This window comes from Sciurus carolinensis, chromosome 3 (assembly GCF_902686445.1).
Source record: "Sciurus carolinensis chromosome 3, mSciCar1.2, whole genome shotgun sequence".
NCBI classification, from domain to species: domain Eukaryota; kingdom Metazoa; phylum Chordata; class Mammalia; order Rodentia; family Sciuridae; genus Sciurus; species Sciurus carolinensis.
The window spans coordinates 138,210,386-138,435,727 of NC_062215.1; the positions used below are offsets into that span (position 1 = coordinate 138,210,386).

Consider the following 225,342-nt stretch of genomic DNA (forward strand, 5'->3'; position numbering starts at 1 on the left):
GTAAGAATTATTCTATTTAGGCATTTTCAATAATATTTAACCATATATTCTGAGAAGATGTTCTCAGTTTTTCAGCTGGGTAGATTTTTGCAATCTATAAAATACAAGAGATGTTCATAACCTAGTAAAAACTAATAATAAAACTTACACTCATTTGGGGGTGCAATATTTGCCAGATGTAGTTTTAATACTCATGAGTATTTCTGGTTTGGGAGCCATACAAATATGAGTGCCATGAATATTCTTGTCTCTTTGTGCCTGTGTGCATGCATTTTTAATAGCATATAGATTGAGCATTCCTTATCCAAAAATCTGAAATACAAAATGACCCAGAATCCAAACTTTTTGAGCTCTGAAGTGATGCCACAAGTGAATAATTCCACATCTGTCCTTATGTGATAGGTCACAATCAAAATGGGGTCAAACTAAAAACATAAAAAATTACCTCTTTAGGTTATAGATGTAAGAAGTACATGAAACATATGGGAATTTCATGCTTGGACTTGGGTCCTTCATTGTGACTATGCAAATATTCCAAAATCCAAAACGATTTGAAGTCTGACATACTTCTAGTCCCACGCATTTTAGATAAGGGATACTCAATCTACGTATCTAGGAATTACAATTTCCAAGTCATACCGTCAGCATGTTTTTAGCTTCAGATGATAACATCAAACATTTTTCAAAGTGGTCATCCCAGGTTTTTCTCCCATTTGCAGTCTACGAGAATTCCAGTTGCTCTTCAACCTGACACTTGTGTCAGCTGTTTAGCAATTATATATTGGTGTCCTATATTGGTCTTAATTGGTACCTCTGATGTGACTAAGAAGTTTGAGCACCTTTTCATATATTTATTAACTGGTTAGATAGCCTATTTTGGATAGTGTTTATTAAAGTTTTTCACCCATTTAAAAATATGTTATTTGTCCTTGTAGAAGTTCTTTTCAATTAATACATGAGTTCCTACATAAGATATTGTTGCAAATATCTTTTCCTAAGCTATGGTTTGTATTCTCACTCTTAATGGTATTATTTAATGAAAATGTTCTTATCTTTCATACTATATATCAATCTTTCCTTTATAATGTTCTGTTTAAGAAATATTTACCTACCCAGGGTCTGAAAAACTAGTATGTTGGCAGATTTTCCCCTTGGTTCTTTGATGTGGTTATGTCACTGTCTTCTAGCTTTCATTATTTCTATTGAAAAGTAGATAACAAACCTATTATTGCTCCATCAAGGGTGATGTGTCCTTCTCATCTCTCTCTGTTTCTTCAAGATTTTCTATTTGTCTTTGGTCTTCCACAGTGTTACCACGATCAGCTTAGGTGTGATTTTATTTGAATTTTATCTGCTTGGTTTTACATAGTGGCTCTTGAATTCTTCATCGATTTTGAAGTTTTGGGCTATAATCTATTCAAATATTATTTATGACTTATTTTCCCTTTCTCTTTCTGGGATTCTCATTTCACCTATGATGAATACTTTCAGAATTCCATGCTCTTACATTTTAAAACTATTTTTCTTAATTTAAAAATTTCATGATTTAGTTTTTTTTCTTTCTATGCACTATTCCTTTCATTAGTTGTCTAAGATCTGCATTCAGTCTATTTGCATTAATTTTAGTTATTGTTTTCAGTTGTTTCATTTGATTTTTAAGAAACAAATTCTATATGATCTTCTACTTTTTGAACATATGAATCATAGTTATTTTATAACTTATCTCTGAAACTCTGGTATCTGGATATGCTGGGTACCTAATTCTTTTTACATTTTTCTCTTAGTCTTTTGTCTTCAGCGGGTATGTGTAATTTTTAATTGAATGCCAGATACTGTGAATTGAAAATTAGAACAATAATTTGAGACTCTGGATGATGCTTTTACAGCATGAAATCAAACTAATTATAGACTAGGTCTCAGTCTTTGTGAGAATTGATGAATTTCCTGTATATTCCTGGTTTATCCGGTTATTCCTAGACTATCTCTTCTATAGTTTTAATTACAAGACAGTGGTGTTTTCTTGGGTATCTACTTTGATGAATCCTGAACTAATTTCTTTTTTTCTTCCAAACCCGAGTCAGAGTTTCAGCCTTTTGGCTGTCACTTGTAAATTGGCAAAGGCATGAAATGGATATGCTGCACAAAATAACAAACTCACTTCTCAGCATTTCCATTCTTGTTAGGATCTTGGCTCCTGCAGTCTTGGCTGCCTTGATAGATCTTGGATACCATCAGTCTGATTTTTCATTTTTTTACATTCTATCCAAATTTTTGAGTTTTTCTCATTAGGAGAGTTGGTGTAATACAAACTCTATAGACGGCTATAATTGGAAGTAGAAATATCCTGTTATTCATTTGTTCAAGGAGTAATTTTAGTACTTACAGTATAGAAGGTACAATTGCTCCAGGCAATGGTTTAAATACTGTATAAGGTATTTTCTTAATGGAGCTCACATCCTAGAGCAAGCAGGTAAAATATAAACAAATAAGGTGATTTCGAGTTATAATAAAGGCTCTGAAGGAAATAAATGGTGGCATGAGAGAAGGAAGAGCTGGTTATGGGGAGAAGGCTACTTAATACAGAGTAATCAGGAAAGTCTTCTCCTTGGAGGTGGCATTTAAACTGAGATATGAAAGACGTGAAAAGCCATGAAAAGCAGATCAAATAAAAAGTATGAAGGCCTTGAGGTGAGAGGAGGCCAGTGTGGCTAGGGTGAGAGAAGGTGTAACTAATATCTAGCTATGCCTCACTAAACACCTAAGCAAGCTAAATTCAAATAACAAATTTTAATAATAGTGTCCTAATAAGAAATAAAAAATCTCAGATACCCCCCCAAAAAGAGAAATATGAAAAATAAAATAGTGTGTAGAGGGGTCGACATGTAGAGGGGTCGACACAGAAAGCAGAGGGTAGAAGTAGTGCAAGAAGGTCAGACACCAAGAAATAGACCTGGGAGCTGAGGTCAAAACAGACACACAGAAACAAGAGAGGTGACCTTGACCTAGCCAAGGAAGGAAATGGGAGCCACGATTCATGCACAAAACTGGTACTCTTGAAAAGCTGCTCTTTTTTTGTTTTTGTTTTTGGTTTTGTTTTTTTTTTTTTTTTTTTTTTTTTTTTTTTTTTGGTACTGGGGATTGAACTCAGGGGCACTCAACCACTGAGCACCTCCCCAGCCCTATTTTGTATTTTATTTAGAGACGGGGTCTCACTGAGTTTCCTTTTAGCATCTTGCCATTGCTGAGCTGGTTTTGAACTCCTGCCTCAGCCTCCCCAGCCTCTGGGATTACAAGCGTGTGCCACCATGCATGGCAAAAAGCTGCATCTTTGAGAGAGAAAATTGAAAACTCAAGATATTATACCAAGGAGAAAGCAGAAAAGCTTGTCACTGTGTTTGTGTTCTGCTTTGCTTTGCTTTGCTTTCTGTTGGCGTCGACAGGGCCTGGGTATAATCTGATGAACTGAAAGCACCAGCCTGCGCAGTTCTTGTTTTCAGAGTCTGATTTATAACACCTGAGTGGCTCCGTTATCTTAAACCAATAAATAAGCTTGAGAATCTATCCCAGGCGACTGACACTCCTGAACTGGGTGGCAGAAGCAAATACTCCTGGGGCTCTTTGTCCAGACTTTTGGTTTAGAAGGTGTAAGAAAGAAGGTCAGAGAAAGTCATATTTAGACAAACTGAATTTACTGCTTGGATCTTGACAGAAAGATTAACTCAAGGATGTGCCAACTGTAGAAGGAAACTTAAATCTAGAACAAAGGAATATAATGTAAGAAGCACGGGTGAAGAGGAAATTAATACTAGGCATGGAAAAGAGAAACACTTATAGCAGTTATTTAAAGTGGAAGAGAATAGGGCAGGGATGTAGTTCAGTTGGAGAACACAGGTTCAAAGCCCAGGGTTTTATCCCCAGCAGTGCCAAAATAATACTAATAATAGTAGAATAGAATAAAATAAAATAAAACAACACTGATAAATTATAAGACTTAGGGGAAATGAGCAATCTTCTAGAAAAACACACATTTCCAAAATTATCTCAAAAAGTATGAAACTTAAATATGCAAAGGATTTTTTTTTAATCCACCAAACCCATTTTTTAAATCTTTTTTGGTGAGATCTGATAACTTTTTGTAAAGTAGATTGTTTCTGTCTTAAAAACCTATTCCAAAGACTGAAAAAATGAAGTGTTCACAATTCATTTTATAAAACTATTATAACACTAATACTAACATAGGAGAAATATTTTTAAATTATAGACTGTTACCACTCATGAACATAATTGAAAAGTACCAAGAAAATATACAAGCAAACCAAATCTTGCAATTTATTAAAAACAATTATAACCAACTTTGTTTTATCATAAAGATGAAAAAATGGTCTAGCATTTTAAAATCCATTTGTATGTTATCACATTAGCAGAGAACAATTTCAGTCATCTTAACAGATAGGAAAAATAAGCATTTAAAAAGAATGAGTCACCCATTCATGAAAAAAGTCTTTTAGAAAATTATGAATAGAAGGGGGTTTCTTTAATATATAATTCTTTTTAAAAATTTCCCAAATCCTATAGAAAACATTGCTCTAAATAATAAAACATAGAAGCATTCCTTTTAAAATCAGCAACAAAAAAGAATGTTCCTATTGTTACTTCTATTCAATTATAGCCAGCAAGAAAAGACAAGAAAAAATAAGAATTAGAAATAAGAAGGGGCTGGGGAGATAGCTCAGTTGGTAGAGTGCTTGCCTTGTAAGCACAAGGCCCTGGGTTCAATCCCCAGCACCCAAAAAAAAAAAAAAAAAAAAAAGAAATAAGAAAAACTTATTTATTCAGACTGGACATGATTGTCTACATAGGTAATTCCAAAAATTACAAATAAACTGTTGGAATTATTTAAATCCAGCAAGTTCAGGTATCACCTAATACCTGAAATGCACAGCGTTAAACTACCTCTTGCAGCTCAGGATGGTGAAGGGACCTGAAGGTAGGGAACTCCCTCTGTGGGAACATGAGACACTCTAACAATAATGTCGAATATCAGGGCTTGACCTTCTCAGTGTCAGTGAGAACAGTCTCCCAGATCTTTTCTCCATTTTGTAAATCACAGAAAACCTTGACCATTGGAAAAATAGGCGCCTCTCATGACAGATAATAGAGAACTGGGTTAGATATTTGCATTTTTTATCCTGTCACATTTCAGGAAAGAGTGTTTAAGACATTGTGAAATGTGACCAACTACTCCCTCTGAGGTAAGCATTTGCCCTTGGGGACATGATTAACTGTGACTTCACTGGTAACACTGGTCAGGCCTACTTTGTTTGGGCTAAGATGCAGTAGTATATTATTAGCTGGATAATCCTCAGTAAGACAAATGGTTTTCCAGCAGTAGGACTTTATCATATGAGGCTCTTCGCTTTTGAAATAAATCCAGGTTACTGGGGCACGTATTGTTTGTCTTTGAAGATGAGAACATAAGACAGGAGCTCTTCAAAGGTATTCACAAAAAGAAAAAGTCAATCTTTGTCTTAGTTCGGACTGACACAATAAAAATACCATAAGCCAGGTGACTTAAGTATCAGAAATATATTTCTCAACAGTTTTGGAGGATGGGAATTCTGAGATCAGTGTGGACGCATGGTTGGGTTCTGGAGAGGCCCCTTTTCCTAATTTGTAGATAGCTGTCTTCTTGCTGTGTCCTCACAAAGTGGAGAGAGGAAGAAGGGAAGAAAGCTCTCTAGTGTCTTTTATAAGAGCATTAATCTCATCATGAGGGCTTCACCCCTGAGACTTAATTACCTCTCAAAGGCCCCATCTCCAAATACCATGATGTGTTGGGGATTAGAGTTTCAGCATATGAATTTGGGTAACATAAGCATTCAGGCCATAGCAATCCTACAAGATTGAATCCCAGTTGTGTCATTTATTAAGATCAAATGTGTAAATTTTTATCCATCAGTGGTATGTAGCCAAGAGAATTGGAACTGGGCAGAGACATACTTGGAATCTGAACTGTTTCTTTATCTCTATCTATGCATATCTTATTACCTGTTTTCCAGGGGTTTTATTCCTGCGGATGATATAACCCAAGCAATGTTGTTTTTCCCATTTATGTCCCCTCCCCATCCCTAGATGGACTATGGAATAGTGATTAATTTTAATTTGGTCTTAGAAAATAGAAGGCAACTAATGTTAACCATAGAATTTCCCTGTGAAGCTTTTCTTTTGATGAAAGAGAAAGCTAATAGTTCATAATCCAATCCAGATGCAGGATAATGTAATTGTTCTGTTGTACCTTACCCTAGTTTACTTCCCTACTTCCTAATCACTTAAGTTGGACTTCAAGAATCAATCTCAGCTCTTAGAGCAGACTGAATGGGAGAAAAGAAGACTGTGGACGCTGAATTCCTTGTACATGAAAACTGGGTAGTCCTACATCAGATAAAGTAGCAATTTCCCAGGAACCGAAATCCCTTTGGAACTGAGCTAGCCAGTCTCTTGGGAAAGAATTTCAGTTCAAATGTCTGATAGGTTCCCAGTAACTATCTTTAATAGAAGGCTTGTTCTTTAAATTGAGATGGTTGTTTAACTTAAAAACTGCAAAGTATATGTTGGTTCTTAGGAGAACCTCCTGATTTAAAGCATCTCATCTTCCTTTGTTTAGAACATGGTCTATCCATATTTTGCCACTACACCAATAATTCCAATTCTCTACAATGCAAATAAAATAGAAAAAATATGAAAACAATGAAATGTTCATACACCACAAGAGGTGGTATTAATAGAATTGTATTAATAGCTACTTCTCACCCAAGGGCTCCTTAAAACAATCACGGTAACTTAGAGGTACTCCAAAACTTCTCTATTCAGTCTTTCAAAATGAAAATCATTTTATCAGATTTTTTCCTGATTATAAATATAATTAATATTCATTGTAAACATTTTAAAAGCTCTAAAAAAACTATATAGAAGAGAGAAAAGAAAAGCTCTAAAAATATAATTCTTTCTTTTAAATTTTTCATTCCCTTAGACTCAGTCAATAATCTTGCCTTACTTTTCTGAGCAAACAGGTGATTCCTTTTTTTTTTTTTAACTCCATTCTACCAATATATAATTAGTAGGTTTTGTTTTATTTGTTTGTTTGTTTGTTGTCCAGAAAAACATTCCTGTTAACTGAAGCATGTAAACTCAATGGACAGGAAGGGTTCCATCAAGTTTTAAAAGCTCCAGATCTTGGTGCCTGGTGGCAAGAAAAACCACAGGTAGACTAAGTTTATGGAGGGAAAATAAGTTGTTAGGAAAACCAGAACATCTATGAATTCTTTTTCTCTGGCACTGTGGTAAGCCAGGCCATTATATTTTTTCATCTGAATTTCTGCAGCATGATTGCTTTTTGCCACTAATCTCTACCTTCATGCTCAGTATTGCATTGTTAATTGTAAATCTCTTCTATTGAAGAACAATTTTATTACATCATTCTTAGCTTTCAGTGTGCATCTGTTATTTTTCTTAACATATTGTTTTAGTCAGCTTTTTCACTGCTGTGACTTAGAACCCGACAAGAACAATTTTAGGGGAGAAAAAGTTTGTTTAGAGGGCTCATGGTTTCAGAGATCTCAGTTCATAGACAGCAGGCTCCATTCCTGGGAGCCTGAAGTGAGGCTGAACATCACGGAGAAAGAGTGTGGCACAGGGAAGCGACTCACATGATGATCAGAAAGCACAGAGAGACTCCACTCGCCAGATACAAAATATATACCCAAAGTCACACCCCCAGTGACCCACCTCCTCTGGTCACACCCTATCTGCCTTCAGTTTCCACTCAGTTAATGCCATCACAGGATCAGTTCACTGATTGAATTAAGGCTTTCATAACCCAATCATTTCTCCTCTAAACTTTCTTGCATTGTCTCACATATGAGTTTTTGGGGGACACCTCACATCCAAACCATAACACTATCACCCTAGCTTAGCACCAGTGGGTCCCTGCCTTGCTAGTTTATTCTCTCACAGCTTCATTTTCTTCCCATTCATATGTGTTCTATGTTCATGGCCACCCTATTCCTAAGCATAGGTTATATACACTTATTTCCTTCTTTCAACAATTTATATGCTGTTTGCTTCATGGTCTGATTAAAACTCACTCACTTCTCATTGACCTCTTATGACTTAAATTTTACAATATATTTTGTCTTCTCTCAATGTTATACATTTGCTGATTAGTTTGCTATATAGCTATATAATATATATATGAGCTATTATAGTATATAACTGTACTTTAGTATATAACTATCTTATCTATGTGGCTGACTTTTCATAAGTATTACCTGCATGATTTGAAATAGAAGGTACATGAAATAGATCCTTACTAAGGAATCCAGAAGTGATAGAAAACATCATTGCTTTGAATACTTTCTCTATCTCCCTGTTCAAGCCAGGTATTCTACCACTACAGCTTCACTAGTTTTGGTAGTCACTCATCTTCTTTCCAAACCTCAATACTTTGGTCATGGATGCTACCCATAAGAGTTGAGGGATTAGGAGCTGGATAGGAGGATTGCTGCCTAGAACTCCGGCCAAATTTAACAGGCCCTTGTGAAGACGGCTGGGGCTTTGGAATGCAACATAGAATAATAAAAGGAGCATCAGCTTTGGACTCGGGCCTGGGCTCAAATTCAAGTTCTATACATGTTAACATTCACCTTTTTTTATTTCTTCATATTTCACACAGAAGTCATACATACCTCACAATATTATTGTGAGTATTAAATGAGAGGGGGTTTTATGGTTTCCAGTGCATAGTAGATGCTCCATAAATTATAATTATTGCCTCTAAATTAGATTAGCAGCCGACTCCATCAAAGGAGGTTAACAATTAAGTGAAATATCACAAGTCATAAAATATTCTTACATGGATAGACAATTTCTTATGTTGAATTAGCTGGCATTTTTTGAGTACCAATTTGTTCAACATTTGGCAGTTAACTTGCTTTCTAAGGAAAAATCTTTACAAGATTGGGAACTGCCTCCTTAGCCAAAGACAACAACAAGACTGTCCTTGCAGAGGGCACACACAGTAAGACTTCAAGATGACGCCTACAGTATTGGGATGGATACAGTCCAAAGGCCAATATATACTGCAATTCAACTCCTAAAATTATAGAATCTTGATTTGGATTTTCTTAGAGATATGGAATTTCACTATTCTTTTTAGAAACCTCCATTATAACATCCCAGATAGATCATCTAACTTGTGGTTGAAGAAGCAGTTCCTTATTTCATAAACCAGATCTTTACCCTGTAAAATATAACCACTAGTCAGCCTTCTGTTAATTAAATCCAAATCCTCTTGCGGTGTCTTCTTTCCTTTGATTCTAGCACTGCCCATAAGAGCAACATAGAGGATGACTCTGCCTCAGATCGTCTGTTCTAATTTCCCCTAACTTCTCCAGAATGAAAAGATCCTACTGTTTTTAATTGTGTAGCTATGTGCTTTCAAGGTATATTTGTTAAATATTAGCTTGAATTTAAAACTTATGAGCTATTAGACAAATATGTGAAAAATGCAGAATCCCAGGAGGAAACTGAACTATTTCTATCCAATTGGGACAGATTGCTTGTAACAATCAGGACAGGGAGATAATGGAAAATGAATCATTCTGAAAGGCACGTATGCCCTAAAAAACAAACATTCAATACAATATGACATTTGAAATCATAAATTTTGAAGCAATAATTACTGCAGTATTTATCTGTTTCTTAGCAATGTCTTATACCCACATTATTTATAAACAACAACAAAAAACCTGGTCCCATCTTAATGTCAGGTAATCCAGCACTTTGGTCTTTGATTCTGGAAACATGTTAAATAAGAAGAGGTCTCTTGCAACTACGTGATTAAGATTTACAGGGTTTTGAGGCCTGCTTGGGCATAGAAGCAACTGAGAGAACATGGAGGATGCTGGAAAATTTTATAGGAAAAAGGGATGAGACGCCATTTTTATACCAATAGCTGGTTCTGCATCAAGAAAGCCTCTTAGATGTCTTGGGTTACAGAAAGTGTTAAAGAATCAGTATACCATTTCTGCTTCTTAAATTTTGAAGTTTTACATCCTAAAACTCTAGTCTAGGGTCTGACACAAAAATGTGTCTGTTGCCTACTCAGAGAAAATATCTGGGTCTCTTTAGCCAAATCTAAATAAAATCTTAGCACATGTAAGATAAGTTCACTGTTTTAAAAAGACCATCGTAGCCAGAATATGTTTTAAAAACAACACATAAAGCCTGGATCAGTGAGAAATATATGTCGGAGTTAGACTTATTTGTAAATAACCACTATGTTTTCCCCTTAACCACTATTATATGAGAAATGAGAACATAGAATCTCAAAATGAGTTTTCTCATAGATAATCCTGTTCTATCGAGTTTATATCCCATAATGGTATGTTTTCTATCTCTGCAATAAATTTTATGAGGATTTCAATTTTCTTCTTCCTGCCCAGTTGACTTTGGACTCTTTTTCATAACCTAAGATATTTTCTGGATGGGAGTGGGGGATGGGGAGGCAGTAAGAGTTGTCCATTCTTTATGAATCTTTTCTGTGATTTTCATACCTCTCTTGAACAAACATACATGCTCTAATCTCCAGGTGAATGAATGCTCACAGCCATTTCATCTACCTATCCTGTCCTCATCATTTCATTATCAGAAAACAAATTATGACATTTAACTCTCTGACTGGGTAATAAAGAGCACCATAACCAAGAGGTGAGCCCAGGGTACAGATCTCTCCTCCTGACAGGGACAGGGTCACCTCATTTCATTACTTACAGTTCTTTTAGCCAGGAGCTTTCTTGCTTCCTCCAGAGGAACAAGCTCTAACTGGTCTTCCTGAAGCAAAAATGGAAATTAAAGGTGCTTTTGTTTAAGTAGAGATAGGAATGGGAGGAGTCTGCTATATACCTCTCTGAGTCATCTCTCTGTCTGAAATGGAAATGGAAGTTTTATGGGAGGGGGGGCACATGGAAATTGAAGTTCTTTCAGGTAAAAGTGTATGGGGATCCCTTGATTTGACTCTATTAATTAAAGCCTTCTATTTGGCATGCAGTCCAAAGTCCAGCTCAAAACTTCTTTCTTGTTGACAGCATATTCAAATATCAGTATTTTATATTTATAATTTTTATTTTCCATGGCCTTATCCCCAAAAGAAAACCCACCAAAATTTTTGTTATACTCCAAGAACCCTCACCTTAACCACACTGGTATCAGGCTCCACCAGGGGCCCTTCCTCTTCTCTCTCACTTTTTAAAAGATGCTCTCTTTCAAATTTGTACAGTTTCTGTCACCATCAGTTTGAGGGACTCTGTATTCTCACCTCCTCAACCCTTGTTCAAGCCAGGCTGAGCGGATGACAGGAAGGTAGAAATGCTGGTTCCTGACTTCCATTTGCAGACTGGGGTGGCTTTGAGGAAAGCGGGTCTTTCCAAATTCCAACAGCAGAGGGCACCACATTCTCCTGGGGCAACTCCCCTCCTGGTCTTACCATGGTACCGTCTTCACCAGAGGCACAGCCTTCAGTACTGAGGAGAAAGACCAAGGCTCTTCCCACCAACAACTCCCACCCACTACTCAGAATCAGGATTCTGAGCCAGTTTTTATGGATGATGGTGGGAGGCCCTGCAGAGAGGAAGGGGGTCTGGAGGAGGAGTCATGTACCTAGGGTTCTTTTCTGATAAAGCCAGAGACTTATTCCTCACCCACTTTTTCCTTCTACCCTGGTAACTGGGAAGCAAAAATTACAAATTACTGTTTCTCTTCTTGCCCAAAGCACATCAAGGACTGACACCCATATCAGTGTGGAACTCAGCGGTTCCCTACGGATGAGTTCAGCACTAGGTTGACAGAGCCTTAAAGCTAGGGAAGGGAGAGGACAAGCAAATGCCATGGGTGAAGAATTAGGCAAGGTAGAACCTTGCATTTGATCATAATTATTTAACGTGGTGTACCTGAAATATGTAGAACTAAATATTTGTTTTATCTAAGTATAATCAATTTGTATATATTAAAAATTGATACTTTATAAGATACATCACTATAAGTATATTGATGTTTTATGATTGTTAGAATGTACTCATTTTAATTCTATTAGTCATTTAGCATGATGAAAAATTACATTTCTGTAATATACACGTTACCTTAACTAATTTAAGCATAGTAAAAAAAAAATGAGAATGTTTGGTTCATTTACAGTCTCAAAGAAGCCAGTCACAGTGGTGTATGCCTGTAATCTCAGTGATTGAGGAAGCTGAGGCAGAAGAATCGCAAGTTGAAGGCCAATCTCAGCAACTTAGTGAGACTCTCGAAATAAAAAATTAAAAGGGCTGGGGATGTAGCTTAGTGGTAAAGTAACCCTGGGTTCAATCCCTAGAACAAAAAAAAAAAAAAAAAAAAAAGAAAAAAAAGAAAAAAGAAAAAAACAAAAAAACTCAAATATTCTGAGCTGGGTTTTCTCTGTTTCTCAATTCCTTTGCTATCTAAGTTTATTCTCCATATGCTGTAGCTTCAAAGGATTAAATCTCGTATAAGTTTTCCAACTGTGGACTTTTTAAGCTCCAATCTTCCCCAGTTGACTTCTGCAGCTGGACTCTGGGCCTCAGCATCCTCATCTGTAATGTGAAGTAGTCAAGTGAAGTTATCACTAAGGTCCCTTCAGGCATGAATTTTGCATTGACTAATCCATTGTAAAACACGATGAAAATAATGGTTCTTTTGTAGTTCTCTTGGGGCTGTTATTATTGCTGGGAATCATGCTGGACAGATGCAGGCATCACATGGAATGTGTGGGGAAGTGTAACTGAATAGTGGCCGTGTTTTGAGGTAGTGGAGCTCAGTAATTCAGAGTAAGAAAACGGCCTTTCGAGACATTTTGCTAAGGAGAAACACGCTTGAAAAATGCAAAACGGATTATCCTGTACATCTTTAAGTACTTTTGCTCTATATACTCACAGTACAAATTAGTTAGGAAGAGCAGTCCCGGCCTCGCCCTGCAAATTGTGGGGTTTGGGTTCAAAGCAGGTTTGACTTGAAGCCTGAACCCTTAGCCCCGAAAGCCACGGCGAGGTCAGCGCCGCGGCCGGGCACCTGTTCTCCCCAACTTCGGAGGGGCCTTGGGGAACAGTGCCTGCTCAAACCAGGGCAGAGCGCAAGTGAAATCATAGCCCAGGTGCCTCCAATAAGGGAGCGGGGGAGCGAAGTGACTTGCTCGCTCAGCTTTCATAATTTCTTGGGGGTCTAGCTCCTGCTGGGGAAGTGGCAGCAGTACGTAGTGTATTGAGGGTGGGTGTGAGCGCGGTGGCCCGCACCCACTGTCCCGCGCGCTCCGACCTAGAGTCTGTGGCACCCTGCAGCCTCCCGGAACTCGCGTGCTGCCCGCAGAGTGCGTGCGGGGGAGCGCGCGCCCCTCGGCTGCCACCTGCGGGGCCGGCCGGGAGCGGGGCGCGAACCCGTGACGGGCACGCGGCGGGTGCGGCTGCGGCGGCGGCAGGAGGAGGGCCGGGGAGCGCGGCCGAAGGACGCCCCGTCCTCCAAACGCTGCCACTTGACTGAGCCAGGCGTTTGTGGGAAGGCGGCGCCACTGTCCGGCTGCTGGATTGCACTTTGCCGCTGCTCGGCCTCAGCGTCCGCCCGCCCTGACGCCAGCAAGCCCCCTCCCAAGAGCAGCGCTGGCTCTGGAGCTCGGGTACTGGCCCCGGCATGCAGCCCGCCGAGCGCCGGATACCTCCAGGGCCCCCAGGGCTGTGCACACCTGCGATGGCCGCGCAGATGTCCCGGTGATGTGTGGTGTAAGTGAACATCTGGAAGGTGGGCCCCCGGGGCGCGCGCGTGTGTGTCGGTCTTTGCTCATCAGCTGTGCCTTTTTGCTTTTTCAATGGCAGAAACCCACGAGTTATAGGAGGCTTTAATTAAACCAGATATTTCTCGGCCGACTGTCTTGAATTGAGCCTCGCATCTCAGTTCCCTAATTGCGGAGAGTTAGCCCCCACCCCTTCCATCTTGTTCTGAGCCCCCAATTAGAGGTATTTATGAGCTGCAGTTTCATCTTCCTACCCACCTGAAGAGTGAAGGTTTTCAGGTAAAAGATTTGCCAGTCAACATTTTATTTGTATGTCAAGCTATCAGGCTTGTGCTCTGAGTAGCATATGATGGGCAGAGACAGCTCTTGTGCTCTTAGGAGCTGTGGGAGGCTGACTCCAGAGAGGAAATAATGCCAGTGAGAAAGCAAGCCGGTAAACTGTAAGATCTTCAGCCATTAGGAAAGGATCTGAGCAAAGCAGAGCAACTGGAGTTGTTTCTCTTGTCTCTTTTCTGATCCCCCTCCCCATTCTTTATGAAAGTAGGTTAACAAAATTGTAAACTAGTAATATTCACGTCAACGACTCCATCCCTTTAGGATTTGATGTATATAATATTTCTCTTTGGGAAATTTTTAAATAAGAATTAAGAGGAATAAGAATCTACTTTTGTTATGACAAAGTATAAATTAAACCAAGATGAACAGTTGGATATTCCTTTTGCCTTAGGATGAGATTGTTTTCTATTATCTAGAAAACAATACATAGCGATCATATATAAATGGGAAATTACATTATTTAAGTATAGCAGAATGGCCTGGAAAAATAGTAACTTGAGTTTTTAACTGTTTGCTGTCAAGCAAAAATCACTTAGGCCCACAATCTTACACCAAAAGGATACTTTAAAATCATAGACTATCCTCCATGCTTCTGTCCATTTTAATCTCTCTTCTGCAGCACTCCTGATGACCAGCCACACTCCACTTCACTATGAAGGTTAGTATTACCAAGACCTTGTTTACACCCAACTAACAACTGCTTCCTTGGACATGTTTTTCATTAGTTTGACTTTTGCCAGTAATGTTCCAACTTTTGAAATTACATGCAGGACTATTTTTTTTTTTTTTTTTTTGCAAATAAGATCTAAAATTTAAACCAAGAGTCTGCAAAGGGTCCATGACCGAAAATAGTTAAGAAATAAAAGGCATAAAGTGATACAAAATAAGATTTTTGTCTATTTGACAGCCTTTAGATCTCTGCATCTTGGATCCCTTATCTGCAAAATGGGAAAGATAATATACTCCATCTGCCCAGAGGGTGATGTGAAGATGAAATTAAATGATCTTCATAAAGTATGTAGTATAGGTGTGCCAGGAAGTCAGAAAATGTGATCTTTGCTTCCTTCCTTACCTGAGACCCTTCTTGTGCTAAAGATCCTTAGTCCAAAATGAATTCAATAAATCATTCAGAGTATAATGAATTCCCACCTTCAAACAAATACTCCAAAGTAAATCTGACCTTTTTTTTTTTTTTTTTTTCTGTTGGCTTCTATTATTTTAAACCTCTCTCTACCATCTCCACTCTGTTGGATGTTTTTACTCATGATTGTGACATTCATCATGTTAATTTCCGGACACTCAGTGAGTTTATTCAGCAGACACTCAAGTTACTGATAACATATGGGACAAGTCCCTTTGCTATAAAGGTGTCTTATCTAGAAGCCTATGGTATAGTAGAAATGGCCCTGAATTTTTAGAACCCGGTTTTGGAGTCTGTTCCTGACACTTACCAGATTGATGTCCTTGAGAAGTTTTTTTCCATATCAGTAAAATGAGGTTAGCAACATCTGCCTTGCAGAGTGGTTGTGAAAATTCAGAGTACCCAAAGTGCCAAATATAGTAATGGCTAGAGATATAGTTGCTCCTAAGTAGATATTGTTGAAATTAATGGATCAGCTGAACTCAGCATTTTGACTTATTTTAATAAGTCGGTCAGTTATAGTCCATAAACTGTTCTAGTCAGTAGACTGATTTTGTCCGTAAAGACATCATAAGAGGGCTGGAGTTGTGGCTCAGTGGCAGAGTGCTTGCCTAGCACATGCGAGGCACTAGTTTTGATTCTTAGCACCACATATAAATAAATAAAATAAAGGTGCCAACTAAAAAAATATTTTTAAAAAAATCATGAGAAAAATTTTAATCAAATGCTTTGCTAACAATAAAGATCTTGGGTATTCCCTAATCTATTATAAAAATAAATAATGTTAGTTATAAAATGATTCTTATTGAACTACTAATTCTTAGATATCTTTAATCCCCCACCCCAAGTATTACCTATTTATCATTAAGTCTTAAAGTTTGCCAGAGACTGATAGCAGACTACCTGGTATATAATGTTTAGGAATTCTAATTCTTTTCTTCATTTTGAGTATTACAAAATAAAAACACTTGGGATGAGAGGGTTGTGTGTGACTCCAGTCTCTAGAGACCTCCCTCCTTCTCCAAGTTAACCAGTATCCCTGTGCTCACACCTGCAGGTTCTCTTACAACCTTGGAAATGAGTCCCCAGAAGGTGAAGACTTTGTCTCTTTTAAGTACCTTCTTCTGCTTGCACCTTAGTTCTCTCTTAATGAGGTTTCTTTTTCAGTTTGAAGCTCATTTGCTTTTAAGGCAGCAAAACAGCTGCTAAGCAGTTCTGTTTTCTTTCTCTAATTAACTAATATACCATCTGCCTTTGGATTTGAGCATTCTTTAACTGGGGCCTGTTTTTCATAGCAAGAGTACAATGAACAGCATGAACCAAATTGGTAGAGAAAACCACTCATGGTATTATAATGTTAAAAGTTTTGGTAGTAGTAAATAATTCTAGTCATGATCTAATATGCAAGAGCCTTGCATTTTAAGAATTAACTTATACCTTAGAAATTCAGAGTGTTTCACAAGGGGCTGAAAATAACAAATTAGTGAAGTTGGATGGGCACAAGGGTGCAACAGAGGCCTGTTGAAATGCCCAGTCCAGAGGAATCCTAATTCAGAACACTTTAAACTTTGTACTAGTCACACAAAACACTGATCCAAACATTATTACAAGTTTATGGCTTTTGCATGTGACACTCTGGGAACGGTAGAGCTGTCTGTGTGAAGTTGACTGTTTTATTCCCCACGTCTCACACACTGGATGCACATGGATATTTGATAAATGGCCAAACATTAATAAGCATTCATTAAGTGCCTTAGAGAACCATTCTGTGCAAAATAAGAAAAAGCAACTCCTACTTGTGAAGAATATTTAATCTCATTGGGAAAACATTACTTTATAAAGTAATTTGTCTAGACATCAGTTCAAGAAGAGGACTCTGAGAAAGGCTAGTGGAATTCTAGGAAGTTTGCATGGAGGAGATGGGGGCTTCCCTGTCCTTGAAGTTAGTACTTTGGTTTAAGTAGGGAAGAGGGGAAAGGGTGTTGGGTAGAGATAAGGGGGAGGTGGTGTTTCAGTTTAAGAAAGGGCCAGGAGGAGGAAATGAGCATGGGTGTGGCAGGATTAACTTGATGTGATAGGACATTTCCTTGGATTAGTGAGAAATCCAGTGGTAAAAGAAGTTTTAAACATGTTTAAATTAACTGTACCTTTCATCTCCTGAAATACTGTACTATCAGCTATGGACAATAAAACTGTGATAACTCAAAGGGAAAGATGTATAGTAGTATATGCATCACAAAGGAATTATTACACTTTAAATAGCAAACCTTTCTGAATTCTTGGTTCCTTGACCCAGAGTCCAAGTGCCTTTGAATACTACATTCTCGCATGTCTCCACATCAGGGTGGTTCTTCTCAGTGTTCAAAATTACACACACTGGTATCTGAAATTTAATTTAGTGCATAGCACTTAACACTTTTTTATTATTTATGCCTCCTACTTGTTCTTAAGTATTTGAATTGGTATCACTACATAACATAAAGACTGTAATTTAATTTATAGTGGAGGAAGAAAGCTCTTCTACTCGACATGGTTGAGTGACTTAGGCCTATGAATCAAACTGATAAAAAGCAGATAGCATGATTTAAAAACAGACTTAATTATGTGTATATGCACAGGAGTTCCCAAAAGTGAGACTCAAGGAGGCAGTTAGACTATAGGGTTTATGCACCATTTTAACAATCTTAAAATGGGCAAAAACTGTGCAAAGTTTCTACATCAAATTTTCTTTTCTTTTTTCGTTTTCTTTTTCTTTTTTCTTTTTTTGTACCAGGGATTGAATCCAGGGGCACTGAACCACTGAGCCACATCCCCAGCTCTTTTTATTCTTCTTTTGAGACAGGGTCTCCCTAAGTTGCTGAGGCTGGCTTTGAACTTGTGATCCTCCTGCCTCAGGCTCCAGAGCCACTGTGATTACAGGTATGAGCCCCTGTGCTTGCCTTAGGTCAGGAGCTACTTTTCATTTTCCTGCAAGGATTTATATTACAATACTGTGGGAACTTCTGCAGTTTAAGTTCAGTATTTGTCATCATAAATAGGAGTGGCCAGGTAAAACCACATGGTACCCAGAGTAAAGCCCAGACAGGCTGAGAGATATGCCAGCTTGGTTCTTTTTTCCACCTGAAGGACCTGGTAAGTGAGATGAAGTATTCACCCCTGACTTAGGATATGTATCACCTGATTCTAATTCCAGAATCCTAAATGACTGTTGGCATTCTTAGATAATGCTTCTTTCCATAATTATAATCTTAAGATATAAATGAAGCACTTAAAAGAATGAATAATTTGATGTTAGTAGGTTTAGGGGAAATCTGGAGAGGAAAGGAAGGGAAATAACCTGGAACACCTTCTCTGTTCCTAGGGAGTTCTAGATGCTATACACATTGGATCTCAATTTTTATGACCATCTGAGGTGGAGCCCAGTTTACATATAAAACCATACCACCCAGCTCCACTTAGGTTTATCAGAATCTCAAACATTGTCCTTTCACTTAGCCATGTTATTTTCTCTGGCCCTCCACTGGGGTACTTTGGCCACTGACACATGAAGAGCTCCCTCTCCGAGACTGCCTGTTTAAGCAGCTGCACACAGCATGTGTCCTGTATGGCAGAGGAGGAAACCAGCTACTTGGCTTCCAAGGACTTTACTGCGATGTTCTTTTGGTGACCTCCAGATTGATTGAAATCATATGTGCATATTTTCTAGCTTTTGCATTTTTTGGTGAAAAAGAACATTAAATTTAAATTGAGTCCATTTCTGTTTGCTTGACTGGTGTCATTTTACCCTGTTATGAATTTATAATCCCCAAGTCAGTGATTCTCAGTATTCCCAGTACAAAGTCTTCCATTTAATGTACAATTATTATGGACCCCTACAAGAAAGAAAATATACCCTTAGTACCCATTATTAGAGAACAAATAATGATAAACATGCTATTTGAAACTCAGTTCTGTTTTTTAATGAACTCAGGTGTGTTTTTAATGAATTTAAACAACTGTCCCAGTCACAAGGTAATGGAATTGCTTGTCACAGAAACAGACATATTTGCCTATTACATCTAGTAAAAAGAGATGGCAAACATAAATTAGTACACTAAAGTGATGAATAACTGAAGAACAGCAGTCTTCTATCCTTTTCACACTATAGCAAAACAAGCTGAAGGTTGACAACATTTTACTATATGGGTATTATGTCTTATAAACAATACAGAAATGTGATCCAACAAAAGAATGTAGCAGTGGGTATAATCTTAGGAACCTTACTAATCCAGTTCTTTGTATGAGGTTCTATATCCCTCTCCCCACTCAACTCCACCACCACCCCTACACCCTTTAGCTACAGCACTGTTTAGGATAAAGGACTTTCAAATCCGTTTCCAGATTGGTTTCTCTTTTATTGTCATCATTCTAAACCAAAGCAATAATGTTCCCAAAGGAAGTGAGAAATAAAGCTCTCGCACTGGTAACTGGAGGTAGGAGAAGACTTCTACAAGAACATGACCACTATTTTTGGGGCTGGTTTTAGGCCAGTGTAAGAAGGAAACAACAGGTCTTGCCTTAGAGGCATATGGCACCATGAGTTAGTTGGTCTGTACTCTGGATTCTGCCCAATTACTTCAAGAACTGGAACTTCAGACAGATTTTAACACTTGGTGTGACTGATCAAAGCAAACAGTCTTTTTCAGGTATAAATATATCAATCCCCTGGATTTGGGTATCCTGGAATGTTCTCAAAAATTGATCAGGCATTTTATTGAAATAAAAATTACAGTGAAATACACGAATCTCAAGGGTACAATTCGGTAAGTTTTAACAAATGTATATACCCATGTAATCAACTCCCCAATCAAGATATGGGACATTTCCATTACTAGAAAGTTCTTTCATACCCCCTTTCAAGTAGTCCCTACTGCCTCTCACCCAGAGGGAACCACTGCTGTCATGTCTCTTCATGGAGTTAGTATTGTCCAATCTTGAAATTCATGTACATATAATCAGTCTTTTGCACCTGGCTTCACATGTTTCTGAGGCTCATCCATGTTGGTGCATACATCAATATTCATTCTTTAGTACTGTCAAGTAGCATTCTGTTTTAAGAATATCCCCAATTTGTTCATCCATGTACCTACTGATGGAAATCTGAATTGTTTCCAGCTTTGGCTATTTGTGTATAAAGATGCCATCAACATTGATAGACATGTTTCATTTATTTTAGACAAAAATCTAGAAATGAAACGTCTAGTTCCCACTGAAAGAACATGGATAATTCTGTTGAGAAACAGCCAGATAGCTGGGTTTGGTGGTATACTCTTGTAATCCCAGCAGCTGGGGAGGCTGAAGCAGGAGGATCAAGAGTTCAAAGCCAGCCTCAGCAACTTAGTGAGGCACTAAGCAACTCAGTGAGACCCTGTTTCTAAATAAAATACAAAAAAGGGCTGGGGATGTGACTTAGTGCTGCTGAGTTCAATCCCTGGTACCAAAAACTAAAAATTAAAAAAAAAAAAAACACCACACACCAAACAGCCAATAGTTCTTTACAGTGGTTATAATATTTTACACTCCCCAGCAGTATATGTATTCTATGTTTTCACCAACATTAAGCATTCTGGGTTTTTCAGCTTTAGCAATCTTAGTGTAAATAGTATTGTAGTTTTGGAAAATACCTTTTAAAATGTATATACAGTAAAGTAACTTTGGTGAACAAATCCAAGAGTTTTAATACATGTATAGATTTGTTATAACCACCATCACAGTTGTGGTAAAGAAGTTTTATTGCTCCCAAAAAGTTCCTTGTTGCTGCCTCTCTGAAGTTGCAACCTACCCCAATCCCTACAACCCGTTAGACCCAGATCTGATGTCTGTCCCCAGAATGTCCTACAAATAGAATCATATAGTACGTAACCTACTAAGACTGGCTTCTTCAGTTAGCATGCCTTTAAGACTACTGGTGTGTGTCGCTGTCTTTATTCTACCTTTTGGCAACTACGAATAAGGCCATGACAGACATTTGTACGAAAGTTTTATATGAACACTAATTTTCCTTTCTCTAGGGTTAATATCTGTGAGTGAAATTTCTGGAACATATGGTAAGCGATTGTTTGAACTTCATAAGAAACTGGCAAACTCTTTTCAAGAGAGGCCATGACACTTTGCATTCCTTCCAGCAATGTGTGAGTTCCAGTTGTACTGGTACTCAGTATGCTTGGTATTATACAGATTTTACTTTACCTATTCCAATAGGTGGCAGCTTATCATGGCTTTAATTTGCATTTCCCTTACGGCTTCATTATTTGATTATTAGCATCCTGATATTAAGCATCTTTCATGTTCTTATTTGCCATCCATATGTGGTTTTGAGTGAAATGTTCATCTATATCTTTTGTTTATTTTTTAAAACCCGGTTATTTTTGTACTGTTGAGTTTCAGTATTTATATATTCTATATTCCAAGTCATTTGTTAGAATAGTTTTTGCAAACTGTTTAATATTTGCTGGTCTTTTCATTTCCTTAAATGTGCATTTTTCTTCAGAGCAAAAGTTTTCAGTTTGATTTAGTCCAGTTTATAAATGTTTTTTTGAATGGTTCATACTTTTGGTGTCCCATCTAGGAATTGTCTAACCCAGGATCACAAATTTTTTTTGCTTTTTTCTTAAATCTAATAGTTTTACATTTTGCACTTAAATCAATCCCTACAGTTAGTTAATTAATTAATTTATTTTTTTATACCAGGAATTTAACCCAGAGGTGCTTAGACACTGAGCCACATCTCCAGCCCTTTTTAATTTTTTATTTGAGACTGGATCTTGCTAAGTTTCTTAAGGCCTAAGTTGCTGAGGCTGACTTTGAACTTGGGATCCTCCTGCATCAGCTTCTCCAGCCCTACAGTCAATTTTTGTATGAAGTATAGTCAGTACTCTGTATCTGCAAGTTTCACATACATAGATTTCCAGATATTTGGAAAAATTTGCATCTGTGCTGAACACATGCAAATTTTTTTCTTTATCATTATTCCCTAAACAATACAGTATTTACATAGCACTTACATTTGTATTAGGTACTGCAAATAACTTAGTGATTTAGAATATATGAGAGGATATATCTACTAAATATCATTTTTAAAGAGTAAAATTTTTTAAAAATTTCTTTTAGTTATAGATGGACATAATACCTTTATTTTATATATTTATTTTTATGTGGTGCTGAGGATTAGACCCAGTGCCATGCTAGGCAAGTACTGCACCACTGAGCTACAACTCCAGCCCACTGTATCATTTTATATAAGGGGCTTGAGGGTTCTGGTATCCTCAGGGGGTCCTGGAGCCAGTCTCCTATAGATACAATGGATGACTGTATAAGGTAGAGGTAGATTTTTTTGGTAGGGGTTGGAGACATACAAATGTCTAATTATTTCATTCCATTTGTTGGAAAGATTATCTTTTTTTGTATTGAATTGTTATACATTTGTCAAAAATCAGTTGACTGTATTTGTGTGGGTCTATTTTTTGACTCTATTCTATCCCACAGATTTGTGTCAAGCCTGTTATCAGTCTTGATTTCTGAGGCTTTATAGTCATTCTAAAAAGTGGATAATATGACTCCTCTAACTTTGTTCTTTCTCAAAATTGCTTCAGCTTTTCTACTTCCTTTGTATTTACATATATAATTTAGCATTAGTATGTCTATATGTAGAGCAAATTTTGCTGGAATTTTGATTAGAATTTAAGAATCAGTCTGTCAATATCCACAAAAACGTATGCTGGGATTGCACTGAATGTATACATCAATTTGGGGGAGAACTGACATCTTAACAATATTAAGTTTTCCAGATCGTGAACAGTATTTATTTATGTGTTGACATTCTTCACTTTTCCTAGGTAAAAAAAATTATTTTTCATATCCAACATACATAATGTGCAATGTGGTTTTCTTTCATATGCTTTCTTAAGTGTATGCCTGTGATCATATTTTTAGACTACTGCAAAAGACATTGTCTTTCAAATACTAGGCATATAGAAATATAGCTGATTTTTGTATATCAATTTTATATCTTGACAAAATTACCTATTAATCCTAGTAATTAATCCTAGTAATTTTAGGGGGAATAATCTGTAGAATTTTCTATATATATACAGTCATGTCCTATGTAGTTTTTTCTTCCATTGCTACTTATGCTTATTTCTTTCCTCCCTCCTTTCTTCTCACATCAAGTAGGACCTCTAGAATTTTAAATAGAAATGAGAATGAACATCATTACCTCTTTATCATAAGGCAACAGCATTCAGTCATTCCCATTGTTTGATGTTAGTTTGAAGACACCCCTACTGTTGCTACTTTGCTGAGAAATTTTATCATGAATGGGTATTTTGTGAGGTATGCTCTGCTTCTGTTGAGTATCTGAGTTTTTTGTTAACATGGTGAATTAGTTTAACTCTTCAATATTAGACGGCATTTCTTAAATTCCTGGTATAAATATCATGTATTTACCATTTCATACATACTAGATTTGTCACTTAAAACACCTGGGTCTGTGTTAATAGGAGATAATGGTACATAAAGTTGAGTCTTCTTATACTATCTTTGGTTTTGGTGATGGTCATACTGGCCTTATATAGAATGAATTTGGGTAAGATTGATATTACTTCTTTCTGAATGTTTGATAGAATTCTCTAGTATAGTCATTTGGGTCTGAAGGTCCTTTTGGGGAATATTTAAATTACAAATTCAATTTCTTTAACTGATATTGGGCTATTTTTTTTTCTTGTGCTAGTTTTGGCAATTTGGTACTAGCATGAAATTGTTCATATTATTTCTTTATTATATTTCTAATGTACACAGGATATGTAGTGATGTTTCTTTCACAACACATCTTAGATAGTATGTGACTTCTGTTATTTTTCTTGGCCAGTTTGTGTAGAAATCTGTGTATTTTATTAGATCTTTCTAAATAAAAACTATTAATTCCATTGCTTCACTGATTTCTGCTCTTGTTATTGGGGTATTAGATTTTCTATTTTTTTCTGACCTAAATTCTTTCCTTTCTTTTGCTTACTTGGGGTTTAATTTACTTGTCTTTTTTAGCTAAAGGTGAAAGCTTAGATGACTGATTAAACCTTTTCTATTTCAAGCATTTAAGTCTATATTTTCTGCTGAGCTTTAATGATACATTTCAAAACTTTAACATATTGTGGCTATTATGTAGTTGAAATGTATTTTAATTTTCCTTGTGATATCTTCCTTATCCCATTAGTTATTAAAAATGTTTAGTTTTTAAATATTTTGGGCCTATTTTACTATCATTTATTTTTAATTGAATTCTAGGGTGGTTAAGAAATATACTCAAAAATTTCAAATATTTGAAATATTTTGAGACCATTATGTACTCAGTCTGTAATGATGAATGTTCCATAAGCACTCGACAGGAATATCTATTAGTTGTTGAGATAGTGTTAATATAACTGTTAGGTTAATGTCAGTCAACTCACATTGGATCATAATGTTCAAAACCTGTATTCTTTGTCTTTGGATTCTCTGTATCATTTACTGACTGAGCAATGTCTAAATCCAACAATGCTTGTTCTTACAGTTTCTGTCTGTTTTTAATTCTTCTTATATTTTGAAGCTATTAGTTCTGAACGTATTTATGTTTAAAGTGCACCTCTTAGAGAGAGCACATAGTTTGGTTTTAAAGTTGACTTTTATTTTAGAGCAGTTTTAGGCTCACAGAAAAATTCAACAGAAAATAGATAGCCTTCACGTACCCACCTAGGGCACACGATCAGCATCCCACACCAGAGTGGTACATTTAACTGATGAACCTACACTGACAAATCACATTAGCCCTAAGTCCATACTTGATTAAGGTTCACTTTTGGTTTTGCACAGTTCATATATTTTGACAAACATGTAACAACATGTATCCATCATTAGGGTATCATGTGGAATCACTACCTCAGAAGTCACCTACACTGAACCGACCCATTCCACCTGCCTCCATAACTTATCCCTGATCTTTTTACTGTCTCTGTAGTTTTGCCTTACTTGTCATATATTTGGAATCATTGTGTAGTCTTTTCAGGATGGCTTTTTAAACTTACTAACATGCATTTAAGGTTCCTTCTTTTCATGACTTATTTATCCCTTTTTAATGCCAAATATTGTTTCATTATCTAGATACATTACAGTTTATTTATTCACCAACTGAAGAGTACCTTAGGTGCTCTTAAGTTTTGGAAATTATGAATAAAGAAATCTGTGTATAAGTTTTTTGTGTAGACACAAGTTTTCAACTCATTTGGTAAATAGCAAGCAGAGCAATTGCTGGATCACGTAATAAGAGTATGTTTAGTTATGTTAGAAACTACTGAACTACCTTCCAAACTGTACCATCTTGCCTTCTCACAAGCAATGGATGTGACCTCTGTTGTTCCACATTTGGTGTTGTGTCTTGGATTTTCACTATTCTAACAGGTTATCGTGGCATCTCGCTCTTGTTTTAATTTGCAATTCCCTAATGATATATGATGTTGAATTTTTTTCCATGTTTACTTGCCATCTGTATGTCTTCGTCAGATCTTTTGCCCAGTTTAAATCAGGTTGTTCATATTCTTATTGAGTTTTGAGTTCTTTGTGTATTCTGAATAATAATTCTTTATAAAATGATTTTACAATATTTTCTCCCAGTCTGTGGCACGTCTTCATATTTTGACAGTGGTTTATGAAGAGCAGAGTTTTTCTAGCAAAGTCAAACTGATTATCTAAAAAGATCATTATCAAACCCAAGGTTGTATATAGACTTTCTCCTGTGTTGTCTTCTAGGACTGTTATAGTTTTACATTCCGTATTTAGGGCTAGGAACCATTTTGAGTTAATTTTTGTGAAGACTATAATATCTTTTTTTTTTTTTTAATGTGGATTTTCAGTTCTCACACTTGTTCAAAAGACTATGCTTTCTTCATTGTAGGGCCTTGGATCTGTTGACTATATCTGTATGGTCTGGATCCTGTTTAACTAGTGCAATCACCCCTGCTATCTTATGGAACTTCTAGTTTGTTTCCTTTCAAATAGTACTTTTTTTGTGGAAGTTAGTCACCTTATTTTCTAATTGCTCCATTTTCTTTCTATGTGCCCCATTTCCTGTCTTCTTCTGGGTTAAACATACCTAATTCCCCCTGCTTTAAGGTCATACTTGCATTATCTTTTTAGTGTATTATCTTTTTTGCTTCTTTCAAGTTTTTAAAAATTTTACCCTCCCAGTTTTCAGATTTATATATGTATATATAAATATATATTTATGTTCAACTATACTAATCTTTTACAACATCCAATAGCCCATATGATGAATTTTTCACTTCAGATAATTGTATATTTTAGGTTTTGAGTTCCATTTCCTTTCGTTTATGTCCTTGAACTTACTTATATTCTTAACTCCTTTATATTTCTAGTAAGTTCTATGAAGCTCTGTTAATTATCAAATGCTGGGTCATTTGGGGGTCTGTTTCCAACAGTTTTTTTCTTGATTATGGGTTACATTTTCCTGCTTCTTTCCATGACTACTAATTATTTACTACACTTTGCAAATAATAACTTGTATGGAGTCTGGATTATGTCATCTTTCTATAAATGATACTTTTATTCTTTGTTAAAGTGAGACTGTTTCTGTTGAACTTAATCTGATATGGCCTGTGGCTAGCTGTTTTTGCAAATGAAGTTTTATTGCATACCCATTCATTTATATATTTCTGTGGCTGCTTTTGCGGAGTAGCAGAGATGAGTAGTTGTGATACACACTGTCTCAATCTGTTCATGCTGCTATAACAAAATACCATAGACTGGGTGGTTATGAACAACAAACATTTCTCATAGTTCTGGAGTCTGGGAAGTACACTCAAATTGTATCTATTGAAGGCCTGCTTCTTGGTTCACAGATGGTGCTTTCTTTCCTTCACAGTGAGGGCAAGAGAGCTCCTGACGCCTCTTTTATAAGGGCACTAATACCCTAAATTACTTCCCAGAGACCCCACTTCCAAATATCATCACTTTGAGGATTAGGTTTCAACATATAAATTGCAGGGGGAGGGACAGGATATTCAAATTATAGCAGTATAGCTCACAAGCCTGTCATATACTATCCAGCTCTTTAAGGAAACCTTTGCAGACCCTGTTCTAGGGTATACCCCTGACTCCTAAGGTGTCACATTTCCTGAGCAGTAATTAAAGCCTCAAGTGTTCAAGGAGGTATCTCCACTTTGGCTGATCTGCAACTCCAAGGATTCTCAGTACTGCAGAACATCTGGTATCACTGTTCAATTCTAAAGACCCAGAGCAGGCAATCTCTTACTAGGTTCTACAGATCCTTATCTTGCATATGCACATCCCAGCCCTTATCCATGATAGTCCTTTAGTAAATTTCTGCCTCTCCTAGGGCTTTCCTTATAAACTCTGTTTTATAAATTAGTTGCTTCAGTAACCCAAACCTCTGCTTCCTTAGCTCAGTAGAATTTACACTATCCTTGGGCTCGACTTCTCTGTAATAATGTTGGAAGATACCCTCAAGTAAAACTCCAGGATGTTCAACTATGGGATTCAACATCTTGTGTCCTCCTTTCTGCAAGTAATCACAGTATTGAGCAGCTTATCCTTCAATGCCTGAAAGTACCTGCTTATGTATTTTGTCCAGGTGGGAGGGCAAATCTGGTACCAGTTATTCTGTATTGGCAAGAAAAAGCTGCTTATACAAAACTAAAGATCCTAGAAAATACAGGACCTCCTGATGATTCTACTCACAGCCTTTTATTTATGGCACCTATTGAGTTTTCTAAACTTTTTCATGTTAACCATGTGTGCTTCCCTGAACTGTTCCTCACAATACAAAAATAGATACATGCTGGCATGCTGGAGATGAAGAACCAAGACAGTTCTCTTTGAGCAGTTAATCTAGTAAACAAGGCAGATATCATACATGTACCTACTTCCCCTTTGAAATACATCTCTGTAATGAGAAAACTGGGTAGAATTTATAGAAAACCAAAAAAGTATATAGTTATAAAAGTAGCAAAGTTTTTTTCTTCATTTATTTAGAAAAGCAATTTAGGAATATGCTAGATGTTGCCTTTTAGGGATCAGTGGTTTCGGAAACAATCAATAGAATTGTCGAGTCCCCAAACTAAGAATCAGGGTCCGTTAACCTCATCCACAGAGACTTTGCCTCTGCTCTCACATGTCTAGTTCTTGCTATAGGGAAGTTGTTCAGTGTTCTCTTAGTTATCTTGAAGTTCTAGCTTAAGAGAAGTTCATCCAGTGACAGCACCCACTTGGGGAGCACAGAAGGCACATCACAAGCACTGTTGCCCACTTGATGTCCAAACATCAGATAGGGGTAGGATACTTAAGAGGAGAAACCTTTACACTTATTTTAAATAAATATGAACTTTTCATATAATTTCATAGGGACATTTAATTCAGAAGGAAAAAAACTTGGCTTTCTATGATGTCTAACCTGTGTTGTTTGCTTGGCACTAGTATAAAGACTATTGAGTGGTAAATATCTGACCAGGGAACAATGCCTGACTCTAATAGTAGTCCAAGATGTACAAGTTCAAGGGTTTAAAACAAAATCAAATTTCAATATGTTTATTTCCCTTGACAAAGAAAGATCAGAGGTTGGCCCGAACTTTCGGTAAAGGGCTAGGTAATAAATATTTTAGGCTTTGCAGGTCACAGTGTGTCACAAGTATTCAATTCTGCCATTGTAGCATGAAATCAACCACAGATTGATTTCATAAATAAGTGAGCAGGGCTGCATTCTGATGACAGGTGGCTAGAATTTTATCCAGGAACTATATTGCTGTTATAAATAAGTTTAAATCTTTTTAGTTTTATAAAATTTTCAAAAGTCTGAAAAAATGTTTTCCTGGTTTATAAACTGACATTTTTATTGTGTGATTTTTTTTTTTTTTTTTTTCCCTTCAGTTGATAAGATAAAACTGTTTGTTGTTACCTCACATTTCCTCCAGGGGACCAAATGGTGAAAAGAACCTTTACAGAGTTCCAACAGGTCGCTGAATTTTACATTATTTTGCCTTCTATGATTCAAAATGAAAACTCCCTTCTTTTGACAGATAAACATTGCACGTGAAGAGCGGAGAAAGGGAGCACCGATTACGAAGTGGCCTGGAGAGAGAAAGCACTAGTCCACACGGTGCGGACAGACCTTCACTGTCTCCCAAATATGCTGAAGTAGTCTTGCTGCTTGCTCTCCTTCCCTCAGTCACAACACCTCCACAAAATGGGCTGCATGAAATCAAAGCAAACGTTTCCATTTCCTACCACATTGGCACCTGAGAAGCAAGATGAGAGTGAAGAAACCTTTATGCCAGAACAGGAATTTCTACCCAGGATGTCTTCAGTTCATGTCCAAGAGGAAGTGAAGAAACCCCCAGGACCCAACATGTTGGTGCTTCAATACGCACACCGCCTGTCCCAGGAAATCTTGCATGATGCCATGCAGCAGTGGGCACGCAATAACATCAAGTACTATGACATCCCATACATTGAGAGCGACTGCGAGGGCCTTGATGCTGTAGGATGACAGCTTTGTTGACCTGTGGATATAGTTGGTGCTAGTTTAAATACATGAAGCAGAAGCAAACACTGGTGTGCATAAGTACAAATAACTCCATCTGGATGTAAAAACTTGTCTATGATAATGTCACTGGTGTAGGAAAACCTAAGATGAAATGTGTTTTAAGCAGTTCTGTGTTAACAATAATTTCTACCTGCTGCTTCCTAGAATTTGGTCATGGAAGGGCTAAACGAGGTCCCGTGGCACCCCATAATCATCTGGAGGTCATCCCACTTTCTTCCTGAGGCATAATGGCATCACCAAAGAAAATGCTAAAGCACCCCAGGTTCTAAATGGTTAGTCACTTCTTTAAAATAACCATTTCTGTTGATTTATACCAAAAAAAGCCCCGCTGTGAAAAGGGTTTTTCCTCATAACACCTTGGCCAGGAAGTAGCACTCTGACCATAGTGATACAATGTGGGTGGTTTGTCAAAACCATTCAAGGATCCCCACTTCTTGACACCTATGACCTAAGATTAGAATACAACCTGTGTAGAAAAGTTCCACCTTGAATCCCGTTCTTAATATATTTTTGTAGATGAAAAGCATAACTACCACCTTGAACCTCAGGGTCCAAACTACAGCTGTTACTGAATGATTTAGACTGTGTATAAAGCCATCTTTAAAAGACACAATTTATAGAAGCCATGACATTAATGTTTATTGCATTGTACTATGTCCTGTATTCCTTTCACAAAGAGCAATCCAGTAAATCTTTAAAATAACAGAAGCCAAGTCGGTAAGGTAGAAAGCAAAACCTGGTGTTAAGTGTGTATTAACCTTTGTTTCAGAGATGCAGATGTGGGTGCAGGTGGCACTTACTCCCAGGACTTTTACTGACCAGTAGGGCAATTCCATTCAGTTTACATGGGACCAAATAATGCATGAGGATTTACAGTTGTGTTACAGAACAAGATATCACTCTCCTCCAAGGGCAATACTTGTTTTTAATAGGAATATGTGCCCATTGGGCATTTTTAGCCATATACTATGCTATTTCCACAAATGAGGCTTTTTCTCTTTTTACTGTCATCACATACACAGTTAAACAACATACTGTTTGAAGATCAATGATAACAGAAGATTTAGGAGAGGGGGAGGAAGATACTGAGAAGACAAAACTTGTGGGGAAAATGAGACTGAGCCTCTAGAATTGTCTTTTCATTAATATTTGCTACAGAGTTTAATTAATTTAGAAAGAAAATTGCTTAAGCCCATATATGTTAGATCCTTTTATTAAGATACACCAGTGTCACAGAAATCCAGAAGAGGTATGAGAAGGCTTGTGACCTCTTCAATGAGATAAATATTTGGCTTTGTATGCAGGCAGAAAGCTACCAATAATTTAAAGCAATACTTTGAAACCAAAAATCAAATGAGTGAATTCTCCAAACTGCATGAGCACAGAAAAGGGGCAAGAAGTGAGTGACATGAAGTGATGTCCCATCTTTCAGTTGTTTTTCGATGCCTTATTATTAAGCTTGCAATCTCGCAACTTATATAATAGAAAAGCAACCACTCCTCCTCCTACAAGGACCTGAAGTCGTAGCCCGACAGAAAGTTTTCCATAAGTACAAACCACATTTGTAGCTCAAAAAGAAAAATTTAGGTTTTGAGATTTATACTAATGATACAGATAAAAACCTAGATGAAGATTTTTTTGTTTTATATCTCACAAAGTATGCTTTTGCTGCAAGGTCATTTGCTATTGAAAAAATATAAATTAAATCTACACAATAATACTGTGGTAAGAAAATAAAGCCATACAAAGAAGTATGCCACTAAATTTTTCAGTATACATTGGGGACATAGACTAGTGGGGTTTGGGTCTAACTAAATATTTTAACTTCAGGTTCCTTCTTTGCCCTGTGCCCCTATTTCCCAAGAGTGTAACAGGAATCTCTGAAAGAGCTATACCTAGCTAGAAGTCTGATCTTCTTGTCACCCTCTCTCAGCACTATGGTCGCACAGTTTTATCATTGAGCACCACCCCTGCCCTGAATTTTATTTCCACACAGTATGCTGTATATATCATCTAAGAGACTTATCTCTGAAATATGCTGTATTATATGTCAACCCATGAACTAGGAACCACAGGCTTACATAATCAGTGAGTTAGTAGATAAACCAGATGGGAGAGCTGAGTAAACAGAATCTATAATGCATGTGATAATTACCAAGGTAGAGTTTGGCCTTGATTGACAACAAGAACATCCTTGATAAGAATTAGCCTTCTTCATACCTTCATATTGAAACACTGGCTTTACTTCATTTTGAAAGTTTTTCATAAATAATAGGAAAACTGAGGAGGAAGGAGACCTATCAAGTAGAATACTAAAGAGAATTATTGGAAACATTTGGAGTATGAACATTTACCAGCACAACAAAGACCCCCTCCAGGTGACAACTGTGGAGGCAGATCATCAGGAAACAAGCATGCCAATCTCTCATTTACAGAGTCACACAACCCCACAACGTGCCCCACTACTGCTTCTCCAGTTGTTTCTTATATACTGTTAACTTTCAGTTTTATGCCTTTGGTTCTAGAATTCTCCACTTTGAGTTACCTCATCAGTCTTTTGCAAACTGCCTGTGGTTATCAGCACTTAAGGCACATTGAAGGAAGCAAAAATGATTATCATCTTAATCCCAAAGGAATAATTTGTGTCAAACTGCCTTAATACTATAGTATGATAAAAATAGTATGAAATAGCATGGTACTCACACATCCTATTAAAAATCATTGGCATTCTGAGATGGTATGGGAGTGTACATTTGCATTACACTTTGTAGAAATCAAAAGTTAGAGACACATTTAAGTAACGTCAAGAAACAGTAAAAACAAAGTTCTGCTGGGTATGGTGGTGCACACCTATAATTCTAGTCACATGGGAAGCTGAAGCAGGAGGACCCCAAATTTGAAGCCAGTCTGGGCAACCTAGTGAGATTGTCTCAAAATAAAATAAAATGGCTGGGGAATGTAGCTCAGTGGTAGAGCAACATGACTAACACGTGTAAGGCTTTGGGTTCAATTCCTAGCACCTCCCAAAACAAAGTTCTAACAAATACACTGGTTAATCAGAATGCCCTCATCCTGTCTTTACATGACCAAATAAGCCATGCCTTCCTTGGAGTCAGGGGCACTGACTCAGAAGTACTACTTATACTTTAATTTACAAACTCAAGTTTTATTAACAAATTCTCTTCACTGTAAGAATTAGCTATGAAGTGGTATATTTTTTCCCAAATACTTTTGTGAAAACTTTTTTTTTGTAACTGTACAAAAGTCCAGTTGCAATTACATAGCTGTAAGTTCTTATTTAATTGAAGTAAATTCTTCTCAATGCTACATACTTTCACATTTTTTAACACAAAAGAATATTTTCTGTATTGCTTACAAGTATAAAGTGAATAAAAATCCACTTATACAGATAATTTCTTGAATAATCTGGGTTCAATTTAGAAGCTTTAAAGATATGAACATAAATGTAAATCTGTCTGATATCATGACATCTTTATTCCATATCTGTTCCTGAATTTTTAGAAGAATCCATGTCAAATAGATTAAGAATTGAGCAATACCTTCTGGGCTACAATCTCATCTATGAGAAAGGGTATAGTCCATAATCTTTGATGTCCTTTTATGTTTGTTCTTACACATCTGAAGTTCTCTTAGTTTCTGAGGGATATGGAATTAAGGAGAAACTAGAACGAGTTACAAAATAAATGATAAACTGACCTTTAATTTAAAAATTACTCTTACCTAGAACTTTAAAGTCCTTAGTCTATAACACCTTGAAGTTTCTTACCTTAAAGAACACTTATTTTGTGAACAGTACCAATTATTGAAGATAGTTACATTTTAAATTATTTTAAACTTACCACACAAAAGTTTAAATAACAAAAAGTAGAGTTTCTCTTATCTTCGAGACTGAGGTTTTTTTAATCCTTAGTCTGCCAAATTAGCAAATACTGTAAGTAAAAAATAATGCCTTCATTTTCACTATGGGAAGATATTCTGATTATTTTAGGGAAGACCAAGGCTGAGGTAACATACTGGAGAGATAACCTCATGAGAACTGTTTCTTTTTGTTCAAGATCTGTAATGTTTATAAAAGAAACTCTTCTGATATAGTAACCCAATTACTTCAAAATACACTCATAAAAAGAAGGAAATTCTATGATGCATTACCACAGTATCCTCAAAAAGTATCAGGGTCTTTTTTATAATCTGCACTTAAGTTTGTTTAGCCCGGTTATAAATCACTACTTATTGAAAGTCAAAGTTCCCATTTCAATTAGATATAGTAACTTGAAAATCTCTAGAGATCTTTGAATTGTCCCATCCTCAAAAACAGGAGGTGGCAAGCTTTTTCTGACAAGGAGCAGACAGTGAATATTTTAGACTTTCCAAGCCATACAATCTCTGCTACAACTACTCACCTCAAAGCAGCCAGCGATGTTCCAATAAAGCTTTATTTATAAACACTCATGTGAACTTTATGTCATTTTCAAAAGTCATGAAATATTAATTTTTTATTTCCCTTCCCAACCCTTCATAAATGAAGAAATCACTTTTAGTTTGTAGGCTACATAAAAAGAGGTGGCAGGCCAAGCTGGGTCCATGTGTTGTAGTTTGTCAATCCCTGCTACAAAACAAGCCTTAAAAGAACAGTCACCTCAAAATTTCAAATCATTGCTTCCCAGAGATTTAAAATAATTATCCAAATCTTCATCAGTAACTTCTTTTAGAGTAGCTGGTTTCCACTTTGGACTCTGGTCTTTTTCAATTAAAACTGTCAAAAGAAGACAAAGATATTAGGACATTTCTTTCTGGTGTCAGATTTTAATTATTGATAGAAGCTGTTTTATACTAGACATACTTTTCTATAGTACATTTTTTCCCTTTCAGCTTAGATTTTTGTACATTTTTCTTCTAAATTAAACCTCAAAGAATATGGAGGAACAGCAATATACCTTTGATGACTGGTGTGGGGGATTTTCTCACCTACTAAGCTTCCTGTCTGCAGCTTTAATAAAGCCATCTGAACTAATTCAGTGATTTAAACATTCTTTTTTTCCTCTTTCAAAAAAGGAAGGCAAGGGAGGGCAAAAGACCCAGATCTGCCACCTATCCTCTATCACACTTAGCTTTGGGAGGAAAATTACTTACTTAAGGTTGAGAGAAGGGAACTTTATGCATAATTAAATGTGGACACTACTGTTCTGCCAAATCCTTTAGCTCAGACAGCTCTGAATTTTAATAAAATCAGACCACTGTCAGGTTATCATGAAGCCTTGTACTTCTCCTGTTTCACTGTGGTCATCACTCAGTGTAGCCACATAATATCCCCACAGGACTGTAAGAATGAGGCAATTTGTAACCTCTTCTTAAAAGATAAAAAGCCATGCCTACTTTCTGGTTGTGACAGCACATTACAGTTATACATTTTTTCATCTGGGAAACTGGGTAGAGGGTATGCAGGATCTCTACATTATTTCTTACCACTACATGTAAGTCTACAAAAAAGTTTATAAAAATGTTATAATTGTGGTAGCAAATTTCAACTATGCTTGAAAATATGCATAATTCTGGTGAATAATGGTAATATTTAAATATACAAATTCAACAAAGATGGCAAAAAACTAAACATTAAAAAAGGCTAGTGAAAAAAGCAGTCTGGGAACCAAGGAAGAAGCTTGTCTTGGTAGGTAGAGAAAAGGAAGCTTTATAAGATACAGTTAAATGTGGATACTGGAGGCTCTTTTTAAATCTTTTGATTTGTTTTAGGATGGGGTATCTGTGTTGCCTAGGTTGACCTCAAACTTGACTCCAGTGATCCTCCCACCTCAGCCTTCTGAGTAGCTGGGACTACAGACAGGTGTGCACCATCACACCCCGCTCACGATGGAGGTTGTTAAGGTTTGCCTGTCGGATTCTGCAATCAGATCAGTGGTGATGTTAAACACTGATGTTCTGATGCCTGCCTTTGAGTCTTCTGACCAGTACTACCTACCTCCTTGACATTCCACTGAAGGACAAAAGAAAAGATAATTCTAATCAAATCTGGGTATTATTTCAAGCTAACAAAATTTTTTTCCTGGATAGAAAAATTATTGCCATTTAGGAAGCTGTTTTTCAGAACGTCTCCTGAGATACCCGTTCAAGCTCCATTTGGTAGCTCTACTAAGATAACCCATTTTTATTTTCTTCTATAACTAGACAAAAGTTTATTCTAGTTGTTAAGAGTAAGAATTTTTAGCAACTTTTCTTAATTTACTAACTCATTTCTTCTAATTTGCTAACACATTTTTATAGTTAGCAAATTATAGCAAGAACATGAAACAATTTTAGCCAGAATAAATGTTGCTTTCTGAATAAATAAACTGTGCTGAAAGAAGAGGCAACATACCTTCTCTCATTTGAAAAGTAGTTTGATGATCACTTCCTTTATGAATCAGAACTCTAATGCTGCTTGACTTCAACTTTTTTCTTAAAATAACTGCAAGTATTTATCTAAAAATAATACCTCCCTTTTTGAAGAAGAGCTGTCATAACATAATCATGAATACTTTAGCAACATAATCCAAGTCTTACCCAGGTCCTCCTAAAATCAGATCTAGACACTAATCACATGCAGTGAGAACTGGCAAGGAATTAGTGAGAAAAATGCATATCGTACTTGGTTTCTATAAAACAAAGCCATTTGCTCTGACTCAACTCCATTTGTCTTCCAAATGAATTTGAACCTGGTGCTTATTTCTGATAATGTTATATCATGCCAGAAATGAAGAAAATTCTACAGTAGTCATTGGTCTTTACTAAGGCTTAGAGTTCAGAGAACAAAACATTTTATTCAGATAAAAATGTATATCTAGAGTTTGTATATCAAGATGATTAATAAAAACATAAGAAAATTATATGTACAAAATATATACAGAGAAAAGCAACTCATTTTTATACAGTAAACAACAACTCTTTAGAGAGATAAGGGCTATCCATAAAAGGAACTGTTGCAAGTTTGTTAGAAAAAAAAAATATTTGCTTTTCCTAAAAATGCTGACTTTGGAGGTGAGAAGCAAACATGGAAAGTATAATGTCAAATGCTTTTTCTCCAGCAACATTTAACTGCTCAGGTCCAGGCAAGAAGTAGATGGTAGGATTCAACCACTGCCCAATTTAACCAGGCCAGTAACAAAACAGGAAGAAGGGAAGGAGAATTGAGGGCTTTGCAAGGAAATAAATGTACCTGTCAAAGGTCTCAGCAGCAGGTGAGTTTACAAGCTTATAAGGCAGTCCATGTGACTGTAAGAACAGGATTACTACTTGTTTAAATTAGAAAGCAGTGATCACATTATGTGAACTTTAATATTAGTTTTAAGACTGAACTTCCCTTTGTATCCAAGATGTTATTAAAAACACATAACTTGGCAATTTTTACAGAAGTTTAATTTTCACTAATAAAACAACTACCAACTTTAAGTAACATTGTATGCTCACAAATCCTATTTCTCTGATATCCAAAAGGAAACACAGCTATTTGTCACTTACCAGCTCTAACGCCTTCATGGAAGTCGTGACCTCTCTGAAAGAAAATTGAGATTAAATGTAGGAAATTTCTAGGGCATCCTTATTCCTGGCGATTATCTCTCTTTCAGCCCCTGCAGCCTCCCGCTCCTATGACCACAATCTAAACCACGAAATTCAGAGACTGGACCATCTCTGATAACTGCTTTCCGATCATCATCTCCAAATTGTATTTGCACAAGTTTGTCCACTGCTGTGCTTCTCTTGGTCATCCTCAGGTCCACTGACTCCACAACTCTTCCCACCTGCACTGGCTTCCCTTTGCTCTTCATACAGTCTAGTGCTCCCAGTCCATTTATAGATCACTTTCCCTGGAAAATGCCACCTCTTCAAATCTCTTCTCTCCTATTCTGGCAAAATCCCTGCACCAGCAGAACCCTACCACTTACCTCTGTCTGCATTTGAGCAGCTTAATCTGGCTGTACAAAATCATACAACTGTGAGTGGTTTTGTTTAAAATTCATGATCACAACTCTCAAACAGGCACGGAAAACTATCTGTAATCTCTTCCCTATTACGCAAAATAATGATTCAAACTGTTTCTGGCTTTCTCAGCCTCTCTCCCTAGAGTACCCTCTTACTGCATTCTCTAATGACCTAACCTCCTACTTTATTAAAAATAGAGAAGCTCTCTGACATGAACATTCTTATGTTCTCACCACTGAAACACCTACAGCCAACTGTGGCCATCTGAATCTGTCTTCTTTCTCATGACTATGGAGGAAGGGACCATTCTTTCTGCAAGGCCAGTCCTCCCCCACATTCCAGTTTACATCTCCTCTTGCCTTCTCAAAGATTTTGCTTGAGAAAGTCATCCACTTCTCTGTTCTGGCATTGCCAGTGCAGTCTGCATGTCTGAGGGGGTGAGTGCATGCAGTTCACATCACATTCTAGTTCCACTACATAGTGACCATGTTACCTTGCCTAGTAATCACTTTAAACCCCAGTTTCCTTACATGAAATGGCAATACCAATACATCCATCACAGGATTATTTTAATCCATGTCCCAGCAGTGTCTGACACATACTAAGTGTTCAGTAAAAGTTAACCGTTAGTATCATCAATATAACAGTTTTTCTCAATTGGATCATTCCCATTTATAAACATGTTCTAGTACCTTTCATGTTACAAAATGAACCTCACAGTTCCAGCTTCTATTTCTATTTCAATAAATAAGTTGTGTATACACATTTTCTTTACTTTCGCATCTCATTTGCTCATTTCCTCTCCAACTTTCTGCACTCTTAACTTTTTCCTCCACCATTACTCTGAAGATTTGACAAAATCACCCATGGTTTCAGGGTCTCCAAATTCAAAGAATACTTCTAAGTTCATCTGCCAGATGCCTTGACAGTCCCACTGCACTTTCTCTACCCTACCTCAAAATGGCAGGAGTTCCCTGGGGCTCAGATCTGGGATCTCTTGATATCTGTCTAGATGATCTTCTCACTCAGAGCTTAATGCATCAGCCTGAGTGATGGATGCATGGCACTCCTCTGCTCAAAACCATCTAGAGGCTTCTATTTTAAACAGAACAAAAGTCAAAGATCTTAACACCTTTGAGCCCCTGTATGCTCCACCAGACCCTTCCCCACAATGTCACCTCTGACCTCATTTTTCACTCACCACTAGATCCCCCATCCCTTCCACATGGCCTCCTGGCTCTTCCTAACAAGGGAGGTACACCCTCCTCACAGCTTTGTATGTGCAGTTCCCTCTGCCTGGAATGCTCTCCTGCGTGCTCATTTCCTCACTTCTTTTAGGGTCTTCATTTAAAGGCGACTCTGTGAGGTCTTCTCTGGTTAACCTAGCTGCAGTTCAACCCCCACTATCACTCTGTATTCTGTATCCTCTTTTCTGACTTTTTCACCTTAATATTTACACTCAATAGACTTCGGCTACCACTGGCTCTTCAAGGAGTGACTTTAAGACATGGTTAAAAAGAGCTTTATTTCTGATTAGATTAAAAATTTGAATGTCTTGGTAACTATTTCAAAACATTAAAATTCACTAGGAATGTCTATTTTCTGGTAATTAAACTAAATATTCCCTCAACCATAAGTTTATAATCTAAATAATATGATGCTATCTAAGGGCCCTCTGAACCTAAGGGATGATTCTGACTTTATAAAGTTTATTATATGGAAAAAATAAATCTGACTCTGAAATGTTTCATGATCTCCACATTGCCTGTGATTACTGTCTATATTTACAATAGTACTTTCAATGTTAACCTACCAATTAAAACATGTAACTGGGCTGGGGATTTAGCTCAGTTGGTAGAGTGCTTGCCTTGCAAACACGAGGAGGCCCTGGGTTCGATCCTCAGTACCACAAAAAAAACAAAACAAAAAAAAAACAAAAAAAAACATGTAACTAATATTTTCCATTTAGGCATACATATATCAACTTATATGTATAATTCCTCATTTTGCCAGGGAAAGAATTCAGATTTAGAACATTTATGCTTCTTGCCCAAGGTGAAAAATGGACAGTTTCCATTTTGAATTCCACATGAGTTCAGAGGCCTTTTTACACACATGCAAATGCAACTGGTATGTCATAAAGGCTTCATGATAATCTGGGTAGCAATACCTACACAACCCTAAAACTAACTGGTCTGTTTGTTTTCATAGAGTATATTTATAGGCAGTTTTGATTTTCTTATTTATCTATTTCTGTATTTTACATATTCTATACAATGGACATATATTACTTTCCTAACTTCAAAACAGTATTTTTTTAAAAAACAATTCTTACCATACATGCTTGACTCAGTCGATATTCCATAGTTAATACATCCTGCAAGGTCTGTGAAGACCCATTTATGAGGTGCCTTAGTGTGATCTTTAGAGATGTTGGAGACATTTGATTAATTACCTTTTGGGGAAAAAAACAGTTGTTAGTTGTAGCCAAATAGTCCCTTTATTGTCTGTAATAAGCCAGAAAAATTTCCATGTATGCTATATTAAAATATGCCCCTTAATTTCATATGCCAAAGTCTCATTAAGGGTATACCTTAGCCTCATCCTACCAAAACATCAACAAAAATTCTGTTACAAAAAAGAGATCATTTCACAAGTGGAGTAAATTCTATACTTACAACTTAATCTACCTTTGGGGTTTGCCTAGAATAAATTATCTCAACTAAGCAACCAGTGATTACACCTAAATAAAATTAATATGCATATTACAAAGCAGCAATATTTTCAGAGGACACTATATTAAATGTAAAGAAAGTGGAGGAGTTAAGAAAGGCAGTAGCTTTCCCTTCCCACTATGTGACTCTAGAAGTGTCTTATCTGAACTCTTCACCTATAAATAAACCTACTTACCTTGGAAGAGAGAAGGTGAAGTGATCCAAGTTACTATGAGGCAGTCTTCTATAGTATTTAATATTTAATAAAGTAAGAATTATGGACTGATTCCTTGGCTACAATGCTATGCCATTTGTTCTGAATTTAAAGATGCTATTACTAGTGTTCCAGTACATGTGTGCGTGATCGTGACTACCTGGCTGATGAGAGTCCATTCCAAACCACATACATCTGATGCCTACATTTTCCTTTATAATTGCAACATATAGTTTTCAGCTTATTGTTCAATGATGTCTCAAAGGTTTAAACTTTATGAATTCAAAGAATTGCCCACTCCAAGAATCTATGTTCTCTATATCATCTTCAAGTCTGGCAAACAGATTCAAAGAACAGGTTGAGTGGACAGGACAGCATCTTACGTAGCAGTTGCCAGAGCTTATGTAGATGACTACCATACAGGAAAAGTCCAGGAAAGATCAGTAGCCTACATACAGCCACAATGCTGCTTAAGAGAAGACAAGAGAGCTATTCCCTAGTTAATACTAAGGAGGGCAAGGGGAAAGGAAGACTGACCTTAGTCTCCTCATTTATGAAATAAGGCTAATACTACCACTTGCCTCATAAATGGCATGGCAATAAGGGTACTGCAATGCATCAGAAACACAGCAGAACAGGGAAGGGAAGAAATATGTATGGAGCACATCCCCTAGCTCTCAGGGAGGTAAGTTAATGTGTTTCATTAAACATTGGCAAAGGAGATGGGATGTTCATTTTACAGATGAGGAAACCAAACTCTGGTATGAATTTGTCCAAGATTATGTAGAAAGTGAGTTAGAATTCAAACCCAATGGTACTAACTCCAAAGCCTACTACACAAGGCTATAAAAGTAGTCAAGATTGTCAAAAGCCACAGAGAAAAAAGAAAAAAGGATGGAGAAGAGGACAGCACATCAGGTAATGAAGAGAAATGACCAAAAACTCTTGTAATTTTGATGGTGAGGGGAAGACAAAGTAAGGAAGACAACATCAAAGGAAGGTATTTCAGTATTTGTAGGGGTAGAAAAGCTTTGAGAGTAATGGTGTAAGGCAAGAAAGTAAACCTGAAGATACTAAAAGAAGGAAATGATTGATGCAATTAGTTTCTACAGAGGAAGGAAAAGATGGAATGAGAACACAGATGGGACTTTTCCCTTGGCAAAGAAGTGAGAAACATGTTAGAATCAAAAAAGGGAAGATGAAGAGATTCAAAGTAGCTCATATCATATGGCTTTGTTAGTACAGACTATTCTGGAAAATATGATGAACAATTGGGACTTGCATCTTTGGCTATGCCATAAATGTGTACTGATACAATTTTGTACCCACACAACCCAGTGAACGTGTTTCTCCTCATTGTAAAACACAGGTCAATTTATCTGACCCGTTAAAGATTGTCTCCTATATGTCAAGGAACCAATTTCTTTTTTTCCTTTACTTTCATCAAAATGATTCACATTTTAATCTCAACACAACAATAATATGGATCATCTATTTTGCATTAGACAGACACTTTTGGGGAGACAATCATAAACAGGATTTGGTCCTAGCTCTCAAAGAGCATTTTATCACTATAATCACTGCCTGCTGGATAAAGAACCTTCTTTCAAGGCTTATCAAGATTTAACAATAGAAAAACTCAAGATGTTATCTTCCCTCCTCCCTGTCCTAGAATACTCAATAGCACAATGCAATTAGAAAGATTTTATTAAGTAGGTCTCAGGGTTGACTAAAGAGATGTACAGGTATGCCCCTATTTTTCCTTTCACTATGTGAACTTAGAAAAAGATCCTTCAAGTTTTTTTTTTTCATTAATAAGGATGCCATTTGTAACACTAAAAGTCTAGGTGCTGTCAGATTTAATTCTCAAAGAATCTGTTAATTTTTTTTTTTTTTTTTTTGCGGTGCTGGGGATTGAACCCAGGGCCTTATGCTTGCAAGGCAAGCACTCTACCAACTGAGCTATCTCCCCAGCCCAGAATCTGTTAATTTTAAATGTCAACTTGACTGTCTCAAAGGATGACCAGATATAGAATTAAACACTAATTTCTGGGAATGTCTGTGAGAATGTTTCTGGATGACGTTAGCATTTGAATTGGACTGAGCAAAGCAGAAGACCCTTCCTAATGTGAGTGAACAACATCTAATCTGCTGAGAGACTGAAGAAAAAAGTTGGAAGAAGATGGGTTAGTCCTCTCTCTGACTCCTTGAGCTAGAATATCAATCTTCTCAGGCTCTTTAAATTTGGGCTATCCTCCTCTCAGGCTTTCAAACTCTAGTGCTGGCTCTCCTGGGTCTTCAGCTTGTAGACAACAAAACATGGGACTTCTCATCCTCATCCTCCATAACTGCTTGAGCCCAATACTTTATAAAATATCTTTCTATATATTAAATATATACATTACATCACTCACACACACACACACACACACACACCCCAAATCTATCTCCTTTTGGTCCTGTTTCTCTAAAGAACCCTAATACAGAATTCTAAAGTTTGGAATTCATGTATATTTAGATCATTTTACTTTTTAAAATGCACTTAAAATAGAGTTGATACTGACTTCCAAGTAGAGAGCAGAGACAATGATCAGGAAGTGAAGGCTTAAGAGACAAATTAAAGGAAACAAATCGACTGGTTCCCTATCTAAATGTAAGGAATACATTAAAGTATAAGATAAATATATATGGGTGTAATTTTGTACTCTGAAGAAAGTTATGGCAAATTTCGAATCTACTAATATGCTATAAAATAAACTTTCTAATCCCTTCAATAAGAAACCAAATTCACTATTTCTAAAAACTTTCTTAGAACTGCTAAAAATACCATCTAGAAAATTTTGTTAGTAAACCACAGAAACAATTTTCATAAAAGAGAAAAAGTAACCAATTATGTAACATTTAATACTGTTATCACATAACAGAGGTCAGAGGGGATAAATTGTTTATTCCTAAATACTGCAAAACTATTTAAATTAACTAGAAATTTGTTTAAAAATTTGTTTTTTTTTTTGGTTGCCCCAAAGTTTTTGTGCTCTACCTATGCCTCCTAATAAAACTCCTGCTGCTTAGAAGAAGATCTGGTGTGTACTCTTTTTTCTACAACTATGAATTATGACCAATAATGAATCTGAAAAATATAGAGATGGAAAAATAAAGCATATAGATGGTGAGAGGAGAAGAGAAAAAGAAGAAATAGTAAAAGAGACTACTATAGGTTCTACAGACATTAAAAGATATTATGAATAACTTTTCTAATAAATTTGACAATTTAAACAAAAGTGACAACTACAAAACAGGACATAAAAGAGCAAACCAAGAAGGAAAAAAAAAAAGATAAGTTGGATTACTATTAAAATTAACAATTTCTGTTCATCATATGGCATCACTGAGAAAGAAGGCAAATCACAGAGAATGACTAAAATGAAAAAGAAATAATATCACAAGTTGGTAAGATTGTAGAACCAACTAGTGCCCAAATGTACACCATAGTAGAAAATTATTTGACAGTAATAAAGATGAATATATGCATGTCTAATGATTTCAGTACCAAAGACATACAAAAATGTTCACAGAAGCTGTTTATATTCTTATCAAGTTGTAAGAGTACACAAATAGTGAATTACAGTCCATTCATCAGAAATGTATTTTTAAATTATTTTCTTGACAATGTCTTCTAAAGAGCAAAATTATTTAATTATATTAAAAATCATCCTTCTAGGGGTGGGGCTGTAGCTCAGTGGTAGAGCATTTGCCTAGCAAGACCCTGGGTTCAATCTCTAGTACTGCGAAAAATAAAATAAGGATCATCTTACCAATTCATTTATTTTATTTTTGCTGTTCATGCTTTTGTATTATATATATATATATATATATATATATATATATATATATATATCTTGGCTAACCCAAATTCACAAAGAATTCATTTCTGTTTTTTAAGTGGTGAGTTGTAGCACTTACATTCAGATGTATAACCTATTTTGAAATGTATATGGTGCAAGGTAAGAGTCAAGTTCTTTTTTCCCTTGCATATAGACATCTAATAGTTACAGAACCATTTGTTAAAAAAACCATCTTTTCCTCACCAAATTACCTGGGGATTTTAAAGTAGCCTTCACTCTAGTGTTAAATCAGGTGTGAACCTTCTGTCTGATAGGGAACTGAACTCAACCCAGACCCTAGTGAGCACTGTTCCTTTTTCAGCCCACTGCTTTCCCATGACTCTTTCCTTGATCTTGTGGAGTTTTACCTAAAACACGTACAGGTGAATATTCTAGAAATTCCTCCAGAAAGAAAGCTGATAAAACCTTTGTTTCCCTTCTCTCAGGGACATATATAGATGATTTCATATATTTTGTCTAATTTTCTACTTATTTATAGTAGGAGAAAAATTCCTTTCACAGTTAATTCTTCATGAATGAAAGTCTGACACTTTGTGTTCAAACAGTATATTATATGAATAGTTCTCAAAGCTTATATAAAGATGAGTAATCTTTTCAGGTTTAATTTCTTTTTTTTTAGTATTTTACTCTTTTTTAAAATCTATGTTCTGCCTATCACTCTTAGGTTTCCTATCCCTCCCTTTTTTTGGTACATAAATCCTTTAGAGTTCTCTCATATTCCTGTATGCTAAATTCTTCAGGTACAAAACTGTGCCTCATTTACTCTTCACAAAGTGGGTATTTTTAAACAAATACTTAACCTCACATGGCTGACTAGAAAGAAGAATCATGAAGAATCGTGAGTTTTCTAATACTAGAAGGAACATATATGCCCTCTCTCTAAGCCTTTAACGCAATAGACCATGCTTTATCAACAACAGAGAATACACTTAAATGAGTCAAAGACAACTGGCTTCCTTGGCCATTCACTCAGGATCATCTACCTGGATATAAACTGAACCTTACCGTTCCCTGTTCTTGTTTCTCTCTCTGGCCACGACTTCATAGAGACTATCCCTCCTAAAGATCAGTAGTCCATTTAGATCTCCTTCCTTCACTTAATGTCCTTAACAAGGCCTTAAGGGTAGGAGGAAAGACTCTGATTTTCTTCTTTGCATACTCCTTTGATTATTTACACTGCAAATGGATACCTGAAGTCACTTCTTTATGTTGGCAAGCCAACTCATCTCATCACCAGAAAAGGGAGATTCAAATAGAAAGAGTGAGTACTGAGCCTGGGATTTAGCTCAGTGGTAGAGTACTGGGCAAAAAAAAGGGGGGTGGTGCAGGGAGCATTTCCTATAAGTCAACATATACATACAAAAAATCTGGAAACCTAATTAAAAAATTGGCAGAAGACTCACATTTATTCGAAGATACACATTTGCATATCAATAAACATGGAAAATTCAAGTCAAAACTACAAGGAGCCATCATCTCAAAAATATTAAGATTAGCAGCCATTAGGATGGTTACTATCAAAAACAAACAGCCAGTGTTGGAAACAATCTGGAGAAAATGGAACCCTCATACTGTTGGTGGCAACAAAAAATGGAACAGCTACATGGAAAATAGTATAGTTACTCCCTGAAACATGAAAATCAGAATTACCCTATGATCCATATGGGTACATATCCAAAAAGATTAAAATCATAGTTTCAAAGAGAGACACCCCACGTCCACAGCAGTATTGTTCACAACAGTGAAAACATGGAAGCTATCCAAAGGATCCATTAACAGATGAATGGGTAAACAAAATATGATATATTCATGCAATGGAGTGATATTCAGCCTTTGAGAGGAAAGAAGGAAATTCTGGCACCTGCCACTACATGGATGATTCCAAGTGATAAGGCAGTCACAAAGGAAAAGTTCTATATGATTTCACTTACATGAACTCTAAAATTCACAGAAGCTGAAAGCAGAGTGGGGATTGCCAGGGAAAGTGACAGGCAGAGTTGTTGTTTAATACAAATAATGGAGTTTCAGTTTTACTAGATGCGAATATCCTGGAGACTGGTTGCACAACAGCATGAATACACTGCACTATGTACTTAAAAATGGTTAAGGTGTAAATTTATATTATACATACCTTACACAATCACACACACACACACACACACACACACACACACACACACACACCAGAGAGTGCTGCGATTAGAGCCTCTGGTTAAGGTTTCCTAATGTAAGCGACTCATCTACTGCACAGGACACTTAAATAACTCACTAGCTTACACTGATTGTTTGGCACTATAAACAACCTACATCAAAAAAGGAATTAAAAGTAGGTTTGAGGAATTCCAACCTTAAAAATTGAAAGAAAACTTAAATAAAAGTATAGTGAGACTTCAAAGGAAAATTCAAGAAAAGACATTATTAATCATAAAATCCTATGAAGATTCCATCAGTTTAAAGAATTTATAGCTTACCTATATTTGTTATTTTTTAAACCTCATCCTATAGTAATTGGCAGTAAAAATGTAAGGAGATATTTTAAAAATTTTATGTTTTTATTAAATAATTAGCGAATACACCAAAAAAAAAAAAAAAAAAAAAAAAAGCACTGTCTTTCCTCACAAACAATCTTTGGAGACAAAGAAACTGTTAAGAGATAGAGTCAACTATCTGCTAGTTATCTACTAGACACAGACTAGATCCTTGGGACCTACAGAAGGAAAATTTCTATCCTTGAAGATCCTCTAAGGTGAGAAGCAATCCCAGAGGCTTACAGAGAGATATTAGAATCTCTTTAAAATTTGTTCAAACATTTGATCTGCAAACTTTTGAACAAATCACAAACAACTGTTTCTTACTTCAAAATTATTTATTTTTTGGTGTTTCTAGCTCACTTAGTTAAAAGGAGCCCTGTAGCAAGGTCCTATCATAGAAGACTCAGTGAGAATATTTTGATCCCCATATGTTGCTTCCAGCAGATACTAATATTTTGGAGCAACATTAAAATGAAAATCTATGCTTCCAATGATAGCACTTATGGCGATGTGATGGGTGGCTTGTAAGCACTCTCTGAATAATCGTTATGGCCAGAGGAATGGAAAGAATTGAAAGACCACTGTGTTCCTATACTTTGGTTTTTGTGATAGGCCAGTGGTTTTAAAATAACACAGCATATCGAGGTGTATGCTTTAAAGTGATATCATACAGTCTGAGCTGTATGCTTTAAAGTGATATCATACAGTCTGATGTGCTACACGGCTATATTCAAATGAAGTTGGTGAAAGCAACTTAATTGCCAAATGTACTAAATTGAGTTCTACTGCTGGAAAGAAATAGCATGAACACTGTTTATTTTGTGGTTCTAGGGATAGAACCCAGAACCCACCACCTCATATGTGGTGGGCAAAGGCTCCATCACTGGCATGTCCCTGGCCTCGTGGACATTAGTTTCTATATTGCTATAGAAAAGAGAGAACCAATTTAAATTCAGAATCTTTGATACATGATTATCTATGCTTATGCAAATAGTACTAAAAGTTGTAAATAATGACAACGTCTTTTTGTGACTATAGAAATAAATGGATGGTCTACCTACTTTAATTTATGCCTATCTTTGAAAGTAAATAAAATTCCAATACTAAATAAGTTTTTAGGAGACAAAATAACTTGGGATCTCCTCTTTAAGAATGCTGTAACAATGAAGAAATTCTTTGATCTTCACAGGGAAGACTATTAAAATTTTTTGTCAGTGTGTTTCGTGAGAAGTGAAGTGACATCACTAGTTCTATAAACAGAAAAATACTGCCAGATAAAGACAAGCTAAACCACTTTTAAGTACAAGAAAGTATACTTTTTTCTCACTCTGTCTAGAAATCTGAGATATCCCAAGCTTCGTAATCATATGGGAGGTAGAAGAATGTCGATATCCAGTTGTGTACACATTTATACGAAAACAGCTTGTTCTCTATTATCAGTTATTCTGTAGAAAGATCAGAGTCCTTAACTCAGAAACACTACTTCAGACTTAGCTATTATAAGTAAATGTAATCTCTTTCTAGTTTACAAAGGATCACATTTCCATTAAACTTCTTGCTTAAAAAATACTTCATATTAAATAGAATCCATCAATGAATATCATAATTTCAATGTATCATCAGGTACTATTCTTCAGTGACCCAATCTTTCTGATAAAAGTCTTCCTAAAAGCCTCCCCCATAGGACAAGAGGGACTACTTAGAAATGAAACGTGGTTACTAAAGTCCTTATCTGTTACATTCAAAGGATATAATCCCAGTTTGGCTTTGCCCTCATGAGCAGACAGGCAGACTAAGCACTTGTGTTTAGGTCAATGTTTATTAGAACTGCTTTCCAGGCCTTAGGTTACCACCACCACAGAGCACTGATACCCTCAGAGAGACTTCCCCATCCTAAGACTTCACAATAATCAGAGATAAAAAGAATCCATAGATTACCTTCAACTGCTGCAGGGCAAAAGGTGAACCATCTTGCTGTAAATTCTCAATAATCTGTTCCACAGTGTTGGCTGAAAAACAACTACAAAAAAAGGAAAGGTATTTTCACCAATGTGCAAGTGATTTCCCATTTCCAAGATAACAAAGAATCTGAACACAAGCTTCCCCCAACCCTATTCCAATAATGAAGAATTTCTTAATCTATTTTATAGGATAATGAAACAGAACATTACTTCCCTGGGTAAGGGCTTGGCAGGCTTCCATCATTAGTACAAAACAAAACCTAAATCTTCCCTTTTCATTTGCTTTCTTACATCCATAGTACTTATATGTAAATAAATATCTCAACTGAAGAAAATCTGATGCTTCTAAAATGAAGAGATGGATTTATTTTCCAATAGTTTCTTCTTATTCCTTAGGCCAGTCTATCAATTTCTCAAATCACTACACAAAACCTTTCGCTGTATGCCTTAATAAGACCTTAAGAGAAGATGATTTTACAAAGATAAAAGTTAGTTCAATTATTATTTTCTAGCCTTTCTTCCCCACTTAAAAGTATTTTGCATTAAACTAAATAAGCATGGAAGATAAGTTAAATACATATGATTATTTCTCTCTAAAACAGTGGCAAAGGTTACTTTCAAATGTAAGTGAAAATAAAAGCACACACTATGCTATTATGATCACAGAATCAGTATATTGCCAAATATGACAAAATTATAATGTTAGCAAATACAATTTAATAGTCTTTCCAAAGGAATAAATACATCAAGATGTCTTTTAAGTACCTGTTTATTTTGTCCATGTGTTCCTCGAGTATAAAAGACTTGTCTTGATCAATCTTGGACTGTTTGAAAAGAAATAATTTGAAGTAACTCAAAAATTTTTTAAATCCTTAAAAATTACATTATATTTAATGATATACTTTGTGACAGATAATCACTTTCAGTCAAATTACATCTAACAATCTCAAATACCTACCATCATGTGCTCAAAATGCAGATGGGATGCAATACTCTAGACTAGTTCTCACTAGTGTTAGGCAAAACATTCTTATGCTTTTATTTATATGTCATTTATGTGCGATACATTATCATTTAAATATACCTGTGAGTTTAAGGATTTTAAGGGACCTGAGAGGTCATCCTGCCAACTTTCTATCTGATCTGGAAATTCCTACTTTATTCCTGATGTCCCTGTAGCTCTGACATTCAGAGAGAAAATAGTAATTATGAATTTAGTACTTTGGGTAGTTCTCACTTAAGTTTATTAATTTCAGGGTTGGGGTTGTAGCTCAGTGGTAGATCACTTGCCTAGCATGTGTGATGCACTGGGTTTGATCCTCAGCACCACATAAAAATAAATAAATAAAATAGTGTGCCCATCTACAACAACAAATTTTTTTTTAATTTCATATAGATACTATTAAATAGATTCCTCTAAACTCATATACTTTTACCAAACTTATTTTCTTAGTTTTAAATCAATTTGTTCAAAATGCTGTCAACATTCTCACCTAAATCACTGACAAAAGTACTGAATAAATCCAAGATGACTTCCCTACAGACTGATACTCACACTTTAACAGAACTCTTTGGTAAGACTTTCAGTCTCCATATGCCATAATCCAACTCATGTTTACCCAATTTGATGAAGTGAAAGACTGTTAAATGCTCTGACAAAAATGGATAGAATCCATTCTATGAAGCCAATATTACCCTGATACCTAAACCAGACAGAGACACATCGAAGAAAGAAAATTTCAGACCAATATCCTTAATGAACATCGACGCAAAAATTCTCAACAAAATTTTAGCAAATCGCATACAAAAACATATTAAAAAGATAGTGCACCATGATCAAGTGGGTTTCATCCCAGGGATGCAAGGTTGGTTCAACATCAGGAAATCAATAAATGTCATTCACCATATCAATAGACTTAAAGTCAAGAATCACATGATTATTTCGATAGATGCAGAAAAAGCATTTGATAAAATACAGCACCCCTTCATGCTCAAAACACTAGAAAAAATAGGGATAGTGGGAACATTCCTTAACATTGTAAAGGCCATCTACGCTAAACCCATGGCTAATATCATTCTAAATGGTGAAAAACTGAAAGCATTCCCTCTAAAAACTGGAACAAGGCAGGGATGCCCTCTTTCACCACTTCTATTCAATATCGTCCTTGAAACTCTAGCCAGAGCAATTAGACAGACCAAAGAAATTAAAGGGATACGAATAGGAAAAGAAGAACTCAAACTATCCCTATTTGCTGATGATATGATGGTATACTTAGAGGAACCAGGAAATTCCACCAGAAAACTTTTAGATCTCATAAGTGAATTCAGTAAAGTAGCGGGATATAAGATCAATGCACATAAATCGAAGGCATTTTTATATATAAGCGATGAATCTTCAGAAAGAGAAATTAGGAAAACTACCCCATTCACAATAGCTTCGAAAAAAATAAAGTATTTGGGAATCAATCTCACAAAAGAGGTGAATGACCTCTACAATGAGAACTACAGAACACTAAAGAAAGAAATTCAAGAAAACCTTAGAAGATGGAAAGATCTCCCATGTTCTTGGATAGGAAGAATTAATATTGTCAAAATGGCCATACTACCAAAAGTGCTATACAGATTCAATGCAATTCCAATTAAAATCCCAATGATGTACCTTACAGAAATAGAGCAAGCAATTATGAAATTCATCTGGAAGAATAAAAAACCCAGAATAGCTAAAGCAATCCTTGGCAGAAAGAGTGAAGCAGGGGGTATCGCAATACCAGATCTTCAACTCTACTACAAAGCAATAGTAACAAAAACAGCATGGTATTGGCACCAGAATAGACAGGTAGATCAATGGTACAGAATAGAGGACACGGACACAAACCCAAATAAATACAATTTTCTCATACTAGACAAAGGGGCCAAAAATATGCAATGGAGAAAAGATAGCCTCTTCAACAAATGGTGCTGGGAGAATTGGAAATCCATATGCAACAGAATGAAACTAAACCCATATCTCTCACCATGCACGAAACTAAACTCAAAATGGATTAAGGATCTCGGAATCAGTCCAGAGACCTTGCATCTTATAGAAGAAAAAGTAGGTCCAGAGCTTCAACATGTCGGCTTAGGACCAGACTTCCTCAACAGGACTTCCATAGCACAAGAAATAAAAGCAAGAATTAATAACTGGGATAGATTCAAACTAAAAAGCTTTCTCTCAGCAAAGGAAACTATCAGCAATGCAAAGAAAGAGCCTACAGAGTGGGAGAAAATCTTTGCCAATCATACTTCAGATAGAGCGCTAATCTCCAGAATCTATAAAGAACTCAAAAAACTCTACACCAAGAATGTAAATAATCCAACTGACAAATGGGCTAAGGAAATGAATAGACACTTCACAGAAGAAGATATACAAGCAATCAACAAACATATGGAAAAATGTTCAACATCTCTAGTAATAAGAGAAATGCAAATCAAAACCACCCTAAGATTCCATCTCACCCCAATTAGAATGGCGATTATCAAGAATACAAGCAACAACAGGTGTTGGCGAGGATGTGGGGAGAAAGGTACACTGTTACATTGCTGGTGGGGCTGCAAATTAGTGCAGCCACTCTGGAAAGCAGTGTGGAGATTCCTTAGAAAACTTGGAATGGAAACACCATTTGACCCAGCTATCCCACTCCTTGGCCTATACCCAAAGGACTTAAAATCAGCATATTACAGAGATACAGCCACATCAATGTTCATAGCTGCTCAGTTCACAATAGCCAGATTGTGGAACCAACCCAGATGTCCTTCAATTGATGAATGGATAAAGAAAATGTGGTATATATATACAATGGAATATTACTCAGCCATAAAGAACGATAAAATTATGGCATTTGCAGGCAAATGGATGAAACTGGAGAATATCATGCTAAGTGAGATAAGCCAATCTCAAAAAACCAAAGGAAGAATGATATCGCTAATAAGTGGATGATGACACATAATGGGGGGTGGGAAGGGTTAGTGTTGGGGTTGGAGTTGGGTTTAGGGAGGGGGGCAGGAATGGAGGAAGGAAGGACTGTATAGATGGAGGGGAAGGGTGGGAGGGGAGGGGGGGAGGGGAAAAAATGGCAGAATGAATCAAACAACATTACCCTATGTAAATTTATGATTACACAAATGGTATGCCTTTACGCCATGTACAGACAGAGAAACAACATGTATCCCATTTGTTTACAATAAAAAAAAAAAGAACCAATAAAAATTAAAATAAAAAGAGAAAAAAAAATGGATAGAATCCTCATAAGCTCTATATTCACATTATTTCACCAAATACTCAATGACCCTGTCAATATGCACTTGAGTTCTTTAGTTCTGGATTACTTTTTGTACTATTTCTCTCAATATTTCATCCCTTTGTCTTCTCTGTAATGAATTCCTAATAATTACACATTGGACTTTCTATCTCATTATCCTTTTCTTCCTCTTATTCTGGAGTTTTCTTCAATATCAATTTTAATCTATCTGCTGTAGCTTTTTCCATTTTTGCTATTATATTTAAATATATTTACATTTCTTACTCTTGCCCTAGCAATACTTGTTTTTCTGTGAAGGTCTAAAGTTAGGAAACTTAATATGTACATGCTGGTTCTCTAGGCCAACTGCAGTTACAGGTCTTCCCATTTAGTACATTCCACCTCTTAACAATACAGCACCTCAACCACACCTGCCCTCAGCTAGACCTGTCTGATTTGGTCTAAGGAGTAACTTTCTACTCTGCTGCCAGGCTATGTGAAGGTAGTTGCTCTCGGTTACACAAGAGGAAGACTTCCAGAGTTCTGCTTTTAAAAACTTACAAGTTAGCTGGGCATGGTGGTGCATGCCTCTAACTCCAGCTACGCAGGAGGTTGAGGCGGGAGAATTGGGAGTTTAAGCCCAGAGTCTGGGCAATATAGTGATATATGTTATCACAAAAGCAAAATAACAACAACAAAAAACAAAAGCAAAAGAAATTTCCTGTTTGTCTTCCCTACTCCATGCTTCAATCTGTCTTTTTCCAGTGTTGGGGGTTGAACCCAGGACCTTGAGCATGCTAGGCAAATGCTTTTCCACTGAGTTATAGCCCTAGCCCCATAACCCAATCTTCAGAGGGCCCTGGTTCTTTTGAAAGGGTCTACAACAGGAATCAGATGACTTCTTACTGGCTTTTCCACATTAAAGGATGACTTTAACATTCTCAGGACTAAGTGACCCTGATCCTTCTGCTTACAAGCTCCCAGAATGTTGGGCTGGGGGATGTAACTGTGATAGAATACCTGCCTGGCATGTATAAGGCCCTGGATTCAATTCCCAGTGCCATCAAAAAAAAAAAAAAACAAAAAAAACAAAAAATCATCCTAGAATTCAAGCTTCCAGAATGTTGATATCTCATGTCTATCATTGTCTCCTCTTTTGTTACATTTGACTTGGTGGTTTTATGCTTTTTAAAATTTATTCCCCTATTACAATTTTAGTGGCATTTTGGAAGAAGCATATATTCAATCAAGATGTGTATGGAGAGTTGCACAGTGTTTTTATACTTGGCTTTTATAAGAAAATTTAAGTTAGATAAAGTAAGTAAAGAATTAAACTGAACACTGCAATATATTATTATAGATATATATTTAGCAGCTCCACAAAATAGTGTGAATACTGAACCTCCATTACAGAAGTGTCAAGTTGTGTTGTGAAAAGCCCTTGCAAGGCAATGTGCTGAGATTTTCCAGCAGTGATGAGACAAGCTGTGCAGTTCCACAGTAAGAAGTCATCTTGGGGCTGGAGTTGTAGCTCAGTGGTAGAGCGCTTGCAAAGCATGTGTGAGGCACTGGGTTCGATCCTCAGCACCACACAAAAATAAATAAAATAAGCTGGGTACGGTGGCACATGCCTGTAATCCCAGAAGCTTGGGAGGCCGAGACAGGAGGATTGTGAGTTCAAAGCTAGCCTCAGCAATGGTGAGGTGCTAAGCAACTCAGTGAGACCCTGTCTCTAAATAAAATACAAAATAGGACTGGGGATGTGGCTGAGTGGTTGAGTGCCCCTGAGTTCAATCCCTGATACCAAAAATAAATAAATAAATAAATAAATAAATAAATAAATAAATAAATAAATAAATAAAATGTATTGTGTCTATCTACAACTAAAAAAAAATTAAAAAAAAAAAGAAGTCACCTTATCAGATGGCTACCCTAATGACAAAACACTGGTCATCCCACCACACTTTAAAGTAAATCAATCCCCAGTATATTTATTTACATCCACAAACTATACTACTTACCAGCAGCTAAGGTTTTAATCACTTACCCCATAATTTAAAACTTAGGGTAAAAGCATTGACAAGATCACCTGTGTATGGTAGGTTTCTAAGACAGCTGCGACATCTTCCTTTGAAGGAGATTTCAATGCTACCAAATCTTCCTCTAACATGCCCATCTAAAGTGGGGAAAAAAGGTAAACATATTGGAAATCCATAGAAACAGAAAGTATTTTTAAATTAACTTTCATTCTTCTTTTTTTTAATCTCTCGTTCTTTGTTAGAATCTATGTCTTAAAGTTATGATGCTCCCTTAAACTGAGCCAGAAATTGTGACTGAAGTTGAATGCACACACATTCCCACACAGCAAATGTTGCCTTAGCAGGAACAGATAAGAGATGGAAGAAACTAAAGAGCACGGGAAATGTGGCACAAGTTGAGTATCTCTAATCCAAAATTTAAAACACTTCTAATTCCAAGGAACATTCATATAAAAGATCCTCAACATGTATTATAAGCAAAGACCTGATTTATAAATTTCATTTAAAATTAATTTTAAGTAAAATTGCCACACTTGACTAGGGGCTACTGTCATCACTGCCACTCACCTCTCCATCTAGTCACTCATCCATTCTACAGCTAAATAGGGTTTTCACTATTTCTAAACATAGCTAATGTTTTCCCGGCCATGAGTTTTATTTATTTTATTTACGTTTACTCTATTTGCCTTTTTCTGATGATACTCAACTTAAGGCCTTTCTAGTCCTTTCTCACAGGTATGTTCTCCTTCCTTTCATTCTGTTGAGTACTTTTCTTTGTGCATACCCTATTTTTATACTTGTCACACTTTACACTGCCAGATGAGACAGATGTTTATATACCTTTTGTCCCCACCTCTAAACCCATCTTCAATGTGTATCACTCATTTCTATATCTTCTATAGGTCCTAAGAATGGCTGTTTATCTGCTACTGATGTTATTTTTGGGCAAGTTGACAGAGAGAAAAGGACTGCACATCAGCTCTCTCTCCTATTCTTAGCCAAGTTCCACTATAATCAAAGAGTGTCCTTTCAGAGTGGACAGTGGAATGTCCATGGCTCAAGGGAAGGATGAAACAGCTGCTTACTCAATGTGATTGAGGATACCCACAACAGGAAGACCTGAAACTTGAACCGAATGGGATGGAATGCCCTCATAACAGTGTACAGGGACAACCTTCAATTTCATATACTTCACATACCTCATGGGATCCATAATGGATCAAGACCAAGGTTTACTAACATAAAAAATGTCACAGCCAATTTATAAAGTTAATGAAGAGAATTCTATTAACAAGCAAATAATATATTTTTATGCTATCCAACTAGTTTATGTTAATGGCTGGTAGGTCAGAGAGGATACGTGACACTAAAGAACTACATATTTTTTTTTAACAGTTCTTAGGAATTTGTACAATGATCCAATGGTCAATGCAATCTCTGGTATTAGTGCCCCAAAAGAAAGTAGGCACATGAGTACAGTGGGACATACCGTGTAATACAAGAAATTGTCAGTGAAAACTCTGGTTAACTCTTGAAAAAAAGAAAAAAATAAGTACACAAAGCTGCGTTAAAATATTAATAGCTAAAACCTGAATGCTTACTATATGTCAGTTATTAGGCTAAGCATGTAACAAAAATTTTCTAATTCTTATAACATTCCTTCCCCTATCCCACAACACCTTTTCCTCAAGATCAGATATTCAACTGAAGACATATGCTTACTGAGAAGTAGACTTCACCCACAACTCCAAAGATAAAGTGGATTATCCAGGACAGATAGGTCAATCAGTGTATTCCACCCACCTATATGCTTCAAGGGTGAGATAAGTTAGTTCAGTCAGAGTAAGCAAGATGAATTAGAATAAATCATAGCCCTCTTATTGAGAATTCTGGGACAAAATCACTTTGATTATTATGGGAATACTATCATCTCCCTTTTGTGGATGGAAAAATCTGGAAGCCAGAGAGGCTAAATTTAAGGTAGATTTTAAACTTAGGCCATTTGCATATTCTTTGCTACTATACTATCCTATACTAAGAAAATTGGCCATACTATTAAAAGAGAGAGAGAGAGAGAGAGAGACAGAGAGAGAGAGAGACAAAGATAAGTAATATGGCAGATACGTTTAAGAAAAGTCAAGACCAGGGGTTGGGGATGTAGCTCAGTGGTATAGCAGTTGCCTACCATGTATGAGGCCCTAGGTTCAATTCCTAATACCACAAGAAATAAATAAAAGTCGAGATCATATTTTATAAATGCAATTATTTTAAATGCACTAGGGAAACTTACAACCAACAGAATCCTTCAGAAATGTCTTCATAAAAACCTATCATTAAATTTAGATTTTTTTCACTAAAGATGCCAAGCAAAACATCCCTGAATCCAGGCATTATCATTTCCATTTTGCATGAGGAAACAATTGGAAACCAAGCACCTTCTTCAAGGTTGATGTTATGGTTTAGATATGTGGTGTCTCCCAAAAGCTCATGTGTAAGACAATTCAAGAATGTTCAGAGATGAAATGATTAGATTATGAAAGTTAGCTTAATCCACTGATATGGATTAACAGGGTGGTAACTATAGGGAGTTAAGGTATGGCTGGAGGAGGTGGGTTACTGGGGGTGTGACTTTAGGGTTTATATTTTGTCCCTGGTGAGCAAAGTCCTCTCTCTGCTTCCTGGGTGCCATGTCTTGAGCTGCTTCCCTCTGCCATGCCCTTCTGCCAGGATGTTCTTCCTCACCTTGGGCCCAGAGGAATGGAGTTGGCAGAACCTCTGAAACTGTGAGTCAAAATAAACCTTTTCTCTTCTAAGTTCTTGTCAGGTCTTTTGGTCACAACAAAAAAAAGCTAAGAAAACAGTTGTACCACTAAAAGCTATAAATCAGAATTCATACCCATGTCTACCAAAAACCTGTTATCTCAACCATTTATAGTACTTCCACATGCCAAGTAAATATCCAATTACCTTTGCAGAATCTACAAAGTGTGTAGCAATTCCTACTCTGTGCACATCTCTTCCTTTTAGTCTGAATCCTGTCAATGCCAGAAAGTAACCCAGTTTTCCTTGAAGTCTTGGCAAGAAATAACCTCCACCCACATCAGGGAACAGTCCTGAAATTAAACATAACAAAAAGAGATAACAATGACTCAAATAAGAAGTGAATAAAACTCCCTTCCTTTAGGTCACATAGCCATTTCTCTCTGGAGTGTGAATCTATACTACAAATCTTATTAAACTAAATACCAAATTTAATCAATGTCACAAAGAACTTACTATAAATTGTGCTAATTTGATATATTCAAGAATCTTCATGTCTCATTTTTATAGAAGGCAGAAAAGTATTTGATGATACAATGTTTTATGTACTTAAAGTACTTAATAATTCTAAATTTTCCTGCCATCAATTTACTTTTTAAGAATTTCTGAAATAGATAAAATTAGAAAAATATTTTCATTCCAAATGATAAGCACAGGGAAAAAACATACATAGTCCAAGGGTTATTATGGGAAAATTCATTACCACCATTCAAATCATCTTTGAAACTTAATCATATAATATTCTAGATATTTAAAGACTAGTGCAGTAATTATTAGTTCTATTAAATGAAGAGTAAGTAACTGATATAATTACATGCATTTACTCTTTCCTTAGCCATTGATATTTTTAAAATGCCTTCTCTACTTGTAACAACTGGAAGTAGTATCTATACAAATAGTTGCCAGTATACTACTTTATGGTGTTTAAGAACTTCTTAAACAACTGTGATGTTCTAGTCATTTAATTCATATAGCTATTCTAAGATTGCTTAATGTAATGAAGTTGAGACAAAAACAAACCCTCATAAATTCTTTCTAGTTCTACTGGACAAAGAGTTTCTATAATAAGAGAATATGCAGCACGCTACTGTAAATAGAAATACCTGCTATCACACCAAACTTGCAAGGTCTAAAGCTGAACTCCTGACTTTCCCCACTCCTGTCATTGCCCACCTTGGTAAAAGGAACAACCATATACCTTGACACCTTCTCTTAGCCAGGGTGATCTTAAAACACAAATTTTGATCAGAGGCTTGCACTCTGCTACTGATTCCCTTGGATAAGAACAATCATCTTTATCAGAATCCTTCAGGATCTTGACCATTTTTCAATTGAATCTCTTACTAGTCATTAAATCCCAGCCACTCTGGCCTTCTTTCATTTGCCCAACATTCTGTTCTCCTTCCTCTCCAGAGACTCAATGACATTCTGCCCAAGTGAAAGCACCCTCCCATCCTGAAAAACATTCTTCCCTTCCAGAACACATACACTTCCACTGCCCTCAGTGGCTGCATCTTTCCAGGCTCCCTTGCTGACTCCACTTCCTCTGCTTGATCTCTAAGTGTTACAGAGCCTGGGCTTGAAATTAGGCTACCTTCTCCTTAAACAAGAATCCCTCAGATCCCCAGAGTTTTCTCTCTCTGCAACTCTCTCCTCTATGGTCCTCTCTTCTAGGAATTCTATATGTCCTGTTTCCCTAGCCTCTTAGCTTGCCTTTCCCAAATGAGAGACTACACCAGGCCTGGAAACTCAAGGTGTAAAGCTAGAGTTAGTGTGAGGTTTACCTTGCTTTTTTTCTTGCTTACTGTCCTTTATTTTTATTTTTTTAATATATATATTTTAATTTTAATTTTTTTTAGTTGTAGATGACACAATATCTTTATTTTATTTTTACGTGGTGCTGAGGATCGAACCCAGGGCCTCACACTTACTAGGTTAGCACTCCACCACTGAGTCACAACCCCAGCCCCTTGCTTTCTTTTATTAGCATAATGTTGTTCATAATATTTCCAACCCTCCTTTCATTGTTGTATCTCACACAAGATTCAATTAATTCATTCCTTCAACAACAGTAAAGTGTTTGAAAGGAAGATGATTCTGAAAGTAATCATAAAAAATTCATTTTTTACCTATTGCTGTTTCTGGCATTGCAAAAACAGACTTCTCAGTAGCTACTCGGAATTGTCCATGAATTGAGATACCAACTCCCTAGGGATATAAGGAAAAAGTTTTAGTTCAAAAACACTGTAAAAATTGAAAGCATAAACACAAATAATACAAAGCAAGTAAATTATATTCAAAGGAATTTGTTTCAGGATATAGGTTAGAGAGAAGACCCAAACCACACAATTTTAGAAGAACTTGCCAGACAAAAATAAATGGGAATCCCTGATATCTGAAACTAATTTGTTTTAACTTAGATGTTTTCAATCAGTGTTGTTTCATACTCTCTTCCCCAGTTCCTTCTCATGTCAAAACAGATGTGGCAAAGATGCAGCATTATAGAATACTAACTTTTCTCAAAACCACCCAGTGTTGCTTATTAGTGGCAACAATAATCCAAAAAGCACAACCAAACTATTCTATCAAATTTAAGTAATTTTAAAAAGAATATTTAGCACATTTTATTTACTTATATATTTCATCAAATAAAATGAGCAACATCATTTTTCTCAGATATAACATTTAATGAGGATAATTATAAAACTCTTAAAAATTTATTACTAAAAGATTGGACTGAGAGTCTATCTTGAACCTGCTGAATGTCACTGAAAAGGGCAAATATGACAGATATTTGAATACCAAACATATCTGAAACAGGAAGCACACATGATGACAAAGCATCCAAGTTTATGGTAGTTGCCATCATTGTAATTTCCTGTGCTACACTCTTCACATTATTCAGAACTTCTTTTATTGTTACACTTCTTGTTCTTAATTCTTTTTAACCAGTGTATCTTTGAAAATTGAAAGGGATTCATTTTTTTGATTCTTTTAATTTTTCATCAAAATTTTCTCATCTCTTCAAGTGTTTTCAAATTCAGTTCAGCCACTTCTAAGTTCTTAAAAACTTTGTCTTTCAATACAGAAATACTTAGAAACACATGCAATTTCTTATAAACTTCATGTACCATGTGCTAAACTGAAAATTAAATAGATCATGTCCATAAACATGGCAATAAATAAAATTCTTTATTCACTAAATATGACCATGGCTATCAACATTTGTAAGTTATATCCATAATATTAGATTATGATTGTGATTATTTATATTATAGGTTCTGCATTAGGACACGGTCAACTGACAATATTAATCCAAATTAGACTGTATATACTTCAAAACTATAATAAAATCTTATAATTCTCATAAAAAATAGTTATATTAACAATCTCCTTTACTATTTTAAGGGCCTTTGCCTTATATTCCATTCTCTACTTTTATCATAATATAACTGAAATTTAATAACTATTCAGGAACATGGTGCTGAACTTTTTTTTAAAAAAGACTGAATTAACAATTTCAGACTATGTTCTATTGAGCTGCAGGACCCAGAAAAGCTGCCTAGAAGGTAGACCTCCAGGTCTCAACTGACTGACCCCTCCTCTTTTAATTAATTTTGAATTTTACAAATTACAATTCTCAGTCCTAGTCTTGCAGAGACACATAGCTATTATCAATTTGGTAAGTAACCTTTTAAACTTCCTGTGTATCTATTTGAATAAATGTGATATATTTGAATAAATCAGATTTAAATTTCACATACAATAATACGCATCGTGTGAGGGTGTGTGTATTTCAAACTCCATTCCACAGCCTGCCAGGCTCTACATAATCTTGCGCAGGTTATCTCTCTAACTTTAGCTTCCACAGCTTTTCCTCCTCTCATTCTACTAGCCACAGGGGTTCATGCCATTTCTTCTCAAATTAAGCTTTTACAATTTCAACAAATCATATAATTTTAAGCAACAAAGACATACAAAAGAAGGCCACTGCCTGCCCAATCACCGCCTTTTCTCTACAGAAATTTGCTCTGCCTAGGGAATTTTTTTCCCTTCCCAGCACTGGCTGAACAGAAGATGAACAATGGACTCAAGGGCAGCCAACTGAGACTTTTTTAGAATTTGGAGGCCTGGGGAGAAAAGAAGGGGAAGTGAATTAGACAAGGTTCTTACTCTTAGGTATTTAAACAGAAACACAGGGGGCAGCTGTCAGTTGATGACAGGCAATGATGCTAAAAGGTCTTTAGAAATTTGAGTTAAAGAAGATCTGAGAGCCAAGTAAAAGTTGAAATTATATGGGGGTAGAAACCAAAAATCTGAGAAGGCTGAGACTGTACAACACAGAAAACAAAGCAAACATATAAAAAGAAGCAGAGATAGTCAAAAGGAGAGAAAAATAGGCAAACACGCTACTTAAATTTACACATGTTCACACCTGCAGTCCACTTGCAGAAGACAAGCGATGCTGTTTTGTCTCTGAATTCCCATCTGGCCCCTCACAGGGACAGCATCCATAATCATCAACACTGCACACGTACTCCCCCAAACTGGAACTCCACCAGGACTGGAGCATTTGCTGCCTTCTCATCCTTTCTTCTTTCACAACAAACTCTACAGTCTCTCCATCTCCTAAACTGGGGAAGGCACTCAAATGAGGGTTTGTTTGTTTTTTTTTGCGGGGGGGGCAGGTAGTAATATTTTACAGAATTAAATGATAAAACAGACTATTATCTATTTATATTTTATGTTTATGATATACCTTTTAATTTTTTGATATGTCTATGTTATATGGTTTATCTGAATTTTTTCCAATTGTCATAAATCTCAAAAAAAAAAAACCTGTTCAAATGTGTGTTGTTCAAAGGTCAGTTGTATCTCATTGTGGTTTTAGTTTGTAATTCAAGAATAGTGCAGGTGAATGTTTTCTCATATGTACTAGCCATCTGGACATTCTCTATGTGAAATAGTTATTATAATCTTTCCACATTTTTCTATTAAATTTCCCTTATTATGTATTCTGGATATGATTCCTTATTAAATATATATATTCCAAATATCTTTTCAATATGTGGCTTGCCATTTCAATCTTTTGATGTCTTGGAAGAGACAAATTTTGTGTGTGTGTGTTTGTGTGTGTGTGTGTGTACTGGGCATTGAACTAGGAAGCACTCAATTACTGAGCCACATTCTCAGCCCTACTTTGTATTTTATTTAGAGACAGGGTCTCATTGAGTTGCTTAGCACCTCACCACTGCTGGCTCACTTTGAACTCATGATCCTTCTGTCTCAGCCTCCGGAGCCACTGGGATTATGGGTGCTTGGTTAAAATTCTTAAATTTAACACAATCCAATGTTTTGGAATTGCTTATGGTATATCTGGTGTATTATTTAAGTAATCCCTCTCTACCACCAAGGTCATCAAGTTATTTTCCCATATTATCTTCTAAAATATTTACATTTTCATCTATCACATTTAGATCATCATGTAAAGTATTTACATATAGTTTGTTTCAGCTATTATTTAAAAGAAATATGTTCAAATCTTCTCATATGATTAAAGTTTTATTTATTTCCCCTATAAGGAATTTCTACTTTTTTATAAGATGAATCAATTCTAATGTTTTAAAATATCATACTGGTAGTTATTTCAGATAGAAACAAACCTCAACCTAAGTTTTAGTACTAGTATCATGTTGTATGCTATGGAACCCATCTGGTTCACCTTAATATTCAGTTATAAACTGAGAATTTTACATAAGTACTTATTGTGTATCATTCTGTAGTTGATTATAGAAAATAAAATGATTTTCAGAATCTAACCCACATAATCCTATGCGGGTAAAAAGCTAAAGACAGCTTTTAACGATTCAATCAAGTTCTACCTGCTAACGGAGCAAAATTTGTAATTTAGGGCTTGCCAAGCTAAGTCCCTAAAAGCTAAGCCCTTGGAGTGAGGGTGGCCTGGAATCAGCATTTGAGTCCAGTCTCAAAACCTCCCTCTGCTGACTAGAATAAAATGATCTAGGATTACTGGTATCCTTCACCTAATAAACACCTAGCAGAAACACAGGCAATAGAAAATAATGTTATCCTAGGGTTCAAAAACAAAAAAAAAAAAATCTACATTTTAAGTAATTAGAAATAACTGAAAAATAATCAGACATATGAGGAATGGTTATGACTAGAACCAAAGAGAAAACAGATTCACAGGATGTTTATTTGTTTGTTTGAGACAGGAGGTAAGGATGGAGGGTATGGGAGGGTGTGTACTAGGTTGCCCAGGCTGGTCCTTCAAAAATACAAATATGCTAATAAGTAGCTAGGAATAAGCATTCATTTTATATTCCACAAAAAGCAATAAGATTAACTTTCCAACACACAAACATAGAGATGTGTAGACAGTTTGGTGTATGAAAAACGAATGCTCAAGACTAAGTAGAACAGATAGCCAGTTAAGAAAACAACAAACTCAAATACACAATAGGGTGATATGACTTAAAAATTGCAAAGAATCATGAATTTTATTTCTAATCAGAAAGCATGAGTAAACTCCTGCCCAGAATAAATGCTGCATCGTAATGGAGAACATGTGAGTCTTCTCTTACCATCACTCATGATTATAAAGGGTGTTTTTAAATGGGCATTTTTTTGTTAGAAATTCAAATCATTTTCTCATCATGATTCCACTATGGTATAGAAGTATCATAACTATAAAATAAGCTTCAAAACATATCTCTGGGACCACATCATTAGACAGCAGACAGATCAGCAACCTGCACAGTAAAAGTAGACTTTATAGTGCTTCTCACACTAACACTAAAAGGCTAATGTTACATACTGATGTATATTAATATACTGATTATGTAATAGCAATGCATTTTGATAAGCTAATATGTAGATGTCAACACCATTTTTATCTTATCAGATACATAATTCATGTTATTTTTAAGTATGCATATAAAATTCATGTTATTTTCATCATTTTAGATGGAAATAACACTCAATAACAAATAATTGAAGAAAAAATTTAACTTACTTATATATTAATAGTCTACCATTTTTGGAAGTATAGGTTTACTTTAAATTTTAAAAAGCCAGGGTGTAGGGTTGGGGTTGTAGCTCAATAGTAGAGCACTTGCCTAGTCACTGGGTTTAATCCTTAGCACCACATAAAAAAATAAAATAATAAAGATATTGTGTCCATCTACGACTAAACACACACACACATACACACACCCACCAGGGAGTAGAACTATGAACTTTGTATAACATATGTTAAAATGTAAATTTGAAGTAAATTCTAAAAGTATATACCTCCTATGTAGATTCATACTGAAGGTTTTACCCCATGAGCACGTACACCTAATAAATGCATATTTATTTATAAATTATGTGTGTCTTAGTCTATTTTCTAATGCTGTTGCAAAAACCTGAACCAAATAACTCAAAGAAGAGAAGTTTATCTGGCTTGTGGTTCTGGAAGCTAAGAAATACAAGAACACAGTGTAGCATCTGCTTAGCATCTGAGAGGGATATCCTACTCCATCATACAAGCCAGAAGTTAGTACACAGCAAGAGATCACACACATCCTAGCTTGGATCTCCCTTCCTCTTTTTATAAATCCACTAAAGTCACTATGGGGGGCACCTTCCTCATGAACTCAACTAATCTTAATTCCTTCCCAAAGACTCTACCTCTAAATGCAATTAATTGATGAATTGGGGATTAATTTTCCAACACATGAACTTTTGAGACTATTCAAACTGTAACATATGTACATGTGTCACCAGACTAACATCCTATCTAAATAAATGATTAATGATATTTAATAAAAGTTTTTAAAAAGTTCTAAGAAACCACTGCTTACATCACATACCCAAACAAGAAGGATTATTATAATAGGAGTGCTCCTGATAGTTCTTTGATTTACTGAAGATTTCTAATAACTTGGTAAAACATATTACTTAGTTTCTACAGCATCCAAAAAGCTACTCTTTTGGGCTGCTTGCTGATATACCTACATAATTCTCTGATCTGTGGAGCTGGGAGTTTGCCAAATGATAATCATACTTATTTTCATTCTGTTTACAATAGTTGTACTAGTATATACTTTAAATATCAAATATCAATGTAAAAACTGATGAGTATAAAAATAAAAGTTGTGAAAATCAGATTAAATATTTTAGAAAAGTATGAAAAGCTAAGTCACTACAATTTGATATGAGGCAAACACAGCAATTATTCCAAGTGATTTTATTCTCTGTAATAATATTGGTATTGTTATTCTGAAACTATATACATTAAGATTAGGCAAGTTTGTAACAATATTAATGTCATTTAAGATTTTCAACATAAGAAAAAAATATATATATAATATCAAAGAAGTAAAAACCTAAACTTGAGTAAGAAATACTGAATTCAGTATCTATTTTCTCTTAAAACACAAAATATATATTCATTGTTCTCTTTATTGAAAAATCCAGAAACAATTATCACTCACTGTTGCCCAATAGATTGTGATTGATAACTACTGTTTTCTAATAATCAGAACTGCCTTGGAGAAACAGCTTTTTTTTTTTTTTTTTTTTTTTTTTTTTAGAGGTCTGGGAATGAAATGTATGAGTCTAGAACATGTTCTTTGCCACAAGAAATAGGGAAAGGTCTGAGGCACAGGAAGGCTCCCCTGCACACCCCCAGTGACGGGAATCAAACCTTGTCAAGCAAGCTAGTCAAGCAAGTGCTCTACCACTCAGCTGCATTCCTAGACCATGGAGGCTTCTACTACAAGTCTACTTTTCTGGTTTGTCTCTGTCTTCCTGGTTTTTCTCAACCCCCACCCCCGACTCCACCCCACTGTCTTTTATAGGTTTCTTGTTCTGTCCCTGGCCAATAACACTGGTGTATTTTAGGATTCCATTCTGGACTTATTTTTCTTTTCACTATTTCTGTCACATTTCCATGCATAATCTTTTCTACTAACAAATTTTTCAATATAAGGCATCTCTACTGTAACATAATTAGTTTCTTAAAACAAATCCTTGTGTTCTATAAAACTACACAGAGCATACAGGAAAAACAGAGTGGGGCAGTCTGCTCAGAACCTAAACAACTTAATTTTAGTGCTAATGAAAACTAAATGGTCCTTGGGGACATGATTTAGACCACTTAGTCAGGCAGCTCCATCTCAACAAAGACTACTACAGTACAGATTTAAAAGACACAGAAATAAAGTGGAAATAAGGGCAATACTTCAATCAGAATAAGACTGTCAGGTGCTGAAACAATGCAGGTAGAAACAATGCAAAGCTATGTGCTTGAGGGACTGCCAAGACCTGGAGATTTACCTTACGGTGGAAGATGCCCCAGGAATAGGCATTTGTTTTCTTTTACTTTCTTAAAATACAGACCAAAGAATTCCTGTTCATAGTACAGCTGAGGAAAACACATTTTCCTGCTTAGCAAAAATTATGCATGTCTCCCAACATCCTACCTCCCGATCCCCACCAAAAAAAAAAAAACTACATTGAACCAGTAGACTCCTGCATTATTCTAAAATCATTTTCCCAGTTTCCAATCACTTACAAGCTAATTGATAAAATGAACATCTACTCTAAAGCACACCATACCTACATGAGTCCCAAAGTTAACACTCCTTGCCTAGAAAGCAACCTGGTTTCAGATTTACATAATCAACAAGACACTTCTGTTCAAAATAACTACTCCCACTGAATTGCCCACAGGCATCTCTCACTTAACAAGCCCCAAATTAAAATTCAGTTCCTTCCCGGTCACCAGCCCACTCCATACCCCTCTTCCGCCCAATCTTAGAAGACAGTGCCCTCTTTATCCTTCACATACAATCCATCATGAAATTCCACCAAAACTTCTCCTAAACATCTGTCTTAAACCTATCCCATTTTCTGCCCCTTTATTATGTCTACCCCAGCTCATATCACCATAATCTCTAACCTGGATTTCTACAATAGCTTCCTAAATAACTTCTTTACCTCAATCCTATCCGCTTCCAATCTACTCTTCCCACAAGAAAGTATCTTTCTAAACTGGAAATCTATTCTATTCAATGCCCCTGATAAAAGCACTTAAACACCTCTCCAAGTTGACATCAGGATAAACTGTTTTAACACATATTACACAAGCGGACTGATCTGGTTTCTTGCTACATACAGATTCAGAACTGAATCCCCAACAACCTTATACTCCGAAATTTGGGCAGACTAAACTTTCCCCAAGTTAACATTCTCTCCTCTCATTTTCACAGTATTACCTCTCACTTGTACACTGTCATTCTACACTGTGTCAAACCCTTGCGCACTTGCACCAATTATATCCTTTGTCTTCTGCTCTGAACTTCTTCCCAAATCCCTCATTTGGTAGGTCTCAGCTTAAACATAACTCCTTCTACAATTATTTTCCTACCTCATGCTCATCACTAAATCACTCACACTTGCACACATGTTGAGGCTGGGCCTCTCATGTATTTCCAGACCACCCTGTATCTGTCTGTTTAGACAGAAAGGTCTTGCTCACCAATTTATCTCCAGAACTAACCAGTACCTAGTATATAGTAGACACCCAAAAAGTTTTGCTGCTTGGGTAAAATAGTTGAGAACAATTTCAAATAATGGCTAAAGTCATAATGAGCCCTAGTTAGTTTCAAAACTAATATATATCCTTAGAAGAATGACCTTATTTAATAGGCCAAGGTGCTCCCATACTTTCTTTTCTGTGAAATAGTTTGATGCTCCCCAAGGAATAGAACTCTCTAGACCAATTCAACCCGTTGGGTTGGGATTCAGAAAATCTGAAAAATGGCAGGGGAAGTACCTGCCACATGACCTAGAACATAGGATAATTTCATAATCAAAAACAGAATGAACCAGAAACCTGACCAATACGGTCAAGCAAAAAGAATTCCCTAAATATCTGAGAACCTGCAATTATGTGAATGTTGGCAAGAATATCCATATTTCTAGAAAGTCAAAGTTCTATTTCTAAGAATTCAATACTTTAAAATGGGGAGTGGGGGCAGTAAAGCCAAGTTCTTGGAAAAAGAAAACACGTCCCAATTCTGTACTTAGATATTCCTGGCTAAAAGGGGTTGGAGGGGAGAGATGAAGTAAGAGAATAAAGGGTTCTATCTAATAAGACAGACAAGTGATGAGATAAACAGGCCACCTGAGGTGGCCTGCCAATCAGCATAAGAACATGTAAGAGGATGAGAACAGGAAGAGAAGGGGAAGAAAAGATGAAACTAAATGACCCCTCCCAGGGACGCAAGATTGGTTCAACATCTGGAAATCAATAAATGTAATTCATCACACCAAAAAAGTTAAGAATCATATGATTGTCTCAAAAGATGCAGAAAAAAGCATTTGATGAAATGCAGCACCCCTTCATGCTAAAACATGAAAAATAGGGATGGTAGGAACATACCTCAACATTGTAAAGGCTATCTATGCTAAGTCCACAGCCAACATCATTCTAAATGGAGAAAAACTGAAAGCATTCCCTCTAAAAACTGGAACAAGACAGGGATACCCTCTTTCACCACTTCTATTCTAACATCGTCCTTGAAACACTACCCAAAGCAATTAGACAGACCAAAGAAATTAAAGGGATATGAATAGGAAAAGAAGAATTCAAGCTATCACTATTTGCTGATGAAATGATTCTATATTTAGAGGATCCAAAAAACTCCACTAGAAAACTTCTAGAACTAATAAATGAATTCATCGAAGTAGCAGGATATAAAATCAACATGCTTAAATTTAGCATTTCTATTCATAAGTGATGAATCCTCTGAAAGAGAAATTAGGAAAACTATTTCACAATAGCCTCAAAAAAAAAAAAAAGTGGGAATCGATCTAACAAAAGAGGTGAAAGACCTCTACAATGAAAACTACAGAACACTAAAGAAAGAAATTTTAAAAAATCTTAGAAGATGGAAAGATCTCCCATGTTCTTGGATAGGCAGAACTAACAGTGTCAAAATGGCCATAATATCGAAGACATTGTACAGATTCAATGCAATTCCAATTAAAATAACGATGTACCTCATAGAAATAGAGAAAGCAATCATGAAATTCATTTGGAAGAATAAGAGATTCAGAATAGCCAAAGTAATTCTTAGTAGCAAGAGTGATGCAGGAGGTATCACAATACCATACCTTAAACTATACTACAGAGCAATAGTAACAAAAATGGCATGGTATTGGCACCAAAAGAGACAGGTAGGCCAAGTACGAAATAGAAGACACAGAGACAAACCCACACAAATACTGTTATCTCATACTAGACAAAGGTGCCAAAAACATACAATAGAGAAAAGATAGCCTCTTCAACAAATGGTACTGGGAAAACTGGAAATCCATATGCAGTAAAATGAAATTAAACTCCTATCTCTCACCCTGCACAAAACTTAACTCAAAATGGATCAAGGGCCTAGGAATAAGACCAGAAACCCTGCACCAAACAGAAGAAAAAGTAGGCCCAAATCTTCATCATGTTGGCTTAGGACCAGACTTCCTTAACAAGACTCCCAGAGCGCAAGATGTGAAAGCAAATCAATAAATGAGATGGATTCAAACTAAAAAGCTTCTTCTCAGCAAAAGAAATAATCAACAATAAAGAAAGCCTACAGAATGGGAGAAAATCTTTTCCACATGCAGTGCATTTCAGACAGAGTGTTAATCTCCAAAATTTATAAAGAACTTAAAAAACTTTACACCCAAAATACAAAGAACCCAATCAATAAATGGGATAAGGAACTAAACAGACACTTCACTGAAGATATACAAGTGATCAACAAATATATGAAAAAGTGTTCAACATCTCTAGTAATTAGAGAAATGCAAATCAAAACGACCCTAAGATTTCATCTCACTCCAGTTAGAATGGTTATTACCAAGAATATAAGCAATAACAGGTGTTTGGTGGAGTTGCAAATTGGTGTAGTCACTCTGGAAAGCAGTATGGAGAGTACTCAGAAAACTTGGAATGGACCCACCATTTGATCCAGTTATCCCACTCCCTGGTTTATACCCAAAGTATTTAAAATCAGCATACTACAGTAACGCAGTCACATTAATGTTTATAGCAGCTCAATTCACAATAGCTAGTGGAACCAACCTAGATGCCCTTCAATAGATGAATGGATAAAGAAACTGTGGTATATATGCACAATGGAATATTATTTAGCCATAAAGAAGAATAAAATTATGACATTTGCAGGTAAATGATTGGAATTGGAGAATATCATGCTAAAATATCATGCTAAGTGAAATAAGCCAATCCCAAAAAACCAAAGGCCAAATGTTTTCTCTGATAAGTGGATGCTGATACATAATGCAGGCAGGGGTGGGTGAGAGAATGGAGGAATGTTGGATTGTGTAGAGGGAAATTAGGGGAGGGGAGGGGAGGGAGAAGGAAAGATAGTGGAATGATACAAACATCATTACCCTAAATACACGTATAAGTATACGAATGGTGCTAATTTACATCGTGTACAACGATAGAAATGAAAAGTTTTACCCCATATGTGTACAATGAATCAAAATGCAGTCTGTAAAAATAAAAATAAATTTAAAAAATAACAAGAAAAATAAAAACAGCCCTTAAAGAAAACACTGCATTTATAGTATTAGGTTTTCCCCACCAGATGGCGCTGTTGCCAACTCTATAGAATTGGTATGGTTTCCAGTATGAGTGGATCAAAGTTGATAATGTCAGAATATGATTTAGGGAACAGTAAAGCCAGCAGAAATGGTCAATCCTAACCCACCAGCAAGGTAAAATTTGACAGTTCTATCAGGAAGCAGTTTCTTGTCCTTGGGTGTTTATTTGATACTGGGATGCAATTCCATTAGAATCAAAGTAAAGGTCTGGGGAAGATTTTAGACTAAAGATTGTAGGAAACTATTAAATTTAAGTATGAACATTTAAATTTTATTTCAAATTAGTTTTAATTTCAATTTAATTTCAAATATTCAAAACATTTACATGGTCCAAAAGTCAAAATTATATATAAAAAATGTTAAGGAATGTCTTATTTTCTTCTCTCCTTCTCATATCCCATAAGTAATTTTTTGGTTAATTTATATTTATAGTTTCTCTTTACAAAATAAAAATATTTGTATATTCTGATTACCCCATCTTTCCTATATAAAAAGGAACATACTATACATAGCATTTACATTTTTTTCTCCCATTTGAAAATATGTCCCGAAGGTCAGTCCTATTTAGGTGTGGAGACTTTCCCGATTCTCTTTTACAGGCACAGAGTATGTCACTGTATTTATTCAACTAGTCACTTCTTGATAGACACTCGAATTGATTCTGGTTTTTAGCTATTATAAATAAAACCACAATATTGTTTTATGCAAAAAAGAAAAATTAAATGATCTTAAAAATTCACTTTGAGAAATTCTGCAACTAATGGCAATCCTTCTTCCTCAATAAGACAGAAGCAAATTTTAAATAGAGAGAATCCCAGTGGGGGATTCCTCTCTGTAAAGAAAAAGAAGATATCCAGCCACACTTGGAGAAAGTTCAACAGCGAACACAAATTGAATACATAGGATCACACACCCTTACACTTAGAAATCCAAGGGAAATTTCTGCTTTTCCCCCTTGAAACTCATTCTGTTACTAACATTTCAGTCTTAAAGGAGGCTCTTTTCAGATCTTAAAGAATTTTTATATGATTTTTTAAAGACATTTAAAAGACATGGGAGTGAGAAGAAGGAAGGCATACTCATAAGTTTTTTAAAAATATTTTTTAATGTGAGGCTGAGGATCAAACCCAGTACCTCACACGTATGAGGAGGCTAGTGCTCTACCACTTAGCTGCAGCCCCAACCTACATAAGTTTTTCTAACCCACTAATCCTAGGAAAGTTTGCAGATAGATAAGGACTCAGAAGAATATGATAATGAAGGAAGTGGAAAAGGAAAACAGGCTCTTCCCCCATCTCCAATCTTAAGGTGAGAAACAAAGCAGAGTGACTTTGGTTTTAAAGTAAAAGAATATGCACATAAAACATCTGAAGAAATCTACCTGTACAGTGAACATGCAGTCCACTCCATACATTCCCCCAGGCTGCAGGTACAGGGCGACCCTCCACTGTGTCCCAGCCTGCCACCACTGAGGAGTACAAGAGAAATAAAATATCCAAAACCTTTTCACTGAATCCTCCAGGTTCTTTCTTTGGGATCAGTAAGCAATATTCTTGGGGTATCTGTAGCCCTGGGGTTGAATATTAGTGCATAAAATTATTTTCTCTTTTCTTTCAGGTTTCATTAAGCTCTCAGTTTCCACTAAATAGTGTTAAGAAAAACTCAGCATTTCATAATACTATAAAAAGGTTTCTTAAAATGTCTTCTTTTCAACTGTCACTTATAGCAACAAAAACAGAATACGTTTTAAAACTGAAAAAGGATCTATTGTATCTAACAGGCCTTGGTAATATATTAACAGAATTTAATCTTTGAGAACTGTTCATTTTTTCCATAAAACAACATGTCTCAAGTGACATTAAACAGTAGCTAAGTATAATCTGATTCAGTAGCTCCCATTTAACTGAGCACTAGTCAACATTTCATTTGGATGGCCTGTATCCTAATAAAATCATATGGGTTATGTATATTCTCATTATTTCCATTCCAATTCCAACTTCTCAATTAATCAGAACATACCTTTCTAAAATATGCTTAAAACTTTAATTTTTCCATTACTGATCATGGAGTGGAATAAAAAAAATAATTTCCCCTGTACCCTCCTGAGTTCTTAGCTAGGATCCCCCAAAGGACAAATCAATAAGAGAAACCAAATATATGCACACAACAGAAAAGAAAACAGGGAAAAGTTATCCAAGAAGTGGTCTTGAACTCTAGCTTATATAGGGTCTTCAACTGAAAGAAATATGAAGGGGAGGCAAATAATGGGAAGGTGACCAGAAAAAGCATGGAAAACAAGAGTAAAGTTTGTTTTAAAGACTTGAGCTGATGCCTTCTCCATTGATAGGAATCTCTAGTGATTCAGTCCTCCTTCTCTTCCTGTTTCAGACAGTGAGACACCATTACAAATGGAGATTCCCTCTTCCATATAAAGTTCCTCAGAAATGGGTAATTTGTACTGTTTTCAGAGCTTCACTATGTCTGTTTCTCAAAATAATACTTATAAAAAAGTGCCTTATTTGGGACAGCATATTCTGGTCTCCTACAACACAAAACCCTTCTGCTAGCAGCATCTTAAAAATACTTTGAGAAACACAAAATACCATATTCCACCCACATTGTTTTAAGTTGGTTTGAAGGAGCCAATATTATTTCTACCACAAAATGAATGTGGGGTGAAACAGGGGAGGAGGGAAGGAAGAAACAAACTTAGCCATTCTAGAAATCCACTTCAATAGGGAAGGGAAATAGAAATGCTATACATGCATGGAATAAAAATGTAAGGAATCCCCTTTCTTTTTCATTAAATCATTAGTTATACATAGTAGTCGGGTTCATCTCAACAAATTCACATATGTGTGCAATTCTATTTTAGTTCATGTTCCCTTTTTCCTCCCTTCCTCCTTCCCCCCATTCTTCTTCCTCTACTCTACTGATCTTCTTTTCACTCATCCACTTATTTATTTTTTATTTTTACTTACACATAAAAGTGAAATTTCCTGTGGTATATTTATATATTCACATAGCATTTTTAAAAATTCATTCCATATTTAGTCCCCTTTCCCATCCTTCCTCTCTCCCTTTCAATCTCCTCCTTATACTCTACTTATCTTTCCTATATCTTTATGATATTCAATCCTCCCCTCCTTTTTCCTTTGTTGTGCTCTAGCTTCCACATAATGAAACATTCAACCCTTGGTTTTCTGGTTTCCTTATTTCACTTAGCATGATGTTCTTCATTTCCATTCATTGAACAGCAAATGCCATAATTTATACTTCTTTATGGCTAAATTCCACTGTGTATATTTCTTAATGCAATCAACTATTGATAAGCATCTGTGCTGATTCCATGATCTGACTATTATGAATTGTGCTGCTATAAACATTGAGGTGGCTGTATTGTTATAGTATGCTGATTTTAGTTCTTTTGGATAAATACCAAGGATTGGGATAGCTGGGTCATATGGTGGTTCCATTCCTACTGTTTTGAGCAATTTCCATGCTCCTTTCCAGAGTGGTTGTACTATTCTGCAGTCCCACTAGGAACATATGAGTGAATCTTTACCTCCACATTCTCAACAATAAATTATTGTTTGTGCTCTTGATAATTGCCATTTGCCATTCTAACAGTAGTAAGATGAAATTTTAGTGTAGTTTTGATTTGCATTTCCCTAATTGTTAGAAATGTCAATTGTTTTTTCATTTGTGGTCCATTTCTAATTCTTGATTTAAGAAATGTCTGTTTAGTTCTTTTGCCCATGTATTGATTGAGTTATTTGGGTTCTGGGTGTTAAGTTTTTTGAGTGCTCTATATATTCTGAATATATATCCCATCAGAAAAGGAGTTGGCAAGGATTTTCTCTCCTTCTGTAGGCTCTCTCTTCACTCGTTTGCTGTGTAGAAACTTTTTAATTTGATGGCATCCCACTTGGTTTTATTTCTTCAGCTTTAGAAGTCTAGTTAAAGAAGTCAGTGCCAGCACTGATATAATGGAGTGTTGACCCTGTCTTGTCTTCTAGCAGTTACAAGGTTTCTTATCTAATTCCTAGTCTTTGGGCCATTTTGATTTGACTTTTATGCAGTGTTGAGAGATAGATGTCTAGTTTCATTCTTACAATATTACTATCCAGTTTTCCCAGCATCATTTGTTCAAAACACTGTCATTTCTCCAACATTTTTGACCTTTTTATCAAGTATCACATGGCTGTAAGAATGTGGATTTATTCCTGTGTCTCTGTTCTGTTCCATTGGCTTTCATGCCTATTTTGATGACACTACCATGCTATTTTTGTGACGATAACTCTGCAGTATAATTTCAGATCAGGTATTGGGATGCCTCCTGCATCACTCTTCTTACTCAGGATTGCTTTGGCTATTCTGGGTCTCATTCTTGTAAATGAATTTAAGGATTGTTTTTTCTAGTTCTGTGAAGAATGTCATTGGTATTTTGATGGGGATTGCATTAAATCTGTATACTGCTTTTGGTAGTATGGCCGTTTTGACAATATTCTGGCCATTATAAAGATATAACATATCTTTTATATAAGATATATATTTATATAAGATTATATATTTATATAAGATATAAAGATATAACATATATCTATAACATTGAAGTAAGATCCTTCTATCCCTAGCTTCTCCAGTGTTTTTAGCAGTAATGGGTCTGCATTTTATCCAAGGCCATTTCTGAATCTACTGAGATAATCATGATTCTTGTCCTTATTTCTAATTAAGTAGTAAATTACCTTTATTGATTTACATTGAAACAACTTTTATCCCTGGGATGAAATCCACCTGATCATGGTGTATTATCTTTCTGATGTGTCTTTCAATGTGGTTTGCTATATTTTACTAAGGATTTTTGCATCAGGGATTTTGGTCTGTAGTTTTCTTTCCTTGATGTGTTTGTCTGATTTTGATATGAAGATTATACTAGTTTCACAGAATATAGTTGAGAGTGTTCCTTCCCTTTTAATATCATGGAATACTTTGAGAAAGACTGGTGTTAGTTCTTTAAAGGTCTGGTAGAACACAGCTGAGAACCCATCTGGTCCTGGGCTTTTTTTTTGTTGAAGGTTTTTAATTGCTGTTTCAATTTCATTACTTGATATTGGTCTGTTTAGATTTTCTATATCTTCCGATTCAATGTGGGCAGGTCATATGTGTCTAGAAATTTGTCAATGACTTCCAGAATTTGCATTTATTGGAGAATAAATTTTCAAAATACTTTCTACTGATCCTCTGTATTTCAAAAATATCCGTGGTGATATCTCTTTTTCATCTCTAATTTTGTTGATTTGGGTCTTCTCTTCTTTCATTTAGTCTGGTTAAATCTTGATCAATCTTATTTATCTTTTCGAAGAACAAATTCTTCATTGCATTGATCCTGTGTTTTTTTACTCTCATTTCACTAATTTTGGCTCTGATCTTTATTATTTTCTGTCTTCTCCTGATATGGAAATAGTTTGTTTTCCCTTTTCTAAGGCACTGAAAAGCATAAGCTTATTTGAGATTTTTTTTTTTAATGTAGACACTCAATGCTATAAAATTTCTTTTTAGAACTTCTTTCATACTCTGAGATTTTGATATTTTTTATCTCTGTTTTCATTTGTTTCTAAGAATTTGATTTCTTCTTTGTTTCATTCTTCATTTAAAGGAAGATTATTCAATCTACGTATTATGTGGTTTTGTTTTTCATGCTGTTGATTTCTAGTTTCATTCCATTATGCTCTGGTAGCATGCATAGGATTATATCAATTTTGTATTTGCTAAGACTTACATTGTGGCCTACCATATGTTCTATTTTGAAGAAGATTCCATAAGCTGCTGAAAAGAATGTAAATTCAGCTGTTTGGGGGTAAAATGTTCTGTAGATGTCCATTAGGTCCATTTGATTTATAGTATTATTTAGATTGAAAATATCTATATTGATTTTATGTTTGAATGACCTGTCTATTGTGATAAGGATGTGTTGAAATCATTTATTATATTGGGGTCTACTTGAGATTTAATGGCAAGGAATATTTTTTTAAATATAACTGGATGTGCTGACATTTGGGGCATATATATTTTCTATCATTATAAATGTTGGATTTTTTTCCTTTTCTGGGATGTAGTGGCCTTGTCTCTTCTGATAAATTTTTGCTTGAAATCTGCTTTGTTAGATATGAGAATAGCTACTCTGGCTTGTTTTCAGTCTCCATTTGCATTTTTTCCAACCTTTTACCTTCAGCCTATATTTTTTGCCTATGAGAGGAATCTCTTCCAAACAGCATATAGTTGAATCTTCTTTCTGATCCATTCTGCTAACCTATTTCTTTTAATTAGGGAGTTGAGACCATTTGCATTCAGTGTTAGTATGAATGTGTGTGGTTTGCTGCCATTTTCTTTCTTTTTTTTTTTTTTTGCTATGTTTAATTATGTCTTCCTATTTAGATTACTCTTCTATTGATCTTTCTGTACTTGAGAGCTTTGAAAGCTTTGTTTTTTTGTTTTTGAGTTCCTCTATGTGAAGTTTATCTTTGAGTAGTCTTTGTAGTGCTGGCTTGGTGGTCATGAATTCTTGTAGCTTATCCTTGTCATAAATACTTTGTAGTCCCACCTGGAATTTGAAAGAAAGCTTTAGCAATCTTATTCAACAATTATTTTGTTTTAGAGTTTGGAATATCTCATGCCAGGTCCTCCCTGACTTCAGGGTCTGAATTGAGAAGTCAGAAGTGAGCCTTATTGGTTTGCCTCTAAATGTGATCTGATGTTTCTCTACTGCATCTTTAAATATTCTTTATTTTCTATGTTAGGCATTTTGATTATGATGTGTCTTCAGGAGCTTCTTGTTGGGTTTGGTCTATTTGCAGTACTGTATACCTCCTGTGTGAATGTCTATCTCATTTCTAATATGGGGAAAATTTTCTGTTACTATCTCATTGAAAATGCTCTTTATACCCTCATTTTGTATCCCCATGTGTTCTTCTATCCCAGTGATTCTCAGGTTTGGTCTTGATATTCTCCCAGAGTTCTTATATATTCTGCTCATGTTTTGTCATTTTCCCTCCTTTACTGCACATTGTGTACTCAAATTAATGTACCTTGTCTTCAAGGCCTGAAGTTCTATCTTCAAGGGTTTAAGTTCTATTTTCTATGTAATCTAATCTGCTGATGATGCTTTCAACTGAGTTTTTAATTTGATTGTGTCTTTCATTTCCAAAAGTTCAGATTGATTTCTTTTCAATATTTCTATTTCTTTATTGAAATGATTTTTCATCTCTGCTATTTGCTCTCTTAATTGATTCCTTAGGATTTTTTTAAAGTTAACTGAACATTTTAATAATCAGTTTTTTATAATCTTTCTCAGTAATTCTACCCCCTTCCATATCTTTGGGATCATTAGGGGATTGTGAATTGTAGGATGGGGGTTGTTTGCCTGTTTCCTCATGTTTTCAGAGGCCTGAGACCTGTGCATCTATTGAAATGGATTCCCCTTTCTCTTTTCTATGCATGTTCTCTTGAGTAAAGTTATCTTTTTTGTCCTGGGACTTCTGATTTGGATATATGAGAGGAGTTAAAGGGTGGGACATGTGGTTGCCCTTTGATTGTTCCTCCCTGGGGCCTGGTTTTTGCCTCCCCAATTCTGAGCTGGAGCTCAGGTGGGGCTAGATCATGTGTGAAATAAGATTCATTGTTGCTTAGCTGAGTTGTATTTCTCAGTATCTCTACCCTGTGATCTTGATGTGTCTCAATCACTTTCCAGCTCCTTTTAAAGGGAGGGGAAATCAAAGATAGCACTAATGTTGGCAACAGAAGTACAGCCTCAGGATAAATGTCAGGTTCTACTTTGACATCTATAACTGTACCTGCCACCTATATAGGAATGGTGGAATTAGCATTTAAAATCAGTACCAACAATAAAAAACTCTGAACTAGATCAGACATTTGACAACAGGTGCCTACCATGCTATCCACTGTGATAATAATCAGAACATGAATAGGGTAAGAATTAAATAAACTATAAAATATTAGTGGGATTATTATTTAAATAAGAAAAAAATAGGGTAGGAAGGCAAGAGAAAGTTTGAAATAGGTTAACAAAAAGTGATCAGAGGAGAGGCAGGTAGCAGATGTCAACTCTAGAGAAGAAATAAAAAACTGAAAGGAATGAATAAAAGAGAGGAGGAGGGAAAAGGAAATTTTAGCTATTAATGGAAGAAGAGAGTGAAGAAAAAGAGATAGGAGGGTTGAGAACCAAGGTATAAACAAACTCACAAATGTAACATCAAAACAACTCAAGGGCTGGGGAGATAGCTCAGCTCATAGAGTGCTTGCCTTGCAGGCACAAGGCCCTCAGTTCGATCCCCAGTACCGCAAAAAAAAAAAAAAAAAAACCACTCAAATCCTCGTATAAATATAATTATACCCCACCTAATTTGAATCAAGGCTAAATAATAGGTGCAGAAGAAAGCTATTAATGTGAATGTGAAATTATATGTATTTTTTAAATCTCTTAGCACAGTGAGAACATGCACACATACTCATTCACACACACACAAAATCATGTACGATGGAAAAAAGTAAAAATACACAATGTGAAATGATGTTTGAAAAAATTAAAAATTTAAATAATTAAATTTTTTAAAAAAATGGGAATAGAGAAAAAAAAAAGAAAAGAAAAAAAATTAATGAGAAATAAAGGACCTGTTTGCACTACAGTGGTCAAAACCACGGGCAGGAATGGATTTTCATTTTTTATATTTATTTTTGGCTCTGTACCCCTTGGGTCAAAAGCTGGGAGTTGCCAAGTCCAGTGTCTCTGTGTTCCTCACCTAGCTGCCAGCTGAGTGTACTAGCTCTCAGCTTCCCATCTTCCAGTACAGCATGGGTAAGACTGGGGAGTGCTGATGAATTGTGTCATTCTGTAGCAGGGGTGGTACAGAGCTCTAAATGGGCAGTTTCAGTAGCTGCAGTTTTGTCTTGGGTGAACTGTGGAACTCTGTTGGTGGGTATTTGGGATTTGATCCATGCCTCCTGTTGCTGGGGAAATACCAGTCTCTGCTAGATGTCTGGATCTCTGGGGGCCCTTGTAAAATCCACTTTTAGGGCACAGGGACTAACCCCCCACAGGTTTCACCTTCAGTGCTATGAATGTGAATTACCAGGTATCTACCCTGGAGTGCAGACACTCCTGAGCGGCAGCTATAGGTATCTTCCTGAAAGCTCTTTAGAGTACCAGCAACAGAGGGAGATTTCTCCCCTCAGTATTTGGAGTCTATATGAGTCAGATAAAATTTTCTTTGTTGCTATTTCAGTCACCATGGTTCAGCACACTCTGCAGGTCATAAAATATGACTGATGGCTACTTCCTTTACATGTTCCCAACTTGCCTCTGCTGGCTGCCAGCACAGTGTTTAGATAGTTCCCAGACTGTGCCTGTAGTTGTTTTCTGGGCCACAGATCTCAGTTCTCCCTGAATCCTCCATTCTGGGGATTTAAGTAATTTTTGGTTGGTTTCATTGAATCCCTTCCCCACTAACTCTGTTCATGAAGATCAGCCTCCCTCTCTAATTCACAGGTTCTCTATGCTCCCTTCTTCCCTTTGTTGGCAGTAGTCAGCGAAGCTGGCACATCTTTAACATACTATTTCTTATCTGTTTAAAATTCGAGTCTCTTTGTCTCTATAGTTTCTTTTATAGTGCAATATTAAGTTTCAGTGAGTTCCTTTTGTTGCCCACCTTGCTGAAAAAGTCTAATGCTGAGGAACTGCTGGGAAGTACATTCTTCCTCTAATCCACCATGTTCTTTCCCCCTCCCCTCTGTTCTATATTGATTGAAACTTTAATTTTTAAACAAACTTCCCTTCCTATTAGCATGAGAAGATGTGACCTCATGGATTTAAGGGACAAAATAAATTAATTAGAATTTTTTTATTCTTCAGAAACAGAATGAACTATTATTTCCAGTACCTATTCATTTTTTTAAAAAAATCATTTCTATTTTGTTGTTGTTATTGTTGTTTCAGTATTAGGAATTGAATCCAGGGTCTCACATGTTAGGTAAGTACTCTACCCCTAAGCTATATCCCCAGTCCCCAAACTGTTCATCTTTCTTCAGAAACATTAGAAGAACAAAAGTTTTTACATAATTTTGATAAACTATGTGGAGAACCACTCTTACTAAATACCAAAACAGAGTAAATGTTTGAATTTTCAAAATCTGAAACAAAATAGAATTTAGCTATCTCTTCTTCAAAATACTGTGCTATTCTTCATGGCGCACGATGAGACAGTAAAACTAATTTTCCATGCTGGAAAAAAATAACTTTCCATAGCAAAAAAAGGAACGAGGTAAAATCAAGCTCTCTGGCACTGTCTTTTGGCTTGTTCAAATTCCTAAGAAAATTATTTTAGTATTAGAAAAAATGTATTGACCAGAATCAAAACAAAACAGAGACAACTACTGTTCCTAACACTTTTTCTTAAGCCTTATTTGCTCCATTTATTAGCAATTATGTATTAGTTTTGCTCACTTAAATAAACAGAAGGTCACTGGCCTAAGACTGTCTCTGTACTCTTAGGTCCTTTGTAAGAAACCCCAACCTTATTACTTAAACCCAAACCTAATTTGGAAGTGTATGTTAGTAAAAAACAGATGAATTTCAGTCTATCACACGCAGCCAACTGATAATACTATGCCCAAATAATGCAAACTTTGTTTTGCTTCTGTGTTCAGTTTATAAAAGCTCCCTGCTCATGCTGCCAGGCAGAGCTCTCACAACCCCTTCCTTGCTGAATGCTGTCCAATTCTTTTTTTTTTTTTTTTTGCTCAAATAAATGGTTAATTCTGTCCAAAGTTTTTCATTTAACCAATTAAAAATGTGCCTGCATGCAACAACTACATATCACAAATTCTAACGAAAATTTTGAAAATAAAAACTAAAAAACTGTTCTCAACATCTTACAGAAATGTTTTCTAAAGTGACCTCACCCCCAGCATCATCAACATCATCTAAGAACCTATTCAAAAATACAAATTCTCTGGCCAAACTACAGACTTACTAAACTGGCAACGGGTTGTGGAGGCAGGGGTTGTATTTTAATAAGCCCTCTGAGTGATTCTGATACCAGCTGGAATGTGAGAACCACTGTCTTTGGGGAATTTAGAAAGAAGTCCACAGGTGACACTGAACAACACACTAATTATAAAACTAGATCAACAGTCCTTAACTTGACCTTCACATTAGTATCAGCAGGGGGTTTTAAAAATGAATAGGTCCAACTCCAATATTCAATTTATCCAATTTAATGGTTATGGGAGATGAGGAAAGCTTGGGCACTGACAATTTTTTTAAAGACTCCCAAATGACACTAAAGTGCAGTCAAAGTTGAGAGCCAATTATCTAGAGGATTATATTTAAAAGCTAGAGTTCATGAAAAGTTTTAGATTAAGAATTTTGTAAATGAAACATGAAAAGTTAGCTTTCAAAACCAATATACATAAAAAATTCCATTACAAAAAAGCCAGGTCACCCCAAACTGTTCATTTTACTCTTTCAAAAGGTTACATAAGACATTCATTATCAGAGTAGGATCTTTAATAAACTATGTATTTTTTATACACATGCACATACTGGCATGTTGTTATGCGTAAGTTTTAAAAACAAAAGGGGGCATTATAGTCTTTGTCTTTACAAACCACCTGATATGCCTAGGGAAGCAAGACATATCATGAAGTAACAATAAGGTACAAACACCAAATTCTGAGTTCAGATGAATATACTGACTCAATGAAGGAAGAAATCTTGTCCAATTGTAATAGCCTTTATGACTGTAAAAAAAGAAAGAAAGAAAAAAAGAAAGACTAGAACTTCAGTCTTTAAAAATGTATGTTGGTAGGCAGACTGATGAGAGAAAAGTGCATAAATTTTTTTGTTTGCTTTAGAGGAGCAGATAAAATGTGATATAAAATTTCTCCCCTAAGGGGTTCCTCATCTTAAGCATCAGTTGTTGCAAATGATACAACTATTTTTTGATTCTCCCAAGGATGGAACAGAGTACTATTCTAAAAAGCACAGGTCAGAAATGGGACAGAAGTTAATTCATTATACACAGTGGCTGCCTTAGGGCAATGATTCTCAATCACTGAATCACTTGGAGGATCTGTTTAATCAGACTGTGGCATTTAAGATCTTGGTTTGATTCTGGGGTGGGACAGAAGAATATGCATTTCTAATAAGTTCCCAAGCACTACTACTGCTGCTACTGTAGAGAAAACCATTGCCTTAAGATACTAAGACTTAATTGTCTGGTAGAATTCTAGTTAAGAAATGCTGTTTGCTATAAAGTATACCTTCATTTTGACTGTCATTTAAAGTACATACAGAGAACAGAGACCAGTAAGAAGAAGCAGAATCAACCTTACTATTCCTATTCAAGACATCTTCATCCTGGTCTGTTTCACTACAATCTTTTCCTTAGAAATAAATGAAATAGCTGTTACATCTATAGGAATGTATGCAAACACAACACCAACTAATATCATGGGGGCCAAAAGAACAACCAGTACATTCAGATAGCATGTAGTGGAAAGATTCTTCCCAAGCTTCTGTAAAAAGGTAGACATTCTGCCTATTGATAGCACCACAGAATACTTCACCAATCTTTTCATATCAAAACTAGTATTTTTGGTGATAGGGATTGAAGCCAAGGCCTCAAGCATGCTAAACACACACTCTAAAACTGAGCTATATTCTATCCCCAATTCTTATCATTTATCTTTTTTTTAAACATGTTTTAGAAGAATTTCTCAAGTTTGTTCTCTACATATACAACTTCACTATTCGTAATATTCAATTCTTACCTATCACTTTCAAAATGGAATGTCAGTTCTGCTATTATATTTTAATTCCGTGTGATCCTTCCTAATGTTACTTGTTTCCCTTTTCAACTGGAAGCCCTTTCATCTGAGTTTGCCATCTCCTTATGGGGTTTCTTTCCAGTTTCATTGGGGCCACATTTTCTTACATGCTACTGGGTATGCCCATTGCTTTGTTTTCAGTTTTTCTTGGCTCTCCATATTCACAGGGTGGCTTTTCCTCAATACATCACATTATTTGCCTTCCCCTTGTGTATTAGTCAGCTTTTTCGCCATCATGACTAAAGGACCCAACCAGCACAATTGTACAGGAGAAAAGTCCATAGAAGGCCAGCTCTATTCCTTGGGGCTCAAGGTGAAGCAAAACATCATGGTGGAAGAATGTGGTAGAGGGAAGCAGCTCACATGACGATCAGAAAGCAGAGAGACTCCACTAGCCAGATTCAAATATATATCCCATAGTCACACCTTCAATTAACCACTTCCTCCAGCCACCACTCAGTTAATCTCATCAGGGATTAATTCGTTGATTGGATTAAGACTCCCACAACCCCAATCATTTCTCCTCTGAACCTTCTTGCAGTGTCTCACACGTGAGCTTTCGGGGGACACCTCACATCTAAACCATACATACTTAGCAGTTTTTTCTTTTTTAAAGAGCTTCTATTGTTCCCTGGGTTAACACTTCCATGACAAAGACAGTAAACTATACCATGTTCCATGTCAGCCAACCAGAAGGCAACATTAGGCTACCCTTGATTTTGCTTTTTAACCACATAGCCGCTAGTGGAACCAGCCCCTCAAAAAATGATGGGCAAGATCTAATCAATTCCTGATACCCAAGAGGTTTCATTTAAGGTGGTTCTACAAGAATATGAAGGGAGTGGGGAAACTTGTATTCCAAATTGGGATTGAACCAGACAAGCACTCTACCTCTAGCTATATCCCCAGACCTTTTTCATTTTTAAAAATTTTGAGACAGGGTCTCACGAAGTTGCCAGGCTGGCCTCAAGCTTACAATCCTTTTGCCTCAGTCTCCAAAGTCATTGGAATTACAGGCATAATACCACAATCCACAGCCAGCAGGTAGAATTTTTGAAATTCTGCTTTTTGGCCTCCTATCTAAGTTTTATCTGTTGCTGGGGTTCAGAACACATAACCCGAGGAATCCAAGATGGCGGACTAGAGGGATGCTACATTCCTTGTCACTCCATGACTAGGGATTCAAGCAAAGGAAATACTGTTTCTCTGTGAGGCAGAAGCCGCTGACCACTAATCCCTGCTGTTTACCCCATGTACATCTGCTGTCTGACAGCATATCACCCACATTTTGAGGGAAGATTGCTCACTGACCACTGCCTATCATCTACCATTTGCCCATTTGCCCACCTCTTGCTTGCCCATTGCCCACGGCTGGACATCCACCTGCCAATCATTGTCCATTAGCCTGCAGACTGCCAGTGGATTGCCTGTTGCCCACTATTACCTGGAAGCTCATTGTCACAGTAAACTGTAGGATTGGTTACATGCAGCTACCACCATCTTAGGATACCACCCAGGGCCTGCAGATTTGCCACAGCCTCTACCACCATCTTCGGGTGTGGCCACCTCAGTTTGAGGACACTGGTCAGGGCCTTGAGATATACTGGGGTACCTGCAGGTCTGGTTGCACCTGAGGTCTTTCTGCTTGGAGTGGTAGTGGCTGCCATCTGGCTGCCTCTTTGCAGGGTTGCTTCTTTGTGCGAGCGCATCCTTGGTGGTCTCTTTGCAAGCTGAAAGGACACAGATCTTAGAACTGCAGCAAGGCAGAGCCTGGGGAAGCTGAAGCCCAGGTCTATCAGACTGCAGCTAGGTTTGCATGGGCCAGACTGACTCTGGCAAGCCTGTGGAAAGCTGGAGACTAGGGGCAATTCCCTGGGGGGAGCACAGGTTGAAGACACTGGAGAAAACTGGGCTCTCTCCAGCTCAGTGAGTCCTGAAGTGCACAGGGATGGAAGGAGCTGGCTACAATGGGTAGGAAGACTGGAAGAAGGTGTGAGGGCATCTTGCTATCGGCTCACCCACCCAACCCACTGGACTGGTGCTGACATCAAACTTTAGACAACCTCACCAACAGGCAGAGAAGGGAAGCTGAGAAAATTTTTGAAAGCCAGTGGAAGCAATCGTTCAATTTTCCATTGAGAATTTCCATTTTTTTTTCTTTTTTTGCCTTATCATACCTCTGCTATCTTTGAATTCAAATGTTTTTCATGCATCGCTTTATTGAGGAATGGGATGTCTGAAAACTATATTGCAGTTTTTTGGTGTACTCTTATATTTTTACTTTTTTTTTTAATCTGTATACATTTTTTCTTTCACCTATCTGCCCCTTGAACTCTTTCTCACTTCTCTCATACTAACGGTCAACCTCCTTTTCTCTCTTTTTTTTTTTATTTAGCTTTTAATTTTTTACAGACTGCATTTTGATTCATTGTACATAAATGGGGTACATAATTTCGTTTCTATGGTTGTACACAATGTAGATTCATACCATTCATGTAATCATACAAGTACATAGGGTAATGATATCTGTCTCATTCCACCATTTTTCATACCCCACTCCCTCTCATTTCCTTCTACATATTCTCAAGTTCCCCCATTATTCTCTCATTCCCCACCACCTACCTCATTATATATCACCCTCCACTTATCAGGGAGTACATTCGGCCTTTGGTTTTTTGGGCTTGGCTTATTTCACTTAGCATGATATTCTCCAATGCCATCCATTTATTTGCAAATGCCATAATATTATTCTTATTTATGGCTGAACAGTATTCCATTGTGTATATATACCAGAGTCTCTTTATCCATTCATCTGTTGAAGGGCATCTAGATTGGTTCCACAATCTAGCTATTGTATTGGCTCCCTTACTCTTACTATAAACTTTTACCTCTATCTTCTCTCCTTCTTCCTTATAAACATCACATCTAACACTACTTCTGTTCCCTCATTGTCCATCATTTGAAATGGTAAACCCTTTTAGCAAACTTACTGTTTATATCATAGACAATAACTGAACACTTCATTTCTGCTTATTATGACAAAACTGTAGATGCATTAAGAGAAGTCATTTTGGTTAAAGGTTGCATACTGTTTGCATTTGGTGCTGTTATTAGTCTCCCCCTTTAAGGTGAGGTACTGGAAGTCTTCAGGGACACTATAAGACTACAGGGTAGAATCTGTACTCTGCCTCAGATCCATTCTGCTAGGTGAGAAGACACACAAACAACATAAAAAAAAACAAGGGAACAAAGCACCTCAAACAAACCAAGATATTCCAACAATAGAATCCATAAACAACACAGAAGAAGAAATGTCAGAGAGGGAGTTTAGAAAATACAGGAAGTGAAAGATCACTTCAATAAAGACAGAGAGTCTAAAAAGGAATCAAGCAGAAATCCTTGAAATGAAGGAAACAATAAACCAAATTAAAAATTAAATGAGAAGTATCACCAACAGACTAGACCACTTAGAAGACAGAACCTCAGACAATGAAAGCAAAATATATAAAATATATAAAATAAAGTCAACCACACAATAAAGTAAGAAACCATGGGAAACCATGGCAAATATATTCAAGAAATATGGGATAACATGAAAAGACCAAATTTATGATTTATCAGAATAGACAAAGGCATGGAGATACAAACCAAAGGAATGCACAATCTTTTCAATGACATAATATCAGAAAACTTCCCAAATCTAAAGAATGAAATGGAAAATCAACTACAAGAGGCTTAACGGACCCCAAATGTACAAAATTACAGCTGACACACACCGAGGCACATTATAATGAGTATAACATACAGAATAAAGATTGAATTTTAAAGACTGTGAGAGAAAAAAATCAAATTATATATAGGGGGAAACCAACTCGATCTCAGCTGATTTCTCAACCCAGACCCCCAACTCAAAGAGGTCCTGGAATAATATATATCAAGCAGTGAAAGAAAATGGATGGCAATCAAGAATTTTATATACAGAAAAAATTAAGCTTCAGATCTGAAGATGAAATAAAAATCTTCCATGATAAACAAAAGTTAAAAGATTTCACAACTAAAAAGTCTGCATTATAGAACATTCTCAGCAAAATATTCCATGAGGAGGAAATGAAAAAAAAAAAAAAAAACAATGAAAATCAGCAAAGGGCTGATTTTCACTAAAGGCAAGGTCAATCAAAAAAAATATATGCTGTCTTCAAGAGACTCACCTCCTAGGAAAAAACATCCACAGACTGAAGGTGAAAGGTTGGGGAAAAAAAATCACTCACATGGACTGTGTAAATAAGCAGGGGTTTCCAACTTCATAGCAGACAAAGTGGACTTTAAACCAAAGTGAGTCAGAAGGGATAAAGAAGGACTTTTCATACTGCTTAAAGGAATCATTCACCAACAAGACATAACAATTGTAAATATATATGCCCCAAACAATGGAGCACAGACCCTTCTCAATTTCAAGACTCAAACAAACCACAATACAACAATACTGGATGACTTTAACCCACTGGATAGATCTTCCGAACAAAAACTAAACAAAGAAACTGTAGAATTAAATAATACAATCAATGATTTAGGCTTAACGGACATATTTAGAGTATTTAGTCATCATCAAGCAAATACACTTTCTTCTCAGAAGCACATGGATCCTTCTCTAAAATAGATTGTATGTTCTGCCACAAAGCAACTCTCAACAAATACAAAAAAAAAAAAAAAACAGAAATATTACCATGCATTCCATCAGACCATAATGGAATGAAACTAGAAATCAATAGAAAATAGAAGTTACTTCAAAACCTGGAGACTAAATAGCATGCTATTCAATGATGACTGGATAGCAGAAGAAATCAGGAAGGAAATAAAAAAAATACAGAGGTAAATGAGAACACCAATACAAAATATCAGAATCTCTGAGACACTATGAAGGCAGTGCTAAGAGGAAAGTTCATTGCATTGAGCTCATACACTAAAAGAATAAAAAGTCAACAAATAAATGACCTAACATTACATCTCAAAGTCCTAAAAATAAAAGAACAACTCAACACCAAAAGCAGCAGAAGATTGGAAATAATTGAAATCAATGAAATTGAAACAAAAGAAAAACATTGAAAAAATTGACAAAACAAAAAGTTGGTTCTTTGAAAAACATAAATAAAAACATAAATAAAATTGATAAACCCTTAGTAACACTAACAAAGAGAAAGAGAAAACTCAAATTACCAAAATTCATGAGAAAAAAGGAACTATCGTGATGGACATTACTGAAATACAGAAGATAATTAGAAACTATTTTGAAAATTTATACTCAAATAAAATGGAAAATCTCAAGGATTCAACAAATTCCTAGAGATATACAATCTACCCAAACTGAAGCAGGAGAACATACACAAGTTAAACAGATCAATTCCAAGCAATGAAATAGAAGAAACCATCAAAAGCCTACCAACCAAGAAGCCCATGAGCAGACGGATTCTCAGCGGAGTTCTACAAGACCTTCGAAGAAATATTAACACCAATACTCCTTAAATTATTCCATGAAATAGAAAAGGTGGGAACCCTTCCAAACTCATTCTATGAGGCTAGTATCACCTTGGTACCAAAATCAGACAAAGACACATAAAGGAAAGAAAATTTCAGACCAATATCTCTCATGAACATAGACACAAAAATTCTCAATAAAATTCTGGCAAATCATATACAAAAACATACTTAAAAGACAGTGTACCATAATCAAGTGAGGTTCATTCCAGGGATGCAAGGTTGGTTCAACATATGGAAATCAATAAACATATAATACATCATATCAATAGACTTATAGACAAGAATCATGAGATCATCTCAACAGATGCAGAAAAACCATTTGAAAAATACTGCACCCCTTCATGTTCAAAACACTAGAAAAACTAGGGATAATAGGAATATACCTCAACATTGTAAAAGTTATCTATTCTAAGTCCAAGGTCAATATCATTCTAAATGGAGAAAAATTGAAAGCATTCCCTCTAAAACAGGAGCAAGGCAGGGATGCCTTCTTTCAGCACTTCTATTCAACAATGTCCCCGAAACTCTAGCCAGAGCAATTAGACAGACCAAAGAAATTAAAGGAATATGCATAGGAAAAGAAGAACTCAAGTTATCACTATTTGCTGATGACATGATTCTATATTTAGAAGATCCAAAAAATTCTACCAAAAAACTTCTAGAACTCATAAATGAATTCAGCAAAGTAGCAGGATATAAAATCAATATCCATAAATCAAATGCATTTCTATACATCAGTGGTGAATCCCCTGAAAGAGAAATTAGGAAAACTACCCCCCCATTGACAATAGCCTCAAAAAAATATATAAAATACTTGGGAATTAATCTAACAAAAGAGGTGAAAGACCTCTACATTGAAGACTACAGAACACCAAAGAAAGAAATTAAAGAAGACCTTAGATGGAAAGATCTCCCATGCTCTTATATAGGTAGAATTAATATTGTTAAAATGGCCATTCTACCAAAAGTGTTAGACAGATTCAATGCAATTCCTATTAAAATCCCAATGACATTCTTCACAGAACTAGAAAAATCAATCATGAAATTCATTTGGAAGAAAGAGACCCAGAATAAACAAGGCAATCCTTAGCAAGAAGAGCGAAGCAGGAGGCATCACAGTACCAGACCTTAAACTATACTACAGATCAATAGTAACAAAAATGGCATGGAATTGACACCAAAATAGACATGTAGACCAATGGTACAAAATAGAAGACATAGACCCAGACCCACATAAATACAGTTATCTCATACTAGGCAAAGGTACCAAAAACATACACTGAAGAAAAAATAGCCTATTCAACAAATGGTACTGGGAAAACTGGAAATCCATATGTAACAAAATGAAATTAAACCTCTATCTCTCATCCTGCACAAAACTCATCTCAAAGTACATAGAAGTCTTAGGCACTAGAACAGAGACCCTGCTCCTAATAGAAGAAAGTGTAGGCCCAAATCTTCACTATGTTGGCTTAGGACCTGACTTCCTTAACAAGACTCTTAAAGTGCAAGAATAAAATTAAGAATCAATAAGTAGGATGGATTCAAATTAAAAAGTTTCTTCTTAGCAAAGGAAATGTTAACATGAATAGAGAGCCCACAGAAATAGAGAAGATCTTTACCATATGCACTTCAGATAGAGCACTGATCCCCAGGACCTATAAAGAACTCAAAAAACTTAACACCAAAAAACAATTAACCCAATTAATAATGGGCTAAGGAACTGAATAAACACTTCACAAATGGAGAAATACAACTGATAAACAAACATATGAAAAAATATTCATCACCTCCTGCAATTAGAGAAATGTAAATGAAAACTGCTCTAAGATTTCATCTCACTTCAGTCAGAATGACAATTATCAAGAATACAAGCAATAATAAATGTTGGTGATGATGTGGGGAAAGGTACACTCATACATTGCTGGTGGGACTGCAGATTGGTGCAACCAGTTTGGAAAGCAGTATGGAGATTCCTCAGAAAACTTGGAATGGAACCACCATTTGACCCAGCTATCCCACTCCTCGGTTTATAGCCAAAGGACTTAAAATCAGCATACTACAGAAAGACAGTCACATCAATGTTTACAGCAGCTCAATTCACAATAGCTAAACTATGGAACCAACCTAGATGCCCTTCAACTGATGAATGGAAAAAGAAAATGTGGTACATATACTCAACGGAATATTACTTAGCCTTAAAGAAGAATGAAATTATGGCATTTGCAGGAAGATGGATGGAACTAGAGAATATCATGCTAAGTGAAATAAGTCAAACCCAAAAAAACCAAAGGCCAAATGTTTTCTCTGATAAGGGGATGCTGATCCATAGTTGGGGATGGGTAGGGAAGAAAGAAGGTATTTTTGGATTATGCAGAGGGGAGTGAGGGTAGGGGTGGGGCAGTAGGGATGGGAAAGACGATAGAATGAGATGGACATTATTACTCCATGTACACGTATGATTACACTACTAGTGTGACTAAGCACCATGTACAGCCAGAGGAATGAGAAGTTATGCTCCATTTGTGTACGACATGTTAAAATGCATTCTATTTTCATGTATAACCAATTAGAACAATTAAAAAATTAACAAAAACCACATATCCCAATGGGCCATATTTTAAAGGTCACTCTCTGATTTTCCCCATCTTTCTGTAAGAGAGCTAACAATAAAGGAATTCTCTGAGCAACCTCTCCTAAAAGTACATCATTAGACTGTCAAGTGAAGAATATTCTGCATTAAGACTAGAGGAAAGAATGCTATCAGGGAGGCCAAGAACCACCTAAGCAAACAGGCCTTGCTAAGTCCCCCAATCTAGCACACTGCCTCACATTCCTTTTCTGTAATCATATTCTCTCCAAACCATCCATTCTGCATTAAACCTAAGTATAAAATACAGTCTTTCCTGGATCTTCGGGTTTTCAAGATTTCTGCGTCATGTAAAACTTTGATTAAATAAATGTTAACCTTCTCTCTTGTTAATCTTTTGTTTTAGAATGTCAGCCATGACCCTTGCAATTGGGAAAAGAAAAGAAATTACTTTTTCTCCCCATACTATCTTTCTAGGCTGAGTTAAATTCACCATCTTCTCCATGAAGCCCCCTTTTCACCGTGAAGATCCATTATGAACTCTCACTTCTTTAAAGTCTTGTTTTTGTTATAGGCATAGTTGTATAATTTACTATTTGTTCTGCAATTTTTTTCATATTCACTCCAATTCCATATCAAGTTATTCAAGATCAGTTATATTTCAGAGTTCTTTATAATAGCACAGAGGCAAAATAAATATGTCAACTGATAGAAATGCAGTTTTAGAGAAATTTTTAACATTACCAGCGTCCACTAAGGTGAAATTATATACAATAGATACAACTTAGTCAACCACATTCCCATCACTGATAATCTAAGGGGAAAAATCTACATTCCTGTTTCTCTTCTGAAGTTGCTGAAAGCAAGCAATTCATTAAGTAGAAAAAAAGGTTCTACATATGAACCAAAAAAATGCAGTTTTTGTTGCTTAAGATATCTTGTTGCTGGGTGTGGTGGTGCATGCATGTAATACCAGCAACTCAAGAGGCAGGAGGATTGCAAGTTCAAGGCCAGCCTCAGCAACTTATCAAGACCTTGTAACAAAATAAAAAATAAAAAAAGAGCCAGTGATGTCACTCAGTGGTTAAGTGCCCCTGGGTTCAATTCCTGATACAAAAAAAAAAAAAAAAAAAAGGAAGAGAAATCTTGCTAATTCAAAAAATTAAAATAGTATATAATGTAATTAAGAACATAAAATACTCTTGTGGGTTGAGACAGTCTAAAAGTGTTATAAGTAGATACTATAAACCAAACCTGCCAGGATCCAAAATCCAATCCACACATGATTTTGTTTCAGAGAGTTCTGGATTTTCATCATCTTACTTCCATTTAAAAATTATTCACTTTTTTTAAAATACAACTCACTCAGATTAATGGAGAGTAAAAAGACTACTTACCCCACCCATTGTAATTCCATCCATAAGTGCGATGTATGGTTTCTGGAAAGAAGCTAAAAGAAACAGAGCTATAATTTTAGTTGCAATGTTTAAAATATATTCACATTTCCAAAAATCATGTTAGATAGACTCTATTCTTCCTGGGATATTTTTGTAAGAAATATCAAATAGGACTATTATAAGGCTAATAAAATGTATTATTTTTTAAATGTCAATTCATATACAATCCTGATTAGTTATTCATTATCACTAAACAACTCAACCTTCAATTTGAAACAAATTCTCATGTAACTCAGTAATTAAGAAACATAATTAATATCTTATAAGCTACTGATGTTTATGTACACAGTTGTAATTTAAAGAACATATTTGTTTTCCATATAACTAAAGTATCTGGATACATACAAAGAAGTACAGCATACAAGGAAAAGCATGGACTGGGAGTTAGAGGACTCAGATTTTAGCCTCAGCTTTATCATTAACTGGCAATTCAAATTAGGTATTAAATGATAAATATATAGATATGAATTATACATAATATATATACATGCCAGATAAGGGTATCTTATATATATATAAGATGATGAGACTTAACATGGCCTCAGATGTCCTTTCCCAGTAGAAAATTCTGTTAATCATATGAACTTCTCTTGTCATCCATCCATTCCCTCTTTTATTTTTTCCTCTGAGAGGGAAAGTTGACCAGAACATAACAAAAATATAAATCATTGAGATTCTTTTATAACTTTTTGCTAAGATTACCTCCTTATCAAATGCCAATATAAAACTTCAGGGTTTTGATCCACCTAGCAATTCTGGAAAATGAAAAATCCAAGAGTAGACATGACAAAAGATGGGTAGAGAAAAAGCCATATTTTGAAGAGAATTTGGAAACAAAGTGAAGACGTATAAGTTCTATGATCCACATTCTACATACTTATGTCTAGAGAAACTTTAACATATGGACATTACAAGGTTACAATCATCTATGCTAGTAACTAGAAATGACCTAAGATATCCATAAATGTAGAATAAATAATATGGGATATAGTCATAATATTGGATACTATAGTACAGTTATACTCTGTCTTATTAGAAACAACTTAGGGAACAACATATAGATGCTCCTTGACTTATGAATTTTCAACCAGTAAGACCACTACTAAAGTGGAACTATTGCAAGTAAAAACACATTTAAAATATCTAACTTACCACACATCACAGAGGCCGTTCACCCCTGTGAACTGCAGCTTGCTGCTGCTGCCCAGTATCATGGGAGAGTACTGAACTGCGTATCACTAACTCAAGAAAAGATCAAAATTCTAAATTTGAAATACAGTTGCTATAGAACATGTACTGCTTTCACACCACTGTAAATTTGAATGATTAAAGTAAACCACTCTAAGTCAGTCAACATTATATGTAGTAAAAATTTATGTAAATTTCAAAACACTAATAAGTTCATAAGCATGTAGTAAAATTAAAAGTTATGGTTGTATCACTATGCCCAGCCAATGGTTGCTTCCGGTTAGAGAAAGGAATGACACAAAAGAAAACCACAAAATGGGCCAAATTGTGGCTTTAAAAATTAAAGTATTTTTTTCTTTTAAATAAATTTTTCAAAATCAAGCAAAAATAACATATTGATATCTGTCATTGTTGGACTGGTGGGTACATAAGTATGTGCTACGTTATTCCCTGTAATTTAACTTTTGAAAACACATGTTTGATAAAAGTAAATACTGCTTTGCTTCCAGTGAAACCCAGAACCTTGACTATAAGGAAATTTCATTTCTGAATTCCTTGAAAATTAGGAAATGATACTACATTTTATATAGAAAGGTGGAACCCAAGTTTTTTGTAAGAAAGCTAACTATATGATCAGAAATCCATGTTTTCAAATTGATTTCATGACAAACAGCAGTTAAGAATAGCCTACAAATATAATCATTCTGTAATAAGCAGTCAAAATACTTTAATCAACTTTATTTATGCCTAACATACAGTATATAAATTTTCAATAAATCAGGCAAGGTGGCACATGCCTATAATCCCAGCAACCTGGAAAGCTGAGGCAGTAGGATCATTAAGTTCAAGGCCAGTCTCAGCTCTTAGTGAATCCTGAAACAATTTAGTATGATCCTGCCTCGAAATAAAAAATAAAAAGGGCTGAAGATATGGCTCAATGATTAAGCACCTCTGGATTCAATCCCCAATATCCAAAAAAAAAAAGTGCCTACTGATGACATCTTAACAAATCATACTGCCCACCCTATTTCTTGATTCCATTTTCAAAGCTTTCCCGAGAGTACACATACCAATGGCATTGTTCAGTATATATTCTTCTCTGAAGAAAACTTCAGCAAACTTCTGTTTTGCCTTTGTAACTTCTGAGAGTTCTAAGAAAGGAAAACAGTTAGAAATCAAAAAGAGGAACAATTCAAAACCAAAAAAGGTGTTTTCTAGTCAACATATTAAGATATATTAAATTAAAAATACTATGATAATTAAGTACTGGGGGGGGCTCCAAAATGGCTTGATAAAATTGAAGTTGATCATGCCACAGAAATATAGAGATCCACAAGTCCAGTATCAAAATTTCAAGACAAAATTCTTTTTTTTTTTTTTATTTATTTATTTATTTATTTATTTTTTTTACGTTTACATAGGGTAATGATGTTTATTATATTTTTCCCCTCCCCCCCACCCCTCCCACCCCTCCCACCCCTCCCACCCCTCTTTTCCCTCTACACAGTCCTTCTTTCCTTCATTCTTACTGCTCTCCTTAGCCTAACTCTAAACCTAACCCTAAACCTAATGCTAGCCCCTCCCACCCCCCATTATATGTCCTCATCCGCTTATCAGCGAGATCATTCGTCCTTTAGTTTTTTGAGATTGGCTTATCTCACTTAGCATGATATTCTCCAATTTCGACCATTTGCCTACAAATGCCATAATTTTATCATTCTTCATTGCGGAGTAATATTCCATTGTATAAATATGCCACAGTTTCTTTATCCATTCATCAACTGAAGGGCATCTAGGTTGGTTCCACAATCTGGCTATGGTGAATTGAGCAGCAATGAACATTGATGTGGCTGTATCTCTGTAGTATGCTGATTTTAAGTCCTTTGGGTATAGGCCAAGGAGTGGGATAGCTGGGTCAAATGGTGTTTCCATTCCAAGCTTTCTGAGGAATCTCCACACTGCTTTCCAGAGTGGTTGCACTAATTTGCAACCCCACCAGCAATGTATGAGTGTTCCTTTTTCACCACATCCTCGCCAACACCTATTGTTGTTTGTATTCTTGATAATCGCCATTCTAATTGGGGTGAGATGAAATCTTAGGGTAGTTTTGATTTGCATTTCCCTTATTACTAGGGATGTTGAACATTTTTTCATATATCTGGTGATTACTTGTACATCTTCTTCTGTGAAGTGTCTGTTCATATCCTTAGCCCATTTGTTGATTGGATTATTTGTATTCTTCGTGTAGAGTTTTTTGAGTTCTTTATAGATTCTGGAAATTAGCGCTCTATCTGAGGTATGGTTGGCAAAGATATTCTCCCACTCTGTAGGCTCTCTCTTCACATTTCTGATAGTTTCCTTTGCTGAGAGAAAGCTTTTTAGTTTGAATCTATCCCAGTTGTTTATTCTTGCTTTTATTTCTTGTGCTATGGGAGTCCTGTTAAGGAAATCTGATCCTGAGCCAACAAGTTGAAGATTTGGACCTACTTTTTCTTCTATAAGATGCAGGGTCTCTGGTCTGATTCCGAGGTCCTTGATCCATTTTGAGTTGAGTTTTGTGTAGGGTGAGAGATAGGGGTTTACTTTCATTCTATTGCATATAGTTTTCCAGTTTTCCCAGCACCATTTGTTGAAGAGGCTATCTTTTCTCCATTGCATATTGTTGGAACCTTTGTCTAGTATGAGAAAATTGTATTTATTTGGGTTTGTGTCCATGTCCTCTATTCTGTACCATTGATCTACCTGTCTATTTTGGTACCAATACCATGCCGTTTTTGTTACTATTGCTTTGTGGTAGAGTTGAAGATCTGGTATTGCAATACCCCCTGCTTCGCTCTTGCTACTGAGGATTGCTTTAGCTATTCTAGGTTTTTTATTCTTCCAGATGAATTTCATAATTGCTTGCTCTATTTCTGCGAGGTACATCATTGGGATTTTAATTGGAATTGCATTGAATCTGTATAGAACTTTAGGTAGTATAGCCATTTTGACGATATTAATTCTGCCTATCCAGGAACATGGGAGATCTTTCCATCTTCTAAGGTTTTCTTGAATTTCTTTCTTTAGTGTTCTGTAGTTCTCATTGTAGAGGTCGTTCACCTCTTTTGTGAGATTGATTCCCAAGTATTTTATTTTTTTCGATGCTATTGTGAATGGAGTAGTTTTCCTAATTTCTCTTTCTGAAGATTCATCACTTATGTATAAAAATGCATTGGATTTATGAGCATTGATCTTGTAACCTGCTACTTTACTGAATTCACTTATGAGTTCTAAAAGTTTTCTGGTGGAATTTCCAGGTTCCTCTAAATATATAATCATGTCATCAGCGAACAGGGATAGTTTGAGTTCTTCTTTTCCTATTCGTATCCCTTTAATTTCTTTGGTTTGTCTGATTGCTCTGGCTAGAGTCTCAAGGACGATGTTGAATAGAAGCGGTGAAAGAGGGCATCCCTGCCTTGTTCCAGTTTTTAGGGGGAACGCTTTCAGTTTTTCACCATTTAGAATGATATTAGCCATGGGCTTAGCGTAGATGGCCTTTATAATGTTTAGGAATGTTCCCATTACCCCAATTTTTCTAGTGTTTTGAGCATGAAGGGATGCTGTATTTTATCAAATGCTTTTTCTGCATCTATTGAAATAATCATGTGATTCTTAACTTTAAGTCTGTTGATATGGTGAATGACGTTTATTGATTTCCGAATGTTGAACCAACCTTGCATCCCTGGGATAAAACCCACTTGATCGTGGTGCACTATCTTTTTAATATATATTTGTATGCGATTTGCTAAAATTTTGTTGAGAATTTTTGCATCGATGTTCATTAAGGATATTGGTCTGAAATTTTCTTTCCTTGATGTGTCTCTGTCTGGTTTAGGTATCAGGGTGATATTGGCTTCATAGAACGAGTTTGGTAGGGTTCCCTCCTCTTCTATTTCATGGAATAGTTTGAGGAGTATTGGAATGAGCTCTTCTTTAAAGGTTTTATAGAACTCGGCTGAGAACCCATCTGGTCCTGGACTTTTCTTTGTTGGTAGGCTTTTGATGACCTCTTCTATTTCATTGCTTGAAATTGGTTTATTTAAGTTGTGTATGTCCTCCTCGTTCAGTTTAGGTAGTTCATATGTCTCTAGAAATTTGTTGATGTCTTCAAGGTTTTCTGTTTTGTTGGAGTATAGATTTTCGAAATAGCTTCTAATTATGTTTTGTATTTCACTCGTGTCTGTTGTGATGTTTCCTTGTCATTCCGAATTTTAGTAATTTGAGTTTTCTCCCTCTTTCCTCTTTGTTAGTGTGGCTAAGGGTTTATCAATTTTATTTATTTTTTCAAAGAACCAACTATTTATTTTATTAATTTTTCCGATTGTTTCTTTTGTTTCGATTTCGTTGATTTCGGCTCTGATTTTAACTATTTCCTGTCTTCTACTACTTTTGGTATTGGTCTGCTCTTCTTTTTCTAGTGCTTTGAGCTGTAGTGTTAACTCGTTTATTTGTTGATTTCTACTTCTTTTTTTGAATGCACCCCATGAAATAAATCTTCCTCTAAGTACTGCTTTCATAGTGTCCCAGAGATTTTGATATGATGTGTCTTTGTTCTCGTTTACTTCTAAGAATTTTTTTATTTCCCTCCTGATGTCTTCTGTTATCCATTCATCATATAATAGTGTATTATTTAGTCTCCAGGTATTGGAGAAGTTTCTGTTTTTATTCTGTCATTTATTTTTAATTTCAATCCATTATGATCTGATAGAGTACAAGGTAGTATCTCTATCTTCTTGTATTTACTAACAGTAGCTTTGTGGCATAAAATATGGTCTATTTTAGAGAAGGATCCATGTGCTGCTGAGAAGAAAGTGTATTCATTCTTTGTTGGATGGTATATTCTATATATGTCCGTTAAGTCTAAATTGCTGATTGTGTTGTTGAGATCTATAGTTTCTTTATTCAATTTTTGTTTGGACGATCTATCCAGTGGTGAGAGAGGTGTGTTAAAATCGCCTAGTATTATTGTGTTGTGGTCTATTTGATTTCTGGAATTGAGAAGGATTTGTTTGACGTACGTGGATGAGCCAATGTTCGGGGCATAGATATTTATGATTGTTATGTCTTGCTGATTTATGCTTCCCTTAAGCAGCATGTAATGTCCTTCTTTATCCCTTCTGACTAGTTTTGGTTTGAAGTCCACATTATCTGAGATGAGGATGGATACTCCAGCTTTTTTGCTGTGTCCGTGTGCATGGTATGTTTTTCCCCATCCTTTCACCTTTAGTCTATGGGTGTCTCTTTCTATGAGATGTGTCTCTTGCAGGCAGCATATTGTTGGATTTTTCTTTTTAATCCAATCTGCCAGTCTGTGTCTTTTGATTGATGAATTCAGGCCATTAACATTCAGGGTTATTATTGTGATATGATTTGTATTCCCAGTCAATTGACTCATATTTGTTTTTGACATGATTTGGTTTCTCCTTTATTTGGCTATTCCTTTAGGCTAGCGCCTCCTGTTGCTGATTTGCATCGTTGTTTTTCATCTCTTCCTCATGGAATATTTTGCTGAGAATGTTCTGTAATGCTGGCTTTCTTTTTGTAAATTCCTTTAGCTTTTGTTTATCATGGAAGGATCTTATTTCATCGTCAAATTTGAAGGTAAGTTTTGCTGGGTATAAGATTCTTGGTTGGCATCCATTTTCTTTCAGGGCTTGGTATATGTTGTTCCAGGCCCTTCTAGCTTTTAGGGTCTGGATTGAAAAATCTGCTGATATTCTTATTGGTTTCCCTCTGAATGTAATTTGATTCTTTTCTCTCGCGGCCTTTAAAATTCTGTCTTTATTTTGTATGTTAGGTATTTTCATAATAATGTGCCTTGGTGTGGGTCTGTTGTAATTTTGTATGTTTGGAGTTCTATAAGCCTCTTGTACTTGGTTTTCCATTTCGTTCTTCAGATTTGGGAAATTTTCTGTTATTATTTCATTGAATAGATTGTTCATTCCTTTGGTTTGTTTCTCTAAGCCTTCCTCAATCCCAATAATTCTCAAATTTGGCCTTTTCATGATATCCCATAGTTCTTGGAGATTCTGTTCATGATTTCTTACCATCTTCTCTGTTTGTTCAACTTTGTTTTCAAGGTTAAATATTTTGTCTTCAATGTCTGAGGTTCTGTCTTCCAGGTGTTCTATCCTATTGGTTATGCTTTCTATGGAGTTTTTAACTTGGTTTATTGTTTCCTTCATTTCAAGGATTCAGTTTGGTTTTTTTTCAGTATCTCTAACTCTTTATTGAAATGATCTCTTGCTTCCCGTATTTGGTCTTTTTTTTTTTTTTTTTTTTTTTTTTTTTTTTTTTATTTTTATTTTTTTTTTTATTTTTTTTACGTTTACATAGGGTAATGATGTTTATTATATTTTTCCCCTCCCCCCCCACCCCTCCCACCCCTCCCACCCCCTCCCACCCCTCTTTTCCCTCTACACAGTCCTTCTTTCCTTCATTCTTACTGCTCTCCTTAGCCTAACTCTAAACCTAACCCTAAACCTAATGCTAGCCCCTCCCACCCCCATTATATGTCCTCATCCGCTTATCAGCGAGATCATTTGTCCTTTAGTTTTTTGAGATTGGCTTATCTCACTTAGCATGATATTCTCCAATTTCGACCATTTGCCTACAAATGCCATAATTTTATCATTCTTCATTGCGGAGTAATATTCCATTGTATAAATATGCCACAGTTTCTTTATCCATTCATCAACTGAAGGGCATCTAGGTTGGTTCCACAATCTGGCTATGGTGAATTGAGCAGCAATGAACATTGATGTGGCTGTATCTCTGTAGTATGCTGATTTTAAGTCCTTTGGGTATAGGCCAAGGAGTGGGATAGCTGGGTCAAATGGTGTTTCCATTCCAAGCTTTCTGAGGAATCTCCACACTGCTTTCCAGAGTGGTTGCACTAATTTGCAACCCCACCAGCAATGTATGAGTGTTCCTTTTTCACCACATCCTCGCCAACACCTATTGTTGCTTGTATTCTTGATAATCGCCATTCTAATTGGGGTGAGATAAATCTTAGGGTGGTTTTGATTTGCATTTCCCTTATTACTAGGGATGTTGAACATTTTTTCATATATCTGGTGATTACTTGTACATCTTCTTCTGAGAAGTGTCTGTTCATTTCCTTAGCCCATTTGTTGATTGGATTATTTGTATTCTTCGTGTAGAGTTTTTTGAGTTCTTTATAGATTCTGGAAATTAGCGCTCTATCTGAGGTATGGTTGGCAAAGATATTCTCCCACTCTGTAGGCTCTCTCTTCACATTTCTGATAGTTTCCTTTGCTGAGAGAAAGCTTTTTAGTTTGAATCTATCCCAGTTGTTGATTCTTGCTTTTATTTCTTGTGCTATGGGAGTCCTGTTAAGGAAATCTGATCCTGAGCCAACAAGTTGAAGATTTGGACCTACTTTTTCTTCTATAAGATGCAGGGTCTCTGGTCTGATTCCGAGGTCCTTGATCCACTTTGAGTTGAGTTTTGTGTAGGGTGAGAGATAGGGGTTTAGTTTCATTCTATTGCATATAGTTTTCCAGTTTTCCCAGCACCATTTGTTGAAGAGGCTATCTTTTCTCCATTGCATATTGTTGGAACCTTTGTCTAGTATGAGAAAATTGTATTTATTTGGGTTTGTGTCCATGTCCTCTATTCTGTACCATTGATCTACCTGTCTATTTTGGTACCAATACCATGCCGTTTTTGTTACTATTGCTTTGTAGTAGAGTTGAAGATCTGGTATTGCAATACCCCCTGCTTCGCTCTTGCTACTGAGGATTGCTTTAGCTATTCTAGGTTTTTTATTCTTCCAGATGAATTTCATAATTGCTTGCTCTATTTCTGCGAGGTACATCATTGGGATTTTAATTGGAATTGCATTGAATCTGTATAGAACTTTAGGTAGTATAGCCATTTTGACGATATTAATTCTGCCTATCCAGGAACATGGGAGATCTTTCCATCTTCTAAGGTTTTCTTGAATTTCTTTCTTTAGTGTTCTGTAGTTCTCATTGTAGAGGTCTTTCACCTCTTTTGTGAGATTGATTCCCAAGTATTTTATTTTTTTCGATGCTATTGTGAATGGGGTAGTTTTCCTAATTTCTCTTTCTGAAGATTCATCACTTATGTATAAAAATGCATTGGATTTATGAGCATTGATCTTGTAACCTGCTACTTTACTGAATTCACTTATGAGTTCTAAAAGTTTTCTGGTGGAATTTCCAGGTTCCTCTAAATATATAATCATGTCATCAGCGAACAGGGATAGTTTGAGTTCTTCTTTTCCTATTCGTATCCCTTTAATTTCTTTGGTTTGTCTGATTGCTCTGGCTAGAGTCTCAAGGACGATGTTGAATAGAAGCGGTGAAAGAGGGCATCCCTGCCTTGTTCCAGTTTTTAGGGGGAACGCTTTCAGTTTTTCACCATTTAGAATGATATTAGCCATGGGCTTAGCGTAGATGGCCTTTATAATGTTTAGGAATGTTCCCATTACCCCAATTTTTTCTAGTGTTTTGAGCATGAAGGGATGCTGTATTTTATCAAATGCTTTTTCTGCATCTATTGAAATAATCATGTGATTCTTAACTTTAAGTCTGTTGATATGGTGAATGACATTTATTGATTTCCGAATGTTGAACCAACCTTGCATCCCTGGGATAAAACCCACTTGATCGTGGTGCACTATCTTTTTAATATATATTTGTATGCGATTTGCTAAAATTTTGTTGAGAATTTTTGCATCGATGTTCATTAAGGATATTGGTCTGAAATTTTCTTTCCTTGATGTGTCTCTGTCTGGTTTAGGTATCAGGGTGATATTGGCTTCATAGAACGAGTTTGGTAGGGTTCCCTCCTCTTCTATTTCATGGAATAGTTTGAGGAGTATTGGAATGAGCTCTTCTTTAAAGGTTTTGTAGAACTCGGCTGAGAACCCATCTGGTCCTGGACTTTTCTTTGTTGGTAGGCTTTTGATGACCTCTTCTATTTCATTGCTTGAAATTGGTTTATTTAAGTTGTGTATGTCCTCCTCGTTCAGTTTAGGTAGTTCATATGTCTCTAGAAATTTGTTGATGTCTTCAAGGTTTTCTGTTTTGTTGGAGTATAGATTTTCGAAATAGCTTCTAATTATGTTTTGTATTTCACTCGTGTCTGTTGTGATGTTTCCTTGTTCATTCCGAATTTTAGTAATTTGAGTTTTCTCCCTCTTTCTCTTTGTTAGTGTGGCTAAGGGTTTATCAATTTTATTTATTTTTTCAAAGAACCAACTATTTATTTTATTAATTTTTCCGATTGTTTCTTTTGTTTCGATTTCGTTGATTTCGGCTCTGATTTTAACTATTTCCTGTCTTCTACTACTTTTGGTATTGGTCTGCTCTTCTTTTTCTAGTGCTTTGAGCTGTAGTGTTAACTCGTTTATTTGTTGATTTCTACTTCTTTTTTTGAATGCACCCCATGAAATAAATCTTCCTCTAAGTACTGCTTTCATAGTGTCCCAGAGATTTTGATATGATGTGTCTTTGTTCTCGTTTACTTCTAAGAATTTTTTTATTTCCCTCCTGATGTCTTCTGTTATCCATTCATCATATAATAGTGTATTATTTAGTCTCCAGGTATTGGAGAAGTTTCTGTTTTTTATTCTGTCATTTATTTCTAATTTCAATCCATTATGATCTGATAGAGTACAAGGTAGTATCTCTATCTTCTTGTATTTACTAACAGTAGCTTTGTGGCATAAAATATGGTCTATTTTAGAGAAGGATCCATGTGCTGCTGAGAAGAAAGTGTATTCATTCTTTGTTGGATGGTATATTCTATATATGTCCGTTAAGTCTAAATTGCAGATTGTGTTGTTGAGATCTATAGTTTCTTTATTCAATTTTTGTTTGGACGATCTATCCAGTGGTGAGAGAGGTGTGTTAAAATCGCCTAGTATTATTGTGTTGTGGTCTATTTGATTTCTGGAATTGAGAAGGATTTGTTTGACGTACGTGGGTGAGCCAATGTTCGGGGCATAGATATTTATGATTGTTATGTCTTGCTGATTTATGCTTCCCTTAAGCAGCATGTAATGTCCTTCTTTATCCCTTCTGACTAGTTTTGGTTTGAAGTCCACATTATCTGAGATGAGGATGGATACTCCAGCTTTTTTGCTGTGTCCGTGTGCATGGTATGTTTTTCCCCATCCTTTCACCTTTAGTCTATGGGTGTCTCTTTCTATGAGATGTGTCTCTTGCAGGCAGCATATTGTTGGATTTTTCTTTTTAATCCAATCTGCCAGTCTGTGTCTTTTGATTGATGAATTCAGGCCATTAACATTCAGGGTTATTATTGTGATATGATTTGTATTCCCAGTCAATTGACTCATATTTGTTTTTGACATGATTTGGTTTCTCCTTTATTTGGCTATTCCTTTAGGCTAGCGCCTCCTGTTGCTGATTTGCATCGTTGTTTTTCATCTCTTCCTCATGGAATATTTTGCTGAGAATGTTCTGTAATGCTGGCTTTCTTTTTGTAAATTCCTTTAGCTTTTGTTTATCATGGAAGGATCTTATTTCATCGTCAAATTTGAAGGTAAGTTTTGCTGGGTATAAGATTCTTGGTTGGCATCCATTTTCTTTCAGGGCTTGGTATATGTTGTTCCAGGCCCTTCTAGCTTTTAGGGTCTGGATTGAAAAATTTGCTGATATTCTTATTGGTTTCCCTCTGAATGTAATTTGATTCTTTTCTCTCGCGGCCTTTAAAATTCTGTCTTTATTTTGTATGTTAGGTATTTTCATAATAATGTGCCTTGGTGTGGGTCTGTTGTAATTTTGTATGTTTGGAGTTCTATAAGCCTCTTGTACTTGGTTTTCCATTTCGTTCTTCAGATTTGGGAAATTTTCTGTTATTATTTCATTGAATAGATTGTTCATTCCTTTGGTTTGTTTCTCTAAGCCTTCCTCAATCCCAATAATTCTCAAATTTGGCCTTTTCATGATATCCCATAGTTCTTGGAGATTCTGTTCATGATTTCTTACCATCTTCTCTGTTTGTTCAACTTTGTTTTCAAGGTTAAATATTTTGTCTTCAATGTCTGAGGTTCTGTCTTCCAGGTGTTCTATCCTATTGGTTATGCTTTCTATGGAGTTTTTAACTTGGTTTATTGTTTCCTTCATTTCAAGGATTTCAGTTTGGTTTTTTTTCAGTATCTCTAACTCTTTATTGAAATGATCTCTTGCTTCCCGTATTTGGTCTTTTAACTGTTGATTGGTGCGATCATTTAATGCCTGCATTTGCTCTTTCATCTCCTCCTTCAATGCCTGCATTTGCTCTTTCATCTCCTCATTAGCTTCCCTGATCGTTTTAATTACGTACATTCTGAACTCCCTTTCTGACATTTCTTCTGCTGTGCTGTCATTGGGTTTTATTGATGTAGTATCTAGGTTTGTTTGGGACATTTTCTTCCCTTGTTTTCTCATAATGGTCAGTTGTCAGTGGGACCCTGAGATATTGCAGTTTTCCACTATTGGCTTATAGTGTCCCAGTAGATTTCCAGTGTATCACCTCCCAGCCTTCAGTAGCCTGCTGTCTTGGAGGAATCTGATAAAGCAGCTCATTCGAAGAATACTGCCCCTAGCCCCCTACTGGTTCCACGTTTTGGAACTGGCTCTGTGCGGAAATGCTCTCACTGTGGGCCTGCACCGTGCAGCTGGCCGTGTGGGAAGAGCCCACTGCCGGAGTGTGGAAGACTACCTTGGGAAGACTCAAGCCGGAGTGGGCAGAGCCGCCTGAAGAGGTCTCCGGCTGCCCTGCCCTTATCCCTGAGGCTGACTGCAGATCGAGGCTCTCCGCTGGTTCTTTGCAGGAGTACACTGCACTGCAGGGGCTCCGGGACTCGGAGCGTGCTCTGTTCAGACAGGCTCTCACTAGCGGGCCAGTTCCGTTCCGAGAACCTGGAGAAGCTGGCTGTGTGGGCGGGGCCCACCGCCGGAGTGCGCAGGACTGCCTGTGGATGACTCTAGCTGCCCTGCCCGGCTCTGCTAAGCCACCTCTATCTGGGCCTGCCACCCGGGCTGAGCTTTACCCAGTGGGCAGACTCACCCGTGGCTCCACTTCAGTCCGAGTCTCTCAATGCCTCCCCTTCTTAACTCCTGGGTTGTGGAGCGACCGGAGGTGCAGTCTCCCTCTAGGCCACCATCTTGGATCGCCCCGTGAAGAGAGCCCGCAGCCGGAGTGGGCAGAGCCGCCTGAAGAGGTCTCCAGCTGCCCTGCCCTTATCCCTGAGGCTGACTGCAGATCGAGGCTCTCCGCTGGTTCTTTGCAGGAGTACACTGCACTGCAGGGGCTCCGGGACTCGGAGCGTGCTCTGTTCAGACAGGCTCTCACTAGCGGGCCAGTTCCGTTCCGAGAACCTCGACAAAATTCTTAATTGACTTATTTTGATGTTATGAAATGCACACATTTTGGGTCTCATCCACAGTTCCAGGCTCCTTAACTCCCTCTCCAAAACAGGCCAGAAAAACTAGAACTTCTCTTTCCCAAAACAGATCACATACTCAAATCTTCCCCCACCTTTGTCTTGGAGCTGGTCAAAAAGTTACTCTTTGACCCACTTTGTCTGACAGCCGATCACAGACTCCATTTGAAGAGTCTTCCCAGATCTGGGAAGGAGGAATGCTGCACAGACAGGCCTTGCCACTCAGTCTGTGAGCATTAGATCACACCCTTTTTATCTAATCACACATCTGCAAGGTCTCCATGCTTCAATAATGCTTAATAAAACGAAGTGTCCACAAAAACACAAAAGCACAGGGTTTGGAGAGCTTCTGGACAGCTGAGGTTCTTGGGGGGAGTGTGCCCAAAGAGGGCTTGGAAGTGCTATGCCCTGTCCTCGTCCTGCACATCTATCCATCTTTATTCTTTATAATATTCTCTATAATAAATCAGTAAATGCAAGTGTTAACCCTGAGTTCCATGAACCATTTGAGCAAATTCACTGAACTTGAGGAGTGAGTTGTGGGAACCTGATTTATCAGAGTGCAGGTTAGAGTGCAGATAAAACAACACAGAGCTTACGACCATCATGTAAAGTGGGAGGTGGGAGCAGTCAGGACCTGAGCCCTCAACCTGTAGGATCTGACACTATCTCCAGGTAGACAGTGTCAGAATGAATTGAATTAAAGGACACCCAGCTGGTGTCTACAGAAATGATTCTTGTTTGGCATCTGGAGAAAAACTTCATACATCTGAAGTCAGATGTGATCTGCATTTTGAGAGTATAGAGAGAGAAATTCAATTTGAGAGTTTGCTTTTCTTTCTGTATTCACAGATTTACTATATTCTTACTATACTTCTTACAAAATGTTGTTTTATTTAAATTAGAAATTATATGTTGCCACAAACTTTCTCTTGACAATTCTTCCTCTAATGCCTGAGTAAACATTCCCTAAAACCTTTCCTTTGGTAATATATCTTAAGACAAAGTACATTATAGATACATGTGTGTAGTGCTACAGTATACTCCACCTAGTTAAAATTTTGTGCCACATTCATCACCACCAAACATTTATTAAGCATCTACTATGTACCAAACACTTTTTAAGTTCTATGACAAAACAGCTATATACAATGACTGCCCTGGAGTTTAAACTAATGAAAAAGAAATGACTACTAAAATACACTCTGTGCTATAGATAGTAAAGATAAGAATGGGGTGCTATGGGAATGGCAGCAGGAGGGATGTAATTAAAAAATGGCTTTCCAGAAGAGATAATCCTGACCCAAGTGTAGGAAATGGCAGGAAGAAAAGTTGTGAATGGAGGAAGCAATATCCACAAAGGCACAAAAGCAAGGATGCAAAGGTAAAATCAAGAATAAAGTTGTTTTAAAAGACTAAAGGGAAATGGTAAAAGACAAGACTAGAGAGGTGAATAAGACAGTCACGTTCTTATTTGTTAGTATCAACAGTGGAACTATAACTTCTCAAAGACATTGCTATAACATTCTGCTGCCTGACTTAATAAATAAGCACTCAGTTAGATACTTGCTGAATAATGAACACTATCAAATAGTTTCACTTCTATTGCAATTTTCTCTTATGCAGAGTTCACATCTCCTTGCTTCTACTACAATCTCAAGGCTGATAGTTTTTTCTTCTACATAGTGCAAACTCATATGCCTTTTCTGTCCTTAAATTCTATGAGAATCATATACTAAAATATGTTAAATGTACTTGTATGATATATACGGATTGAATCCAGGGCTTCACACATGCTAGGCAAGCATACCACTGAGCTACACACCCAACACCATTTTATATGAGATTTGACCATTGGTAGATTTTGGTATCCTGGGGGCAGGGTGCTAGAACCAATCCTTTAGGAGGCAGATACTGAAGGATGACTATATATCAGAACTCTAGAGACTGTCTCAAAGTCTAAATCAGTGATTCTTATGTAATACAAAGAGGAAACATGAACATGCATGGTGCTTCATACCTGTCTTCCCAACTGCTCAGCAGGCTGAGGAAGGAGGATCACAAGTTGGAGGTCAGTCTAGAAAGTTTAGTGAGATGGTATCTCAAAATGAAAAGGGCTGGGGATATAGCTCAGTAGTAGAGAGCTTATATAGTATGTACAAAGCCCTGGGTTTGTTGCCTAGCACTACACACACACACACACACACACACACACACACACACACACAATGATAAAACAAAAACAAGAGAATCATAGCCTTTGGGACAGGAGTCTCCTGTGCTTCTCCTTTGCTAGCAAAGAAATAAACCTTTTTTCCTTTTTCTCAAAACCATGTCCTCATTCTTGGATTGGCATTGGGGACAAGGACTGAGCTTTAAGAAACAAACTTGGTACCCTAGTGACCTGAAAGCAGCCACCACTCTTTCTTGGGCAGGTCTTGCTCTCCAAGGAACCCCACCCACTTCCATGATGAGGATTCAAGGTGCTGGTGAACTTATTGAGAGTCAAATTGCAGGTGAGTTAGAAGACGGTGAGTTTGCCTTGCGTCGAACCAGAGGAGCTATTCCTGTGAGTAAAGGGAGGAACTGAGGAGCTGCCGAAAATCCTTTTGCTTCGGGGAACTCCTGCCTTCTCTCTCTGAATGGTACAGGTTGCTCCATCGTGGTCCACTTGGAAAAAAAGGAAACAGAACTCAAAAAAATCATGACACCCTTGGCCATTTAGTAAGTACCCTGGTGTGCACGCTGAGACCCTTGATTTCCAAACATCTGGTCCCTCTTTCTGGTGACATCTGTTGCGTCACTGGTGTAGGAGTCATGGTTAAAAGGGACCAGAGCACCTAGGGATATTTACTCCCTACTGATCTGTTCTAGATTCTCATCTGTTTGTTGGCCTTGGGTTTGGGAATTCCCTCTAGTTGTCTGTGTTTTTGTTTTGATTATATCTGTTACCACCCCTTTTAAGACATGGGCAATACTGTATTGATTCTATAGGTAGTTTCGTGGGAAAAATGTTGGCTGGTCAATTTAAAGGTTCCTGTCTGCTGGCCATGGGTTTTGGGGCCCCTCTCTAGTTGCCTCTGTGTTTCCTTTTTGTAGAATCTTGCAATTGGAGTTGGTCTGTCAGAAGTAAAATAAGTTGAAAGGCCACCTCTAGGTATAAGCCTACCTAAGATGATGTTTTCCTGTAAAGATCCGGCTTTTAAATAGTTAAATAGTTTTCTGGATTATTATACAATCTTGCAGTTGGAGTTGGTCTGTCAAAGGCAAAGTGGAAGAAATGTGTATGTGCAGGTTTGTCTGTTTTAAAGGTCCCCATCTGTCAGCCCTGGTTTCAGTGATCCTCTCTCATCTGTGTTTTTTTTAATATGTTACTGGCCCCTTAAGACATGAGCCATGCATGCTGTGTTGACCTTATCAGTAGTCCCTTGAACAGAGAGATCTTGGCTGAATGGGCCACCTATAGGTATAAGCCTGTCTAAGAGAAAGATGGTTTACAGTAACCCAATCTGGTCTTTGAATGGTTTTTCTGGACTATTATACAATCTTGATGTTGAAGTTGGTCTGTCAGGGATAAAGTACATGGAGGAGATTCTGTATGTACAGGCATTTATTCGGTTGCATGATAAGGGGTCTGAACTGTCAGGAACTAAGTTAAAGGTGCCAAAAGGCCTTACCTCTGGTGTGCAAGGATAGCAGGACACCAGAAGGGGTTAAAAAAAAGATTTATATCTTTTAAATCAAGTGCTGGCACTCCCAGCACTATTTCTTAACCGGGCCCCAGGCAGCCACAGATCATCTCACTGTGGGTCAAGGATGCCAGCTCTAAACTGGGGAAAACACATCCCAGAAAAGCTGCCTGAGCTGTAGAAAAATGGCCAAAGAGAACCTGGCCTCTGCCCTACCTTCCAGGTCCTTTTGCCCCTGGTGGGTGGAGGCTATTGGTCACAAAGGATGTGGCAGTGGGTTCCAGTACTGTCAGTTTATGACCTGGGGACAGGAATAGTATCCCCTTTTAGGATCTGACAGGACACCCCATTTGGCCAGGGGATATTCATCACTGGGGCAAAGCAATTCTTGCTATAATAATATCCCATCAAATTAAACACCTAGGGAGACTGACAGAATAAATAACTGCATCCATAAAAGAAACTAAGGCAAATTCGTGTTTTGGAGGCAGCCTCTGCAAAGGGATCTTCAAGGAAGTCTAAAGAAAAGGATGGAGAGGGCCTCCTCCAATGCATTTCAATATGCCTAGTATTTTTAAAAGGCCCAAAAGGAGCCTCCAGGTACAATTGACAGTGGGGAACTTAAATTGATGACAATGTGATAATGATAATAGAGACAGGTCAGGTTCAAAAAATATCCTGTGCCCCAACCCCTTGAATGCAACCTGGGAAAAAAAAAAGATTAAGGCACAGTTTTTGTTTATGTCAGATTGTCTGATCTCTCTCCTTGGATGAAATTCGTTGTGTAAATTAAATGCACAGATAACATTCATCATGGATTGTTTTAGAATATGAATTTAATAAAGGGTCCAAAACTGGAAAAGATAAATAAAGTTATAGATATGGGACTATATTTTAATATGGGAAATTAGAAGGTAAAAGAAATGTTTCTGGATGAGGAAGTATTTTGTCTGGTAAAGTACTATTTTTGGGTTAAATCCATAATATAAGAGGACAAAACTAAGGATGTAAAGTTGTGAACATCTAAGTAAGTTGCAGAAGGTTTGTGAAAGGTAAATATCAAAGTGTTTGTGATTAAATTGGCTATAATTAGTAGAGTCAAAGTTATTTGAACTTTAATGTACTGATATGAAGCAAAGTCCAAAACACTGATCTGCTCTCATCTATCAAGATAATTTTCTTTTATTTGTTAGGTTTTATCACTTGGAGAACTAAGTCTTAATTATGGTTTGTACCTGTTTTAAAGTCTTATATGTTTACTTTGAAACTGATTAAACAAACAATGGTTACTTAGGTTATAACAATATAGCTGACACCCTAAATATATATGACTACGTATATGTATGCATCTGAGAACTATATCTGTCTAAGCCTTGTCTAAGTTTTATGTAAAAGTTTACAAAATGAAAATTTATGTAAGTTTACTGGCAAGATAACCAATAAATAGGCTCTTTTATACAATGTATCTGACATAGAAGGGCCACCCTATCATTTGAGGAACTGTCTTATATCTGTTTGTTTTGACTAAGTCAATTTCAGATCATTAACACTGTTTCCTAAATGTGTAAGAAATTTAAGGATATCTGTTGATTTTTGTTAACCCATGCAGACCTGTGATTATTTTTATTGTATACTCTGGATTCTAAATTGTATTTTAAAAGTTAAACTTAGTTAAATGTAAAGCTTAGGAGAGCACTTTGACAAGTTGGTGTTCTCCAAACTAAAATTATCTATAGCAAAAGTCTTGAATTTGTACAGAAACAACAAATTTGGTTGGTATTTATTCATGTCATTTGATGTTTTATAGCTGGATAAAGTAAATGTTGTCAGTAAAGTATATATACAATTTTGTGTTATTTTTCACCAGAATTATAATTTAAATGCATTTTTGGAAGATAATGAGATCCTGAACTGTTTCAACATGCCACTGTGAAACATAGAAGGATTCTGCCATTTTTGCCACAAAAAGAAAGTTAAAAGCTCTCTTAGCCTTTCTTTGATTCATGTTTCAGATATAATGTTGTAATGTGTTATTTGTGCAGAGCTTCGCCTTACCTGAGATTAGACTTTGCCTCCTACCTTACTCCACATTAGAATGGCTCCAACATAAGCTAGACTTCAGCTCATTTAAAGCTGTATTCAAAAGATTGATTTCTGTTGTAAAAATTTCTGTGATCTCAAACAGGAAATATAATGTATAACTCAGTAAAGGTTCAAGACTATAAAAATCACTTTTCTTGGTTCATAGCTATTACACAAACTGAATATGTCTTTGCTCTGTTAATTTCATTTTGTATTTTCTTTGTAAACTTTATAACTGTTGCCTGTTAGTGTTTTGCAAAGGTACTACTTCTAAAAACCAAACAAATAAATAAACCTGGATTGAGATAATCAGCCATCATCTACAGGACAGATAGTATATAATGCTGACTTCCAGTGCTAATACTGACCCCAATTAAATGAAAGGGGTAACTGCAAAATTATAGATATTGAAGTCATTACCTGTTACTCCCTCTTTAAGACTGGTGAAACTTGCTTGCTGGGTGTTTAAAACCAAAAACTTGGAGACCAAAGTCAAGGATATAAAAGGGTCAAGGGAAAAGCAATCAACATTGTGGCCCTTGCCCTCTAAGGTCAACAGGACTCAGAGAACAATGGAACCCCTCTCTCGGCCCTTCAACTCTGGTAGGTCGAGGCGAATGAGAGGACCCTAGAGAACAGGAAGTCAACCAGTGCACATTCTGCAAAGAGAAGGGTCATTGGAGATGGAAATATCCTGAGGCTTCCAAAAGAAGTCCCATAGGGTCAGTAGGACCCTGACTTATCCTGGCAGATGGCACCACTGGTAGAGAAAAGCTAAAGAAGCCAAGGGGCTTCACACATGTCACCAAGAGTGACCTCTGAGGAATCTTAGCTAGCTCTTAAGAGAAGATAGGAACAAGGTCAGTTTTGACCAACTTGGTCTTAAACACCTAGCAGGAGAATATAACCTGAGCACAGTCCTACAAGGACATTTAAAAGGAAAAACAATGTTTTTTTAAATGTAATTTAAGATGTACACTTGTGTCAGTCCTACCAAAAGTAAAGCTGGAGGCTCTAAAGGAAGGGTTCTTGTGTGGGAATGCCTAATAATAATGATCACAAGGGACCCTAGAGTTGCAAGTTTGTCCTGAGTCAATCTGAGCCTGATCTCATAGACATTTTCCTAACCTCCTACATTGATAAACTTGATCTATTTTTCACTGATATGATTATGAGTTATTATCTTCATGGTTGTCAGAGGCTGGCTAAAATACTAATTGTTTTTGTGCTAATTGTTTACAAAAAAGTAATGCTTTGCTATCTTGTTTATTGTTGGCTTAGCATGATCCCTGCCCTATGTATGCCTTGTCCAATAACTTGCCATCTGCCACTGTGGACCTCTGAACTACTCTGATGCTAAATGCCCTTAATTGTCCTTGTTCTCTATCAGGACTTCCCCGAACTTCACCCCCTTTCGGCAGAAAGCAGTTTGGAAATGTCATCACCCATTTTTCTATAGAAATAGAATGTAGAGTGTACCTTTTTCCCCCACATCCTCACTAACACTTATTGTTGCTTGTATTTTTAATAATTGCCTTTCTGACTGAAGTGAGATGAAATCTTAGAGCAGTTTTGATTTGCATTTCTCTAAGTGCAAGAGATGATGAACATTTTTTCATACATTTGTTGATCAATTGTATTTCTTCTGTGAAGTATCTGTTCAGTTCCTTATCCCATTTACTGATTGGGTTATTTGTTTTTTTGGTGTTAAGTTTTTCGAGTTCTTTATATATCTTGAAGATTAGTGCTCTATCTGAGGTGGGTATGGTAAAGATCTATTCCCATTCTGTAGGCTCTCTCTTCAAATTATTGATTGTTTCCTTTGTTGAAAAGAAGCTTTTTAGTTTGAAACCATCCCATTTATTGATTCTTTATTATACTTCTTGCACTCTAGGAGTCTTGTTAAGGAAGTCAGGTCTTAAGCCAACATGATGAAGATTTGGGTCTACTTTTTCTTCTATTAGGTACAGGGGCTCTGTTCTAGTGCACTCATACATTGTGGGTGGAACTGCAGATTGGTGCAACCACTTTGGAAAGCAGTATGGAGATTCCTCAGAAAACTTGGAATGGAACTACCATTTGACCCAGCTATCCCACTCCTCGATTTATACCCAAAGGACTTAAAATCTGCACACTACAGTGATACAGACACATTGATGTTTGTAGCAGTTCAACTCACAATAGCTAAACTATGGAACCAACCCAGATGCCCTTCAACAGATGAATGGATAAAGAAAGTATGATACAAATACACAATGAAATATTACTCAGCCTTAAAGAAGAATGAAATTATGGCACTTGCAGATAAATATAGATAATTGGAGAATATCATGCTAAGTGAAATAAGCCAATCCCAAAAAACCAAAGACCAAATGTTTTCTCTGACAAGCAAATGCTGATCCACAGTAGGGGGTGGGTAGAGAAGAATGAAGGAACTTTGGATTATGCAGAGGGGAGTGAGGAGATGGGAAGGGTAGGTGGGATGGAAGGACAGTGGATTGAGACATTATTACCCTATATACATGTACAAAAAATGTTTTTAAAATATTTCTCACTGTCAAAACAAAAGATAATAAAAAAATAAATAAATAAAAGTAAAAAATAAAATTTAAAAAAAAGAAATGGAATGTAGAAATTGACAGTGGGTAAATGTAACAGTGGTCCACTTTATGCTTTGAATATAGCCCTTGATGCTCTGCCACTGCGACTGATTTTTTAAATGGACATGTTTCTTTCTCTTCTTCTCCCCCACCATCCTCTCTAATCTCTCCCCTTCCTAATCTCAAGGGAAATAGGATTACCTTTCTTCCCCATCCTAGGCAGATTTCTCTCTCCTTGAGTACACACGCATGATAGGAATCCAGACTTTGGGATGGTACCAGAAGATCTCAGAAATGACTATCTCCCAATTAACAAGTGAATTACAACTCCAAGGGAAAACACACAGAATGTAGACTTTGAATCACCTCCTTAAAAGCACCCTGTTCCTGCTGATAGGCAGAGTCATAGCCTTTGGGACAGAAGTCCCCTGTGTTTCTCCTTTGCCCGCAAAGCAATAAACCTTTTTCCTTTTTCTTAAACACACACACACACACACACACACACACACACACACACACACAAACAAAATGGCATAGTATTTGCATATAGCCCAAGTACATTCTGCCATACATTTAAATTATCTTTAGGTGACTTACAGTACCTAACACAATATAAATATTTGCTATACTGTGCTGCCTAAGAAATAGTGACAGGGAAAAAGTCTGGCCAGGCACTGTGCCACATACTATAATATCAACTATTCATGAGAGAACTGAGTTTGAAGCCAGCCTAACGAGGCTCCATCTCAAAAAGAAATAAAAAGTCTGTACAAGTTCAGTACAGTTGCAAATATTTTTTTTTCAAATAATTTCAATCTATAGTTGACTGAAGCCACAGATGCAGAATCCACAGATACCTAGGGCCAACTATATCTTCCTTCAAAATGTTTCCTGGGTTGATTTCTTTATTTTTAAAAGAAAGATTTAATATCTAATTTTGTTATTCTGAGGCTTTGAATGATACATGCCTGAAAAACAAAACAAAAAGACCCTATCTGTTGTCCTTTATTCAATCCATATCACAGCTTACCAGTTGGAAAAGAAAAAAGTCTAACTTGTACTGCTCTTGGAATATCAAAACCCTCAGATTTCCTTCTAATCTTATTCTAATTTTTATTTTAATCAATTAGTTTAATATAAATTAAAGTTAAATGATGCTCACAATTTTTAAAAATTTTCTGAGTGCCTACTTATTGTCTTAGAATTTCTGGAATTGAAATTAATTGTCTTATACATGTAAACTAGAATAATTCTTGAATTTTAACTGTGTTCCCAAACAGCAATATACAGTTAGGCCTATAAGAGGAAGTATATGCAGTCAGAAGAAGACATACTCAATATATTTGGCTCTACCCATGTGTAAACGATGAGACATAGGCTCAACTCCAGAGGAAAGGCTACTTTTGGGGTAAAAAAACAATGTTTTAAAAATATTTACATGGGGGCTAGGAGTGTAGCTCAGTGGCAGAGGATACGCATGAGTGAGGCTCTAGGTTCAATCCCTAGCACCATACATATACACACACACACAAAAATTCATGTTGTAGGTAAAACAAATTCAAAAACTATTCAATTAACAAATCAGTTTAAGCAATCAAAGTTTCTATTAAACAACAATTTTGAAACTCAGTTAATACAAATCTAATAGATACTTGAAATTACGTCCTGCATCCAGATTGGTTCTTCCTATTCTTAGTGTAATGACTTAAATAAACAGTAAATTTGGTGAACAAATCAACCCAAATATTATCATCTTATCAAAATACAAAAAACAAACCAATATACAAAACAAGAACACTAAGAAAAAACATCCCTGGATCCTGCCCACTCCACAAGAAACTAAATACAAATTGTAAAAACAGTTTTCTGTATGTGTGTATGATACAAGGATAACAAATAGTGATAACAGTAAATATATTACTTTGATCCTAAGAACAAATATTTCTTCTCTCTTAAACAGCTAAATATGTATGGATTGACCCAATTAGAAAAGTAACTTTTATTTATCTCTTTATGTTAAAACAATGTAAATATATAAATATACACACAATATACATATATATAATAGAAAAAAAGTTGGGTGCAGTGGCGCATGCCTATAATCCCAGCAGTTTTGGATTTTAAGTCTGACTTTAAATACTACCTTTTTCTGAGGCAGGAGGATCAAAAGTTCAAAGCCAGCCTCAGTAACTTAGTAAGGCCCTAAGCAACTCAGGGAGACCCTGTCTCTAAATAAAATATAAAAAAGGCTGAGGATGTGGCTTAACAGTAAAGCACCCCTGGGTTCAACCACTGGTATAAAAAAAAAAAAAAAAAAAGAAAAGAAAAGAAAGAAAAAGAAAAATAGTAGGTAAATGTGCAAGTTATGAGATTATATGAAAGTAGGTCATATTTGGAGAATGGGAAGTCACTCAACATGATCAGCTTGCCAGGTTACATAACAAACAGAAATGCTTAGTATCAGCTATTCTAAACTACAAAGTGGACTCACACACCACTATGGATATTTTGTTTAGAATAATTCAAGGAGAAATATAATATCTAATTTTCTAGTACTACCAACAAAAGGTAAGTCTCTAAATTTTTCTGAATTTTTAAGAATTAACATGTAACAACAACAACAAAAATTAAAAAAAAAAAAAAAAAAAATTACAAATGACCACAAAAAACTTGTCAATATTTTATCAGTTCTAGTGCGGAAGAAGTGTTTACATGAGCGGTAGGGAGAGTTTTTACCTCTGATATCACCCCCAGCACAGAAAGCCTTTTCTCCAGCTCCCTTTATAATAACCAGGAAAGTTTCAGGATCTTGCTCCCACTTCTATTCAAATGTAAAATAAGATGGTATAAGCATACTGTAATACAAACTCAAAGATACACATTCATATACATACATGTATATATAAATACAACATTTTATAAAGCATATCCAGAGGAATGGATCTCATTCATTCCATTTCAGCATAGAATGAACTTCATTTTCTTTTCTGAGATAAATTAGAAGCTCTTTTAACAAGGATGCTAGATGAATACATTCTGTGATCCAAATTTCATGGCATATAAAATATCAACCATAACTTTGAGATCAAGGTGAGTAAATTTGGACTTAAAGGTATTATGTCACAAAAACTTATAAATCTGGTGAACAAATCAACCAAAAGATTATTGACAGAGGAATAGCCTTTCTACTGTAGTAAAATAGGACACTTTCTACTGAAACATTTGTAAGTAATAGAGCAAAATCACTTATGATATCAATCAAATATGCAAGTGTTTGGGGTTGGAAAGAACCAAAATGAATTAGCAGGATGCAGGGCTGGGGATGTAGTTCAGTGGTAGAGCACTTGCTTAGCATGAGCAAGGCCCGAGATTTCATCCCCCTACCACCAATAAATAGAATGAAAGAATCTGGAACCAAAGGAAATTCAAAAGGTTAGAACAACAGTCCAAATGAAAAACTGTGAAAATTAACAGGGATTTTATAAACTCTACACTACAGAATAAAAAAGGTAAGCACAGAAGAAAGAGATATAGCCAGACAGATAAGACTTTTAAAAAACAATGCAATTCTGAACTACAATAATAAAAATATGCTATTCTAACATGGAAGTTTCTATTTTCTTCTACTCTGGTCCAACTCTGACCTGTAATACTTGGATAATTTCTGTATGTCACAATTTAGGACACAGTATAAGGTGTCCCAAACAGAACATAAGAATAAAAGAGACCATGAAGTGAAGAATAAGGAATTAAAGGCCAAACGAGAACTAATATTTGTTCAACATCTACATGGCAGGCCATATGAGGTACTTCCACATACTATTTCACTTAATCTTTATGACAATACTATGACAGATCATTATCCCTACTTCATAGCTGAAAACAGGGAGGAATAAAGAAATCAATTTTCCAACATAACTGGTTAATCAGTAGAAATCCAAGTTTCAAACATAAATAGTCTTGACTTTAAATCCTACATTTTTCTACTGCCCTATATAATGCACTTAGAAAGTTTATGGCCTTCTTTAAGAAAAGGAAAGTCAGGCAATTAAAAAAAAAAAAAAAAAAAGCTGTTTTTATCCAAAAGGCTGTCATATGCAGGCAGATCAGACTTTTACACTCCTGGTCTATGAGGCAGAATCTGCATCACTGGTTCAAACATCAGAGAAACAAAGAATGGCAGAAAAACAAAAAGGAACTTGTGAACAATGAAAGTTATATAAAAGTGGAAGGGGCTATCTCATAAGGCAATGGACTTCCTATCACCAAGGTCCCAAGGAATATCACATAGGAAAACACCGAGGACTCAAGAATCATTAGGGCTTGGATACAAACCAAGAGAGTCATATGAGTATATGGGATAAAATCTTTACAACCAAACTGTTAAAGATTCTGTGGGATAAAAAGTTCTACTATGATGTACTTTTAAAAGGATCCATATAAATGCTTTCAGAAAATTACAAACCTTTAAATGTGAATAAATCTGCCGAGTCATATAAAGATTCAGTGCATTGTGTAACTTTGGTCTGTTGAGTATCATCACTCCTGCGCAACCTTTTCTTTCCAGCAGTATGTCATCTGCTGCTTCCGTGTGCTTGGACATTCTCTGTGTAAGCAAAGAATAACTTCATGATAAAATTCATTTTTTGTTGCAAGTCCACATCTAAATACGCTAACATAAAAACTTTTCATGTTAACAATAACTGAAGGAATGAATAAACAGGTATATCTGACAAACTTTTCTGAAGTTATTTAGACTCTGTAGATGGACAAATTCCAAAGAAAACTATACCCACCTCTTGAATTTATTTCTGAGTGAACTGAATCAACTTATTTATAATAAAGCCTAGTACTAGAATTCCATGGACCATAAAATAATCTTAAATCTCTTAGCTTACTGTTTTCTAAGCTCTATGTTAGGAACTGAGAAAGTAAAACAAACAAACAACAACCCAAAAAAAAAAAAAAAAAAAAAAAAAGAACAAATAATTCTGACTATATGACTATATTACCTATAGACAGCTTTTTTTAAAAAAAAAGGTGATATCTGGCCTGGGCCATTTTCATGTATATTGAGAAAAAGGGAATTCTAGCTAGAAGGAACAGCACATGCTAAGCCATAAGTTATGAATATTTGGAAATGTAAAGATGTTAAAAATGAGTGGAACGGAGCCAGGTATAGTGGGTAATCCCTTTAATTCCAGCTACTTGGAAGGCTGAGGCAAGACAGTCATAAGTTTGAGGCCAGCCTCAGTAACTCAGCAAGACCCTGTCTCAAAATAAAATTAAAAAGAAAAAAACAAAACAAAACAGTAACACCAGGAGGCTGAGGCAGGAGAGGTAGATCACAAGTTCAAGACCAGCCTCAGCAATGTAGGCCCTAAAGCAGTTAGCAAGGCCCTGCCTCAAAATAAAAAATAAAAAGGGATGGAGATGTAGCTCAGTAGTTAAGTGCCCCTAGGTTCAATCCCTGGTACCAAAATTAAATTAAATTAAATTAAAATAAACAACTGGGGCTGTAAATCAATGATAGAGCACTTGCCTAGTTTGTGCAAAAGCACACATAGTATGTTCAATAATCCCTACCATCAAAAAAAACCAAAACAAAACAATTAAAGATTAATAGAGGGTAGAAAAAAGAAATTTAAGGCAATATTATAAAATTTCAGAAGTACATGTTATACATTTGTGAAGAAGTTGCCTATACACTGACTTAGGGTCTCATACAATGTAAATTTATCACCTAATCTCAGTTTAAGTAATATGCAGGACTAATATAACTTCTGTAAAGAATACAGGTAACTGTATTCTAAAGAGTAAAGAATAACTAAAGAGTAATAACTAAAGAGTATATAACTAAAGAGTAATTAACTAAATAGTAATAACTAAAGAGTAATAACTAAAGAGTAAATAACTAAAGAGTAATTTTCCAGAATTCTGTTGTACACAAATATCAGGGCTCATGCTTAACATTCTTTTTTAACACCTTTTATCCCAGGACAATTACTTAAACCTCAAATGGGAATAATGTACAATATAAAATTGGAAGTCGGTTTGAATTGAAAAAGTTTTAACTGGCCAGGTGTGATGTCGTACACCTGCAACCCCAGAGGATCAGAAGACTGAGGCAGGAGATTCTCAAGTTCAAAGTCAGCTTCAGCAACTTAGAGAGGACCTAACCAACTCAGTGAGACCCTGTCTCTAATAAAAATACAAAAAGGACTGGGGATACAGCTCAGTGGTTATGTGCCTGAGTTAAATTCAGGGTACAAAAAAAAAAAAAAAAAGAAAGAAAGAAAGAAAGAAAGAAAAGAAAAAAGGGAAAAGTTTAACTGGAGTATGCCATTTAAAGTTAAGTAGCACACTCATTAACTAAAATCTAATAAAACCCACAAGTCCATATTTTGAAAGCATTAAGCAATATGTTTATACAACGTTTAAGCTCTCCTTTATAAAATTATGCTACATATTTAAGATTGAAACTAATTATTAAAATTCATTAGCAGATTAAATATAATTTATATTCTTTCAAAAGATTTTAGGAAAGGCTATTAAGCAACAGGAAAGAGCTCATGTTTTCAAATTAAATTAATTTTAATTTCTCACTAGAGAAATTCAAACTTAAGACTACAAATTATAATAAAATAGGGGTTCAATCCCTATCACCAAGTAGCTAAGTGGTAGAGCACCTGCTTAGCATGTGTGAGACCCTGGGTTTGATCCCTACCCAGCTCCATCCCAAAATAAAGAGAGAGAGAGAGAGAGAGAGAGAGCGAGCGAGCGAGAGAGAGAGAGAGAGAGAGAGAGAGAGAGCATGAAGGACCAAAATGTTCATCAGTGAGAAAACACAGTTAAACAAATTATGGTTATTCATATAAGCACATGCTAGGGTGCCTTTAAAAAGAATCCCTGATGAATATTGATGCAAAAATTATCAATAAAATTTTGGCAAATCACATACAAAAACATATTTAAAAGACAGTACACTAAAAACAAGTGGGGATCATCCCAAGGATACAAGGTGGGTTCAACATACAGAAATCAATAAACGTAATTCATCACATCTATAGACTTAAAGACAAGAATCATATGATCATCTCAATAGATGCAGAAAAAGCACTTGACAAAATACAGCACCCCTTCATGTTCAAAACATGAGAAATATTAGGGATAGTAGTAACATATCTCAACATTATAAAAGCTATCTATGCTAAACCAACAAGGCCAACATCATTCTAAATGGAGAAAAATTGAAAGCATTCCCCCTAAAAACTGGAACAAGACAAGGATGCCCTCTATTACCACTTCTATTCAACATTGTCCCTGAAACACTAGCCAGAGCAATTAGACCAAAGAAATTAAAGGGATACGAATAGGAAAAGAAGTCAAGCTATCACTATTTGTCAATGACATGATTCTATATTTAGAGGATCCAAAAAGTTCTACCAGAAAACTTCTAGAATTCATAAAAGAATTCAGCAAAGTAACAGGATATAAAATCAAAATGCATAAATCTAATGCATTTCTATTCATAAGTGATGATCCCCTGAAAGAGATATTAGGAAAACTACCCTATTCATAAAAGCCTCAAAAAAATACATAAAATACTTGGGAATCAATCTAACAAAAGAGGTGAAAGACCTCTACAATGAAAACTATACAGAAGACAAAAGAAAGAAATTAAAGACAACCTTAGAAGATAGAAAGATCTCCCATGTTCTTGAATAGGCAGAATTAACAGTCAAAATAGCCAAACACATTATACGGATTCAATACAATTCCTATTAAAATCCTGATGACATTCTTCATAGAAAAAGCAGTTGTAAAATAGATTTGGAAAAATAAGAGACCCAGAATAGCCCAGGCAATCCTTAGCAAGAAGAGCGAAGCAGGAGGTAATATCAGACCTTAAACCACACTTCAGAGCCATAATAGTAACAAAAACAGTATGGTATTGGCACCAAAATAGACATGTAGACCAAAGGTACAGAATAGAAGACACAGAGACTAACCCACATAAATGCAGTTATCTTATAACATTCATTAGAGAAAAGACAGTCTCTTCAACAAATTGGTCTAAGAAAACTGGAAATCCATATGTAACAAAATGAAATTAAATCCCTACCTCTCATCCTGCACAAAAATCACCTCAAAGTGTATCAAAGACTTAAGGCACTAGAACAGAGATCCTGAGCCTGATAGAAGAAAAAGTAGGCCCAAATCTTCACCATGTTGGCTTAGGAACCTGACTTCCTTAACAAGACTCCTAAAGTGCAAGAAGTAAAATCAATAAATGAGATGGATTCAAACTAAAAAGCTCCTTCTCAGCAAAGGAAACAATCAATAATGTGAAGAGAGGGCCTATAGAATGGGAGAAGATCTTTACCACATGCAATTCAGACAGAGCATTAACCTCCAGGATATATAAAGACCTTACAAAACTTAACACCAAAAGACAAATAACCCAATAAATGGGCTAAGGAACTGAATAGATACTTCACAGAAGAAGAAATACAATCAATCAACAGACACATGAAAAAATATTCATCACCTCTTGCAATCAGAGAAATACAAATCAAAACTACTCTAACATTTCATCTGACTCCAGTCAGAATGGCAATTATCAAGAACATAAGCAATAATAAGTGTTGGTGAGGATGTAGGGAAAAAAGTACACTCAAAAATTGCTGGGGACTGCAGATTGATGCAACCACTCTGGAAAGCAGTATGGAGATTCCTTAGAAAACTTAGGATGGAACCTCCATTTGACCCAGCTATCCCAAAGGACTTAAAATCAGCATACTACAGTGATACAGTGATACAGTCACATCAATGTTTATAGCAGCTCAACTCACAATAGCTAAGCTATGGAACCAAACTAGGTGCCCTTCAACGGATGAATAGATAAAGAAAATGTGACATACATATATACAATGGAATATTATTCAGCCTTAAGGAAGAATGTAATTATGGCATTTGCAGGTAAATAGATGGAACTGGAGAATATCATGTTAAGTGAAATAAGCCAATCCCAAAAAAACAAAGGCCAAATGTTTTCTCTAATATGCAGATGCTAATTCAGATTCATGGATTGGGGGGGCGGCAGGGTAGCTAGAGAAAAATAGAGGTACTTTGGATTAGGCAGGGGGGGTTCAGGGAGGGGATGGGGTATGGGAGTAGGAAAGATAGTAGAATGAATCAGACATTATTACCTTTTGTATATATATGATTACATGACTGGTGCGATTCTACATCATGTAAACCAGAAGAATGACAAGTTATATTCCATTCATGTATGATGTGTCAAAATGTACTCTACTGCCATGTATAACTAATTAGAACAAATAAAAAAAATAAAGAATGCATAAGCAAGTCATGCATTTGTACAGAAGGAATAATTTCTATTGTTCTACAACTCAGTAGAATAAGGTCAATAACAATTAGTTGAACATTTCAAAAATAGCTTATATCACAAAGAAATTATATGTCTGAAGAGAGATATGCCAATAACCTTGACCTGATCATTACACACTACATTCAGGGATTGATATGCCACAATGTACCCTATACATATATACAATTACTACATGTCAATTAAAATATGTAAATAAAAAATAGAAGAGAACATGCCATGCCCAAAAATTAAATACATGAGAATGAGGAAGCTACTTCTCCACACAGTTATGGAACAATCCGAGGTACACTGTGTTTATTATGTCACCTTCTGTGTACATAGACACAAATTTATGTAGAAAATATACAGAATATAAATTTGTATCTCCAGATAGATACACAAACTGCTAAAATGTTTATTTCCTGAAGGAAAACTGGCATCTAAAAGACAGGATGAGACAGCCCTTTGAACTCTCAGTTTTGTACCATCTGTATGCATATACTACCTACTCAAAACAAAATTTTAATTACCTTTTTAAAAGAATGATAGATTGGGCTTATAAACTAAGCTAGAAGACTTAGAAAACTGTTTTAGCGGGCATGGCAGCACACCCTATAATCCCAGCTATTCAGGAGGTTAAGGCAGGAGGATCACAAGTTGGAGGCCAGCCTGGACAATTTAGAGAGATCCTGTCTCAAAATGAAAAATAAAAAGTGTTGGTTCTTTTAGAAGGGTCACATACTTGGGACACATTCTCTCTAATCCTGAAGAACATGTCAAAGCAAGCACTGGGCCCAAAAACAATTCAGTCCTCAGGCCCTGAAGAGAGTCCAGTTTATCTTTCTTCCCTCAAATAAATGATAAAGAAGTCCTTTGTCTCTAATCCAGGAGTTTTGTCTTAGCCACCATCCATGAATTTGTAAAAAGCTATTAGTTTGTACCATAGAGTGAACATCTGTGTCCATCCAAAATTCATACATTGAAATTCTAATCTCCAAGGTGATATATTAGGAAGGTAGGATTGATTAAGTCATAAGGACATAGCCTGGATGAACAGTATTAGTGTCCTTACAAAAGAAACCTTGGAAAGTTCCCTACCCCATGCCTACCATGTAAAGATGCAGCCAGGAGACGGAGAACATGGCTACCTAATGCACTCTGAGGCAAGCCCTTGTCAGACACTGAATCTGAAGTGCCTTGATCTTGGACTCTCCAGCTTCCCAGAACTGAGAGAAATGTTTGCTTTTAGGTCACCCAGTCTATGGTAATTTTTTGGAGCATCCTGGATGTACTGACCCTTGTATATGGGGTAAAAACAAATCCTAGAATCAATGCTTTTTAGACATCCCACCCAAATCACAGCTGCTCCCTCCCTAGAAAAGTATCCTGGCTTTTAGAATAAATGTCAAGCATGCATCCACAGATAGTTTGTCCATTTATTAAAAATATTTTTTAGATGTTGATAGACCTTTATTTTATTCGTTTATTTTTAGCATGGATCTTGACACACTTAGGCTAAGTATTTATACAGGACATTTACAAAGGTCAAGTCTTGAACAAAAACTATCTAAATCAATGCCACTAGAATGATGTAAATGAATTAACAAAAGAAAGGGTATTTCTTCCTACCTGAAAAACAGGACCTTCTCAAAACCTGAAAACAACTATTGGTTCTTGAATCAAAATCATTCATGAAAAAGGGCAGAAGGGGAGAAACATAGGTTCTCCAGTGTTAAGACTCATTTATATGCTTTCATTAATTCTAAAAGAAAAAAATAATCTCTTCTACAAAAATAACACCAGCTATTTTTAACTAAAACCTAGAAAAGGTTTCCATAAAGAGAAACTTATCATGTGAGGAAAGATTAGACACTAAAATCAGAAACAAATTTCTAATATAACCCGAAGTGTAGATGAGGAAGGGATGTTGGGGAAAAGGGTAAGAATAACAAAGAAAGGCGAGAAGAATGTTTCTAGCCAGCACCACTACATTCCAAAGGAGGAAGGGGGATTCAAACTTAAAATTAAGGTTTTCTTAAATCTTCACTGTACATTTAAAAAAAATAATAATAACAGGTTCACATTTGTTTCTATTTTCAAATATTTTCTCAAGCAATTAGATAAAGCCTTTTCTTATTTTAACTCCCCATTCTTGATGCTCTCCATGGGCACATATGAAAGTTTTCACTTAATTCTCAAAACTATCAAGGATTCAGGGATTGGGGGCAGGGGGAGGTCAGTGTGTGGGGGGTGCACCTGCAATGTCACACTATTACCACGAATTAGTCTTTTTTCATAACCCTCCTGCAATATTGCCATCAATGTGTACTTCTGTCACTCAATGAAATAAAAAGAAAGCATGACTCCAGTGGGCACGCCTGTACACCCATCCAACTCAGAAGGTTGAGGCAGGAGGACCGCAAATCAAGGCCAGCCCCAGCAACAGCAACTCAGAGACCCTGTCTCTAAATGTAAGAAGGGCTAGGTATGTAGCTCAGAGGAAAAGCACCCCTAGGTTCAATGTTGGTTCTCCCCTGTCCTCACCGCCCAACCCTCCCGCCCCCCCAAAAAAAAAAGAAAAGAAAAAAGAAAACCACGACTCTCTTGCTTCTCTTAGAAGGGCCACAGGAGGACTCTTGGGATTCTCTCTACCCCTGAAGCACAAGTCAAAACTAACACTGGGACTTGCAAGCACTCAGTCCTCAGGCCCTGATGACTGTTCAGTTTATCTTTCTTCCCTCAAAATGGGAAGTTTATGCCCCATGTCACCACAGTCCCCATGTGATCTGGGTATCATGTCTTTCCACCTGTGTATATAAGTCTAAATGTGAATCTCCACACTGATCTGAGTTCTTTTTCGAGGAAACTCCTCAGCCCCAGTATATATCAACTGACTAATACTAGGGTAGTCTAATCTTCACATCCCCACCTCCACCTCAGCATAACTGAGGCACACTTTGCAATCGCTACTGAGTGGCTAATCTTGTCAGAAGCTATACAGCACAGTAGGCAAGTCAATGAAGCCAGACTGTCTGGATTCAAATCACATCTCCTATATTTATTTAGCAGGTGTGTGACACTGAGCATGTTACTTAGCCTCTCTGTCCTTCAGTTTCTAATTCATAAATAGGGATGAGGCCACAATCCCTTAATTGAAGAAAATGTTCTTGTTTTAGATAAGTAACATAGTACATATCATATACTATGTAAAACCACTCCAAATGAAGTCTGGGTCAGCACATTATAACCAAATCCTTCTGTATCTCTGCACCAAACCATGAATAGTCACACTAGTTAGGACAAAGACAAAAAGAGCTTCAAATATGTTCAGGTCAGATTTTGCCACTAACTGCATGGACCACAAACTAACAAAATATTTTAGTTTAGAGGTTTTAAATGCAGTATACCCCATAGGACTATAAGAATTAATTGAGTTAATAAACATCAAGAACTTAAAACAGTACCAGGCATACAGTTAGTGCTATAGCAGTTATGTTTATGTGCAAGGTCCTTGTCGGTCTACACAAGGGATATAAAAGTGAAAAAAAGAATTTCTTTCTTATGAACTGATAAACTAAGGACATTTAAGTTTGCAAAGTATCAGTACAATAATTACTAACTTATAAATTGATTATATGCCATGTACTATGCTAGATTTTTAAATTTATTATCTTATTTATCATTTATACTCTAAGTCAGATACTATTACTTTGGTTATATTTATACATATAGCTATAAATATATATGTCAAATATGATATTTTACATATATGACATGCATATTAAAGATATAAATATATGTGTATATATATATATATATATATATATATATATATTTCAAAAGAGAAGCTGCAAAAGACCAAGTAATCTGCCTAAGATGAAGCAGTAGACCCATTATGTAAACCCAAGCACTCAGATTTATCCATGTCCTTTATCATAACCTTATGTCACCTCCTATAAAGTGTATCGAGTCTTGATATGAAATTAAGAACAATCAGATGCCACAATCAAGGAAACCTGTCATGCCAGGACTTTTGTACTTGTTTAAAAATGACATTTTAAGTTACATATCACAAAATAATAAGATGAGCAAAACAAAGGCCAAACTTACCAAATGTTGCAAAATGATATTGGTTCTTCTGAATGAGCTAAATCTGAAACAAATGTAGAAAACAATGAGCACAGTAATGTGGACAGTCATGTCTCAGTTTACAAATACTATATTGCCTTTTGCTTAAGCCTCTTTTAGAAATTAGAAAAAAAAGTTAAAAAAGATTTAACTCTCATTCATTGCTGATAGGTATAGCAATCAAACAATATAGCCATTTTGAAAAAGTTTGGCAATTTCTTACAAAACTAAAAAACTAAATACATTCTTACCATATGATCTAGCATCCCACTCCTCAACTCCTTTTTACCCCCTCCAATACTGGGGATAGAACCCAGGGACATTTTTACTCCCGAGTTATACCCCTAACCCTTTTTATTTGAGATAGGGTCTCTCTAAGTTGCTGAGGCCAGTCTTGAACTTGCAATCATCTCTGCCTCAAACTTCTGAGTCACTGGGATTATATGTGCCACTCTACCCAGCTCCCACTCCTTGTGTCTTACCAAGTAAGTTGAAAACTTATGTCTATAAGAAAATCTTCACATGAATTTTATGCTAACTTCATTTATAATTGCCAAAATATGGAAGTAACCGAGATGTCCTTTAATGGGTAAAGTACAATCCAACTTTGGTACATCTATAAAATGCAATATTATTTAGCAATAATAAAGAGAAATGAGCTATTGTGTCACACATAAAAAAAAAAGGAGAAAAATGTGTACTGCTCAGTGAAAGTCATCAATATGAAAAGACTATGATTTCAAGTGTATGGTATTCTGAAAAAGGCAAAACTATGAAATAGAAAGATCATTAGTTGCCAGAGGTCTGAGAGAGGAAGGGAAGGATGAATAGGTGGAGACAGAAAATGTTTAGGGCAGTGAAAATAATTCATATTATACTGTAATACTGGGTACATGGCATTATACATTTGTCAACATTTTCTGCTCAAATTTTCTACAAACCTAAAAATACTCTAAAAAATAAAGTGTATTAATTTTTTCAAGTTTGGTAAGGAAGCAATAAAATAGGTATTCTCAGACACTGCTGAGAGAAATATAAGTTGGTACTGCTTTTCTAGTAGGAGGTGTGCAAATATAGATCCACAATTTTTAAGAAGATTAGCTGGGTGTGGTGACACATGCTATGGTCCCAGTACTCAGGAGGTTGAGACAGAAGGATCACTTGAGCCCAAAAATTCATGGCCAACCTGGGTAACACAGAGAGACCCTGACACATTAAGAAGGGGAAAAAAAAAAAAAATCCCTTCCCCCAGTAATTCTACCAGCATTTGCAAAGTTTGATTTATAAAGATGTTCACAATTATTTACAAAAAGGAAAAGCTGGAAGCAAAGTAAATAGAGTAACATTTTTTAAATTGTCATCTATATACAACAATGACATGGACACTAAAAATACTTATTTAGAAATATTTAAATAACATGGAAAAACAATTATGACAGAAATTACATAAAGGAAGCAAGTTACAAAACAACAATTACAAGACATTTTTAAATCTCTTGTTTTAAAAGTATTATTATAGGAGTACAAAGTTAATACACAGTTTAGCAAAAGTGATCAATGACAAATCTCACAATGGCGGAAGAAGCGGGAAGCTGGAAAGGTGCATGAAGGAACACGGAGTTTTTTGTTTTGTTTTGTTTTGTTTTAAAACATGGAGTTTTGAAAACTATATCCAGATGATGGTTACAGAACTACATACACACGTAAAAGTTCACCAAGCTGTAAACTTCAGAATGTATATTTAAGCACCTCATTTAAATAATTAAGAAAGTACAAAGCAACATGTTGTGATGGGCTGACAGATCTGGCTCCATGAGAATGTTATAGGCCAGACAGACTCCATTTTGCTCTGAGACTCCATGTTATGTAGGAAATAAGCTTCTCCCACGGGAATACCCCGCCTCTGTACCCATCAACAATTGCTTAGCTTCTCCCATGGGAACTCATCGCCTCTGTCTCCATCATCAGTTACTTGGTATGACATGTTTAACAATATAAAATGACAATTCCTATGTAATGAAAAATTGCTCTCTTTTGATTTCTATTGCTCCTAACTAACGTACCATGTAAACGTAATTGTGTGGTTATTAGTAATCACTCTTTAGTTTGTACCTAGGTGACCCACTTCCCCCTCTGTTGATGATCTCATGATGTTAATGTGTAATTTAGAATCATAGCAATATTCATTTAAGATTAATGTAATTTTTGGTATAAGAACCCCTACAACCCTGTGGTCAGGGCTGTTCTTCCAATAGCCATTCTTTGGGGCATTGTGTGAGACGGTCAGCCGCCCAGCTTAATAAAGACTCTCAAATTTGGACTTCTCAGTGGTGATAGGTCTGTTCTTAAGTTGCACCCCATAACAATGTGGGGAGGGTAGTGACTAGAAGGGGCATGAGACAGGCTTCCGGGATGCTGTTCTTAGCTTGCTTCTGAACCAGGCGCCAGTGATTTTGTCATGTTTTCTTTGTGAAGATCTCATCAAACTATACCTTTACCCTCCGGGGTCCTTTAAAAAAGTTTGCACCAAATCACATCTCTTGCCCTTGAGAAACTCACAATGTAGTGACAGTGCACACAAAAATACTGAAGTTGGAATATATTGGGATACATACTTCTTGTTTAAGAAGTTAAATTTAAGATATATGGAGAGAAGTCAAAGCTGGAATCAGTCACAGCAGACTGAGAAGAGCTGTGCAGATACATTCACTATCTAGTGGAATTAATGAATTACCAGTTTAGTGTTTTCAAGGATATGTGGAAATTATAGGAGGAACAATAGCCTGAGGCTTCAAAAAAAAAAAATAAGACAATATGATCATTGTTACCACCTATAACCATATCTGAAGATGCCAAAATTTATAAAAAAAATTCATAATCCAACTGACTCTTCAAAATTTTATTAACTTTCTTTTTTTTATTGTAAACAAATGGGATACATGTTGTTTCTCTGTTTGTACATGGAGTAAAGGCATACCATTTGTGTAATCATAAATTTACATAGGGTAATTGTGTTTGATTCATTCTGTTATTTTTTCCTCCCCCCCCTCACCCCTCCCACCCCTCTTTTCACTCTATACAGTCCCTCCTTCCTCTATTCTTGCCCCCCTCCCACCCCCCATTATATGTCATCATCCGCTTATCAGCGAGATCATTCGTCCTTTGGTTTTTTGAGATTGGCTTATCTCACTTAGCATGATATTCTCCAATTTCATCCATTTGCCTGCAAATACCATAATTTTATCATTCTTTATGGCAGAGAATATTCCATTGTATATATAAGCAACAGTTTCTTTATCCATTTATCAATTGAAGGACATCTAGGTTGGTTCCACAGTCTGGCTATGGTGAATTGAGCAGCAATGAACATTGATGTGGCTGTATCTCTGTAGTATGCTGATTTTAAGTCCTTTGGGTATAGGCCAAGGAGAGGGATGGCTGGGTCAAATGATGGTTCCATTCCAAGCTTTCTAAGGAATCTCCATACTGCTTTCCGGAGTGGCTGCACTAATTTGCAACCCCACCAGCAATGTATGAGTGTACCTTTTTCCCCACATTCTTTTTTTTTTTTTTTTTTTTTTTTTTTTGCGGTGCTGGGGATTGAACCCAGGGCCTTGTGCTTGCAAGGCAAGCACTCTACCAACTGAGCTATCTCCCCAGCCCTTTTTCCCCACATTCTTGCCAACACCTATTGTTGCTTGTGTTCTTGATAATTGCCATTCTAATTGGGGTGAGATGGAATCTTAGGGTAGTTTTGATTTGCACTTCTCTTATTACTAGAGATGTTGAACATTTTTCTGTTGATTGCTTGTAGATCTTCTTCTGTGAAGTATCTGTTCATATCCTTAGCCCATTTGTTGATTGGATTATTTGTACTCTTGGTGTAGAGTTTTTTGAGTTCTTTATAGATTCTGGAAATTAGCGCTCTATCTCAAGTATGAGTGGCAAAGATTTTCTCCCACTCTGTAGGCTCTCTCTTCACTTTACTGATAGTTTCCTTTGCTAAGAGAAAGCTTTTTAGTTGGAATCTATCCCAGGTGTTGATTCTTGCTTTTATTTCTTGTGCTATGGGAGTCCTGTTAAGGAAGTCTGATCCTAAGCTGACATGTTGAAGATTTGGACCTATTTTTTCTTCTATAAGATGCAGGGTCTCTGGTCTGATTCCAAGGTCCTTGATCCATTTTGAGTTGAGTTTTATGCAGGGTGAGAGATAGGAATTTAATTTCATTCTGTTGCATATGGTTTTCCAGTTTTCCCAGCACCATTTGTTGAAGAGGCTATCTTTTCTCCATTGCATATTTTTGGCCCCTTTGTCTAATATGAGAAAACTGTATTTATTTGGGTTTATGTCCATGTCCTCTATTCTGTACCATTGATCTACCTGTCTATTCTGGTGCCAATACCATGCTGTTTTTCTTACTATTGCTTTGTAGTAGAGTTGAAGATCTGGTATTGCGATACCCCTTGCTCCACTCTTTCTGCTAAGGATTGCTTTAGCTATTCTGGGTTTCTTATTCTTCCAGATGAATTTCATAATTGATTGCTCTATTTCTGTAAGGTATGTCATTGGTATTTTAATTGGAATTGCATTGAATCTGTATAGCACTTTTGGTAGTATGGCCATTTTGACAATATTAATTCTGCCTATCCAAAAACATGGGAGATCTTTTCATCTTCTAAGGTTTTCTTTAATTTCTTTCTTTAGTGTTCTCTAGTTCTCATTGTAGAGGTCTTTCACCTCTTTTGTGAGATTGATTCCCAAGTATTTTATTTTTTTCGAGGCTATTGTGAATGGGGTAGTTCTCCTAACTTCTCTTTCTGAAGATTTATCACTTATGTATAAAAATGCATTGGATTTATGAGCATTGATCTTGTAACCTGCTACTTTATTGAATTCACTTATGAGTTCTAAAAGTTTTCTGGTGGATTTTCCAGGTTCCTCTAAATATATAATCATGTCATCAGCGAACAGGGATAGTTTGAGTTCTTCTTTTCCAATTCATATCCCTTTAATTTCTTTGGTTTGTCTAATTGCTCTGGCTAGAGTTTCAAGGACAATGTTGAATAGAAGTGGTGAAAGAGGGCATCTCTGCCTTGTTCCAGTTTTTAAGGCAATGCTTTCAGTTTTTCACCATTTATAATGATATCGGCCATGGGCTTAGCGTAGATGACCTTTACAATGTTAAGGAATGTTCCCACTATCCCTATTTTTTTCTAGAGTTTTGAGCATGAAGGGATGCTGTATTTTATCAAATGCTTTTTCTGCATCTATCAAAATAATCATGTGATTCTTAACTTTAAGTCTGTTGATATGGTGAATGACATTTATTGATTTCTGGATGTTGAACCAACCTTGCATCCGTGGGATAAAACCCACTTGATCATGGTGCACTATCTTTTTAATATATTTTTGTATGCGATTTGCTAAAATTTTGTTGAGAATTTTTGCGTCGATGTTCATTAAGGATATTGGTCTGAAATTTTCTTTCCTTGATGTGTCTCTGTCTGGTTTAGGTATCAGGGTGATTGGCTTCATAGAATGAGTTTGGGAGGGTTCCCTCCTCTTCTATTTCATGGAATACTTTGAGGAGTATTGGAATGAGTTCTTCTTTAAAGGTTTTGTAGAACTCAACTGAGAACCCATCTGGTCCCAGACTTTTCTTTGTTGGTAGGCTTTTGATGACCTCTTCTATTTCATTGCTTGAAATTGATTTATTTAAGTTGTGTATGTCCTCCTCATTCAGTTTAGGCAATTCATATGTCTCTAGAAACTTGTTGATGTCTTCGAAGTTTTCTGTTTTTTTGGAGTATAGATTTTCAAAATAGCTTCTAATTATGTTTTGTATTTCACTCGTGTCTGTTGTGATATTTCCTAGTTCATTCCGAATTTTAGTAATTTGAGTTTTCTCCCTCTTTCTCTTTGTTAGTGTGGCTAAGGGTTTATCAATTTTGTTTATTTTTTCAAAGAACCAACTATTTACTTTGTTAATTTTTCCGATTGTTTCTTTTGTTTCAATTTTGTTGATTTCGGCTCTGATTTTAACTATTTCCTGTCTTCTACTGCTTTTGGTGTTGGTCTGCTCTTCTTTTTCTAGGGCTTTGAGCTGTAGTATTAAGTCATTTATTTGTTGATTTTTTCTTCTTTTGTTGAATGCACCCCATGAAATAAATCTTCCTCTAAGTACTGCTTTCATAGTGTCCCAGAGATATTGATATGATGTGTCTTTGTTCTCATTTACTTCTAAGAATTTTTTTATTTCCCTCCTAATGTCTTCTGTTATCCATCATATAATAGCGTATTATTTAATCTCCAGGTATTGGAGAAGTTTCTGTTTTTTATTCTGTCATTTATTTTTAATTTCAATCCATTATGATCTGATAGAATACAAGGTAGTGGGGACCCAAGATGGTGGACTAGAGGGAGGCTGCATTCCTTGTCACTCCGTAACTCTGGTTTCAAGCAGAGGATATCTGTTTCTTGGTGAGGCAGTTTTTGCTGCTTATCGATTCCCTGGTGTTTACCCCATTTGTCTGCTGTGATGATCTGCAGTCTGCCAGCATATCGACGCCTTTTTTGAGTGCAGATTGCTCACTGTCAGGCACCTATCATCCGCCATTTGCCTGCCTCTCACCTGTCCATCACCTGCCTTACACCTATCCATCACCCAACGCACAAGGTTCACCTCCCGATCATCCAATAACAGTCAGCAAACTGATCGCCAACCGTCAGTGGAGCATGAGCTGCCTGCTGTTGCCTGGAAGTTCACTGTTACAGTACCTGCAGGTTTGATTACATGTGGCTGCCGCCATTTTGAGACAACAGCAAGGCCCCATAGGATCCCTGGCCAGACTGACTGAGCCCCGTCTCCAGGATCCCTCAGTCCGACCAATCACTCCCTGCCTCTAGGGCCCTCACATCAACTGACTGCTCCCTGCTACCAGGACCCCCAGACCAACTGACTGCACCCTATCACCAAGACCCCACACTGACTGTTCCCAGCCTCCAGGATCCCACAACCACACCAAACACACTGGACCTCCAGGACCCCTGCCTGACCAACTGCATCCAACCTCAAGGACTTCCAGCTGACCAGGTCCACAACCTGAGCTGCAGCTCCCCATTTGCCAACACATTTCGAAGCCAGAGCGGCCATCTTGGATAATCCTGGAAGCCGTAGCTCTGATCTTTGGGTGGGGCAAATCCCATCCTGAGACGCCTGCTGGAGGCTTGAAGTTCATTGTCAGGTACCTCTCATGCATCAGGCTACTAAAGACTGGGAGGTTTCATTACTATATGAGTGTTTTACTGTAGATTTTCTTTTTTCTCCTTATAGAAAAATTTAAGTTTTTATTTCTTTACTTTTCTTGCTCTCTTTTCCTTTTGTTTACCTGTTCCCTCAGAGTCTCTTTCTCCCTTTTTTGCATGCTAACATGCAATTTCCTTTGACTACACTCTCACCCTTTCTATTTTCTAGAACGTCTGTATAATCTTTTCTGATCCCATTAACAGCCACATTCTACATCCCTCTGCATCCTCTTTGTCCTTTATCAGAAACTGCAGACCTTATTGCAAATCTGTTTGTTTTACTGAAGATAATATTTTAACTCATTCTGTTTATTATGACAATTTTGTTAATGTCCTCATAGGGGCTATTTGGTCTAGGATTGCATAGTGTCTGAATTGGGCACTGCTAATATTGATCCCCCCTTAAAGAAAGGGTTTTGGAAACCTATAGGACCACTATAAACCTATAGGGGGAAATCTGCAATACCCGAGATCTGCACTGCTAGAGGGGAAGATACATGAACAACATGAAAAAACAAGGGAAGAAAATGATCCAAACAAATCTAGATTCTATATTAATAGAATCCAATGACAGTATGTTAGAAGAAATGTCATAAAAGGACTTCAGATTATACATGATTAAGATGATTCGCGAAGCAAAGGATGAGATAAAAGAGCAAATGCAGGCAATGAATGATAATACCAATAAGCTGAAAGAGCACCTGCAGAAAGCAAAAGATCATTTCAACAAAGAGATAGAGATTCTCAAAAAAAAAAAAAAAAAAAAAATGGAAATCCTTGAAATGAAGGAGACAATAAACCAAATAAAAAACTCAATGGAAAGCATCATCAAAAGACTAGACCACTCGGAAGACAAAACCTCAGACAATGAAGACAAAATATTTAATCTTGAAAATAAAGTTGCCCAAACAGAGAATATGGTAAGAAATCATGAACAGAATCTCCAAGAACTATGGGACATCATGAAAAGACCAAACTTAAGAATTATTGGGATTAAGGAAGGCACAGAGATACAAACCAAAGGAATGAACAACCTATTCAATGAAATAATATCAGAAAATTTCCCAAATCTGAAGAATGAAATGGAAAATCAAATACAAGAGGCTTACAGAACAACAAATGCACAAAATCACAACAGATCCACACCAAAGCACAATATAATGAAAATGCCTAACATTCAAAATAAAGACAGAATTTTGAAGGTTGCGAGAGAAAAGCATCAGATTACATATAGGAGGAGACCAATACGGATAGCAGCCACCTTCTCAACCCAGACTCTAAAACCTAGAAGGGCCTGGAACAACATATTTCAGGCTCTGAAAGAACATGGTTGCCAACCAAGAATCCTATATTCAGCAAAACTAACCTTCAGATTTGAAGATGAAATAAAATCCTTCCATGATAAACAAAAGTTAAAAGAATTTACAAATAGAAAGCCTGCACTACAGAATGTTCTCAACAAAATATTCCATGAGGAGGAAATGAAAAACAACAATGGAGGTCAGCAAAGGGAGGAACTACCTTAGAGAAAAACCACTCAAAGGAGAAACCAAGCCAACCTAAAAACCAAAAATAAGCCAAATGACTGGGAATACAAATCATATCTCAATAATAACCCTGAACGTTAATGGCCTAAACTCATCAATCAAAAGACATAGACTGGCAGAATGGATTAAAAAGAAAGACCCAAAAATATGCTGCCTGCAAGAGACTCATCTCATAGAAGAAGACATCCACAGACTAAAGGTGAAAGGATGGGAAAAAACCTACCACGCAAATGGACTCAGTGAAAAAGCAGGGGTTTCCATCCTTATATCAGATAAAGTGGACTTCAAGCCAAAGTTAGTCAGAAGGGATAAAGAAGGACATTTCCTACTGCTTAAGGGAACCATAAATCAGGAATTTATAACGATAGTAAATATTTATGCCCCAAACAATGGTGCATCCCTGTACATCAACAAATCCTTCTCAATTTCAGGAATCACATAGACCACAACACAATAATTCTGGGTGACTTTAACGCACCACTGTCACCACTAGATAGATCTTCCAAACAAAAACCGAACAAAGAAACCATAGAACTCAATAACACAATCAATAACATAGACTTAATAAACATATATAGAATATTCCATCCATCAACGAGCAGATTCACTTTCTTCTCAGCAGCACATGGAACCTTCTTGAAAATAGACCATATGTTATGCCACAAAGCAGCCCTTAGGAAATGCAAAAAAATTGAGATACTGCCTTGTGTTCTATCAGATCATAATGGACTGAGAGTAGAAATCAATGACAAAATAAAAAAAGAAATTACTCGAACACCTGGAGACTAAATAATATGCTATTGAATGAAACATGGAAAACAAAAAACATCAGGGGGGAGATAAAAAAATTCTTAGAGGTCAATGAGAATGACGATACAACATATCAAAATCTCTGGGACACTATGAAAGCAGTACTAAGAGGAAAATTCATTGCATGGAGCACATTCCAGAAAAGAATGAAAAGTCAACAACTAAATGACCTAACATTATAGCTCAAAGCCCTAGAAAAAGAACAGAATAACAGCAAAAGTAGTAGAAGACAGGAAATAATTAAAATCACAGCTGAAATCAATGAAATTGAAACAAAAGAAACAATTCAAAAAATTGACAAAACAAAAAGTTGGTTATTTGAGAAAGTAAACAAAATAGACAAGCCCTTAGCCACACTAACAAAGAGAAGGAGAGAGAAAACTCAAATTACTAAAATTCATGATGAAAAAGGAAATATCACTACGGACACCACTGAGATACAGATCATAATGAGAAGCTACTTTGAAAATCTGTGTTCCAACAAAATAGAAACTACAGAAGACATTGACAAATTTCTAGAGACATATGCTCTTCCCAAACTGAACCAGGAGGACATACACAATTTAAACAGATCAATATCAAGCAATGAAATAGAAGAAGCCATTAAAAACCTACCATCCAAGAAAAGCCCAGGACCAGACAGATTCCCAGCTGAGTTCTACAAGACCTTCAAAGAAGATCTCATTCCAATACTTCTCAAAGTATTCCAGGAAATGGAAAAAGACGGTACCCTACCAAACTCATTCTACGACGCTAATATCACCCTCATACCCAAACCAGGAAAAGACACATCAAGGAAAGAAAATTTTAGACCAATATCTTTGATGAATATAGATGCAAAGATCCTTAACAAAATATTGGCAAACCATATCCAAAAGCATATTAAGAAAATCGTGCACCATGATCAAGTGGGGTTCATCCCTGGAATGCAAGGATGGCTTAACATCCGTAAATCAATAAAATCCATCATGTCAATAGACTTAAGGATAAGAATCATATGGTTATTTCAATTGACGCAGAAAAAGCGTTTGACAAAATACAACACCCCTTCATGCTCAAAACACTAGAAAAAATAGGGATAGTAGGAACATACCTGAACATTGTAAAGGCTATTTATGCTAAGCCCATAGCCAACATCATTCTTAATGCAGAAAAACTGAAACCATTCCCTTTAAAAACAGGAACAAGACAGGGATGTCCTCTTTCACCACTTCTATTCAACATTGTCCTTAAAACTCTAGCCAGAGCAATTAGGCAAACTAAAGAAATTAAAGGGATACAAATAGGAAAAGAGGAACTTAAGCTGTCACTATTTGCTGATGACATGATTCTATATATAGAAGATCCAAAAACCTCCTCCAGAAAACTTCTATACCTCATCAATGAATTCAACAAAATAGCAGGCTATAAAATCAACACACATAAATCTAAAGAATTTTTATACCCAAGTGACGAAACAGCTGAAAGGGAAATGAGGAAAACAACTCCATTTGCAATAGCCTCCAAAAAAATTAAATACTTGGGCATCAATCTAACCAAAGAGGTAAAAGATCTCTACAATGAAAACTACAAAACATTGAAGAAAGAAATTGAGGAAGACCTTAGAAGATGGAAAGATCTCCCATGTTCTTGGATAGGAAGAATTAATATTGTCAAAATGGCCATACTACCAAAAGTGCTATACAGATTCAATGCAATTCCAATTAAAATCCCAATGACGTACCTTACAGAAATAGAGCAAGCAATCATGAAATTCATCTGGAAGAATAAGAAACCCAGAATAGCTAAAGCAATCCTTAGCAGGAAGAATGAAGCAGGGGGTATCGCAATACCAGAACTTCAACTCTACTACAAAGCAATAGTAAGAAAAACGGCATGGTATTGGCACCAGAATAGACAGGTAGATCAATGGTACAGAATAGAGGACATGGACATAAACCCAAATAAATACAGTTTTCTCATATTAGACAAAGGGGCCAAAAATATGCAATGGAGAAAAGATAGCCTCTTCAACAAATGGTGCTGGGAAAACTGGAAAACCATATGCAACAGAATGAAATTAAACCCCTATCTCTCAACCTGCACAAAAATCAACTCACAATGGATCAAGGACCTCAAAATCAAACACTTATAGAAGAAAAAGTAGGTCCAAATGTTCAACTGGTTGGCTTAGGATCAGACTTTCCTTAACAGGACTCCCATAGCACAAGAAATAAAAGCAAGAATCAATAACTGGGATAGATTCAAACTAAATAGCTTTCTCTCAGCAAAGGAAACTATCAGCAATGTGAACAGAGCCTACAGAGTGGGAGAATATCTTTGCCACTCATACTTCAGATAATTTCCAGAATATATAAAGAACTCAAAAAACTCTACACCAAGAATACAAATAATCCAATCAACAAATGGGCTAAGGATATGAACAGATGCTTTACAGAAGAAGATCTACAAGCAATCAACAAACATATGAAAAAATGTTCAACATCTCTAGTAATTAGAGAAATGCAAATCAAAACTACCCTAAGATTCCATCTCACCCCAATTAGAATGACGATTATCAAGAACACAAGCAACAATAGGTGTTGGGGAGGATGTGGGGAAAAAGGTACACTCATACATTGCTGGTGGGGCTGCAAATTAGTGCAGCCACTCTGGAAAGCAGTGTGGAGATTCCTTAGAAAACTTGGAATGGAACCACTATTTGACCCAGCTATCCCACTCCTTGGCCTATACCCATAGGACTTAAAATCAGCATACTACAGAGATACAGCCACATCAATGTTCATTGCTGCTCAATTCACAATAGCCAGACTGTGGAACCAACCTAGATGTCCTTCAATTGATGAATGGATAAAGAAACTGGGGTATATATATATATACACAATGGAATACTACTCAGCTATAAAGAATAATAAAATTATGGCCTTTGCAGGCAAATGAATGAAATTGGAGAATATCATGCTAAGTGATATAAGCCAATCTCACCAAAAATCCAAAAGGCGAATGATCTCACTGATAAGTGGATGATGACATATAATAGGGGGTGGGAGGGGGGCAAAAATGGAGGAAGGAAGGACTGTATAGAGGGAAAAGAGGGATGGGAGGGGTGGGGGGGAAGGAAAAAATAACAGAATGAATCAAACATCATTACCCTATGTAAATGTATGATTATGCAAATGGTATGCTGTTACTCCATGTACAAACAGAAACAACATGTATCCCATTTGTGTACAATAAAAATAAATTTAAAAAAAAGAAGTACAAGTGACTTTATAAATATATAAAAAAAATCTAACATCATTAGCAATTAGGGGAATGCAAATCAAAACTACACAGAGATTTCATCCAACTAAAGTCACAATGGCAGCCATCAAGAATACAAATAATAATAAATACTGAAGAGGTTTTGGAGAAAAGAGAACACTTTTATACTTTTGGTGGGATTGTAAATTAGTACAACCACTCTGGATATTAGTATGAAGTTTCCTCAAAAGATTAGGAGTGGATTCACTATATGACCCAGCTATACCACACATTAGTAGTTTTCCTATATAATTAAAATCATCGTACTGAAGTGATACATGTGTAACAATTTTTATAGCACAATTTGCAATGGCCAAACTCTGGAACCAGCCTAGATGTCCATCAATGGACATAAAGAATATGAAGTATACAAACACAATGGAGTTTTCATCATTCATAAGAATGAAATTATGTCATTTGAAGGAAAATGGATTAAACTTGAAAACAGTACATTAAGTGAAATAAAACAAACTCAAAATATCAAGCACCATGTGTTTTATCTCTCACATATGGAAGGTAGAGAGAAAAAAGGAAAAGAAAAGTGGGACAGGGGATCATAAAAATGGAAGATAATCTGTAGGAGAAAGAACCAAAGGGAGGGGAGGAAAAGTGGGAAATACTGAGAAATGATATTGCATAAATTATGTTGTTACATTGTGTGTGTATACAAATACATAATGACAAATTCCACCATTATGTACAACTTTAATGCACCAATAAAAATATGGAAAAAGGAAAATCTTAAAAAAAAAAAAAAGAATACAAGGTAGTATCTGTATCTTCTTACATTTGCTAACAGTAGCTTTGTGGCATAAAATATGGGCTATTTTGGAGAAGAATCCATGTGCTGCTGAGAAGAAACTGTATTCGTTCTTTGTTGGATGGTATATTCTATATATGTCCGTTTAGTCTAAATTGTTGATTGTGTTATTGAGATCTATGGTTTCTTTATTCAATTTTTGTTTGGAAGATCTATCCAGTGGTGAGAGAGGTGTGTTAAAATCGCCTAGTATTATTGTGTTGTAGGCTATTTGATTTCTGGAATTGAGAAGGATTTGTTTGACATACATGGATGAATCAATGTTCAGGGCATAGATATTTAACATTGTTATGTCTTGCTGATTTATGCTTCCCTTAAGCAGTATGTAATGGCCTTCTTTATCCCTTCTGACTAGTTTTGGCTTGAAGTCCACATTATCTGAAATGAGGATGGATACTCCAGCTTTTTTGCTGTGTCCGTGTGCATGGTATGTTTTTTCCCACCCTTTCACCTTTAGTCTATGGGTATCTCTTTCTATGAGATGAGTCTCTTGCAGGCAGCATATTGTTGGATTTTTCTTTTTAATCCAATCTGCCAGTCTATGTCTTTTGATTGATGAGTTCAGGCCATTAACATTCAGGGTTATTATTGTGATATGATTTGTATTCCTACTCATTTGACTCATTTTTGTTTTTTGACATGATTTGGTTTCTCCTTTATTTGGCTATTCCTTTAGGCTAGTTGCTCCCATTGCTGATTTGCATCGTTGTTTTTCATCTCTTCCTCATGGAATATTTTGCTGAGGATGTTCTGTAATGCCGGCTTTCTTTTTGTAAATTCTTTTAGCTTTTGTTTATCATGGAAGGATTTTATTTCATCGTCAAATCTGAAAGTAAGTTTTGCTGGGTATAAGATTCTTGGTTGGCATCCATTTTCTTTCAGGGTTTGGTAAATGTTGTTCCAGGCCCTTCTAGCTTTTAGGGTCTGGATTGAAAAATCTGCTGATATTCTTATTGGTTTCCCCCTGAATGTAATTTGATTCTTTTCTCTCGCAGCCTTTAAAATTCTGTCTTTATTTTGTATGTTAGGTATTTTCATAATAATGTGCCTTGGTGTGGGTCTGTTATAATTTTGTATATTTGGAGTCCTATAAGCCTCTTGTACCTGGTTTTCCATTTCATTCTTCAGATTTGGGAAATTTTCTGATATTATTTCATTGAATAGATTGTTCATTCCTTTGGTTTGTTTCTCTAAACCTTCCTCAATCCCAATAATTCTTAAATTTGGCCTTTTCATGATATCCCATAATTCTTGTAGATTCTGTTCATGATTTCTTACCATCTTCTCTGTTTGGTCAACTTTGGTTTCAAGATTAAATATTTTGTCTTCAATGTCTGAGGTTCTGTCTTCCAGGTGTTCTATCCTATTGGTTATGCTTTCTATGGAGTTTTTAACTTGGTTTATTGTTTCCTCATTTCAAGGATTTCTGTTTGTTTGTTTTTTCAGTATCTCTAACTCTTTGTTGAAATGATCTTTTGCTTCCCGTATTTGCTCTTTTAACTGTTGATTAGTGTGATCATTTAATGCCTTTCATCTCTTCCTTCAATGCCTGCATTTGCTCTTTCATCTCCTCGTTTGCTTCCCTGATTGTTTTAATTATGTACATTCTGAACTCCCTTTCTGACATTTCTTCTGCTGTGCTGTCATTGGGTTTTATTGATATAGTATCTAGGTTTGTTTGGGACATTTTCTTCCCTTGTTTTCTCATATTGGTCAGATATCAGTGGGACTCTGAGATATTGCAGATTTCCTCTTTGGCTTATAGTGTCCCTGTAGATTTCCAGTGTATCACATCCCAGCCTTCAGTAGCCTGAAGTCTTGAAGGAACTTGATAATGCAGTGCTTCCAAAGAAAGCTGCCCCTAGCCCGCTACTAGGTCTAGGGCTAGGGGCTGGCTCTGTGAGGAAAAGCTCTTACTGGGCGGGTCTGCTCCGAGAAGCTGGCTGTAGATCGCACCTGCCGCCAAAGGCAGCAGGGCTGCTTGGGGAAGTCTCTGGCTGCCCTGCCCTGGTCCCAGAAGCTGGGTCCGGGGCTTGGGGGTTTTCTCTGTGCAGAAAAGCTCTCACTGGTAGGCCTGCTCCAAGAAGCTGACTGTGGCTTGAGCCTGCCACTGGAGGGAGCAGGGCTGCTTGGGGAAGTCTCTGGCTGCCCTGCCCTGGTCCCAGAAGCCGCCTGCGGGCCGGGGCCCACCACTGGGTCCGGGGCTTGGAGCTGGCTCTGTGAGGAAAGGCTCTCACTGGGCAGCCTGCTCCAAGAAGCCGGCTGTGGAACGTGTCTGCCACCGGAGGGAGGTGGGCTGCTTGGGGAAGACTCTAGCTGCCCTGCCCTGCTCCCAGAAGCTGTCCCTGTCCGGGCCTGCTGCCCAGGCCGAGCTTCACCTGGTGGGAAAGACTCACCCCGCGGCTCTATGTTAGTCCGAGTCTCTCAATGCCTCCTCTTCTTGAATCCTGGGTTCTGGAGCAACAGGAGATGCAGTCACCCTCTAGTCCGCCATCTTGGATCCTCCCGTGAGGCCCTTTAAGTAGATCCTTTGAGTCCACACTGTAGGGATCCAGTTTGACATTTCTACAGCCATCTTGTATGTGAACACCATCTTGCACACTAGGTGATCGTGGCACACATTTCAAATCCCTATATTATATATACTCCTATTTCTAATAACCCTTACAGTTAGGTGAGGCCACGTGATTAGTTCTATCCAATGGGCTTGAAGGGAAAACAGTGTGGTGTCTGGGCTGTGATGGCAAAAAGTTCATGTCCTTCTCTCTTCTTGCACTTCTTCTATTTATCTTCATAATATCCGTAGGATGTAAATACCATTAGTATCCCCATCTTCTTCTTCTTCTTCTTCTTCTAATTAGTCCTAAGAGGCAGTAGAATGCATTTTGACACATCCTACATAAATGGAGTATAACTTCTCATTCTTCTGGTTGTACAAGAGGTACACAGGTCATTTCCGCAGCCCCAGAAATTTGACCGGCCCCTATTAACTTTCTTTTTATTATATTCAATTGAATCAATCATAAAGCAGGGGAAGTTGCCTATTTGCTCAAATCAGTCACACTTCATACTCCTAGACTAGCATATTTTGAATCTGCCTTATCACAAACATTCTTATCCTAGTCCAGTGACTCCACAGTTTGCTTTCACATTTGCCGCATCTATTTCCTACCACTCCAACACTTGACAGATCTGTTGGAGCAGAGGATTCAACACTTGAATTCTGTTCTGTTCTGTTGAAAAATCATCCTCCTTCTTGGGGGCCATATGCATGGCATGTCTCCATGTGCAGTTGCTTTTAATACTAATAATCAATATAGCCTTAGATTCAGTTCATAGAGAATACTGGGGAGATTTCATGATGCTGGGAAACAAAATAACATACAATGAAGTTTAATATTAATACTTAGATGAAATTATAAATAAGCAATTATGATTTACTCAAATTTGTAGGGAGCCTGTGATTTCTTTTAGTATACAAATTCTCTAAAAGTTATATGTAAGTATGTGAGAGTATTCCTCTGAGCTTTGATGCGGTGTTTGGTCTTCATTGCTTTTTTAGTGTTTATGATTAAGTTTAAGGATATTTTCCCCACTTAATAAATAAATAGGTTAATCATAGGTACAATCTGTATTCTTCCTATGTCTAGTTAGAGTTTTAGTCCATCATTGAGTACATGAAATGGAATAAATATTAACTATAAGCTGATTCCTCTATTCTCTGTTAGTAATAACAAAAAACATTCCACTGCTAATAACTAACATTAGAGTTCTTGGAAGGGGTAACTTCTACAGAAACTTAATGCCATATTCTTTCAGGGAAATTAAAACTAAATGGAGCATGGTGCCCTCTACCTTGCTGGGAACTGGGTTTTTTTTTATTTAAGCTATCATACAGTAAGAACATGTTTCTTGAATAAGATCATTAATTATCCTCTTGAAGATTTTTTAATCAACATTTCCTTGTATTAACCATGAAATGATATAATCAATACCAAAGAAAAAACATACAAAAAGACTCTGTGAACAATAAAGATTCAGACTCAGCCTCAGAACACTTGGTGTCTCTGTGTGCTGTTTCTCCACCGCGCCAACGCCTCTCACCCACCTCAGACCCCCGACTGCTGTTAGGGCTGGACCCCAGCACACATTAGAATTACCTAAGGACTCTTATATAACTTCCAAAGCCCAAGTCACACCAAAGACCAATTAATCAAGCTCTAGAGCCACCTCTAGTTATAGTTATAGGTATTTTGTTTAAAGTTCCACCAAATGTCTACAACATGAAGACAAGTTGTCATTAAAATCTATACTTGATAAAACATTAAACTGAAGTGACAGATCCTAGCTTACTGAAGAATTTTTTTTTTTTTTTTTTTTTGCAGTGCTGGGAATCGAACCCAGGGCCTTGGTGCTTGCAAGGCAAGCACTCTACCATCTGAGCTATCTCCCCAGCCCTAAGAATATTTTTTAAATAGGGTTTTCATACAGATTTTTAAAATCAGAACTCCACTTACCCTAACAGAAGATTTTTTTCACCTTGACTCAATTTTATCTTTTGGGGTGTTTTAAGTACCAAAAAGTTTAAGAGCTGCATGTACCTAAGCAGGTACAAGGACTTAGATTCAATCCCCAGAACCTAAGTAAAAAGAAAGAGATAGAGAGGAGAAAGAAAGGAAAATTTAGAGTTTTTTTTCAGTGCAGAATGACCTTGAAATCCTCAAGGAGGTCAGCAGCAAAGTATCAGCTCAAAGTTAAAGAAGGGGTTACCAAAGCAAATCTAAGTAACAGTTTAAATATTACCTGTGGCATAAGAGGAAGTAGGTAACAAAAGTCCACCTTCAAGTTTCAGTTTTATTTGAGACAGAATTTTATTTCACTCAAAGAACAGTTAATCTAAACCTACCAAATCCAAGGGCAAAGCACTCTACACAGCATTTATGGGTCATAAAAATCCCTGGACCAATTTTTTTTATTATAGGAAAAAAATCAACAAAAATCTAAGTACAACTAAATTCCATGCCAGATTCTACATAATCATGTTGTTTCTATTTAGTCCAATTTTTTATTCAAAAATATTTAAAATCTGGGACTGGGGATGTAGTTCAGTTTATAGCACTTGCCTAGCATGCGTGGACCTTGGGTTCAATCCCCAGCACTGCAAAAACATAAATAAAATTTGATATTAGTTTTTATATCACAAAATAAGTACTTGAAAATTTAGAGTCCCCAAGTAATTCTGAATTTATGGTTTTCTTTTCCTTCAATTGGTTCCAAAACTGCCACCTGGTGGACAGGAAGAGGCCATGCACATTTTTGAGACAGCTAATTTAATTAATTCTATGCACTGACTTATTTCAATTCTTTCAGATGATGTCAAATTGGTTGTTCTAGCACTGTCACCATACACTGGGAACTTATTATAAATGCTAAGTATCTGCCCCAACACTGATCTATTGAATAAGAAATTGTGGGAGTGGGACCCAGAAATCTGCTTAAACTCTCTAAGTGATTATGTTGCATACTAAAGTATAAGAACAATTGTCTTAGAAGGATGGGAACTTAATCATTCACAGAATTAGCCAATGAAACAAAAATGAGTTTACAAAATTAAACAACACCATGTGAAAGAAACTGTTTAAGCAAGAAGATAATATCATTATATAAGTAGGGCCTAAACACCAGAAGTAGGCAAGATGTGAACAGGTCAGTCAGGTCCAGAACACCAAGTAATTCATGCAGGAGCTGATGAAAGAAAGCAGCTGTAAAAATAGAAAGGAATGATTTATTGAGTTACGAAGTTAAAACTCAGTGAAAAAGAAAAGATATGTCAAAAATGAGTCTAAGATTTCAAATAAGGATAGCTAAATGAGTATACTGAAAAGATTGGAAAGGAAAACAACTCGTTTGTGGGATGAAATATGAACTTGATTTTTTATTTGAATTTGTACTGATAATAAGTAGAAACATTCAAAAACAAATGGAGAAAAGAGACTGGAGTCTGAAAGAAAAGTTAGGATTATAGACAGGAAGTCACATGCACAGACAATTGTGGAAGCATCAAACCTTCTCAACTTTCTGTAGGAAATATGTAAGAAACCTACATTTGAAAACTAGTGGCCAGAGGGTGCTATCTAGTTCTGCAAATGTGCTTCTTTGTCATCATCATTGTTCTTTTTTCATTTGGCAGTGTTTCAAAACTATACACATTTTAAAATCAAAAGATTTCACCTAAATATGCAGTTTTCCAGCTTTCCCAGGGGAAAAAAAAAAAAGTAGACATTAGAAACACTATGTCTACATTCTGTAAAGGCAACAATGTCTGGGCTAAGAAGCTGCCTCCTTTAGAGCATTCTCTGTAGCTCACCAGCCCCCCACTGCTGTCATCAAGCCAGAATCACTAAGCACATCTTTTCAGCCTCTGCACTTGGATATGTGCCTCCTAGTGCAGCAGGGTGGGGGATGGAGGATGGGACACATAATTGAGCTTCTGAACACCTAAGTGGAAGCAAAAGAGAAAAGAGGCAGCCAAAGAACAAGAACCCAAACAATATAGTTCAGCAGAGCAGACGGAAAAAAGAATGAGTTACTATTAACAACTTAAAGATCAATCCATTGAAGAGATCGACTTTGAGTTCCTTTAAATCTGGCTCTCTCATATCTGAGTCTTTCCTTTAAGATGCTTATCGGATTTGGTAACTAAATATCATTTTGTCTAATTATCTGTTTCATATCTGCTGTCCTCACAGTCCTAGATAAGGAACAGCAAGAATACCAAGTAGTCCAGTTGGCTACAGGATAATAGAATTGCCTAGAACAGTATCTCCCTGAAGTTAGAATGACAGTAGAATATTGTTGTATTTGTGAAATAAATTGAAGCCAAATCCTTGCAATCCAGGCTAGTAAATTTTTATGCAAGTCCATGAACAGAAGGGTACCTCTGAGGGCTTTCAAGCTGAAGAATGGCAGGCTCTGAAGTAAAATTTAGTAAAATGAATCTGACAGTCTTGTACAAACCTACTCAAACTGAGATGAGGGTAAGTTCATAATTTCTGCAAAATTAGCAAGTGATAAATTTGAGTTGGCAGGAAGAGGTAAGGTTTGGGAGTCTGGGAAAACTTATATAACTTTATGAATTAAATGAATTATAAGGGTTGCAATTATGAGCAAACATATTTGAAGGTCAATTAAAACATTCAGATAGTTGTAACTAACACAAGAGCTCAGGATAAATCAGGTTAAACAAATGTAAGCTATCACATCTTTGAAGAACTTGTCCAAGGATTGAACTGACACTTGGACAAGACAAGTAGTGGAAGAGTGGTGGCAGGAACATTAGACAATGCCAGAGAAGCCAAAGGAGGCCAGAGTTCAAGTAGAATTGTCCAGTAATATCAACCATGGCACACAGGCCTTTTTACCTCATGGAAACACTCTAGGGCATCCTATTCCCTTACACATTTGTGGATTAGGCCACCTGAGACTGTATGACCCTGGCCTCAGGTCCTGTTTTATTAATGTAATACCCACTCTAGAGTTGGATCTGGAATAGGCACCTGTAAACAAAATCTCCAAACTAGTCCTGTCTTCACTTAATCCAGTCTGCATCTTGAAATGTGGGAGGAATAAACCCAAGAACAGTGGGAATGACAGATTCTTTCCCAACAAAGTTAACTTTGTTAATAAACATGTCTTATCAAATAATTTGGTATTTGCTGACATCAAAAAAGCAGAAGCAACGATGATAGGTATTGATATTCTTAGTATTTACCAAGTTTCTCCATGGGTTGATTAGAAGTACAAGGACTGATTTTAAGATATTAATAAAATAAAAACATAACTCTTCAATGTATAACAAACATTTGAGAATCAGGTCAATGGATACAGTTAGACTACCAGACACTTTTTACTGAAACAATAACTATTCTTCAAAAAAACATTCCCATCCCTTGGCAGAAAAACTCTAAAGCAAACTCTTAGGCAGAACGACCTTGTGGGGAAAATAAGCCCCCCTTCAAGTGGGCACAGCTGTTACATGGTATTGTTTAGGGACAGGCAGTAGGCTTCAAGACCGATGCAGCCTAATTTCCTAAAGTTAAAATGCTTACTACCCCAGTTATTTTGCTGAGTCCAACCTGCAATGAAAAGCACTATATATATATATATATATATATATATATATATATATATATATATATATTTTTTTTTTTTTTTTTTTTTTTTTTAGTTGTCAATAGACCTTTATTTTATTTATATGTGATGCTAAGGATCGAACCCAGTGCCTCACACATGCTAGGCAAGTGTGAAGAGAACTATTAAAAAGTTAATGTTTGCACACATTCTCCACTAAGTCATGTTAAATGTCCTCAGCACTATTCCCTAAGTTCCAGACGCCTGTAACAACGCTGAGGTCATCTGATAAAGCCAGTTAACACCACCAGTACAGGTAAAACAACCAGCAAAGCACGTCTGTTAGCTGCATAAAACGTGACACACATTAATTTACTCTAACTTGAATCCCTATATGTCCCAAAACTGTATCCCACGTTTAAAAAGGAAAGAAATAAGGGCTAAAGGAAAGAATGCCGTGGCTTGTGAATAGGAGCCACTGACAGAAAATGAAGATGTTGCTGCAAAGAAGGTGCTAGAAGGAGAGAGGCAGGGACACCGCAAAGAGCTGGAGAGAAGACGTGGGGCATCAGAGCATGATGAAGGTTTGAAGGCCAAGCCTACAAGTGGGACTCGAAACTTGGAAGCCCAACAGTAGCCACCCACGACACTTTTCCCACCTGGGCGAGAGCAGGTGATGAGCCTGCCCTTGGCACTTACCTCTGCATTAGCCTCCACACGTTCTGCTGTCCCATCGCCAAAAAAAATCCGGAGCTAAAGCGACCAGAAAGACTCACCGGGTTTGCCCCTCACGTCAGACCTGAACAGTACCACGCCACCTGACACAGACGACAAGTCCTCCAAGATGCCAGAGAGGCCCACAAGCGGCTTTCCGCTACGAAACGCTAAGGGGCGGGGCAAGAGCAACCGGGGGAGGAAATGGATTGAGCGACGTGCTGGGGCGGGGCCAGTGTTGTGGGCAGGGCCAAAGGGAGAGCGAAGGGAGAGCTGAGGCCTGGCTGGGCGGGGGTGGCAAGTCCGCTCGGTCGGATTAGCAGGGAAAGAGATTGCCCTCCAGAGGCGGTCTTGGAAAAAGCCCAACCAGTCTTGGCCCGCAGTAATTTTGACCAGCTGGGTTTGATGTCAGTGACTTTACTGAAATTTTAATGATTTTTAAGTTAAAAATATTATTTAGTATTCTTTGAGAATCAAGCAGATAAAATACATTTGATAACAAGGCGATGTCGATGTAGTTTATTTGAAGCCCAAAACAGTTGAACTCCTTTCACACTAGAATTGGAACATTTGCAATTTTCTTGGGATAAACTATAGATCCCCCACTTTCTCAATGACAGACAAGAATATCTGAGTAAGAGGTGATAGGCTAGGCGCGGAGGCACGCCCTTGTAATCCCAGAGGCTCTGGAGGCTGAGTCTGGAGGACTGAGGGTTCAAAGTCAGCTCAACAACTTAGCAAGATCTGTCTCAAAATATTAAGAAGGGGGGCGGGGACGCCAGGGGTGTGGCTCAGTGGTTAAGAACCTCTGGGTTCGATCCCCAGTATAAAAAAAAGTGATATTCATGTCCTCACAAACTAAAAATTACTGTTATCAGTGAAAGAGTAATTACATTCAAAAATTAAATGAAAACAAGATTTAACAAAACCGCAAGGATCCACCGTTGAGTTGCTCTCAGATCCACCCAAATGTGTAGCAGTAAACATTTCGTTACCAATTAAGTATTTGTATTTATGAGATACAAGAAATTCAGTGAAGAGTTTAAAAGAGGGAGGAGTTTAAGGAATTTTTTTGTTTAGTCAGTGCTGGGGATTGAAACCTCGGCCTCCCACGGTCTAGGCAAACTCTAACCACAGAGCTGTACTACCAACCCTAAAGCACTTATTCTTAGCTCCAGTGTATTTAAGGAGATGCACTATCAAAACTTTGATCAAAAATTATTCTAACCTATGTCCAATATAATAAGTAAATTCCCACTGAACAAAGGAGAAACAGCCGACAACAATTTCCTGAACTGACATTCGGTATCTAACTACAGGCAATCACCATCTGACATTATCATACTCCCTTAGGTGGTCACAAAAACGAATGGGTCATCTTACCCAGCATGGTTTACTGGAAAGACATGGATTTTCTGTTACAACCTGAGATTCAGTTTCCTTGTCCCTCTAGCTTCATGTGAATGCTACCTGTGTCTCACAAGGTCCCTTGCTTGTTTTAATGTTCTGTTAATTTTTTAATAAGGGACCCCACATTTTCATTTTGTAGTAGCCCCCAAATTATGTTATTAGTTCTGCCCCCAGCATCACTGTGTATTTCAAAGTATATATTATGCCTCAAAGAAAGTTTGTAATTTTAGCTGTCACCCTCCAGTCCTCCCACCTCCTGGGCAACCCTTAGTGTGTTTTCTGTCTCTATGTATTTGCTTATCTAGACACCCATATAAATGAAATCATATAATATGTGGATTTTTGTGACTGGCTTCTTTCACTCAGCATAGTTTCTGAGGGTCATTCATGTAGTAACACATAATCAGTACTTCATTTCTTTTTCTTTTCTTTTTTTTTTCCTCAATTATACTTCATCGTATGGATATATAAATTTTAAAAAACTCTTCTTGTCAGTGGATCGACAAGATTGCTCCCACTTTCTGACTATTAAAGATAGTGCTGCTGTGAATGTTACAGACTGTGTGAGAATTAAAAACCACCATGCATAGTGAGTCAAATTGAAAGGGAAAAAAAGGTCCTTTAATGAGAATGCCAGGCAAGTGGTTGCTGAGAGCAGGCTAATGCCTCAAGAACTCCCTGCACCTGAATTTTGGAAGTACAGAGTTTATAAAGGCAAAAAACACAAAAACCACAAGAACAATTGAGGCATAGGTAAGTCAGAAAGACCCTGTTGAGACAGATGTTTTGATCACATGAGAGAATTATTTTGATCATACATTTCAGTGTCATTTTGTTATACATCAGGGCCATAGTCAGGGATGAGGAGGGAAGGTCCTACTGTACTGTCAGGAGGCTGAAAAGAAAACATTTTAAGCAAGGATTAAATGAACTTGGGTCAGAACAAAATGGTGTTACTTTGGTTCTTTTACATTTCATGAATATTCATGTACAAATTTTTATGTGGACCATGTTTTCCTTTCTCTCAGGCATATACCTAGGAGTGGCATTGTAGGACCAGATGGTAACTCTGTTTAACCATTTGAGAAAGTGTGGTAGGGACAGGACTGATTACACTTAATAGTATAATTCAAATGGATGAATTATATGGTATGTTAATGATATCTGACTTTAAAAACAATTCAGGTTGCTCCATATACTCATCAGCATTTTGTGATGTCTTTTTAATTTTAGTCATGCTAGTGTATGTGGAGTGCTGTCACGTTGTGGTTTTCATTTCATTTTCTGGTGTCTAAGAGGTTGAGCACTTTTTCATATGTTTATTACCTTCTTTTGCAAAGTACCTAGTCAATTTTCTTGCCTATTTTTAAGTTGGATTTTCTTTTTATTATTATTTGATATGCATTTATCAGTTACTGTAACACATTATCCCAAATTTATAAAACAATAAAAATTATCTCTCACAGATTCTGTAAGCCAGAGAGAGGCTTAGCCAGGTGTTCTAGTTCAGCTTTTCATGAGGCTTAAAAGTGTTAGCTGGTATTGCAGTCATCTGAATGTTCACCAGGAGGAGGGACCATTTTTAAACTCATGTGATTGGTAAGCCTCAAATCCTTGCCACTTGGGCCTTTCCAGAGGGCTGCTTACAGTTTAACAGCTGACTTCCTCCAGAGCCAGGAATCCTAGAGAGAACCACCAAGGCAGAAACCACAGTGTCTTTTCTAACCTAATCTTGGAAGTGACACACCATCACTACTGCTTATTCCATTAACCACAAAAACCACCCCTGGTATAGCATGGAAGGGTATGAATCCCAGGAGGCAAAGACCTTTAAGGGTTGTTTGAAGGCTGACTATCATGCTTGATTTCTTTTTAATTGCCAATTAGTCATCAAAGCATATCAATTTTTTCTTTGAGAGATTTCTCAGATTTGCCCTATTCTTTCAACTCCCCACTGCTACCAATCTAGTACCCACTTCTAACTCATTCCAGATCTAACTTCTCTTCTCCCCCTAGTCATAACACCTTTAAATTCATTATTATGTTATTGATAACAAATCTTCCTAAGATATCATTTTTTAATTTATTATTCAACTGATAAACAATCTCATATTTATCAATAGTTATGTTTTGTCCAATGCTAAACACAAGGCTATTGAGCTATTGAAATGCAGCTATTATAACTGAACAACTGAAGTTATTAAAATTTTAATTAAAACACTAAAGCAGTATAAAATTTTATATTTAATATGACAAAATGACAGTAGTTTGGATATTTTGATTTAGAGAAACTACATTGTTAAAATCGACTTCATCTGTTTCTTTTCACTTTTTCAATGTGGTTACTATAAATTTTTAAATATACACATGATTTACATTGTATCTATATTAGACAACAATAGTCTGTAACATTCAGTTCAAACTGACTGAATTTTGAGGTAACAAAATGGGGATCCACCTTACAGCTTTCCAACCTGTTTTTTCCTGTTTACTTGCTCCAATTACAGTCACACATATCTCTCCTGGATGTCACTGAGTACATGATATTGATATTCTGCCTCTGTGCCTTAGCTCATATGATTCCTCACACCACAAAGCCATTCTCTTTTTACCTTCTTTTAGACTTTTTTCATCCTGAGGGCTTAAGTCTAATCTTCCTACAATAGTCTTTTATTCAACCAGTACTGAATTTGCCTTTCCTGAATTCAAACTATACTTCAAATCAATGTCATAATTCATCACCTGTTTATTCCCTAAATGTTAAATGCTCATTTTCTCATACAAACTGTGCATTCCTTGAGGATAGGAATATATATAACATTTTGTCTGAGTCTTTCAAAAACCTATCCCTTGGATATGGTAAATAGTCTTGCAAATTTGGTATTCTAATTGACCACAAAGGAGATTTTATGTACAATTGTAAACTTAATTGGATTAAGAGATGCCCATGATTAAGTGGCTTCTGGGTGTGTCAATGAGGGCGTGTCTAGGAATGATTGGAAATAACTCTAATATATTTGGTATGGTATGGAAATAACCCTTATATGCTGTCATTGATATGAAAAATAAGGTTGCAAATTTTATTTGTCAAAATGCAAGTTCTTGAATTGAGTATCCACAACACATCAAAGATTATCCAGAAACCAACCCAAGGACTGAAGGACAGAAAAGGGATTCCCTCCTACTTTCCCTTATTGGAAATCAGTGATTGGCAATCAGTGAAGGGCTCTGAGAGCCTGCCAAATAGTCACTACTGTTGAATTGGGCACCTGCACACACCCATCCCTGCCCTTTCCCTTAATCTCCTCTACATATCAGAGATGTCTACCAAAGACAGAAATGAGATGCTTATTCTGTCACAAAAACCCACTTCTGAAAGAAGCTTTGGGGGCCTACCTTTTCTTACTCAAACTTGCCTGGGGTGGTCTTATTTGCTTAGCTGTATCTTGATTTCTAACTCATGGTTTAAGTAGGAAGCCTCAAGTTTATACTTCTACCCCTTCCTTTAAAACTTTTGGAAATGTACTAAAACCTGATTTTTCCCGCCTCTTTTCATACTTAATTTCCCAAAATTTGCAAAGTGGTCTTTTGTGGAAACAGCATTTTTGATGACAATGTTCTTTGCCAAGCCAAGGGCAAAGTCCTGACCTATAATGATCATTAATTCCTACTCAAGGCTGTGAGTGTGATGGTCTCAGTGTACCTCTTAGGCCAAGGCTGACCACAGAATACCCAGATGGAAACACCTGCATCAAGTTCTAGGTGTCTTTAAATAAGAGGATCTGGGTCATTCAATTGGAATAGAAGTAAGAATGTCTCTCAACTCTTAAAGACAAGCTGTACAGAAAATAGACCTTGTTTCAGTGACTAGATGATCAATGTTGATCTCAACTTATTGATCCCAGAAGGGTATGAGCCCTCTTATATGTCACAGGATGGATAGTATGGAATACCGTGGTGCCTGTGACACAATGACACTCCTTTTAAGGAAGATGTCATTTTCTGCCTTATACTATTGGTATGGATTAGCAGCTTTATGGATCCCAAAGTTTTGGTGCTACCTAAGGTAGAGTAAGGAAATCTGGATCCTTTCTTTCCTCTTGCTCAGTATCCTAAGCAAGTTAAATAAACCCTTCCGCAGGACTAATATTCAGCAAGTAAGCATCAATATGGCCATATAATTATTAATACATTGAAATACTTTCTGAACTGATCGATAAAGAGCTTGTGCCAACTGCCAGGCAATTCAGTCATCCTGGCTCCAAGAAGCCTCAAGTGGACGTTGCTGAAGAAACAATGTGGCATCTGCTAGCTGGCTGCCACAGCTGTCTAGTCTAGATCCCATCTCTGTGTGTTCACAGTAGGCCCAGGTCCTTTTGGGCGAGGTGGTGCCCCTGGCAGTGGTGCTTGGTGTACTAGGAGGCCTGTGCCTGGTGTCCATCAGGCAGTTCTTCCCAAGACTGAGACTGCCTGCTGCAGGCTGGCATGCACAGAGTTGCTGTCAGAGCAATAAGTTCAATATTTTGAAGATCACTCTTGCCCTTTTATATGCTTGTATATGTAATCATTTTGTGTAGCACAAAGAACAGGACCAGACCATATGCACTGTGATGGAGTTATTTTAAGGATCACACAGACCAAAATTGTATCTGAAAACTTTAGAAGGGGTGTCACATCTGGAGGGCCTCTCTTCTCTACCTTCCTCTCCCCATGGTAGCATGAATTCTTATCCAAATGTGTGGAATGTTTGTTTCTCTTTTGGTATTCTGTCTAGCCATAAAAGGACTATTATGATCCAGCTGTTGTGTTAGGAGCTGCTCCCTTGAGGTTACATGGTGCTGTATTAGTCAGGGTTCTCTAGAGGAACAGAATCAACAGGAACTATGATTATAAAAAGGGGATTTATTAGATTGGCTTACACGACCAGAAGCTGAATAGTCCACAATGGCCATCTGCAGCTGGAGAGCTGGAAGAACCAGCAGCTGTGCAGTCCAAGAGGCAGAAGCCCCAGAACAAAAAGGATCAACAGTGCTACGCTAGTCCAAGACCAAGGCTTCTGGAAACTATCTGGAGAATCACCGGCAGAGTCTGCTTTGAAATAGTGAAGAATTGAGAGTCTGATATCCTCAGACAATCGAAGCAGCAATCAAGAATTGGTTCAAGAAGTGTCGTGCTTGCATCTGCTGCTGCTTCTTTCTTCTTGCAACTTTTATTCCTTCCAAGCCACCATCTTGTTGAGTGGTGCTGCCCATACTTAGGGAAGGTCTCTAGTTCACTACCCCACTTTCCAATCATTCCTAGACATGCCCTCATTGACACACCCAGAAGCCACTTAATCATAGGCATCTCTTAATCCAATCAAGTTTACAATTCAAATTAGCCATTACAGGTGCTATGGAAGCACTTAGTAGGGCTGCTTGTCATAAGCCAGGAATCAGAGAAAGCTTCCCAGAACAAGTGAGACTGTTTTACACAGAGAAACTCTTCACTATTGGAGCATAACAGGTGGCTCCAACATTCTGGCAGTGACACTGGAGAGGTAGAGAGGGAGTAGGTCAATAAGGATCTGTGAACCACCATAAGGGCATTTGAGCAGAAATACACCACAACCACATTTTAATTCTATACTATCAGTAACACTCTGAAGAATGTCCAGTGGATCAGAGGAAACACATCTGGTTCTCCAAACTCCTCCCTGTATGTTTTCTTTACCTTCATATGATTTGACTTGCAAAAGGTTTTGACTTGCTTTGCTTTGTCTGATTTTAACTCTACCTTATGACAGCATCCCATAAATCACTTTTAAATATTTATTTACATATTTTTTGTCATACCTAATTACTGGTCAATCTGTTTCCGATTTTCTGGACTTGGCAATCTGATCTTTTAAGTTTTTTGAGCTATGAATGGGCCACATTGGATGAAGAGGCTTTGAGATTTAATCATCTGTTTGGATGCTGGGAATATTGATGGGTTCCAAGATTATGGAAGTGTAACAGGCAATGATGGTTTATTTCTTAAGTCATCAATCAATATTCATGCTCATAACACTGGTTCCAACAGCAGCTATAAAGATAGGAGCATTAAAAAAGTGGGAAGTTTTTTTTTTTTTTTTTTTTTTTTTTTTTAAGATGGTTTCTATTAGGGGAAATGTGTGTATATGTGTGCAGAAACATTCTGAGGAATGCATACTCGAAATGTTAACAGTGCTTATCATTGGGTGGTGGTGGAAATATGTATGACTCACTTCTTATCTAGAGTCATTTCTTTTTCCTATTGTTTTATGTGAGAATAGATAGCTGTTTTGTAACAAAAATAAATGTGGTATTTTAAAGGAAATAAGGGTGATTACATGTAATCTGCCAAATTTTTCTTTATGGGTAATTCCCCAAATAACTTGGATATTTTTTTTTCTTTCCTATGTGTACTTGATTGCAAATGAACTGCCAGATGATAACTCAAGGAAGACTGAAATGCTTATCTTTTCTATAAGATAGTCCCTCCAAATCAGATTTCTTAGGGAAAAACTTTAATACTTCACTTGATTTTGATATGTGACATGCTGGGCATGGTGTCTCACACCTGTAATCCCAGTGGCTTGGGAGGCTGAGACTTGAAGATGGCAAGCTCGAGGCCAACCTCAGAAATTTGGTAAGGCCCTATGCAACTTAGTGAGACCCTGTATCAAAAAAAAAAAAAAAATTAAAAAGGGATGTGATATACCATATTATTCCTCTAATAATTAAAATTAAAACATATATAATACATCTATAACATAAGTTTAATACTGACATTCTAAAGACTGCATTATAATTTTAAAGAATATAAGCCTTGGTATACAGTAACAGTATAATGTCTATTTGTAGATTTTTAATAATTTGCATGTTATGTTAACTCATCTTCATTATTAAAAATATGTATATTATGCAGATATAATTTTGAGACTTTCAGTTTAGCAATAAATATTTTAAATTACCACTAAGACATACCCAAATAAGTAAGTAAACTGACTTGTTCTACCAAGTTTGGTAAGTCTGTTTACAAATTCTGTAATGTTAGCCAGTCCCACAGGGAACTGGGAAAATAAGATCCTCTGTAATAATTATGGCACTAAGGTCTTCTGTGTTTTCCCTAGACTTATTTGTAGGTGTGTATACACAGCAATAATATGTAAGTAGCATAAAATATTTTTATAGGATACATATACTTCCCTATGATAAATATTAGATTTCCGAATATTTGCTATTTCTTTGGGGAAGGAGAAATAAAATCAAATGAGTGTTGAAATGATATGCTTTTCCTCTCTTGAGAAACTTCAAGTTATTTTCAGAATCTCTTTTATTTTGTTCTACTATTTGGTATTTGAAGACTTTCTGCTATTCATAATACTACTATATTCTTTTTCCCTACTAAAGTTAAAGGAAAAGGGAAACAGAGAAAATTGTTAATATTAATATTCTGTTTCTTATATTCAGCTACTGTGCTCAGAAACCCTGGATTGAAACTCTTGCCTCTCAGCCCTAAGTTAAAACAGAAAAATTACTCAACCCACAATACTAATGGTAAATTTTACTTAAATATATATGTGTATACATATATATATATATAATTTCTGCTTGTGTTTAGGAACAAAATAGTCACTTAGAGAAAAAAATGGAAGGCAAGACAGCTATGTTTGATACGTGTTTTTAAGATTCAGAATGGATGGAGTAGGAAATAATTTGCAACTGATAAAAGATTTGTGGTAAATGATAACATCAAAGTTTTTTGTTTTTCAGGTTTTAGGTTTTGTCTTTGATAATGATAAGGTAGAGACAGCTACTTCTGTACACAGATCTCTTTCTAGATCCTGAGTATGTTGAGGTCAAAAACCTCCAGACTCATCTAAAGGGATGGGGATTGGGACCCCATAGATGGCAGCAGAGAAGTAAGGGGTAACTGGGTATCAGTTTCCTTCTTTTGATCATGGTGTCAAGAAATGGTCTGCAACTTTCACTTAATTCATTGGTCCTCACAGAAACATCTAATGACTGTATTTGTTATTTCCAAGACAAAATTTAACTGCATATATCAAGTAATATATTTAACTTTTTTTTAACCAGTTTGTGGAAAGAGTAAAGGAAAGGGAAAAAAATGTGTGAAGAGGAGGAAAAACGTTTATGAAGAAAGGAACTACATGAAGTAAGTTCAAAAATAACAAGTGTGTGTTCTGATTTTCCAATGTTTTCTTTCCATTTATACCAGTTCATTTGTGGAAACTCTAGGTTAAACACACTGAGCAAACATTTCATTGTCAATATATTAAAAGACATGCAAAAAAGCATTTAAGATCAAATTGTCAATATGTGTGAAGGCATTTTGAAAATTAAAATTATTTTTAAGTTGTGAGGTGTTAGGAGTAATAGTGCAGGACCTGGATATTTACTATTTCTCCAACAATGACCTGAATAATGAGGCACTTCAGGTCACAAACACTTTTAAGAGACAGTATAATTAGCATATGAGAGGTTACTTCTTGTCTCCTCTTGCCTTCCCAGTTTTTTCTTGGCTTAGGTTTTTACCAGAATGATGTGGTAACAAAAGTTGTGGAGACGATACGATGATGTGGTATAGGAAAAGAATTTGACTATATGCATTAGACTTTTTAAAAAAGTTTCTTCAAGTTCTGTTTTTAATGCTTAAGAAATGAAATTTGTAATGCACTCATCTCTATGAAATAACTTTATATTCATACTTTCCACAAAATATAAAAAATAGGTTACAAATTATTTACAGTTCTAAAAATAAAACCAAGCAAACCTGTTCAAAGTAAAACATACACAAAATAATAACCAGTGAGGATTAACAAAGTATTCAATATGCTGATTTTATGAACAAAAGTGCATTTGGAAGGATTGAACAATAAGTTCCTCTTAAGTGTCATTTGTGGAAAGTTAAAGTAAACTAGAAAATATCCAGGGAAGTTTAAGAATTAAAGGAAATGACTGGTCGATAATATGCGTTAACCTTTGTACTGAACAGCAGAGAACTCTTCACCTAATCAGCAGAGGCTGGGCTTGGTGGATTAGTGAGGTATGTTCAGATGGAGCACAGGGAAAGGCAATCCAACGTCCCTTCCCTGAGTATTTTACTCTCAGGTTCCAGTCATTAAGTCCTTGAGACAGGAAGCAACTCAAATCCTAAGAGTTCATATACCTCAGAGTTTTAGCATGTACTGTATTTTACATCTGGGGATTCAGTGAGCAACACTTCTGTGTACAGGTAAGTTAGGGGAAGAAAGAATTTTTATTAAATAACTTCCTTCTATGATTTAATATGCCTCATTATTTAGGTAATAGATGGAGACATAGTAAATATATTTGGGCACTGTACTATTATTCTGAACCTAACAATTAAAAAAAATTAATACTCAAGGCCCAGTGAAACATTTCTAGATAGAGGCCTGTAGTCCTGTATATTGAAAAGCAACTAAAATATATCTACTGTGACTTATCCTAGAAATTTATTCTGTTTTTGATATCTCAGCTACTTGTAGCTTAATAGCATATTTGATTCCCTGTAGTTTATATAGTTTAGAAAACTTGAACTGTATTTGGAAAGAAAACTCAGACTTTTAAGTATTCTATCACAAATATTAAAGATACCTCTGAAGTCTTTTTAAAATCATAGATATGCTGTGCTTTCATGAGAGTTAGTCATTCTTTTCTAAGATCAAATATGAGAGTTATTTAATCTTCTCTAAGGTTGAATAACTAAGATTGATTTATATTAGTTAATGATTTAAAGGAAACACAAAAATAAGATTGTGCAATATGGTGTTTGGAATCTCTTACAACTAACTAAACCAATTCAAGCCTATTCCTGTTGTAACTCATTTTCTATTAGCTACCTAATATCCTGTGACTGAGTCATTTTTACATAAAAGAGATGCAGGTGGCAAATACTGCAAAACTCATCATGATACAGTAAACTACAACCAAAACCAATTTCAGGTTTACAGCAACTGATTTCAAGGTATGAGGTGTGGCAGTGGCAAGCAGACAATGTTGATCTGTGTGACAACAATTGGTAATGTCAATATAGAAGAGATGACTGAGTCCAGAAGGGCCAAGAGTTGCTACTGACACTACTGCTATTGACTCTTATTGATAATTGGTTCATGTGCCATTGAAGATCATATTTAATGACATGGCGAAATGCTTATGTGATTGAAGAACCATTTATAAATCAATAGTAGTATTTGTAAAAATAAATAGCATATCTACATGCACAGAAGACTAGAAAGTTATACTCCAAAATGTCAATAGTTATAGTGACATGGAGATTTTGATTTTCTTTTACTTTTTCACATTTTTCCCAACTTTTCTTCATAACACATTACTTTTATAACAAAGTCATCCAAAACAATAAACAAGTTTCACCTGAAAGTATATTTAGAATATTTTTAAAACTGAATTTTAGCATAATTGCCCTGTTACTATTAAAAAACTATGCCATTAGCACAGTATTCCAAAGAAGGAAGGATGAAGCAAAATAGAATAAAATTGTGCATAAAAAAAATACTTTTGTCATCATGGTTGAATGAAAAGGGGATATTTACCCAATAATAATAATGTCAGGAAAATTAGTGAACTGTTCGGGGATAGGTGATCAGTTTGAGCTCCTCAAAAAAAAAAAAAATTCAAGATTACTAAAAACATCAACTTTAATGATCAAATAGTATAAAAAGTAGAGGAAATATAAATGAAGATAGATCTCATCTTTGGTTTAAAGGAATTTTCTAAGCATATAAACAAAGAAAATATTCATAAATTGGTATTTTTTGGTATTGTATATTTACTGATAGCAGTATTTTTTAAAATATTTTTTAGTTGTTGATGGACCTTTATTTTTATTTATTTATAGGCAGTGCTGAGAATCAAACCCAGTGCCTCACATATGGTAGGTGAGTATTCTACCACTGAGCCACAACCCTAGTCTCTAAAAGCAGTATTGAAATAGGTAACATCATTCACTGTGACAAAGGCCTCAAAGGATATTTAGTAACATCCAGTCGTTGACCATGGAATCCTAAGAATTCAACCAAAGGAAATACAATAGACACTTGACATTTATGAAGTATATATCTTCTAGCTTCTGGTACTCTTTAAATCTCTGTTTCAAATTGTGTTCTAAGGTCCCCTGGGGTTCTTCAGAGGTTCCCAACCCTGTCTCCTGGAGTAATTTAATTTTTATCTAACTATATGTTAGACTCTACATAGGAATTTTTTCTTAAAGATTACACTGAAAATATCAAAATGTGAACACCAATGTGATTTCTTTGGTATAAATACAAGTGTTACTTTGAGAAACTCCTGGAGAAGTGGGAAATAATAGTGTTACATTTGCATACTGGCCTCATAGTAGTGATTCAAATTCCTGCTCAGGAAACATGTAAATCATTCTATAATTACCTTGGATGTAAAATCTGAGAATTTCCAGGGCTTGTTGCAATAAGGAATAAAAGATTTGTGTTCTGTGATTATCAACAGAGTTCCTTAATATATGTCAGCTTGTCATAACAGGAACTGACTTCCACTCAGATGTTTCAACCAAAGAGATTTTATTGTACAGACTATTTACAGAAGTTATGCTAGGTTTAAGGTTAGTGTTGGGGGAAAGGAACCAAGGGTCATGGAGTACTCAGGCACTTGCAAGAGTAAGAAACTGTTAGGCCTAAGCTGAAGGTCTAAGGGTAGGAAATTACATTGGCAGAGCCCAGTAGAAACTGGGAATTCAGGGAGGGTAGGATGGGAGAAGAGGTATAAATCTAGTTCATTTCTCACTAGGAGTGGGGCCTGTCCTTAGAAGTTCAAAACCTTCCAGAATCCCTCCAGAAGCCGGGAAAGAGATGAGAAGCAAACTTTCTCCTTTTCTATCCTTTAATCTTCTGTGGTATCTCTCACTGGTGTCGCCCATCAATGAAAACCAGCTGGTAAGAGAGCCCAGAGGAAATAGTTTATGAAAGTTTGTCTTTTATAGGCACAGAGTCTAGCACAGAGGGACAGGTGGATCCAGCACAGAGCAAGTGGAGAATAATCAACATACTTTTAATAGCAGAGTATTTGGAATTCCAATGCCCAATAACAGAGAAAAGATTAACTAGATGATGGTATTCTGCAACCATTCTGCAATTAAGTAAATAATGTTGCTCAAAAGACCATTATATAGGGCTGGGGAGATAGCTCAGTTGGTAGAGTGCTTGCCTTGTAAGCACTAAGGCCCTGGGTTCAATCTCCAGTACCACAAAAAAAAAAAAAAAAAAAAAAAAAAAAAAAAAAAAAATTATATAATCAGGGATCACAGAAGAGAGCAACTAGCTTCATCCGGAGGAGTGAAGTACTCAAATTGACACCTGATGTGCTTTGTTGTCCCATGAACAAACTTTCTTGTAGTTTTTGCTTGTTATAAAAACAATGTGCATTCACTAGGGGAAACACACATGCAGAACCAAAAGCTAAATAGTATGTATATGATTCCATTCCTCTTCCCAGACCACTGCAAACATCTTAATGTGTTTCTATCTTTCCAGATATTTTTTCTACATATATATACACATGATTATTTTGTATTGGGATATCATAAATACTCTTGTATACTGTAATTTTCACTTAACAAATCATAAATACTATTTCACATAACAGATACCATTCTGCAACATTTTAAAATTGCAAAACCTTGTCCAAACTGTCTCTTTATATCTGATTTTAACAACTACATAAATATTCAGACATTTAGTTTACTTTCTCTTGTGGCTGTTACCAAATACATGTGACAAACTTTCCTGTAGGCTACTCTTTGCACATACTACTTCCCTCAGGGTGATTTCAAGCCACTACTTATTTTTCTACAGCTCTCAAACTAATAGCTTTTACATTTTTAGATTGTTTTTTAGAAGGAAGTGTGTGAAAGAAAAAAAGAGACAAATGCAGCCTTCAAAATTTAAAATATTTACTATCTGACCTTTTATAGAAAATGTTTGCAAACCTCTGTTATAGAGTATTTCTGTATTAGAAATTCCCAGAAATGTAATTTTTTTAGTCAAAGGGTGTGAATATTTTTGAGGCTTTTTAACTACATTCTGCCAAACTGCCCTCAGAATGTTTGAGCTTATTTACACACTTCTCAGTAATGCATAAGCCTGGTTATTTGCCACACATCCTGCCCCTGGGGTTGCTGGCTCAATTCACTAGCTGTGGGTATTGTGTTATTCTCAGCCAAGTTGATGGTACATCATTTTAAGTTCTCACTTCCCTTTAAAATACTTCACCATTATTCATATTTTTTCTTCCATGATTTAACTCATTTACATTTTTGTCCATTTTTCTTGGAATAGTATATTTTTATTTTGCTTATATGCTCTTTGTTTAATAAAGATGGTATTTCCTTATTCATATATATTACATATCTTGATAATTTTTATTTTTCCTTTAATTTTGTTCTATGGATGTTTTAGATGAAAGAAATTAAAAGTTGAATAGTCAACTCTGTCCTTTTCCTTTGTAATTTCAATATTTGCTGTACTTGGAGATTAAAGTAATTCACTTGTATATTCTCCTTGCCCTTTTAAGATTTTTTAAAGAATTTAAATCTTTCAATCTTGTTCAAATTTAGTACCTCAAAAAAGGTTTTAAAGGGATAAGTAGGTAATATTATGTGAGTCCTGGAGTCAAATTGCTGGGTTCAGATTTAGCTTCACCACATACCACATATTTGAGTGAATTACTTAACCTCTCTAAGTCTTAGTTTTCTTGTTTATAAAATGGAGATAACAATACATACCATAGGATTGATGTAAAAATGAACAGCTATAAAACACATCAAGCACTTAGCACAGTGCCAGTAGTACTTACTATAGCAGCAAGAAAATGCTCCAGGCAAAAGCAATAACATGTATAAATGTGCAAAGGTATGGAATCAATTTGTGGGTTCAGGAAACTAGATGAGTTATGGTAAAATGGGGTATGAAATGTGAGGGGTAGGATGGACAGATGGGAGGAGGCAATGGGCCTTGAATGCCATGTCCATAGAAGCTTGTTTTTTGTTTTCATTTTGTTTGTTTGTTCTTTGAAATAGAGATTCTTGCTTAAGTGGCATAGTCTGGCCTGGAACTTGCTATCCTCCTGTGTCAGCCTGCTGATTAACTGAGATTACAGGCATGTGTCACTGTGCCTGGGAAAGAGTTTGATACAACCAGAAATGGGGAGAGAGGCAATGATGGCTTTTAAACGAGCAAGAAACTGCATTGAGACATGTGGTATAGAATGATCACTGTGGTAGCCAGGTGAGAAATCAACTAGATTCATATCCCTCTCTTCCACACTCCCCTGCCCAAATTCCTACTCCTCCTTACTTCTAAATATGGTGCTTAGACTATTTCTTGATTTTTGCCATTAGGGATATAATTATGAGGCTAATTAATAAACGGTAGCTGCAGGGATGGACCTACGGATCCCTAAGAGTTGCATTTGAGAGAGAAAGTATAATCAACTGAATCTGCTAGTGAGTGAAAGCTGAGAAGTGGGTGGATGAGAGAGAAGCTGTCTCAAATTAGAGACCACAGGAGCGGCTGGGAACAGAGAGATGAGTGATTTGAGAGGTGTAAGGTTTTAAGTACCATTTTCTGGAGTATGTCAGCATTGTCCTAGGCTCTCCTCTGATGGGTCCTGACTGTTCTGAGAACCAAGTGGTGACAACATAGTGAGGTGGTCTTGAGTGGTTGGGAAAATGTAGAAAAGAAAACGTGCTAGCTACAATTTTAAAACAGAGATTCCCATTTTTTGCCATGGACTGAGTTACAGGTATATGGATGCTGGTCTTCTCAGCCCTCCAGGTAGAAGGGCCTAGGTACCTCCTGCAAAAGCAATCTCTTCTAATGACCCATTTGGGACTTTGCAATATTTTCCTTTCCTACTTGTCTCATGAAGTATAAGCAACTGCTTTAGGAAGTTCAATGCACTCAGAAACATCAACTTGTGGACCAGGCTATGTAAGACCCCTGCTACTCAAAAGTCTTACATTGCCCTTTTAAAATTTCTACCCTTGTCCCCCATTCCGATACCCACCTACCATTCAAAAGCCTTCTTAAAATAATCTGACTACCAGTTTAAAGGGTTGAAGCATGAGTTCCCTACCTACGATACTTTTGGTGTTGGTGGTCCAGGGCCCACACCCCACGAAGCACGCGCCCAGAAGAGATTGCTATGACTTGAAGAACATCCAAATCATCCTGACATTGCTGTTAGAACAATGAACCCGAATACCATGCGCAGGACGTCCGTCTTCACAGCTGCCAACCCATCTGTTAAATCCATTATCCCCCAACAGTACGAATGAATGAAGGAGGAAGATTTTAAAAGTAAATTTGTGGGCGGTTACATGGAAACAACAGACCCCGAGTTCTTTTCTTCCTGGCCCTCCCACTCAAATCAACGCGCTCCACTTATGACGTGGTGGACGCCTGGGTTTGGCAGGCATGGGATGCCCTCGCCCTCCGCACAAGCCTGAAGGCGTCACCGCGCCTTTCCACACCACAGTTCCAGGGGAAACGAAGGGGCGGCGACCTGGCGGATGCTGAGCACAGCGATCCGAGGCCAAGCGAGGCAGCGTCGCCCTGGCTTAACCCTCCCTTCGCGTGACCTCCGCCGTCCTCCCCGCCCCTCGTCCTCCAGCTGAGCCTGCGGCCGGACGCCTGGCGCCCCTCTCCTAGCCTCCGCGCCCCGGCCACCTCCTCCTCCCCCGGAGCATTTTCCTCCTCCTCCTTTTCGCCTCCCCCGCCTCTTCCGTTTCTCAAGAGAAAGGCTGTAGCCTCCTTCTCGGCTCCTCATCCCCGGCTTAGGTAAGACGTTTTCCTCCTTACGCCACCCATTCCCCCGTGTCCGGCGCCACCATCTCCCTCCTCCTGGGATCTGGGTCCGGGGTTGGCTGAGCGGCGCGTTTCCTCGCCTCTGGGGAGGGTAGGTGAGTCAATCTGGGTTGGGAGAACTCCTTGCCTATGCGGCCCTGGCCTGTGAGGTCCTCTGTCCCTGCAGCGAGGCGGCCCCCGGCCTGGCGCTGCCCACCCAGGCAACGCCGCTGCAGCAGCCGGGCGGAGGAGCTCGCGGGGCCCTCGGTTCTGCTGTAGCGACCCGCAAGTAATCAGGGACGGGAATGCAGAGTAACAAGCGACTTGAATTTTTTTAATTCAATCGTTAGCATTTCTAGGTCGAATAAGCTGCTTTAGCCGAAGTGACAGTTGTGGAGAGCAGCAGCCGGGTTCAACAGGTAGATGGCATAACTGTCAAGCGCCCCTTGGTTGCAGCGTGCGCTTTTCAGAGATGCTTCTAAGTGCTGATAGCTGTTGGCTGCCTCTCCTGACCTACTTGATCAGTGTAAAATAAACATGATGGGACTATATTTAGAAAAATCTTTACCTCCTTGCTTTTAATTCTTTCTGCATTTTGAGAGGTGGTTTTGTGAGACGCAGTTAGTTGGTATGGACAGAGCGTAGGTGAAAAAAGTTAAACTGGTTTGGCCTAATCATGTAGGTGGTTAGACACAAGAAAATCCCTTCGTTATTTAGTACATCCATGAAAAACACTTATAAACAATCACAGTGTGTTTCATGGAGACTTCCAATTTTAAAGCTAGTTAGGAGGTGTTGAACAAGCAGAAGTTTGCCCACTTGAAAAGCATAGTGGATTATGGCTGTGTGAACAGACCACTTAAGTGCATCCCATACGATGAATAAAACATATTTTCGCCCTTTCCCTTTATTTCCTAGTTTTGAAACCAAAGGCTTTGCTCAGCCTGATAATAATATAAATGATGAAAATAAACCTGTCAACTACTATTGATTAATGGATTAGCTAAGTGATCTCATTCTGAATTTTTAAAATATCCCTATAAGGAGAAAAATAAAGACAATAGAAGAGAACATTTTTTTTCCCATGCAGGTATTTTTGCAATCTTATTTAGAACGTACTTTAAGTTTCTGAGAATTTTTATGCTACTTTTGAAATTAATTCTTAGTCATCAGGATTACATAAGATGTGTATAAGTTACACTTTTGCACAGAATAAACTCTCTCTTCAAACTTTTGAATTAAACCACTACCTGCTTATTACAAATTTAAATTGTAACAATATTCGTGGTAACACTTTTTTTAAAAAGTTAATTTCTTATTGGGTTAGAAGGCATTTGAAACAAGTTATAAATAATAATTCATCATGTAGGCATTTCCCTTTCTATATCTAGCTCTAAAACAATTAGAAAATGTCTTATTCTATTTCATGTTTTACAGACATTGCTTAAAAGATAATTGTTATATAAAGTGATCAATATAAACAAACATCTTCGTTTTTAAGGGTGGGGATGGTATATATGAGAACTTTTTCCAGATGTAAGTCCTTATTAATGTCCTTGTTAAAATACTTTGAATCTTGTAATGAAGCTAACAGAACTCTCCCTGTTGATGTTTCTGTTTGGCTTAGAGTTTGGAAATAAAAACTTGGCTTCCCATCTCCCACAATTAGTGTAGTGTTTCCCAAATTTGCCTGAGTTTTAAAATTATTCAGGATTGTGGGGAAGTGAGGGGGTGGGGTTTAAAAAGATTCCCAGGTTGCAGCTTGGTACTTCCTGATTCAGAATTTCTAAGGGAAAGAGGATACTTAGACTAAGCAGAGATGATAACATTTTAAAAGGGTTTTTTTATTTTTTTTAAAATTTTTTTAAGGCAGATTTGGAAAGCAGGTGGAAACAACTGTTGCTGGAATGAGCAGTTGACAAAACCTATTAAGACTCCTGTATATAAAATATTCTTAAATGAAAGATGATTTTATTAATGTATCACTAATTTAGGAAATCTCATACTTTTATATCCTTTTGTAGTTAAGCCTTTGGTGGTTGAGTTTTATAAACATATTTTTGTATATTTAGTTTCCTTTACATGGAATGCAGTGTTAGTTCAAGTTGTCATGTTCTAAGAACATTGTATTAATGAATATTTAATGCAGATTACTATGATTTGTAATCCATAGGAAAATAAATTATTGTGCCTGCTAATTTCTTCCATATAACAAATTTATTTGTCAGCTCTTATGTGTTCCTGATTAAATATAGGGAAGGCAAGTGTGCAACTTTAAGTAACTTATTTGTAGCTTTTATTAAAATGATTCCCAATATATAAAACAAAACAAAACAAAAAAACCCAAAAAACTCTTGGCCATAAGACAACAGTCAGTTATACATAAAAACAAATTAACAAAATAGAGTATTAAACATCTATAAACATCTGATTTGTTGAGATTAATTGCCACAATGGAAAACAACAGAATTTATTTCCCTTTCTTTTCTTCCCCTTTGCCTTCCTTTTTATTTGTTTTGTTTTTGTTTTTGTTTTGTTTTCCCTTTTTTGAGAGGGTGGTTATTAGTTTTAATCTTAATCATCTAAATATTTAAAATCTCCTAAATTATCCAAGTTTAAATTAATTTAAATATTTGCTAATTTTACCAATAGATATTTAAACATGTACCTTTGGTGACAACAGTAAGTTTCCCTCCATGCAAATGAGGTTACAATTAGCACTGAAGGATTTAAATTCAAGTGAACACAGGAAATTGTTCTTCTGATACTGCTCCAGGAAAACAGATCTAAGTTAAAGTGATGCCCTAATTTTTCATTACTAGTAGATTTTTTAAGTGAAGATTTGATCTTCAAATTTCCAGAAAACCCCTCTAAATAATTCCTCCTTGGAATTTGCAAGAATTCTATATAATCCCAGTTTGATCTGGGAATAATTGAAAGTATGCATTTAAAATATGATTGTAAGCCTCATGAATAGCAAAGGATGGGGGAAATAAAAATAAGATCAAGAAAGTTAAATATTAGCCAGTTTATATATTTATTTATGGTTGCAGAATCAGCAAGAGTGCAAGAGCATTTAGTATACTTACATATTACTGTGACTTTAGGGAGCCATGTCTATCTTTTTAGTACTTTGAATATTTTTTATCAGTTCATGTTCCTTTAAAGGCAAATGTTACATTTGATATTCTATATTGCTCTAATCAACATTTTGTAAACATCTGTTACAGATAAACATTTTATTCTTTCAGAAAATGGAAGAATAAAGAGAATGCTGGGAGAGATTTGAAGCCCATAAATGGCACATAATCTGTGACCTCTGTTTTCTTGCTTAACATTCTGGGGATATGTTTTAGGTCCAGTTATTTTTCATTGCAGATGTAAATAATAATAATAATCATCTTCTGGAAAGTTCTGCAAAAAACTGAACTTGGGGCTGGGGAGATAGCTCAGTTGGTAAAGTGCTTGCCTTACAAGCACAGGGCCCTGGGTTTGAGCCCCCGCACTACAAAAATAAATAAATAAATAAATAAATAAATAAATAAAAATAAAAAACTGGACTCATGTTTTCTAATAGTTTTAATACTAAAATTTGCATCATAAATAATCCTTTGTAGATTAATTTTGGTTTGAGAAAATCCCTTTAAATATGTTTATCTTTAATGGAATGAAAATCAGTCAATTGATAGAACTCCCACTGTGTGTCATGGAGAGATGGAATGTGTATCTGCTCTGCAGGCACTCACAGCAGTAGAATGAGCCTTGATGGCCCAGGTGGTGACTTAGTGGGAGCATTAGATCCTCTCATGATGTTTACCACACCCAAACCACTGTGGTAAACATATAGTCTAAGTATTAAAAACAGTGTGATTGTGGCACAAAATCAGCATCAAAACAAATAGTGCCACCTTTCTTTCAACCTAATTTTCATACCTCTAACCATAACTTTTTTTCATTCAATTAACAAATATTTATTATGCTCTTATTAGGTAGATGACAAATGTCAAATGCTTTTGAAATGTGCATTTCCTTGAACCTGTAATTTTTTTCTATAAAATATATATTATATTAAATTTACCATTTTAGCCTTTTTTTTTTTTTCTTCTTGTGGTGCTGGGGATTGAACCCAGGGCTTTGCACATGCTAGGCAAGTGCTCTACCACTGAGCCACACCCCCACCCCCTAACCGTTTACTAGTGCACAATTCAGCAACACTAAGTATATTCACATTGTTGTGCAGTCCTCTCCAGTGTCTACCTCCAGAACTTTTTCATCATTCCAGACTAAGACAGTATACTCATTAAATAGCAGCTCTCCATTACCCTCGCCTCCCAGTCAGGTAACTACTATTGTACTTTCTATCTTTGTGAATGTGAGTATTCGGAGTACCTCATATGGAACTGGAATCATGCAATATTTGTACTTTTGAGGCTGACTTATTTTACTTAGCATGGTATATTCAAGGTTCATCCAAGTCGTCACATGTATCAGAATTTCATTCCTTTTTAAGACTGAATAATATTCCCCACCTTCTTTTATATGAAAAGTAAATATAAAAAAACAGGGAAGTTTTTAAGTGGAACAGACCACTGGAATCATCCTATCCAACTGTCTTCTCTTCCTTTTTTATATTTGCAAACTATAAAATATTTAATAATTAAAATTTAATGATAAATTAATCTTAATGAACAAATTAATTAAAATATTTTATTAGTTTTTATGTATAACTGACCATTATGGCCAAGGTTCACTTTGGGGGGGAGGTTAAGGAGTCATTTTTAAAAAATGTATAAATAAGTTTACTCAAATTGCAAGCTTGTCTTCCATAAGTTTAATCAGGAACACAGAAGAGCTGACAAGTAGATTTGTTATATAAAATTGTCAGGCACAATATTATATTTTTCTGTGGATTATAATGTAATGTGGATTACATTATAACCTGCATTAAACATTCTTTAATACAAATGTTCTTAGAATGTGACAAAACTTGAATTAACATTTCATACAAGTTCCCCAAAGCCTAAGTCACATGGCCAAGGTTATACACTCAGTAGATGAAGGACAAAGCAGAACCTAAGAACCAGCTCACCTGCCACGTAAACAAGAGTTTTTTGTACCATACATTCCTCTGCCTCTATAGACAATAAAAGGCATATGTTAAATGAGTTGGTACATCTAGGAAATGTTGTAAGAGTTTAGAAGGAAAGATAAATTGACCTGGGAATCTTTCTTAAAGAACTAGAAAGTTACATTCAGAAAGAAACATTCAAATTGACTTGAGGATTGATCAAAACTATAAATTATATTCTACTGGAAGAAGTTCTTTCTATGAGGAAGACATCTTTTCTTTTGTTTTCCTGCCTTAAATTATCTTTAAAAATCTTTTCTATAGTTAACAAAGTTATCCTGAATCTACTTTTATTTTTCATATTCTATTCTATTTCAGATTTCATTTACAACACCACAGTTATTCTAAAAACATCTGTTAGCATACAAAAGTTTAAGGATATAGTTGAAATACAGCAGATAGAAAAAGACCTAAATGAACAAAGTTTCTGGGTAGAAAATGTTCCTAACTATGGAAAAGAAAGGGAAAAAAAAATCACTATCAGTTTAAAACTATTTCTAAATGGAATACTTTTTCATAATTTTCAAGTAAGTTCTGAAAAGTCTTTGAAATGCCTCATTTTCCCAAGTGTTTTGCTAATGTAGAAGAGTCATTATGTAGACCAACTTGCTCCCCAGCCACCCAGCATTTAATTTCTGTTACAAAAAAGCAGGGTAAGTCGACTCAGCCTCAGGGCAAGGCTGTCCTAGTTGTAGTAGTCATAGGAGTCCCTGTTCTGTATCTAAGTAACCAGTGATGGACAGGGTGGACTCACTGTCACACCTGGTGTCCTTAAGTTTATATGAAAATCAGCTGAGGGACTTTTTAAACCCAGATTTATTGAAACAGTATCTATAGGGAAAAAATGCAAAAATCTATATTTTTAATGTGTCCCAATTAATTCTCAATCTTACTTATTTGGAAGATACTACTTTAGCACAAGCTCCCATTTAGAAGTTTCCAGAACAATATTTAAGAACATCAGTCATCTCTGTGTAGCCTATTGCTTTGAGCAGCCTCAGTGAACAAAAATGTTGGCTAGTAGTCCATTAGTAACCTCAACAAAGCTAGAGTGAGTTAAACTAACCAGGTTAGAAATGGTATGTGCCTTATTTTGAAGGTTAGAGAGTAGGGAGTGAGAAATGTTAAGTAGATGTCTATTCCAATTAAACCAAACTAAACTCACTCTTTAAGATGATTTAATTAACTGAATTACTCTTGTCAAGGATAGGTCACCTCTAGATAACACAGTATAATTTCAGAATCTGATTCAGTGCTCAAAAAATGGAATTCTATTGCTATCATCCAGATACAGCTGTGGTTTGTTTTTAAAAATGAATATGGAATATACATAGTCTTTAATGAAAGCAAATATGGGCCCATGTGCCTAATAGCACTTGGGTAATGCTGATAAGGTCCAAATACAGTAAAAATTATGACAAAGATAAATTCTGTATTTACAAAGCTAAGGGGAAATACATCAGCTGGCATTAATTGAACACCTCTGAAATATGTGTTAAGAGTCCTAAGAAACCACACGTTTAAGTCTCTTGCCAGAGGATAGATAAGTAAACCAGTGTATCGTGTTATGGTGAGCCGGAATAGAGATTTGGCCTATCTCTGGTCTCCCATGATCCAGGAGCCCAAGATGGAGGAGTCCGGAATGGTGTTCCTAGAGGAGTCAACAATTGAACTGATTCTCCTCCTTCCACACATACATTAAACACACATGCATGCACACACGTGCACACACACACACACACACACACACACTTCTGTTGAGTTAGAAATGCATACTTGAAAATATAGAATTTCTCAGAATTCTATAATTCTACTAATTCACTCAAAGTCAGCCCACCCACTCAGATTCAGAGCATTACCAGGGCCTGAAAGTCCCTTTTGCATCCCCCCAGCAATAACCCTCTTTTATTTTCCACCATAGTGACATCTAACACCATGAGCTAATTTTGCCTGTTTTTGAACTCTGAATAAATCATACAGCACAGTACATATCTGTCATATCTGAATTCTTTCAGAACAGTGGGCCTTCGTGAGATGCATGCATGTTGTTGCCTTATTGCAGGGTTCATTAATTTTCAGTTCTGTATGGATGTGATTATGCTACAGTTTATTTCATTTGTTATTTATGGTTACTTGGGCTATTATCAGTGTTAGATTATTAGAATAATTCTGCTCATAAATACCCTTGAATGTCTCTCATGTACACTTGCATGAACTTCTGTTGGGTATATATGTACAAAGGAAATTGCTGGATCATAGATTATATTTGCATTCAGCAAATTACAAATGGTTTTCCAAAATGGTTATACCAATTTCATACCAGCACTAAGTATTCCCATTGCTCTGTATCATCACCAAGCCTTGGAAATTTCAGTGTTTTTAATTTTAACTATTCCATTGGTTAAGTGGGGGTATCCTGTTGAGATTTGAAGCAGCATTTTCCTCATTACCAATAAAGTAGGCTGCCTGTTCATATGTTCATTGACTTTTTGGATAGCCTCCTTAAGGCAGTACCTATTTAAGCTTCTTGCCCTGAAACTGATTCTGAGAGTGTAGGTGACCATTAGGTAGAGAAAGCAAGAGGAAAGACACCAACCAGAGGGGATAGCAAGTGCAAATGTATAGTATTCTCAGAGCAGGAGAGAAAGTGGGTAGAAAATGGAAAATCAGCTGTGAAAAGATAATACTTAATTGGGACTAGGAAGTAATGATGACAACTCAACCCACATCAAGGTAAAATAACACCAAAAAAGTACAGGTGGCCCATACTATAAGACTCCCTGGCTTCTGAGAAACATTTGACAGTTAAGTATCTAAAAGTTGAACAAAGCTCATACACTGGAAGGACAGTTTAGTTTCCACTGTACTCAAGGGTAGCATTGAATGCTTGTCCTCTCGTTTTCCTCTGTCCTAGGTAACCCGTGGGCAGATGAGCAGTCATAGGGCTATCAGAGGAGGTGACTGTTAGTAAGCTGTACAACAAATTGAGGCCTACTCTGTCTTTGGGGCCTGCTTCTGTTCCCATCCCTTTTGCCATTACAGCCTCTGGTCTTTACTCCCTGAAGGTAAAGTATGGAACAAAGGAGAGGTAGAATGAAATGTTCCCCCTACCTACATGCGTGACTTTGTTAGGGTTACATGTACAAGGGACATTTCTGAATCATAGCAATTCAAACTCAATAGAGCACTAGTCACAACTTAGCATGTGTCCACCTAGGAGACTCCTAAACAACTGAGCCTCCTTGAGAGAGGTCAGGACAAACAGCTTCCTGTAAGACATGTATGTACTTTGTGGAAGCCAGGCCTTTTGCCCCAGTAGCCATGGCTGTCAGGCAGGGCCATGCACAGCTTAGAGGATGAGTGAAAAAACCGAATTCAGGATAGGAATGGGTGTCGGGGCAGGGGCAGTGCAAAACTGTGGGCTCTATAGAAAGAAATGTTGGCTCATCTGCTTGAAGAAGGGAATGTCAACAGAAATGCTTTGATTCACTTGCCACACATTAGGGAGCAGTCCATTTTGTGGGGCCTTTATCTCTGTGTCACATTTCTGTCACTTTAGACAACAAAAAGGTACAAACAGTTCACAGAATAGACTCCCTGGGCCCTAGAATCCTCACAAAATCCCCTGACAAAATATACCCCTGAGAAAAGTGTCTCCCCGCAGATGGTCTGCCGTGAAGCTAGAGTAGTCCCCCAGCCTCCAAGAGCCAAAGTTTCCACCCAGATGCCCCCAAGGCAAAGCAGTCGGGGCTGGCCTACATAAAGGAAGCTCATTCAGGGTTATTCAGAGAATTACAAGTAGTTCCCAGGCTTTTGATTTAATAGGCTAGTACATTTTCAGAAGAGATTTCAGTGACCTATATAAACTTGCTAACTTCATATTTTCTCAAGTAAGGACATGTGACTATGTTTTTTGTGAGGTTGTGTTTAATTGTCACAGCTGTCCTTTATTATCTACAATGTGCAAGAATGTGTGATGGGTGCTTTTCCAGAGATTTCTCATTAGATCTTCGTGACATCACTGCATGGTACTATCTTCATATTACAGTGAAGAGAGGCTCAGAGAAACTAAGTAAATTTCATGAAAAATCATTTCAAAGATAATTTCCACATAAGTGCAGGTAGGGGCAGAACTAAGTCTTGAACCAGGTCTACTTGAACCCTTTATCTTCCCCACTGTGTTATTACCTCTGAAATATGCATCACCTATTCAGATAAGATATTCTCTCTTTCTCTCTCTCTCCTCCTCTCTCACACTCTCCTTTTCTCCTTCTCTCCCCCTCTTTCTCTCCCTTACGGTGTTAGGGATCCAACCCAGGGCCTATGCATGGTAGACAAGCACTCTACTACTGAGTTACTCTCCTAGTCCCCAGATATGATTTTTGGGGTTATTTTGGCAGTACTAGGGATTGAACCCAGAGTTCATACATGCCAGGCAAGCACTCCCTACAACTGAGTGCTTTTTTTTTTTCTTTCTTGAGATAAGGTCTCACTAAGTCACCCAAGTTGGCCTCGAACTTGCAATCCTCCTGCCTCAGCCTTCCAAGAAGCTGGGGTTAGAGATGTACACCACTGTGCCCAACCCCAGATGTGACTTTTAAACCTCTTGATGTTCCAGTGAGATGACAGAATAGCTACAAATTAAAGTTGAATTTTATCTTTGTAGACAGAAATTGATTTTTTTTCCTGATCTGCTTTTTTTCTCCAACTTTAATTTTAATTTCTCCAACTTCTGTGAAAATAACACAAAAACTAGAGACTAACCCTGATATTGTGACACAATCTAATATTAACATATCGATATACATTTAGTGAGAGATGGTGAAGGATGAAAATTCTTTAAGCCTATTTTGCTGAAATGTGACTGAAAATAGGATGTTACAAATCAAGGCTTATGAGAGAAGTCATTTCAGCGCTCACTGCATCGTGCAGTACTTGGCTGTTAAAGTGAAGAGCTCTGGGAAGGTTTACCTCACAGAATTAAACTGTTGACCACATAAGTGAGGAAGAAAACTCTATCTGATTTTTATATTATTTGACAATAACACACAAAAAAAGAAAGGAATAGATTGTGTTAGCATTGGCTAAAATCATTAAGGCCTCCCTCCCTGTCAGGAGAGGGATTGCAAGGTGAATTGTATTCCTCTGACATTCCTACCTTGAAGTCCTGACAGCATACAGGAGGGTATGCATAGGTTATATGTAAATACTATGCCATGTTATTTAAGGGACTTGAGCGTGCATATATTTTGGTATTTGGAGGAATCCTAGACCCAGTTCCCCAAAGATACCAAGGAATGAGTGTATTTGGAGAAAGAAACTTTAAAGACTACATGAGGTCACATGGGTGGACCCTAATCCAATCTGACTTGGATCCTTATAAGAAGAGGGAGTGACCAGAGATTCATGCCCATAGAGGAAAGATTGGGTGAGGATGCAATGAGAAGAAGCTGTCTGCAAGCCGAGGAGAAACTCGGGAGAAACCAGAACTATTAACACCTTGATCTTGGACTTTCAGTCTCCAGAACTGTAAAAAAAAAAAATCTGTTCCTTAAGTTCCCCTTAGGCCCCTACCACTATTGTATGCAGATGGTTAAGAGAAACATCAGTGGAACTGATGAATGAACTTTTACTTCTTAGTAGGGTACTTTACAGTGAGTTTGAGGATCAGCTGAAGAAAGGGTTTTTCTGAGAGTAAAAGGGAAGTTAAGTGTCAGTGATATATAATGTTCAAACTGGTGACAGATATTAGCTATGTGTGTATTTTTCTGTATAATGTACATTATAATGTGCTTAGAATTATTATACAATAATTATTAATTTATTTAACAACCAACAATTTGTGAGAATTTCATTGGCTAGAATACTGATTAACAGCAAAGGCTTTGTCTACTTTTGGGACTTGAATACTGTCCTGTTACTTCCTAACTATGTGATTTGGGGGCACATTCCTTAACCTTCTTTTACCTCAGTTTCTTCATCTGTAAAATGGAGATAATAATACATATTTCATGGGGTTGTGTGAGAATTAAGTATACTAATATATTTGAAGTGCTTATAAGATGGCTGGCATATGTTAACCACCTTGTTTCAACTGTGTGGTCTATCCATGCACATGAATAGCTACTAATAGAACCAAAACATCTATTATAACTACAACTAAAAATAGAACTACAAGTTTCCACCAAGGTACCTGCCACTAGGTGCCAGCCACTCTCGAAATGAGGGCCATAAGAAGTGTGTAAAGTGAAATTTTTTCTTTTTAAAACCACCTCAAAGATAATTTCCATATGAAGCTGGAGAAGTCCTGTATTGGATATAGCCTTCAATTTCTCTGTAGACAATCTCAAGTATTTGAGGTCAGGACAAATTGTTCAGTGTTCTTTTTCTTTTTCTTTTCTTTCTTTCTTTTTTATTTTTATTTTTCCTCCAGCACTTCCTTCTTGCCTGCATGAACTGAAATGAGGATAGAGGGAGAGAGCTATCAGGAAACAGCTTACAGAGAAGTACAGTATGATGATTTGATTTGTTTGGAGGAAATGGTCTGTTCAGCCAGAAAGTAGTAGGTCAGCTGTGCAAATTAATTAGGAAGTCTTTTTTTTTTTTTTTATGTTTTGGGACAGAGTCTTGCTATGTCATCCAGCTAGCCTCAAATGCCTGTGCTCAAGTAATCTTTGCCTTAGCTTCCCAAGTAGTGGGGACTACAAGTATGCACCTAGAAAGTCTTGTATGGGGGCTGTAGGATATTTTTAGGGAGCTGGAAAACTGGAGAAGGAGAAGTAACTGAAGAAGTGCTGGGTTGGTTCAGATGGCTGGACAAAGTGTAGTGCCAATCTGAAACTCTTCTTCTTAGAGCTTGACAAAATATAGTGATCCCTCAGGTCAGAATATGTAGTGATTAAGGTTGAACTGTGGGATATCTTTGGATTTGAAAAACATGATTATTTGGCTAAGAATTTATAAAATCTGTACATCTGTTAATTTCAGGTCCACAGTTTGTGACTGATAGTTCTCCCCCATTGATCAAGTTGCTGGGTTTCCTAAGTAATAACTGCTCAGGTGGGAACAACAGTCATTGAGGAAATAAAGGTCAGGTCCAAAGAGGAGGAAATTGATTCCTGGGGAACAGCTGTACAGGAACTTATCAGAGGCTATCCAACAATGTAGTTGGTACAGTGCCTCTATAGAAAAATATTAATTGGTTTTAACAAAGTTCAGTATAGTAGACAATACTGATATTGTTTATCTCGAAAGCTTCCAAATTGAACTCCTTAACATCTCTGTGTTGCTTTTAAGATAAAAAGTTAATTGGATACTGTTGGTTCATTGGTTCTTGTTCCTTAACTTATATAACTGCAAAACAATTACTAAGAAATTATAATTTATCTCTCATGGTTTGTGCTATACTAGGAATATGTATGCATCTCTCTGTGGGTGTATTATACATCATTTTAATTGGTGCCATATACATGTCATATATGCCATAAATTATTTTGCAAAGTGCCTCAGCTTACTAATGAAACTGTTTTTCTTAATGTGTAGGTTCAAGGCAACTGAAGTGAATCTTCCCACATATCATTCATTTCTCAAAGAAAAAGCATTTAAAGTAGGAAGAGGTTTTTTAGTTTTAAGTACACCTTTCTACCACCTGGAAGCTTTTTGTGTTGTTACCAAAGGCCCGGTTTGTTTGGACAGGTGCTTTAAGATATTTTAAATGTCATTACTTATTATAAAAGCATTAATGTGTTTACTATGGAATACTTGAAAATAATAGAAAAACCTAATGAAAAAAGTCATATGCAGTTGACTACTCAGCAAAAACTATCACCAACCACCACCTACCAATCTCTTTCTCCTTTCTTTCTCTCTTTCTGTGTAAACAAATATTGATAACATACTGTTACTCTATATATGATCATAGTTTGTTTTTCCACTCAACACTGTAGTATTAGCACATTTCCATGTTATTGAGTGTTCTTCATAAACATGTTTTGCTGACCTTATAGTATTTTATCTTACCATTTTGCCATTGTTTAAGATTATTTTCAACTTTTTCTTCCTGTGAATAATATTAACCCACTGTGTATAGAAATACTTTTAACTCAACTCATTTCCTTAACCCAAATTAAGGACCAATTGGAGTTACAGACTAAAAAGATGCTGTCTTCTTTAGGGACCTTGATATACTTCTGTTGATTGCCCTCTGGATATCTCCTTGTTTGTGAGCATGTGCACATCAGTGCCTCCTCCAAGGATGAATGTTAACTTTAAAACATGTATAACCAGAAAGAGGATGTCTCATTGTTTTATCCACTGCCCTTTTATAACTGTTGAGGTTGGACATACTGTCACATGCTGGTTTACCCATAATCTTAAAATGAGAACATATTTTGTTTGCAAACTTAAGATGAACTAATTGTGACAATTCACAATTAACCTGTTGCATCAGTATTTTTATATTTGTTCTAGTTTTTAGTCTCCAGTAGTCCATTCAGGAAACTTCTTTCCATGAAGACATCTGTCACCCATGATAATAAAGAACCCAAGTGTCGATATGACTGATGCTGAACCCTATACAGTTAGTCTTGCGTAAGCCTGAAAAAGTGACTTAACCTCCCAAAGCTTCCCTTTCCCTAACTGTAAAACAGGAAGGAAAATCCTCACAGTAATTCCCACAACAAGAAATGGGAATTATGCAGACTTTTAATACTGGTGAAAAATGTTTCTCTAATTGCAAAATAGGCCCAAGAGATAGTTCAAGGCATGGTAGCCTGACACTTTTAGAAGCCAGGACTTTTCAAGTCCCAACAAGTTGCATGTTTCACTGTTTTACTGTTTAGACTTTCACTTGGTAGGAGGAGCCCATAGATATAGGATTTTTTTTTTTTTTCAATGGGTCAGGGATAAGTTGGCTAGAAGATGGTTTGTGCTGCTATCCCAGGAGTCTTGCAGGACACAACAATGCTTGCTGCCTTGCTACTTAGTACTTGAGAAAGTTGCCCTGGAACTGATAGCTTAAATTTGTCCCACTTCTCTCTTCTTCCTTTCAAGGTGAGAGAAAGAAAGAGCACTGCTTCAATCCTGCTGCTGAGTCTCTGTGGTCAGACTAGGGTAATTACAAGAATCTGGCTTTCCTTTAACATTGGGCTCTACCTGTCTGTTTAGGAATCTGTAAGTATAATATTGATTCTCATTCAAGGATTTTTCTCACACTGATAATTCAGTTCTTTGTATAATGTATTTTTGAGAATGCAAATTTTTTTTCAAGATTTTAAAAACACTAAGTTTCAAATTTCAGGTTATATGTACAGCTTTCCACACTGAGCCAGTCACACTGAGGTTGTGACTAAGTAGCTGATAGGGTGAGGCACCCTGACATCACTCTCTGAACTGCTTTCTCTTTCACATTCTTGCACTTTACAGCTGACAGCCCAGTGAGTGGGTGCTGATTCCACCAGTAGCTGCCACTGAACAGCAAAGTTGAGAAATGTCAGAGATCCTCCGGGAACTGCTCCGCGTCTCAGAGAAAGCTGCCAACATTGCCCGGGCTTGCAGGCAGCAGGAAGCCCTCTTCCAGCTGCTCATTGAAGAAAAGAAAGAGGGAGAAAAGAACAAGAAGTTCACAGTTGATTTTAAGACGCTGGCTGATGTACTGGTGCAGGAAGTTATAAAACAGAATATGGAAAACAAGGTAAGAAAGGTCACAAAGTAATGTAAAATTGCCCCAATGGCTTTTTCCCCTCATAGAACAGTATGGCTTTTATTCCTCCTCAGAATACTAGCATCTTGATCGAAATAAATATCTTGGGTTCCCCCCTTGATTGGATTACAATGCTAAAAAACTGTTCACTGCAGAAAATCTTCTAAGTACAGAAAAGAAAAGAATAATCACAAAAATTTTTCTTTTATTAATGAGTTTCCTCTTAGTAAATAATACGTGTTCTCTGAAACACAAGCCCTCTTAACCCTGCAACTAGAGAAAACCACAACTGTGTTTGCTAAATATAATTAGAATGTTTCCTTTCTTTGTGTATGTGTGCACATGACTCCTATCATTTATCTCATCAGAAATGAGAGCACATTGTTTTGTAACCTGTTTTTTTTTTTTTTTTTTAACTTGATATAGTAGGTCTTAACTTTTGGACTTAATCATTTATCTGATGTTTGCCTTGGTTATGGGACTTGTAGCTGGATAAAGTCTCCCTTTGTTTTACTAGAAAAACATTGTCCTAACTAACAATGTTTGTAATTCTGTGTATCTTAAGCTGAATCACAAAACAGTATTCATAAGTAGTAGTAATAGTACTACTAGTAGTAGTAGTGGTACTACTAGTGATGATAACAGACACTTATAAATGCTAAATGTGTACCAGACATTGTTCTAAGGACTTTGAAAAGGGTAACTTATTTAGCCCTTTTAATAACTTTATGACTTAGTGAATTACAGAAGGAACCACAGAGAGCTTAAGTAACTTGCCTAAGGTTATACAGCAAACAAATGGCAGGGCAAGTTTTTGAACACAGGCAAACTGACTCCAAAGTCTATTTTTTTTTTTTTTTTTTTTTTGGTACTAAGGATTGAACCCAATGGGGCTTAACCACTGAGTCACATCCCCAACCCTTTTTTATATTTTATTTAGAGACAGGGTCTCTCTGAGTTGCTTAGGGCCCCTGCTAAATTGCTGAGGCTGGCTTTGGACTTGCCGTTCTCCTGCCTCAACCTCTCAAACTGCTGAGATTACAGGTGTATGCCACCATGCCCTACTGCCAGAGTCTATATTCTTTTCAAAACTATATTGCCTTTTATATGAAAATCTAATAATTCTTTTTAGATTTTTGAGGATAGAACTTTGTGATAGAAAACATTTTAAATTATTGGAATATTTTCTATGAAATGTGTGAAATATGGGCCATCATTTAAGTAAAATCTTAACCATAGGCAGGAGACAAGAATCGATGACCCCATGAAATTTCTGCAAACTTTGAGTTCCTCATACACTATAATATCTACATCAGAAAAACTAAATGAAGCAAACTTATTTTTGTTTGTACTAATCAAGATAATTGAGTGCAAATGATGGTTGAGCAACTGGATTAGATTTTATTGACATTGATTTTTTTTTTATGGACTAATATTTGCCACAGACATTATAACAAATTCAGGCACTCGTTTATTCATGAACTAAATGCCAGAACTTATGAACAAATAGTTTTCCTTTTCAATTATATAAAATGTTTTTATTTCATGACCCTTATGTCCTGGCCCCTCAGAAACAGATGTTTAAGCAGACTTGGGAGACTGAGTTTCAGTCCTTGATGAATAGGATAGTTGCCAGCCCTTGTTGGCTTGTATCATCTTGCAAAATAGAAAAAAAAAAAAAAAAAACAAACAAAACCAAATCAAACAACAAAAAAATAAACCTCCAAGTGGTTCTGGGCATTATTAAAGCTTTTGGCCATCTGCAGATGACTGAGCTCAAATATTTAAAGCATTTCCTTACTTTTGTTCCCTACGAACATCATGCATATCACAAGGCAATTTTTATTTTTTAACTTTAATTTTTGTAGTTCTGGGGATTGAGCCCAGAACTCTCTACCATTGAGCCACATTAGCATTCTTTTTTGTTTGTTTGTTTGTTTTGTTTTTGAGACAAAGTCTTACTAAGTTGCTTTGGGAATCACTTAGTTGCTGAGGCTGACTTTGAACTTGACATCCTCCTGCCTCAGCTTCCTGAAGATTACAGTCATGCTTCAGCAAATGTTTTGAGAAAAATGATCCTTACTAGTGAGGATCAGAAGCAAAATGTATTTGAAAGTTTCCTGATCATATAGAGATGAGAGAAGATTCTTACTTGACTCAATTTATTCACTTTATATTGACATATAAATTATTGGTCAATAAAGTATTTCTCTTTTTTTTTCCTGTATCTTCCTAGCCTGAAAGCTAATGATATTTCTGGCAGGAGCAGAAACACACTTGGAAATGAAAAATAAAATCCAGCATTACCCTCTTATCTCTTCTATCTAGTCTCAATAATTTCAGGCACTTGATCAATAATATTAACTTATACAAGATACTAAGGTGCCATTTAAGATGATGGTTACAATATCTCCTTTGCAAGCATCCTAGCTCTAGGGCCCTTCCATAGGAGGATAACAAGACATAAGAAAACCAGACTTCAACCATGATTTGGATTTTTTTTAAATTTTTTTATTTTATTTTATTTTATTTTTTTATTATTGTAAACAAATGGGATACATGTTGTTTCTCTGTTTGTACATGGCGTTGGATTTTTTAGAGAGGCAAAGAAACAGGAAAATATTAGAGAACTAAGCACTGGATCAAGCTGGTGTCATTTTTTATATTTGAATTGGTTTATACAGTTAGAAATTTCTGAAATTCAGATCTAATTGTGCTGTTTAACTTGAAATGTAAAATGGAAATCTATTGGGAATTGAACACGTGTGGGGGTTTTGTTGTTTTGCTTTTTGTCATATTCTGAATCATTCAGTTTCCAGGCTTGGAAAAAAATATTTTTGGAGAAGAATCTAATGAGTTTACTAATGATTTGGGTAAGTATAAAAATCTTAATGTATTTTGGTAACTTAAATATGGTATGGGGTTCTGACCTCCAACTTACCGCATGAAATACGTGGATGTTTGGAAACCTTTCGAAGTCAACAGTACATATTTGAATGTGAAGCTTCATTCAATCTGTACCTCAGAATATCATGTCATTTAAGAGAGAGATGTGATCTCTTAGAATAATTCAGCATGTCCATGCATCATTTTAAATATAAATCTGTGGCATTTAAATAATTAATAAATTGCCTTTTGGAAAAGTTGCGCAGCCCTTTGGGAACCTAATGGAGGTTATTTGATGCCCCCAGAAAGATGCACAGCTACATGGATGTACAGAGAATTTCAGGTCTAAGTCCTTTTATGGACCCCCTGGGAGCCCTTGACCCTGAAATGCTCAGTGATCTTGAGCCATTGTTTCTGAAGTAACTTAGTGGCGAGCTGGTTTTGTTATTGTTTGTTTGTTTTTATTTTGCTTGAGACAGAATCTCAGAGTCCTGTCTTGATATGTTGTCCAGACAGGTCTGGAACTCCTGGGTTTAAGTGATCCTTCTGCTTCCTCCCCCAGAATGGCTGGAGATACCACAGCACCCCACAGTGCTGGGCCAATACCAAGATTTGTTTTTTTAATTTAAATTTTTATTTTTACAGACTGCATTTTGATTCATTGTACACAAATGGGGTACAACTTTTCATTTCTATGGTTGTGCACAATGTAGATTCACACCATTCATGTGATCATACATATACATAGGGTAATACTGTCTGTTTCATTCTACTAGCTTTCCTTCCTCCACCCGCTCCCGCCCCATTTTTCTCTACACCATCCAAAGTTCCTACATTCTTCTCCTCCCCGCCCCTCGCCACCCCACCTCGGTATGTATCGTCATCCACTTATCAGAGAAAACATTTGGCCTTTGGTTTTTTGGGCTTGGCCTATTTCACTTAGCAATGCCAAGATTTTAATCTTATTTATTTTGTTTCCTACAGGCATATTGCCCTCCAATGACCTCTATGTTCCATGGCAGTTTGGGGGAAAATATCATAATCTATCTGATTATTTTCAGAGAAATTTTTCATTTTTAGTTTGGAATTTTTATTTGTTTAATATTAGAAGACTAGGGCTGGGATGTAGCTCAGTGGCAAAGCGTCTGCCTTGCATTTGCAAAGCCCTGGGTTCGACCCCCAGTTCCAAAAAAGACAAAAAAAAAAAAAAAAAAAAGAACCCCACCAAAAAAAATAAGATTAAAAAATAAACAAAACAACCCTTTAATATTAGAAGACTAAAATAATGAATCTTAAACATTGTTCATGGGACAAATAGTCAAATATTGGGAAACACATTTACAAAGGAAGAAAATGAATTTTTACAAAGAAAAAAATGAGTTTCTGGATTAACTCTGAAAACCTTTTTAAGTCTCCTTCGTGAGCAATACATTAAAAATGTACTTGATTCTAATAATACTGCTTTAGTCAGCTCTCTTTATCACTGTGATCAAAAGACGTGACAAGTAGGAAGTTTATTTTGGCGCACAGATTCAGAGGTTTTACTCCATAGACAGCTGACTCCACAGCTCTGGGCCCCGGGTGAGGCAGAACATCATGGTAAAAGGCCCCAGGTAACCTACTTCCTCCAGCCAACACCCTACCTGTCCACAATTACACCCAGTTTATTTTTATCAGTGGATTAATCCACTGACATAGGTTACATGTCTCATAATCTATTCATTTCATCTCTGAAAATTCTTGCATTATCTCACACATGAGCTTTCGGGGACACCGCATATCTAAACCATAATAGACACTCGGTAGGAAGAGAGAGTTAGTTGAAAGTTAAAAATAACTCCTGTGATTAACTCACAAGAATTCCTCATTAAACATCCTACATTTGACTATTTTACAAAGTTATTTCAATACATCACTTATCCAGAATTATAGGGACACAAAGCCATTCCACATCTACTTTCCTGTTTGTCGAAAGGGCAAAGAAATGTGGAGCAGGGAAGAGGAGAGACCCGTGGTGGGTGGCGTGAGTCCAGGAAGGATGGGATCTTGGCCAGAGTTCAGGTTTCCCTCCAAGTTTGGTGGGGATTCCCTGGCCTGTTTTAATCCAAGGAGTGATATGATATGATTTACTCATTTCAATGATCCCGTAACTTTTAGTAAACCCAAAGTAGTGTTCAGTATGTGGCACTTATTAATACTATTATTCCCTAACTTTAATAGTCTAATTTAATTTGAATTTAAGTGTTTCTTGCCGATTCAAAGTCATCATTGTAGGCTGGGGATACAGCTCAGGGGTAGAGTGCTTACCTAGCATGTGTGAGGCCCTGTGTTCAATCACTACCACCACCAAAAAAAAAAAAAAAAAGGTCATCATTGTAATAGATTCATACTGTGCTTCCCAAACTTTACTGATCATATCATCACATCAGGATCTTGTTAAAATCCAGTAGGTCTGGTCTGGTATAAGGCCTGAAGTTCTGCTTTTTTATTTTTGTTTTTGTTTTGTTTTGTTTTTAATGGCATTGGGGATTAAACTCAAAGGTGTTCTACCACTGAGCTGCACTCCTCGTCCTTTTTACTTTTTATTTTGAGACAGGGTCTTGCTCAATTGCTGAGGCTAGCACTGAATTTGCAATCCTCCTTCCTCAGCCTCCACACCCAGTGAGATTATGAATTTATAACAAGCTCCTGGGTGATAACAGATGCAGCTGGTCCCTGAAACATATAGGGTAGTTAGGAGTATGGGTCTGTATATCTAAAAAGCCCCAAAGTGCCATGTTTACTTAATTTTTTAAAGAGTTTCTTATTTTCTTCATTGAAGTTTCTTTTTATACTCTTAATTTGCCTTTTTAAAATATTAAATTAAAAAAAGACAAAAATAAATAAATAAAGATTAATTATCAAGGATTTTTAACTGGTCTGTGAACCCTCTTAAAATTGACACAAAATTGTGTCTATGTTGACATTTTCCTGGGGAGTCAGTCTTTCAATGCCTATACCCCACCCTGAGATTAAGGGCATCAGGTGACTGGCCATCTGTGACTTCGTGAAGCTCCCTAGGTGATTCTGGTGGTCATCAGGCTTAGGATCCATGGATGTGGATATGTTGACCTCACCGAATGCAGGGGCATGGCTTTTGCAGCCTCCTTCTTTCTCTCTCTTTACTCCCACCCCTCTGTTGTTCTTTCTCCACTGAAGCTCTTGAGATGTAATGGATTTTAGTTTGTCTTTTCTAGGGGAAAAGATTACCATAAAACTGTGTTCAACAGAGGAAGAAACAGCACAACTTCTTAGCAAAGTCCTTAATGGTAACAAGTCAGCATCCGAAGCACTAGCCAAGGTTGTTCATCAGGATGTCGCCTTTGCTGACCCAGCTCTGGATTCGATAGTGATCAACATTCCACAGGACCTTATAGGAATTTGGGTGGATCCCATAGGTAAGTACAGGAGAATATGTTTGCTCTGTTTCCTGTGTATTTGTTCTTCTGCACAATCCTTTTTCTTTCTTTCTTTCTTTTTTCTTTTTTTTGGCTTGGAAAAATAAAAATGATTGAAAGTATAGTTTAATTCTTCTAGAAGATTTAAAATTTTAAAGTTTCAAAATGCTAAGAGTTGAGGTGTATTATGATGTGTTGGTTATAGATATATGTGTATATACATATACTATGTCTATGCACATATGTACATTTATACCCATGTCTATAACAGGTGTGCAAATATACTACCCAGGCTCACAGACGGGCCAGACTGGTACATAAGTGAGGATATGAAGTGACAGCAGTTATGACAATTGAGAGCACATGGTGCTGTTCGGGAGTACAGGCCAGATCTTCAGATTTTTGTGGGAGGATAAAAAAAACAAAATCCAGGGTCTTAAGTGAACGGTCCCAAGGTTTAAAAAAAAAAAAAAATTTATAGTTATAGATGAAGAGCCTGCCTTTATCTTACTTGTTTATTTTTATATGTGTGCCTCACACATGCTAGGCAAGTGCTCTGCCACTGAGCTACAGCCCCAGCCCAAAAGTTCCCAATTTTTAACCATTGATTACTAATTCAGTTAAACAAATCAACAATCAGAACAGTATTGATCAAGAAAAACAGTCAGTTTGCAAGCCTGTGTAGATCTTACCATTGTTTTTTGTTTTATTGTGGTAGGAACACAATCTATTGCTCATTGTTTTAAAAATGTGGTCCTTATCTTCAGTGATGCCACTAATACCATACCCCAGATATTTTGCATGCTCCCCCATTTTTTCCCACCTCCCTGCCATATTCCACCACACACATTTTTTTTTCTTTTTTTTTTTTAATTGTAAACAAATGGGATACATGTTGTTTCTCTGTTTGTACATGGAGTAATCATAAATTTACATGGGGTAATGTTGTTTGATTCATTCTGTTATTTTTTCCTTCCCCCCACCCCTCCCACCCCTCTTTTCCCTCTATACAGTTCTTCCTTCCTTCATTCTTGCCTCCCTCCCTAACCCTAACCCTAATCCTAACACTAACCCCTCCCACCCCCCGTTATGTGTCATCATCCGCTTATTAGCAAGATCATTCGTCCTTTGGTTTTTTGAGATTGGCTTATCTCACTTAGCATGATATTCTCCAATTTCATCCATTTGCCTGCAAATGCCATAATTTTATCATTCTTTATGGCTGAGTAATATTCCATTGTATATATATACCACAGTTTCTTTATCCATTCATCAATTGAGGGGCATCTAGGTTGGTTTCACAAACTTGCTATTGTGAATTGAGCAGCTATGAACATTGATGTGGCTGTGTCTCTGTAGTATGCTGATTTTAAGTCCTTTGGGTACAGGTCAAGGAGTGGGATAGCTGGGTCAAATGGTGGTTCCATTCCAAGTTTTCTGAGGAATCTCCATACTGCTTTCCAGAATGGCTGCACTAATTTACAACCCCACCAGCAATGTATGAGTGTACCTTTCTCCCCACATCCTCGCCAACACCTGTTGTTGCTTGTGTTCTTGCCACCAGACACATTTTCCTGAGCAGACAAACTCCTTCACCCTTTCCATCATGAAAGAACATTAACAGTGTTATAAAAATGGGTTTAATTGACTGGGCTCGGTAGTGCGTGCCTTAGTCTTGACCATCTGGGAGGCTGAAGCAAGAGGTAACTTGATCCAAGGAGTCCTAGACCAGCCTGGACAACATAGCATGACCTCATCAAGGAAAAAAAAGAGAGAGAGAAAGAAATAGGAGTTTTAATTAGAGAATTGCATAACATTCAGTCAATGTATGTGGAAACTAAGAGTCTTTCCCAAAATCTTTGATTACTTAAGGGGAAATTACATCAATTATGATTTCTGAAGGACAAGAATTTCCTGTTTCTTGGTTTTGTTTTGTTTTGTTGGTACCAAGGATTGAACCCAGGGGCGCTTGACCACTGAGCCACAACACCAGTCCTTTTTTTAATTTTTATTTTGAGACAGGGTCTCACTAAGTTGCTTAGGGACTTGCTAAGTTGCTGAGACTCACTTTGAATCTGCAATCCTCCTGCCTCAACCTCCTGAGATCCTGGGATTACAGGCTTGCACAATCATACCCAGTTGTTTCTTGGTTCTTGTTTCTGTTCTCTAGCTCTCTGCATCTTCTGCCAGTCTCATCCTTAATTGGGTGCTAACCCCCTGGACGTTGGCAGGTGCCTGCTGGCATATCCATCTCTGAAGAGGAAACAGCTCTTCCACTTCTTTTTCACAAGAGCACCATTAATTTCTTTCTTTTCATGCCACCATCATTGCCTTTCCCTCTTGAAACCTGAGGAACCAAATAATACTAACAATAAAAGATAATTCTGCCTCTGGCAGGTTGCTGGGAGAAGGCCTTTCCATCTCTCATTGTACTAGTCCTCTGGTTAATAATAGTTCTAAAATAATCTCATCCATTATTCTGAGTTGTTAGCTTTTAAATGCTTTCCACCTGTGACGAATATTTGAGGGCTATTATATGCAAGGTGCTCTACTACATGCCGCAGGAACTATAGACATGTCCTCTCCTTCAGTTCTCTTTAGTCAGGAGAATGAAACATAAGCAGCTTAAGAGTGAGATACAGGAGGCCAAGTAACAATTTGATACAGGTGAGATCCAAGAGTTAAAACCTGCTAAAGTCAATTAGAAGAAAAGAGAAATTATGGGGCAGGATTGTGGCTCAGTGGTAGGGCACTTGCCTAGCATGTCTGAGGCACTGGGTTTGATTTTCAGCACCACATACAAATAAATAAATAAAGATTCATCAACAACTAATAAAAATATTTAAAAAAGAGAGATTACATAGGGTAAAATTTATAGATGTATTCAGGATTATCTTCTAAATAATCTTCTAAATAATCTTTACCTGAACCCCAACACATTTACTTCATTTTTCAGATTCAACCTATCAGTATATTAAAGGTTCTGCTGATACTCAATCCAACCAAGGAATATTCCCCTCTGGACTTCAGTGTGTCACTATTTTAATTGGTGTCTATGACATACAGACAGGGGTGCCTCTGATGGGAGTCATCAATCAACCTTTTGTGTCACAAGACCTAAACACTCTCAGGTAAAAGATGAACATTTTTGTCTATTACGGTCTTTGGAATTTACTTCCTCAGCTTTGCTTACAGTCAGGATGATCACTACATGATATTCCCACCATACATTTTGGTGTTCCCACTAAAAGTATGCATGTCTGAATTAAAGTTCTTTCTATTTTCAGTCCTGGATTTGGCAAAATTTTATTTGGCCAAAGTGCACGCGAGGTAGAAATTTTAAAAGAAATACTCTCTCGGAGATATCATGGGTTTACATTTGGGATATAGCAACCCTATTCTCCATTTCTAGAATGCACTCAGAACCAGATTTTAAAAATGGTGCTGCTGAGCACAGTAGCATGTCCCTGTCATCCCTGCTACTAGGGAGGCTGAGGTAAGAGGGTCACAAGTTTGAAGGTGGATGAGAAACTTAGCAAGACACTATCTCAAAATAATTTTTAAAAGGGCTGGGGATATGGAACAGTTGTATAGCACTTGCCTAGCATGTGTGAAGTCCTGGATTCAATCCCCAGTACCACAAAATAAATAAATTAGAATGGTACTAAAATTGTCTTCTAACACTTTGGACCAAGGTAGATGTCATCTGTCATAATTATATAGCCAGTTGAACTTTTTGTATAATTTTAGAAGAAACTTAAAACAAAATGTGAAAAATATCCAATGAAAACGTCGACAGTTGTGACCAGGATTAGAGCCTACCTCTGGGGCATCTCTCCTTATGAATGCTGTCAGCATCATTTCCCTTTCTGCCTCCTCTCCCTCTGCCCTTCCCACAGACTCCTGAACAGAGCATAGAGGGTGGTGGGGACACCATCTGCCTCTGATTCATGGCCTGGGCTTTGGGTTGATTCCAGGGCAGGCAGGGTTCAAATAGAAGCAGCTTAAGGTTGTTGTTGTTGTTGTTTTTTAACTTTTTAAAAATTGAAATAGGTCATTTTTTTCTATTTATATAGAACTACATATTTTTGTTGAATTTTGAGTCACTTCAGGGAAGAATAGTTTGCTCTTTACAACTCTGGAATTTTGATTTTTTTCTTCTACCTCTGTTTTCTTCCAAACCAAAAATATGTTTGTGTCATCTTTAAAAGGTCATTAGGAAATTAAAAAGAATTGGGGCCGGATGAGACATACTCATGGCCTAGAAATGGAGATGGTCACCAAAGTACTTGGTGCCACAGATTCTAGAGTGAGACCACCTGGGTTTGAATGCAGATTTGTGCCTCTTACCAGCTGGGTGGGCCTCAGCAGTTTATTTATTTTCTCTAAGTCTCCATTTCCTGGTCTGTAAACAGTAAAATTTCCAACATAGAATGTATGTTAAGAACCGATGAATGGAAGGTACTATTGTTGCTATTGTTGATCAAAATAATAACATTTTGAGTCCCATCTTTCTTGGTATTAGAAGCCAAAGTGGAACTGGGTAAGCAAGAGAATAAAAAGGAGTAACCAAAAAATGAAAAAACTTGTTATAGGTTGTAAGACATTTGAAGATTGATTTACCTGTTCATCTTTTCCCCTACTAAACTTTAAATGCCAAAAGTGGCAATAAAAGCTTGCAGTGTTTCTGGAGACTGGAAAGCAAACAAATATTTTGATGTTGTCCTAGATTGATGTGATAATGCAGTAGAAGTGAAAGCATTCCTAACTCTGCAACAGCACAGGCAGACGCATGCATAAGAGTAGCTTTTAAAACTGAATTAGCTACTTGATATCTATTTCTAGGCTTAGGGGAGGTAAAACTCATTATGCTAGGATGAACTGGGTTTTGGTTTGTTTTCATTTTATTAAGTTTGGAAGCAATATGACTCATGAAAAACAAATGTGCAAATCACCTCTATGGACTGAACTTTTTCTTCCATAGGTGGAAAGGACAGTGCTACTGGGGCCTTTCTTACATGGGGACCAATATCCATTCACTTGAGCATGCCATCTCTAAAAGAAATGGCAGTGAAAAGCGGACTGAGAACTCCAGCCCTGAGTCAGAGTCCTCTGCTTTTTCGGCAGTCATTAGTACCAGCGAGAAGGAGAGCATCAAGGCTGCGCTAGCGCGCGTGTGCGGAGAAAGGATCTTCCGGGCGGCTGGGGCTGGTTACAAGAGCCTTTGTGTTGTCCAAGGCCTCGTTGACATTTACATCTTTTCAGAAGACACCACGTTCAAGTGGGACTCTTGTGCTGCTCATGCCATCCTAAGGGCCATGGGCGGGGGAATGGTGGACATGAAAGAATGTTTAGAAAGGAATCCAGACTGGGGGCTGGATTTGCCACAGCTGCTGTACCACAGGGAAAACCAAGGCGCCGCTGGGGTGGATCGCTGGGCCAACAAGGGAGGACTGATCGCATACAGATCCAGGGAGCGGCTGGAGACGTTCCTGAGCCTCCTTGTCCAACACCTGGCACCTTTGGAGACACAGGCGTAGAGGTCTCTGACCTCAAAATACATGTAAGCCAAACTGCAGCTGTTTCCCATTATCTCTATCTTTTGAAGATAGTTTTGTCCTATTGATGGCTAACATTCACCTTCCTCTTTGGAGGAATATTTTTCCATTATGTGTTCATAATGTTAATTTCAGTAAATTAATGACATTCATGCAGTAAATTGATGTATGATATTCTTACAGTGAATATGATGTTAATGTTGCTTGAAACTTATTCAATAAAATATTGAAGAAAGGAAAAAATCTTATTCAATTCATAGAACTACTCTAAACATCTAAGAACTGTCTATAGAAGAACTGTCACTGAAATATTAGGGAGAATACAGGAAGGGTTTCCATGGGTTTTGTCTCCTGTCTTGAAGGGAAAATCTGCAGTTTTAGCCTGTGTTGGAACATCCAGAACTGAATTTCCATAATGTACCCAAATCCATGTACTTTCAATAGTATTATTGTTTCCCTTAAGAAGGAAAGGTTGGAGCACTGTGGACTCCCTCCCACCTGCTCAGAGACAGTGAGGGAATTAGATAGAGATTTACACAGGAAGGGGGAGAGGGGGTGGCAGTGGGGTGCTGGGGAGGGGAGTGCCAGGGGAAAAGACCATAGATAACACAGAGACCCAAGAGAGACAGACTCCATTTCTGCAGAAGGGGATGGAGTAGAGATTTCTATGATTTTTGTGTATTTACTACACTTCACAAGAGGTAGCTTTGTGTGTACCAGTGTCCCATATTGAATATTCTCTGAGATGGACACGTACTGTGGTTACTGGGTTTTGGGTTTTGTTTTTGTTAGCGCCCTGCTAACCCTGTAGTGTCCACCAGAGGGATCAAACCCTCAGTGCTGATCACTGTGCGCCCTCTGGGGGCCAAAGGATGTTCCTCCATTTTTCTGCAATCACAAAGGAATGAAAATAACAAAGTTGGGTTTTTTTCCTTCTGTCCTTAAACTCAAAAAAAAAAAAAAAAAAGGTTGACAATAATAGTTGCATATACTTAATGTTGTACAACATGATGCTTTGGAATATGCATACACCATGGAATAACTACATCAAGCTATTAACATTTGCATTGTGTTATTATTTTTGTGTGTGTGGTGAGAACACAAAATATTCTCCATTAGCAGTTTTCAAGTATACAATACATTGTTATTAACTATCTCTTTGAAATTTTGTATCTTTTGACGAATGTCCCCGCCACCTTACTCCAGACCCTGGTAACCAGCATCCTACTCTCTACTTCTATGAGTTGCCTTGTTAAATCCCATATACATGTGAGCTTATGGGGGCTAGGTTGTGGCTTAGTGGTAGTGCACTCGCCTGGCACATGTAAGACCCTGGGTTCGATTCCTCAGCACCACATAAAAGTAAAAATAAGTTTATTGTGTTCACCTACAATCACTAAATATATGTGTGTGTGTATATAGATAGATGGATAGATATGAAAAAAATTTTTAAAGTGAGATTATGGGGCATTTGCCTTCCAGTGCCTGGCTTATTTGTATTCATAATGTCTTTAGGTTCATCCTGTTGTTGCAAATGACAGGATTTCCTTCTTTTTAAAGGCCAATGGTATTCCATTGTGTATATATACACCACATTTTCTTTATCTGTGCATTCAATGATACACAATCAGGAATTGATTGCATATCATGAACATTGTGAATATGGGAGTGCAGTTATTTCTTCGACAAATGAAATCACATTTCCTTTTTTTTTTGCATCTACACCTTTTTTGCATATAGCAGATTCAGTGATTTATTTAGTGATTAGTGTTTAGACGTTTACATTGTGCTCAATGGTTGTGGGCTGTCAAGTCTTATCTTGTCACTCATAGTCTAATTTTAAAGGTTAATTTGAAGTCAAAGTCAGTTGATTCTTCACAAAACACAGTAGAAATGAAAACTCCCACTTCCAAATGCAATCATCATGGAAACAGACTATGGAGGGGGGAAAGAAAAAGGCATATGCTGCCACCAAGAGCACCGACGGAGCATGTAAATAATCAAGAACACACAGCAGAACAGCCATCTTCAATGAGATCCAGACAGTTCCTCAATTAATTGGAAGGGAAAAGGAGCTGAAGAGAAAAGGGAATCAATATTTTCTTTAAGCACCTATTATATGCAATCAGCCTTGCATATTTGTGGCTTCTGCATCCAAGATTCAATCTCTGTTGGATAGAAAATATTTGAAAAAAATTTGTACTGAATATGTCCAGTATTGTTGACATTGTTCCCTAGACAATATTTGAAAAAGGTTTTCATCTGTACTGAATATGTCCAGTATTTTTGTCAACATTCCCTAAATAATGCAGCAGAACAATTATTTAAGTATCACTTATATTGAATTTAGATATCATAAGTAATCTGCAATTATATTGAATTTAGTTATTATAAATAATCTAGAGATGATTTAAGTATTGATAGGTATGAATAGATTATTTGCAAACACTTCATTATTTTATATATAGGATTTGAGTTTCTGTGGATTTGGTTATCCACAGGGGTTCCTGGAACGAATCACTTTCTAGCACTGAGGGGAAACTGTATGTTCATTGTCAATCTTTGCCAGAAAGCCACAGCCCTTCCTTGAGCCTGGGTCTGCTGGTAGGTCATTGTTTCTCTTGCATAAGCCACACCCAGGTGAGCATGATTTCTAATTTTAATTAGTTTACAGGAAAAACCTAAAAATATTTGCAAAGTAGTCTGAGGACATATTCATTCTGTATTTTTGTTATCTTTTCCCTCTGTTTTTACAGTTGACTCATACAGTAATTTAAGATCCACCTTAATCAACCCTTACCCAAACCTTCAATTCTTTGTTTTTAAACTCATGTTCTATTATTTTATATTATACTTAATTAACCATTTTCATTGTCAAAAGTAAAATTAGAACATAGAGTTTTAGAAGTCAGTAACTCTTGGTTCACAGAGAACTCATTTGTTGGGAAGAAGAGTAGTGGGGGGATGGTAGGGAGGCATTGTAGAGAGGAGTCCCTTGGCCACAAAGGTCAGATATCCTGGCGATGGTCAGCGTGTTTTACAGGAAAATGGATATAGAGATTAATCTGCTAGGTTACTTTGATGGACAGTGGTAAAAAGGGAGCTTAAACTGCACATCAGTAAGAACAGTCTCTGAGAGTTCAAGAAAACGTTGATTCATCTCTTGTTCTCAAAACCCACAACAATCGTTAAGGAAACCCTCTTGGTTCCACTTTCAAAATATACTCAGAATTCCACCATCCCTCCCGACTCCTACCCCTCACCTTGCTCCAGGCCCCGTTTATGCCTTACCTGGATTATTGCAGTAAACTGCTAACTTGCCACCATACACCTTAGTTTCAATGCAGAAGCCAGAATGACCTTTTTCAAAAGTATCAGATCATGTCTCTGTTCTGTTCAAAACCCTCCAAGTGGCTCTTCAACTTTCTCAGGGTTAAGAGTCAAATGCTTTACACAATCTATAACACCCAGCATCCACCCTTCTCACTTACCCACAGAGTAGAAGTGAACTGCTCTTACTTTCTGCTATGGTCTAAATGTTTGTGTCCACTGCCAAATTCATATGTTGAAATCCTAACTCCCAAGTTGATGGCATTAGGAGGAGAGCCTGTGGGAAATGATCAGGTCATGAGGCTGATGCCCTAATGATGTCCTTATAAAAGAGGACTGACAGATACCTCTCAGTCCTTCCACCATGTCAGGACACAACAAGAAGATGCAGTCTATGAGTCAGGAAGCAGGCCCTCACCCTCCACTGAATCTGCTTTGGTCTGGAAATTTCCAGGCCCCAGAGATGTGAGAAATAAATTTTTGTTGTTTATAAGCTACCAGTTTATGATATTTTGATATAGTAGCCCAAATGAACTAAAACACTCTCCCCCTTCCTCATTTTGTTCCAGCCACAGTACTGGATTTTTCCAATCCCCATCCCCCAATTCTGGGAATCAAAACCAAAACTTGGTTTTGTGCATGCTAAGCAAAGGCACTCCAGGACTTTTTCATCCTCCCAAACTCCATAATAAAACTCCCCGTTTCCTCTTCACCCAAGTCCCTGACAACCACCATTTTATGTTGTCACTATGAATTTGACAACTTTAGGTACCTCCCCCACGTAGTTGGAATCATACATTTGTCTTTTTTTGTGAATGGTTTATTTCACTTAGCATACTATCTTCAAGGTTCATCCATGTTGCAATAGATTGTATCAGGATTTCCTTTCTTTTTAAGGCAGAATACTATCTCACGACATGTATTCCCACATTTTGTTTATCCATTCATCTGTTGATGGCCACTTGGGCTACTTCCACCTTTGGCTATTGTAAATAATGCTGCTATGAAGCATCACAAGTTCAAGGCCAGCCTGGGAAACTTAGTGAGACCCTATCTTAAAATAAAAAAACTGGGGATATAGCTCAGTGGTAGAATGTTTACCTAACATGCACATGGCCCTGGGTTCAGTTCAACCCCAGCACTACAAAAGAAGTAAATAAAATAATGCTGCTATGAAAAATGAAGGTACAAATATTGGGTAATTATTTTTAAAGGTAAGAATGTAGAAATCAATGACTAATAACCGAAGGCAGGTAGTACTATGCCATGCTTGATCACAGAAGTAGAAATAAAATTCCTCTAAAAACAAAGAGCTCAAGAACACTAAATATTTTAGGTACATTTCAAATGATTTCTATAGAAAGTCTTAGAATTGTATCCTTGTGGATAATAGTCTCTACTACTAAAAATTGTTCTAAATTAGTTCTGAAAATAGTCTAGTGAATGGCATTTAAAATATATTTTTCCAGAGTGGGTGAAGTGGTGCATGCCTGTAATCCCAGTAGCTTGGGAAGCAGAGGCAGGAGGATCACGAGTTCAAAGTCAGCCTCAGTGAAAGTGAGGTGCTAAGCAACTCAGTGAGACCCTGTCTCTAAATAAAATTCAAAATAGGACTGAGTTTGTGACTAAGTGGCCAAGTGTCCCTGAATTCAATCCCCAGTACCGAAAAATAAAATATCTTTTCCATGCAAGTTTTGGGATGTCATCTGCCCTCAGATCTAAACCAATCACTATTCTCTAGCCTGGAATAGCTCTTCTGTTATTATTGTGCAACTGATGGACATGAAACAAAAATTGTTTAGGGTCAATAATTTTGTTTAGAGAATTTTATATCTCCATCTTAGATTATCAAGTCCTGGGCTCAATTTAGTGGATGGTGATTATTTTAAAATTTAACCTAAAAGAATAGAAAATATCAGAAAGCATCCTTCTTGGTAAAGGCAAATACCATTTCATGAGTTCTTTGTTTTAGTTAAACATATCTTCATCTGTGATGTTTGTAGGGAGTTACAATAGAAGGAGGAGGGACCATTAGCCTAGGTAAGGGACCACCTTCCTTAATATCTAGTAAGCACTGCCTACCCAAGAGTACTTAATTAATTACTTTGGTAGCTGATGTGTATTTGTAAGAATGCTTGATATCTGACAGCTGCCAGGGGGGTACTAAGAAATACAGCCCAGTACCAAGCAATAGAAACAAGGATGAAGAAAACTGTTTCCTAGCAACAGATCAGGGGACTTAGTCACAAGACAATTGGCTGTTTCACTGAAGCATTGTTGTCCATTGTTAGATTTCACTGTTATTCATCTCTATAACTCAGTTTTTGTAATGAAATAATAGTTTTAAATTTCAGAAACTTAATTTGTGACAAATATTATAATAATAATAGTTCATGGTGGTATTAAGTTCACAAATAAAAGCAGATAGTATTTAATAATAGTTTTCTTTTCTAGATCCTATCTATAAGTTATTTATACTTTACTGTTTTGTTGCTCACATTTCCCATAACTATTAATTTATTCCATCTTTCAATCATATACTACACTGTAGTGAAACAACCCATTGACTTATGACTAAGTACCCTGACCTGTAGCTAGGAAACAACATATTCATTAACGGATTTAAAATGTGATAAAAATACATGACTATGGCATAATTCTTGTCCACTATAATAAAATAATAATAAGGCAAATGCTGTTTCATAAATTCTTTGTTTTAGTTAAACACATATCCATCTGTGGTATTTGTAGGGAGTTACAACAGAAAAAGGAGGGACCATTAGCCTAGGTAAAGGAAACAATAAGTCAAAGTGAACTGACAATACAACTTGACATATTGTTTACCTTGCTGCCAAGAAAAGAGTAAAAATCAGTCTAAGGGAAAGAGCATGGTTTTGGAGTGAAACAGACCTAGATTCACCACCACTACCATGTGGATATTGCTAGACACTAAGCCACATAATCTCTTTGAAAGTTTCACTTTCTGGTAACATGATTTATGCCATCTCTCAGGAAATGCAAGAAGCAAATAAAATAATGTATGCAAAACATCTCAGGGGCTGGGGTTGTGACTCAGTGGTAGAGCACTTACCTAGCACATGTGAGGCACTGGGTTTGAACCTCAGCACCCCATATAAATAAATAATTAAATAAATAAAAGTATGTGTCCATGTACAACTAAAAAAGTTTAAAAAAAAACTCAGATATAGTAGACACTCAATAAAATAGTGAGTAATGCTTTTATTATTCATGTTTAATAATGTCAACCTAAAAATTATCAGAAATAAAAGCATCATGAAATAAATAGATCATGCCTCATTTAATCAGTAATCATACAAGTTATTAACAGGATTAATTATTTTATTATGACATAATAACAATATTAATAGCTAACATTTTGAGCACTATATTCCAAATGTTGTTAGATATTTAATTGAATTGTATTAGTTAAAATAATAAGTCAAATTTTATATCCCTGGCTACCATGGCATAATACTATCTTTTTCACCTGACTTAATATTTACTTACATTTTTAAAAGCTCTAAGTTAATTTTTCACCATCCAGTTTTTAAAACTCTTTTTGTTTAGTTGTAGGTGGACATAATACCTTTATTTTATTTTTATGTGGTGCTGAGTATCAAACCCAGGACCTCATGCATGTTAAGCAAGCACTCTACCACTGAGCCACAACCCTAGCCCCACAATCTGCTTTTTAAATATATCTTCTACCCATTCCTCTCACCTGTTATTCTCTGGACCAGCCACCTGCTTCCATTTTACCATCACCTTTAACTCAGCCTAGCTGTTCATAAGCATTGGTTCCTGCCTTGAGTATGGGATCTGAAGATCATTATCTTTTAATGCACCTTGTATGTTTCCAATCTTTCTTTTGTCCTGACTTCTGACCCCTTTGTTAGAGCCTCCTCTTATGGGACATTGTTATTGTTGCAACTGCAATGCTAGGACTAACCAGGGCCATGTGCATGCTAAGCAAGCACTCTACCACTATACCTATACTCGCTGTATGATATTTTGAAGTGCCAAGGGATGAGTATTCTGTAAAGGGCATTCTGTTGTGTTATAATGATGGAGATATTAAAAACAGGCCACTGAACCTATGTGTATACTCTATGAGATAGCCCTTGTGTCCAGAAGAGGCCTAGCCAGAATAAGTTTGCAGTAATACTCCATTTCAGTAAGCATTAGGCTTAACTATGAGTGGCAGAAATGCTAAAATAACAATGGCTTAAGATAGAAGCAATTTCTGTCTTCCAAAAGTGAAGTGAAGTGGTTTGTGTTCCAGAGCTGAAAGGTGGCTCAGCCCTGAAGTCCTCAAGTTTGTTTCATCCCCCAGACTATAACCTTTCCCTGGGCTACCCGACTGCATCTGCATTTCTTGTCAGATAGAAGAAAAGACAAAGAGCAGGGAAGGGAAGGTGATTTTTCATCCCACTGGCTACAACCTAGTCACATGACTGCTCACAGCTCTAAGGGAAGTTGGAAAATGTGTCTTTTCTGGAGAGCCAAGTACCCAGCCAAAAGCCAGAAGTCTTATCCCTAGAAGATAGGAAACAGGTATAGGAGGACAACCGCAGGCTCTATCAGTCAGTGCAACAGAGTTGCCCTGGCTCAGCCTGACCTCTGATCATACATCCCCTGCTATTATCGCCGAGGACTCATGGCCTCACAGTCAGATTACTCCAACCCGTAGGTAGCCACACTACTTATCTATGTATGATGCATTTATCCACTTCATCCCCCAAAGAATTAAAGTGCTGTAAACATATGCATCCTTCAAGATGATAAAGGGAGCTTCCCAGCAACAATCACATAATGGAAAGAGAAGGCAAATGCAAGTACAGTTACTCCTCTCCTGAGACCTGTGAGGAATTTCTGAGATTCTTGACCCTGGCAACTGGGCTCAGGGCCTACTGCCTCCTCTTATTAATTCACATCCCCTGCCTCTGTCGACTGCTCAGAATGCAGACAATCTAGAGTCAAATGTCTGCTTTGCATACCTTTCTCAGCCATTCCGTTTTGGAAGTCTGTTCACTTAGTCCAGTGCACAGCAGCTGGTCATCACCCCTTCTCCTGCATCTGCAGCTCAGAGGACGTCACTGTAATCAGCCTTAATAAAGCTTCCATACCAAAAATGGCGGAAAACATAAAATTCAGCTGCATATATGTGCTGTTTTCCCCCAAAAGGAAACAAAAAGCAAAGGTTTCTAACACATTTCTTCTTGTTTCCAGCTTTGTTTGCATTTTTTTCCTAAGTACTAAGTGTTAAAAAAAAAAAGAAAAGAAAAAAAAAAGTAGAAACAGTAAATTGTAAACTTTTACATCTATAGCTAACAGCTCTACTTGTGTATGACTTGGTAGTTAGGGTGAAAAACATGAAAACGAGCTCATAAAGCAAACCTAGTAACTGCAAATGTCCCTTTAGAATGGCAGGGCGCTCAAAGCCTGGTATGCATGCAAATAGATCGGTGAAAATGGTCCAATGCGGCAGCTATTTTGATCATTGACACCTTTCTTAAAAGGTCTTATTTGCTTATTATTTCTATCTGATACTCAAGCTAGCCAAAATTCTGGTTCCAATAAAATACCTGTAATTTTGAATAAGATTTTTCTTTTCTAGGCTGTATTTCAGTGTTTCTAACATGGCATGATCGAGTTTTCTCCCTTTACCTATTAAAAGGAAAAGGAAAACAGAGCAAACCATTCCTGACCTGGCTTCATGGGGTTGTGACCTGTGCACGAAGCTCCCCATTTAGAAGATCACTAAGCTTGGAATAATATTCTGGTATTGCCATGTTGAAATTCTCAAGAATTTTATGTTCAAACTCGTGTTTTGTAAGTTAAGTCAAAGGTACGATGAAGCAGGTACATGAATGGAGGTGTTAGGTAGCTTTGAAATGATTCCAAACATGCCACTCATGTTTGGAGTGACACGTGTTTACTGTGATGAGAACGTGGAGTGTCATCTCCTCCACTGGAATGTTACATTGCATCTCACCAGACCACATATGTGAGTGATTGGCCTCAGCAATTAGACTTTAAAACACATATAAACCCAATATTCTGTCTGACAGATTGAGAGCTTAGACTGTGGCAGGGTTTCTCTGACAGCTATAAAACTATTTTTTGAGGCCAGCTAACATGGCACTTAGCCTAAGCATCCCAAGATCTTGCATGCTGTCAGAGATCTCTGTTGTGTTGGCCAAATTCTGTCTCCTGAGAATCTGTCAGGGAAAGGTAGCCTCAAACTTCAATTTGACTTTATATCCAAGGAGGCCTGCTTCCATCCTAAGGGAACAACTAGACTTTAGTCGGATTCTAAACCAAATCAGAATTTATGGTGTGGTTAATACGCTTCGTCTAGCATGTGTATTCTCTGTGACATTTCATCCCATTATTTTTTCCATCCTTTAAACAATGTGGAAAAAAAACCACAGGATTTCTTCTTATGGCAGCAAATCATGTGATTTGTGAAATTATACTTTGATCATCTCCTTATTGTAACCAGGCATAAGAGGAGAGCCTCTTCTTGCAATTCCATTCACATAGGGTTCTCAGCACTCCCTGCACACAGCATCCTGTTGACCTGTGGGGTGTGGCGGTCAATGAAACTCAGAGCAAGTACATGACAAGTGTATTCTATTTATTACTAAGCCGAGTCACAGCAGTCTCAACCAGAACTTGCTTGCAACACAAATAGAAGTCAATGGCAAGGGCTGGGTTGCAGCTCAGTTGTGGAGTGCTTGCCTAGCATGTGAGGCACTAGGTTTAATTCTCAGCATCACATAAAAATAAATTCATTCATTCATTAAAGGTCCATGGACAACTAAAAAAAAAATTCAAGAATCAAGAAGTTAACAGCATCCTATGAAACATGGAAAACCAAGGAAGCCTATCACATCCCTTCTTATTTGTGTTAATTTTCTGTATCAGCCAATCACACATTCTGGAAAGGGGAACACAGAAGGAAAGGGAAAGCTAGGGCTTCTCGTAGCTTCTTCCCTTTTCAGTCCTTTCTTGCCAGTGAACCCAGTGTAAAGAAAGCAGGTAGAATATGAGGGTATCAAGAAGTGAAGTGAAAACAGTTGAGTTAGTTTTCTTCTGTGTGTTTCTACTATTCTGATAACAAAACACATATCCATGCATGAGCTATGAAAAATGAATTGGGCAGGGTTGTGGCTCAGTGGTAGAGCACTTGCCCAGCACATGTGCAAAGCCCTGGGATTAATCCCCAACACCAAGAAAAACAAAAATAAAAACAACAATCAAAGAAAAGATTTAAAGGGGAAAAATTGTATAATTTTGATGATTTCACATATGAGTTAAACACTCATATCTGCATTACACTGTATAAAGATTTGTGATAATAATTTAAACATTTAATTTTTCTGTGCCCAGAATGACATTAAATAGCAAAAGCACAAACACACAAAAAAAATAAAAATGAAACCATAACAAGTTGAGAAAAAACCATGGGGAAAAAAATCTTTCTACTTTGGTAGACACCCTCCTCCTACTTTTAGAACAAAGGACCTTACCCTTTTCATTATGCACTGGGTCCCACAAATTATGTAGCCTGTCCTGAATCAATGCCATTTCTACTTCTAACCTTACTGTCTTTTGTTCTATCTAAATTTTTGTCATAGTTTGGGCTCGTGAGGTCCAAACCCAAACCACTGAGGAGTTAGGTTCACCCCAACTGAAGGTTCTTTTTATTTGTTTGTAAACTGAGATGACAGAGGTGTAACTAAACCAAGGTGTGTTTTAGTACTCACCTGGCAAGAAAGTTGGCACATTCAGCACTTCTCACATTTGGTTCAACTCAACTGTCCAGCAGGTGTCTCCAGCAGATTTGCACAGGCACATGTGACATTAAAGTCAAGTTGGGGCCAAGCTCTTGTCTTGGTTATTCTCTAGCTATGGGTTACTTTTTTTTTTTTTTTAATAACATAAATCACCTTCCTAAATAGCTCATTCTTTTCATTGTATTTTAAATGATTGTCACACATTTCTGAAAGAACTGGAGAACACAGAGAAGTAAGAAGGAAAATTCAACATTCAGACACAACAGCTTTTAATACTGTAATTTCTCTAGTTATTTTTATTCTATTCATAAAATAATAAAAACTTGAGCCATAGAATGGGAGAGATATTTACTAATACACATATAACAAAGAACTTGTAGCCAGAAGAAATAAAGACCTACAAATCAACAAGGCAGAAAGCCCAGTTTTAAAAGATGGCCACTAGTCCCTTTACTTTTCTAAAGAGAGTATTCAAATGACCAATAGGCGTGTCACAAGATATCAGAAATAAAACACCTAAACTATGTAGAGATGCTAGTATACCCACCAGAATGGCTAAAATTTAATAATTAATATCAAGTATTGGTGAGAATTTGGAACAACTAAAATCCTCTTATATTTCCTGAAAGGAGTGTAAATTTGCGTAACTCTTTTAGAAAAAGCTTGGCAGGATTTAATAGAGCTGAATATATGCTTATTCTACAACCTTTCTCTGTATATATCTAATAGAAATGCATGTAAATATACATCAAAAGTTGTGTACAAGAACATCCTTAACAGTGCTATTGAGACCAGCCAGCACTTGAAAACTGATTAAGTGCTTAACTGTAGTAGAACGAATAAGTGTATTATGATATGCTAAAGTGGAATGAAAAGATGGGATTAATCTCACATACACAATATTGAAGGAAAATCAATATTTTCATAGTAAACAGGGGTACATACTAAACAGAACTAATGAAACGCACCATCAAGGTCCCCCTGAAGGAATGAAGGCCTTCCTGGGAAGTACCTTAGCTGAACAGAGCTGCCAGGTGCAAGATTAAATTCCTAACCCTGAGACTGAGAATAAAAACCCTCATCCCAATTTGGCATAACTCTGAAGGGTCATCCCAGATTCAGAACTCACTGCAGAACTGTAGAAGTCTTTGTTGCAATTCTGTTCAGTCCATTTTACAGCTCTCCTTAATTTTACTTCTCGATGTCCCCTCCCATCCCTTTCTCTCCTTTCCCTTCTCTTCTTTTCCTCCCAGTGTTGGTCCCAGCTGCACAATGATCTCCGAGTCAGCTTCCCTAAGAATCCAGTCTGCAAAGTTGGAGTAGCAGATACCTTGGGGGAAATGACTGGGAAAGGCCAGGGGGTTTCAGTAGTGTTCTCTATACCTTGATGGCAGATATGTGAGAGTGTTCATTTTGTAAAAATTGATGTATACACTTTAAAATTTATCTATTTACTATATTTAGTAATTAATCAATTAATTAAAAATTTTAATGGGTCAATGAATATATTGGATGAATGTGCACATTTGAACTCTTCTATAATTGTATCATTAAGATAAATTCTTAGAAATGGAACTGCTAAATTAAAAATGCACTTTTAAAACTTGGGTGCTTGGAGATCCAAGATGGTGACCTAGAGGGAGGCTGCATTCCTTGTCGCTCCATAACTTGAGTTTCAAGCAGAAGATATGTGTTTCTCCATGAGGCAGTCTTTGCTGCTTATCGATCCCCTGCTGTTTACCCCATTTGTCCACTGCAATCACCTGCAGTCTGCCAGCATATGGACTACTTTTTGAGTGCAGATTGCTCACTGACTGGCACTTATCATCTGCCATTTGCCTGTGTCTTGCCTTCCCATCACCTGCCTTTCACCTACCCATTATCCACTGCCTGGAGGTCCACCTGCCAATTGTCCACCGGTAGCTGGTAGACCCAACAGTGGACCACCCGCAGATCGCCAGCTGCCTGCTGTTGCCTGGAAGTTCACTGTCACAGAACCTATAGATTTGGTTATGAGTGTGGTTGCTGTCATTTTGAGACAATAGCCAGGACCTGTAGGACCCCTTGCTGGACTGACCCAGCCCTGACTCCAGGAATCCCCACAGACCACGCCCAAACCTGGAGCTGCAGCTCCCCATTTACCAATTTGGAAGCCAGAGCGGCCATCTTGGATTATCCTGTAAGCGGTAGCTCCCATCTTTAGGTGGGGCAAATCCCATCCTTACATATAGAGAACAATTTACTTCAGTCAGTCTTCTATTGATAACTCATTGGACCTGTTTATGATTTTTCCTTCAGGATCAGTGCTTTCAATGTGTCATTTAAGAAATCTTTGCCTAAGCTCATGGTATTTTTCAAATTTACAATGTGGGGTCTAGAGAGAGAAAACGAGAAAGAAATAAATTCCAGCTTTTCGCTGTCCCATTGGGCTGGGAGGCAGAATTGTACTTTAGGGATTTGGAATAGCCAATACGAGGGTTTAAAATCTCAGAAAAACAGAGAAATGTAGAGAGGTGAGCTTGGCTCATCCTAATTTAAGGATGTTTTAACATTCTATTGCTCTACTTTAGACCTAATTGTATACTGATGAAATTAGTCAATCAGTTGTGATTTATTAATGAAGCCTACTGTATTTCTTGACTTGTACCATTTTATTATGGAATGTAGATACAGTTTACAGAATCAAAAGCTTATAGAATCAATGAGCAAAAATTATGGAGAAGCCCATTTGAACTTCATACAAGAAACTGTTGAGGGATTTGAGATGTCCAGCTATGGAAACTCCATTCCAACTACCATCAATCCTACAGACATTAGACAGAGTCAAGAAAAATCCAGATTCTCCTTCCTCTGAGATTCCAGCTATGACATCTTGTTTCCATGGTGAATCTGATTACCTATATTGGGTTTTCTTTTTCAGATGTGAAATTCTAATGTACCATACTGTGTAAAAATTATTTTCTTTATGCATTTTTTTACCTAAAGATCACATCTATCTCTATAGCTTCAGCTACAATGTATATCTATTTCTTAAATTAATAAAAAGAAGGAATTAAGAAAGGCATGAATTTGAATAGGGAAAAGCCCTAAACTCTTTTAAACTTCAAACTCATATTCCAATGGTCTGCTGGTCATTTCTACCTCCTCGAGTTGCCAGTTCATGATCTTTAACAGGTCCCAAAGTACCTTTTTTATTTCCCCACCCCCCCACCCCTTTAGATACCTCTATCTGATCTGGAAGATTTCGCTTCTCTCTCCTTTCTTGAAGGAAACTCTGGGGCCATGTTCTCATCCTTGAGCTCGTTCTCCCTGCTCTTCCCCATTTCTTGGCTTCCAACAGTCTTATTTTTACAACATCTCATCACCACTCTTGATCAGACCTTTCCTTGCCTCATTGCACGCACATGGCCAACAGGGCTTTGAGGCACTGGTGCAGTCTAAGGAGGCCCAGTGGTCTTGGCTCTGCTGCTGGGGATGATCTGTGACTGTGGGTGGGGCACAATTTCTGTGCAATCTCTTTGTTGCAGGGCAGAATTGTGTACTGATTCTCAAATCCTTCTTTCCCTAGAACCCTCTGTTGACCTGCATTGTGGCTTCAGTTTGGCACGCAAGCCCTTCTTCCTGCGCCCCCACTTCTTTCTGCCCCTGCACTGCAAAACAGCAACCAAAAAAAACCCAAAAAAACAGGTGGGACGGTCAAAATCAATCCTTAGACCTAAGTCTCTTAGCAACTCCTTGCTTTTTGCTAGGTTTCTCAGCCTTTCACTGTGAGCACGTTCAGCTTCTGAATTAGAAAAACGTTGAAGGGAAATTGTATGCAGAGTGCCAAGCTAACCTCTCTACATTTCTCTTTTTTTCTGAGATTTTAAACCCTCGTATTGGCTATCCCAAATCCCTAAAGTACAATTCTGCCTCCCAGCCCAATGGGACAGCGAAAAGCTGGAATTTATTTCTTTCTCCTTTTCTCTCTCTCTCTCTCTCTCTCTCTCTCTCTCTCTCTCTCTCTCTGTAATTTGAAAAATACCATGAGCTTAGGCAAAGATTTCTTAAATGACACACTGAAAGCACTGATCCTGAAGGAAAAATCATAAACAGGTCCAATGAGTTATCAATAGAAGACTGACTGAAGTAAATTGTTCTCTATATGTAAAATGGCATGTTTTGCAGCCAATATAAAGGAAGAGTTAGATCTAAATGCAAAAGATAATCATGGTATACTGTATTAATAAGTGGGGGAAAAAAGCAATTTATGGAAGGGTGATCCAGTTTGTAAATTTTAAAAATATATTTTTTAAAATCTAAGTGTATGCACCAAAGTATTCATGGTAATTACACCAAGGGATAGGATTACAAAATTGCATTCATTTTCTGTATTACGGTTGTATGTTTCCAATAAGCGAGAACTATTCTTATAGATAGGGAAAACAATGACATGAATGTTGATACCTTTCATTAAGACAAAAGTAATATTTGGCTAAAGTTATATACCTTCTAGAATTAAGCTTGATGATAGTAGACCTTGCCTGTTTTCTATATGACTGTGTTCCCAGCACTAAGAATGTTGTGTTTACTAAATAGGCACTTGACAAATACTAGACTGGTTGAATGAATAAATGAAAGAATGGAATATATCAAAAAACGTTTGATAAATAGTAAGACACTGGAGCTAGTTTCCTATATATATCTCCAAAGAAGTATTGCATGTGGTATGATAGAATACTTTAAGGGTCTGGGATTGTTTGAATACAGATGTGTACTTTTCCTCAAATCACAAACTTCTGAAATATGCTTTAAATATATTTCTCTGCTGAGATTGCAGTCTCCTTAATACCATGGCCTGTTCTTTCTGTGCTCTGTATCATTCCATTTCAATAAGGACTGTACCAGAACTTTGAGTGCCTAATAAATATTAATTGAATAATTACTCAATTATTGATATTTCATTACTTATTTATTATCAGTGGTAAAAATGATAAACTGGTATTTAAGGATGAAAACTTTGTTTTTACTTTATTTTAGCAGTATTAAATTTAGTAGAGTCAATTTTCAATAGAGCTAAGTGAAGTGGGACAGAATTAGGGTTCCTCTTACATTCTCTATGTGCCATATCATGCTACTTTTAATATAGTATACATAGAAGAATATTAATGTAACAGTCAAATTTTCAACAATACTCAAACAAAATGTTGTGCACTCTTGAATTGTGAGACTTCTTACATATTCCATATGCAAGTCATTGGTTGACTATTCGTTTGAAAATAGTTTCTTCCATTTTTTTGCCATTTGGTTTTTCATAAACTTGTATTTTGAAAAGGAAAAATTCTTAATTTTTATGAAGTCCAGTTAATTTATTCCTTTCTTTTATAATTTGAATTTTTATATCTTACATAAGAAAACTTGACAAATTAAAGGTAAAAATGTCCCATTTTCTTCTGGAAGTGTAATTGTTTTAGCTTTTATATTTAGGTCTTTGATTAATTTTTTAGTTAACTTTTGTGTATGGTATGAGGTAAGACTGAAATTCACTTTTAAAATATGGATATTCAATTGTTCCTGCATCTATGTTGGAAAGATGATCCTTTCTCTATTGAATTGCCTTGGTAGCTGCTATGGTTTGGACATGGTTCAAGTGTGCTCAGGGGTTCCTGTGCTGGAGGCTTCATCCCTAGAGCAGCAGCTTTGGGAGGGAGCAGAACCTTTGGGAGGTGGAGCCTAGTGCAAGGTAATGAAGTCATGGAGGGCACTGCCCTTGAAAGTGGGAACCCAGTTAGTTCCTGTGAGAGTAGATTGTTATCAAGCACTGAGACTAGTCTCTGCCCCTTCTCTAGCTTCCTGTTTCGCCATGTGATCTCTTCCACATGCTCCTACCATTGTGATGCCATGTGTCATAAGATTTTTAGCCTTCAAAACTGTGGGTAGCAAAGGAAACAACCAATAATGTGATGAGAGAGCCTACAGAGTGGGAGAAAATCTTTACCACACACACTTCAGATAGAGCACTAATCTCCGGAATTTATAAAGAACTCAAAAAACTTTACACCAAAAATACAAATAGCCCAATCAATAAATGGGCTAAGGAATTGAGCAGACACTTCACAGAAGATATACAAGTGATCAACAACTATACGAAAAATGTTCAATATCTCTAGTAATTAGAGAAATGCAAATCAAAACTACGCTAAGATCTCACCCCATACTCTTAGAATGGCTATTATCAAAAATGCAAACCACAATAGGTGTTGGCGAGGATGTGGGGAAAAAGGTACACTCACACATTGCTGGTGGGATTTCAAATTGGTGCAGTCACTCTGGAAAGCAGAATGGAGATTCCTTAGAAAACTTGGAATGGTACCATCATTTGATCCAGCTATCCCACTCCTTGGCCTATACCCAAAGGACTTAAAATCAGCATACTACAGTGATGCATCCACATCAATGTTTATAGCACCTCAACTCACAATAGCTAAACTATAGAACCAACCTAGATGCCCTTTAATAGATGAATGGATAAAGAAACTGTGGGATACATACACAATGGAATATTTTTCAGCCATAAAGAAGAATAAAATTATGGCATTTGCAGGTAAATGGATGGAGTTGGAAAATACGATGCAAAGTGAAATAAGCCAAGCCCCAAAAGCCAAAGACCAAATGTTTTTTCTGGTAAGAAGATGCTGACACATGATAGGGGGCAGGGAAGGGGTAAGGGAAAAATGTAGGAATGTTGGATAGTGTAGAGGGAAATGAGAGGTGGGGAGGGTGTGGGGGTTAAGGAAGGATAACAGAATGAGACAAATATCATTACCCTATGTACATGTATGATTATACAAATGGTTTGACTCTACATTGTGTCAAATCGGAGAAATGAAAAGTTGTACCCCCACTTGTGTACAATGAATCAAAAATTTAAAAAAACCTGAGTTAAATAAACCTCTTTCACATAAAGTATTCAGGCTCAGATATTTTGTTACAGCAACAGAAAATGGACTAAGAAAGTTACTTCATTGATATTGACTAGCTTTATATGTGGGCCTATTTTTGAATTCCTATAGTGTCTTGATGATTCTAGGTTTATAAGTTTTGAAATAAAGAAGTGAAAGCCCTTCAACTTTGATTTTTTTTCACAATTGTTTCAGATACTTTTTTTTTTTTTTTTTTTCTGTACTGGGGATTGAACCCAGGGCCTTGTGTTTGCAGGGCAAGCACTCTACCAACTGAGCTATATCCCCAGCCCTATTTTATACCCTTATTATGTGAATTATAGAATTAGTTTGTCAAATCTTACAAAAAATCTTGTTAGAACTTTGCTTTTAGTTGTGTTTAATTTGTAGATTAGGGGCAAATTGACATTTTAACAATATTTAGACTTGTAGTAACACTGTAGATTACTTTCATTTATTTAGGTTTTCATTAGTGTCTCTAATTGTCTTTTGTAGTTTTTAATTACAGGTCAAAATAAAATTATTTTACGGGGGGCTGGGGAGATAGCTCAGTTAGTAGAGTGCTTGCCTTGTAAGCACAAGGCCCTGGGTTCGATCCCCAGCACCCCCCCAAAAAATTATTTTACATTTTGATGTCATGTAAATGATTTCCTGTTGTGTCCTGTTGTTCTTTGTCTACACAGGGAAATACAATTGATTTTTATATTTATTTTTATACCCTTCAAACTTGACACTCTCACCTATTAGTTCTGTTAGGTCTAGAAGCTTTTATTTTAGATTGTTTAGGATTTCCCACATAAACGAACATGTCATTTGTGAATAAAGACAGTTTTACTTCTTCCTTTCCATCTGTATGCTTATTTGTTTTTTACCTAGTTACACTAAATAGACTCTCTAATAGATTGTTGAATGATGTTGAATTTTGTTAAACATTTGTTGTATTGTTGGGGATAGAACCTACGGTCTTTTACATGCTAGGCAAGTATTCTACCACTGAATTACATCCCTGACCCAAAGTTAAACATACTCTTACCATGTGCTCCACTAATCCTGCTCTTAGGTATTTTCTCAAGTGAACTAGAAACTTTTGTTTACAAATCTGTATGCAAATGTTTATGGAAGTTTTATTAATAACAGTCAAAAACTGGAAGCAACTTAGATAACCTTCAGTCAATGAACGGATAAAAGGGATAAAAACTGTGCTTTATCTATACAATTCAGCAATAAAAAGGGATAAACCATTGGTTCATACAATACATACAACTCATACCATGACATCAATGAATCTTAAACAGAGAGTGCTGTGTGAAAGAAGCCATACCCTGAAGGCTACAGTTTGTATAATTCTGTCTACATGACATTCTGTAAAAGGTGAACTGTAGGGACAGAATGCCAGTAAGTGGAGTTGAGGTCTAGTGATGGCATCTTTCTTCTTCCAAGATGACACCTTGTTGCTGCCTATTCTGGAGGGTCAAATGCTGAATTCTCACCACGGGGGAAGGGATGGAGAAGGAAAAGGGGGTGGAAGGGGCAAACACATTCCTTTAAGCACATCCATGAGGATGAAGTTGTCATGACTTCACCTCCTTAACACTACCTCTTAATACAGTTGCAGGGGATTAAGTGTCAATGTGAATTTTGAAAGGGATACAAAATTCAAACCAGAGCAGTGACTTCACAGTGGAGAAACCCAGTACACACAACTCCAATCAGGAGAATCACGATTCACATTGTAAATAATAGGACATGTGACAAGGATGCCCCTGATGTGTGTGGTCTGAGGACACAGAGCCTTTGTTATGTTCCTTAAAAAAAAATCACAAGCCTAAATCTAGCCATGAGAAAGCATCAGTTAACCTAAACTGAGGGTCCTTCTATAAGTCACCTGACCAGCATCCTTTATACAATCTCAAGGTCAGGAAAGACAAGAGAAGACTAAGATGCTGTATAGACTCAGAGAAACTAAAGAGACATACAATCATAATGTTATGTGAAATCCTGTGTTAGATCCTGGAATGGAAAAAGGACATTAGTGGAAAGACTGATTCAAATTCAAATAGGGTATCTTAGGGCTTAGTTAGGGTATTGGTAGAACATTAATTTCTTAGTTTTGATAAATGTACTATGTAAGATGCTAAAATTGGGGGGAGCTGGGTGAGGGGTGTATATGAGTTCTCTATATTCTCTTTGAAACTTCTCTGCAAGTATAAAATTATTTCAAAAGAAATAGAAGTCATAATAAAGAAAAAGTCATAAAGTCAAAAGAAGGCATAATATCAAGCAAGGGCAAGGATATGAAAGAGAGAACTATCAATAGGAGTATAAATTCTTGTGAACACCTTGGAAATTGTTTAGTAGTAACTAATAATGGTGAAAAGCTTCATACCTATGATTTAGCAATTACAGTTCTGGTACATACGATAGAAATTCATACATGTGTACTAAAAGGCAAGAACAAGGATGTTCATGACAGCATTATTTGAAATTGTCAAAGATGGAAAAAATCCAAGTGTCCCTCAGCAGAAAAATGAAAGAGAAATAATATGCAATCGGTGTATTGGAAATGAAATAACTACACATAGCAATGTAATTTTGAACAGGAGAAATCAAACACAAAGGATTACAAACTGGTTTTATTTATATGAAGTTCAAAAGCAGGCAAAACTAACCTGTGAGGTTAGAAATCAGAATGACATAACTTTGGGTGAGGAGTATTTGTAGGGGCCAAGGGGGTATTTATGGGGATGACAATTTCTTGTTATTGGGGTGATTACACAGTTTTTTATTATATTTAATTCATTGAATTGTGCTCTCAAGAAGCATGCACTTTTCTGTATAAGTTATTATACTCTCATAACAAGTTTTAAAAATTAAAGATACAAGACAGTCAATGTTTTTGTTTTGGATAAGTGTGAGACTGGGGATAGGGAAGCTGTTATGGAGACTTTGCATTAAGACCTGAATTCCATGGGATGTGTGTAAGGATATGTAGGATGGGTGAGATCAAACACATTAGAGAAATGCCAAGAAGATAAAATTGGCAAAGTTAGTGTTTGGTTGAAGGCGACTGAAGATTTTGGACTTTATGCTCTAGGCCATAATGATCTAATAGATTTTTCTCAGGAGGGGAAGAACTTGAAGAAAATGTTATTTTTGTAAAGTTAATCTGTGTATCACTCATAACCTATGCCACCTTCTGTTACTATATTAATTAGAATTGATTTATTTATAGTCATATCCCTGCTAATAACTCATAAGCCTCTTCTAAGGGAGGGACCTGGTTTTATACTTCCTTATATCTTCAGTGCTTCACTCTCTGTACCACCGTGGTAGATTCATTACCATTTAGGATGGCCATAATTAGAAGACAATAAGCACAATATGATATGGAACTGGATTGGAAATAGACAAAAATATTAGAAAATGCATGAAGGAAATTATATTAAAACATCTATTATTCATTTTTAAAAACTCTTGTTAGGCCATATATAGGAAACTTTATTAACCCAATGAAGAATACCTATGTCAAAGCAATAGTCAGCCTCAGTGGTAAAGTAACAGAGGCAATCAGCAAAGAAAGTAATAACATGGGACAACTATTGATCATTACAAATATTTACCATCATTTTAACAATGTGATAAAAATTTTAAAATAGATACAAGTATTGGAAGGGATACCAAATATCATTATGTATAGTTTGATGTGATTATCTGCCTAGAAAACTCAAGGGAACTAAGTGAAAATAGATTATAATAACAGATTGAAATAAATTAGCCTTCTTTGCTCCTATTTACATCTTAAGTCATCTTTTGGGCCCATTGCTAAGTCTTACTTCCTCCACAAGCCAATGCTCAGGAAAGAAGGAAGGGAGATGATGGGAACCAACCTCATTACTATTGTCACAACTGAATTTATCCATTTATTATGATCCATTGAACCAACAAATATTTATAATTATCCCTATGTGCTCCTTCCATTTCCTCCCACCTGAGGTAATCAGTGTCAAAAGCTGGCGCTTGTACTTCCACACCTTTCTCTACGCTGTAAGGAGCACATTCCAAGAGTCAGGCTCTGTGTGAGGTGAACATGATAACCTGCTAGGTAACAGGCAGTCAGGCTCTGTGATGCAGTAACAGAGGCAGGTCAAAGGGCTGCTAGTCACACTTAGTGTCTGTTCCCTTCTTTCAAAAGGAGTTTTATCTGTATACATAAATACTCAAAGGTTACATTTCTTGATCTTCCTAGCAAATAGAAGTGGTCGTATAAATAAGTTCTGGCACTGAAATTTAAACAGTAATATTTAAGAGATCTATACAACTTCCGTTTATGTTTTTAAAAGAAAGGAACATGCCTTCCCTTCTCCACTAGCTCAATGGCTAGAATGTGCACACAATAGTGAGAGCTGGATATTGCATTTTGGTGATACCTTGTTGGATTCAGAGATGGAAGTTTTATATTGAAGATGCATCACAAGATCATATCTCCCCTTGTTCCCAACACCACTGAGTTACCTATTAACCTACAATTTCATATGAGGGATAAACATTCTTTTATCTTATTTAAACCACTATATGTGGGCATTGCTGTGGACCATCCTCTACCTAATAAAAATGGTGAACAACATTCACACATTCCCTGTGTGCATATTCCCATTAAGGAGTACACAGTCCAACATGGAAGTCAAACAAGTCATTACAATAGTTATGGTAGGTACCGTGATGGAGAAGATACATGGCAAATGCAGCCACTGAGGGACAACAAGACTAGGCTGTAGAAGATAGAATAGTTTATTTGGGATCTGAAAAAGGAGTAGAGTATGAAGCCTCTCACTTCTTGAAGACACACACACACTTCTAGGCTGCAGGGGCAATATCCTCCTGAATTTCCTCCTACTTCTGATGTATTGTTCTTAATTTCTCCTCATATACCAACTGGTAAGTGTTGACCTTTCTCAGGGCTCCTTCAATTTTCAAATTCCATATTTTCTCCTTAAGTGGTTCTCTTCACGACTGTAAATATTACCTCAGCAATGATTATTGCCAGTTCCAATTCTTTCTTCTGAGCTTTGGAATTTTTTATTTAATTGTGTATTTCACAGCTCCACCTTCAAGTCTCACAGCCATCTCAAACTCATGTCAAATGTGAACTTTCTTCCCTCCAACGTGCTCCTCCCACAATCTCTTCCCTCTCTGTAAAGGTTATCACCATCTACCCAGTTGTTCCAACCAGAACTCTGAGTCATTCTTAACACCTCCTTTCCCTTGCCTCCCACATCCAATGTATCATCAACGTGTTCATACACTTTCAATAACTCTCAAATTCATCTTTCTCCATTCCCGCTGCTACCACTGTGATCCAAGCCTGTTAGCCATTCTGTCTTCCACCGGCTACTTTCTCTAATTTAGCCTGACTCCCGTCTGAGCCCTCTCTGGGCCGTGGTGGTATTTTAAAAGCATAGATCACATCTCCTAAACATTCCACAATGGAAATTGCTTTGAATTTAAGTTCAAAATTCCAAATATTTAGTAGGATGTACAAGTATCTGCCTCACCTAGCTCGTGCCAATTTCCCCAACCATATCTCATCAAATTTCCTCCTAGCTCACTCCTCGTTCTACTCTAGTCAGAGGACCCTAGCTCTTCAAGGGTCCCTAGCTCCTCAAGGCTGTTTCTTCTGGAGGGAAAGATCTTTCCAGAACACTTTGCCTGGCTATTTTTTCTGTATACTTCAGGTCTCAATTTAATGATACTTCCTCAGAGAAGGATTTGGTATCCTCCAATCCAAATTACACTCCTCCATTTTTTCTTGTACAGCATCTCGTTTTTTCCTCTGTTGAAGGATACTAGTTGATTCTCAAAATTAATTCTCCTTTTTGTTTATAATAATAGAGCTTAGCTGGGCATACAGTCACTGAACTAAAGACCACATTTCCTTCCTTTGCACTCAGTTGTGGTCATGTGACTGAGTTCCAGTCAATGCAATGTGAATGGACATGACGTGTGTAAATGCTAGGACTTCCCTAACTGATTGGGTTTATAACCAACCTGCCTGTGTGCTGGGAATGGTGAGACCTGAAGCAGTTACCCTGGACCAGAGATGGAAATCATGTGTTGTGTGGACTATTCACCTAATAATGGAGTGTTAAATGAGAAAAAAATTCTAGTCCTATTTAACTACTAGGCCTTTGAATCTCCTTGTTATAATAAATGAGGTCTTGTATGTGTTTTAAGAAGAGAAGGAAGGTCCTCTGGTAGCACATCCCAGACACACCATAACGTGAAGGATGCCCCATGGTGTTTCACAACCCTGAAGGACAGCAAAGAAATTACATGGTAGGATGTTTTTAAAGATTACTTTGGTTGAAAATGGAAAATTAGACAAATGAGCACAATGAGGCAGACAGATCAGAGAAATGGTTGTCACAAGGAAAAGGCGAGATAACCTCATGGATCAGGATTGCACAGTGATGGAGAGAAAAGGATGGGCTCTAGAAATTTCAAAAGATGGATCTGAGAGAGTTTGGCATTTGTCTAGGTGTGGTTATGGTCTCCTATAGACGTCCAAATCCCAACCCCAGGCACCCATGAATGTGCTACCTTCCATAGCAAAAAGGGACTTTGCAGATGTGATTAATGCTCTTAAAAGGAGCTTAACCTGGATTATCAGGGTGAGCCCAGAGAAATCATGAGGGTCCTAATACGAGGGTAGAAGGGTCAGTCAGAAAAGGCACCATGAAGACTGAAGCAGAAATTAGAGTGGTGTGCTTTGGAAGTGGAGGAGGGGGCCACATGAGGCAAGGAATGTGAATAGCTTCTAGAAGTGGGAAAAGTCTAAGCAATTAATTGTCCTCTACAGTGTACAGAAATGTAGCTATTATAGACCAAATCAGGTATGTTCCCCAAAGGCTTATGTGTAGAAGCCTGGACCCCCAATGCAGTAATGCTCAGAGGTGGGGCATTGAGGCAAGTGATTGAGGGCTCTAATATCATCAGTGAATTAATCTACTGATGGGTTCATAGTTGGATGGACTATTGGGAGGTAGTGGAAACTGTAGGAGGTGGGGCCTACTTAGATGAAGTAGGTTACTGGTGGTACACCCCAGTCCCTTCCTTCTTCTCTCTGCCCCCACTCCTCATTCCTGGCCACCATGAGCTTCTTACCATGAACTTACCACAGGCCCATAGCAATAGGGTCAACTGAGCATGGACTAAAACTTCTGAAACCATAAGCCAAAATAAAATTTTCTTCCTTTTTAGTTGTTTATCTCCAGTATTTTTTTTACAAGAAGCTGACTAACATAGCAGTCCTGTAGCCACTAAAATTCATTTTGAACTTCTGTCTCCAAAATTGTAAGGTAATATGGTAGCATGTTTCAACAGCCATAGGAAAAAAATATACTATGTATGGGAGTGCTAGAGAGGGGCAAGGATAGATGGCAGTTTGAGAATACAGAAGTAAGAGAAAACAGGGGAGAAGAGCTGGGGAGGAGCAGAAGATAATGAAACACTGATGTGAGATTTAGTGAGGGTGGGATGCCTGCGACACATTCTAATGGACAATGGTCATGTGGATCTGACACTCAGGAGAGAAGTCACCCCAGAGAGATGCAAGTTAGATTGTCTTCAAACATTCTGTGATGGAAGCCAACAGGATTAAAACAGACATTCATCAAAAAATAAAACAAAACAAAAATCAGAAGGAAGGTCTAGAACAAAATCCAAGGAATTAAAAAACCCAAAAGGATCATATGAAGGGCGTGGCCTGAGGGAAGAAGGAAACCCAAGGCTGTGGGTCAAGGAAGTTAGAGGAGGAGTGAGTTTCAAGGAATAAAGAGTTTTAAAAAGGGGCCCAATGTTGCTGACAGGTGGAGAAAAAAGTGGTTGACACTATTTTCATAAAGATAAAATCTTCCAATTCCCTCTATATAATTATATATGTTTTTAAGTATTTAAATGAGCAAGGAGGAATGAATAAGAGCCAGAAATTGAAGCCAGACTATGTGGGTTCAAATGCAGATTCTATCATTTACTAGTGGTGTAACCTTGGTCAAGTTGCTTCATGTTTACATGCACTAGGCGGTAAAATGGGATAATAACTACCCTATCATCATGTGATTGCTGTGAGGGTTTTCAGAATAAATATATTGTAAAATGCATTGGGCCCTGCCTGGCTCATGGTGAGTCCTATATAAATGTTAAGCATTTTTGTTATATTATTGTTCAATGTAATGTGTTTATTTTCTTATTTAAGAATAAACAATTCTGCCAAAGGAAATAAAAGAAAAAAACATTATGAGGAAGGTAAATGAAGCAGAAAATAGTAGTTTGTGAGAAACCTACTACTAAATATAATATATATATATATATATATATATATATATATATATATGTACTGAGGATTGAATTCAGGGGTGCTTCATCACTGAGCCAACATCCCCAGCTCTTTTTATTTTTTGAGACACTAAGTTGCAGAGGCTGGCTTTGAACTTGTGATCCTTCTACCTCAGCCCCCGAGCCGCCGCTGGGATTAGACATGTGCCACTGCGCTTGTCAAATATTCATATATATCCCTCTATTTAGTTGTAGGTAGACACAATACTTTTATTTTATTTTTGTATGGTGCTGAGGATCGAATCCAGGGCCTCACACTTGCTAGGTGTGTGCTCCACCACTGAGCCACAACCCCAGGCCCCAATATTCTTTATATACTAAATATTCCTGAGACAATCAATAGTCAGAAAGTCCTAAAATGACTACCCACTGGTGAACAGTCATGCAGGCTGTACTCGCTCTCTGCCTGAGAAATGCAGATAAAATCCATAGCGACTAACCAGACTAATTGGTGAGCTAGAACTAGAGCCAGGCACACTTGCTCCTGTTTCCTGGAGCAAGTATGTGTTGGGTCTGGCACCAGGCACCTTCTGTGTACCAAGCCTTTTTGTTCAACCTCCACTCTGATCCTTGTAACTATTCTATCAGCAGGGAAGAAAGATGTAGCTGACAAACAGGAAGGGGTAAGAATCTATGCACATTTTATAAATATACCCCCTTTTATACCCTATCCTCTCTCCCCTGGCTTTCTTGCTGTGTGTTCTTCAATAAGCCTTGTGATTTCAACATCTTAAGCCTCTTTGTGTAATGACCTCTGGGATAGTCTGACTGGTTGTGTACGTGGAGGCTAATTTCCCACACCACACCCACTGGTTAGCTCAGAGTAGAGTAGGAAGGTGGGGAGAAATGGCAGCTCACTTTTTCATTATGCATATTTGTGTCTTCTTAAATTGATTTATTTCTGAATTTTTAAAATTAAGAAAATTAAAAATATGATAATCTTTAGGATGTATAAGTTGAATAATGACCTACTAAACATGGCCAAAAACACTGACATAATGAAAGGATTGTGGCTGCAGGAAAAAAAAAATGCCTTCCTTAACAAGGTCAGTTGGAACAACACTTTCTCCTTTGCTGACCCTTGAGCCTACCCTGTCCTATTTGAAATAGAAACACCAGCTTTGATCTCTGGGATGACATGGCTTCACTTTTCAACATGGAGCTGCCTTTGTAGGTCAAGAACTATCCTATATTTTCCCAAGTTTTTTCTGTTCTCTTTTCTCATGCAGGAGAGGACCTGAAAGAAGTTAGATCTAGGATCTGTTTGCTTTCTTCCCTTATGTTCTTTTTTAAAAAGTTGTTTCTTTAGTAGTTTGATAGATCAGAAGAATGACAATTCTATTGTGACAGATACTAACTGGGTACTTTATGAGCCATTCAGTTTCAAATTATGCAGTAGGAAGTAGTTATCTCCAGGCCACACCAAACCACAATCTGTCATTCTTAGAACAATCATTTTCATTTACAACTTTACTACTTACCACCTTTGTTTTTGCTTTTATGTGTCAATGTTGCAAATGGATCTATCAAGAGGTTCTGGTGTAAAGGTTTCAGGGATCTTTCATGGGTTCCTGTAGAGGATCTAGCAATTAGTATTTCTAATTGTTTTAATTCTTCCCCAAAAGGGACTCAAAATTCTGAAGTTCCAGAGCCTAAAAAATTCTCATCAGTGTGATTTCATGGTTAGGAGCTTAAAACCTGGGTTTAGAAGAAGGCATCTTTTTCTTTTACTACAGTAGTTTTGGATGGATTACACTAACTTTCAACCTCAATATTCCTAGTTGTAAAATGGGAATAAAATTACCTATACCCATAAGATTATGATAAAGCTTAAATGTGGTACTTCAACAGTACTTCATATATAATAGATGTTCATAAATGTTAGCTTCCATTATTTTCTGCTGTTACCAGAACAAACCTTGAGAACAGAATCTGGTATCCCCTACAGCCCATCACAAGCACACAAAAATGCTTGTTGACTGAATACTTTATGTAATCAACTACACTTTCTCAGCCCTTTCTGTAAATTTAACCAGAAATACAATTTAAATTTA

At 36.7% G+C, this 225,342-nt stretch overlaps 3 protein-coding genes across 7 annotated transcripts; 2 read left to right on the forward strand and 1 right to left on the reverse strand.

Annotated features, from left to right (window-relative positions):
* The first annotated feature begins 13,554 nt into the window (after nucleotides 1–13,554).
* On the forward strand, nucleotides 13,555–33,367 carry C3H2orf88 (chromosome 3 C2orf88 homolog). Its single transcript, XM_047543754.1, has 2 exons — nucleotides 13,555–13,841; nucleotides 29,447–33,367. Exon 2 carries the CDS (start codon nucleotides 29,614–29,616, stop codon nucleotides 29,914–29,916), a length of 303 nt encoding a protein of 100 aa, XP_047399710.1. The 5' UTR covers nucleotides 13,555–13,841; nucleotides 29,447–29,613; the 3' UTR covers nucleotides 29,917–33,367.
* Nucleotides 33,368–34,409: 1,042 nt separating this feature from the next.
* Nucleotides 34,410–130,192, reverse strand: Hibch (3-hydroxyisobutyryl-CoA hydrolase). The gene is made up of 13 exons (XM_047543753.1): nucleotides 130,154–130,192; nucleotides 121,115–121,255; nucleotides 119,386–119,470; nucleotides 96,868–96,948; nucleotides 94,550–94,602; nucleotides 60,556–60,634; nucleotides 58,574–58,719; nucleotides 55,657–55,743; nucleotides 50,056–50,114; nucleotides 49,268–49,349; nucleotides 40,301–40,420; nucleotides 37,504–37,537; nucleotides 34,410–34,747 (listed from the first exon to the last, which is right to left on the reverse strand). Exons 2-13 carry the CDS (start codon nucleotides 121,250–121,252, stop codon nucleotides 34,632–34,634), a joined length of 1,080 nt encoding a protein of 359 aa, XP_047399709.1. The 5' UTR covers nucleotides 121,253–121,255; nucleotides 130,154–130,192; the 3' UTR covers nucleotides 34,410–34,631.
* A 33,096-nt stretch (nucleotides 130,193–163,288) lies between these two features.
* On the forward strand, nucleotides 163,289–197,311 carry Inpp1 (inositol polyphosphate-1-phosphatase). 5 transcript variants are annotated; one of them, XM_047547564.1, is made up of 8 exons: nucleotides 163,289–163,472; nucleotides 165,117–165,156; nucleotides 184,274–184,333; nucleotides 184,646–184,913; nucleotides 187,735–187,795; nucleotides 191,045–191,245; nucleotides 194,202–194,376; nucleotides 196,230–197,311. In XM_047547564.1, exons 4-8 carry the CDS (start codon nucleotides 184,710–184,712, stop codon nucleotides 196,783–196,785), a joined length of 1,197 nt encoding a protein of 398 aa, XP_047403520.1. In that variant the 5' UTR covers nucleotides 163,289–163,472; nucleotides 165,117–165,156; nucleotides 184,274–184,333; nucleotides 184,646–184,709; the 3' UTR covers nucleotides 196,786–197,311. The 5 variants fall into 5 exon arrangements, with proteins under 5 accessions (XP_047403520.1, XP_047403518.1, XP_047403522.1 ...); XM_047547562.1 differs by lacking the exon at nucleotides 184,274–184,333; XM_047547566.1 differs by lacking the exons at nucleotides 163,289–163,472; nucleotides 165,117–165,156 and adding an exon at nucleotides 169,789–170,088.
* The last annotated feature ends 28,031 nt before the right edge of the window (nucleotides 197,312–225,342 follow it).

Coding starts and splice junctions, on each gene's coding strand:
- C3H2orf88 (XM_047543754.1), top strand. CDS start 29,614: ATGGGCTGCATGAAATCAAAGCAAACGTTTCCATTTCCTACCACATTG.
- Hibch (XM_047543753.1), bottom strand. CDS start 121,252: ATGTCCAAGCACACGGAAGCAGCAGATGACATACTGCTGGAAAGAAAA. Junction 119,471..121,114: donor AGATTTATTCACATTTAAAG/GTTTGTAATTTT, acceptor ACATTTGAATAG/AAGTGGGAGCAAGATCCTGA. Junction 94,603..96,867: donor TATACTGAACAATGCCATTG/GTATGTGTACTC, acceptor TGTTTCTTTTAG/CTTCTTTCCAGAAACCATAC.
- Inpp1 (XM_047547564.1), top strand. CDS start 184,710: ATGTCAGAGATCCTCCGGGAACTGCTCCGCGTCTCAGAGAAAGCTGCC. Junction 191,246..194,201: donor AATTTGGGTGGATCCCATAG/GTAAGTACAGGA, acceptor TTCATTTTTCAG/ATTCAACCTATCAGTATATT. Junction 194,377..196,229: donor CAAGACCTAAACACTCTCAG/GTAAAAGATGAA, acceptor TTTCTTCCATAG/GTGGAAAGGACAGTGCTACT.